We start from the raw sequence: 287,259 nt of genomic DNA, 5'->3' as shown, positions 1-287,259 counted from the left end.
TAGTATGACAACTTTGAAGAGCTGAGTGACAACTTCTTATAATGTTGAACATCTGCACACTCTGCAACCTATTAATTTTCCATTTCAGAATCAGTTGTAATGGTAAAAAACAAAGTATGACCTCAGCATCTATCAATATGAGAATGGATGAATAAAATATGATGTGTGTGTGCCATATAATTCTATATAGTAGGTAAAAAGAAATTAACTAATTTAAAGTTATACCTATAAAACACTGTCAGATGAAAAGAGGTGGGCCATCGAAAGAGGTGCTGCTTCCATTTGTGCAAATTTAAAATTCTAAACTTAAAAAAGAAAAATAGCCAAGTGCGGTGGCTCACGCCTGTAATCCCAACACTTTGGGAGGCTGAGGCGGGTGGATCACTTGAAATCAGGAGTTCAAGACCAGCCTGGCTAATAGGGTGAAACCCTGTCTCTACTAAAAATACAAAAATTAGCTGGGTGTGGTTGTGCATGCCTGTCCCAGCTACTTGGGAGGCTGAAACAGGAGAATCACTTGAACCCAGAAGGTGGAGGTTGCAGTGAGCTGAGATCCCACAACTGCACTCCAGCCTGGGTGACAGAACGAGACTCTGTCTCAAAAGAAAAAAAGAAAAAAGAGGGAAAATGGCTTCTTTTTATGCTTGGGGTAAAATCCTAACTTCCTGCCCTGGGGCACAAGGTCTTTGCCTATCTCTCTAACTCCATCTTATCCCATCCCCTAAGCTCTGGCCACACTGGCCTTTCAAACATCCTTTAGTACAGCATTTTCATGCCCATCATCGGGCCTTTCCTTGAACCTCACTGCCTCTGCCTGGCATTTAACCTTGATCTTCTCCTAAGCCTCTCCATCACCTCCAGACATTCTCGTGTTTGTCCATCTATTTCCTTGTTCATTTCCTTGTCTACCCCCAGTAGATAGTAAGCGCCAGAAAAATGGGAATGCTGCCTTTCCTTTTCAGTGGTGTATCCTCAAGGGATGGCATTTAGTAGGCCCTCAATAATCGCTTGTTGAATGAATAGATGTGACTTCCTTCAAGAAGTCTTTCCCGAATTCATAGGCTAAGAAACATTTCCCCAAATCTGCACTCCTACAGCCTCCTGGCTTGGCTCTCTCAGCAATTTTCCCACTACGATTCAGGAACTCTTTTTCTGAGAAGGAGTCTTGCTCTGTCATCCAGGCTGGAGTGCAGTGGCACGATCTCAGCTCACTGCAACCTCCGCTTCCCTGATTCAAGCAATTCTACCACCTCAGCCTCCTGATTTGGTGGGATTACAGGCATACACCACCATACCTGGCTAATTGTTGTATTTTTAGTGGAGATGGGGTTTCACCATGTTGGTCAGGCTGGTCTTGAGCTCCTGACCTCAGGTGATCCACCTTCCTCAGCCTCCCAAAGTGCTGGGATTACAGGCGTGAGCCACCGCACCTGGCCTAATTCAGGAACCCTTAATCTGGGGTTCTCAAATAGATGTCTGGGGAGCCCATAAACATTCTAAACTCATAGGCAGAATTTCATGTGCATGTGCTTATTACCTCTTCTGGGGCCAGGGTTCTCAGTTTGCATCATTTTCTTAAAGGCATCTATGACACAAACACATGAAATCATTTTTGTAACACTATCCTCTTTCCATTTGGGTTATAACTGGACCAGGTTCTCCAGACCGTAGGCTGCTCCAGAGCTGGAAGCTGCTGAGTCCACCACTGTTTCCCAAAATGCTAGTGGAGGGCTTGCCATGTGATAGGTGAATCTCAGTGAAATCTTGAATGAATGACAAATGAATGAGTGAGTGAATGAATGCATGCATGCTTTTGGAGCCTGGAAACCAGGCCCATATTCACTCTCAGATCCCTTGGGTGCCTGAGATATCAGACATTGGAACAGACAGGGAACAGAAAGCTGGCCTCAGAGCAAGGAAGTCTAAGCGCTCGGCTCCCCGAGAGACCAACGGGGCCCTGGAGGGGGCTCCCCTCTTGCTCATCCTGAGCCCAAGGCTACAGGTCGGGATCCGTTACTGCTACACCGCTCAGGGAGTGCCTACCTCCTCCTCCTCCTCCTCCCTCCACCTCGCCCGGGAAGGAAGGCTGCAGCCTCCTCAAAGATGGCTTTGGTAGCAGGGGTGTTGCCCCCGAGATCAGTGCAATCACCAAGCTCAGACAGCCCCATGGAAACCCCACAACAAGGCACCCAAACAGAGACCAAACCCATCCCAGGAAACTCAAGGGGCGAGGAGAGGTATCTACTCCACCAGTGACTTAGGAATCCAGAAATTCCGGTGGGGCCAACTGAGCAAGGGGTGCGGGACACCCAGCCTCATTCCACAGAAAGAAATCCCAGGCTCCAAGATGAGTCCCCATTTTCCATGTGGCCAGAGTCTTTGTCCAAGGCCGCAGAATCCCACCCACATTCTTTATGGGGCAGGGGCAGGGGGTGAGGGACTCTTCCACCCAGAGAGTAGTTGTTCCCCAAACGTTTTGTTCACTCTCAAAATGTATAGATTTATGTATCTATAAGTTATAGAAAAATTCCATTTTTAAATATGTATGCACATAAAAACCAAAGCTCATCTTGCATACCATCAGCAGCACACACCTCCCTGAGAAGTTTATGAAGGAAGTCTAAGCTCCTTCGTGGCTGGGCCCGCAGGTATCATGAGGAATATTTAATACCACTGACCACCATTGATTGAGGTCTACCATGTGCCAGGGTTTGTGCTACATGATCTACATTTTTAACAATTGAATCCTCACAATACGTATGAGCCCCATCTGACAGAAGAGGAAACTGAGGCAGGGCAGGCCAAGTGACTTACCAAAGTCCCCTTGGCCAACAAGTGGCAGAGCTGAGATTCAAACACAGCTCATCTGATTCCTGTGACCTTAACCTCCACTTTACAGGCATCATTTATAGAGTCCAAACTCAGACACTTGGGGCTGCCCCGATTTAGATTCAGTCCTCACAGAAACCCTGGCAGGAGATCACCATTGCTTTTCACATCTTACAGAGGAGCAGAACTCAGAAAGGCTAAGTAATCTGCCCTAGGTCACACAGAGAGGTAAGTCATGGCAGAGACCCACGCCTATCCGATTCCAACATTCTCCTATGAGGACTGTTTTCCCAGGCAGGACTGAAGTCTGGGTCAGTTTGGCCACTTCCACCCACTACCCCCATCTCTGAGTCCAGAGTACAGTAAGTTCTTCTCTAGGTTGAATTTCTCAGACACAAACAAGCATCTAAAACAGTGACTGGCAAATAGTCAGAGCTTGATGAATGATGATGAATGAATGAATTAATAAATGAATGAATGAATGAGTGAACTACAGAACATAGAGATGAATGGATGAATGAATTTCCCCTGATCACATTCTCTCCTCTCAGAAAGAAAGAGTCTGTGATTCCTACCATGAGAGGCAGATCCGGGTGCCCACCAAACACTTCCACAATATCTGGACACTACTTAAGAGGTGTGGTCTAGGATGTGGGCTCACCACGTGTGTTTCTGGAGAACAAGCCCTGTTGTTTCCGCAACAATAACCCACCCTTGGTCCACAGAGCCTGTTTTTACTCACGTTTTCACGGGCTTCTCCCCACGGCTATGGTGAAGTAGGCACTACCCTCCCATTTTACAGGTTGAAGAGCCTGCAACATAGAGAGGGGAAGTGAATTGCCCAAGGTCACACAGGAAATGGGTGGCAGAGTCAGGGGCTCACCTGTTCTTCTCACTTTCTCCTTCAGCCTACTTCTGTGTATTGGGATCTAACCTTAAGTCACCATGGTTCAGGGATGGAATCGTTAGGGGTTTGTCTCAAATCCACAGGTCAGGAAACAGCATCCTACTCCTCATTTAGACAGAAATAAAATGGAAATAAACACATGGCAAGGGATCCCAGCTAGGCAGCACAGCCAGGTCCAGAGACCTCCAGAGGGCCACAGGGTGTGTCCCAGGCAGAGTCAGGCTAGGAACCAGGAAGAATCAGGGGCATCACCCAGGGATAGCAAAACAGGCACAACCCAGTAAGAAGTAGCCCCAAGAACCTTGGCAAGCAGAATCAGCAATGGGCTCTTCCTCTGCCCTCCTGCTCACCCCTCCTGGTGGGGCACAGTATCACTAAAGAAGCCACATGCCGGATGATGGGCTGGGAGGGCAGAACCTTTCCCTAGAATGGGCATGGTGCTGCGGTGCCTGGCCCTGCTGCCAGCCCAACCCAGCCCGGCCTGCACCAGACAACCAAGCACAATGGCTCTCTCAGGCAGGCAGACAATTCAACCCTTTCAGGCCAAGGGCAGCCAGGCTGGCATTCCCTGCACCTCTGTTTCTCTCTGGCTCCTGTAAGTGAATCACTCAGAATTAATGACCCTGGGAACAATGAATGGGGAGCAGGTTTGGGTTCTTCTTGAGCAGACAGAAGACTGGATCCTAGGAATACCCATTCCATGGCCACTGATGAAGACCAGAGCAGTGGATGCTCCAGGGTCACGGAGGCATGCTGCAGGGTGCACAGAATCATTACTGACTGTGGTCATCCGAACCATAGAGTGTGAGGGCCGCAGCCTCATGGATTGTTTGAGCCACAGATTGTTCTAGTCACAGAGCCACAGAAATCCAGTGTCTCAGAACCATCAATTACTAGCATCCTAGAATCAGTAGCTCAAGGAACCACAGGCTTCCAGGACCATCAATCATCAGTTGCCAGAACTCAGCTCTTTAGGGTGGGAAAAGAGCCTTAGAGACCATCCTGTCTGAGGCCTCATTCTGCATTTAGGGGAACCAAGTCAGCTGATCAAGGTCACAAAGCTAGGACTAGTGGCCAGGCCTTGCTACTCCCTGTCCTCACTCCATTCTAAAGAAGGGCGCAGGAGTGGCAGCAGCCTCAGCTCGTGGACACTCGGCTCCTCGGAGGTTGGTCTGGTCCCCCTGTAGAGGATTATCTGACACTGTTAGGGCACTTGTGGTCAAGCCCTTCCACTGCATCAAAACCAGAGGCTTCGTGGATTCTAATGTGAGGATGATGTGTTTTGCAAGTCTGGACAGGCCTGGATTCTTTTAACCAATCCTCCACTTCCTCGCCTAATAAGGGAGAATCATGCACCCTTGTGATTTTACCTGGGGCTCTGCCTACTGGTGATTACACAGGAGAGCGAGCCAGTCCTCCTGGATTTCAGCTTGAGATACCCATTGCCTCATCAGGGTCACTTCAGTTCACTGCTAAGCCACGGAAGGAAATCCAACCTCACTTTCTAAAGGCCTATCACATGCTAGGTTCAAGAAAGTTACTAATACTAAGAAGAGAGAGACCCCATCCCCACCTTTGAGCCCCTTATAGTCCACTGAGACAGTCAGATATGTATGTGATTATATTAATATGTCAAAGCAGAATGTGATGGTAATACACACAGAAGAGACAGAAATTAAGAAAAGCTTCATGAGAGAGGGGCATCATTTAAATGGAGTCATTCAATGGCTTTTCTACATATCAGTTCCTGACTTCTGCTTCTGGCTGTGATGGAGTAACAAGGACTGGACTTACCTTCCCACCCTAAGCAACTAAAAAACTGAACAAAACCAGACAGGCGCAGTGGCTCACGCCTGTAATCCCAACACTCTGAGAGGCTGAGGTGGGCAGATCACCTGAGGTCAGGAGTTGGAGACCAGCCTGGCTAACATGGTGAAACCCCGTTTCTACTAAAAATACAAAAAAACCTGGGGGGGCATGGTGGCACACGCCTGTAATCTCAGCTACTTGGAGGCTGAGGTATGAGAATCATTTGAACCAGAGAGGTGGAGGTTGCAGTGAGCTGAGGTTGTGCCACTGCACTCCAGCCTGGGTGACAAGAGTAAAACTCTGTCTCAAAAAGAAAACAAAACAAAACAAACAAAAAAAAAACAGTCCATGAAATAACTTTTTTCAATCATTGAAAAACAGGAATGACTTAATGTGACTCCTAAGAGAAGATAAACAAATGAAAGGAGCCCTGTGTTTGCCTTGGTTTTCTTCCTGGAGTTATATTCCAGATCATGGCTTGGGGCGAGGCATACCAAGCAGAATATAGTACTCTTGCAGAACTGGGGATTTGGAGACTGGAATTCAGGGATTCAGCCAGAAGTTGCATGGCACAGTTCCAGAAAGGAAAACACTATGCAGAAAATAAACTCCAGAAATCTGCATGGGATGTTTTTGAGTTGTTTCTGAGTCCTAGGTCACACATACATGGGATCAAACCCTATGAGACTGGGCAAAGAACAGCTGGAAAGTTGCAAGCTGAACAATTTCCAGAGTTGGCACAGACCAGGAGACACTGCAGTCATTTAGAGTGGTAAGAACTCATTGAAAACCCAGTCAAGGCTGGGCATGGTAGCTCACACCTATAATCCTAGCACTTTGGGAGGCCAAGGATCAAGGATCACTTGAGCCCAGGAGCTTGAGACCAGCCTGGGCAACATAGTAAGACCCTGTCTCTATTAAAAAAAGAAGAAGAAGGGGAAGAAGGAGGAGAAGAAGGAGAAGAAGAAGGAGAAGAAGAAGGAGAAGACGAAGAAGAAGAAGAAGAAGAAGAAGAAGAAGAAGAAGAAGAGGAGGAGGAGGAAGAGGAAGAGGAAGAAGGAGAAGGAGAAGGAGGAGGAGGAGGAGGAGGAAAGGGGAGGGGGAGGGGAGCGGGAGGAGAAGGAGGAGATGGAAGAGATGGAGGAGAAGGAGAAGAAAAAACCTATTCAGTGGAGACTCCATAGAGGTCAGGCCTTAGCCACAAGCTGAGCTATCCCTAGCATGAAGGCCAGTTCAGACCAGCCATACCAAAGCTTAAAAACAGGCTTCAAAGGGCTCACACTGACTTGCAAGTAACTTAGGTGCCTGTTAGAACAAAGCCCAGCATTCTTTTAAAGGAAGACAACAGAATTGAGACTCTTAACAATGTAACATTCACAAAATCTAGCATCCGGTCAAAACTTACTATATATACCAAGAAGCAGAAAAAATGTGACCCATGGTCAGAAGAAAAATGAGTCAATAGAAGTGTACCCAGAAATAACAGAAATGATGGAACTAGTACACAAATATGTCAAAATAGTTATCACAAGTATGTTGAAGTATTTATGGGAAAAGATCATCATAATGAGAAGGAAAATTGAAAATATAAAAAAGAATTAAGTGAAATTTCTAGAGGGGAAAAAAAATAAGTCTAAAATGAAAAATTCATTAAATGGAATTCCCAGGAAATCAGACACTGCAGAAGAAAAGCTCATTGGCCCTGTAGCTATAGCAAAAGAATTTATCTAAAGTGAGGCACAGAGAGAATAAAAAAGCCTGGAGGGAAAAATAAGCAGAGCTTAGTGACCTGAAATAAGACATTAAATGGTTTAACATATATGTAATTGAAGTTCAAGAAGGAGAGGGGAAGAGAAAGTAACAGGAAATATATTTGAAGAAATCATGGCTGGAAATTTTCTAAATTTGATAAAAACAATAAACCCACAGATCCCAGAAGCTCAACAAACCCCAATCAGAATAAACATAAAACTCCACACCAAAGTATATCAAGCTCTGCCTCCTGGGTTCATGCCATTCTCCTGCCTCAGCCACCCAAGTAGCTGGGACTACAGGCGCCCACCACCAGGCCCAGCTAATTTTTTGTATTTTTAGTAGAGACAGGGTTTCACCGTGTTAGCCAGGATGGTCTCCATCTCCTGACCTCGTGATCCACCCGCCTCAGCCTCCCAAAGTGCTGGGATTACAGGCGTGAGCCACCACACCCAGCTAGAAAATCTTAAGAGTACACAGGAAAAAAAGACATGTTACATATGGAGAAATTATGACAAAAATTCACAGATTTCTCATCAAAAACTATGCAAGCCAGAAGACAATGGAACCTCTGTAAAGTGTTGAAAAAAAAACTGTTAACCTAACATTCTATATTCAGCAAAAATACCCTTTAAAAAAAAAAAAGAGAGAGACAGAGAAATAAAAACTCTTTCAGGAAAACAAAAGCTGAGAGAATTTGTCACCAGCAGACCTGCACTACAGGAAATGGTAAAGGAAATTTTTCAAGTGAAAGATAAATGATACTGGGTGGAAACATGAATCAACACAAAGGGCTAAAGAGTGCCAGAGATGGGAAACATGTCAGTAGATGTAAAAGGTTTTCCCCTCATTTTTCAACTTCTTAAAAATATACCTATTTAAAGCAAAAATAATGTCAGTGTATGGGGGTTTATAAGGTACATAAAAGCAAAATATATTACAACAATATCACACAAAATAGAATGGGGAATGGAAGTATTTCTAAGTTTCTTACAACATCTGTTGTAGTTTATTTTTGTTGTGTCAATTAAGCTTAGCTACATTTCTTAGAATTCCTTTCTCTGTATAGTTTTGAATGAGCGTGGATCACTAGAGACATTCACACAACATTTGCAAGGTAGAGCAAAGCAGTAGCAGCTTACATTTTGTTTTTGTTTTTGTTTTTGTTTTAATCTCAGAAAGCTGGGGCAGGGACACCAGGTGCTGTTGCAGCTCACATATACTGTCGCTTAACTGCTGGGTCACCTCATTGTCATGAGGCAGCAGCTGGGCCCACAGCTCTCCCAGTTCCTGCTGGGTCATCCTTCAGTATCCCTGACTCCAGACCAAGTGTGTGTTTAGCTTCATGATGAAAAGCCTCACCCTCTCTTATAGGCTATGTTATCATTGAAGTTGGCCTCATGGAAGAGGTGAGAGACCACACGCAAGTTCTAGTTTGTTGCGGCTCTTTTCCTATTCTTTCCCAATTTAAACACATCTCCCCTTCCTAGTTGCCTCCTCTGCACTGTCAGTATAGCAGCACCAGACACATAAAAAATAGCCTTTTATAGACTGTTTAGCCAACTCCATATCATTGTATAAGGACAAATTCCTATAATAAATCTCTCTCAGCAATTCTGTTTCTCTGATTGAGCCTGACTAACAAATGTGTAAAATGGCATAATATTTTGTGAACATTATAAGTTAAAGTGCATGTTATTATTATTATCATTATTATTATTATTATTTTAGAGTCAGGATCTCCCTCCTTCACCCAGGCAGGAGTGCAGTGGCATGATCATGGCTCACTGCAGCCTCAACCTCCTCTGCTCAAGTGATCCTCCTGTCTCAGCCTCCTGAGTTGCTGGGACTACAGGCATGAGCCAAGCACCTGGATCCTAAAGATGTGTATCATTAACCCTAAAGCAACCACCAAAAAAACAAAAACAAAAAACAAAAAACAGTGAAACAGTGAAAATAAAATGGAATCTTTTTTTAAAATAATTAATAAAAAGGAGCCAGGCAAATGGAAATTAAGGAACAAAGAAGATATGGGATAAACAGAAGGCAAATAGAAAGATGGAGTATTTAAACCCAATCATATCAATAATTACATTAAAAGCAAATTATCTAAATAGTTACATTTAAAGGTGGAGATTGTCACATCGGAGTTTAAAAAAAAACAAGACCTAGTTATATGCTGTCTACAAGAAACCCACTTTAAATATAAAGACACAGATGAGTTAAATGTAAAAAGATGAGAAAGTATATACTAGGAAAACACTAATTTTAAGAAAGCTGGAGTGGCTATAATAACACCAAATATAGTAGACTTAAGCACAAGGGTTATTATCAGAGATTAAGAAAGACATTTATTAATGAAAAAGGGATCAATTAATCAAGAGGATATAACCCTTCTAAATATGTATGCACCTAATAACAGAGCTTCAAAACACTTGAAGCAAAAACTGACACACCTGAAAAGAGAAACAGACAAATCCATACTTAGAGTCTGAAATGTCAACATTTCTGTCATTGATAGAACAGGTAGACAGAAAGTCACCAAGGATCCAGAAGACTTGAACACTGTCAACCAACTTGAATTAAGTGACATTTATAGAACACCCCACCCAACAACAGAGTACACATTATTTTCAAGGGCACACAAAGCATCCACCAAGATATGCCAAAAGCTGGGCTGTAAACAACTCTCAATATATTTCAAAGGATTGAAGTCACCACACTGATTCTGGAGAAGAAAAAAAAAAAAGATAAGAGAATGCACAAGTTCTTTCAACTCAAAGATAGAAAAGAGAAATTTTCTATGTGATGCAAATGAGTCATCTTTGCTGCGGAAGAGTGATAGCGATGGATTACTCTAGTGTGCCTTAAGACCTAACTTCTTTCAAACCAGGCCATGAATCAGACAGGACTTCCAGGCCAGAGGAGCATGTCAATGGAGGACTTTCAAAGAGAAAGCACTGATAATAGTGGCGTTAAAGAAACCAGCCAGTATATAGCCAGTTCCCTGAGTCCTGTGATAAATCCCACTCCTATACCTCATCTTGGGTGTCCCCTGGGCACCTCAGTGTGTCCAAAACCAAACCAACAGCATGTCCCCAGCCTCCCAGAGCCTCCGCCTTTATATAACCTCCTTCTCAAAGCAGTTGTTTATCCTGAATGATCCATCTTAGTTAATGACACCACCCAGAAACTTACAGGTATCCTCAACTCTGCCTCTCCTTCAGTCTCCCCTTGGTTAGTCAGTCACTGAGCCCTGTGAAGTCTCTCTCTCATTGATCTCTCCAACCTGTCTTCTCTTCCCTCCTCACTGCCACTGCCAAGTCCAAGCCCCTTCTCATTTCTCGTCATCTTCTCCAGCCTCCTCATCCCTCCCCGGCAGCTGGTCCTGCCTCCCCACCATGCTCAGCCCCGCTGGCCAATGGACTCTCAACTTTGTTTTTCAGGTCTTAAAAGTCACACAACAGTACATATGTCATGTCAAAAAATGTGTAATACAAGCAAGCGAAACTCAAAATACATTAATAAATAGAAGTAAAAACAAATTTTAACTTAAAAGCCCATCACCATCCAGCAATAACCAATGTTAACATTTTGGATCATCAGCCTTCTGACCCTTTCCTAAATGTTCACATATGTTTTTCTTTTTTCTTTTTTTTTCCAAGACAGAGTTTTGCTCTTGTCTCCTAGGCTGGAGTGCCGTGGAGCGATCTCGGCTCACTGCAACCTCCACCTCCCAGGTTTAAGCGATTCTCCTGCCTCAGCCTCCAGAGTAGCCACCACACCCAACTAATTTTTGTATTTTTAATAGAGACGGGGTTTCACCATGTTGGCCAGGCTGGTCTCGAACTCCTAACCTTGTGATCCGCCCACCTCAGCCTCCCAAAGTGCTGGGATTACAGGCATGAGCCACCGCATTGGCCACATTTATGTTTTTCACCAAATGGGATTATTCCAGACATACAACTAGGGTGACCCAGTTTACCTGGGACTGTCCTGGCTTTTGCACTGAAGCTCCTGTGTTCCCGGAAACCGCTCAGTCCTGGGCAAACCGGGATGGTTGGTCTCCCTACAACTTGTCTGTTTAATAGATTAGCACCTTTTGATGTTAATAATAGACAGCTATGTCTTCATTTTAATGACTATAGCAATACCAGTGAATATAAATATCTAAGTGGTCTTTTAAAGGTAAAAAACCTGCTCTCTTCCATTTCCATCCCTTCAGGCACCCCATGGTATTAAGTAGTAAGCTCCAAAGTGGGGTGGAGGGGAATCCAGGGGACGCGTAGGAAAAGCCATTGGCTTAGGGAGAAAGAGTAGCAGAGGTTCTATTTATATGTATTCCTTTTTTTCTCATCATAGCTCACTGTAGCCTTAAACTCCTGGGCTCAAGCAATCCTTCTGCCTCAACCTCCCGAGTTGCTAGGACTACAGGTGCGTGCAACTATGCCTGGCTAATTTTATTTATTTATATTTTTTGTAGAGATGGGGTCTCCCTATGTTGCCCAGGCTGGTCTTGAACTCCTGGCCTCAAGTGATCCTCCCACCTTTGCCTCCCAAAGCACTGGGATTACAGCTGTTAGCCACCATGCCCAACCTACATGTATTTTTTTTATCTCATGTTTTTCATTTTTCTATTTTTGTGTGTCTTATAGTGTACATGATACAAGTGTACAGTAGTGCACGTATATAACTTAGTTATAAATAAATCTCCATATAATGGAGGGTTTATTTCCAGCATGCTTCTAAAGGTTGGAAGCACTAGTCCAGCTGATAAAATATTTCCTCTTTAGCAGTCCTGGAATGTCAAGCATAGTCAAGGCTTTGCTTCTCCCTCCAGTTTCATCTGCCACCTCCCTCACTGATACGGTTTGGCTGTGTCCCCACCCAAATCTCATGTTGAATTGTGGCTCCCATAATTCCCATGTGTTGTGGGAGGGACCTGGTGGGAGATAATTGAATCACGGAGGTGGCTTCTCTCATAGTGTTCTCGTGATAGTGAATAAGTCTCACGAGATCTGATGATTTTATAAGGAGAAACCCCTTTGGCTTGGTTTTCATTTTGTCTTGTCTGCTACCATGTAAGACATGCCTTTTGCCTTCTGCCGTGATTGTGAGGCCTCCCCAGCCGCGTAGAACTGTGAGTCCATTAAACCTCTTTTTCTTTATAAATTACCCAGTCTCGGGTAGTCTTTATCAGCAGCATGAAAACGGAGTAACGCACCCATCCCCCAGCAAGCCGCACCAAACCATATCTGTTCCCTGAATATCCGTATTCTCCCCTCCAAGCCATTCCCCTCCAAGAGGTTCCCATCACCCCACCCCCTTCACCTCCTGGCTAACCTCCTCAGTTCCTCCATTGCAGCTCACAGGGTAACCCAGGTCAGATATCACCTCTGCCAGGAAGTCTTTCTGGAACACTCCTCCTCTCTAGCCCAACCCATCCAGGTTAGGTGCCCTTCCTCTGCGTTTCCATAGCACCCTGTGCTTACCTGCACCACAACGCTGACCACATGACTTAGTAATTACCTATTTAACCCTTTGTGACTTCCCCTGATTCCCTGGTGGCCACCCAGCCCAGTGCCTGTCACATAGCCATCTCCTAGTAAATGGTGAAAGAATAAACAAACAATAATTGCAAACATGTATATAGCACTTTCCAAATGCCAGACACTGATTACAGATCAGGAAACAGAGGCACAGAGAAGTCAAGGTACTTGTCAGGGTCACAGAACTAAATGGCAGAGCTGGGCTTCAAACCCAGGCAAACTGGCTTCAGAGTCCATGCTATCCATCGTTATGCTACGATGTCACTCAGCAGAAGAATGAATGAATAAATGAACGAACAAATAAAGAGAGGAATGAAGGAAGGAACAAATGAATGAGCAAAGGAATAATTTAAGTAAAGGAATGCCCAGGGGCCTGGTCCCGGGCTGCTTTGCAGACATCAACCAATTGCACTGTCTTTAAGTTGCCCTTGTCATTGTCCATCTGATGCCATTTTTCATATTTTAGTTGCTGCCTGTGGAGGCACCAGAAGTTTGTCCCTCCTCCCCCTTCACCCCTGTACCGGCATCAACCAGATCTCCCTCCCTTCCTAACTCCCCCATTGCAGCTCACAGGGTAATGAGCATCAGTACTGCAGAATCACTGCATGTTACAGCTGGAAGGTACACTTAGCACTATCCAGTCCAATCTTCCATTTTGTAGATGGAAAAATGGAGGCCCAGAGAGGCAAAGCAATTTCCCCAAGGTCACACAGCAAGTTAGTGGCAGAGTCAAGAGTGGGCCCAGTCTCCTGATTTTCCATCTGTCTCCCTTTACTAAGCTGTCTCTATTGCTTGAACTCTGTCAATCGAAAGCCATTCGGGGCAAAGTACAACAGATGGGTTTAGTGAGTTCTCAAATGCACTGTTGAGAAAAGTTCCTGGGAATAGGGAGGTGAGAAATGCAAGGTCAAGGCCCTGCAATTTCCTCCAGGCAGAGAAATAAATAACCAAAACCATCACTGAGGACTCAGCATGTGCTATATGCTTCCCTGCATTATCCCATTTCGTCCTCCGACAGATAGTAACTATCCTGGTTTTAGATATGAGCAAATTGAGGTTCAGAGAGGTAAACAGAGCAACCAACACATCCCCAGTTTCTTGGCACTGACCCAGTTCTAAAACAGGAAGTCCCATGTCTCAGGAACCCCTTTAGTCCCAGGCAAACCAGGACAGTGGGTCACCCCCGAGGTAAGCAGCCCACCCAGAGGACTGGATCCCAGAGATCCAAGCTCAGACCTCCTGTGGATTTCCATGCCCTTTCTCCTACACCACGCTGCACCCTCTGGGAAAATACATAAACTCTGAAGGGAAAAATAAACAGATAAGCAGGTGGGGTCAGGAGCGGGGAGTGGGAAGTGGGCCAGACGAGGGTGGGCACCAAGAGGCAGCTCTGAAGTCAGGTCAGCCCCGGGTCACAGCAGCCCAGCCACCTGGGAGGTAGAATGCTACTGGGGGTCGGGCCAGGAGAGGACAAACAAGGTTCTTATTCTTCTCTCTTTATCTGGAGGAGTCTGTTTGCGGCAATAACCCTGTTATCTCAGCCAGGTCTCTGGTCTCTTGCCAGGCTGTGACGAGGGGTTTAGGGGCTGAGGCTCTGACCAAACCAGTCTCCCTGGGACCCTGGCATGCTCTCCCTCCTCGTCTGACAACCTGATCGGGGTCGAGGAGGCATGGTGAGCACCACAGGGCAGGGGACCCCTGCCCACCCGTGGAGGCCACAGGGAGATGAGGACCCCACACTTGGACAGTGGATTTCCCTGTCGTCACGAGGGGATTTGAGAGTAGCTGACCTCCTGCTGGGAGCCAGACTCCTGACTGCTGTGGTCTCTTTCAACCTTCTCCTCCCTAAAGCACTCAGACAGGCATCCTCACCTCTACCTTACAGAAGCGGAGGGGATGTCCCTTAGAGAAGTCACATAGCATGTCGGTGACACAGGGCGGCCAGGGCACAGCAGTGACTCCAACTCTCCCTGCCTCCCAAGCCTCCGCACGAGACTGTAAAACAATGGTGGAGACATAGACTCTGTCCTGGCTGCGTGTCTCTGTGACTTGCTTACCACACCACACCTGCCCAGACACCTCCCCCGCCCGGACACCTCTCCCGCCCTCCTCCACAGGGTGATTTGTCCTCGTCCTAGGACCTCAAGCTTGGCCTCCCCTGACCTTCAGGCTGGGGTGAGTGCCCTGTCTTAGAACTCATGGTGGCCTCTGCTGGGGCAACCACAGTTCGTGGGGATTGGGGTGTAAAAAGCACCTCCTGACCCCTTCTGCACTAAGACCCCAAGAGGACAGGAACTGACTCCCTACCCCAGCACTGATATATTAGGTTGGTGCAAAAGTAATTGCATTAATTGCATTAAAAGTCATGGCAAAAACGAAAATATTAAGTAGTTTTTGCCATTACTTTTTTTTTTTTTTTTGAGACGAAGTCTCACTCTATTGCCCAGGCTGGAGTGCAATGGCACGATCTTGGCTCACTGCAACCTCTGCCTCCCGGGTTCAAGCGATTCTCCTGCCTCAGCCTCCTGAGTAGCTGGGATTACAGATGCGCACCACCACGCCTGGCTAATTTTTGTATTTTAGTAGAGATAGGGTTTCACCATATTGGCCAGGCTGGTCTCGAACTCCTGACCTCATGATCAATCCACCTCAGCCTCCCAAAGTGCTGGGATTACAGGCGTGAGCCCCTGCACCCAGCCAGCCATTACTTTTCATTGTAATTCATGCAATTAGTTTTGCATTAAAAGTAATGGCAAAAGATGCTTAATATCTGTTTGTTGCACAAATAAATAAGTAGATTCATTAATTCATTGCCAAATACTCTTGAGCTCCAATTCAGTCAGGTGGCATCCTGAAGGCAATGGCCCACCTAAAAGTCTCCCAGCTGCTGCCTCTGTTCCACCCCTCCCCCACCCTCCCACTGGCCTTCCTCCGTCACCACTTGACTCAAAGTGTGGTCCCCAGATCCACAGCACCAGCATCACCAAGAGCTTGTTGGAAATGGAACAACTCAGTTCCCCCCAGACCCCGGGGCCCTTGGCTGAGAGCCTGAAAACTGTTAGAAATCGTGACATACTGTCTTAGGTGAGCCTTGCTACAAGACCTAAAGTGTGCTGGCGTTATTCACATCGCTACAGATGAAGCTGGGGTTCAGGGAGGGGAAACAGCTTCTCAAGATTAAACAGCCAGGAAATGGTAGAGGCGGGATTCAAACTTGGGTTTGTCTCTCTTCAAAGCAGATGGAAATTGACGCTGCTATCCACGTGGTGAAAGGAGGAGAGAAACCTGCATTTACTGAACACCCACAGTGTGCCAAGTCCCGTACGACTCTGTCTCATTTCATCTTCCCCACTCCCTTATGAAGTAGGGGATCTCGCATTCTCGTTTTACAGATGAGACTCCGAGGCGCAGGAAGGGGAGGTGACTTGCCCAAGGTCCACAGCTGGGAAACAGCTGAAATGGGGCGCAAAGCTGGAAGTCTGCTCCCCACCCTGGGGAATGGACACCAGGTGACGACATATAGTGCCCTCGCTCGGCAGCAGGCACTGGCTCTCAGGGGACTGCGGGGTCACTGCTTAGCTCACACCTGTCCTTTCTCTCCCCTGAGAGAGCTTGTGGCCTTGGGCCACATCCATGCTTTCTTTTTCTTCCTAACCCTCAGCCCTCAGCTTAGTCATTATCCAGCCCTGATGGAGCACAAATGCATGCTGCTTTTGACGACTGGCTACCAAGGTGGGATGTCACCCTCCCAGCTATTCCCATCACTTGTCCTGGCAGGCGCCAAGAATCCCTGAGGTCACCTCAAGGCCCCTTCCTGCATTCCTAGCGTTCTTGTCACAGGGCTCTCCTTTCTGACCCCACATGTGAACCTCCGCTGCAGGCTAGGCTCACTGGCAAATGCATCACACCGTGGTGACCGGGGCAGGAGAGTGGGATCAGTGATCCCTGCCTGTTCTGGATGTGAGAACTTGGCAGATTCCTTTGCCTGTCTGAGCCTCAGCTTCTCCATCTCTGAGAGGGGCGGGTAATAATCGGACCTCCCAGGGTGTTTGTGAGGAGCACTCAGGGTGCATGGAAGTGGCTGGGCCTTCTGTATCTCTCACTGCCAGCAATCAAAACATGGCCCAGGACTGTCTGATGGGTCAGCCAGCGGGAGTGGGCAGCACACGAGCATCCATTTGTATGAGCAGCTCGCAGGGACAGGGGTCACTTGGAAGGAGAGGAGGGAAATGGGATTGGGCCCGGTGTGTGCTACATGAAGAGGTGGCTCTTGGGAGACCCAGGCAGGGGCTGGGCAGTGCTGCCCAGGGAGGAATATTTGCCCCAAATCTGCAGAGAACACACCTCCATGGCCCCAGGGAGGGAGAGGAGCTTCAGTAAACAGTCTCTTGGCATGAATCTCCACATTTCCACAGAGGACACCGGCCACAGTGGCCAGACCTGTTTAGTGACCTGAAGGGCAAACAGCATAGAAGAGGAGAGGGGTGGCCAAAAGAAAGGAGGAGTGGGCAGGGGTCGGCGGTGGTTGTGGCTGGGGTTTGTGAGCACTCAGGACACACTCGACTCTCAGACCTAACCAGGTAAGGTTTTGCAGAAGCCAGACATGTAGGAGAGCATGTGGCAACCAGATCCACTGAAATTGGGTGGGTGCTATTAATGCAACCCGTTTATAAGTACAGGCTGGGGATGGCTGGAGAGACAGGCACCGCATAGAGGAGGCACACACCAGGAGGAGATGGCAAGGGCTCCAGACACGCAGCCGCCAGAGCTCGCGTCCAGCCGAGGCTGTGCGCCCTGCAGCCTGTGTTCAACCACTTACCCTTGTCCAGACCTAGATACAGGGCAAAAAGGCATGCCTATGGGAGCCCCAGTAAAGTCCTTATAAAGTGAAGACTTCTTGGTGAGTCAGCCCGAGCCAGGCCGGCCCAGCTCATTCATTGCGAAGGTATTTTCTTTTCTGCAAAGCCTTTCACTGCCGCGGAGGTGAAGTCATCGGCTGGTAAACGCTCTGCCTTGCGGTAAATTTCCTCTGAACTTTCTGCTTCTGTTTAACTCGCCAAACCTCAAGGGGAGCTGGCAGTCAGAGTCGTGCAAAGGTCACTGGGCTGAGTTGGAGGCCTGGGTTTAAATCCCAGCCCAGCCTCTTTCTAGTTTCGGGATCTTGATGGATGTAAGTCACATCTTTGGGCTTTAGTTTCTCTGTGTCTAAAATGAAGTCACTACTATCAAAAGTATCCTAAAGAAATACAACGCTACGCACTGAGGTAATCAAAAATATTTCCTGAGTTCTTAGTGAGTGTCAAGTACCATGCCAGAAAATGGAAATTATGGTAAGGAAACACACATACACACACATATGCACATGTACATACATATGCACATACATACACACACACACACACATACAAGCATGTATGTGCGACGTGTATACATACATTAGCACAGACACACACATGCTTTCCTGATTCTTGCCCTCAGACGTTTCATACTCTGGTGGGAAAGACAGACGTGAATCAAATGATCCCATCAGTGAATATTAAAATACAGCTGTGATTAGTGCGGAGCTCTCTGGTGCTCTAAGAGCTTGCAATGGGGGCTTGAGCCAGTCTGAGGTGAGCAGGGGTGGGACAGAGAAGACTTCCCAGGGCACAAACAGAGTGGGAGATGGGAAAGACGACCAGCCATCGCCCAGGCAGAGAGAAGGGGCAAGCAGAGCCCCTGCAGAACCGTGGCTTATCCCAGGCCAGGAAGGTCAGCTTACCAGGGGCAGAGCAGTGAGGGGCCAGGAGGACTGCGGACATAGGAAAGATGGGAAGATGACTGAGCTGGCAGCCCTGAGGGCAGCTTCCTGCTCCGATATCCCAGAGCAGCAGCTCCCAGTGTGATCAAGTGGCTTTGCAGCAAATGTTGTGAAACATCAATGGATTAAACTTAATTTGGGGCTAGATGAGACACTATCATATACCTACACAAAGAGCAGTGGGTACCGGAAAACTGATCACTGAAAATATTCTACCCATCAGTTTTATTTTTCTGTTATTTGAAAAACAATACCATGGTTGGGTTTGAGTTAACAGTAAACTTCAGCCCAACACACAGAACAGTTTCCCATGGGAGGCCTCCCTGAGCCCAGCTAAACTCAGTACTTGCCTTTCCAGGAAACGGCATCCGTGAGGCCACCAGGGGGTAGCCTGGGAGGGGCAGCGGAATTCCTGGGCAACTGCTGAAAAGCAAATCACACACTGGCGATGGTGCCTACCCTTTTGTTCCAGAAGTAGAAGAAAATTCAGGTCCGCGATCCAGACAATATTTGTCTTACAAATATGCTAAATAATGACTTTTTTTTTTTTTTTGAGACACAGTTTCGCTCTCGTTGCCCAGACTCTTGTTGCCAATGGCGCAATCTCGGCTCACTACAACCTCCGCCTCCCAGGTTCAAGCGATTCTCCTGCCTCAGCCTCCTAGTAGCTGGGATTACAGGCATCTGCCACCACACCTGGCTACTTTTTTTGTATTTTTAGTAGAGACGTGGTTTCACTATGTTGGCCAGGCTTGTCTTGAGCTCCTGACCTCAGGTGATCCACCTGCCTCGGCCTCCCAAAGTGCTAGGATTACAGGCGTGAGCCACCACGCCCAGCCAATAATGACCTCTTATTGGGTGGTCCCTGACTAGTAACCATCTGTCATCCTGACCCAATAGTGAGCACCAAGAAAACTGAGGCTATCTATGTCACCACTGTATCCCCAGCCTGGTTGGTGTTTGGCACAGAGGGCCACTCCGAAAATACATAAGGAAAGAAAAATAGGAAAAGGGAGGGGATGGTGCTTGTCATATGGAACTCTGGGAAGTATCATGTCACCGCTTAAACGGCTACATCAACTTTTACGAATATTAGATATTGAACTACCTAAAGTTTGTATTGCTTTCTTTAAGATCATAGTAGGTTTAGGGATGAGTGATTTAGATAACTCAGGTCTCTCTCTATATAAAAAGTTGATCTACAGGCCAGGCACGGTGGTTCACGCCTGTAATCCCAGCACTTTGGGAGGCTGAGGCAGGCAGATCACAAGGTCAAGAGATCAAGACCATCCTGGCCAACATGGTGAAACCCCGTCTCTACTAAAAATACAAAAATTAGCTGGATGTGGTGGCACGCACCTGTAATCCCAGCTACTCCGGAGGCTGAGGCAGAAGAATCACTTGAACCTGGGAGGCGGAGCTTGCAGTGAGCTGAGATGGCACCACTGCACTCCAGCCTGGTGACAGAGCAAGATTCTGTCTCAACAAAAAAAAATAAATAACAAAAAGTTGATCTATAAGGGTGGAGATGAAGACATTTCCCCTTCCTCGATATATTTTTCTTGCAACAACCATCATCATCCAAGATCATTCCTTCTGGGAACAAAGGGATGGAAGAAGGAAGGAAAAGGAAAAGCAAAAAGCAATTCCTCAAGCATCTCTGGCACCCGCTCTGTGCCCAGCCCTGTGCTAAGCCCAGGTTATCCAGGGAATGGCCAGTGGGGCATTCTAGGTACCAGATAATAATTAAACACAACAGACATGGGTTCCCATACCAGGGCTCCATCCGCAACGTAAGCAGGAAAAGATTCCAAGCCATGCACATGATTCACAAATGACCCTTGGACATGGGCGGGGACAGGCAGCTGACCTCTAGAGACAGATGACCTGCCTTCCAATCCCGGCTCTGTTGCTTTCTTGTTTGGGCAAGTTCCCGCTCTGCTCAGAGCCTGGGTTTTCTTGGCTATAAAATGGGACCACCACGTGTTGGCAGGGCTGTGTGAGCAATGAGTGGGATGAGCTGTATAAAGACCTCAGCACCAAGTACAGCTCTCACGGGTGGGGAGATTAATTTCAGCTGGGGGCAACTGGGATGGTTTTTCGGGTGGGATTGACATAAGTCACTAGAATCAGGGCGGGACTGAACAGGCGAGGCACAGGGCAGGGGATGGTGGCTGCACACCCACAGTGAGGGCTCTCTGTGCACAGGTAAGTCTGGTTTGTCTTTGATGATGGTAGCGGAGGTGACTACGCCCTTTGAAAAGTGATTTATTTTTAAATGAGGGCTGACCACAGACTAAGCCACTTCATGCTGTTACCACCTGCCTCGGTTTATTCAAACTTCAGCCAAGCTTTGGATTCAATAAAAGTCACCAGGAAATAACTGCCTCGCACTTCATAGAAAACCCATTAAAAAAATTCATGCACCATTAAGGACCGGTGAGAGGAAGCCAAACTCAGGCCTTCACTGAACTGCAGCTACTGGCCCAAGATTGCTCTCTGAGGAGGGACTCAAAGGGTAGATAGATGCAGGAGATTTCAGGTCTCTATGTTAATTTGTTTGCAGCAAGAGGGAGGGAAAAGCACAGATGGACAGGTAACAGACAGAGGGCTGCGGCTCAGACCCCCGCCATCTTTGCCTGGTGCTTAGGATGAATGAAATATGCCAAAAGGAGCACAGGTATCACCATCTGGAAGCTTTGACCAGCAACCTTTCTATTCCACGATGAAAATAAATTTGACTACAGCTGTCAAGAGACTTTTTAAAGTTCATGCCCTTTGGCCCAGTCCTCTTCCCTATTTTAAGCCTTCTTCCTAAGAAGTCATTTGTAGGCCGGACTCGGTAACTCACACCTGTAATCCCAGCACTTTGAGAGGCAGAGGTGGAAGGATTGCTTGCGCCCAGGAGTTTGAGGCCCATCTTGGGCAACATGGCGAAACCCCATCTTTACAAAAATATCAACATATTAGATTGAGGCTGTAGTGAGCTGTGATCGTGCCACTGCACTCCAGCCTGAGTGACAGAGGGAGACCCTGTCTCAAACAAACAAAAGAAGTCACTAGTGGTTCTAGCAAATAGTTTAGATATCAAGAACCTTCAGAGGAGAGTTATTTATTAGTAATAATTGGAAGAAATTAAATCTCCGACAATAGAATGGACAACAATAGAATTTGTTCAAAATTCAGCATAGAGATACCTATGGGAGGCCAAGGCAGGCGGATCACTTGAGGTCAGGAGTTCGAAACCAGCCTGGCCAACATGGCAAAACCCCATCTCTACTAAAAATACAAAAGTTAGGAGGTTTTCTAATAATGATATGGTGAACTGTTGGTGATAAAAATACTCAGTAGGGGCAAAAACACAACATTATATATTTAAAATATGTCTCCAAATTTGTGTTTTCTTTTTTCTTTTTTTTGAGACAGAGTCTCGCTCTGTCACCCAGGCTAGAGTGCAATGGTGTGATCCCAGCTCACTGCAACCTCTGACTCCCAGGCTCAAGTGATCCTCCCACCTCAGCCTCCGGAGTAGGCAGAACTACAGGCATGCACCACTATGCCCAGCTGATTTTTTATTTTCTTGTAGCAACAGGGTTTCACTATGTTGCCCAGACCGGTCTCAGATTCCTGAGCTCCATTGATCCACCCACTTCAGCCTCCCAAAGTGCCTGGATTACAGGCGTGAGCCACTGAGCTTAGCCCAAATTTGTGTTTTCAACAAAATGTGTGCAAGGAGCTTATTTCATTCAGCCTTGTGTTGTAATTAGCTGATTGCCTGTGCCCTCCTGCCCCCCAGCTATAAACTGTTAAAGGACCACAAGAGTAACTTGTCACTGTATTAAAAGAAAGAATGGAGTGTTGGGAGGGGGGAAGTGGATTATTGGAGAATCTGAGTCTTTTATTTTAAAATAATAGTAATAGCATACATGAGTGAGTATTTAGTAAATGCCAAGTTCTGAACTGAGTTCTTCACACACTTGTCGCTTAACCCTTACAACTCTACTATGTAGGATGATGCGGTTAATTAGGGCAGTGTTCTCAAAATTGGTCCCTGGAACCAGCAGCATCAGCATCACCTAGGAATTTGCTAGAAATGCAACTTCTACCCAGACCTACTGAATCAGAAACCCTGGGAGTCAGGAGCCAACAATCTATGCTTGACCCAGCTCTCCAGGTTCTCCTGATGCAAACTCAAGTTTGAGAAGCCTGGACTAGGGTAAACAGGCAGCTCAGGGTTATTGAGGGCAGCCTTGAACTTGAGGATTAAAAGTTCTGTCCTGGGCCGGGCGCGGTGGCTCACGCCTGTAATCCCAGCACTTTGGGAGGCCGAGGCGGGCAGATCACAAGGTCAGGAGATCGAGATCACCCTGGTTAACACGGTGAGACCCCGTCTCTACTAAAAATACAAAAAATTAGCCGGGCGTGGAGGCACGTGCCTATAATCTCAGCTACTCGGGAGGCTGAGGCAGGAGAATCGCTTGAACCCGGCAGGCAGAGGTTGCAGTGAGCCGAGATGGTGCCACTGCACTCCAGCCTGGCGACAGAGCAAGACTCCATCTCAAAAAAAGAAAAAAAAAGTTCTGTTCTAGCCCAATCAACATAAGACCACCTGTAGCCTGACAAAATCAGATTTATCGGCCCATTGCAATGAAGGATAACACACACCAGAGGAACCAAACAAAGGACAGGATGGTACTATTATGGAATTTTGGAGCAGCATGGAATTCAGGTAAAATGTAAATGAAACAATGTTTTGATTGGCTCAAAGCAAAGCAGAACTGTGTGTTAAAAAATCAACATCAAGTCTGGACCACAAATTAGACCCAGAGCTCTATTTCCTTGAAAACTACAAAATTAAGCTAAGTTCGGAATGTTGGATCCAGAAAGCGCTATCTGAAGCTCTGAACCTGGGCTGGAAATCAGGGCTTCCCCTCTGTCAACGTGACTGAGACCCTCAGGGCAAGATCCTGGTGTTTCATTCATACATTTCATCCCTCATCAAAATTCCTACCGACAACATTTCAAACAGCAAAGTATCCGGTAGTCTGATTTTAGAGAACAAGGCTTCTTCTCATTGAGTAAAACAGCAGTTGTCACTCAAAGATGCGAGCTGCTATGATCTTGTACAGCTGCAGCGTGTCCTTGGGAGAAATACGTTTCCTGGTAACTTTGCAGCCAGCTTTATCGATGTCTGTCATTCCAGACTGACCAACAGCTGGCCAGGTTTATATTTTCTCAATCCAAGCTAATTTTTTTACTTTCTTGGCTAGAAGGTATTAAATGAGTTAGCATTCATAAATTACTTAGAAAAGTGTGACAAATAACATAAAGTATAATTCATATTACATAAACATGAACTAATATAAGTAAATATAATACATAATATAATGTTATAATTAGTACAAATATTAATTAACTAATTAAAGTAATAAGGATTATGGTTACATAAAAAGAAGAAGAGGCCGGGTGGTGGCTCATGCCTGTAATCCCAGCACTTTGGGAGGCCGAGGTGAGCAGATCGCTTGAGCTCAGGAGTTCGAGACCAGCCTGGTCAATATGGTGAAACTCTATCTCTACAAAAAAATACAAAATCAGCCAGTCTACTCTGGAGGCTGAGGTGGGAGGATCACATGATCCTGGGGAGGTTGAAGCTGCAGGAACAAGTGACCACGCCACTGTGCTCCAGCCTGGGCAACAAAGTAAGGCCCTGTCTTAAAAAAAAAAAAAAAAAAAAAAAATGAAAGATAGATCCTGGGTTCTAGTTTCAAAAATGCTGAGAAGGAGAGGGAGAAGTATTTGCTGAGTGCCTATTTTGTGCTGGGCTCCAAGTTACCTCATTTACTGTATAAGCCAAGAACTGTTACCGTTACTCATGAAGAGAGGTTTAAGGTGGTTGCCTAAACTCATCTCGCTGATTAGGAGCAGAGCCAGGATTCAAACCCAGCCACAGCTAGGTGCGTGGCCATCTGTAAACCACCCACCCTTTGGGAGCTTTTGTCTTTTACTTGTAAAATAGAGGAAATACAACAAAATATTAGGTTGGCACAAAAGTAATCATAGTTTTTGCCATTTTAAAAAAAAATGGCAAATTTTTGCACCAACTTAATAGTTTTAAAGTTCTTTCTTATGCCAGTTTTCTCTCATAATTAAAGCTCAGTGATGAATTTCCTCCCCACCAAAGACAATATATGAAAAGATAATGGGACAAGGATAGTCATTATACATTCTTTATAATATCAAAAGTGGAGCCAGGCATGGTGGCTCATGCCTGTATTTCCAGAGCTTTGGGAGCCCGAGGCAGGTGGATCACCTGAGGTCAGGAGTTCGAGACCAGCCTGGGCAACATGGTGAAAACCCGTCTCTACCAAAAACAAACAAACAAAAAAAAAATTAGCCAGGTATGGTGGTGTGTGCCTGTAGTCCCAGCTACTTGGGAGGCTGTGGCAGGAGAATCTCTTGAACCTGGGAGGCAGAGGTTGCAGTGAGCCAAGATTGTGCCACTGCACTCCAGCCTGAGCAACAGAGCAAGACTCCATCTCAAAAAAAAAAAAAAAGTGGGAACTAACCTAAATGCCAAAAAATAAGGTCTGATTAAATAAATTAGAATATACCCATACAATTGAAGACTATTCAGCCATTACAAATGATGTCATTAAAGTATATTATGAACATAAATATATGTATGACATGGTGTTCATATATTCCTAATATTTTGCAGAAAAGATAGTTTAAAATAATGTATATCATCTACAGGTTCAATCCAACCCCGATCAAAATCCCAACGACATTTTTTACGGAAATGGAAAAATCCATCCTAGAAGTCATATTGAATCTTAAGGGACTCTGAATAACCAAAACAATCTTGAACAGGCACAAAGTTGGAGATAATACATTTCTTGATTTCAAAACTTACTACAAAGATACAGTAATCAAAACAGTGTGGTACTGGCATAAAGACAGACATCTAGACCAATGAAATAGAATAGGGAGTCCAGAAATAAACCTCTGCAAAAATAGTCAGATGATTTTCTTTTAAAAAAAATTTTTTTTAAGGTCAGGGGTACATGTGCAGCTTTGCTTCACAGGTAAACATGTGTCATGGGGGTTGGTTGTGCAGATTATTTCATCACCCAGGTATCAAGCCTAGTACCCATTAGTTATTTTTCCAGATCCTCTCCTTCTTCCCATCCTCCACCCTCTGATAAGCCCCAGCGTGTGTTGTTCCCCTCTATGTGTCCATGTGTTCTCATCATTTGGCTCCCACTTATAAGTAAGAACATGGGGTATTTGGTTTTCTGTTCCTGCATTAGTTTGCTGAGGATATGGCCTCCAGCTCCATCCATGTCCCTGCAAAGGACATGAGCTCGTTCTTTTTTATGGCTGCATAGTATTCCACAGTGTATATGTATTGCCAGTCTATCACTGATGGGCATTGAGGTTGATTCCATGTCTTTGCTATTGTGAATAGTGCTGCAGTGAACATATGCGTGCATGTGTCTTTATAATAGAACAATTTATATTCCTTTGGGTATATACCCAGTGATGAGAGTGCTGAGTCAAATGGTATTTTGGTCTTTGAAGAATCGCCACACTGTCTTCCAATTAGTTGAACTAATTTATACTCCCACCAACAGTGTATAAGAGTTCCTTTTTCTCCACAACCTTGCCAGTATCTGCTATTTTTTTTGACTTTTTAATAATAGCTATTCTGACTGGTGTGAGATGGTATCTCATTGTGGTTTTGATTTACATTTCTGTAATACTCAGTGATGTTGAGCTTTTTTTCATATGATTGTTGGCCACATGTATGTCTTCTTTTGAGAAGTGTCTGTTCATGTCCTTTGCCCACTTTTTTAAGGGGATTGTGTGGCTTTTTCTTGTAAATTTGTTTAAGTTCCTTATAGGTGCCGGATTGGTTTTCAGCAAGGGTACCAAGACTATTCAATAGGGAAAGAAGACTTTTCAATAAATGATGTTGGTAAAACTGGATATCTATATGCAAAAAAAAAAAAAAAATTTGAAGTTGGACCCTTACCTTACCTTATATACAAAAAATTAACTAAAAATAGATCAAAGACCTAAACGTGAGAGCTAGAACTTTAAGATTCTTAGAAGAAAACATGGGGGGAAAGCTTCGTGACACTGGATTTGGCAGTGGTTTCTTGGATTTGACACAAAAAGCACAAAAGAAAAGACAGATAAGTTGGATTTCATTAAAATAAAAAACTCTTGTGCATCAAAGGGCACTGTGTACAGACTGAAAAGACAATACATGGAATGGGAGAAGGAAGATATTTGTAAATCATCCATGTGATAAGGGATTAATATCTAGAATATAAATAACTCCCACACCTCAACAACAAAAATTCAAATGATCTGATTAAGAAATGGGCAAAACTGGCCGGGTGCGGTGGCTCACACTTGTAATCCCAGCACTTTGGAAGGCCGAGGCAGGCACATCAGGAGGTCAGGAGTTCGAGACCAGCCTTACCAACACAGTGAAACCCCATCTCTACTAAAAATACAAAAATTAGCTGGGCCTGGTGGCAGGTGCCTGTAATCCCAGCTACTCAGGAGGCTGAGGCAGGAGAATCGCTGGAACCCAGGAGACGGAGGTTGCAGTGAGCCAAGATCGCGCCACTGCACTCCAGCCTGGGGGACAGGGCGAGACTCCGTCAGAAAAAAAAATAAAATAAAATAAAAAAGAAGGAAGGAAGGAAGAAAGAAAGAAGGAAAGAAGGAAGGAAAGAAAGAAAGAAAGAAAAGAAGAGAAGAGAAGAGAAGAGAAAAGAAAAGAAAAGAAAAGGGGCAAACCTGCACATTCTGCACGTGTCCCAGAACTTAAAGTAAAATAAAAATAAAAATAAATGGGCAAAAGGGCTGAGCGCAGTGGCTCATGCCTGAAATCCTAACACTTTGGGAGGACGAGGCAGGCAGATCACTTGAGGTCAGGAGTTCGAGACCAGCCAGGGCAACAAGGCAAAACCCCTTCTCTACAAAAAATTACCTGGGTGTGGTGGCACACACCTGTAGTCCCAGCTCCTTAGAAGGCTGAGGTGGGAGGATCACTTGAGCCCGAGAGGTTGAGGCTGCAGCCAGCCAAGATTGTGCCACTGTACTCCAGCCTGGATGACAGAGAGAGATCCTGTCTCAAAACAAAACAAAAATAAAATTAAAAGACAAATACTGCATGATTCCACTTATATGAAATGTCCAGAGCAGCCACATTCATAGAGTCAGAAAATAGAATGGTGGTTGCCAGGAGCTGGGGTGAGGGAGAATGTGGACTTAGTGCTTTGTGTTTGGTGGGGAGGGCCGTTTATTAGTTTATTTTTATTTTTGTAGTGATGAGGTCTCACTATGTTACCCAGGCTGGTCTCAAACTCCTGGGCTCAAGCAATCCTGCTTTGGCCTCCCGAAGTGGGATTACAGGCATGAGTCACTGCACCTGGCTGGGCTTAGTGTTTAATGGGTACAGGAGCTCAGGAGTTTCAGCTGGGGAAGATGAGAAAGTGCTTGAGATGGTGGTGATGGTTGCACAACAATGTGAATGTACTTAATGCCTCAGAACTGTGCACTTCAAATGGCATAAATGGTCAATTTATGTTTGTTATGTATATTTTACCTAAATTTTTTTTTCAGACAGAGTCTCACTCTGTCGTCCAGTCTAGAGTGCAGTGGTGCGATCTCAGCTCACTGCAATCTCCGCCTCCCCGGTTCAAGCGATTCTCCTGCCTCAGCCTCCCTAGTAGCTGGGATTACAGGCACGTGCCACCATGCCCAGCTAATTTTTGTATTTTTAGTAGAGACGGGGTTTCACCATGTTGGCCAGGCTGGTCTCGAGCTCCTGACCTCGTGATCCACCTACCTCAGCCTCCCAAAGTACTGGGATTACAGGCGTGAGCCACCGCGCCCAGCCACCTCAATTTTTTTTTAAGTGTGTATCAAATGGTCTCATTTTTGTTTTTTATAAATGCCTATGTTTTAAAATATATGAAAGGATATATTTATAGTGCCAATAGTAATTACCTCTAGGCAGTCGATTATGAGTGATTTGAGGAAGTTACCTTATTTTCTAAAAGTTTACAGTGAATTTGTTTAATTATATAATAAAATACAATCCTGAAAAAATACAGACAGCAAGATTTCCAGTAATGTCAGCATTAAACAGTTCTCTTCCACATAAAACAAGTATAAACTGGAAAAAATTATTTTGAAAATAACTATTTCAAGGCACTGGAAAATGACCAAAGGCAGATACCAACTTAACAAGTCTTCACTCTCAGGAAAAATGGCTGCTAAGAATAGGAACCGAATTTTTGACCTTCACATCTGGGGGTGTTCCTATTCTTCCAGTAAGGGTAATAAAAACCTACAGCTTTACTGGGCACCGGTGAACATGGTTCAAAGGTGGCATATTTCACAGGGAGATGTTGAAGGTGATAGAGCCATAGTAGGGCTGAGACAATAATATCTTCACACATCTTCAGGTGACTGCTAAATTAAGCATAAATGTGGGAAGGCCCAGGGAAAATGAAAAGCCTGGGACACTTGGAAACTTCCTCCCTCTCCTCAGCATGCCTGAAACTAGAATCTTTGCATGAACTCCTCAACCCCTGCAGAGTTCAGGTGGCAGAGAGTTGAGTCCCAAAAGGAGAGAAAAGAGAGAAGTAGGTGGAAAAGGATTGGAAGCACAATGGCCAATTTCTTTCCAAATTTGGTGAGATCCAGGAACAGATACAGGAAGCTAAACAAGCTAAACAAGAAGGTGAAACACAACGAGAATCACACATAGATACATCATGGTCAAACTGCTGAAAGACACAGTCCTGACAGCAGCAACAGAACAGCCACACATCACATACAGAAGGTAATGATACAATGAGCTGCTAAGACCAGCCTGGCCAACACAGTGAAACCCCATCTCTACTAAACATACAAAAATTAGCCAGGCATGATGGCGCGCACCTGTAACCCCAGCTACTGGGAAGCCGAGGCAAGAGAATAGCTTGAACCCGGGAGGCAGAGGTTGCAATGAGCCGAGTTTGTGCCACTGCACTCCAGCCTGGGCGACAGAGCAAAACTCTATCTCAAAAAAAAAAAAAAGAAAAAAAAAAGATAAGCAGCTGAGTTCTCACCAGAGACAATACAGGCCAGAAGACATTGGGATGACATGGGATAAAGTATTCAAAGTACTGGAAGAAAAAAAAATCTTGTCAACAAAAAAATTCTCTATATAGTAAAACTATCATTCAAAATAAGGGTAAAATAAAGACATTTACAGAAAAATTACAATGTGTTGGTGGGACCAGGTGTGGTGGCTCACGCCTGTCATCCCAGCACTTTGGGAGGCTGAGGCAAGTGGATCACTTGAGGTCAGGAGTTTGAGACCAGCCTGGCCAACATGGTGAAACCCTATCTCTACTAAAAATACAAAAAAAAAAAAAAAAGTAGCTGGACATGGTGGCGTGTGCCTATAATCCCAGCTACTTGTGAGGCTGAGGCAGGAGAATCATTTGAACCTGGGAGGTGGAGGTTGCAATGAGTCGAGACCACACCACTGCACTTTGGCCTGGGTGACAGAGCAAGGTAAAATATACATCTAAAAAAAGTATGTTGGTGACACATTACATTGCAGTAAAACTCAAAAGGTTAAAGACTAAAAGAAAATTGAACAAAAACTATAAACTAAAGAAAAATCATATCTGAGGGTCATCCAGCTCCACAGGTAGGAATGAAAGTGGTAAATATGTGATCTGTTTTTTTCTTTTGTTTTCTTAATTTCCTTAAAAGATATATGACTATTTAAAGCAAAAATTACAACAGCATACCATTGGGTTTATAGCGTAAATGGATGTCATATGTATGACAACAATAGCATAAAGGAGGGTGAGGGACTATGCTGACACAAAGTTGGTGGGAGTTAGTCATTATTAATATAAAGTAGATTTTGATAAGATAAAGATGCATATTACAATGCCTAGAACGATCACTAAAAATCCACAAAAATATCAAAGAAGAGAATTTAAATGATGTACTTAAAATATTTGTTTAACACAAAAGAAAGTAGTTTAGAAGGAACAGAGGAACAACAAGGAGATAAGACAAGTAGAAAACAAATAGCAAAATTGTGGACCAATTCTAACCATGTCAATAATTACAATAAATGTGAATATGAACTAAACCTCCCACCAAACGGCAGAGATATTTCAGATTGAATTAGAAAGCAAGACCCAACTATATTCTGTCTACAAGAAAGTAAAAGGATGGAAAAGGATATACCATGCAAATAGAGGCGCAAGAGAGCTGGGCTGGCCATATTAACAACAAACAAAATAGACTTAGAGACAAGCAGTATTACTATAGACAAAAGAAGAACAGTTCATAATAATGAAAGGGTCAATATGGCATCAAGATATAGCAATTATAAATCTATATACTTATGATAACAATGCCCCCAAATACACGACAATTTCGATATTCCTTTCTTAGTAATTAATAGAAAAAGTAGTCAGAAAATCAGAAAGGATATAAAATAACACTATCAAGAAACTTGACCGAATTGGCATTCATAAAACCTCACCTAACAAAAGCAGAATATAATTATTCTAAAGTGTATATCACAAAAAGGAATATGGGAAATCCCCCAAACATGAAAATTAAACAATATACTTTTAAATAACTCATGGTCAAAACAAGATATCACAAGGGAAATTAGAAAAATATGTTGCCCTAAAAACACAACATATCAAATTTTGCAGCATTTAGTTAAAGCAGACTATACAGGGAAATTTATACCTTTAAATGCTTATACTAGAAAAGAAGAAAGCATAAAAATAAGTATCTAAGCTTTCGAGTTAGGAAGCTAGAAAAAGGAAAGCAAATTAAATCTGAAATAAGTGAAAGAAAGGAATAAAGAGAAGTGCAGAAATTAATAAGGTAGAAAACAAACAATTTTTAAAAACATAATGAAACTAAAAGCTCATTTTTTGTAACGATTAATAAAATTGACAAACCTTTAGCTAAACTGATCCAAAAAAATAAGTGGGGGAAGACGTCATAAATTACCAATATCAGGAATAAAATGGTGACACCACTACGAATCCTACAGACATTAAAAGAATGACTTCCACTTACAACCAAAATGAAATCACAGGAGTCCGATTTACTCTCCTACTGAAAACAACTGAAGTTGCAGACAAAATGTATGAAATAAAAGTTCTCAAGACATTGGATAGTAGGCAACAAAGATCCCTGATCCCTGAAAGATAGGGAACAGGCTGGGCACAGTGGCTCACACCTGTAATCCCAGCACTTTGGGAGGCCAAAGGGGGCAGATCGCCTGAGGTCAGTAGTTCAAGACCAGCTTGGCCAACATGGTGAAACCCCATCTCTTCAAAAATACAAAAATTAGCCGGGCATGATGGTGGGTGCCTATAATCCCAGCCACTTGGGAGGCTGAGATGGGAGAATTGCTTCAATCCGGGAGGCAGAGGTTGCAGTGAGCCGAAATTACGCCATTGCACTCCAGCCTGGGCAACAGAATGAGACTCCATCTCAAAAAAAAAAAAAAAAGATAGGGAACAAATGAAGTGAGCCCTGCAATTACTGCAGCTCATTGCCTTGAATGAGTTTCCAGGCTGCAGCACAGGGAGGGGAGACCCAAGTGGAGCTCAGCAGACTCCCTGAGTTGAGAATATAGAGCTGAAAGTCTGGGAAGACTAAGTTGGCCAGAGTTGCAGGACAGAGTACTGAAGAGAGCTGCCCAGAGAAGGAATCTCAGCATTCTGCAGAGGGTCCCCATCAAATATGCATTTGAGAATCGACTGGTATATGAGTACTGGAAAACTACCTAAGACCATGGAAAGAACCATCATAATGGACTAGAGGAAATAGTAACTCGAGATCACACAGGCTGGGAATAGTGCCTGTTTCCATTGGCCAGACTGAAAAGCCTCAGAATTCATTGGACATTGTGTAAAGTATTCAGAAGGGTCTCGACTTGGTAGTAATGCTGCTCTGGTCTCATTTTACAAACCTTAAGGGCAAGACCCAAAAGGATGAAGCTGCTTCCAAGTAGCTTAACTGTGTCCCAGAAAAAAATGAACAAACTCAAGAATACTTACAGGAATACAAAGTACTTAGCATCCAACAAGGTAAAATTTTCCAGTCAAAAATTATTAGGGATGGGGCACATGTTGTCAGGACCTCCTGAGGCTGTGTCACAGAAAAAAAAAATCAAATATACATATATATATTTTGAGACAGAGTCTCACTCTTGCCCAGGCTGAAGTGTAGTGGTGCAATCTCGGCTTACTGCAACCTCCACCTCCTGGGTTCAAGCAATTCTCCTGTCTCATTCTCTTGAGTAGCTGGGATTACAGGTGCCCGCTACCACGCCCGGCTAATTTTTTGTATTTTTAGTAGACATGGGGTTTCACCATGTTGCCCAGACTGGTCTTGAACTCATGACCTCAGGTCATCTGCCCCTCAGCCTCCCAAAGTGCTGGGATTACAGGCCCAAAAATAAATTTTAAAAATTACTAGGCATGCATAATGAAAGAAAATACCACTCATGATGAACAGAAAAATCATTCCATTGAAATGCACCCAGAATTGACATAGATGTTAGAATTGCAGATAATGACATGAAAACATATAGTGTATTCCATATGTTTAAAAACTAGAGGAAAGATTGAACATGTTAAGTGGGGTTTTTTTTTTTTTTTTTTTTTTTGAAGGAGTTTTACTCTTATTGCCCAGGCTGGAGTGCAATGATGCAATCTTGGCTCACCGCAACCTCTGCCTCCCGGGTTGAAGCAATTCTCCAGCCTCAGCCTCCTGAGTAGCTGGGATTACAGGTATGTGTCACCACGCCCAGCTAATTTTTGTATTTTTAATACAGATGGGGTTTCTCCACGTTGGTCAGGCTGATCTCAAACTCCCGACCTCAGGTGATCCACCCGCCTCGGCCTCCCAAAATGCTGGGATTACAGACATGAGCCACCATGCCTGGCCTAAGTGGGGAATTTTAAGAGATGAAAACTATAACGGAATATACAATGGGACAGAAAACTTTTGGGGTGGTGAATTTGTTATTATGATGTGGTGATAGCTTCACATGTTTGTATGTCAAAACATATAAAATTGTGCCCTTTGAATATGTGTAGTTTATTGTCTGCTAATTGTGCCTCTATAAAGCTATTATAAAATAATATAAATTTTAAAAAGGACAAGAGAATATTGTAAAAAATTTTATACCAACAAATTTGAAAACATAAAGAAAATGGGCAAACATACAGAAAAATAAAAATTACCAAAACTGACTCAGGAAGACATAGAAGATCTAAATATACCTGTATCGAGTAAACAAATTGAATTGGCAATTAAAAACTTTTCCACAAAGAAAAGGCCAGGCCCAGATGGTTTCACTGGTGAATCCTATCAAATATTTAAGGAAGAAATGCTACCAGTTCTATGGAAACGGGGAAGAAGCAATTCCAAATTCATTTTCTGAAGCTAGTATTACCCTGATACCAAAGCCAGACAAAGAAATCACAAGAAAGAAAACTATACCTCAATATTCCTCATGAGCATAGATACAAAAATCTTTAACAAAGAGCAAATCAAACCCAGCAATATTTACAGAGGATAATACATCATGGCCAAGTAAGATTTATCCCAGTAATGCAAGGTTGGTGTAACATCCAGAAATCAATTCCTGTTCTACACCATATGATCAGATAAAGGAAAAAAATTATAAAGCCATCTCAATAGATGCAGGAAAAGCATTCAACAAAATTCAACACCCATTCATAACAAAAACTCTCAGCAAACTAGGAATAGAAGGGAACTTCCTTAACCTGATCCTGATAAAGAACATCTATGGACTGGGTGCAGTGGCTCATGCCTGTAATCCCAACACTTTGGGAGGCCAAGGTGGGTGGATCACTAGAGGTTAGGAGTTCGAGACCAGCCTCGCCAACATGGTGAAACCCTGTATCTATTAAATACAAAAAGAAAAAAAAAATTAGCTGGCCGTGATGGCGGGCACCTGTAATCCCAGCTACTCAGGAGGCTGAGGCAGGAGAATTGTTTGAACCTGGGAGACGGAGGTTGCAGTGAGCTGAGATCATGCCATTGCACTGCAGCCTGGGTGACAGAGCAAGACTATCTCAAAAAAAAAAAAAAAAAAACAAGCAAAACAACAACAACAAAAAACACCTATTAAAAACCTACAGCTAACATCATATTTAATGGTGAAAGACTAAATGCTTCCTACCTAAAATCAGAAACAAGATAAGGATGTCTGCTCTCACCATGGCTACTCCACACTGTGCCATTTGAATGGCTGAGATAAACAAAACAAAACACCTGACTCTACCCAGTAAAGCAGGGAAAAAAAATGGGGGACAAGGAAGTTGCTGCGGAGGAAGGACTGTGAGAACAAGGATGGATACTCTGACCTATATTCACGTCTGGTTTGACATCTGTGTGCTACAAACCACCAACCTTCTGGCCGAGATTGGCGGAGAAGATGGGCTTCCATGGAGACGGAGCCCCGCCCAACAGGGCAGAGGGGCATGTGACCCAGTCATTGCAGAGCACTGTGACAGGCTCCACAAGGGCTCCCAGCTCTGTGGGCACACTGAGGAGGGGGCCATCAACCCCTTCTGGGAGAGGGGAGGCTTCCCAGGAAACGAAGTGCCGGAGGGTGGAGCCTCCTGGGATCCCAGACAGTGGAGACCTGAAGCTGTTAGCTTCACTTCCTGCCATTCCCTCCCTCCTCTTCCCACCCACTAGAGTGCCAGGTGACTGTGATTTCTTTTTTAATTAAAGTGAACCCAATTCAATCTTGCCTAGAGAGTTTCCTGATACCTCTTGGAATAGAGTCTTGCTGGGGTGTTGCAAAAACTGGGTTGGGCATCTGTATTCTAAACTCTGAGGGCAACTGTGGGGACCACCCTCCCAGATGCGAGTTTGGTCTCAGTGGGGTTGGGGGCAGGGCTAGGTGGCAAGGACAGTGTTCCAGGTGCATAGAGGGACCTGTGCCCACCCAGTGCTGTCTTCATAGAAGAAAACAAAAGCCCCTGCACAAAGGCCCTGCCATGGTGCCCGGTGTGTTGAACTGTCCAGAGACCCTGTGTGACCAGGGCATCATTAGCAGAGACCTCAGGGAGCCACAGAAGTCTGGGAGGTAAACATCTGTGTCCAAGGGCAGGGCAAAGTCTTGGGGTGGTTATTCAGCTCTGTGAGTGCATCTAATTGTCTCAAGGGCGTAGCTTTGTCCCAGCAACATTGGCAACTCCTGGCGGGCAGAATTTGGCTTCACATAGTTTCCTTATGCGCCTAGAAAGGAGGGAACGAACGTCTATTGCAAGCCTGCTGAGTGCTTATGGGCATTATGTATGCATTCAGTCTTTGTGTATACATGGGGACATTATCCCCATTTGAATGAAGATAAGGAAACTGAGGCCCAGAGAGGTGAAGTGACTTGTCCGAGGTCACACAGAGGCAGATCTGGGATTCCAACCACATTGTTTCACCAAAGCCCCAGCTTGGAAATCCTGGGCCAGTGAGGGCACCGCTGGGACTAGCCTGCTCATCTGGCTCATTCCCCAAAACCCGGCACCCCAGAGATGGGGCAGCAGGCAGGCATCCTGAGGTCAGTGCCTCCCTGCCTGCTTGGCTGTGTGCCTCAGGTGTCCTGGGTGCTAGGAACGTCATGGTAATCTCATGCATGAGTAAGGCTCGAAAGATGTACTGAAAGTTAGATGCAGTGATTAAGAAGACGGAAGGGGTGTCCCCCAGCTTCCCACCCCTGCCCCACTGTCGTTTCCCAATTCCCTCTACTGGTTTGACAGAAGGAACCAGTCCAGTTGACAGGAGGGAGGTGCTGGCCTCAGGCATGGCTGCAGGAAGCAGGCTGGGCAAGAGCAGGGCACGATTGCAACAGCACCCTGCCGCCAGCCGCCTGCCGCCTGCCTTGCTCCATCCTGCCCGGCAGCCGTGTGAGGCTGCCTGTGTGTCTGTCATTGCTACTGGGACCCCTCAGGAATACCCACCCCCTGGGATTGGCCTTGGATCCTGCTGGTCCTCTACTAGCCCAACATTCTGCTCCTGTTTGTGGATGTTCAACTCTGAAAGTCCTCAAACAAGCCCCTATGTGGTCACAAAGTACCCCCTGGTCACTCAGGTCTGGAGGACTCCAAGCACTGTTTGCTGGGGGCCAGGCTCAGGGGCCTGGTGTTTTGAATCGCCTTTCTGAGGGCCTGCCCTGGCTCCCAGGTGACTGTGGGAGATCCTGAGCTATGCCCTTGGAGCACCCTTCACCAACTCCAGGCACAGCCAGTGTCCCCACCCTGGTGGCCTCTCCCCCTTGAACAGGCACACTGTGGCCCTGAGGATGATGTGTGATGATGACTTGTTCCTGATTTGTCTCCCATCCGTTTTTAAGCCTCTGGCACATAGAAGGTGCTCAGGAAAAGTCTGGAGACAGAAGGGAAGGAGGGAGGGAGGGAGGAGAGAAGGAGGGAGGGAGGGAGGAGAGAAGAAGCAAGGGAGAAAAGGTGGGAGGCTGGAGCAGGGGAGAGAGGAAGGAAGGAAAGTGGGAAAGAAGGGAGAAGGAGGGAAGGAGGGGTGAGTCTAGCACAGTGCTCAACCCATAGGGGTGTTGTTGAATAGAAATAAATGATTCTGGGCTCACATCTGTAATCCCAGCACTTTGGGAGGCCGGGAAGAGTGGATCACGTGAAGTCAGGAGTTCGAGACCAGCCTAGCCAACATGGTGAAACCGTGTCTCTACCAAAAAATACAAAAATTAGCTGGGCATGGTGGCATGTGCCTGTAATCCCAGCTACTGGGAAGGCTGAGATGGGAGAATCACTTGACCCAGGAGGCAGAGGTTGCAGTGAGCCCAGATCGCACCGTTGCACTCCAGCCTGAGTGACAGAACAAGACCTGTCTAAAAAAAAGGGAGAGATGGGGGAAGGAAGGAAGGGAGGGAGGGGAGGGGAGGGGGAGAAGAGAGAGAAAGAAAGCAAGAAAGAAGAAGGAAAGAGAGAGAGAGGGAGGGAGAGAGAGAGAGGGAGGGAAAGAGAGAGAGAGAAAGAAAGCAAGAAGGAAAGCAAGAAGGAAGGAAGGAAATAAAGAAAAAAAGAAAAGAGAGAGAAAGAGAAAAGAGAAAGAGAGGGAGGGAGGAAGGAAGGAAAGAAAGAAAGAAAGAAAGAAAGAAAGAAAGAAAGAAAGAAAGAAAGAAAGAAAGAAAGGATTCTGATACGTCTGCTTGCTAAATTTATTACCTTCTGAAAAGGAAACATTTTGTTGTTTTTATGATAGCGCTAGCACATGTCAATGTTAACGTTTTTCTAGATCAAAGATTGGCAAATTATTTTTCTATGCAGAGCCTAAATAATTTAGGTTTTGTGGGTCACATGCTCGCTATAGCATATTCTTCTGTTTTTGTTTGTTTGTTTGTTTGTTTTTACAATCATTTCAAAAGGTAAAAGCCATCCTTAGCTCATGGGCTGTACGAAAACTGGCCACCAGCTGCATTTGGCCCATGAGCCATAGTTTGCAACCCCTATTCTAGATAATCCTGAAAGGTATAAATCAGAAAGCAAAGATCACCTGTAAAGCCCTCATCCAGAAAGAACCCCTGACACCATGTTGGTGGGTTTCTCTCTGGACTTTCTCTGGGCGTTTTGGTGATGAATATTTTACTGAAATAGGGTCAAACTCTAGATTCTGTTTAGCAACTGTCTTCTTTAAATTCAACAATATGATGTGGACCTAGCGCCACACTCCTGAATATGTACCTAGGACGTCGTTCTTATGGATGAGTAGAGCCGCATTGCATGAGCGTAACCATTTCTTAGGCATATCTTGAGAGTAGAAGAGTTATGGCTTCTAAGTCCTTGCTCAGCTTATTCAAAGAGATCAAAACGATGAATGAATGATGGAGTTTAGTGACCTGGATACACAGCAGCCCTCCTACGGCAGACACACAGAAATGCCTCTTTTTTTTTTTTTTGAGACAGTCTCGTTCTGTCACCCAGGTTGGAATGCAGTAGCACGAGCTCGGCTCACTGTAACCTCCACCTCTCAGGTTCAAGAGATTCTCATGTCTCAGCCTCCCAATTAACTGAGACCAGAGGCGTGCGCCACCATACCCGGCTAATTTTTGTATTTTTAGTAGCGATGGGGTTTCACCATGTTGGCCAGGCTGGTCTCGAACTCCTGGCCTCAAGTGATCTGCCCACCTCAGCCTCCCAAAGTTCTGGGATTACAGGCATGAGCCACCGCACCCAGCATGAAATGCCTCCCTCTGATGACTTTATTATGCATTTATTTTCACCCACCGCTTTCCAGCAAGGGCAGGAAGTCTCAGGTGGCGCTGACGGAGCAGAGAAGAGACACACAGACCCATGTGAGCCTTCACCCCCGGGCTGGGCCGGAGAGCGATGCTGTTGGACTGAACAGGAGCCCAGTTGATTGGGGCCTGGTGGAGGCGACAAAGCTGCCAGGCCCCAGCCTCGGAGCTCTTTGATGGGCCTTTCAGGCCAGGTGACACTGACTCACCCAGTCACACAGAGGTTTCTCCAGCATGAGTGTGGCCACAATTTAGAGACTCTGGGAGTCGGGGTCCTTCACTTTCCAGGTGGGGGTTGGATGCCCCGGCAGACAAGACCTCAGAGGACGGGAGATGGGAGTCTTTTCAACACATCCTAAGGCACCAGGGTGGCGGAGGCTTCGTGCATAGTGATAATACACGATGGAATGTGTCAGCCATGTGCAGGCCAATGCGACTTCATTTAAGTCTCCCCCTGCCCAATGAGAACAGCCCCTCCTTACAGATGAGGAACTTAAAGCACAGAGCAGTCAAGTAACTTGCCCAAGGTCACATTGTGGGAAGCGGGAAACCCCAGAGCTGACCCCTCCACCCGGCTCAGACGCTAATGCTCTCGAACAGTGCGACAGGGCCTGTATTCTCCTGTGCAAACCAAAAGCACCCGTGTTGGGGATGCTGCCGTGCAGTGGGAAAGCCACGTGAGCCCCCCACCCTCTAGAAGCAGGAGAGCGTGGGGAGTCGCCCGGCCTCTGTGAGCTGCACCTCATCTGTGCAATGGGGGCATTGCGCTTCCCTCCTCATCCTCCAGGAGGGGTGCTGGGAGACACAACCCAGAGCATGGACATGCACGCACTTTGGGTCATGTGATGTGAGGGGTGACAGCTGGGCAAGCTGGCCGATGGGGGACATCTCAGAGAAGTGGCACTGAGGTCAGAAGTGAGATAAAAGCACTGTCAGCTGAGAAAGGCACCTGCCCTCCTCTCCAGCCAGGGAACTCTCCACCAGGCCCCAATCAACTGGGCTCCTGTTGAGTCCAATGGCATCGCTCTCCAGCCCAGCCTGTGAGTGAAAGCACATGTGGGTCTGTCTCTCTTCTCTGCTCCATCAGCACCACCTGAGCTCCAGGTCCTAAACCCTCCCCTCTGCCCTTGCCCTGCCCTGGTCCAGAACCTCTCCCGTCTCCCCTGGACTATTTCAACAGCTTCCCGCTGGGCTTCCTGCCACCTGTCACCACCCTCCGTCCACCCTCCCCACCCAGCCGCCAGCATCACTGACCTAAAAACTGAACCTGGTCATTTCACTCTCTGGCTCCAAATCCTTCTGTGGCCCCAGTGTCGTGGTCTGAGCTACATGGCATGGCACAGAGCCCTCTACTGCCCAGCCATGCCTCCCCGCTTACTCATCTCTCCCTGCTCTTGCTCCCAACACGTACCTCTGAGCCTTAGCACATGCCATTCCCTCTGATCGATCCGCCCCCTCTCCTTTCCCGGTGACTTCCAGTACATCCTTGAAGATTCTTCCAAGCATCGCCTTCCCAGAAGGCCTCCCCCCGACTCCTGGGTAGTCAGGTCCCTCCTCAGTGCACCACATGCTTTGCACAAATAGTCCAGGGCTTGGAACTCTCTGCGCGTACACTTCCCCTTGCCCATCAGGGTCTGGGAAGACCCTCATCCCCGTATCCCCAGGACCCACACCAGGATCTGGCCCAGCATCAGCTTCAGCCTGCAGGGGCTGAGTTAGGGACCAGATAAAAGCCAGCCCCAGAGGGGCCTGGTGCCCAGCCCCGCTCACCGACCCCTTGTGCAGGATCCCAGCCCATGTGCCAGCCTGGGTGGAGCCGGGGTGCCAGTGAGAACCCAGTAAGACAAGCAAGAAGATGCTTGTCTGAGGACCGAGCCAAGGATGACTTCACCGCCAAGTCAGCCTCCCAAACATGCAGGGTGGGGGGTGGGGGCCGCCCTCCTAGGAGGGGCGGTACCTGGACAGTTTTAACAGGCAAGGAGCGTGCTTGGGGGCCAAAAAGCGAGGCGGGTGAGTCAGGGCAGGGGAGACGCCTTGCCCTTAAAAGGAGAACAGCCTCCTTCTCACCTGTCCCTCCTGAGCACATCACACTCATAAAGAGAAAAAAGAAAAAGAAAAGCAATCAGAGGGAACGGGCCCAAATCCCACAGCTGGCACTTTTTCTCGGAGGTGATTAGTGCTCATTCGGAAAGAATGGATGACACCATCCCTGGCGTGAGCCAAAACACAAGGGCCTCAGGTGTCCCCCAGGTGGAGGACCCAGGACCGAGCCCACTCCTCCCGTCCCTATCCCCACCAGTCATGCCCCAAACACATCTGCCCCGGAGGGGGCTGCGTGAGGCTTCACACCTCCCAGGAGGATCTGGATCCAGGCGCTGCCTCTTCCCGAGCCCGCAGAGCTCCAGGCTCTGCGGGGACTTCCGGAGGTCACAGCAGAACCACGAGGTGGGTCCTAGGGACAAGATGCCACAGGCAAAGAGACAGAGGCCCGAGGAAGAGAGGGGTGCTCAGCCTACACCATTAGTGAGTGACAGCACCAGGAGACAAGGGACTCGCAATGCAGCCCCCTTGGTGTCATCCTCCTGGAGAAAGGGACGCCATCAGTTGTCACTCCCGGCAGTGACTGCCCCCCGGAGCCCCATCGCAGGACCCAAGTGAGGGTGTCGAGAGCAGAGTTGCCGGCCCTCAGGTGACAGCTGGGTTCTGACCTGGGTCGCCAGGGTTGGTACCCTCCCAAAGTCACACTGGGGACCCCCAGTCCACTGAGGCAGGGCAGAGACCTGTGAGCCATCAGGTCCAGAGGGTCCACCCTGCCTCCTGCCAGGGAGTTCCGTGGGGACAGGAGGTTCCTGCAGGACAGGGTCACTTGCCCCAGGAGGGAGCCAGGCACGGAACTGGTGTCTGTCCATGTCCACCAAGCTGAACTGAACTGAAGGAGGCTGCTCAGCGGGGCCGCGGTTAGAGGCTGAATCGTGTTCCCCGCCCTCCCCCCAAAACAAAAAAAACATTGATGTTCTAACCCCAGAACCTCAGAATGTGGGCTTATCTGGAAACAGTCTTCACAGAGGGCACCAGGTTAAAATGAGGTTATGGTAGTGGCCCCTAATCCAGTATGACCAGTGTCATTTTAAAAGGGGAATCTTGGGCACAGAGACAGACATGCTCAGAGCAAAGAGGACGTGATGAAGGCAAAGATGGGGTTATGCTTCGACAACCCTGGGAACGTCAAAGAGTGGGGACAGGGGCCTGTGCTGGGGCCTCCCTCTGAGCCCTCCGCAGGAGCCAAGCCTGCTCTTGGTCTCAGATCTCTGGCCTCCAGAATAGTGAAACAATTTCCTGTTCATTTCAGCCACCCAGTATATGGTACTGTGTTACGGCAGCCCTAGCAGACTCCCAGCTGGCTTCCTGGATGTGTGACACCTGCAATTACACAGGGCTCGGAAGGACCCACCCTTGGTTTAATGCTCTGCATTCCCTGTCCTGAATTTCTTAACTTTTGAATGAGGGATGCACGTTTTCATTTTGCATAGAGCCCCACTAAGGGTGTAGCTGGTCCTGTTTTCAGACTTCCCTGGCAAGCCCCTGTCAGGGGCCCAGATACCTCCCCAGAGCCAGGGCGCAGCTCAGCACTAGGTTTTGAATTCGGTGAGACCCAGCCCCAGCAAGGTCAGAATCCCAGGGGATGGCTCCAACTTGGCCTCCTGCCACCTCAGTTCCCCAAAGACCTGCTCAAGGATGGGAGGTCCTCATCATGGCCCTTAAATCAGGAGGAGTCCCTAGACATGGCCACACACCCCATGCCCTCCCTAAAGCCCCTCAATCTTTTCTCGACTTTGTGCTAACTCAGTTCACAGCAGCCAGCATGTCTAGACTCCTGCCTGGCGCTCGGCATCACAGCCTCGCGATTCTGCACAGGACACTCAGCCTTCTGGGAACTAGCTGTAGGGGATAAGAAGCAGCTCCTATTTATTTCTTCTTTAAAAACCAAACAGACCCTCCCAGCAGGCAGGTCACCTCATTGGGCGGGAGTTGTGTTGGCAGCTCTGGAGAGAGCCGAAGCATTGTGTCCCTGACACCCAGGGCGACAGGAGCTGGGTCCACTCCCTTCACCCAGTAGTCAGAGAGAGCCTGAGCAGGGAGGAGGAGGGGCTGGCAAGGGCAAGAAGGGCCTGATTCTCTGGGCCGCCGGCTCCTGCCAAAAGCAATATCGTGTATCATCATATTAACTCCCTACAACAAAGCCAGGGAGAGATAGAGAGATAAAATAAAGCCAGGATGATTGAGGCCCACAGATCATTCCAAATCCGACTTTAGCGCTGAGTTTCACGGTGCAGCAACCTTTTACTCATTCATGTCGGCTAGCGAGAACTCCTCTTCTCATCTTGCCCCCCACCCGGTGAGCTAGTACAGTGGCTAAGGGAGGACGCAAGGGGCCGAATGGAGGGAGGAGAGGGAGAGGATGATCCTGGTGGTGATGGTAACCCACAAAAAATACCAGCCCACCTGCCCTGAGTAGGGTGGAGTTGGCTGTACCTCTCTCAGCCAATTACAGTGTCCCCTGGCCCAGCCTATCTGTTCCCTCCCTTCGCCCAGCCAACTCCTCCTGGCACCCTTGAAGACTCCACCACGCCTTGCCTCCTCTGGGATGCCCGTCCTGATATCAACATCACCCACCCCAGCCTGTCTCTTGCTCCGTTCCTTTACAATGTGTTCATGACGCCTGTAATCCCAGCACTTTGGGAGGCCAAGGTGGGAGGATCGCTTGAGCCTGGGAGTTTAAGACCAGCCTGGGCAAAATAGTGAGACTCAAGTCTCTACTAAAAAAAAAAAAAAAATTTTATATTAGCCAGTCATGGTGGTGCTCACCTATAGTCCCGGCTACTTAGGAGGCTGAGGCAGGAAGATTGCCTGACCCTAGGAGGTCGAGGCTGCAGTGAGCCGCCATTATCACATCACTGTACTCCGGCCTGGGTGACAGACTGAGACCCGGTCTTTAAAAAAAGAAAAAAAAAAGTGTTAAACATTTTACCTGGATGATCAGCCCAGCCGTCTTGTTGGAGCCTTTGATTGAACGATTTGCCTCTCTGCCTTATATGGAATCTAGTGCTGAGGAGGAGGTATGTGCTGGACACCTCTGGGAGGGGAAGTCTCTGAGGAGGCAAGAGAGGAGACTCAAAAACCAGTGAGGATGGCCTGGCAAGAGATGGCGTGCTTACACTAGGGGGTCACTGCAGGTCTGGTGAGCGTGGTCAGATGTTAGGTATATGGATGAACAAAGAAATGGATGGATTGCCAAAATAGAGAAAGATCTTGGGGCCCAGTGGAGACACAAGCTTAAACCCATTTTGGTGGTGGTGCTGGTGAGAGAATGGCAAGGGCAGAGGGCAGGCAGGTAACTTTTGCTTCTTCCAACCCAGGATCTCAGCAACCTGGAATGGATGTGGCTCCCTTGGAAGCAAAGTCAGATAGTGGCATTTATTGGGTAACCCCTGTGGGTCTTTTGAGCCTATTCTTGGCATGGACCCCATGCCAGGAGGGGAAGGAACAGATACTCCCCAAGTTACCTCCAGCCCTCCATTCAAAGAGCTCAGTCCGACCAGGAAACAAGGCAGCCATGGGCAGCTTGCTGGCAGTGCCTGAATTAGTTCCCGTGAATCTCAAGCAATCAAACAAAACCAAGGGCACAGGCAGAGGCCTGTGGGGACCGCCAGGGGGGACTTTGCACGGGAGCATCAAAGTATTCGGGTTTGCTTCATTATCAAGGTCATGCTTGGGAATTTTGCAAACAACAAGGAGGTAGTAACTTACCACCTCCCACCATGCTTCCCAAGACAATGGCTGTTTTATTCAGGTGCTTTCCTTCTGGCTCGTTCTAGGTATGGTTTTCTGTACAGGGGAATGGAGAGGCAAGGGGCCCCCAGTGAAGGAGGCTGCCCCACCACCCTATTCTTGGGCCCCACACAATTCAATCTTAGAGGTGCACGGCATCTCTGATGGCAGAGTTGTGACCCTTGCCGCGTGGGTCTCAGGACTCCACCTGCTCTCTGGGTACATTTTTACAAGGCTGATGCAACAGTCCACACCTGCACAGATGTGTGCAATCCTCATGGGGCTCTCTGGCTCTCCGAGGAGGGGGTCAAGAGGGCTTCGAGGTTGTCCAGGGCAAATGAGCAAACAGTGCTGCCTCCGTGAGGGTTTGCATGCAACTCCCGCCCCCCACATCCCTATTCATTTATTCATTTACTTAGATGTCCATCAGCACACCTTCTGGGGATCCAGGGAAAAGTACAACAGAGTCCCTGCCCATTAGGAGTCCTTGTTTTAGAGGAGACAAACAACCAAAGAAACAATTACAGCTGGGCTTGCGAAAGGCACCACGGAGCTGCTGACTCCCACAGTAGCCCAGGGGGGTTCCCAGGGAACAGACACCCAGCCTCCCTGTCCCCCGCCCAGACACTGAGGGTGGGGACCCTGGAAGGCATGAAACCAAGGGCTCCCTAAGGACACGCAGTAATTGTCTCTTCAGACTGCCCTGGAAATAATGGGGAGAGGAATTCTGCAAAAGCCTCCCCAAGGCTGGGAAGATCGGCTTTCCAAGTGGGTTCCTTGAGAGCTGGGACCATGTCTCCTTCTCATTAGACAAATCGCTGAACAAAAATGACGGATGCAAAAATACTTTGCAAACTGGAAAGCTTTGGATGAAGTTGGGAGCTTGGAAGCAGAGATGGTCATCACTAGACTGGGAGCCTCCTGAAGGCAAGGGCTGTGCCTCCTCCGTCTGACTGGAGGCCCCTGTTTTAATTCTGCAGTCCCAGAAGCTGCTGCATCCGGGGCATGCTTAGTGAGCCCTCTTCCTCCAGTTACATGGATGCTCCAGAATTAAGGCTGAGCTGATGCACCTGAACCCCTTCTGTCTCTTACAAAGAAAATCCTAGCTGTACTCTGACATCTGAGATCATATTTTTAAACCATTTATTAAACCCCTTACTATATATATCACATAGTGTATGAGGGTAACTTTGACCTAAATTTATACTGGTTTGTTAATGACTATACAAGAAGATCTTTAACATTTTTTTAACTGACAAATAAAAATTGTGTATATTTATGGTGTAGTTTTGACATATGTGTATATTATGAAATGGCTAAATCTAGCTAACTACTATATGCATTACCCTACATATTTATTTTTTGTATATGATGAGAACATTTAAAATCTGCTCTCTTAGCAATTTTCAAGGACACAATACATTGTTGTTTACTATAGTCACCACGTCGTACTATAACAAAATCTTATCATCTTGGAGTTAGAAGGAAGCCGGGTGCTCTGGTTCTTAAACTTGTCTGCACAGGGATCACTTGGAGAGCTTTCAAAAGCACCAGGCTGCACTTCAGACCAATTAGATTGGAATCCATGAGAGTGGGATCTACATATCTGTACTCTTTAAATTCCCCGGATCACAGTGGCTCACGTCTGTAATCCCAACACTTCGGGAGGCTGAGGGTGGGAGGCTTCAGTTCAGGAGTTCAAGACCAGCCTGGGCAATATGGCAAAACCCCATCTCTACAAAAAATACAAAAATTAGCTGGGCATGGTGGTGTGTGCCTGTAATCCCAGCTACTCAGGAGACTGAGTTGGGAGAATTGTTCAAGCCCAGGAGGTTGAGGCTGCAATGAGCCAAGATTGCACCTCTGCACTCCAGCCTGGACAACAGAGCAAGACTCTGTCTCTAAATAAGTAAATAAATCCCCCGGGTGACTCTGGCATGTAATCAAGCTTCAGCAGTGTTCTAGAACGACTTCCTACCCAATACAGGAATCACAATCATTGATTGATTCAATAAGTATATATAAAGCACCTACTCAGTGCCTGAAACCAGGGCTGTCTCAGAATCTGTTTGTTGGTTTTCTAGCCTTTTCTTGGATACTTGAAGTGATGGCGAACTCACTGCCACATGAGGCAGAACTTTGCCCAAGATCTGGTTTGCAGTGGTGTGTAGAGAGGAGAGATGGGTTGAGAACGGGCAGCTGAGATGCATTGGGTCCTACTATGTGCCAGCAATGGTGTGGGAAATTTCACAGGAACTGCTTCTCTGAAACTTTACACACTTCTATCCAGTGAGATAGGAGATACAATCACAGTATTGCAGATGGGGAAACTGAGGCTCAGAGAGGCTAAGGGGCTCATCCAAGACCACTCAGTTTGTGTGTGGCAGAGCAAGGTCCACATCCCAGGGTGTCACTTTTGTGGGGAGTTGGGGCTGGTTGGGGGAGAGGGAACACAGGTCAGGCAGGGGATCCCATCCGGGGATCATGCCCAGATGTCCAGAAAGAGTGCACTGCATTAGGCTGAAGTGCGGTGATGCAGTCACAGCTCACTGCGGCCTTGACCTCCTGGACTCAAGTGATCCTCCCACCTCAGCCTCCTGAGTAGCTGAGAGCACAGGCATGCACTACCACACCTGGCTATTTTTTTAATATACTTTTATAGGGACAGGGTCTCACTATGTTACTCAGGCTGGTCTCGAACTCCTGGCCTCAAACAATCCTCCTGCCTCAGCCTCCCAAAGTGCCCTATTAGGAAGTTAATATGGAGGTTGACTTACTAACCTCCACATTCTGGACACATGCTTCCCCCTCTTGGCCCTGAGCTGGGAGAGATTCTAACAAACTTAATTTCCCCAAAGAATTGGGGACCTGAGTCACCCCTCCAGAAAGTGGCACTTACATATAAAAGGACCAAGCTGGGCAGAGTAATGCTCAGCCTGAGGACTGACTGATGGTGACAGCGAGGTCCTGTGGGCAGGGAAGACCCATCCTGGGCATTCTCAAATCCTAGCCCAGAGGTGACGCCCTGGATGGGTCACCTATGTGGCAGTAACAGCAGCTGCCACTTTTTGCACACCTACTGTGTGCCAGGCGCTTTCCCTCCATGACCCCAGCCCTCACAGCAACCCTGCAAAGCCAGATTATGATGCTATTTTTCCAGACAGAAACAAAACAGAGACAAATCTGTCTTCTGATCCTGGGTTCCTCTCCACTAAGACCAGCGTTTTTCAAGCTGCAGGTTGTGACCCATGAGCGGGATGTGGAGTCAATGTAGTGGGCCCTGAGCAATGTTTTTTAATGAAATCAAATGGGGTAGGAAAGAGAGGAGAAAATAACGCATAAAAGAGAAGACTTGTTTCATGAAACTTTTGTTTCAGTTGTATGTGTGTGTGCATGTGCGTGCATGTGTGTGTGTGTGTGCACGCGTGTGGTGTGCAGGGTCCCAATGTAGAATATATATTTATTTTATTTTTTTTTTGAGACAGAGTCTCACTCTTGTTGCTCAGGCTGGAGTGCAGTGGCACAATCTTGGCTCACTGCAACATCCACCTCCTGGGTTCAAGCGATTCTCCTGCCTCAGCCTCCCGAGTAGCTGGGATTACAGGTGCACGGCACCACACCCGGCTAATTTTTGTATTTTTAGTAGAGGCAGGGTTTTGCCATGTTGGCCAGGCTGGTCTGAAACTCCTGACCTCAGGTGATCCGCCCGCCTCAGCCTCCCAAATTGCTGGGATTACAGGCGTGAGCCACTGCACCCGGCTGGTATATTTCTTACTGAGAGATGTGAGCCAAATGTTCAGAAGCCAACACCCTGTGCTGTTGTCTATATGATGCTAATGTGAAGTGGCTCCCTTTCTTCCTGGGAAGGGATGGGGTGACAGTGTGCTTTGAGCACTCAGAAGGGAGGTCTCAGGAGGCCACAGGGTGAGATCACCCCTATTTAACAACTCCTCTGGGATGCGTAGAGTGAGAGAGGGCTCTAGCACCCAGCACTAGAGCTAAGAGCTCCTCCTACCCAGCAGGTTCAGGGTGGTCTTTATGTAACCTCCGTGTCCAGCTGGTTCTTGAGGAGATTTAGGAACCAGCCAAAGGCGTAGGCAGCCTCCAGGCAGCATGAGGGATATGGAGTAGGACTCTGGAGGCCCGGTTCACCCAACAAAAACCCTGGGACCAAAGCAAACCACACCTATGGGCCCCATTTTCCTCATCTGTGAAATGGAACAATGGCCTAGCTCAGCGCTCCCCAGTAGAAACATAATGTGAACCATAAATATTCTAGCAGCCACATAAACTTGTAAAATTAAACAGGTGTCGTTAATTTAAATACTATGTTATTTAACCCATCCATCCAAAATATTATCAATTCAACATGTAGTCAATACAAAAATCTATGAATGAGACTTTACATTGTTTTTTGTGTATGAAGTCCAGCATGTATTTCATACCCGTAGCACATCTCAACTTGAGCTAGTTACAGACCCAGGGCTCAATAGCATCTGTGGTTAGTGGCTACCAGATTGGGCAGTGCTGATTAGATAATATCTAGGGTCTCCTCTAAAATGCTGTGGCTGGATTCCAAAGGCCAGGCTCGATTGCCCACACATTTGTTTCCTGCTAAACCCTGAGGCCCTGGCTGGTCCCAGCTGTAGAAAACCATTCAGGTGACACGTTTGGGAAGTTACTTCAAGTGACAATAAAATGGATCCTTGATTCTGAATTGCTCAGACCTGGCTTACTGAGCTGTGTGCTCTAGGGAAGTCATCTTCTCAAGCCTCAGTTGTTCTATCTGTAAATTGGGAATAATAATAGCTAGCATTATAAAGCACCTGCTATGTGCCCGGCATTGTTCTACCACTTTTATGTGTATTAGTTCCTCATTCAACATCTATCATTCCTCCTAATTTGTAGGAAGGAGCATTGAGGCACAGAGAGGTTAAATAACTTGCCCAAGGTCACGCAGCAATTATGTGGTAGAGCTGGGATCCAAACCCAACTGCCTGGCTCCAGAGTCCCTGTGCTGAACCCCAGGTCCACACTGCCAGCCTGGGGTGGCCCTAATGACTGAGTTTAAGGCTGCCCTGAAAGTGCATGGCACGGCGTCAGGCAGGCAGGCAGGGAAGAAATTGTTGTTGCTGCTGCCCTCAAATGGGGCAAGAAAGGACGTGGGAAGAGCCCCCTGGGTGACTTCCAAACACCTGGGACACAGCACGGTTATAGCGGGGAGGGGACAGCCCCTGCTGAGCCTTCCTTGTCCCGCCCCCAGTCGGAAGCCAAGAGGGGAATTTGGCTGAGAAGGCATCTTCCTCATAGCTTAGATGCAGAGGGCTCTGGAGGCGGGTGATTCAGGGTCTGAAGTACCTGGGGCTCCTGGCTCTGGGGCAGTGGGGTAGGCTGACAGGGGTGGCCTCGGTGAGAAAGGTGGGTGGGCCAGGAGCCAGCAGGAGCTTCTCTCTCCTGCTGGAGGGGACAGGGAGGCTCATGACGAGTTACTGGGTGCAGCACACCAATATGGCACATGCATACATATGTAACTAACCTGCAAGTTGTGCACGTGTACCCTAAAACTTAAAGTATAATTTAAAAAAAAGAAGAAATCAAATCCAAGTGGAGACGCCGTGGTTGACGTGGGGGTGAGGGTCCTGATCCCTGCTCCCTGCAGGGGACCCCAAGGGCCTCTGCTGCTCCCTCTGTCCCCAGAAGACATGGGTCACCAGAGTCAACATGGAGTCCAGCACAGTTGCCAGCACCCGATCTCGGCTGGTTAAACCAACCAGGCAACATCCAAGGAAATGCGACATCAAGGTGGTAGCCCGACGGGCTTGTCATCAAGGAGAGAAGGGGATCCATAAACTCCACTCCCACCATCACCGCCACCCCTCAGCACCCTCAGCCTCCTCAGAAAGCCGCCCCCGACCACAACCTCACACCTGAAGTGGTGTGGGTGAGGGTGGTGAGGAAGTGGTGCCAGTCGGGGCAGCACAGTCGAAGCCATCACCACTGTGGGTGACCGGGCCAGAAACCAGGCAGGGGAAGACAGGGTGATAGCCATGAACAGAGCTGCCTTTGACTCCAGAGGACAATGCCCCCCCATTGTCCCCTGAGGCTGTCCCTTGCTGTTGAGTCACTGTCTGCTCCCTCAGAGCAGTTTGGGCCAATGCTGAGTTATTTCAAAATAATAATAGACTAGCGATGCAGTCATAGAATAGAGAATAGAGAGGCGTGCAGGGTTGCGGCTCTGTTATATGAACTGATACTTACTGAGCCCCTGCTCTGTGTAAAGGCCACACATGTACTGACTCATCTCACCCTCACGACAGTGACGTGAGGTGGGACGTGAGTTATCCCTGACCTGCATGAGGCTCAGAGAGGCAACAGCACCTGCCCTAGCCACTTAGCTAGAAGTGGTAGTATGTGAACCCAGGTCTGTGCAACTCAAAGCCTGCAGTTGACACACTGCAGCCATTAATTTTGCAGAACAGCACACTATTTGGTCACCATCATCAAATCTTCCAAGGGTGGAATGGAAGAGAATTCCATGAGAATTCAGAGGACAGAACAATATCTAACACGGGGGTGCGTCTGGGCAGCAGATTTCAACTCGACCCAGGAAAGAACTTCGTGGCACTCCGAGGGCCGGGGCAGCCTGGTGGTGTCGAATGAGCCATCTGTTACTGGAAGTGCCCAGGCAGGGGCTGAAGGTCATTTGGAACAATGTGGCGGGAATTTCCGCACTGCTGAGGGTTGGACAAACAGCCTAAGAGCTTCCGTTTGGCTCTGAGGTGCTGGGATTTCAAGTTGATTTATGTAATGGGCCCCCTGCTTGCAATCTCAGCCCCTCCAATCCACTCTCCATGCTGCAGACTGTAAGCTTTCCAAAACACCCCTCCAGCGTGCTGTCCCTGCAGAAGTCCTCGGGCGGCTCACCACCTGTTCCAGTTACCACTGCTGGCTAACAACCCCTTCCAAAACTTAGTGACTTAAAACAACCACCTGATGCTCAGTCTGTGGGTCGGGAATTCAGATGACTCTGCCCCATGATGTCCTGGGAAGACTGGATGGGTAGGAGCTGGGGTTAACTGGAAGAGTCCTCTTCCCATCTGGCTGTCGATGATGGCATAGTCGGGACCACAGCAGGGCTGTTGGTTGGACACCTACATACAGTCTCACCTGTTGCCTCTCTGCATGGATGGATTAGTTTGGGATTCCTCACTGCATGGTGGCCGGGTCCAAAGAGTGACTATCCCAAGACAGCAAGACAGAAAGGTATTTGCGTGACCTAAGCTTGGAGGTCACAGAGCATCACACAAAAAGCGCCACCGTACACACAAAGTATCCATTATACACAAAGCTCCACCCAGGCTCAAGGGAAGGGGACACAGACCCCAGTGCTGGATGGGAGGAGTGTCAAGGCCATTTTGCAAGAAGAGCAAGTGGAACAGTAGCCAGGGTTGCAGCCACATTTGGGAAATATAATCTACCTACCACATGTCACTCTTCAAAAGGGGTCCAAGCCATCGCTCGACACAGCTGATGAGGCCCTGTTCACATCTCCAGCCTCCCTGGGTTTTGCACATGCTGTTCCTTCTGACCAGAAAACTTGTCCACACATTCCACCTCCACCCGCTTCACCTGGCCCACCTCTACTCACCCTTCAGGGCTCAACAGAGATATCGCCTCCTCGCCCAGGAAGCCTGCCCTGACCCTGCCCACATCCAGCTGAGTGGGAGTCTCTCCGATCCATGACCACATTTGTCTCTTGGGATACGGTGGCTTCTCTACTTATTGGTCTCCAACAGACTGCAAGCCCCAAGGGCGTGGATAGGGTCTACCCCATCTACTGTGATATCCCTGGCACCTGGCCAAATGCCAGTCCCTTTCTGGGTCCTGCTGGCAGCCTCCTCCCACAAGAAGTCTTCCTGGATTGCACCTGAAAGCATTAGGTGTCTCTCCTGTGCTCCCACGGTGCCCCCACTCTACCCCAAGCAGGTGTTTGGGAATGCCTGGGGGAAGGGAAAAGCTCTTTTCCTCGTTCCCAAGCCAGAGCTTGTTACTGCAATGAAAGAAGCAACAAATTACCAGCCAGGCTTGCGGGCTAATGATGGAAACCAAGGCATTGTTCTGGGGGCTGCTAATTGCATGCCTCCGCAGTGAGGCCCGCTCAGCCTGCAGCATGTCACCGCTAACTTCTGCCCACAGCGCCAGGCCCAGCCTGGAAGGGGGCCAGACACAGAGTTTACTGGGGCAGGAGTAGTGTCCCTGGAGCAGTGGGTCCCAAAAGCGTGACTGCAGCTGCCTCTCCTGGAGACCTATTACAAATACAGATTCCCAGGCCCTGCCCCAGAACCACTAAGTCTATATCTGAGGGGCTGAGTCTCCAGGGATAGGCATTCTTGACAAGCCCCCAAGGGGATTGTGAAGCCCAGCCTAGGCCTAGGGTTTCTGATCCCATCCCCACCCCAAAGCCAGACAGAGACCTTCCACACCTAGCCCAGCTCACCCCGACAATGTGGCAAGATTCAGAAAATGAACCTGTTTGGGAGAGAAGGGTGGAGATGACAGAAGCCTCACCCAGGAACAGAGTCAGGTCTTCTCATGAGCTGAGAGACCCAGGTCAAGTTAGTGCACCTTTCTAAACATAGGTGGGTTTCCCAGGAAGCTGAGAGACCTCAAACTTCACAGTCTCTGCAAGGCCCTGGGAGGAGCCCTAGCAATGGGCTCACTTGCTTGGAGATTTGTGTACAATTTGTGAAAGTAGGATATCTTAGCCTAGGCGCATGGCAGCTCACGCCTGTAGTCCCAGCACTTTGGGAGGCTGAGTCAAGGAGTTTGAGACCAACACGGCAAAATCCTACCTCTACTAAAAATACAAAAATTAGCCGAGTGTGGTGACACATGCCTGTAATCCCAGCTACTCAGGAGGCTGAGGCAGGAGGATTGCTTGAGGCCAGGAGGCAGAGGTTGCAGTAAGCCGAGATTGTGCCACTGCACTGCAGCCTGTGTGACAGAGCGAGACCTTATCTCAAAAACAAAAGGAAAGAAAAAGAAAGAAAGGAAGGAAGGAAGGAAGGAAGGGAAAAAGAAAGAAAATGAAAGTAAGTTTATCTTTTTATTCTTTTTCTTAAAGAGCACCCCACCACCACCAAATTGTATAAGCCTCAAACTCCCTTAAAAAATGAGGAGAAGCCGGGCGCAGTGGCTCACACCTATAATTCCAGCACTTTGAGCGGCCGAGGCGGGAGGATCATGAGGTCGGGAGTTCAAGACCAGCCTGGCCAACATGGTGAAACCCCATCTCTACTAATAACACAAAAATTAGCAGGGCTTGGTGGCATGTGCCTGTAATCCCAGCTACTTGGGAGGCTGAGGCAGGAGAATCGTTTGAACCTGGGAGGCGGAGGTTGCAGTGAGCTGAGATCGTGCCACGGCACTCCAGCCTGGGCAGCAAGAGTGAAACTCTGTCTCGAAGAAAAAAAGAAAAAAAAATGAGAATAGGCCAGGTGCAGTGGCTCACATCTGTAATCCCAGTGCTTCAGGAGACCGAGACCGGAGGATTGCTTGAACTGGAAGGCGGAGCTTGCAGAGAATCATGATTGTACCACTGTACTCCAGCCTGGGCAACAGAGCAGAACCCTTTCTCTAAAAAAAAACTTTTTTTTTTAAGAAGAATTTTAAGGACCTCGCGTGGTTATTGTGAGAATAACCGAGCGAAATGTAAACAAAGCTGGCAGCACAGTGCCTAAAACCCCACCACGGAGAAAGCGCCCTGGGCAAGGGGCTTGATCTCCCTGCACCGCTGTTTTCTCATCTGTAAAATGCAGGTGCAACCATAGCTACCTCCTCACGTGGTTTGAGCATGAAATGAGCTAATACAGGTGACGCACCCAGCTCAGGGCTTGGCACAGGGCAAATGCCCTCCAAGTACTGACTACTGCAACTGTCACTGGCAGGGGGACATGGCTCCCATCAATGAATAATTGTGGACAAGTGCAAGAGCCAGCGCATGAGTGACAGAACGCACGGCTTCTTGAGGCAGCCAGCCTTCGAAGGTTGCGTGGCAATGGGACACATGCTTTTGAAACTGTGTTTCCTGGAAATACTGGAAAGAGATAAGACCCTCTTTCGCCAAGCCGATTTAAGAACAGCCCTGCCAAGAAGCAGGGGAATGGATCCAATGAACCAGATTTGTTGCAAATCTGGGACAGAAGTAACAAGAATGGACTTGACCTTGGGCAGTGATTTCTGAGAAGGAGCCTGATCTGAGGAAGGGGGTGGATGCCCAGATTAGAGGATGCTGGAAGGTTAGAGCAGGATGAGAGCTGGGATGGGAACAGCGCGACATCCAGTCCAACCTTCACTTCCTGTGCTGCAAGCAATTATGAATTAAAACAAAGCTGGAGGTGAGACCCTGGAAGGTGATGGGTGACCAGAGTCACCAATGCACATGACACTTCTATGGAGGACTTCCTGGAGGAGGTTACTTCAGAGCAGGGAGAGAAGTTACAGATCAGCAGAAAGAGACAGCAAGTCCAGCAGACGCAGGAAGCTCTGCAGTCATGCACTTAATTATGGACATTAGATGAGCACATACTACGTCAGAACTAGCCTAAGCGCTGCCCTCAGACACTCTCATTTTTGGAATTCTTTGGTTGTTATTTGTTTTTGTGCTAATAATTTCTCCTTTTTTGAGGCAGTATCTCACTCTGTTGCCCAGGCTAGAGTGCAGTGGTGAGATCTTGGCTCACTGCAGCCTCCACCTCCCGAGCTCAAGCAATCCTCCCACCTCAGCCTCCCAAATAACTAGGACTATGGGCACACACCACCATACCCAGCTAGTTTTTGTCTTTTTATTTTTTGTAGAGACAAGTCTCAGTATGTTTCCCAGGCTGGTTTTGAACTCCTGGACTCAGGTGATCCTCCCACCTCAGCCTCCTAAAATGCTGGGATTACAGGTGTGTGCCACTGTGCCCAGGGCCTATACTAATAGTTTTTTAAGCTTAGAAACAGTGGCAAACTTATAGAAAATTTGCATGTATAATACTAAGAATTGTTTTTGGTTTGTTTGTTTGTTTTTGAGATGGAGTCTCACACTGTTGCCCAGGCTGGAGTGCAATGGTGCAATCTCGGCTCACTGCAACCTCCACCTCCTGGGTTCAAGCGAATCTCCTGCCTCAGCCTCCCGAGTAGCTGGGATTACAGGTGCCCGCGACCACACCCAGCTAATTTTTTGTATTTTTATTAGAGACGGGGTTTCACTATGTTGGCCAGGCTGGTCTCGATCTCCTGACCTTGTGATCCGCCTGCCTCGGCCTCCCAAAGTGCTGGGATCACAGACATAAGCCACCACGACTGGCCAGAATTGTTTCTCTGCAACCATTGAACTGTAAATTGCCGACCTATTTTCTACCAACAAAAGCCTTTCCCTACACAACCGCAGTAAAACCATCAAATCAGGGAGCTAGCACTGATCCATTCCTACCTTCCACTCCACAGACCTGGCACCGGTTTTGCCAACTATCTCAACAATGCCTTGGTAACAAAAGGACCCGGTTCAGTCTCCTGCATTGCATGAAATTATCAGGTCTCCTTCGATCTGGAACAGTTACTCAGTACTTCCTTCACGGCCTTGACATTTTGAAGATTACAGATCACTTACTTCATCAAATTGGGGTTTGGCTGGTGTTTCCTCGTGGTTAGATTCAGGTCATGCGTTTGTGGCAGGACTATCCTAAGTGGCAGTTATGGGGCGCTTTGGAGCAGTTTCAATAAAGGTGATGTTAAATTTGATCACTTAAGGTGGTGTCTGCCAAGTTTCTCCGCTGCAAAGTTATTTCTTCTCTCTTTGTAATTAATAAGTATTTTGTGAGAAGATACTCTGAGACTATGTCAATATCCCATTTCTCATCAACTTTCAGTTTATTCACTTATTTATTTGTCACAATACGGACCTGTGTTTTCTTAGGGAATTCAACAGGTTATCATCCACGACTATCACTGGTTTTTTTGTTTTGCTTTTTGTTTTTTTGAGATGGAGTCTCGTTCTGTCCCCAGGCTGGAGTGCAGTGGCATGATCTTGGCTCACTGCAACTTCCACCTCCCAGGTTCAAGTGATTCTCCTGCCTCAACCTCCCGAGTAGCTAGGACTACAGGCACACACCACCACACCCAGCTAATTTTTTTTTTTCGCATTTTTAGTAGAGATGGGGTTTCACCATGTTGGCCAGGATGGTCTCGATCTCTTGACTTTGTGATCTGCCCGCCTCAGCCTCCCAAACTGTTGGGATTACAGGCGTGAGCCACCGCGCCCGGCCCATTGTTTATTTTAATGCTCAGATCGACCCAGATTTGGCCAGTGGTTGCCCTTTCAAGTAGCTCCAGGGGCACTTTGACTTATCTCCATCACTCTTTGACCATGTCCTGAATTTCTGGCACAAAAAGATATTCCAGGTTCATTCTGCCCCTTCCCTGCCCCAGCCCTAGAATCAGCCATGGCTCCAAGGAAGCCTGATTCTTTAGTGGGGAACAGTATACAGAGCCCAACATCTGAGTGCCAGGTGTGCTCACTGCTACTGGGGAGTTGCTGCTCCCAGTCCCTCTCAGTAGACAAGGCCATGGGGACCCCTAACCCTCACATCATTCAAGGGTCAACTGTACATATAGACTGTACATATGTCCACACACACTCACATATGTGTATATGTATAGTAAATATCTAATATACACATTTGCATGTGTATATGTTTGTATTTATTGCTCTCTTATATTGAAAACCCTGGCCAGGTGCGGTGGCTGACGCCTGTAATCCCAGCACTTTGGGTGGCCAAGGTGAGCGGATCACAAGGTCAGGAGCTCAAGACCAACCCGGCCAACATGGTGAAACCCCGTCTCTACTAAAAATACAAAAATTAGCCAGGCGTGGTGGCGTGCGCCTGTAGTCCCAGCTACTCAGGAGGCTGAGGTAGGAGAATCGCTTGAACCCAGGAGGCAGAGGTTGCAGAGAGCCGAGATTGCGCCATTGCACTCCAGCCTGGGTGACAGAGCGAGATTCCATCTCAAAAAAAAAAAAGAAAGAAAGAAAAAGAAAACCCTGAGTTCACACTGATATCTCAAATTCCAGTCCAACAGCACGGGGCTCCTTTGCATTTTCTCCCTCTCCATATGTGTAACTCCGGCTCTGATGTGACATTCCAGCAGCTCTGATGTGACATTCCAGCGGCTCTGATGTGACATTCCAGCGGCTCTGATGTGACATTCCAGCGGCTCCGATGTGACATTCCAGCGGCTCCGATGTGACATTCCAGCGGCTCTGATGTGACATTCCAGCGGCTCTGATGTGACATTCCAGCTTCCTTTATGCTTCATGTATTTAATTTACCAATTCCCTCAATAGCCCCTTTTCCATACACACACACACGTGCAGGGACACCCTCAACTCGGGCTTGGCCCTCCACGCCAGACCTCCTCCCCACCGGGTCACCTTCCATTCGTTGCCAGAGCTCAGGCATCCTCTGTGGGCCACTCCCCCACCTATGTGGACACCTTTCTAACCCCTCCATGGGTGACCTTCTCCCCAGCTCAGGCCCTGACCCCCCGACCAGCCACTGTCCCCCCTCAGACATGATCCTCGCCAGAGCTAGCAAATGGCAAAGCTAAGATGCAAACCGAGGTGTGTCTGCTCCACACCCTGAGCTTTTTTTTTTTTTTTTTTTTTTTTATGGAGTCTCACTCTGTTGCCCATGCTGGAGTGCAGTGGTGTAATCTCAGCTCACTGCAACCTCCACAGTTTAAGCGATTCTCCTGCCTCAGCCTCCTGAGTAGCTAGGATTATAGGCACACATCATCATGCCCAGCTAATTTTTTATATTTTTAGTAGAGATGGATTTCGCTGTGTTGGCCAGGCTGGTCTCGAACTCCTGACCTCAAATGATCCACCCGCCTCGGCCTCCCAAAGTGCTGAGATTACGGGTATGAGCCACTGAGCCCGGCTGCCCTAAGCTCTTGATCGCCATGTTCTCTAAAACTGAGAACGAGCCCATTTTGTCTGCCAAGTGATTTTTTCCCAGCAGGAACATCAAGGGAATCAAGGGAGTTCTCAGCCTCAGCCTGGACTGATTCCCCTTGAGGGTGAAGGAAGGCACCCCCGCCTCTAGATCTTCCGCAGGGCTGCAGACCAGCCCCCAGCCCTCCTGCCGGCTCCTGGCCTCAGCAGGGCCCTCGTGCCTCCCTGATGGGGAACTCAGGAATTGGGAGGGATCCACCCGCCTATGGCAGGTGATAAAAACAGCTTGTCATGTTCACAGCACTCTACAGTTTGCAAAGCCCTTGGTAGAGGTGCTGGGTCCTCACAACAGCCCTCCCAGGGCCAGATGAGTAAACACACTTTACAGTCAGTGAAACAGAGGCTCACAGTGGGGAAAAGACTTCATCCAAGTCCATATCATACAGCCCCTGGGAGTCAGAGCTGAAAACTCATCCAAGACAGACCGAGCCAGGCTCCATCCTTCGCACACCCCTTCTACCACCCCGCACCCTCTGCTTCCCTCTTTGGGGGATGGCTTAGCTCTGAAAGGCTCCTATCTCCCCTGAACCTCTCCTAAGGACGCCCAGGTGTGTGGCTCTGGACCATGTGGGACCAGGTGGTTCCTTCCCTGCCCTTCAGCGCTCACAGTCTGAAGCAGACATCCTGTGGGGGGGGCAGTTTGGTGCCCACACCCTCTCCTCCTAGAAGCCCGGCCACCCTCCCCTTTAACTGGGACCAGCAAACTAGGGGGTGAGTCTGTGTTGTGGGGGGTTAACTCATTTGTTTCACTGTCCCAGTGTCCCATTAGCACCCAGGTCAGACATCCTCTCTCAAACAGGTGGGCTCAGCCCATCCGAGTCTCACCAGAGACACCCAGCCCCAGCACAGGACAAGACCCCCAAGGTCAGCAGGAGCTGGTGCCAGGGCCCGCCCGAGGGTAAGGGCGGCTCCCCAAGCCCAGCATTTGCAGCTCTTCTCAGGCCTCATGGCAGGCGGGGCTGGCCGGGAAGGAAGGCAGGCACCCTCATTAGCCCCACACGTGTACCACGTGGACCGGGCCCCTGAGCCACACAGCACTGCCTCGTGGGAGCCCCAGGGAAGCTGGGCTCCGCAGCTGGAGCAACTCCACTGGTCCAGGGGAGAGGCACCTGCAGTGAGTCAGCCGAGCTGAGCTCAGCACAGAACTCCTTACCTGGCCCCGCCAGGGACGCCACTCCCTGCAGTGGGAACAGCCTTTGTGCCCCCCAGATTCCACAGAAGGGGAACTGAGTCTTGGCTCTGCCAGGTATGTGGTGCCTCCCAAGGCAGGAGACCAGTGCCCATGAGGAGGGACTGCTGGGTGTTTCTGAAGCCTCTGCCCACCCCAGAAAACTATAGGGTCCCCCACCCTCCCCAGTGTATTCTTGAGGTTCGCAGCCCCTCTCCCCCAGGACAGAGGACAAGTCATAGGCAGCTGAGGGGCGACTGGGGACAGGACCTTGGCTTTGAGAGCCCTCTGTGGCCATGGTAAAGGCGGGGCAATGCACAAAGCACCTTCTGCTGGAGGGTGGGCACACGTGAGCCAAGGGGCAGGGAACCACCTGGAAGTGTGAGGGGCTTGTGGAGAGGTCCCTGGGGGCGCTGGCCAGCTCAACCCCTGCTCACCATGCTCCCCTCGTTACTCCCCATGTTGGGGCCTCAGCTTCCCCACCTGCAAAAGGCATCTGTTGCTTCTGATCAGTGGTTTCTATGCTGTTCTCCAGGGAGCCTGGGAATTCTGCAAAAGCACCTCTGTGGCCCCTCTTGGGGGAGCGAGTGAGACAATGTCCCCAGGGCTGGACCTTGAGCAGCTCTGGGGGTGAGGCTTGGGAGGGGCTTCCGTTTAAGGAAATAACAGGATGTGAAAATTGAGAGGAGCCCAGGAGCCCCTCAGCGCTGCCATTCCCTCCTCCCTTCCACTAACCTCTTTCAACAACCAGACGGCGCAGACCTGCTGTCCACAGTCGGGCACTGGGGCATCTTCAGACATGACAGTCATGTGGTCCCCGCCCAGGATCATTGGGAAGGTATTGTGAACAGGTAGGGATAAGCCCAGGACCAGGAGATGGGGCTGGGGACAGAAATGAGTTGATAGCTGCCTCGGTTTCCCTAAAGTGCATGTCCTCAAAAGGTCAAAGATATAACGAACCGTGAGGCTGCCGAGAGAAAAATCCTCAAGGTTATATCTACTTCAATACCAGGGCTACAAGGAAAACAGTTTTTTGTTCTATCCTTGGGGATCTCAGGTCACCAGGATCTGATACTTACAGGATAATTACTCCTCAAAAAGCCACAATTAGAACTACCATAAGATCCAGCAATCCCACTGCTGGGTACATATCCAAAGGATATGAAATCGATGTATCAAAGAGACAGCTGCACCCCATGTTCATGAGCACTGTTCACAACAGCCGAGAGACGGCATCAATCTGTGTCCGCAGATGAAAGAATGGATAAAGAAAATGTGGGCCACATTCACAACAGGAGACTATTCAGCCTCAAAAAAAGAAGGAAATCCTGTCATTAGCCACAGCGTGGCTGAACCTGAAGGACATTATGTTAAGCAAAATAAGCCACACACAGAGAGACAAATACCACATGATCTCACTTATATGTAGAATCTACAAAAGTCGCACTCACAGAAGCAGTGAGCAGAATGGTAGTTGTCATGGGCTGGGGGTGGAGGGCTGGGGAGATGTTGGTCAAAGGACACAAAATTTCAGTTAGACAGGAGGAACCAGGTCAAAAGATCTCACTTATCACATGGTGACTCTGGTGAATAGCAATGTATTGTATTCTTGAAAATTACTAAAAGACACTCGGGAGGCTGAGGCAGGAGGATTGCTTGTACCCAGGAGTTTGAGACCAGCCTGGGCAACAAAGTGAGAGCTCATCTCTACGAAAAAATCAAAAAAGTTAGCCGTGTATGGTGGCACGTGCCTGCGGTCCCAGCTACTCAGGAGGCTGAGGCAGGAGGATCACTTGAGTCTATAGTGAGCTGTGATGGTGCCACTGCCCTCCAGCCTGGGCAACAGAGCAAGACCCTCTCCCCCGCCATCCAAACAAAAGAAAAAAAGAAAAGAGAGAACATTTCTAAGAGATTAGATTTTAAGTGTTTTCAACCCGAAAAAAAAAAGAATAAGCCTGTGAGATAATGCATAATTAGCTTGATTTAACCATTCCACAATGTATATCAAAATATCATGCTGCACACCATCAATATGTACGATTTTTAATGGTAAATTAAAAAGAGAGAAAGAGGCTGGGCTTGGTGGTGCATGCGTATACTCTGGAAGGCTGAGGCAGGAAGATTACTTGAACCCGGGAGTTCGAGACCAGCCTAGGCAACATAGTAACCCCATCTCCACAAAAAATTTAAAAATTAGCCAGGTGTGGTGGCGCATGCCTGTAGTCTCAGCTACTTGGGAGGCTGGGACGGGAGGATCTCTTGAGCCCAGGAGGTTGAGGCTGCAGTGAGCCTTGATCATGCCACTGCACTCCAGCCTACGGGCAACAGAGCAAGACCCTGTCTCAAAAAGAGAGAGAGGCCGGGCGCAGTGGCTCATGCCTGTAATCCCAGCACTTTGGGAGGCCAAGGCGGGTGGATCACTGGATGTCAGGAGTTCTAGACCAGCCTGGCCAACATGAGGAAACCCCGTCTCTACTAAAAATACAAAAATTAGCTGGGCATGGTGGTACGTGACTGTAATCCCAGCTACTAGGTGGGGCTGAGACAGGAGAATCGCTTGAACCCGGGAGGCAGAGGTTGCAGTGAGCCAAGATTGAGCCACTGCACTCCAGCCCAGGTGAGAGAGCGAGACTCTGTCTCAAAAAAAAAAAAAAAAGAGAGAGAGAGATCGTTATACTCAAACTGGATAGGGTTGTGACCAAGCGATGACCAGGGGGAGGCCAGCTGTCAAGCTGTCAACACGTGAGCAAGTAGATAAGCACGGTCCTTTCGGAGACTGATGAGTGCTACAGAGACAATGAAACAAGACCCTAGGATAGAGAGGGAAGGGGCGATATTGGACGGATGCCTGGGAAAGGCCCCTTGGGCGACATGTCACCTCACCCAGCAGACATGAACAGAGACCTGGGTGACCTGAAGGAGTCTATGACCATGCGAGGCAGAGGGACAGCCTGAGCAGAGGCCCTGGGGTGGTACAGGCTTGGCTGTTGGAGGAACAGAAAGGCCAGGGTGGGTGGCGCTGCTTCCTCACAGGCCAGTGATCTCACTGCCTTTTGGGGGCACCAGCCCAGCCCTCTGACCCCACCCTGCCACTTAGGAACAACAACACAGTGAATTCTCTACTTCCCCTGTCTCCTGAAACTCAGCCGTCTTTGACTCTGAACTTCGGATCCAGGGTCACAAGATGAGGATTCCTGCCTCATGCAGACCAGGCCATGGGAAGGACCATGGCCCACCCCAGGGCAGGCTGGGAAAATCCCCAAGAGACAGGGACCTCAGACGGCGGGGCTGCCTCCCTGTGCCCCCACCCCTGCCTGCCTGGGCTCAGGTGTCCAGACATGTGCCAGTCTCTACCTGGGGCGGGGTGCCCTGGCAAACAGAGCTTACCCAAGAGGAGATGATGCCATGGCCTCCTGGCCCAGAGACCAGCTCTGCCGAGGTGATGGGGCAGCATGTCACAGCCGCGGGGCAGGGGGCCAGGCCGCCCCAGCTCAGAGAAAGGCAGGGGCTTTGTCAGGGGCTCACGGCTATCCCACCCTCCCCAGGCCTGTCTGGAGACCTGAGGGAAGGGGGAGGGGGAAGAGAAAGAGGCTGGAAAGGGGGAGGGGGAGGGGAGGGGCAGGAGCACCTCTTTAAGCAGGTTTTATGACGGTTGGCAGCTCCACCCAGTTGGCAGGGGTTTTGGATTGAGATGTCTTGGTGGAGACAGTCGGGCGGGCGGAGGGTACCCACCCCGGAGGTGGCACAGCAGGCGGCTCAGCCAGGCAGGCTTCACACCTGCCCACTGCCTTGGGAAGAGGTGGCTGGGTGTGTCTGGCAGCCCCTTGATGAACACCAAGGTGTCAGGTACCTGCCCCTGCCTTTGGGCCACACTTCCCTCCACAGGGGCAAATCCAACAGCCCCTCTCACGCTTGTGACACCCCAGTGACTCCATGCTGCTCAACCTCACACCTTTCCCTGGCCATCCTGCCTGGAACGTCCTTCCCGAGCCTAACACCCACCTCTGCCTGTCTAAGCCCTGTCCACCTCCTGCTAGGTGTTTGGGACTCAGCCCCAGAAGCCTCCCTGGTCCCTCCCTCTCTCCTGCGTTGGCTCCGTCCTGTCCCCTCCGTCCTCCAGCACAAGCAACAGCTCCTGTCTGCTCCTCGCTGGGCTGACTGTGCTGTGTCCTCCAGGGCAGACCCCATGGAGGACATGTCTAATTCATGTCCACATCCCCGTGCCTGGCACAGGGAAGCTGCTCAGGAGACATCAGATGAACGAAGAAATGAGGGATCCAAGAAGCCACCAGTCAACCTGATGCCCACCCCTCAACCAAGTGATCAAACTTGGCATCACCCAGCGTGGGCAGCCTGGTGGGACATGTGCCAAACAAACCACACAGCATCGTCCAGGCTGGCCAACATTTTAACACGACCCCAGCCAAGCAGTAGGACCTGACTTCCAGTTTACAGAAAACCCCCAGGTAGAGGAACCGGCTCATTGCTATGGGGAAAAGCCGGGCGGAAAAGCAGGGGTAGCTCTTTTTGAATAAAAGAGAATGAAAAGACAACTAAATGCCATGTGTGAAGGAAAAAGGACGTCAGTGTTTCTCTGGAAACCACTCATTGTGCCCTGCCCTGCAGGGTCCCTTTATGACCCCAACCCTGTTTGCTCATCTATAAAATGGGGGAATAGGCTGCGCCATGAAGCCACAGAAGAGCAGGCAGAACACGTGGGAAGCTAGAGGGCTCTGGAAAGAGGGAGCTGGAGCCCAGGGTTCAAGGGGGGGTGGGAGGAGGAAGGGGGTGGGGCTTCATGGTGGGAGGAGGGAGTGTGGAGGGGAGTGTGGTTGAGCCAGGCTGGAGGACAGGGACAGGGCTCTGGGATGAGTCTGAGCCAGGCCTTGAAGGAGAGGCGAGTGTAGGTGGCAGGTGCCATGCAGGGTTTCCACTTCCACCCCTGGGGGCTGACAAGGAAAGACTCTGACATTGACCAGAGTCACGGCAGCAGCTCCCAAACCCACTCTGAAGCTGGCTACTGGGGGGTCATGGCTGGACACCCAGGAGAACCATGGGAGCCAGGGCTGCACCCCAAAGCAGTACCCCTGCACCTCCCATCTCACAGCAGCTTGCAACTCCCAAGGAGGAGCTTTGCTGGGCTGCAGGGCACTCACCTCACCTGTCACAGCGCACCTCGGTGACCTGTGTGTATATATTGAGCAGATCGCTATGGTTTGGGGTTTGGGAAAGTTTTAACATCAGGGTCCCATCTCCTCCATCACATTGGGGGCTCCTCTATCAGACTGGGGGCACTGAGGAGGGGCTCCTGCTTTCTCATTCCTCACAAGATCCAGGCTAGCTCATTCAGGGGAGAGAGACATCTGACTAATGTGGTCACATTTCTGTGTCACTGACATTTGTCAAAGCCTTTGGCTGCACGGGTGGCCTTCAACACTAAGCCCAGAACTGACCCAGGCTCCAGACAAACTCAGCTGACTCAGGACTGGGACCACCATGCCCCCACCCCAACTCCACCATAGTCCCTAGACCACCATATCCCCAACCCCCCACTCCACCACAGATCCCAGGACCACCATCCCCCCCACCCCCTACTCCACCACAGATCCCAGGACCACCATATTCCCCACCCCCCACCCCACCACAGATCCCTGGACCACCATCCCCCCCCACCCCCACTCCACCACAGATCCCAGGACCACCATCCCCCCACCCCCTACTCCACCACAGATCCCTGGACCACCATCCCCCCCCACCCCCACTCCACCACAGATCCCAGGACCACCATATCCCCCACCCCCACTCCACCACAGATCCCAGGACCACCATCCCCCCCACCCCCTACTCCACCACAGATCCCAGGACCACCATATCCCCAACCCCCACTCCACCACGGATCCCAGGACCACCATGCCCCCCACCCCCATTCCACCACAGATCCCTGGACCACCATCCCCCCCACCCCCCACTCCACCACAGATCCCTGGACCACCATCTCCACCCCCAACTCCACCACAGATCCCAGGACCACCATGCCCCTCACCTCCCAGTACACCACAGATCCCTGGACCACCACGCCCCCCACCTTCTACTCCAACACAGATTCCTGGGTAGCAGGCGCCATGCCCTAGCCTTTGGGTGGGTTGTTGGCTGAAGGAGAGCCACTTGCTCCTGTCTCTGGTAGCAGGGACTTGTCCATCCTGGGCAGCCCCACTCCAAGACAAAGTCGTACCTGTACAGCCTCACTGCTGAGCTGGGCAGGACAGGTGGCTCAGCACCTTTGGGGGATGCTAGGAGCAGGAAAGAGGCTGGGGATCTCTGGGCCAGAACAGGGCAGGGGGTCAGGCTCAGAGGCAGGGCTTCTGGGCTCTTACCTTGTTGTGGAATGAACCATTCAAAAAAGGGGCCCAAGACTTCAGGCTCTGCAATGAGATAAATCTCTGGCATCAGATAAATATCTGAATTAGATTTATCTGATATTGCTGCTCTACTACTTCCCTGCTTGTGACCTCAGGGAAAATACTTACCGTCTCTTAGTCTCAGCTTCCTCATCCGTAAAGTGGGAATGATACATCTACTTTGAAGAGCTACTGTAAGAATAGAGAAGTCAAATAAGTTGAAGCACAGAAAGTGAGCCTGGCATAGTGAGTGCTTGAAACCCCTATCATCATCATCACCACCACCACCACCACCACCATCATCATCACCAACATCACCACCACCATCACCACCACCACCACCACCATCACCACCACCACCACCACCACCATCACCACCACCATCACCACCATCACCACCACCACCACCATCACCACCATCATCACCATCACCACCACCACCACCATCACCACCACCACCACCACCATCATCATCACCACCATCACCACCACCACCACCACCATCATCATCACCACCATCACCACCACCACCATCACCACCACCATCATCATCACCACCATCATCACCATCACCGCCACCACCATCACCACCATCACCACCACCATCATCACCACCACCACCACCACCATCATCACCACCATCATCACCATCACCACCACCACCATCACCACCACCACCTCCACCATCACCATCATCATCACCACCACCACCATCATCATCACCATCATCACCATCACCACCACCACCACCATCACCATCACCACCACCACAACCATCATCACCATCACCACCACCATCATCATCACACCACCACCACCATCATCACCACCAACACCACCACCACCATCATCATCACCACCACCACCATCATCACCACCACCACCATCACCACCACCATCATCACCACCACCACCACCATCACCATCACCACCACCACCATCACCACCACCATCACCACCACCACCATCACCACTACCACCATCACTACCGCCACCACCACCACCATCATCACCACCACCATCACCACCACCACCATCACCACCACCACCACCTTCATCACCATCACCACCATCACCACCACCATCACCACCACCACCATCACCACCACCACCACCATCACCATCATCACCACCACCACCACCACCACTACCACCATCACTACCACCACCACCACCATCATCACCACCACCACCATCACCACCACCACCATCACCATCACCATCATCACCATCACCACCATCATCATCACCACCACCACCATCACCACCATCATCATCACCACCACCATCACCATCATCATCACCACCACCATCACCATCATCATCACCACCATCATCACCATCACCACCACCACCACCACCATCACCACCACCATCACCACCACCACCATCATCATCGCCACCACCACCATCATCACCACCACCATCATCTCCACCACCACCACCACCATCACCACCATAACCACCACCACCACCATCATCATCCACCACCATCAACATCACCACTACCACTATCATCATCACCACAACTAGAACCATCATCATCTCCACCACCACTATCATCATACTATCATCATTACCAACATCATCATCATCATCATCGTCATCATCAACATCATCTGAAAAGCAGGGAAGAGTCCCTGGGGAAAGAAACTGACACACTACCTGTGCTGGCCCCACTTAGAGCAGGGGTCAGGTGCTCTGGGACCCACTCACCCTGTCACGGGCAGGAGTGGTCCTTGTCCATCCCAGCACTTGGCACCCAGTAGGTGCTCAGCAAGTGTGGGTTGAGTTGGTTTAATCCAAAATACGAACAGAAGGGGCTAATGATCACTGGTGCTGGGGGCAGTTCTCTCAGGGGGCAGGGCTGGGGAAGGCCAAGAATCTGCATCATTGCCCAGCCCTCCAGGTGGTTCTCTTGGAGAAGGAAGGGGAGGCCTCCAAGGGCTCCCAGGAGCACCAGGGGAAGGGCTGGTCTCTTCCAATCCCCTTGTGTTAGAGATAGGCAGGGCCTGGAGAGGGGCGAGGTCACGCAGGGAGCCAGGGCAGCCGTCCACTGCAGCCAGGCCACCTCCTCAAGCCTTCCCTTGTTCTGCTGTCTCCCTCTTCCTGCCTCCCAGCCTCCCCCAGCCACACCCTGCACCTGCAGCCCCTCCCAGCTCCCACCACCAAAACACCTGGCACCAGGCCTTACCCAAGAAATTCCCCTGGTAGCCTACGCTGGCTGCAAGACACACCTAGGCCCTCCGGGGCTGGCCTCCCTCCAGAACCTTCCACAACAGCCCTCCTCGACCCCTCTGAGATTCAGCTTTCTCTACTTAGGAACCCCTGTCTTGAACACCACCTCCTACAGGAAGTCCTTCCTGATGCCTGGACACCATCCTCCAACCAGATGTGATTTCTCCTTCCCTTAAAATCCCTTCATCCGGGGACACCTGGCTTTGAGTCTCGTGCTGCTGGACTGGGAACAGGTTCAGTGGACGTCTGCTGGTCACGCCCTGTGCCAGGTGCTGTGGGTGGCTCACGATAACGGTCGTGTGGTGGTTAATGACAGGTCCTGCTGGCTTGTCCAGGTGTTGTGCTAAGTGCTTAGCAGCCATAATCTCACTCAGTCCTCCCATAGGTAGTAGTACTCCCTCTGTAGGGATGAGGAAACTGAGGCCCAGAGAGGCTGAGCAATGTGCCCAGGGTACACAGCATGGCAGATGGCAGAGCCAGTCTGACACCAAAGCTCCCCTGTAAAATCCCATTTCTGTTTTTCAAGCTCATGCCTGGATAAGCTGGGCTGGCAACCCAGCCTCTGAAACCACCTCCTGGTCTGGGACCCACCCACCTGCAACTTGCAGGAGGCCACGCCCACAGGATCCTCTAGTGCTTTCGCAGCCTCTCTTGCAGCTGCATGGTCATGGGACCTAGCTCAGCCAATCAGATGCATTTGTGCAGATTTGACCCCAGAGCCAGTGATGCAAAGAAGCAGGATCTAGGTAGGGGCAGGTGGCGTGGTGGTGGCTGTGGGCACAGCCATGTTCTGTGTCTAGAGTGTGGCAGCCTGTGTTGACCAGTTCTTTTAACAAGAAGGAAGGGAGGGAGGGACGCTGGGTAGCCGGGGTGGACAGTCACTGGCATCGCTGCACAGCCACAGGCATTCCCAGGGGCTTCAGGGACCTGCCCTGCCCTGCCCAACCCCAGGACATGGGGTGAGGGGACGCTCACAGGGGCTTCCAGGAGAGCTGTCCTGAGAAGAGGACTCAGGGACCAACAAACCCTGCTTCCTCTGGACCTGCTAGGGACTCTGAAGGACACCGGCCTGGGGACAGAGCCCACAGACTCCTCAAAGGCCCAGGTCCCTGCAGGCCTGAGCTTGCCGGGTCAGACTCCTGGGGCCAACCTGCCCCTAGACTTGCTGACACGTGCCCAAGACCACAGTAAGTTCCCCTCACTGTCCAGGCCGCTTTGCACTGGGTCTTCTGCCACTTGCTACCACACACCTCTCAGCTGCCCCACCCTCCGGCGGTGACACCAATGTCCTCTTGTTCCCTGGGACAGAGGCTGGACGCTGTCTCAGTGAGGGTGCAGTGGGTAAGCTTGGCAGTCAGCCACCAGCCTGGTGACCTTGGACAAGTCCTTAGAGCTCTCCAAAGCTCAGTTTCCTCACCTGGAGAGCGGGCTCCTAAGGTGGCTATGAAGCCCAGGAGGTCAAACACGAAGCTCTCAGAGCAGCCCCGCCAGCTCCCCGGCTGCTGCTGTTACCGGTAATCATCTCTATTCTTACAACAACTCTTTTTTGTTTTGTTTTTTGTTTGTTTGTTTGTTTGAGATGGAGTCTTGCTCTGTCGCCCAGGCTAGAGTGCAGTGGTACCATCTTGGCTCACTGCAACCTCCGCCTCCTGGGTTCAAGCAATTCTCCTGCCTCAGCCTCCCAAGTAGCTGGGATTATAGGCGCGCACCACTACACCTGGGTAATTTTTATATTTTTAGTAGAGACAGGGTTTTGCCATGTTGGCCAGGCTGGTCTTGAACTCCTGACCTCAAGTGATCTGCCCACCTTGACCTCCCAAAGTGCTGGGATTACAGGCGTGAGCCACCGCACCTGGCCAACCCTTCGAGGTAGGTATTAACATCTCCATTTTACAGATGAAGAAAGTGAGGTTCAGAGAGGTGAATTCACGTGCCCACGGCCACACAGTCAGCAAGAGGCAGAGCTCCACCTGGAACCCAGTCTGTCTGACTCCCAAGGCCAGTGTCCTCCCACCTAAGCTGCCTCCCTCCCTAGCATTGGCAGAGAGATGGGCAGGTGGCCTGGAGGATGGGCGCTGGGGCAGGTGCGGTGGTTCCCAGGCCTGTGTCTCTCTCCTGTAATCCTCCAGAGATCCCTGGGCCAGCCTTTTTCTCAGCCAGGGCTTAGCAACTTTTCCTAGAAAGGGCCAAGCAGGAAATGTCTTGGGCTTTGAGGGCCACCTCTGGTATCTGTCGCATATTCTTCCAGCCCTTTACAAATGTGAAAACCATTCTTCCTTGCTGGCTGTCCAAAAGCAGGCAGGATTTGCCACCCCAGTTCGGTAAGCTCTGCTGGAATTGATCTGCCATTTTCAGCCAGGTCAGCCTCTGGGACACTAAGTTCTTTGTGTCTGTCCCCACAGTCCTGGCTAGTCAAGTCTGTATATTTCCCAGGTAATGTCCAGCTGGACTGCGGACCAAGATGAGGTGGCAAAGGGGATGGTCTTGGATTTGGACTTCAATCCCTGTTTGTCACTTTGGACGGAGTGGCCTCAGTTTCCTTGTCTGGAAGATACGAGTAATAGTGCCGGCCTCACGGGGTGGTTATAGGATGAAACTCCCCGTAAGCACTTCCCACGGAGCGAGGCACACCTTGGCAGGTAATTGCGGTGTGGGAAGCACCTGGCGGCCCAGCCCTGGTCTGAACAGCACCTACGCCCGCTTCTTGACGAGGCTGTGGGCCTGGTAGTGCCTGATACCATGATCTTGTGCAAGGCCCTGACCCTCCTGGGCCTCAGTTTCCCTGTCTGAGGTTGGTTGGATCTGACCCCTGAGGGTCCGCCACCCTTCAGGAGTTAATGGAATGAAAACAGCCATGGGCATGCCAGCCGTCTTGTGCTGATGGCTCTCCCAGGCCGGACGCCACCCTGTGTGGTGCTCAGAGCAGCACGACATGGCAGGGAAGGAAGCCCAGCCTGGGCCCATCCCTGCCCGCCTCTCTGGTTCAAGGCTGCCTTGCCTTCCCTGGCAGGGAGGCAAGCGCAGTCCAGGCTCCGGGCCCCACCATCCCAACCCTGGAACGTCAGGCCCCAGGGAGGCAGAGGGCTCTCCCCTCTGAGCCACCGCTGTCCCCAGGTTCCGTTTGGATTCTGAGAAACCTGTCTGCCATTCTTACCGCAGTCCAACCCTGCGGCTGGGGTGCCAGCCAGGGTAACCGGGAGGAGGACGGGGTGGTTCCCAGCCGGGCCCTGGAAGGCTTCTCAGAAGCCTCTGTTCCCACATCAGGGAGATGCGTCTTAGAACCCACAACTCCTTGGCATCTGCTCAGAGCTGGGCACTTTGCAAACAAACACGTCACATCTATCCTGTGAGGCAAGGCTGCTGACTGCCTTTTACAAGGGGCAAAACTGAGGTTGCTGGGGAAGCAGCTTGTCCAAGGTCGCATAGCCAGAATTAGAACCCACGACTGTCTGACACCAAAGCCCTTGAACTTTCCACCTGCCACCCAGCCCATAGAGTTGGAAATGACCGTTGACATTGTCACCTCCCAAGTGACACATCTGAGGCACAGCCAGTAGACTGGCCTCTGCTTGGATACCTCCAGTGAGAGGGGACTCACTACCTCCAAACAGCTCTTGTCACTGTGGGAGCCCTGCTGTCAGCTGTGTTTTCCTTAGACGGAACGGAAGCCGCTTCTGTGAAGACCCTTCCTGGGAGTAGGTCCTTCATAACTCCAATGACGCACTTCTAGCGCCGCCTCTGTGCCAGGCTCTTGGTGAACCCAATGAGGCACGTTTGCTTTACACATGAAACCGAAGGCCTGGCCAGGTGAAGGGCTGTTGCACAGCCAGCCCTGAACCCAGTCTGGCCCCAGACTCCAACCTCAACCACTTTCCACCCAGCCCTGGCTTCGGGGCCCCATGCAGAGCTGGCAGGTGGGGTGGGGCAGAGGAGGGAGCGGCATCAGAGAGAGGAGGCAGGGAGGGGCTGGGGAGCCGCCTGGAGCAGCCACCCCCCCCCTCAACCCAGGACTCAGCACAGTCCTGTGGAGAGGAAACCATGCAGAAAGGAGGGGGCCTGAGGCTTCTGGAACCTGCCTCCCCTGCTCACAGCACTTCAGGGCCCTCGTGGTGCTCAGATTGGCCCCTTCACCAGCCCCTCGACGTCCCTGTTCCTGACACTCCAGGCCTGTCCTGGCTTCCAGGCAAGGGCACCTGCTGCTCCGACGGCCTCCATGTGGGAACCTGTGTCTGGGACTTGTCTCTCTGAAGCAGAGGGGGCTCCCTGAGGTCAGGGCCTGAGCTGGCTTAACTCAGCACATCCCGTGAGCACCTGTGCCAGGACTGCCAGATTTAGTCAATAAAAATACAGGCTGCCCAGGGAAGTTTGTATTTCAGAGAAATGGTGAGTCATGTTTTTTTAGTATACTCCATACTAAAGACTGTAATAGTTCAGGGCTCTGGCTGAGCCCCCTGTAAACTTGGCACCCCGACCTAATTCTGGTCCTGTCCCAGCCCACTGGGCTCAGGAACCTAGCAAAGCACAGATCCCACTGCCCGATACCCATTGTGGGTCCCACCACCGTCAGAGGTTTACATGTATTTGTTGTTTATGTGAAATTCAGATTTAACTTGGCACCTTGAATTTCACCCAGCAGCCCTAACCCAAGCCCCTCCTTTGGGTGAAGCAACCTCATCCTCGAGCCCCGATTCCCTCATTGGAATGGGATTAACAGTGCCTGCCTCAGAGAGGTGACACGGGACACGACCGTCGGGTATGGAATCCAGCCCTGCACAGTGGGTTCCAAGTGGGGCCCCGAGGCAGAACCCAGAGCGAGGGAAATGGGAAGGTGCTGGGCCCGCGCCCCATGGCCTGGGCCACCCCTGTGATCGATGGCTCTTGAGGTGACTGGAGCCCTTTTGGCTGCCGGGACAGGAAGGGAGGGAGGGACTGGTGGCCCCATTCACACTGTGCTGTGAAAAGCAACAGCCCTCCAGCCATCACTTCTGAAGCTGGGCGAGGAAACAGAGTGGCATTGTCCTTTTGTCTGCTGTGACACTCCGCATGTGACCCTGTCCCGTGAATGAGCAGATTCCCGCCACTTGAGGGGGTAGGGGCTGAAGCGCCAGCAGCTCCATGCCCAGCATTCAGGCCCCACCAAACAAAAGCCACCTCCTAATTGCCCTGTTTGTTCTGGCACGAGGGCTGATGGGGGTGCCTGCGGAGCTCCCTGTCAGCCCGGCCTGGAGCTGGTTCCCAGGGCCTTGCACCTTGTCCGCCCAGCCCCGAGCACGGCTCCCAGCCTGCGGCCAGTTAACCCTTGGCTGTGGCTGCCCTGCCTGCCTGCTGGGCACCTGGCCAAACCCTGGCTCCCAGAGCTGTGCCCTCCTGCTGGGAGCTGGGATGATCTAACCCAATCCGTGCCCAGACCAGATGGGGAGCAGGGCCAGGTGAAGAAGCAGGGCTCAGGCTGGCTGGACAGGGAGGCTGCATCTCACTTACGTGCTGTGCAGCCTTGGGTAGGTGAGTTTGCCTCTCTGAGCCTAAGGTTCCTCATCTGTAAAACAGGAAGAACAACAGTAAAAGGACTGGAGATCACGCGAGTAAAAGGATTGGTGATCCTGCTGGAGTGGGTGCTCAGTAAATACAACTCTGGTACAGTTCCCAGATCTCTGAAGCCAGGAACAGCCTAACAGCGGGTACAGCCAGGACTCCTTGTCGGGACCAAGCTGGCTTGTGGACAGAAGGGGTGGATGGGGTGTCAAGGTCATTGGCCAAAGGCAGCAGAGGGATCTAAGGAACAGAGTCCAAAGAACAATGAGCCTGAGACCCTGTGCCCTTCACTCCTGCCCATGCCCAGAACACCCCCACCTCCCATCCTGCGTGAGAGTTCGGGGCTCTGGATGACTTCCCCCTGTAAACTTGGCACCTGGGGCTAATTCTGGTCCTGTCCCAGCCCCCTGACTCAGAAACTCAGCAAAGCACAGATCCTGCTGCCCCATACCCGCTGTGGGTCCCACCACCGTCAGAGGTGGTGACCTTAGACACCTCCCACCACAGCTTCCTCACCCCAGCGCCCCAGAAGCTCATCTCCCTTTTCCTGAGAGGCCTGGCCAACCTCTGGCAATGTCCTGAGAGGCTGCCAGAAGCTGGCACCCCACACCCCTCAGGAGGAAGCCCGCAACCTGCTGCAGATGCTGAAGGTCACTGGGGCTTGTGGCAGTGGCCGGAGATCGGCACCGACTCAGAGCCAGGAGTAGCCAGAGGAGGTGAGCTGGCGGGATACTTGTCTTCATACTCCATCGTCACTTTGACCCCTAAAACAGAGCACCAGCTCCCCCCGCACTTCAAGCCAGGCACCTCCCACCCCACTCTTTCCTCCAGGAAGTCATCACACTGCTGGGTGCCCACCTGGAGTGCTGCCAGGCCCCACGTGCCCGGGACCCTGTCGGCCTGTGTGCGATGTGGTAAAGTGATGGACTGCAAGTTGGGGGCCTCAGGCAACTCCGCTCCTGCTCTCCATGCCCACTGTCCCCAACCCTAGAGTGAAGGGGTCAGAGTTCACCTTCAAGCTCTGAAGTCAGGGCAAAGGGGCACAGAGTGAAACGCAGTGGGTGCCGACCCCGGCACCCTTGGCCAGGGGCAGCTCCCGGGGCGGATGGCAGCCGGTAGCCCTCCCATCCCAGGCTGGGGCCCTGATGCTCTGGAGGGCAGGGTCCCTCTGACCCGGCCAGGTGGCAGCGGAAACGGTTCTGCCTCTGCACATGCCTTGCTCAGCTTCTCCAGGCCTGTTAAGGAGGCCAAAGGGGGCAGGTTGGCAACTCACGGGGACCAGGCCAAGCTCCAAGACTGAGCAACAGATAAAGATGGGGAGGAAGGGAGTAGCCCCCCCAGGGCAGGAAACACAGAGCAGAGAGACAGAAATAAACCGTGGAAAGCAAACAGATGTCACCAAAGCAACTGAACTCGTGAGTGCCTGGAAGGCGTGTACATGTGTGTGTGCATGTCAGGTTGGGCATCTGTCCTGACACCCGTAAGATAAGGAGAGGGGTGCTGTGGAGCCTAAGAGATCCTCCCCCAGACATTCTGTGATTCCTGGTTCTTGTTGTTGTTGTTGCTGTTGTTTTGAGATGGAATCTTGCTCTATCACCCAGGTTGGAGTGCAGTAGCGCGATCACGGCTCACTGCAACCTCTACCTCCCAGGGTTCAAGCGATTCTCCCGCCTCAGCCTCCCAAGTAGCTGGGATTACAGGCACCCACCACCATGCCCGGATAATTTTTGTATTTTTAGTAGAGGTGGGGTTTTGTCAAGTTGGCCAGGCTGGTCTCAAACTTCTGGCCTCAAGTGATCCACCTGCCTCGGCCTCCCAAAGTGCTGGGATTACAAGCGTAAGCCATCACATCCAGTCATCTGTGATTCCTTGACACACTGATACAGTAACACTGACGGTCACAGCTAAGGCCAGCTGTGCCCGGGCTGTGCCAGGTTCTAGGACCTTCTCCTGTATTTGTTCCTTGAATCTTCACCCACACAGACAGGTTAGGAAACTTGCTCAAGTCCCACAGCAGAGCTGGGCCCCCTCTGGAGCCCTCGGTCTTGCCTCTATGCCATGCAGCCCTTGCCCTCTGATGGGAAGTGGCACCCCAAATTCAGAGCCCATGCAATGCAACTGTTTAGTCCTAGGACATGTACCTCTCGGCCGCATCCTCAGGTACAGGGCCCTGAGGCTGCCTCCGCTGGCCATGGGGACAGGAGAGAGCAAACTGGGTCACACTCCCTAAGTCAGCCTTCACCCTCTTCCTCCTTCTGGTCCCCGCGCCCCAGCATGAACAGCAACCAGTCTCCCCAGGCCAGCAACACTCTCTGAAAAGGGGGTTTCAGAGCCAAACACATCTGGGTTCTCATCGTGGCTCCACACTTTGCTGTGTGAGCCTGCGTAGGTCATTAGCCTCTCTGCACCTGTTTACCTGTGTGGAGAAGGGAATACCACCTGCCACTTGGGATGGCCACAAGGATGGAAGGACGTGCTGCAGGTGAAACACCAGCTTCCCGCGGGCCCTGAGTAAAGGTCGGCTCTCGGCTCCCTTCCTGTTCAGAGGCTACTCTGCTCCCCCTATTGCATCTGAGCCACCAGCCAGGATGGGGTCAGAAAGAAGGCCAAGGGCACCAAGAGAAGGCGGAGGATTCATCCAGGCCTCGCCCCAGGTAAGCGTCAGCAGCCAGCTCCGGGGAGCTCAGCCTGGGATTTACCTTGTCCCTCTCTGCCATCCTCTTGGTGCTGCTGGGAACTGCTCCAGCTTGAAAAGGACTTGTTGTGGTCTGGGAGACCAGAGCTAGCTCCAGGCAAAGGAATGACCCTGCCCTGAGGTGATCTATGACAGGAGGAGGAAGGGGCAGGGCCCGGAGCAGGAGCCAGGCGGGAGCCCTGACTTGGGCACTCCAGCCTGCGTCTGAGCCAGCTCTGCCTCCAGCATGTTCCAGGGTCTCAGCACAGCCTTGCTGCAGGAACAGCAAAGGGCAGGGGTTGGTGGGGAAGGGCCCTCATGGGCCCACCTGCTCCAGCCTCTTACTGGAATCAGGTTTGGATTTATTGCCCTTCATCCCAGAGTTAGGCATAGGGTTGTGGAGATGGCTGACTGTTCCCTGGGAGATGCTGACATAGACCCATCATTTAGCCAACAAATACTCCCCGAGTGTCCTCTATGCACCGAGCACTGTTCTAGGCACTGTAGATGCAGCAGCAAATAAAGGAAAGCTACTAGCAGGACGCAGCAGAGGGAGATGAACAGGTGAGCTGACCACAGCTGCATGAGGCCAAAGGAAAGGACCGAAACAGGGCAGGCAGGGGCAGAGAGAGCCCCGGAGGGCACTGCTCTCCCAGATCGGGGCTCAGGGGCATCTCAGAGACCTGAGTGGAGGGAGGAGATGAGCCACGCAAATATCTGGGCTAACGGGACAAAGTGAGAGCCTGGGCGGTGGATATGTGCCCTCTGCGAGGGAACAGCAGGGAGCAAGTGTGTGGAGCGGGGATGAGAGGGAGTGGGGAGGAGGGAGGCCAAGGGGTGGGGAGGAGGGAGACTGGAGAGGGTCTGGGAGCCTGGGAGGTAGTTTAGCTGCCCTTCAAAATGTGAAAGTGAAGAGAGTTTCAGAGGCAACCGCCTGCAGCGTGTTTTTAAGTGACTGCTCTGGGTGCTTGGAGAATGGACTACGGAGTGGGAGGAAGTGGGAGATCCAGGAGCTGGGTCTGGGTGCAAAGGTGGTGGGAAGTGGCCAGCTCTGGGCTATATTCCGCAGCCTAGAGAGCAGAGTGAGTCTCTTTTCTGGCTCCTCCCAGTCCCCTAAAGGGACCCCAAGCTGACAGCGGAGCACAGACTAGGTGCCCAGCTGAGGTTTGCTAAGTGACCAAAGAGGATGCCCGTTGCAACCAGGCATGAGAATCTGGCCATGGGCACGTTGGAGCTGGGAGCGGACCAACCCGGCCACCCCACGTAAGCAGCATGCCAACCACAGCCTGTCCCCCACATTGATCTGTCTACACTTCACACTGCCACCTCACACCTTATGTCCCTGGAACCCCTCAGTTCTGATTCTCTCCTTTCCATGAGGACAGAGCCTGTTTGATGCACTCTGTGCCCTCGGCCTCTGGTAAGTCCCTGGCACCGAGGAGACACTTGCTACATCCTGGAAGGAACAAATGAAGTCGCATGACCCAGAGTAATCTTTGGAGTCCCACAGACCCCTCAGCTCCTGACTCCTTAGCAGGCGAGTTACCTCCTCTGGGTTACCGCCTCCCCATCGGTAAGGCAGAAATTCCACCACCTAACATACAGGGTTGATGCAGGAGTAAAATGCAGAGAACCGAGCGCAGCCCCTGGTGTCCCAACAAACACCCCTGGGGAGGGGAGGTGCAGGCAGGGGGCCTCCCTTTTCACCTCTAAGAGCAACAAACTTGGACAGCTGGGAACCAGGGCGGCTGCTGACTGAGGAATACCAGAGGCTTCAGCCGTTCTACAAGGAAGGTGTTGACACTGCCTCCCCAACTTTATTGCTGAACTCGAACTTTATGGGTTTAAAATTGCAGCTATCATTAGGCATAGCCAGTCCAGAATCAACTTAATTCCCCAACTGGGGCTGCCTGTTGAGAAAGACAGGGACCCAAGAACCAATGGGCCCAGATAATGGTGCAGGACAGAAGAGGGCTAAGTGGCTTTTTCCTCGGTGCCCTTCAATGCTCCTTTCGTGAGACCTGGGCCTGGGGAGGTGTAGCTCTCTCCCCAGACCAGCCTCCACTCCTGCTGGAGCCCAGTCCAGCCTCCACTCCTGCTGGAGCCCAGTCCAGCCTCCACTCCTGCTGGAGCCCAGTCCAGCCTCCACTCCTGCTGGAGCCCAGTCCAGCCTCCACTCCTGCTGGAGCCCAGTCCAGCCTCCACTCCTGCTGGAGCCCAGTCCAGCCTCCACTCCTGCTGGAGACCAGTCCAGCCTCCACTCCTGCTGGAGACCAGACCAGCCTCCACTCCTGCTGGAGACCAGTCCAGCCTCCACTCCTGCTGGAGACCAGTCCAGCCTCCACTCCTGCTGGAGCCCAGACCAGCCTCCACTCCTGCTGGAGACCAGACCAGCCTCCACTCCTGCTGGAGCCCAGACCAGCCTCCACTCCTGCTGGAGACCAGTCCAGCCTCCACTCCTGCTGGAGACCAGACCAGCCTCCACTCCTGTTGGAGACCAGTGCAGCCTCCACTCCTGCTGGAGACCAGACCAGCCTCCACTCCTGCTGGAGCAGGCCAAAAGCACCCCCTGGAACCTGTCCCAGACCTCATGGCTGCCGTGTCAGCAGCTTGTCTGGGGCTATGGCAGAGCCACTGGAAGCTCCCCTGTGCAGACACTAGGAAAAGCTCTACCAGTGAAAACAAGATGTGTTTGGGCTGGGGCCCACATCCTCTGAGGCCTTTGCAAGAAATAAAAAAATGCAGGGCAGACAAAAATAAGCAAACACCTTGTAATGAGCTTTGGTGACTCCCCCTTTGCAGGCCAGAGCAACAGGCCTCGGGTGGGCTTCTGAAGGCACCAGGTCCACTCTTGCTGCCCTGAGGTGCGATGACGGACGTGCTGAGCCTCCCTGAGCCACATGAAGCAGCGAGGCCGGCCTCTGCACAGGCGGCCCCATGCCACCAGCTCACCTGGCTGCTCCTCACACTCCCTCCTTGCTTCGCTGTCTGGATGAGGCTGCTCCACTTTATTTCTCACAAGGAGGTGATGTAATAGCGAACAGACTCCTGAACACCTGAATCGGTCTCTCAGAGACCAGCAGAAAGTGGGCAACCACAGACACACAGCAGGGGCAAGCCTGAGGCATTCCCAGTGTAAGGCGGAAGGGTGCCAAGACCAGGGTCTCCATCGTCATCACTGAACTCACCTGGACTTCACCTGGGGCATGGGTGCCTTCCTTCAGACTAAAACAAGTTCACTAACAGTAAGAAAAGCTACTAGTTACTACACAGCAGGCAGATTAGCTCGTGGAAACCTCAGCACCCTCCCGCCACATAGATATTCCCATTTGACAGGTGAGGAGACTGTGGACACAGCAGGCAGTGGAGCTGGGATCTGAACAACAGAGTGAGTGCCTGGCCGCGCTTCAACCAGGCTGCTCCCCTCCCTGGAGCCACGCCAGTCCCTCAGAAGCCCGGTGTCCCCAACACAAACACCAAAGTGTGCTCGTGCAAGCCAGCACATGCATGCTCTGGCCTGCCAGGGCTTCCAGCTGGGCCCTTGCCACAAACGCCTTTGTCTCTCCAGCTTAGTCCAGGCATGACACTCATGGCTGCTTGTGGCTGTGCGGTCGGAGGCTCTGGGGAGGGATGTGAAATCCTGGCTGTGGAAGTCTACAGGAGCCCAGAGGCCACCCTCAGTCCCAGACGATCTGGTTTGAGGAGTGAGCCACAGAAACTGGACATCCAGACAGGAGAGGCCGACGTCAGTTGGCTGAGTGGCCCGCAAAGAACGAAAGGAGACGGGCATGAGCGAGCCCTCCCTCCCACGAGGTGAGCCTTCTCCCGAAGTCTGGGGAGAGGCCCTCGGGAGTCCTGCTGCCCACGTGTGTAGGGGAGCAGGTCTGAGGCCTCCAGGAGCGGCAGCCACAGTGGTCAGGACACAGCTTCGGAGGCACAAACCTGACAACTCCACAGCCCCTGGCTGGGAGCCCTTGGGCAAGCGGCTCTGGCTCATGGGCGAAGAGATTAGAAATAAGGTACACTGGGTGCTTGGCAATGTCAATAGCAGCCACTCTCTTTATCCTGATCCTAAGTCTGCCCCAGGCCCTCTCTTAACATGACAACCCTGGAGAGAAGTCACCAAGGGATTCCCGATTCACAGCAGCATGAGAATGTCAAATGCTCCCCAGGCCTCTGTGGTCCAACAAAACTGTGCCCTACTCCGCGAGCCTTCCTTCAGCCGAGGGCTAGGAAAGCTCTGGGCTCCACGTGTCTTTGGGTTCCAGCTCTTAAGGCCAAAAAGTTAAGAGCAAGGCATGGGCTTTGTTTTGGGAAAAATCAGAGCCATCCAATGTGGTGCCCCAACTTGCTGGCCAAGAATAGACAGGTAGCACTTAGCGCTGACAACAGGCCTGGAGACAGCGGGTCTGACATGAGTCTTCCCGGGCTGACGCCGGAAATGGCTGTGCATTCAAGGGAAACCATTTGGCCTGCGCCACTGAGGACGAGTTGAAGCAGCAGGCAACACCTTCTTTTTCAATGTGTGTTAAGTCACTTGTTTATTTCTCAAGATGTGCACACTCAAGTATGAAGTTGGCCGGGACAACTCATGGCTCCTAGGTATGTACAGGCCCCTTGATGGCTTGGGTTACAGACAACCTCATAGCTAGTGCACCACACACACAAGATAAAACAGGAAGCCTAAAAACCCCAAGCCACACCAAGAAAAATGAGAGAGGGGAGGGCGGGATAACAATGCAGCATCCCGCGGAGGGAACTCAATGCACAAGGAGGGAGAACAGAGGGTGGAAGGCAAGCCAGCTTCGTCTTCGCCGCCGCAGCTGCTGTGTGGTGGTCAGGGGACTGAGTTCAACAGGTCCTTCAGGAAGCTCTCTGGATCGGTGATTTCTGATAAAAGACCTGCAAAGCACAACGGGCAGAGGTGTGTCAGGAGCAGGCATGCAGCCCCCATTCCCCCTGAGTCACAGCTGCCGCATCTAGCAGAGAACACACTGCGGTCCGACAAGCTCTGGCCCGGCTGCTCACTGGACAGCAGCATGACCGGGGAGGTAGTCATTGAGCAAAACCCTGTTCCGCAGGAGGAGTCCTGTTCCAGAAGCAGGCACTGCTGCTGGGGGTGAAGTGGCAGAGGCCACACCTGGCTCAGGGACACCCAGGGATGTGCAAATCCACTGACCCCCAGTGCCAAATGGAAGGCGGGTTCTGAAAGGAGAGTGCCTGCAGTCTTTACCATCTTCTCAAAGGGATCTGGGACCAAAGAAAGCTCTGCCCTTGAGGGCTGGGAGGAGCAGAGCAGGGTGGCAGGACCCCAGCTGCTTCTGAGCTCTGATCTGATGATGGGTCCTGGGCTCCCAAGCAGGTTGTCAAAGCTCAGGAGCTCCATTTCCTCAACCATCAAACGGAGACAGGGAGAAGCCCTGCGGCCCCACTGAGGGGATTCAATGAGGCCCTTCGTGTGCAAGTGCCTCACGCACAGAAGGTGCTCAAGCTGCACCGAAGCCTTGGTGGCCCCACCCCTCTGTCACTGAGCAGGGGACAGGAGACGCCGGAGCCACACGTAAAACAGCCGCGGAGCTGCTAGAACCAAAGGCCTGGCAGCATCGGAACTGAAGTCATCGCCCAAGCATCTGGGCTAATGGAAGGGAGAGCGGCTCAGACTATCCCCGTTTGGCTTTGGAAGGTGTTTTTGTTCTCACATTTAAATAGGGTGTGTCTGATGTTCTGAAATTTTCTAACAGCTTAAACAAAGTAATAAAGTGGTGCTGTCAAAACCTGACCTAGGAGTGGAAGGCACGGAGGCTCGCTGCCTGGCAAAGGCTCTGGCTCTCCCTGGCTGCAGGCCAGGGGTGCTTGCCAGCAGCTCAGGACTGATGTGGAGCCCGAGCCCAGGGGACCCTCCTTCCCCTGCCCACCTCCTCCTCCTCTCACTAGCTCCAACTTCCACAGTCACAGTGACACAGGCTCATGCAACAGGCACAGGGCCCGGCACTGAGGACTTTACCAGCCCACCTGGTCCCAGGGCTGACTTTCTGGGAAGAACGCGAGGCATGTGCTAAGGTATGATGCTGGTGAAACATCTAGGCTGAAACAGAGCCAGTGGGAGCCGTAAAGAGGTGGTGGAGTTAACAAACACAGAGGTGAGCAGTGTTAGCACAGGCCCGCCCAGACGCGGAGGCAGGCACCAGGTCGACGAAGACCATCCCAGCACAGAGCTTCCGCTGAGGACACTGCAAGGGGCAGCCAATGCGGAGGCACAGAGCTGTTTGGGAAAATCGGTCAGCTGGCTCTGAGCTGGGAAGAAAGAGGAATTCACACTGAGCAACACTCTAGCCCTTTAGTGGGTCTCATTCCCAGAGGATAACAAGATAGAGAAAATGTTAGCAGAGGCATTCTCCTAACAGTGGGATCTGGGGGGAGTTTGTTTTCCTGCTTCTTTATACTTTACAAAATTCCCACAACGAATGCCATAAAAAAATGAAACAAGTTCATAAAAAAGAGCTGGCAGGTTTGGTTACCTGTGCGTTGGCTCTGGGGAGCTGACCTTTGTAGGGCGGGTGCTCTGATGGGGGCTGTAATGCCGCGGCGCCCACAACCTCACAGGGCACTGTCTTTTAACCCTAGGTGGATTTCCCAGGCACGGGCCAAGTCACCTCCCCCTGCTGTCACTTGGTGCTTGGTTATGAAATACAAACCAATTCTAATGTGTTTGTTTGCAATTAGAATGACAAATTTGTTACACAAAGAATTTCAATTTTACTAGCAGTAGGATAAGGAATTGTCTGACCACGTCTCCCACACCCACAGTTCAGAGCGGCCCTGCTGGGTCGCCCATGCCTCCCTGGGGTCAACTGTGACCTAAGACACAGGAGGAAGACAGGGGCATTCCAATTTGCGTGTTAATTCTCTGAACTGCCATTAAAAAACAGACTCAAACAGGGATGCTATCACTTTCTAGCTATGTTCCCTTGGCCACTTATTTGATTTTCAGAGCCTCATTTACCCCATCTATAAAATGGGGATAACCAAAGCTCCTGCCTCATATAGGGCTGCCTCAAGGGCTGAGATCACGTACAGTGAACAGCCCATGTCGGGGAAAGAGGGGGTGCTCAGTACATGTTAGAGCTGCTGTTCTCGCTATCGGTGACTTGCTATGTACGCATCTTTCCCAGGGCTTTCGGTGGCAGCTGACAGGCTGGCTCATACTGCGTTTCCTCTGGTTGTGAAGATAAAGCTACGGATGACCCACGGAGGAAGACACGGGGCTTTGCTGCGGAGGATCTTTAAAAGAGAAAACCTTGACACTAACCGGCCACATCGAGGAACTCTGAGAAGGTCTCCACCGGCATGAACTCCTCCTGGAAGGTTTTCAGGGCTTTGTCGGCAGCTTCGTAGATGGGCATGTCGTTGTGGCGGATGTACTCAGCGAGAGAGCAGGACCAGCCTCCCTCTGTGTTACTGGTAGGCACCTTCTACAAGAATCAACAGGAGACAAGAGAGGTGGGTGACTTACTGCTGCCTCATCTTCCGCCTCAAGTCAGTCAGGCCGTTTCAACCCCTCAAAGGACGGCCCTCCCAACCTACACCAAAGCATACCAACAGGCACCCTAGAGCATGTGTTTTGTCTCCAGGAACAACACAATTTCACTTCATTCCTCTTAGGGCCCCCTTATTAGGCACTGTGTCACCTGAACCTACAGGCTCCAACAAGTGGCTGCATTCCCTCCCCGTACACTTCCCATTCGCATTCCCCAGAGCAAAGGGACTTGTCAATGTGCTTCCATGAGCTGTTTCATTCCGATGATGAAAGGAACCAACTCAAAAACTCAGATTCTCTCCGGAGAGGAGTGTCCTGTTATAAGCTGGCTGCGGTAAGTCAGACTCACTCAGGGCAACAGAGCTTATCCCAATAGCGCGGCAAGAGCAGCAAAGAGAGACCCGGGGGGAAGGTCTTCCTGCACAGCCGAGCCTGGAGCAGGCTCGGGAGCAGGTGACAGGAGTGATCTCAGCTACAAATGTGGGCCAGGCACAGTGGCCCATGCCTGTAATAGCAGCACTTTGGGAGGCCGAGGCAGGCGGATCACCTGAGGTCAGGAGTTTCAGACCAGCCTGACCAACATGGTTAAACCTCGTCTCTACTAAAAATACAAAATTAGCCGGGCGTGGTGGTGCATGCCTGTAATCCCAGCTACTTGGGAGGCTGAGGCAGGAGAATCACTTGAACCCGGGATGCAGAGGTTGCAGTGAGCCGAGATCACGCCATTGCACTCCAGCCTGGGCAACAAGAACAAAACTCCGTCTCAAAAAAACCAAACCAAACCAAACAAAACAAAACCAAACAAAACAAATGTACCTCACAGACACAAGGCTCCAGGCTGCCAGTGTCAATCACTCCCACAGTTGGGGTTGTTTGTTTCTAGGAAAAAAGCGCCCCCAGACCCAGCGGAGGAGCAGCCATGTGGGTGCTGAGGCAGAGTCAGGGACAGGAGTGCAGACATTTTACATTCTTGCCAAAACCCACTGGGCCTCTGACAGCCTCCTTACCTTAAACATGTTGTAAATGAGATCGACGAGGGCCCAAAAGAGAAGGGAAGAACGGTAAGCGGAATAGTCCTTCACTGCCTTATCTGTGAGCCTGGAAAAGAAAATCCAATTCCATCACATGAAGTCCCTAGGAGGATACTCACAAGGACAGAGCAAGGCATTCTGGGAGCAAGGGAAGAGTCACAGTGGTGTATGCATCTCGGAGTTCCAGCGACTAGCCTTCTGCTTGGAAAAAAGCAGCTGTGGGCAAGAACCTCTGGAGCCCTGGGACCCAGAAGTTTATTGGTTACAAAAATGCTCCATGAAATTCATCTGATTCTCTCAGTGCTCATCTTCCAGATCAGGGTAAAATGGAACCGGGGGAGACATCACCAGGGCAGACGTGGCAAACGCAAGCCTAGTGACTTAAAGAAAGGCAAAGGATTCCTATGTATCCCTTGTGTTTGGGCCCCCACAAGCTCTTGGAATTTGATGGAACCTAATAAATGAGGTAGGAAACAAGGTTTTAATTCAGTCTTTACATTCCCACTAGGAGAAATTTCTTAAAAGCCAGCAGACCTAAACCAGTCAAACACAGTAACTTGTCAAACATGTGCTGTGTTAAATGGCAGCAAGCTGCTAGGAAGTTGGTATTAAGCAATGGTAATGTCTAAGATGGAGCATGCAGCCACCCTGACATCACCTAAATCCTGGGATAATCCAAGTTGCTCACCACACCCCGTTGTTTCTAACCAGTATCATTGCTACTTAATCCAATGATTCAGTTCAGGATTAAAGACTAGCCAGTTCCTTGGAATATGGGGAGCGACAGGCGGGGGGAGACTGCCTCTAACAATGTCCACTGCCTTCTCAGCAGGCACTCTTGGTTTGAGGTTTGAGGAATGATTACACCAGGTAGAGCCAGTACGAAATACAGAAAGATCAGGCTCCCCTCGGCACAGACAGTGAAATATCAGTGTCAGGATTCAGTTTCTACCACCCAAGCTCTACGGAGGTTTTGTTTGCCAACAGCCATCACATCTGTAATAAGTAAAGCCTAGGTGAGCCCTTGTCACAGAGTATTCTACACCTCAAAACACACTGGAACACATCCCATGACTAAAGGGACATATATTAAAATGTTTAGTATTAAAATGCATGGGTATATATAAGAATCATAAAAATAAGAAACATAGATGGTATTCATTATAGAAGCTAAAACTATATGGGCCTCAAGTGAAGGGGCTGCCTAGCATGAGACAGGCTATCCACACCTGCATTCAATAAATAACTCGCAAAGAACAAATAATATTAAATGGGGACAATTCCCTCTCTACTGAAATATGCTTCCTGTGGCCTCCCTCTGCCCCAGTACCTTCCCAAGCCCCCACTTTCTCTCCTGCATACGTGTGATGATGCTGCAGCCTAAAGTCCTGGAAGGTGGACCCGTGGATGAGGACAAGAATCCATTTCTCTGCAGCTCTTTACCCTGGCAGACAAGATAACACATCAAGTTCTGACAGACGCCTGAGAATGTCCCACGCTTTGTACTTGCAAGTTCCTGGCAGAGGCACTTTTTTTCTGAATGTCAAGTGTGCAGAAGAGGCCAGCTTCTGCTGAGCTACATTTCTGTGTCCCTACCACTACCGCTTACCCCATGACTTACAGGACTTAGGACAAAGCCTGCCGCCAGTGAGGCTGCCCCAGCGTCAGGATGATACCTCTAAACGCCCTTCCAGCCGTGGTCTCTCCCCCATGGGTCTCCTCCCAGTATCGGGCAAACCCACAGTGCCTTTCCTAGTCTGCCTGATGAGTGCCGGGCTCACGGCCCCGGACCATGGCCGTATTTGGCCCTTTGCTGTGGCTGTTGTGCTTTGGTAAGCAGAAATCCTGAGTGACCCTGCCCAACTTAATTATTTAAGGCCAATTAGTAAAGGTGACGAAACTGCTACAGAGAAAACAGCAACTCATGAATGTAGTAGCTCACACTGGATTTCCTAATTAAGCTGTGACCAAATCAGCTTTTCCTGAACTGCCTGGGACAATAATGAATGCTAGTCTCCTAACTGAGAGCAAAACAGCTCCTGTGGGTTCAGATTGCACACCCGCCATGGAGAGACTGTGCCCAATAAATGGCCACTCTATTTACTGTGGATGCAGCATATGGATACTGGGCAAGCCTGACTTATCAACTTAGTATTCTCAAGATCTAACTTTTGATTCCCAGCAGCTAGTTAACTATTAATTCAGGCTCTTGGGAAATACTGGAAAGTGATATGTTAGGAATGGGGGCAGGGGTTACCTAGGAATCTAACAAGACGCCCCCTCCCACTCTCCAGTGATGATCTGGTACAGGCCAGATTCAATAGGACAGCTCCAATCTGGTCTCTCCGGGAGCGTGAAGTGCCCACAGACCAGCAACGCTTGATCAATCAGGGCTAATGGAAATAAAGACACCAGGTGTGCCAATGAGGGCACAAGCTATTTTCCACTTGGCTTGTCTTTATCATGGCCCTAAAAGTTTCCCTCTGCTCCCTGGATGGCCTACAAATGTGGACATGATCCCTCGAATCCTGGGCTAAAGCAGAATCACAAAAATCACAAACCCGATCTTCCAGAAATGAAGCAGAGGCACATTTCACTCGAGGGACAGAAGCAAACTGCCAAACCCAGAGCCTGCTCCGTAGCTCCCCAGGAAAGGCAGAGACTGTGTGGGGCCATTGGCAGCCTGAGTGGTACCCATGGGGTCTCCTCTGCGCACAGCAATCCATGGGGGTCCTCAAAGGGATGCTGTGGCGGCAGTTTCCAGCTGTTTCTCTCGAGACCGTCTGTCCCAAATCACAGTCCAAGGTCATAAATCAAAGACCACTTCCTTTCTGACATGCTCTTTCTTGGGGAGGTGTGCACACGTATAGGAGAGTGGTCTAGAGGAAGAAAGGTTCATGGAATGTGGGACGCATGGGATAGGAATGTAACCAAGAAGAGAGAATGAAGACGAGTTTTTAATTATTAGAAAATACCCCATGTGGCCACACTGAAACTTTCCTGGCTTATGCCAACACCAGCAAGATGTGGAAAACCTGATTACTGTTCTTAGCCCTGATCATCTCATTGGTTGTATCACCCTGTGCCTGGCTGCCTTCCTAACATTTTCTACAGTAGGTAAGACTGGCTCTACCTTTCTAGTAGAGGAACAGAAAACCCAGAAATGACCAGGCAACCTGCCAGCCATCAGCTTAGACTCTTGACATGACAGACTGAGAAGGGAGAAGGGCTGGTGTCAACCACCGCAGTCACAAAGCATGCCTTCACCTAGCACATGCGTACCACTAAGCAGCTTTTCAAAACTGATGATGGGAAATAGTGAGCAGCAGCTTCCGGAAGCAGGTACTGACCTGGTGGCTCCACCTGGAGCCACTGCCCGGGCCTGCGAGGTCACCAACAGCCTTCGCAAGATTTCCACACGTGTGGCTCTCCACTGCTCAGGGGGCAGGATGTGAAGGGCCAAGACTGTGAAATAGTAGGGCCCGTCCACTTCAAAGGCACTTTCCACCCACTTCTCCTTGGGCTGTTCCAGAAAGCCTTGGAGGTTCTTCTCTTCTCGGGAAGTTGCTCGGGTTCTAGAAGAAAAGCGGCATGATAAAATAAAAGCAAGGTGGAAGCAGGACCCGGCAGCAAGAGCAGGAAGAATTTGTTCAATTTGTCGTTGTCTTGTGACATTTGCTGAACGCTTGGATGACTCAACACTCCCCACCCATCCTTGACGACTACTCCCACTTCCTCTGATAATCCATGCCCTTCGTCCCCTTCCAGGCCCTTCTTTGCGGCATCTTCCCTACTTCCCTGGCCCCCGTGTCTAGCTCCTACCCCAGCTCTAATACAATTCCAAGCAACTACTGGTTCCTGAGCACCATATATCAGGGACGTTCACAATCTCCCCAACATGGAACTGTGCTAGTAACTCCAGAGGCCCAGAAAAGTGAAGTGACTTGCCCAAAGTCAGCAAGCTAGTGAGTGATGGGGCCAAAAACATGAATCAAGATTCCCTGGTGGGTCCACAGCCTGACTCCCCCTTGCTCCACATAGTCTTGTTAATGTTATGTTTACATGGTTTGCACTAAATGTGCATGTGGTTCCTTTCCTAGGCTCCCTCTTCCGGTTTGTCTTCTTCTGATCTAGGTCCTCCCGCCTTCGTTAGAACAGTCTCTTCCAGATGAGCGCTGCTTCTTTTCCTCATGCATCCTAAGTTGCAATGATGATGATGATGATGACCACATCAGACTCAGTGCCAGGCACTGCTCTAAGTGCTTTACAGGATTATTTCACTTAGTACTCACAAGAATGCTATGGGATAGTGCCACCACTATCCCAATTTTAAAGAAACAGAAAACTGCAGTACAGAGGAGGTAAGGATTCTGCCCAAGTCTCACATCATGGAAAGAACTGTGTTCTGAAGCCAGGTAGCCTGTCCATCTTAACCCTACCTCCTTCTCCATGCTGAAGCTTTGACAAAAGGTCACGGAATCAGCACTGAGAGGTGACTTAAGTCCTTCCTGATGACACGCTTCTGGGTACACTCTCTCCTTAGATCCTGAATGGTGCTCTCATGCCATGAATGCTTGATGCCCTATCCTAACTCCATGGGGCACTGGTAGGGAGAGGTGGGGACAAACACAACACTAGAACTGGGAAAAAAAAGTTACCAGGTCTATAGGTGGCACTGGCACAGATGCTGGACTCTGGGAAAGCAGGAGGAGAGGGTGCAAGGACACCCTGCCTGCTTCTGCTGCCTGCAGATGGGCCTGGATGGATACACTCAACTTGATCTTCCAGCCCTGTAGGGAATCTGAGGCTGTTGGCTGCTGCAGGATCTGCTCAGGCTCTGGTCTGGCTTACGGTGGCCATGCTGTGACATACTTGCCTCCATAAACAAATATTCCACCAAAGGCACTCAGCCCCACTGTGACCAAGCTCCCACCAATGTCAATTGGATGGCTGTCAACTGGGAAGCAGTCTGGGCCGAGAAGCAAGGCCTCTCTGTGAAGCTTCTGGGTCAGCCTCTGGCTGACCAAAGAAAACTGTGAGACAGCCAATTCCCTTTCCAATGAAGGGACCTGACAATTACAAATGTCTGGCTTGTTCAGAAACATACTGACACCTAAAGTCACCCAGGGCTCTGTCCAGGGCCCCAGGAACACTGAGAAGGAGCGAAATTTGGACAGTGGGAAGGTCTGTGCCATCAGTGCTGCCAGGTGCTGCTCCCGCCAGTCTAAGCAGTTCAGCAGATGATGTAATGCACTCTGATGTCAACCTGCCCCTGCGTGTTTTAACAATGAAGCCTGTGGTCTCGAGGTCAGCCTTTTAACTCACAAGGAAATGGGAGGGAAGGAAAAAATAACATTGTTGAAGAGAAAGAACCAGAAAAGAGAAGAGACAGATTGTCCTGTTGCCTAAACTGTGCTGCAGCTACCCGGGGTGAGCTGTACACAACCTTTCAACAGGGAACCGTAAGCCTCTTGCTAGGAGATGGGGCCTACAAGCATGAAACAGTGAATTAAATGGAAGAGCTAAAGGATAGTCAATCTCCTAATTTTTTTTTTTCTTTGAGACATGGCCTTGCTCTGTCACACAGGCTGGAGTGCAGTGGTGCGATCACGACTCACTGCAGCCTCAACCTCCTTGGCTCAAGCCATCCTCTCACCTCAGCCTCCCGAATAGCTGGGACTACAGGTGTGAGCCTGGCTCATTTAAAACAATTTTTTTTTTAATTAAGACAGAGTCTTACTATGTTGCTTAGGCTGGGCTCAAGCAATCCTCTTACCTTGGCCTCCCAAGTGCTGGGATGACAGGCATGAGCCACCGTGCCTGGCCTAAGTGCTTCTTTAAAATTACACTTCCAGGTACCAACCTAACTGTCCCATAATGTGCATATGGATAAAACTACCAATCTCTTTTTTTTCCTGGCTGCCTTCCCTGTCGGTTGACTTTCCCAGATAATCTTGAACATTCCCTTTCCCTTCACACTTGCCAGAAGCATTACCCACTGTAGAGAAAACAGGGATAACAAATCCAGTTTTCCATTTATGAACTGGGTCCTCAGCTCTGCTGCATCCCCTTGATGGGAAACCATCACCTGTAACAATCTATATGCCCTTGACTAATGATGTGGGCACAGCTCCGACCTGTGGCCTCCCCCCATTCAAGAGAACAGTCTGGAAAGTAGAAGTAGCAGCTGCATCGAAGTAGAGGCTTCAGTGGCCTGACTTTTCCCACTTCCTGCTCCCCCGTGAGCTGAAAGTCAGTCCAAGGATGCGGTCTTGAGCTGCCCATGGTGGGAGACAGGGCAGTTTGGGGGAAGGAAGTTCCCTTTATTGCTTTTTCTGCGTGGCCCTAAAAGAATGCAGATGAGCATCCCCACCTCGGCAAAAAGGCTGCCTTAGGCCAGACGCTTGCTCTGGAACTAGCATGAGAGGCTATGAAAAAGCTGAGGGGATCTCGGGCAGAGGGATGCAGGGTGGGTCTGCGAGATGCCGCCCCTGGGATACAGGGTACTGACGTGTTCAGGACGTAAAGCACAGTGTGAATGATGTACGGGATCAGGTGGATGTTGCTCTCCCGGCCGCCCCCGCCAGTGTCTGCGCTGAACGACTGTTCCATGGCGAAGCGCAGGAAGAGCAGTTTGATGTCGTGGATGTTGAGCTGATACGTGGGCTCCCGCTGGCCTGTACATTCCTGGAGGTAAGTGTTGTGTCTAGAGGGAAGCAGAACAAACAATGAAATGGAAGTGAGTTCCTGGTGAAAACCCAGTTTGGGAGACAGAGCCTCCTTCCAGTACTCCCAGGCCTGATGGCTGCAAAGGTTTGCAAATGGAGACAAGAATAAAAGGGAAAGTTGAGGCCAAGGCTGGGGCCAGCAGGACGACAAGGCCATAGGACGTTTTCATTTCTGCAGTGACTGAATGTGACACTCTCCAAGTTTTGATGAGAGCCCACCACTCTTGGGCGCCCATTTCTTAATGAACTAATGTTGTAGGACATACCGTGGCTGCATGTGAAGTACATTTTGGAGGAAGCAATGTAGAACTCATCCATTCTGACTGACAAAGTGACGTGTCCATAAGAATGAGCTCTTCAATTTCCAAATAAAAGGGTTTTTTGTTTTTGCTTTTGTTTTTCCTATGTCAATACACATTCCCATCTATCTGGGCTGTGCCTCTTATTAACTGGGTGACCTCGAGCAAGTTGCTCAAACTCTGCATCTCATCTGTACAATGTATACAAGAATACATGCCTGGCCGGGCACAGTGGCTCACACGTGTAATCCCAGCACTTTGAGAGGCCGAGGCAGGTGGATCACCTGAGGTCAGGAGTTCCAGACCAGCCTGGCCAACATGGCAAAACCCCGTCTCTACTAAAAATACAAAAATTAGCTGGGCGTGGTGGCAGGCACCTGTAATTCCAGCTACTTGGGAGGCTGAGGCAGAAGAATCCCTTTAACCTGGGAGGCAGAGGCTGCAGTGAGCCAAGATCACGCCACTGCACTCCAGCCTGGGTGACAAGAGCAAAACCCTGTCTCAAAACAAAAGAATAGAGGTTAAGCATTTCAACATGCTCTCCATTGTCACTGCCAGCTGCCTGTTTTATGACAGGCATCTTTTTGTCCCTGAGCTTTGAAATAGGACTTGGGGTGGGGCACCACTCCACAAGGCATCAGCAAGACATGAGGACCTCACAGATGCTTTAGCTATTCTTATCTGGGTTTTTAGGACCAGGAAGGCCTTCTAAGGAGCCCAACATCCCCCCTGCCACTAAGCCACTTTCGTATTTAAACCTCAGAGCCACACACTATAGAAGTGAACTCAGAAATTCTGGCCTCAAGGACCAAGTCGGTCCCACATCTTATGTCATAAGATCAGCAAAGGAATAGTGAAGACCCAGAAATTTCATCTGGTACCCTGGAAGCTAAGGGTGCTGGTTGCTCCCACCCTGTGGTGGGCCATGTCAGGTCACCCCTTGAGTAAGCCTCCATCCCCCACCCTGTCTGCTCTGGACAGCTCCCCAGTCAACAAGCAGACAGACATGGATTCCCAAGGAAGGTAACAGGAAATGGTGTCACCAGGGGATTGGGCTGATAGCGGGTCTTGTCCCATCCCCTGCAAATCCCCTCCATCCCACCATGAAAAATACTCAACACTCACCTTGCCAAGCAAGTGGCAAAAGCTGATTCGGGGACATGAGGCCCCCAGACCGGAAGGAGCCCGTTGCACTTGGTGTTGGCATTCTGCAGGGCGGCACTCTCCCACTCTTCCCGGCCTCGAGCCAACCTGGATAGGGAGGAGAGCAGGGACAAGCGACTGCTGGCATTAACATGGCAACCAGGCACCTGGGCGGGGGCGGGGGCGGGGGTGGCGGTGGGGGCATGCCAACACTAAGAAGTCAGTCGGCCCAGGCTCCTGACCCTGCGAAGAGAATTTGCCATTTGTAGCCTCAATGTGGTACACACTGGCTTTGCTGACTCAGGTAGGCAGGGCTGTTCTCACTAGCCTTGGGCCCAGGCCAAAGCATATTTTCCTATCATTCAAATAACTGCTTGGGGACCTATATGGTGTCAGGCAGAACACCCTACTCCCCAGAGACTAAGGAGCAGATTTAAAACCACGAGGATGGCAGTCCCACCCGCTCCAGGCCCACAGGCAGGCCTACTGAAGGAGCCATCCCGCAAGAGCCAGGGCCTACCTAACGGCAGCCAGATGGCAGTCATAGTGCACAATGTTGAAGTGGGACACGGTGCTGTAGCCCTGCTGTTTCCGGGGCTTATTCTCCATCTCCTCCAAGGCTACCCGCTTCGTGAAGGTATAAATGCCCAGGACCTTTGTGGGCTGCAAAGACGACAACATAAGGAGAGGGGAGGAGAAACTCCAAGTCAGGCTCAGGAGAAGCAGAATAGAGGGGAACTGCCGCCCTTCTTGGGCAATGCCTTGGGGTTCAGGTTGCTCTCACTAGGGAAGTTCAGAAGAGCAGGTAAGGCCAGCCCCTCGGTCTGTTGGTGAAGCACGTGGCTGGCCACAGCCCTAGTGAAACAAGGATTATGGGAGCAACCAGCAAGAAGGGGATGCGGTGCAGATGTAGAGGCATACACATAAGCAAGCCTCGGCCATCTTTCTTTACTTTGTGCTTCATCTGTCTGAAAATGCAGAAGTGACTTCTTGATATTCCCTTGCTTTTCAAAACCTGCTGGGCAGCTCTGAAGAGCCTGCATTACGCAGGACTAACGAGCCCTGTGGCCCAGGCACCTGCCCTTTCACAGCCTGTATTCTAAGCAGTAAGTTCCAGCTGGAAAGAAGAGGCCACCTTTGAGCCTTCAGGAGAGCCAGCAGGTCACTGGCTGCTCTGCTCCTTTCAGGTGGAATCTAGTTTGGATAAGCCTAGAAAGTTCTGATTTTCTCCCCAGTTACCCTGAATGGAGGCAGCATGGTATGTTTTTAAAAGCCCAGGTCTGGAGTCTGAGAAGCCTAGGCTGGAATTCTGGCTCTGCCATGTGACCTTTGTTTGCTTAACCACAAGTTGAGACTTTTTACAGGTTTAAATAAAATTATCCAGTTTACACAAAGCTCTGAGCATGAGGCCTCACATATAGGAAGAATCCAATGAGCAGCATTTGTCATGATGATGATAAAGATAACAAAGTCTAAAGTTCGGATGAGCTCGCCTTCCTGCCTCTAAAGAGGACAGCTGGTCCTTTTGTTAATCTCCTAAGATGCAGGCCTTGACCTTGCCTAGCTAAGAATAAAATGGCCTGGAGGAGGGGGATGCTACCTAGAACAAGGGGTCAGGCTGGGCCCTCAGGACCGACCGCAGGCCCAGCAGCTGTACCTGGAACTTGTATCCCTCCCTGCAGATGCAGCACGTGAGGCCAGGCTCCTCGATCAGCTCTTCCATCTGCTTCAGGAGTGCTGTCTTGGTCACGACCTGGCCCTTTTCATTTGTCTGTAAGGGAACCCCGGCGGCATGTCAAGGGGATTTCCACACACCCTCTCCCACCCTAGCTTGGAGGTGCTCAGGAACAGGGCTAACCTTCTACCTCCACTAAAAGGACAGGTGCATGAGAGGAAAGCCCTTGAGCTGTCTTCTAATAAGGATAAAGACCCAGGCCCTTCTGCTATTCTCTCTTCCTACAGGAACCACTGAAGCAAAGGAAATTATCCAGCTGGAGCCCTGGCAAGGTGGCACCTGCCATCAGAAAAGCCCCCTTTCTTCGTGCCAGCATCTTCGTGCCAGCAATGCCAAGTCTCAGCTTCCAAGGGCTGTTGCACTATGATTCATTCACTGTTCCCATGTGAGCTTTTCAACTGCTGACACTCAAGTCTGTGCTTTGGAGAAGAAGCTTGTAGGACTCTGCTTCCTCCAAGGTGGGACAGTTAGAAGAGCACAGAACCCTTTGTGTCAACCACTTATTAGTTATGTGCCTTGGCCTATTTACTTCACCTCTCAGTTTCAGTTACTTCATCTGGAAAATGGGTATAACAATATCAAACTCCTAGAACTACTTGAGGGCTTAAATAAGTCCTCAATAAACTTAATGGCTATTATCACTGGTTTACTGTTTTGGTAAACTTCGTAAGTCACTTACTCCGAGTCTCATCTGTATGATAGAACGATAGTAGTTCCACCTCTGAGAGGGCCGAACACACCTAGTTCCTTCCTCCTCCTCTGTCCAGCCTTCTCTTTCCCCATGGCCAACCCAGGGCTGTCCCATGGCCACCTCCTCATCAATAGTGTGGGCAGAAATATGGGGACTCTAGGTGGTAGCTTTACCGTCATGCCCAGGGTGCCCAGGGCCTTCTGCCTCATTGCCATGGCCATGCGCTTCTTCTCTGCCCGGGTCTCCCTGCGGGCTGCGTCAATCTTCTTGTTTACGTCAGGGTGTTCCCGCAGGGCTTCCAGCAGGTTCTCTGCCAGGGTCCCAATGCCCTCATCACTGGACACCTGCTCCAGCTTATGCAGGTTTGGGATGGAATCAGTTCCAATCAGAACCTGCCAGTAAGAGACCAGAGAAACACATGCCTCCAATTATGTAGACAAACCTTCTTCCCGGGAGCTTAAAGGTTTAGAAACTCAACCAGCGTGCACCATCTCATGTCACCTGCTCAGCTGCAATCAGGTCCTTTGATTCCACACTTCGACAGACACAGACAAATGGAAGAGGGTTTGGCTCTGCCACTGCCTCTGACCAATTCCTATGCTCTAAGCTCAGCATTTCCATCTATAAAATGGGGATAGTGCAAGGGCTGCTGTGATGACTAAAAACTAGATAACATATGCAAAGCATCCATCACAGAGGATGTGGAAAGGGGCCAGGAGAAGATCCCCTTATTCTGGTAAGACAAGCAGCAACACCTGATGTGTACTGAGTGGTGAACTCAGCAGCCAGAGCAGGCACTGGACGTTCTCCTAAGGACCTGCCCTGAGTTCTCCACGGGAGCCCCTGGGTCCACCAAACCTAGGAGCACAGTTTTCTCAGGCTAGGGATACTAGAGGTGCAATGACTACAAGCAGGTATGGACATGAAAAACTTTAACAACAAAAAAGATATTAACAAGAAACCTCTGTGCCTGAAAAAGCTGGAAGTCACTACGTATAGCGCCATGTGATAAACGGGGGTGGAGAACATCAGAAGGCTAAAGACAGGTGTAGTTGGAAAAAGCACTCCAGGTGAGCTCACTGAGAAATATTACCACATCCCTGAAATCCTCACCAACCTGTCACAAGTGACTTGACAGCAATGATTACATATGAGACAACAGGCTGAAAATAACACAGCCAGCAGATCACTCAGTAGCTCATAAATCTGTTCTCACAGCAAGTCCACTTCCAATCTTGTGTCTCAGCGAAATTACCTATTCCCTCATGTCTCATGCTCCTAAATGCTGAGCCCATATTTCAACTCCTACTGAGCTTTTCCACAGGTACCCCAGACTCAACGTTCTGGCTGTTTACTGTGTGTGCATGCTTGCACATGTGTGTTTTCGGTGCTGGGAAAACGAAGACCTTGCTCTCATTTAACTTACATTCCAGTTATTAATAGGACAGACCATACATTCATAGCATAGTCTAATGAACTCTCCTCCACCTTACTCGCAAACCTCTGATCTTCTCCATCTCAGTGGCACCACCATTCACCTCATCACTCAGTCCAGAAACTGGGCAGGTTCTTGATTCATTCAGCTTCTTTGCTTCTCACGTTCAGTCACTCTCCAAATCCCATTTATTCTTCCTCCCAGCTCAATCTCTGTTGAATCTATCCATGAACTAGTTTAAGCTGCCATTTCTCTCACTTCAATTACGATAAAAGCCTGTCAACTGTTCTTCCTACCTCCAATCTCACCTCCCTTCAATTCACTCTCTGTAATATGGCCAGGGCACTGCCCTCAGGAGAAAACCCACACTCCTCTTCTGGGAGAAAGAACATGCCTTGGCCCTGCTTGGGTCTCCATCGGCAGCTCTTGCCATGCCTCACCTCCCACTGCAGCTGCTTTCAATTCTTGGAAGGCTTTAAGCACTCTTTGGCCTCTGAACCTTTGCAGGTGCCATGCCCTCTACTTAACAATCCTATTTCCTGAGGCCCCTTCCACACTGCATCTATCTCGCTGTTTAGTTACTACTCTGTATTTGGCCCTATCTTCCACCAGACAGTAAGCTCCCAACAGGCACAGGCGACAGCTGTCTCCTCAGTCTAACACAGGACCAGCTACACAACAAGATGTGTTGCAAGAAAAATGAATGGCCATAGCATAAATGCCAAGTATCAAACTAGATAAAGCCTTATTCTAAAGAAAGTAATTCAATTTGGTAACTAAGAATAAACCTGGATGGCCAGACACAATGGCTCACGCCTGTAATCCCAGCACTTTGGGAGGCTGAGGGGAGCGGATCACCTGAGGTCAGGAGTTGGAGACCAGCCTGGCCAACACGGTGAAACCCCGAGTCTACTAAAAATACAAAAAATTGGCCAGGTGTGGTGGCAGGTGCCTTTAGTTCCAGCTACTCGGGAGGCTGAGACAGGAGAATCGCTTGAACCCGGGAGGCAGAGGTTGCAGTGAGCCGAGACCATGCCACTGCACTCCAGCCTGGGTGACAAGAGCAAAACTTCATCTCAAAAAAAAAAAAAGAATAAGCCTGGAAATCAGCTGACTTTGAGTTCCAAACTCATTGTGTTGCCTTTGGCCAAATCACAACCATGTTCCTTGATTTATCCATATACAAAAGAGAGATGTTACAAGGATATGGAAAACAATACATGTGAAATTCCTATGCAGGAAAAAGTATCTCCACAAATATATACAATTATGACTCCACTGAGTTGAACAGAAGTTTAGAAAAGGGATTTCAGTGAGACACAGTGAAGAATCTTTACTGTACTCAAGTTACCATGTTTTTGGAATGAGTTACCGAAACAGATTAGCAAATGAGACAGTGGAACTATTTTCAATGCAGAACACTACAAACAGAAAAAACGCAATGCTGAGGACTCTCAAAACTCAACATTAAAAAACAATCCAGTTAGAAATTGGGCAAAAGACATGAACAGACATTTCACTGAAGATACACAGGGCACATGAAAAGATGTTCAACATCATGAACCACTAGGAAAACACAGAACCACACGGAATCACTGCACATCTTCCAAACAGTTCAAACTAAAAATAGTCACCAAATGCTGGCTAAGACGCAGAGAAACTGGAGCAGCCATACATTTCCGGTGAAATGTAAAATGTAAAATGCTGTAGCTACTCTAGAGAACAGTTTGGCAGCTTCTTATAAACAAAATATGCAACTACTATACAACGCAGCAACTGCACTCTTGGGCATTTATCCCAGAAAAATGAAAACTTATATTCACACAAAAACCTGCACACAAGTGTTCATGGCAGCTTTATAAATAACAGCCAAAAACTGGCAACAATCCAGGTGTCCTTTAATGGGTGAACAGTTAAACAAACCTGGATGAAACTCCAGAAAATCATGCTGAGAAAAAAAAAAAAAAGACAATCCCAAAAGGTTACATTCTGTACAACTGCATTTATACAACATTCTTGAAATGCCAAAGTTACAGAAATGGAGAACACATCGGTGGGTGCCAGGGGCTTGTGGCAGGGGAGCAGGGGAAGATAGATATGGCTACAAAAGGCCAACAAGAGGGACCCTTGTGCTGATGAACCTGCCCTGCGTCCTGATGGCACTGATGTCTATATCCCGGTTGTGGTGTGTGCTCGGGTTCCACATGATGTTACCACTGGGGGAGAGTGGGGAAAGGACCCACATGATTTCTCTGTATTGTTTCTTAACAATTGCATGTGAATTTATAATAATCTCCAAATTAAAACTTTGATTTAAAAAAAAAACCCAGCCCTGGCCATCTATCCAGGGCCAGTTAGGATCGGGTTTGTGAGGGGTAACGCTCAGCCCTGTGGGGAGAAATCAGGAATGAGCTGCGGAGTGGAATGGGTGGGACTTCCTAAGAACAAGGGGTTCAGCTGCTTGAGGCAGAGAAGATAGAGGTGATGGTAATATAAGTGTCCTAGTGACTGTGGCCAGACACCCAAGTGTTTTACTCTCTGGTCAGCCAATCCTTCACAGTTCAACAGCTGCACGGGTGACCCATTAGACAATGAAGCCCCACTTAAGAATGAGTTGAATGAGGAAATCACAAATACAACTTACTTCTCTCAGCACACATAGATGAAGTAGATGACTTCTGAGGCTCACTTCTACTCTAGGAGTCTCATATATTAGGGTAAGTCATGTCTCAAGGTGAACTAGGGTAGTTATACTTGTACCCCTGTACCCTCACACTACCTGTCCTGGCTACCCACCTGGGTGCCAGGGTGCTGGATGGCCAGGCCCCGAAGCAGCCTTAGGATAAACGGCAAGGCTGGGCGAGACAAAAACTTTTTCCAGATGTCGGCATCCAAACTGCAAAGCAAAGGAAGGCTTATTAGCAGGCCAGGGAAGCAAAGGCTACCTAGAAACCAGTTGTTGACTCTGGCTTGTTTAAACCCCCAGGGCGTGTTTAACCGTGACCCTCTCCGAGTGTCATAAAGAATCACATAGAACCACCCAGCTCAGCTGAAAAGCCAGAAAGAAGTGAGTACTCTAAGTAGAAACCAAAAAGTTGCCATCCTTTTCCCGCAAGCCCCGAGGACTCTGCAGTGGTTGAATGGTCACCCACATAGTTTCCAGAAGCGGTTGGGAGGCCCCAAGGAGGGCAAGGGGCACACGTGAAGCTTTATGCCAAGATGCTGATGGAGAAGGAAAAGGAAAGGGCAAAGCGGAGGCAAAGCAGCCCCGCTGCAGGAGGGCTTCATACTTCTTGGCGCTAGGGATGTGCTTTTTCATGTAGTCAAGTGCATTCTGGGTGATCCCCTTCTGGAGAATCAGATCCTTCAGCTGGTGCCCATTGCTGTTGTTCTTGATGCCAGCAGCTATTTTACAGAAGCAGTCCAGGAAGACTTTATCATCACCACTGTGATCTTCATCATATCTAGGAGGAAAGAGCAGAGTTTGAGGGTGTGAAAGGCGGGACAAAACCCAGTCATGTCACCCTCTTGGTTAACAACTGTCAACAGCCTATAGAAGATCAAGGCTAAATTCCCTAACGTGACACAAAGACCTATCTGCCCCGGCTCCTGCCACTCTCCTTGTTACCTGCTATGTCTCCCACGCTCACAGCCTTCTCTTGCACTCACATTTGTGCACACATGGCTCCATCTCGTCATATTCCTCCCATCTCACCAACCACTTTGCCTTCTCTGCCTAGCCAATTGCTACTCTAATACAGTATATTTTAACTATTCACTTCCCAACTAGACTGAGCTCCTTAAAAGCCAGAACGAGGACACAAAAATCTAATAGGTATTCAGAGGATTCTTCCTCATCTCACAGACCTAGTTCAGCGTTTTAGTGGAGACTCTCATTTCACTATATGAAATCAAAGTAACATACTTATCAAAGTTGCAGTATGGTTTGAATCGCTCCACCAAGATCTGCATTTTCTCCACCTCTCCAAAGGAAAGGTACGGGATGATGCGAAGCAGGCCCTGGAGCACACTGGGGTTGGAGCGAACAAAGGTGCTGTTGATCTGGTCCAAGAGCATCACCAGTTGATCCTTGTCACCTGTCAGGAGGAGGTTGCCCTGCAACAGAAAAGAGGGTGAACATGCCATTAATGCAGTCAGGACTGTGGCTGCAGCCAACATCTGAGCCCCAAAAGTCACCACTTCCATCAGAGTCATCAGGAATACCCCTAGAAGAACTATGTCTCGGCACTTCTTGGGGAATAACAAACAGTCGGAGTTTCACTTGAGAAATTCGTTTCTAAATTTCTGTGACAGTGCTGTTAATAGTCTCAGGTGGACAAAATATACCAATACAATCTTCCCTCCCTGTAAAAGAATGCAGGCTGCTGGACATTCACTTGGTCATAGCTCTAGCCAAATCATTAGCACCAATAAGAATGGAGGAAATTACAGGCATAGCAGGTGGAGAGAAATTCTGGGAGTTGGAGACCTGGGTTCTAGGCCTGATTCCACCAGTAACCAACTATGTACCACAGCTGAGGAAATGCCAAGTCCAGGGAAATGAAGTGGGCTGTTCAATTCCTCAACTATGAAATGAAAGGTTGAACTAAAGCCTCTGTCTATCAACTGAGACATGCCAGGATTCCATTAACGAGCAGCTTTTGAGTGAAAGACTATCCTTAGCAATTGTGCTTGCTCTGAATCCAAAGATTTCACATTTCGATACAATTATGTCATCATTAGTTGAGTCCTAACATTCCAATGCTTAAGCAGGCTCCGCCATTCTCAGGTGGGCTAAGCCAGACACAAACAGGCCTGTTGTGGGCAATAAGACAGTGCAGGCTCTCAGTGCCTGCGGATGGAGGGGCCGAGCCCCACTCACCTTGTCCTCACTCAGGGGCTCAGCATTGGACTCATCTAGAATGATCTCCATGATGCTAAGCACCTGCTCAGCCACAGCTGCGCCCCCACTGTCCTTGCTTTCTTGTTCAGCTACAAGGGCCTGTAGGAGAAGGAGACTCAGTCACTCTCAGAATAAGACCACAGCCACTCACTGCTGATGACAATTGCTCTCAAGGATGCCCTCACAGCCTTACTCCCCAGAGACCATGTGTGTATGACCGTGTGTATGTATGTGCGTGTATATGCATGTTCTGAGAGGGAGACAAGCGTGTGAGCTTTTGATGACAGGGAAAACATGAAGTTCCAGATCTCTTTCTTTGCTGCCCCAAGGAGAGGGGCACTTCTTTCCCACTGGTGTGTAGTCTAGACTGTTTAAGGGACTGCCTTCCTCTTATCTCTGATCTGAACTCAGGAAAGGAGCAAGGAAGCTCTTGAGTGCCATGGCAGCAGCATGGGGGCGGGAGGTGAGCCAGCCAGAGGAGAAGGGCAGCTGAATGACCCAAGCCTCTGCACCAGTCAGCCAGAGAGATGAAGGGCTTGAAGAAGCCGTGAGTCCATTTCATCTGAGCCCAGAACTGAAACGTCTTTCACACCCACACTTCCAAGGCCCACTCTTCTTCACCTGCAGTCCATGCTCCTTACCAGGTTTAGGGTCCCCAGCATGACATTCAAGGTGTTCATTTCCAGTTTGACCAGTTGCTGCCGGTTGACTTTCACCTTCACGCAGTAACTGAACAATTTCAGTAGCACCTGACAAGAAAAGCCAGTCAAAACCCAGGAGGCCACATGAGAGTGTAGGACATGGGGGCCAGTAGGAAAGGGATGTCTAAGCAGGGTCTACACCATCAGCAGGGGCTCCTCCTGAAATGAAGAGGACAGGAGGGAGAAGCGGCTCTTCAGGGGACATGGTGAGATGGCTGGGCTCTCACATTAGGCTGGTAGCTCCAATGGCTGGATATATCTCTACCATCTGTAACACAATGGCAATGACAGCAGTTCCTAATGGAAGAGGTGATGCTCTGTTTGTTGTCTTGGGGAAATCCCAGCATCAACTCAGACCCTAAACTAATAGTAAAGAAAATGATCCCAAAGCTCGTGGCCTGTGAGAGCTCAGAACCACATAGGTCATTTAAAACAAAGGCACAATAATAACAATAATACATATTCTCATAAACCCTGGGGGAGTGGGGGTGGGGAGTAGTGAAAATAACAGTGTAGTATTTGTGGTGCCTCTCTGGAATGCTCTAATCCTCACTAAGGAGATTAGTTGGATGAATACCCAAACAAAACCCTACAATGCAAGAAATGAGTTACATTACAAAATCCATTTTAAAAACAACAACAATGATAATAGTTAACACAAGTGCAGCTATTTAGGGAAAGACAATCAGATGCTGGCTCTATAGAGAGGTATTGGAGAAGGGAAGTGGGCCAGCAGGACGGGAAAAGGCGTGCCTAAGAATGTAGTCCTGACTGCCAGGTCCTTCACTGGCTCGCACTGCTCCACGGCACCATGCTGCCCTCTAGGGTAAAATGACACAGTGGCCATAGCTTCTTTCCACAGGGGCCTCTCCCAGTGCAGAAAGGCTGGCCCCCACAACTTGCTGCCCCCAACTCACTGTTAGAAGGTGGCGTCCCTGCTTGAAATCTCTGATCCCTGCGAGTCTGTTAAGCATGCATTCCAGGCCCCCACACTGGGCCATCACACCAGCCATTTTATACACTTCTTCTTCATCTTCTTCTTCATCTAGGGGAGAAGGGAAGCCAAGCAGAAATGGAGGGTAAGGTGAAGATGGGAATAAAATAGGCCAGGATAAGGCAGCCCTATTCCTGGCTGATGGCTGACAGCCCTTTTCCGTATCTCCAATAAAGACACGGCCAATAAAAGGGGTCAATGATGGATGATATTAAACTACCCCACTCTCAGTAGGAGCTTTTTTAAAGTTTCAAGTCAATTAAAATTACTTACTCAAATGTCAAAGTATGAGCACCAATACCATCAATGGAGTGGGGGGAGAGGGAGTTAAAAATAAATCTGAACTCCCGTTTACTGTTCATTGCATTTTCCTCTAAAAGTTTGCTGGTATTCTTTTTTTTTTTTGAACACTCAGTGGTATCTGCATCATGCCACAGACACCTCTTTTTTTCCTCAATTGAAGAAACAATCTCCCCACAATTCTGATGCAGAGGTACAAGAGAGAAGCTCCTGAGAATGCCCCTAAGTCCTGGGACGTGAGCTGCTCATGAGTCCCAAGCCTTAGATCCAATGTGCAGTGCCATGATCTACCTGTAGTAGAGTCCAGGGACTCAATGAACTCCTCTGTGGCATCGCCCAGCAGCCCCCGCATACGATAAACAATCCTCATGGGCTCTCCCTGAGCAGAGAAAGTTGGAGAAAGGTACTTAAAAACAGGCCCAGACAAATGCAAAGGACTCCATACTTGGTCTTGCTTAAAGCCCCAGCAATGTGGAGAGCCTCTATTTTTCTACAAAGTCTCAACCACAACATCTAGAATCCAAATGCACAGCAATTCACTTAGGGGAAAGAATGCTAATTTTATTTTGTGTCTACTAGAAGCTAGACATTGTATGAAACATTTTAAAGACACTATCTCCTTCAATTTCATTAGAACACTATGTAATAATCTAACAAATATTTATTAAATGTTTTACTCTGTGCCAGGTCCTATGCTAATTAAGTACTTTATATGATCCTTTTACATAAGGTTACACAGCTTGTTCAAGGTTACCAAGCTATAAGCGGAGGTCTAATTCCAAGCCTGGACCTTCCTCAGGAGTAGAAACTGTCTCCAATCAATAGGGACTACCACCCAGGACAAACAAGGCCATTTAAATCAAAGAGCTTTGACTCAAGCCTCGGGAATCAAAACAGGAAAAGAGAGTACATCAATCTTTACCTACAGAGATTCAGACGTCTTTATATAACCATACAAGGAGGGGGTTCATCCACAATTCTTTAAGCTAAACCCACAATCTGACTAGAATGATAAGAATCAAGTCTTTTATAAATGACAAAATTACAGCAACTTCACTAAATTGGAGAATCAGGAAAGTTCACTGTATGTCTGGCACTGAGCACATATATTAATATTATTCTCATTTTGCAGACTAGAAATTGGAGCTCAAAGTAACCACTGATGAAATCCAGTGGGGGATTTGGTAGCACGCTAATTCAAGCAGCCTGCCTCCAAGTCTATGCTGAGCTTCAGGACAGGACACCCTGGAGGAAGACAACCTGCCAGAAAGGCCAGTTGCAGAAGTGTTTCTGGCTATAGAAGCCCAGTGAGAATTCCTCAGAGAGAACCACCACAGACACTGAACACAGAGCAGGTTCTAGTTCTAGTCAGTAGCTACAGAGGTAGGCTGCTTATCAGGGAAATGGAGGGCAAGGTAGAGAAGGGAAGCTGAAGTCCCAGAACATACGCTATCACAAACTCAGAACTTTGCCAGAAAACCTTCTAACTGGATTAAGCACATCAATGTGAGGGGCAAATGATTCTCAACTTCTATCTTGCTTCACCATTCAAGGGAGATACCCTTGTGCATTCTGTGGGTTCACTACCACCATTTACAAGAGTGCCCACAGAAGCTTGGTCTTAATTTTTTATATGCATCAGGGATTAAATCTGTATTGTTCTGTTTTGATGCTACAATGTCTGTAACAAGAGGTATTGGCTGGGACAGTTCTCTGCCTGTCCCTCAGCCAACAGTGCAACAACGACCCCACTGGCAGTAGACCAACAGTCAACAGTGAGCAGGATTCCCAGCCCAGTGGGAGACAAGAAAGGAGAGAGGCGGAAATATGTAACAAATTGAAGGTCAAAATCTACAAATAGTATACTGCCAATTTAGTTTCTCAAACTCTACAGAAGTATTTGGGACCAAGTCTAGAAAAGTTTGCTGTGCATCCCTGCTACACTAGTTTGCTGTAATTAAGTTACTTATCTGATTCATGTGCTAAAGACCTCTCCTCCCAATAGAAACAAGAGAAGGGAAGAAATGGCAGGGGGAGAGAGAAATGGAGGGGAAGAAAAAGAAACAGGAAGAGAGGAATGGAAGGAACAGAGAGTAAGAAAGGAGGGAAAGGTGAAGGGGACCATCTAATACTTCCATAAGTGGACAAACAGCATCACTCGTGATGGCCAAAAGGCCCAGAGCGCTGGACTTCCTTCATTTCCCTTTTCCCCTCCTCAAGAACAACTGCCTGTTTGAGCCTCCATTCCCCAACTAGTAAAACAGAAATGATGCTCCTTGACACAGCTACTGGAAAAATGTTCTACTAAGCGAGCAGGCCCATAAAAGCTGAGAACTAATCTCAGCTGAGAGGTGTCCATATTGAAGGGAACAAGACAGCAAGCATTCCCAATTCCCAGCACAGAGCCTCCTTCGACACCCCCTGGCTTTCAGTCCTTGGGGTTTGACAACTTGCACAGCCCAGCAAAATGCTTTTGCTTTCCTGAAGCTTCATGAAGGTCATTAAATGTCCCTCCATTAGTCAGATGCCTCCAAAGGAAAACAAGATTGGTTTTCTCCACACAACCCCAAACAGGGAGAGTAAAGCCTTAGAGAGCTGCTACAAGCCAGGTAAGTGATGATGAACAATGGCTCCTGCTGGTACAAGTCTGCATAAGTCAGAAAAGTGAAACCACACCTCCAAACGAGAAAGCAGGCACATACCTCATTCGTGGTACACCAGACTTTCTTGTAAACTTCAGCCACAGGAAGGTCCAAACTAATGATTTTATTGTTCACTAGAAGCTGAACAGAAAAGCAGGTGAAGCTGTTATTCCAAATAATTGTAAGACAAGTAAAATCCAAGAGCAAAGGGCACCTTACGGCAATGGCTGATAATTCACAATTTTTATATGTCATGGACCTATCAACTCTCCCACTCTTAAAAAATCCGCATGTATGAAAAACACACAGAATTTTGTGCACAATTTCAGGGGCTGCTAACATCCCTAACCCACACACAGGCTCCAGCTTAGACACACCCACTGGGGACCTTCTCCTGCAGGCTCAGCACCAGAAAAGGCTTTTCACTATGTAAAAATGTCAGACCCTCAAGGGTCTGCCAGAAAGTAACTGACACAGGGACATAAACCTGCACAGGGGGTAAAACGCCAATATTTAGGGGGCTCAGGTAACTCAGACTCACCGAGAAGTCTCTGCCAGAGGCAATAACAATAATAAATACCCACCACCACTACAACCAACAGCCATTAACAATATGCTTACTTCCTGCCAGGCACTGGGCAGAGCCCTTTACAGGTTATTAACCTTAGCACTAGGTGAGGTAGAAAGGTGGGAATCATTAACCCCAACTTACAGAGTGGAGAAACTGAAGGCCACCTGCCCCAAGTTAATCAGCTACTAGGAAGAAGCACCTGGATTTGGTTAGCCTAGGAGGAAGCCCCTAATCGTAAACGTGGGCAGCACTGTCCTATGGTCATTACCTCCATGCCACTGTCATCTTCCAGGAGGGCCACTAAGTCACAGTCCTGGCAAATCTTGTTCTTTATATCCCTCATCAGCGGCCCGATGCCTGGCTCATTGCTGCTATACGGGTTCCCAGGCATCCTGCCCTGTAAGAAGTCTTCTTGTTGGGGATCCTTCTCCAGGGTCACAAAGAACTCAGTGACTTCATTCTCCTCCTGGAGGACAGACAGAAGGGTGCATCAGAAGGGATGGCAGAGGTGGAGATTTATACCATGCTACCTTGTTCCATGGACACTCGAGGAAAACATACCAAACTCAGCAAGCCCCCCAAACATTTAAAGATAAAAAGGACAGGAAACTCAGAGGTACTTCCAAAAATCTAAACAAACTCAAGTAGACTAAAATATCAAGCATCTCCCCTGAAACCCCAGGGTGGATTAGGAGATAAAGCCTAACAAAACAAGCAGACAAGGAGTGACATATGAGAGATATATTAAAAAATCGGGGAAGGGGTGCGAGGAGGGACTTTCCTTCTTCCTCCTGCTGGTCTCATGTGATGCTAACCAATTTGGGGCCAGAGGACTTTGTCACTGATGACCCTGAAGTCAAGAAAAGGGCTTCTCTATGGGACATGACACTCAGGTACACACCCCCAATGAGCTCTCATTGCTAGCTCATGATACTAGTGTTCATCTTTCCTCAATAGCAGGAAGGGTTCTCTGGATGATACTGTGCTTCTACACAGTTCAGGCTAGGGAAAAAAACACATGCTGCACGTGTGCACAAAATACAGGGCAGCTAAAGAAGGAAGAGAGTAAAAATATCTTTATATTCTAGCTCAATACTGCTTCTTCCACAGTATGTTGGATTGATATGCAATGGGATTTTGGTAATGGAGGTTAGACCTAGTTTTTAAAAAAACATGATTCTTTACTTGAATCTAGGAAATAAGACCAAGGAAGGTCATTAAATGTCCCATCGTTAGCAAGAGGAAAATTATGAGGTTGCTTCACTTTTATGGCGGTGGATCTTCTTTCACTAATGACTAAGTGGCCCAGAGCTGGTACAATTCCCCATAACTTTAATGAATCACCAAGAGGCTTCATGGCAAAGTGGGCCGTGCTGACACTCGAGAGCCATGGGAAGCACCGCACTGCTTACAGGATAAATGATGCTGCAGAGCCTCTCGAAGATGAACACCGGGGTCCGGTAGTCATCCAGATTGTAGCGCTTGGCTGTCTCAATGCACACAGCCATGAAGGCCTTGGTTTCTGATTCTGTACCTGCCAGAAATCAAAGCGGCCAAGTTAGGAAAGAGCCTCTCCCATGGAGGGTGAAATGAGAATTCTAACTGAAGTACCATCACTGACAAATTATTTCTGCCTGGTAAGTCTTTAAATGCCCTACATGGCAATATCAATAGTTCAAATTGGAAATTTGATGCTGATTGATTTTATCCTCAGACCACATTCAGTTTGAAACCCATAACACCCAAGTCCACACACTTCATCATGGTTGGCTGTGTACATGTCTTGCTCTCTCTCAGGCTATAACCTCCTCAAGGAGAGGGACTGTGCCTTATTTAACTAGCATCTCCTTGCCCAAAACAGGCACTCAGAAAGTGTCAAATAATCCTGTGTTCCAGTCAAATCAAAAGGAAGTTATAGTTAGTTTTTAGCTTCATTCTAAAAGATTAGGTAGACTGTCCTCTATAAGTGAAAAAACACAACTTAAAGTAACATGAAGGTGAGAAAATATGGTCTTTAAAAAATAAGGTCTTGTGAGCACTTTGAGCTCAAAAGCTGGAGACCAGGCTAGGCAATGTGGCGAAATGCCATCTCTACAAAAAATACAAAAATTAGCTGGGCGTGGTGGCACACGCCTATAGTCCCAGCTACTCAGGAGGCTGAGGTGGGAGGATGGTTTGAGCCCAGAAGGCGGAGGTTACAGTGAGCCTCGATCACACCAGTGTACCCCAGCCTGGGTGACAGAGTGAAACTTTGGGAAAAAAAAAGAAAGTCCCACTGTTGCATTACTGGGTGGGTCTGAATTAAAACTAAAAAAAAAAGGTAAAGGTCCCTGACAAAGTCACAAACCAGCTCAGCATGGCATGATGAAAATGGCATCAGAAAGAGTTCCATTTTGGGCAATAAGGCAAACGAGGTTCCCTGACCTACTCCTCACTCTCCACCACTCAAAAACAATTTAAAGTGTTGAATAAAAATGTATCAGTGAACTGCCACACTAACACAGAACAGCCAAAAGCCATAAACTAAGAGAAATCGGGAAGCCAGGGAGATAAGCAAAACACGAGTCAGTTTTTGCATTGAGCTTTGGTTTCCATGCCCTGCCCAGATTTGAGAGGTGGATAAAGCCCCGAATCCACTGAGGCAAAGAGTCTAGCAGGAACCCCCAACCCCATGCCCCACAAATACAAATCTAGTACCCCAAAGAGCTACACCCTTGGTGCAGAGATCAGCTATCCCTTTCCCCCAACCAAATAACTGAGGAAATTGACTTTCCTTAAACTTTACCATCAAGTGGCAGGGAAAAATCTCCTCTGAAAACTTGTAATGAGCTGTCCCCTTATAGGGGTTTGCGGCTCAAACCTCTCACTACCTAGGAGGTCTGAAAATCCTGAGGCTCAGAACTGGGACAGTAGTACCCTGCACTGCCTCACAGAAGCAGTTCTTTACCTCCTCTGGAGAAACCTGTCTTTGGCCCAGTCCTAAAGAATTTCCACAGATAAAGCTAAGAAATACGAGGTCACAGTCAAAACTCATAAAACACAACAAGACTTTAAGGTATCATCAGCAAGAGCCAAAATAACAAACTGCAGAATCAGGCATGTAAATATCTCAAATTTTAGAATTATCAGGCACAAATGTTTAATATGCTTATAGATCATATAAAGGAGGGAAATGTGAATTTTTAAAAAGAGACCTCACACCTGTAATCCCAGCACTTTGGGAGGCTGAGGCAGGCGGATCATCTGGGGTCGGGAGTTCGAGACCAGCCTGACCAAAATGGAGAAATCCCGTCTCTACTAAAAATACAAAATTAGCTGGGCGTGGTGGTGCATGCCTGTAATCCCAGCTACTCAGTAAGGCTGAGGCAGGCGAATCGCTTGAACCCTGGAGGCAGAGGTTGCGGTGAGCCGAGATCGCGTCACTGCACTCCAGCCTGGGCAACAAGAGTGAAACTTGGTCTCAAAAAATGAAAAATAAAAAAGAGACCATAAAATCTAGAACCACAAGAATTCAACAGGTAGATTAAACATTTGCACATAGTGAAGAAAAACTGAATTGAACAAATTGTCAAAAATGCAGCATAAATACACAATGAGATGAACATTATGAGAGATGGAGAGATATGGATGACAGAGTGAAAATGGAGTTTCACAAGGAAAAGAAAGAGAATACAGCAGAGGGGATTAAAGAGACAATGGCTGAGAATTTTCCAGACTGATAGAAGACACCAATGAGAGAGCCTTTGACCTTGCACCACTCTATAAGCTCAACATGAAAAATCCAAAGTGACTGAGCCCAGCTCTAGAATTTAAAATTCCAAGAGCCAACACTTTGTCAAGAAATGAGTCTCCCTTTGAATGCAGGGAGATGTTTGCCACCCCTCCTCTGGATCTGTGGAACTGGGGGAAATTGGTCGAATGCACCTCGGCAGCCCCAGAAGGGACAGTGCCTTAGGCTCCAGGCCACTGGGCAGTGCTACCTGTGGTCATGTCCTCCAGCATCTCCAGCAGCATGTCCTGCGTCTCATCAATCAGCTTGGTCCTCTGCACCACCAGCTTCCGCAAGCACAGGTATCCATTCAGCACAGTACCCACCAAGCGACTTTTAAAATGTCTTTTGATGGATTCCACCTCAACAAAGGAGGAGAGAAGGCCTGTGGAGACAGGAAAATGTTGCTGTGAGAGCTCTGGATGAAAACATAAGGAAAGTCTGTGTCTCAAAAGATTATGAGCAACTCAAAAAGCAGGGAAAATCTATCTTTGTGCATGGCACAGAGCAGGTGTTCAACAAGCGGAAACAGTCAATAGCAAACAGGGTCTCAAAATCATAAACGTATCAATAGAGAAAAAAAAGCAGAGCTTAAATCTGCACTAAGGTCAGTACCAGAGAGAAGAGAGTCAACCCCAGCACCCAAGGAACTAAGGGTTGTCCCTAAACAGATTCAGGATGCCCTAAAGGAAGGTCCCGGTGGCTCTCTTTACCTGTAAGACTTTTAAGGGCATAACCCTGCTGCAGATCGGTACTCAGGGTAGCCTCCTCCAGGGCCAGCAGACGAGCTATTTCCTAAACAGGATGACAAGTGCAGTCAGTGTGATGTCACTGCCAAGGATACCAGTTACCTCCACCACTGTCCCAGGAGCTTGCAGCACCAGACACTCAGTAGTTACATCTTCTTAATCGCACCCTTGCAGAACTCCTTTCCAGGAGGCCAACAGTCACAGCGCTGGTAAGGGATTGCTTAAAAACTGTAAACAGTCCAAATGCTCCCAAGAGTTTGCTACAGCTATATAATAAATACAATGAAGTCATAAAAATATTTCCAAACACCTTCAACAAATATTTCTTCTCAGTAAAAACAAACAAACAAAACACCATAGTAGAGTTTACATCAAGGTACAATGAAGGGGGAATTAGAGAAGGGGCTCTCTTGGGCAATAGGGTAGGATACCTTGGTGATGAGGTTGCCCACATAGGGTAGGACTCCCCGAGCTGCCAAGTAGACTTTCCAGTGCGCGGAAGTGATGAGCTTCTGGTAGAGAGCCAGGTACTCAGCTGCACACTCCCCAGCTATGCTCAGCTCATCCAGGTAACTGCCACCAAGAGGGACAGGGCACTCTAGTCAAGAACTCTAGCATTTCGAACAGCTCCAAGGCTCCCCTTTCTCCTCCCAATCTTTCCTATCTTCTGCTGTCTGTCTCTCCTGCTTCCTAGAGGGTGGAGGAACAGCATCCAAGACAGCTCCAATTCCCACATGGGAATTTCCCACACCTAGGAAGCATTCAGAGCACACTGCAGGGAGTGAATGCCACAGAATCTAAGCATTCATATTTTGGCACTGATTGCTATGAGAGAATTAAATAAGATAACGCATGCCAAGCAGTTATGCACTCAATCTCGATCAATATTAGCTGCATAAGATCTCAAATATTAGCTGCTGCTGCTGCTAACACCCTCACCACAACCACCACCACCACTACCATCACTAAAAGTCAGCTTTTTAACACTTTGTTGTTTCTGGGGTCTTCTACCCAGAGGTGTGCCTCTCATTATCCTGATCCATGGATTCCCCCGGGGAAGATGAAAAGGCTCTAGAGGAAGTCTAACCACGCTCCTCATCCCACTCCCAAATAGTACCTGGTAAGCAGGTCCAGGACCTGCTGCTTACGGCTGGGAATGGTGGCTAGAGCTTCCACAATGGTACAGGCTGCCTGCCGTGCGGCCTGCGTTGCTGGAGTGAAAAGCACCTGCAGGACAGGGGAGAGAAGGGGTCGTAGGCTCAGAGGATGCCCTGCCTCACCAGGCCCCCAGCAGGGCAGTCAACTGCCACCCATCTAGGAGAGGTCTTCTGGGCACCTCTCTAGGAAAATGTTAAGAGGTAAAAATCACCAGCTAACACAAGACTCTACTGTTTTAGATGGGGAAAGGGGCTGTGAAAGAGCCCTGCTTCTGCCTGGAGACTTCTCCATCAGGAGATGTGAAGAACATACCTACAATAAGTGAAGTAGGAAAAAGGGATCTTCCTTAGCAAAGATGCTGATCATTCTTTTTTGGGGACACTTATGTGCTGAATACTTTCATTTAAATGTAAACCAAGTATTTCTTATTTTATATATCAATGGACAAATGGATTACCTAACATAGAATTACTTTAGCTAGAGAGAGGAGGGAGAGGAAGGACAGCAGAAGATATGAAAAATGGAAGGAGAAAAGGGACTATGGTCAGGGAGGAAAGCAGAAAGCACAAGGAGCGTGTTAAGATAAGCAGAGGAAGTTCTGTTTCGGCCAGTCCACCATGCTAGCCCAACAGCTACAACCAAGAACCTGTACTCACTCCCTATTTGAAAGGAAGCAAGAAGAGCAAAGAGAAAGAAGAGATGGCAGTGCAGACACATGGTGAGGGGCAGAAACATATTGCTCAGAGTCTGGGGTCAGGGGCGCAGGGGGTGAAGAGTCCAGAAGTGGCCACTCACTTGTCGCAACCAGTTGTTATGCCCCAGTTTGAGATCCAAGGGGGAGGTCCTCTTCCCCCGACGACTCAGGAACTGTTTCCACCTCCACACATACTTCTCAGTCAAATAGAGATGGCGGAGCTCTGATTTGCTGGGGGCTTTCCCATTGCCATCTATCCCTGCAAGGCCAAGGGTTGCAGGGGTAGGTAAGTAAATGAGAGTGACAGAAGGCAGGGCTGTCAGAGCACAGGCAGGACTTCCCGGCGTCTTGAAGAGAAAGATATACCTCTGATAGGAAGACACTTCTTCCAGGCATCATAGGATGCCTTGGGGTCTCTCTTGAGCCACAGTTGAGCCTGGGCATGGATCTCATTGCAGTATGGCTTCACCGTGGTGAGGGCCTCGACGGGGACATCCTGGAGGAGGCAAGTGGAGCAAGGTGAGGGCGCTCAAGGGCACACCTGAGCCATAGCCCCAACAGCATGGCACTGGTGCCCCAGTGGGTGATGTGCAAAGGCAAGAAGATCAGGAGGATCAACATGTGTATCTTTTATGCCCAAATATGTGTTCCTGTTAAACCATTTTGATCCAATTTAGCAGCAGCATCTCCACATTGAGCTTAAGGTCACTCATTTTTATTGTGCAGCAGAAGCTGTGGCTGGCTTCCTACAATCCTATAGCACATACACTAATTCCTATCCCACGGCTGATTTGCAATTTCCTAAGCATAAACCTTCCAAGGGTCACAAGCAGCCTCCAGAATGCAAATTGTCACTAACCAGAAGCAGCCTGCAGAGAGAGAGCCATAGATGACACTCCAGTCCAGCGCGTCTCAAGCTGTTTAGCCTCAGAACCCTGTTACAATCTTCGAAAATTATTACGGACTCCAGAGAGCTTTGCTTTACATGGTTGTATCTATTGCCATTTCTCATGTTAAAAACTAAAACTGGCCGGGCGCGGTGACTCACGCCTATAATCCCAGCACTTTGGGAGGCCAAGGCAGACAGATGATGCTTTAGTCCAGCAGTTCGAGACCAGCCTGGCTAATATGGTGAAACTCCATTTCGATACAAAATACAAAAAAATTAGCTGGGCACGGTAGTATATGCCTGTAGTCCCAGCTACTAAGGGGGCTGAGGCAGGAGGATTGCTTGCACCCAGGAGGCAGGGTTTGCAGTGAGCCGAGATCATACCACTGCACTCCAGCCTGGGTGACAGAATGGGACCCTGTCTCAAAAAAAAAAATAAAAAATAAAACACTGAGAAATTCTGAAGATATTTGTTAATTCATTGAAAAAGAAGAGTAAATCTATTATTTGTCAACCTAAATTTTATATTTTCCAAAACAAAAATAACCTACAGAAAGACGTGGCACTGTTTTACATTTTTGATAATTGTTTAATGACTGCTTTATAAGACATCTGGATTCTCATATCGGTTTCTATGGTTAAAGTGTCATGACAGGTTGTTTTGGTTGAAGTATATGAAAAACATTTGGCCTCATACAGATATACAGTTGGAAAAGGAAAGAATATTTTAATACCTTTTTCAACTAGTTGTGGATTTTTTTCATTGAGACTATACCAAAACTCAACAAATTATAGGGTCTGAAAGATTAGCTGTAGTATGGACTCTGAAATCACATCAATAAACTTTTCATACTTCATTACACTAACCTTCATCTTTTACCCGGCAGGATACTATAACATGCATTGGTCATTTAGAAAACACTGGTTTACACAGTTATGTCAGTTCTTCTTAAAGCTCACTTCATTCATTTTGAGGAAAAATCTGCCAAATACCTAAGCCTGAACAACCACAATTTGCCCATCAGCCATTTTTTTCAAGCACAAGCGGAGATCCATGGAAAGGCAGCTGGTTTGGCTTGCATCTCACACAAGTGCCTTTTCTCAGCACAACTGCTGTACTTGGGGTGCAGCAGAGGCGCTTTCTGTGTACTCATTTTGTCACGCTGAGCATTAAATAGATTAGTACCCAAGAGTGGAGATTTAATAAAATTAATTTGTACTGGTTCATCAAGGATATCCTTGATGAAACCGGGTGGCAGTGAAGAACTGCACAGGACCACCGCCTCGTCAACCTAAGGCACTGGCTGTCTCCCCAGCAGCAAAGGTTTTCTACCGTCAGCACAAACATCAGAAGAATTACAGGGGCAAATAGTGTCTTAGGACAATTATGAAAATAACTTTGTCCTCACAGATCTTTGACAGTCTCAAGAACAACCCGGAGTCTGTGAGCCAGATTTTAGGAACTGCTGCTCTCGCTAAGTTACACGGAGCAAATTGTGAACATCCACACCAGGCCTCAGTCCTTACAGGGCAAGTAATTCCGTGAAAAATCTCCCTTTGCCTCACACTGTGGAAACGATGATGGTCATATAGGGATGGGTGTCCTCTTCTCAACCAAGGGCTGATTTTAGTTGCTGGGAATCTGGGGGGAAATAATTCCTCCATCAAAGGGAAGGAAGCAGAGTGCCCCGTGCTGCCTTTTCTGAAGGCAGCTTCAATGTCCAGCTTCCCCACATCATAACCCTAGTGCTTGGCACTCAAAAAGCAATCTTCCTGCCATGAGGACTCTGTTGCCCATAAGGGATGGCCCATCAGACAGAACAGGAGTCAGAAGGACCCAAGGCCCAATCCAGGGCAAGTTGGTGGCAGAGCCTTAGGCATGGCCCAAAGAAAGAACTATGGCCTCCCAATTCAAAAGCTGATACAAGCAAGTCAATCTGTGGCTCAGCTACAGTTATTTTAGGATAAAAACTTGGTTTCATTTATTCACTTAATAATAATTTACTAAGCAGCTATTATAGATGTTATACCATCCTATATACTAGACATAAAAAGTATTACTAAGATGGTCCAGTCCCTGGATTCAAGGAGCTTACAGCTAGCCTAGTAGAGAACTGACCCTCTAAGGAGCAGCTAACAAAGTGAAGGAAAACATTCTAGGCAAAGAAAGCAGGAGATAGCCACAGCTAACATTTGTTAAGGATTAACTTAGGCAGACACCGTTTTGATCACTTAGTCTGCATTATGTCATTTATTTTTCACAACACTTCAAGGTGGAGACTATATTCCCATTTTATAGATGGGGAACCTAAGGAACGACTTGCCCAACATCACGATGCTAATAAATGGAAGCGCTGGAATTTGAACTCAGAAAGTCTGCTTCAGAGCCTGGGATTTCTATCACCGCACAGCACTGCATGTGCAAAGGCACAGGGGTAGGAAGGACACAATGCTTTCTGGGGGTTGCAAGTTATCTAACACGACTGGAGAGAGTTCATCCTTCACAGCTAGCCACTTTGCTCTCTGCTTTGTAGTTTCATGTTTATTTTACTTGAACCATCCTTCTCAAAAATCCCAACCCATATCTGCTGAACTAAGGCAAAGGCTGCACTGGAGCCTCTCAGGGGAGGTGGGCTCAAGGCAAAGCGGAGACCATGAGGAGGCAGGGCACACTGCCAGGGAATGAGGAGGGCGGCCGCCCTGCCCTTCCTTGTTAGACCCCTGCTTGGCCCAGTACCTTGTTCTTCTTGCTAGTGGGAGCAGGTGGTTTTATCAGCTTCTGCAAGATCCTCAGGCACATGAGGGTAATGTTCTCAACCACCACAGGAGTCTTAATGTTCACAGCCATGAGGAAAAGGCTGAGAGCTAGGGATGGTCAGGAAAGGCAGAGTCACAATCAGGAACACTACACATCTGCTCTGCAGAGGCCGCCCAAGCATCAGTTTCCCTCCTCCCCTCCCAGTCCGGCCAGGACTGCTCCTTGGAGCCTCCTTTCCTTTCTCTGAAAATCCCCTAACTCACCACAGCGTAACCGGAGCTCCCAGCAGCTGTCCTCCTTGGAGATAGAATCCGTCAGCAGCAGCATTTCATACTGCAGGCTACTTGCCTAGAAGGCAATGGGAAGAGACATGAGTCAAGAGGGTCAGCTCCGGTCCAGCGACTCTTAACTATTAATACAATTTCTGGTCCTAGGTGGCTCCAACAGAGACAAAGGACAGAGAGAGACCCTTGTGCTCCAGGCTCTTCCCTGGGAAAACCATTCTGGGGTAATGTTCTGCTCCTTCCCTCCTCAGTCACCGCAGGACCTGGGAGGGGAAGCTGAGGAACACAAGGCATGTGAGGGGAAGTCAGAGAGGACAGCTGGGCCTGCTAGGCTGGCTCACCAGATCGGGGTTGGCCCAGTGGCCCTTCAGGGCTGTGGAGACCTTGCCAATAATCAGGTCATTCATCTGCTGGGTGGCTTCTGGGTTGTCTCTGAGGAAGCAAATAGAAATGGAGTCCTGTAATTCACAATCAGGTGTGACACGCCTTTCCACCTGAAGGGGCCCAGGGAAAATGAAATCAATGTCTAAGGCTACCTGGCCCCAAATTTTCTACTTCCTTCCCGGGGCAAGACTACAGCTTTAGCTTCACAAAACCGTGGTCGGTAATAATAAAGGGCCCATCACAGCCGCCTTGCCTATGCACAGAAGCTAACTGAGGGAAGAGCAGCACCACCTTATGGGGCCCATGTCCCAGGCGACAGAGCCCCTGCTGTGTGGTGTGACACAGTCTCCAAAACCTAGATGTCCACTCTCAGTCTTGGTCACAACTCTTTCCCTGCCTTCTCCATCTGCCTGCATTTCATTTTCCACAAGGCCCTCATACTCCAGTTTACGTCTCTTTGTAACAATGTTCCCATTATTAATAAAAAACACAAACCGTATCACTCACTCTTGCTTCCCAACATACTGAATGAGCCCCAAAGTCCTTACACAGGCCCACAAGACCCTATGGGATCTGGCCCTCGCACCCTCTGACCTGAGCCTCCTCCCGAGTCTTCCCTACTGCATCCCTGTCTCCAGCTACACGGGTTCCTTGTGATGCCCTAGCATTCCTGGCAGGTGCCTGCTCTCAACTACCCACTTGCTACTTCCTAGGCATGCAGCCCACTGCTGAGACATTGCCATGACCTCATGATCAACTCCTGACCTCGTGATCTGCCTGCCTTGACCTCCCAAAGTGCTGGGATTACAGGTGTGAGCCGCCACGTTCAGCCCTATTTTTGTATTTTTTTTTTTTTTTTGAGATGGAGTTTCGCTTGTTGCCCAGGCTGGAGTGCAATGGCACGATTTCGACTCACTGCAATCTCCGCCTCCCAGGTTCAAGCGATTCTCCTGTCTCAGCCTCCCGAGTAGCCGAGATTACAGGCATGCACCACTACACCTGGCTAATTTTGTATTTTCAGTGGAGATGGGGTTTCTCCATGTTGGTCAGGCTGGTCTTGAACTCCCGACCTCAGGTGATCCACCCGCCTTGGCCTGCCAAAGTGCTGGGATTACAGGCGTGAGCCACAGCACCTGGCCCTATTTTTGTATTTTTAATGGAGACGAGGTTTTACCATGTTGGCCAGGCTGGTCTTGAACTCCTGACCTCAAGTGATCTGCCAGCCTCAGCTGCCAAAGTGCTGGGATTACGGGCAACAGCCACTGCGCCCAGCCTACTGTCAGTATTTTTCAGATGAGGAAAACACAGACTCAGAGAAATTAAGGAATCTGTCCAAGGCGTATAGTACAAGGTATCAGATACTGAAACTGAGTCTTTCTAATCCAGAGTCCAAGCTCTTAATCTCCAGGCCCCACTGCTCTGCTTCTTTCATGTGAGTCTTTCTCGAGTTCAAGTGTCTCCCTTCCCTTCCCTCACAAGGACTCAGGGAGAGTTTCCTCAAGACACTGTACTGGAACCAAAAAAGCACAAGCCAATCATGCCATTTACAAGGAAACCTGGGTTTCAATGCTCCCCAAGCTCGCTCACCTACACCCTGTGTCTCTTTCCATCTTTCCTTTGTTATAAGCTACCTAACTTGCTGGGTGGTCAGAAACACTATTCTGTGCACTCTCTAACGCTCCTGGCATGGCTGCCAGTGTCAGTAGGAACCACTAGGCCCATAACCATGGTGTAGGTACTGACCGAGTTAGGAGGCACATAAGCTGGCGGACCTCCTCCCGCATGGCCGCAGCCCCTCGGCGAAGATTATAATCAAAGAGCTCTCGGATAAGGCCCTGGGAGACAAGGATGTGCCTCAAGGCTGGGTTGGTGGCCAGGGCCCGAAGTAGTGTGATACAATGTTCTGTGACAGCCGAGGCGCAGCCATAGCACTTGGTGGAGGATGTGTGGCCACAGCCCAGGACGGATAAGGCACGGTACTGGCTGGCAGTGAATGTGGGCTGCACGGAGGTCCGGGATGATTTAGTGGCTGCTTCCCTCTGCTGTAGGTCATATTCCAACAACTCTTTGCGCGAAGCAAAGACTTTCTAAGAACAAAAAGGCAACAATAATGGGAATTAGCAATTAAAATAAGAAGAGCATGTTAATTAGAAAATCAGTTTTGCTTTAGAAAAAACTTTACATGCATTATATAATTTAATCTTCTCAATAACCCAACTGGTTAGATGCTTTATCTCCATTTTACAGAGAAGGAAACTGAAGCTTGGAGGAAGTGGCTTGACCAAGATAAGTGGCAGAGTCAGAACTCAGACTCAGATGGCAGGCTTATGCTCTTAACTCCCATGTAACAAAGACAAAGGTCAGAAGCTAATACACGTGTAGCAAAGATGGCACTCCACAATTTGGGGTTGAGGGGGAAGGTAAACTGGATGCTGTCCTTATATGAGGTACCTCTGTCTATGGCCAGCCTCCCATCTCATGGAGATTAGGTCTGTGACACTGCAACTGACACAAGGCCCACCCTGGTTGATTGCAGTTGGTATGCCCTTACCCTACAGCCTGCAAAGACGGCATATCAGAAGAAGAGGGAACAGAATCTTGGCACCAAATTTTTTAAGACCAGTAACCCCTCTACTAAGAGATGGGTTGTTAATGGCTAAAAAAAAACCCTTATCTGTGCCACCTTCCCATCACCAGTATGTTCAGTTATCTAGCATGAACTCAGCCTTCTGACCAGCGCCATAAATCACGGTGGGGGAGATGCCGTTTGGTGCAGCCACCTGCCTGCCTTTTCAGCTGGATTGGGCAGGGACAACACCAAGACCCGGACTGCTGGATGAGAGAGCAGCAGGACTGCTGTGAAAACAACACCAGTAACACTTGGACAAAACATACCCAAAAGCTGCTCCCCGCTCTCTACCTGGATGATTTTGGAGAGTTCATCAAAAGAGTTCTTGCAGTCTCCACAATACTCCTGAGCCAACTGCAGGATGTAACGATTCACACTGGCAGAAGTGGAGCTGATGCCCCCTGCTGTTCCTGAGTCATCCTGCAACCCCAAGAGGTAAGCTGTCAGGCTTCCCACCTAAGGTGATCTCACCTAGGAGGCAGTCTTCTGATCATGACCCAAGCCCTTCTCCAAATGCCCTTTGCAGCGTGGGATTACCTGTGGCTTTTCTGGAGCTGCCTCATTCACTTTGCAGAGCAGGTTCTCCAGCTGTGGCCGGTGTCCCATCAGCTGATGATACACTCGATCAGCTTTGTCCAAAAGTGTATTGATGTTGGATACAGCCTAGACAGGAAAAGACAGGGACTGAGTGAAGGCTTTTTAGCTGATGACTTTCCCTGAGTAATCCTCACTGCTAACCATTTACCAGAACATTTCCTATAGGTCAGGCACTGTGTTTCATACATTATCTCTGTTCTTCACAATAATCTTTCCTGTGAGGTGGGTATATTATTTCTAATAAAAATACAATACACATCTGTGATATATAATAATACAATGCTGAGAGAAGTAACTTATACTAGGTTACACAAGTATTAAAAGTATGGCTGGAATTAGAATTTCTGTCCTTCTGACTCCAAAGCTAAATGTTCTTCTGTTGACCCTATAGGTGCCCCTTTTTCACTGTTCTTTAATATCTAGAACCTCCCCGCGCTCCTGCCCATATTATGCAGGCTGGGAACTAGCACTGGACAAGCTAATACTGAGGGAGGGCCAGCAGCCTCAATATGAAGCAGTCTGTAGAAGAAATGCAGGGCAAAGCATCCAAATCCAAAGTTATCTGTACCTGGAGATACTCTAGTTTCATTACCAATCAACACTTTTCTAAAATCCTATGCAAACCATGTCTTTCAATACAATATACCTTATGCCATTCTTTGCTCCCACCCAAAAGCTGGGCCCTGAAACTGGTGTTGCGTCGAAGAAGGCTTGGGCTAGAAAGTAAAGTGCACTGCACTGCACCAGGTCTGCCCAAAGTCCAGATCAAGGCCACAGCCCTGAGTCTAGGCCAGATCTGGCCTCACCTTCTTCCGGTCTTCTTCGTTCTCAATGGGATCCACTGCACAGCAAGGCTTCGCATAGAGCATGAAGTCGAAGCGGGCATATTTACAGAAGCCACAGGCATTGCAGAGGAAGGGATCCTTTTCATCGTAGTTGATGGATCTGAGTAACCAAAGCGTTTGGGTCAGTGAGGTGACAAGGTTGGGTGGGGTGGGGGTCACTCTGAGGAGATGGATTGTGCCACATTTATATACTCTGGTAACTACTGCAGCGGCTACTGAAGGGACAATAACAAATGAATGACTTAAGCAGCCAGGTAACAAGAAAGAAAGACCCAGAGCTAAACTTCTGGACCTCCCTCCGCCCTTACCCTCCACCCCTGCCACAGGATAGGCACATTTGTGTGCACATGCACACACACACACACACTCACTCTCTCTTCTTCCTCCTCCCTTTCTACCCTTGAACCCACTCTACAAACCCATAATTCTCTAAATGTTCTGAGGGAATCAGACACTGTAATTGCTCACACTGACACTACTACAGAAAAATAACAAGGAATGTGCACAGCCCTGGCCTAGGGGATGACCAATGACTTACCTGCATTTGTGACACTGGTACACATTCTCTCCACAGTTGCCACAGACTCCTGGGTTGGCAGGGACCGAGGCACTACAGCGAGGGCACTGCAGGGTCTCTGTGGAGGCCTGGTAGTTTTCATAGAAGTCTGCAAACTCAATCATCAGATTGGAGGCCACAATGGGCAACGGCAGGTCAATCTTCACCTCTGTCTGTCCAGGGGTCAGCTGAACCTTCTTGGCTTTGTGCCAGCGAGCTGGCCTAGGAAAGACAGACAGCCTTGAGATTTTCTCATCTAACCCTCAGTGATAACAGTCTGATGAGACAAAGAGGAAGACTGTCCCATGTATTTTTCTAAGGCAATTAAGTGGTTACTCTAAGGAAAAGAAATCTGGCATATAATAGGAAGCCAGTTTTAAAAAAGTTTTCCACTACCTTTTCTCTATAAAAAAAGGAAAGAACATACAAGTGCTTTAAGCTGTTATACATGATACCTTTTGAAATTCCAGGAAAACAACAGAAGTATATAACAAGGGAAACCATGACTCCAAAAGCATGCCACACTGAAGCCTGTAAGAGGTGCAATGATGATGCATGCCAAGTTCCCATCCTGACAGCAACCTTGGAAAGATAAACCTAGGCTATTTTAGAGAGGCAGAGGAAGAAAATCAGGGTCTGAATCAAGTGCTAAGTCAAGTCATAAAGAGGAAGGTATGTAATAATTTTGGGGTGATTATATAACACAATGAGAGCTAATATTTACTGAGTACTTACTATGTGCTAGGCTCTGTTCTCAGCACCTGACACATACTAACTCATTTAATCCTTAAAATAAAACCCTGGAAGTGGGGTCCTACCTCCATTTTATAGTTACAGAAACTGAGGTTAAGCAGCTTCTCTAAGGTCACAGAGCTATGTAGCAGAGCTGGGATCTGAACCCAAATAGTCTACCAGTAGCTCTGCTGACTCCACACAATGAAAAATCAAACCCACCTCCTCTGGAGGGGAATGGGCCACCCTAATGTGCAGCATCTACTTTCAGGTCACCAAGGTGAAACTAGGCTTTTCAAGGCAAGAAGAGAAAACCTCCCTAGGCAGCCTTCATGGCCACATGTTGCTGTGGTACATGAGCCTTATTCTGCCTCTTGGAGTAACAGCAATACTTCCATCCTGTGTGCAGAACAGCTCTGTAAGTCTTACTATTCAAGTAGTGTCGACCTGTGTTCTCCCTTCAGTAGCAATGCCTGAGAGTTCAAAAAAGGCGATCTGTCTCTGTGAAAGTCAACACTATAACCCATGTGAGTGCCTCTCTTGGCCTAAATATGACATGCCCTGATTCAGTCACTGGGATACACGGGCTAGGAAGATCCAGTATCAGCAGATACAGAGAAAAGGCACTATAAGGAAATTGAAGAGTGTGTGTACTAAAGAAGCTTCTTGAGAAATAACTTCCTGCCCTGTGAGCAAGAGCATAGCTGTCTTAATCCAAGAAATGACAATTACTTCCCAATACAGAAGGTTTTATCTAAGTCTAGACCTTTGTGTAAGAATAGTTAAAATGGGCATGAGATGCCTGGAGGTCCCCTCACTAAGCTTCCCCTCCCTAGGCAGGCTGTTGAGGAACTTCCACAGACCCCTATGGCTCCACTGGGCTAATTTAGAAATAATCTTTGTCAACATCCTCAGAACTGTTGTTTCACTTTTGTCCTTCGCTCATGAATGGAGGGGCCAAGAGGATGTATTAGGCCTCTAGGGATGTGCTGCCTTACTCCATTCCAGGAACTGAAGGCAGCAACTGAGCTTCAAGCCTTACAACCTGCTGCCCATCCTGAGGCCTAAAAAGCCCGTACTTGTTTTTCAACTCCACGATGGCCTGCACAGTTCGGTTGTTATAATACAGGTTGATGGTCCGCACCATCTTGGTCCGTTTCAGATCCCCGATTTTCACTGTCACTTTGCTGATGGTGTGACTGCCAATGAGCTTCACAACCTGCTGGGTGGTGGTATACCGCGTGTCCACTTTAATGGAAGACAGCTTGATATACTAAATACAAGAGTTCACAAAACATGGTATTAGTTCAAGACTCGTACTGCCTTTTTAAAAATTCATCAGTGTAACCCACTCTTCATCCACAAGATGAAGTTTCTATTTAATTTTTTAAAAAATATTTTGTAGAGATGGGGTCTCACCATCTTGCCCAGGCTGGTCTAAAACTCCTGGGCTCAGGGGATCCTCCCATCTTAGCCTCCCAAAGTACTGGGATTATAGGCTTGAGCCACTGCACCCAGCCAAGCTTCTATTTAAGGTAATAAATGTGGCAGATAAAAATTCCTACTATCGGTGACCAACCATTAGGAGAGGAACATCTATGTGATAATGATCCATCTCTGGAAACAAGAATCCCACTGGACCTATTGGCCTCAGGACTGTCCATGTACAGATGTTACTTACACAGAAAGGTACTTCCGGGTTATTACACACCAGGCAGGGATCACTCTCCAGGTAATAGCCATCAAACTCCACTAAGCCAGACAAAGTGCTAAGGAAGAAATCAGTCTTAGCATGAACACATTTTCATCTTAGGAAGCAATGAGTTTCACAAAAAAATCATGACAAAGCCATGGCTCAATGTCCCCCAAAGTGAGCCCCACCCTAGTGAGAACTCAAGGACACAGGAGAAATCCCAATAGGATTACAAAGCCACAGGAAAGAAATTTCAACTAACTGACCTTAGATGTTTTCTAATCTTTGATCTATCCTTCAGAGGAATTCTAAAAAGTAGTAAAATTTGACTCAAGAGTCACAATTAAATTTACTAAAAATCACTGAACTGTACATTTAAAATAGGTTAATACATACATTATCTCAATAAAGTTTTTTAAAATTTTTTTTAAAGAACAGTCACTACTAAACCAGAGAAATAATAAACTGTCAATTTAACCAATATCCTCTTTTAAAAGTTTTTTTTAAAAAAAGGAAGACATTTTCTTTAAATTTGTTTTACCTTATTTAACTTAAACCCTTGAAACTAAAGACCTTTTTTTTTTTTTTTTTTTTTTGGAGACAGGGTCTCACTCTGTCACCCAGGCTGGAGTGCAGTGGCGTGGATCACAGTTCATTGCACCCTCGAACTTCTGGGCCCAAGCCATCCTCCTTCCACAGCCTCCCCAGCAGCTAGGACCACAGGTACACGCCACCACGCCTGGCTAACTTTTTTAAATTTTTTTTTAAGAGATGAAGTCTCACTATGTTGCCCAGGCTATACAGACCTTTCTACATTACTACTCACCAAACCCTGAACTCAGCAATGACATTTTGAGTACCTTCTATGTGCAAGACCCTGGCCTACATGGAGGGGATTGGAATCTCAACTAGGCGGATTCACTCTTCTCTCAGGCGCTTGTCAATTCCTATGTAAGAGCCTATCACCATGCAAATAACTCCTCAGAATGCTGACTGAGCTTCCCACGGGTAGAAAGCAAAACAAAGCTCACTTATAAATGTTCGAGTTGGGGTGGTTGGTAAGAATATGGTTTTGAGTCCGCAGAATCTCCACAGCCTTCTGTGAATACTCCTTCAACTGAAACAGAATTCAGTAAAGAAACAAGTTAAAGCCCAAGGGGAAGTCTTATTGGAAAAGACTTTTGTCTTCTGCATTCTAGCTGAATACTGCCCTAGACCTACCAGACTTCTCAGTCAGAATCATACAAAGCTGGGCCTAATTTCAATCATTTAAATGGATTCTATCTCCTTTAGAAGTTTCCATGAGCTTTAGTGATAGGTGGTACCCTTTTCTGACCTGATGGAGGAAGATCATTTTTATTTTTATGGAGAAGCCATAAAATGGTTAGCTAATTGCAGAAACATTTTCTGGTATGTAATCAGGGCTACTAGCAAAACAAGGAGCACTTGCTTTTCCAAGGAACTGTAATGAGTTCCATCTTCTTTCCCCACCTGACCTTGACCTACTTCCTATGTTAAGTCAGATTTGCTAGCGTATACTGTCTACATCACAGACATATTACGAGTGCTTAACAAGAAATGCAAAACTAGATATATTTAAAAGAGGTTTCCTATATGGACTCCCTGTATCTGGGTTGTTCATAATATTCTTAACTCAAGAGAAAAAAGGTTAAATATGGCAAGTTGGCCTCTCTGACCATAAAGCAACTGTTACCTTCTTCTCCGTTTGTGGAGTTTTCAGGGAGAAATATCCTAGTAGGTCCACAAACTGGGCAGCCTTACGACCATAGGCTGGGAGTTCTGGCCAGATGGACCACATCAGATCTAGCAGGAGCTCCTGTTGAGATTTGCTGGAATTTCTGTGGATATATGACAGCTCATGTTACCAAGCAGCAGAAAACCCTGAGGCACCTGTGTTTATCATTGAGGCTCTGGTACCTCAATTTCCCCACAATTATGGGTTAAGTTTGAACGGTTTTGTTTCTCTTTTGACAATCAATCCTACCAGATGCAGCACAGTCATTTGCTGCCTCTACCCATCACCCAACATACCCCAGAGCAGAAGCTGAGCTTTTTTAGCCTGAAAGGTCAAGCTTGGTCATGTTACAAACCCCGATACAGAGCCTTCTGAGTAGAAAACAGATCGCCTCCTGCCTATGACATCAGTTTAATGGCTAAAAAGCAGACAACGATAAAGAAATCTCTAAAGCACAAGAGGATTCAGGTTGGCGTAACTACTGACTCTGTGACCATATGTAACCGAAAACAAAATAGAACTGCATTACGCACCCTGGCCTCACACCCTTGCAGATCTGCCAAACCAAGCCCTGGCCCTACCTGTAGATGTGCAGTGTCAGACAGTGGGCCTGCCAGCGCACCGAGGAAGAATTGGACTCTAACAGGAAACAACGCAGGAACTGGATCAGGGTTTCCTTATCGGCAAATTTGTTCAGCTGGTTCACCAGAGCTGTGCACAGCTGGTCCTCCTGGCTGCCAGAGGTCTCACCTGCAAGATTAGGACAGGACTAAGGGCTGAAGAGTAGGAAGAAGTCCTCCAGGGTCCTAAGGCCTGGGCTACCAAATGGGGAGGGAGGGAATTCTGTCCATTTCTAAAAGTTTCTACTGAATGCTGATATTCTGCACAACAATTTTTAGTTGTTTACTGGGGGACAAATAGGTCAGCCCCAAATGAGACATATGTGTAACGTTGGTGATGCAGTGGTGAGCACAGCTGCCTTCCAGACAAGACATACAATAATGACACTAAAAACCACAGGATAAAGTGCTATGTAAGCTGGCACTGAACAAATACAGTGACACTGGAGGAGGAGGAACTTCCTTTCAAGAGGTTGCAATAGGACTGCACAGAGATCTCTGATCATTAACTGGGGGAATGTGAACCACCACCATGGCTCTCAACCCTGATCACCGATCTCAGGTCTCCAAGGACCATGGAAAGCAGTGCAGCTGATGGTGAGGGTCAGCTAAGAGAGCTAACATTTACTGAGCATTTACCAATGTACTCAGTGTCATTTCACTTAACTCTGATGGGAGCTCCATAGAGAAGGTGTTATTATTTCACAGAATAAGAAATTTGGTCTACTAAAAATGTTCAGTGCGCTTTGACTTTTCTTATTACTGTCACTTGGTATGAGAAGTCACGCTGTTTAAGGTGTCACTTCAGTATAATTGAAAATGAGACCGCAAGTAGACACTAGAGAACATTTGGGCTTTAAGTCCCCTGTAAATCAGGATTAAAAGACCTTTTACAACAGGACAAACCATGCGCTCCAAGAGAGATTTACATACATCATTGTATTCACAATGACAAGAGGGTGACCCTTACCATCTTTCTCCTTTTCTTTTTCTTCTTTCTTGCTCTTTTTAGTGGAAGACTTGGACTGTGTTGTGGCTTGTCCAGAACTGGCAGCCACAGGGGCTGAGGAGGAAGAAGCACTGGAGGATCCCGAAGAGGCTGCCAGTGCAGCGAGCACTTTGCTGCCGCACAGAGCACAGGAGAGCAGTTGCAGCAGCACTGGGGACACGCCCTCATCCACAAGGAAACTGACTTGGAGGAGGAAGTACAGGACGGCTGCAAGCAGAGGAGACAGAGGCTCACCTCTGAGACGACCTCAACCAGACTCACGAGAACCAAAACAACGTCTCCCTACAGCTGAGACTGCCCTGTTCTCACCAGCTTTCTTTGCCATGTTCTCTCTGCTGGACATTGTGAAGAAGTTATACTTTCTGTGGAAATTTCTGAAAAGCATTTTAACTACACACCGACCAGAGCCCCCTGCTCCTTTGAATAAGGGGTTCTCTAGACTCCACCTACTCCTCTTTGACTTTACTGCCACTACCTGGAGGTCAGAGACTCCTACTTTGTGCTTCTACAGCTCCCCAAACTTTGACTACCAGCCCTCACCACTCTTTCAGATTTTTACTTGTCTTCTTTGCTAGACAGAGTTCTGTCTAGTCTATCTTGTTCATAGCTATATCTCCAGCATCCAGTTCAGTGCTTGGCATATAGTAGGCCTTAATAGTTCCTGAATGAATGAATAACAGCAATCAAAAGGAGCAGCATTGCTTACAGTCGTCTTTGATGCAGAATTTCTGCCAGTTGATGGTTCGCTGGGCGGCAATCTCTGCACAGGCTTTCAGGTGCTCCATCTGAAATAGGAACCAACCACGGGAAAGGAGTAACTCCACCACATTGCCCAGACAAGCACCACACCTGCTGCCTGGAGCCATCTGCCTGACTTTGGACTACAGCTGAACATGATCTTCTGAGCAAGGCAGATGCTTGCTGGGATGTCTGGTCAACCTGGGACCATGACCCACACACTGCTGCAACCACTGCAGCTCTTACCGAACCTGCCTTTGTTCTACCCCATCCCCACGCAAGGCGCTGTTTTCAGGAACCTTCAGACTACTCAATAAGGCAACAGCAAAAGGTAGACCATGACCTAAGAAACTACAATCCAGTTTACTTTTCTTGATATGTAACGATAGCAAGAACATGAGCCAGCTAGATTAAAGACGTTCTTTCTAGGTTGTTCACATACAAAATACTCAGTTTACTCCTCTAAGTCCAAACAGTTTCTCTTTAGGCAGCAATACATTTTTCTACTCGAAACTTCATCATTTCTTTAGTATTCAAGGGTAAAAACCAGAGGTGCACAAAGAGATCAGTCCTGACTAGGATGTAAGCAAATGGCACTGGTAAGAAGCTCAGGCCACTCACCTCACAGTGGAGGAACTGCTGCCAGGTGGGATGAGAGTGCTGAGGGGGACATCTCAGATCCTGAAGCCAACTACACATGGTACAGCACCCAGACAGGGGTTATGGATTTACCCTCATCTCAGCCCTAACCATGCCATTGTCAACACAGTTAAAAGTCCTGCATTATTACCTCCAGCCCTATTACCTTCTTGGCTAAGCCTTATCACATGCCCCCTCCCTGCCCTACCAGGTCCCAGCCCTCGTACCAGGCTGATGAGTGTGTCATATTGCAAGGCGGAGCCTGAGCTGGCTGTAACCACACTTGCCCGGAGGAATATCCCCTGCTCTTCTAGCAGCTTCTTGATCCCACGCACATGAGAGTCCAGGGTGTGCAAATCCCGGAGCTGGCGGTACTTCTCTTTGGATCCACAGATGAAGAGCAGAAGTTTGCGGACTTGACGGCGCACAAATGGAGTCTGCTGGATCATGAGGTACTTGAGAAGAAAAACACCAAAAAGAGTAAATGACTCTGGGACTGTATCTATATCAACTGTGGCTCTCACACCCTGGGTTTTAATAAACGGTTATTAAAAGCTGGGGACAGGCCGGGCACGGTGGCTCATAGCTGTAATCCCAGCACTTTGGAATGCAGAGGTGGGCTGATCACTTGAGGTCAGGAATTTGAGACCAGCCTGGCCAACATGGTGAAACCCCATCTCTACTAACAATACAAAAATTAGCTGGCCGTGGTAGCACTGCCTGTAATCCCAGCTACTAGGGAGGCTGAGGCAGAAGAATTACTTGAACCCAAGGGGCGGAGGTTGCAGTGAGCAGAGATCGTGCCACTGCACTCCAACTTGGGCCAACAGAGCGAGACTCGGTCTTAAAAAAAAAAAAAAAACAAAACAAAGGCTGGGGAGAAACACAGACCAAGCTATTTCCTCTTGACCAAACCAGCCTCTCTTAAACTTAAATATCCTTTAATGAGACCAGGAGAAAGAAAGGGAGAGAAAGAAATCAAAGAGGAAAATACCAATATTCATGCATCTCTTCCTTGTGCCCTTAGGAATCTACAGGCAAGCTGGCCTCCACTTCAGCCCACCCAAAGGGAAACTATCAAGAAAAAAACCATTCCAAATCTCTTTTTCAGGTAAAAGAGCTAAAGAGAAGATTGGGTTGGTACAACTATGTAACTCAAAATCCTCATCTGAGGTTTGCTAACAGATTATTCTTCCCAGAGTTAATCTATCTCAGGGTTGCTGTGCTGGTTACTAAGGTTATTAAGCCATTGTCTCTCAGTTCCCAACCCACCCCTACTGACACTGCCCAGTGATGCTGAGGCCAGAATTATGCCAATGCACTACTTCTTTGCCAGCTGGCTCCCTCTTAGGTTCTGCCAACAGGGAGGGACACTGGCAGCAGGAGGAAGAAGGGGCTTGCTTCTTCCCATCTGCCTGCAGTCCTAGCAACAGCCCTGCACCCTGGCAGCCACAGTGAGTTCTAATCATCAACTTCTCTCACTGCTCCCAGCATCAACCACATCACATCCCCGCAGGGCACCCACTTCCTGATAACTGCTTCAGGCAGTTACTATCCCTGTGTTACCTCATGTTTCCTTTTTGTCTTTTTTGTTGTCCAACAGCATTTACCCAATTTCCCATATTGAAATCTCTCTGTTAAGATAACTAGTATACTTTGTTTTTCTGACAGAACCTAAATTATTAAACTTGCCCATTATCAGCACGTGTAGGGGAGTTCAACACACAGAATCAGAAGGTAAAGTATGGCTTGTTTGATACACATCCCCCACAGTTCTACCACACAGTATGTTCCAGAAGGGCAAGACCAAGACCTACAAAGGTGAAAGGGACTCTGCAAGGGGAAATACCAAGTAAGGATGAGGAAGAAAGGGGCCCACAGAGGTGAATGCAGATGTGTCCTCAGCCCAACAAGCATGCAGTTTGGAACTTTCACTTACCTCGGAGAGAAAGTAAAACCACGAGTGGTCAAAGACAGGAGGTGGGATTCGAGAATTGGTGTCAGCAATCTTTTTGATTTGGTATGGAAGCCTCAGTACCATTTCTGTTAGAAGCTGAGTATAGGCCTCAAACACATCAGCAGCATGACCCTGGGAGAAGAAAATCTGCATGAGAACCTGTGACTATCGATTTTCCATGACCACAATTAGGAAAAAGCCTGGCTCATTAGACATATTACATGTTGGAGGTGGTAAAGGGTGCCTTTCAGAGCTGGAATCAAGACTGACTGACAGTTTATTCTATAAACCCAGAAGGCCCAGGCTTCTGCGGCCAATTTAATTACATGCAAAGGTTACAGTGGAGGCAGACCTCACTTCCTAAAAGTCCTAATATTTCACTCTATGGTTTTTGACATTGGGTTGATTGTACTCTGCCTACATAAAGATGAGTGCTAGAAAGGCCAAAAAAATTGAAAAAAAAAAAAAAAGGGAGTAAGGATCTCTGACTTCTATGAGATGTATTCTATCCCTAGAACCAAAATTTCCCATGATAACAAGAAATTGTTAAATAAACCGAGGTGGGCAAGATCACTAAACTCAGCCAAGATTCCTGGCTTCATGTAACACAAAAAGGCAGAGGTAAATGAGAGAATGAGAGATGTGAGGACAGTGGAAACAACAGCTATCCTGCAAGCTGTGTGGTCCCATAAAAAGAATCTGTAAGAGTTTGAGGGTACAACGTGTCTCACATATTCAACTCCCAGTTATTCATCAGTTCTGTATCAAGCACTGGAATTGTAAACAGGCATAAAATATGGTTTCTGCTGAGAGTGTGGAGGGGAAGACAGGTGAAGGAGCACACAGGGTGCTCCGGGAACCCAGGACAAGGCTCTCTTGAGCAGACTTGATGGCAGGGAGTATATGTTAGGGAAGTTTTCCCAAGGATCCAAAGCTCGTGCTGGGTCTTGAAGATGGGCTAGGAATTCGCTAGACAGGAGAAGAAAGGGGAGCAGAGGGAGAGGAAAGAATTCCAGAAGGGACAGCATGAACAAAGGCAACACGCCACATCTTGGGAAATGTGCAGGCTGGCAGGGCTGCGTGTAGGGTGTTATAGGTGACAAAGCTAGAGTCAAGCAGGTGGCTGGGTCCTCCAGAACTTTTTGGCCTGTAAGTTATGGAAAACCACCAAAGAGTCATGAAAAAAGAGCAAGACAACGATCAGATCCACACTCTATGCCTATCGTATTCCTACCCTACTCAAAGCTATTCTGAGGGGGCAGTGAGGAAGAGAGTGGTGATATCAGTTAATACGGACTGGGCATTGATACATGCTAGGCATTGTGCTAAGTCCTTTACAAAGGGCACCTCATTCAATGCTCACAACAGCCCTGTAAAGCAGATACCATCTGTATGCTCATTTTCCAGCTGTAGAAGCTGAAGGTTAGGGAGGTTAGACAGACAGAACTTCTCCAAGCTTCAAGACTGGTAAGTAAGAACACAAGATGGGACTTATCCCAGATCAATCTGATCAGAAGGCCCATCTTCTTAATAAGTACGTTAAAGGGCCTCTCAGTGGTGACAGCACAGGGAATATCTGACACACATGTCATGACCCACAACTGATGACAGTAGCTTGTACCTTCTCATCTTTTTCTAAACTTAATGTGAAACGAGATAACCATGATCTCATTCAATTCCTCCAATTTACAAAGAGGCAGGAACGAGAATCCCACAGAAGGTTGGGAGAAGTGGTCATTTATTCAATCACACCGAGATTAACCCCCACCAAGGAATGCTGGCTCCTTCCTATGGCTCTTCACCCTCAGCCCCTTGAGCTCTCTGCACCGCGAGGAAAGAGAAGAGTGCTCTGAACAAAGGACGAGTGTTTCTTTGATGAGGGAAAGATCTCACCTTCACATACTGGCGGAGAAAGAATGGGCTCATGTCAGGTGGGGAGGAGGTAGTATGTGGTTTCAGCAACTGGCTGGTAGCCACAGGCTCCTCATCATTCTGTTGGCTCTTCCAATATTCCAGCAGTGATTTGAGCACGTGCAGGCAGTAGTCCACAGCCCCAGAGCTCAGTAGAGCTGCTGCTGTGGCACTGGAGATGAGGGAAGATGACTGGGAGACAGAGAAAATACAGAGATGGGAAGAATGGCTTGTAAAAACAATGTGAAATCCAGGTGGGTGTTGGGGATGGGAAACACTCTCACAACAGTCTTAGCTTTTATGGCAGTGAGTGAATCAGGCTCTTGCACTGAAACTTCCCCAAGGAAGTTTGTGAGGTTTTTCAGAACTTTTTTGAACAACCACATGGTAAGACAAACAAAGAAACACATCTGTTCTCAACTCTAACCTTGCTACACGCACATATGCCAGAAGCCAGGGAGGCAAGGATTAAATAACCTTTCCCCCTGGAGGGGACGCGTTTCCTCTTTTATCTTGAGCAACTAGAAAAGCAGCCCAATTCAAGAAGGAGAGAGAAAACTTTCCATTAAAGGCACTTCTGAACAACCCCACCCCACCCCCTGTAGAGTCTTCCATAGAACTAGCTTCCAAAGGAGTTGGGGGTGAGTGATCACATGCATAAAAAAGGAGAAAAGCTACTGTAAATAAGACCATTAGAAGAGCCTTGCAAATCCCAGCAAACCCCACAGCTCCCTAAGCTCATTAAGATTGGATGCAGTTCAGCCTCAATTTCTACCTTCTCTGCTTTGTGCTAATCTCCTTTCACCACACACACATTGCTTTCTCTCTGCTTTATTACCATACCTTATAGCAACATACACTAGGGGAATCCTCTTAGCCACTCTGTGCCTTGCAGAAGAGAGCCCTGCTCTTCAATAATGGAACTTCCAAACCCTTTAACCCCTCCATTGGAGGGATTGTTAGCAAAGACCAGAGCTTGGAAGGGATTCGGGAAAAGGTGGAGGTTCTGCTCTTGAAAAGGTGACAGCTTAGAATCTTACTCCCCTCAGGGAACAATGGCTTTATTCTTACAGAGGACTACCACCCCTGCGCTGGCCCTAGCACTACGCAGACAATCTGCTTACCTTTCCCCAAACCCATGAACCCAAAGCAAAAATACCTCACATATGGAAGACTTGGATCCAGATTTGGTGCGGGACATGAAGACACTCAGGAGTCTCATTACTACCAGATGGACTTCATTCAGGGCGCTGCGCTCATTCTTCTTGGAGACATCCTGCAGGCCAAAGCATAAGTCCAGAAACCTCTACTTACGCGATGCTTGAGGCATCCTCTGAACAAGATCCCTTCAAGTCAAGCCCATCAGCCCTAAAATGTTCCTCAGATTGAATCAGACACAAAACAACCCCCAGTATATCCATGGACTATACTTGGGGTACCTAGAGCCCAATACACTTAGGAGGCCATATTAAGATACGAACAACTAATTTAATGTTCTCACCTCACTGAGCACAAAAGGGCCATGAGGGTAAGAACTTCATCTTTGCCCTCAACTATGCTCAGGGTCCAAAACTATGCTCGGGCCAAAGCAGGCCCTGAATACGCTTTTGTTGACTCAACAGAACTGGAGGCCTCAGTGGATGGTTACCCCTTGAAACGAGGTGAAGTTCCTCTATGAAACGAATGGGAACCTGAGAAAGGATCTCAGCCAATCCTGTTTCTCACACAGTCTGCCTCTCAGATTTTACCTTTTTATCCATACCCAACTCAGCAATAAGCTGGGAGAGTAGGTTGTCTAGGGCCCCCTTGTCTTTCTCATCTTCTCCATCCAGATCTGTAGTGAGCATTAGAATGACCTAGAAGTCAAAGAGAGAAAACACAAAACCCAATTTCCTAAAGAAGAACGACTTGAAATACGGGGTGTTTCAGAAGAAATCCTAATCTTCCTGACATCCCTATCAATCATAACTGTAATCCATTATAGCGTTCTAAATTCCAGGTATCCAAAGCTTCAGTGTTCAGAGTCAGAAAAGTCAAATTCTGATATATGCCACACTTGACATTACAAAAAAATGTTTTGTAAAAAGTTTGTAAAATTAATGGACTAACCTATATTATATCCAAGCAAAGTAGCTTGAGAAAGGGTGGTTCACCAAACTAAGAATTAAAGAACAGTTTTGCCTCTGAGGAAGACAGCTAGTGAGTGGAAGAACAGCTATTGGCCCACACTCTAATATCAACATAAAGACTAGAGACTCAGAATCTCAGAAGTGGGCTTTTGCACTGGCTCTGTCAATAACTACCTGGATGAACTTGTGCATTTAAAAAATTCTCTGACCCTTAGCTTTCTCATTTATAAAATGAAGAGCTATAATTTGTAGCTCAAAAATTAGATTTCATTATTCTGTGGCCTAACACCAAACAAAGGCTTCCAGGTCCTCTGGAAGAGAGATGTGGGCATGCTTAAGGACGGTCCAATCATGACCTGACAGAGATCCAGGTGAGCTAAGAGATACCTGCATGTATGGAATGGCCCGGACACCGCCAACGTTTCGTAATTGAGGCAGGGTCTGCAGTAATCTCTCCAACAGCATTAGACGGACCATGTGCAGCCTAAAAGGGTGGGGAAAAGATAGAAAACATGAGCTGTACTCCAACAGGACACAGCTGAATACAGTTCCCTCCCCACCCCCACCCTGCTACCAAGGTCAACAAGAAGCCTAATGCTTAGGAACAATCTCCAGCATTAAAAAAAAAAAGTTAAGAACTGCCTAATCGGTATGCCAGTCAGCAACACAGAAGGAGAGATCCCACTCTGTTAAAAGAAAGTGAAACTATTCTAAAATACAACTGATGGCACTGAATTAAATCCTACTACAGGGAAGTTCAAAGTATTTCCCAAGCCTCCAGGCCCTAGTAGTTCTCAGTTTCAAAATCAAACCCCCAACTGCAAGATTTATGGCTTTTTTCTAATATGTGGCCCTATTCTGCCTCCAGACATTATTTTCTAGAATTCTGCTATATACAAATTCTATTATCACCCAGCTGCACAGTGACCCAGCCCTTTCTTTCTCACGTTTCCCAAATTCTTATAAAGTCCAGTCACTGCTCTACTCTCTCACACCTTGTCCACCATCTTCCTAATATAATGTTCTGTTTCAATGCCACACTGTCCTACTGGACCCATGAGTTTTCCCGTATAATCAACTGGCCATTACCTAGCCTTCATCTGCAGATATACAGCTGACCTTCTGTACTAAGTATGTGCCCCTGGATCTCTAGCTAATATGCTGATTCAAGAGGATGATGAAAATTAATTAAGGTCCCACTGACAATTTGGTTGCTAGTCTCACCTAATACACAATCTCATACAGATTAAGAATCTAGTTGCTGAATAAATCAATGGATTCACTTTCATAATTAGTAAATGGTCCTTGTCTCATTTTTATCTTGAGATTATTTCTAAGATAATCTATTATCTTACACACACCTATTTTTTTTAATGTGTGATTTGCATGTGTTACATATCTTAGCAGGTATCCAGAATATTGGATATTTTTCTTTTCTTAAAAACAAAATGTTTTTAAATACAAAAAAGGACCAAAAAAATTGTTTTAAAGAAAATAGCTGGACATGGTGGTGTGCCTATCATCCCAGCAATTCAGGAGACTAAGAAGGGAGGATTGGTTGAGCCCAGGAATTCAAAGATGCAGTGAGCTATGATCACACCACTGCACTCTAGCCTGGGCAACAGAGCTGAAGTGAGCTACTGTCCCCAGCCCAGAATATTTTCAAAGTAATACAAGTCTGGATGAAAGTACAGGGTCTAGGGTTGGGTGTGGTAGCTCACGTCTTTCAACACTTGGAGGCTGAGGCAGGAGTTCAAGACCAGCCAGGGAAACATAGCAAGACCTCATCTCTACAAAAAATTTAAAAATTAGCCAGACGTGGTGCCACGTGCCTGTAGTCCTGCCTCAGGAAGATCACTTGATCCCAGGAGTTCAAGGTTACAGTGAGCCATGATCATGCCACTGCACTCCAGCCTGAACAACAGAGCAAGTCCCTGTCTCTAAAAATAGAACGAATGAAAGAAAGTACGGGGTCTTACGTGAATTATAAATTATTGTCATTCTAAAAAGAACTCAAAGGAATGAGCTAACTGTTCTTCAGAATACCACGCATGTGTCTGTTAATAATTAGCCAAGCTAGGTGGGGACTACAAACGTTTAAGAATTGCTCAAAGATGAACAAGATACAAGTGAGGAAAGGTGAGATGACAGCAGCAGTTCAATAGTTTGAACATAAAACATAAGACGGATTTGTTTTGAGATGGATTAATATCTTCAGATTTGGAGAACATACAAGTGAATACACACACGAAGAAAAAAGTCAACAAAATGAGCAGAGTCTAGACTTGGACCAAGATCACAGCAGAGTATTTTCAAACATCATTCATTCATTCATTTTGTCATTTTTTTTTGAGCCTGGGACACTCTGTTGCCCAGGCTGGAGTGCAGTGGCACAATCACAGCTCAGTGCAGTCTTGACTTCCTGGGCTCAAGAGATCCTCCCACCTCAGCCTCCTGAGTAGCTGGTACCACTGGCGCATGCCATCATGCCAGGCTAATTTTTTTATTTTTTGTAGAGACAGGGTCTCCCTATGTTGCCCAGGCTGATCTCAAACTCCTAGGCTCAAAAGATCCTCCCACTTCAGCCTCCCAAAGTGCTGGGATTACAGGTTTAAGTCATCATACCCAACCTATTTTCAAACTCTTACACAGTACTCTTGAAACTTAAAAAAAAAAAAAAAAAAAGTAAACACAGCACCAAAAACTGCAGTTTCCTTTTCTTTAGTGACTTAAAGTAAAATTGTTTTATTTAAAATAATTCATGTTTCAACCAAGCAAAAACTGAAAATAAAACCAAAATTTTTTTAAGTAATTCATTAACCAATTATTTAATTAACTTATTCATGAAAAAAGGTTAATTTAAAACCACTATAGAGAATTCCATTGTCAATATGGCTAGGTTACCTAAATTTACCCTACTCTTAAAAACAAATGAAAATCCTAAGATATAACACCATTTTAGAAGCAGTGATGAGTCTCAAGAGATTTCAAAAAAAATCTACAATCCACCGGGCACGGTGGCTCATGCCTGTAATCCTAGCACTTTGGGAGGCCAAGGTGGGCAGATCATCTGAGGTCAAAAGTTCAAGACCAGCCTGACCAACATGGAGAAACCCCATCTCTACTAAAAATACAAAATTAGCCGGGCATGGTCGCGCATGCCTGTAATCCTGGCTATTTGGGAAGCTGAGGCAGGAGAATCGCTTGAACCCGGGCGGCAGAGGTTGTAGTGAGCCAAGATCATGCCAGTGCACTCCAGCCTGGGCAACAAGAGTGAAACTACGTCTCAAAAAACAAACAAACAAAAAAATCTACAATCACCCAGTATGTTCCCAACCATGGTAAAATTAAAATATAAACCAATAACAAAAAGATAACTAGAAAATTCCCAAATGTTTAGAAATTTAGTAACGTACTTTTAAATATCCCATGGGCCAAAGACTAAATTACAACAGAATTTAGAAAATAATTTGAATTGAACAGCAATGAAAATACAACATTATCAAAACACAACATTATCAAAATATGTGAGCTGCAGCCAAAGCAAGATTAAGATGGAATTTTAGAGAAAAATATATTGCTTCAAATATGGTTTTTTGTTTGTTTGTTTTTTGGAGACAGAGTCTCACTCTGTCACCCAGGCTGGAGTGCAGTGGCGTGATCTCGGCTCATAGCAACCTCCACCTCCCACATTCAAGCCATTCTCCTATCTCAGCCTCCCAAGTAGCTGGGATTACAGGTGCACGCCACCACACAAGGCTAATTTTTATATTTTCAGTAGAGACAGGGTTTTGCTATGTTGGGCAGGCTGGTTTTGAACTCCTGGCCTCAAGTGATCAGCCTGCCTCGGCCTCCCAAAGTGATGGGATTACAGGTGTGAGCCGCCGGACCTGGCTGAATATGTATTTTTAAAGTAGGTTTAAAATACATATGATTAAATGATTTAGGTTTGTATCTCATGAGCCAGAAATAGAACAGGAACAATAGAACAACAACAACAACAAAAAAAGTAAAAAATGGTAAAAAAAAAAAAAAAAAAAAAAAGTAAGTAAAAGAAAGGAAATAATAAAATGCAAGAATAGAAAGCAGACATACAACAGAAAAAAACCAGAACGAAAAGCCAATTCTTTCAAATAAAGTTGATAACCCCTAGAGCAAGACTGACAAAGAATAAGTTACTATTGTCAGAAATGAAAAAAAGCAAATCACTACAGATTGTCAAGACATTAAAAAGATGAGAGAAAAATATATGAACAGGCTCACGCCAGTAAAACTGACAACTTTAATAAAATCAACAAATTCCTTGTAAAATACGATATACCAAAATTGAAACCAAAATAAATAAAAATAATTCTCTAGCATTTAAAGAATAAACCTAATTTTAAATCTTCCCTTAAATAAAGTCCAGACTCAGATGACTTCACTGACTGGTGAACTTCTCTAAGAATTTATGGAAGAAATAATACTGATCTTATACAAACTCTTCTAGAGCAAGAGAAAAGGGGATCATGCCCCGACTTATTGTATGATGCCAGAATAATGTGAATACCAATCCCTGACAAAGACATCTCAAAGAAAAATTTTAAGCCTAAACTAAAAATTAGCAAATCAGGTCACATGATAGAAAGGAAAATACATCATGACTAAATAGGCTTAATAATAGAAAAATCAATTAATGTAATCTATAACCTTAAACAAAATAAAGAAGAAAAACCATATAAGTGATTCAATACATGAAACATAAGAAACTGGAAATCTTGAAAAACCCATTTAAGATAAAAATCTCCCAGCAAACTAGGAACAAAATTTCCTTAATCTGATAAATATCCATAAAAAACCCTTGTGCTAACATCATACTTAATGAGAAAGTATTGAACCTTTACACCCTGAGTTTGGGAATGAGATAATGTTCATCATCATCACTTCTTTCAACATTGTACAAGAGGTCTTAGCCAATGCAATAAGGCAAGAAAAGAAAATTAAAAAGTATAAAGATTGGAACAAAAAAAGTTAAACTGTTATTTGCAGGTGATAAGATTGTGGATACAGAAAATCCACTAGAATCTATCATTAGAATAAATAAATGAGCTGGGTGCAGTGGCTCACACCTGTAATCCCAACACTGGGAGGCTGAGGCAGGAAGATCACTTGAGGCCAGGAGTTCAAAACCAGCTTGGGCAATAGTGAGATGCTGTCTCAACAAAAAAAAAAACTAGGCTGGGTACGGTGGCTCACACCTGTTATCCCAGCACTTTGGGAGGCCAAGGTGGGTGGATCACCTGAGGTTGGGAGTTCGAGACCAGCCCCGTCAACATGACAAAACTCTGTCTCTACTAAAAATACAATAATTAGCTGGGTGCCAGGTGTGGTGGCACATGCCTGTAATCCCAGCTACTCAGGAGGCTGAGGCTTGAGAATTGCTTGAACCTGGGAACTGGAGATTGCAGTGAGCTGAGATTGTACCACTGCACTCCAGCCTGGGCAAGAGAGTGAGACTCTGTCTCCAAAAAAAAAAAAAAAAAAATTAAAAACAGCTGGGCATGGTGGCATGCACCTAGCTACTCAGGCAGGAGGATTCCTTGAGCCTAGGCATTTGAAGTTGCAATGAGCTATGATTGTGCCACTGCACACCAGCCTGGGCAACAGAGTGAGACTCTGTCTCAAAAATAAATAAATAAATAAATAAAAATAGCTGGGCATGGTGGCATGTGCCTAGCTACTCAGAAGGCTGAGGCAAGAGGAGTCCTTGAGCCTAGGCATTCAAGGTTGCAGTTAGCTATGATTGTGCACACCAGCCTGGGCAGGTGAGACTGTCTTAAAAGAAAACGAAACAAGAAACAACAAGAATAAGTAAACTAAGAAAGATTATCAGATACATAGTCAAAATAAAAGTAATAATGAGCTCACTAGCAATTAAAAAGTTACTGGCCAAAGATGTAAGCAGAACTCAGAGACAAAGTTTAGGAAATCTGAAATTTGAAAAGTTAAGGCCAAGATGTTCTGAAGGCAACTTGACCTCCTGGCTGCCAGGACCTCACAGGGCATTTGGAATAGAAATAAAAGCAAAGGATCTTCCTCAAGTGGGGAAGGTCTTCATTTTTTTTTTTTCTTTAGACCTCCTCTGTGGACAGTGGGGAAGGTCTTCAAAGAGAACCTCACAGAAGAACCACAGAAGGCTATACCCTCATTTTAAAAGTAAACTGTAATACATGACTTCCCTTCACACTCTCCCCTGCACCTGCACCCCCGACCCCACTCTAGCCTAGGAGCCTATAAGGAAAACTACCTAACTGAAATCTTAACACTGAGAAGAGGGGAGGAGAAAATGAATAGCTGCTGAGAATATAGTCCAGTTTATAGGTTTTTTTTCCTTTTAATGCTTTTGTGTCCTATTCAATAAATCTTTGCCAAACCCAAGTTATGAAGACATTTTGTCTTTTAAAGGCAATAAAGTGTTACTCTTTGTATTTACATCTATAATTCAACTGATTTTTGCATATAAGATCAGGTCAAGATTCATTTTATTCTATGTGCGTTTCCAGCTGACCCATTATTATTTATTGAAAAAACCCTCCTTTCCTCCATTGTACGTAAGTGTCACCTTTGTTATAAATCAGATGACCAGGTATGTGTGAAGCTGTTTCTGAACTCCAGCCCATTCCACTAATCTATTTGTCTATCTTCATACCATTATCACACTGTCTTAATTACCATAGCTTTATAATAAGCTATAATTCTATAAAGTCCTCTAACTTTATGAATTTTCTTCAATATTGCCTTGGCTAATAGACATAAATGTTAGTATCAACTTGTCAATTTTAACACATAACTCCAGCCAAAATTTATGACTAGGATTATATGGCTCTATATCAATTTGAAGACAATTATCTTCACAATGAGTCTTTCAATCCATAAACATGATGTAGTTCTTCACTTATTTAGGTCTTTAATTTCCCTTAGATTGTACAGTGTTCCGAGTAGAAGTCTTACATATCTTTCAAATTTATTCCTATTTGATGTCTTTTAATGCTACTCAAATAGATCAAGAAATTTATAAATAATTAAGCACGAGGAACACAAAAGAAAAAGAGATTTTAAGAGACATGAAGAAGAGAATATGATGTTCTCACATCTATTTAACTGAAATCCCAGAAAATAACTGAAATAACAGAAAATAAGACAAAAAGAATATCTGATATGATTAATAGATGAGATTTTTCCAAAATAAAAGACACTAGCCCACACATCCAAGAGTCCCAAAGACTACTAAGCAAAATAAATGTAAAGAAATAAATCACATATCCTGGTAAAACTGCAAAAATAATGACAAATGAAGATCTTAAGAGCAGCAGTAAAGACATTACTTTCAAAGAAGCAACAGTTAAAATAGGAGGTGATTTCTCATTGGAAATAACAAAAGTGAGGAAATAACAGAATACCATTTTCAACTGGGGAGGTCGGGGGTGCTGCCAACACAAAATTTTATACCCATCAAAAATACATCCCCAAACGTAAGTTCAATAAAGGTATTTCCAGACCAACAAAATCTGAGATAGTGTAAACCAGAAAACCTCCCTAAAGGAAAATCTAAATGATATCGTTTAGGAAAAAAATAATCCTGGATGGGAGGTCTCAGAGGCATAAAGAAATGTTAGGCACAGAAAATGGTAAACATATGAGTAAAACTTTAACAAACACTGACCTTATAAACTATAAAATCCTAAAGGCTTTAAGAAGACATTAAAAAAGTTAAAACACACAAAGGAGTAAAGTCTTCTAAGATCCTCATATTCTTCAGGAAGAAGGTACAGCTATTAGTTAAATTTCATTTTGGATAAGGTAAGTATGCATGTTAAAATGCATAGTATAACCACTGAAAGATTAAAAACAGAGTAAACAACTTCCAAACTTGCAGAGTTGGAGGGAAAAAGGAAAGAAACAGGAAGAAAAAACTAGCAAGTCAACTCAAAAGAAGGCCACAAAGAAAAGGACACACATAGAACAAATAAGAAGCACAAAGTAATAACATACATCCATTCCAAATCTGTTAGCAATCAACATTAATTATAAATGAACTCAACTATATCAAATAGAAGACAAAAGCAGGCTGGATTTTAAATGTTAAAGTAAATTTTTTAAAAAATCATAGAGACCAAATTAACTGAACGTAAGGGAATTAACCTAGAAATCACATTAAGAAAAATGTTAGAAGATTTTTTTAAAACTCTATCAAAATATCATCTATTAACAGAACCAGAGAAATTCATCCAGAGATGTTAAGCGGCTTACGTTCAAGCAGTAGGATTCTTACGTTCAAGCAGTAGGATTCGGGCAACGTGGAAGGCACTCTTTGATGCCCCCTTTAAATGTCTCTGACGCCTGACTGCATCAGGCACCATTTTTTTTACCTGATAGAAATCATATAGTTCAAAATTCTGGGCCAGGTACAGTGGCTCACACCTGTAATCCCAGCACTTGGGGAGGTGGAGGTGAGCAGATCACTTGAGCTCAGGAGTTCCAGATCAGCCTGGGCAACATGGCAAAACTCCATCTCTACAAAAAATACAAAAATTGGCCGGGCGTGGTACCGCACACCTGTAGTCCCAGCAACTCGGGAGGCTGAGGTAGGAGAATCACCTGAGCCTGGGAGGTTGAGGCTGCAGTGAGCAGTGTTCACACCACTGCACTCCAGCCAGGGTGACAGAGGGAGACACTGTCTCGAAAAAAAAAAAAAAAAAAAAATTCTGACTTACTATTTTTACACTAATGTAACAACTGCTGACCTCAACAAATTCAACAAACATTGTATCATGAGTCTTATTTTCAGGTTTTTCTTCTATTTCTCTAGTTATCTCTGGGTTAAGAATACATTCACTTCACCATCTAGTACTAAACCCCAACACAAAAATGGATTAGGATTTTATAGACCACTTTCAATTTCAAAATGCTCCACCACTGGTATTTCTAGCCATATGCATATATTTGCTATGTCTTATTTCTCCTTTACCTTACAAACATGCTGAACAAGGAGCGCTTCTAGAACACCTAATACGTATACCTAAATGTTGAGCCTCCAGCGGTGCCATTTGTAAAGAGGATGCCATATATTGAGTGTACGGATATTGATGAAACTGGAAAGATTTGAGTAAGGAAGACATGTTTTTATGACAATCACTTTACAGTTACTAAGATATTTAGAGGAGCCTTAAGAGAAAGACCACTTTCTATTCTCTCCGTAATTAATATAAATCGAAGACAAAGACAGACCTAGAGCACTTCCTAAGACTTTAAACTGTTTCAGAAGTTTACACCTTTATATTTCAAAAGAAATATGCTGTTATCACTACTCTACCTCCTGCAATTGATCAGTCCTACTATTCCTGAAATAGTCTCAGATAGGCAAGCCTCTTAACTGTGAAGGACTAGGTCTTGACCTGTTGCTAGTGTGGACATCTCCTTCAGTTTCTCCTTCTCCTTCTCCCTCAGAGCCATCTCCCTCCTGGTGCCCAGTGGTAGTGCTGATGGCTCCAGTGCTTGAGCTGACACTTCCTGGTCCAGCCGGATGCCCCTCAGCTGTAGCATCGCCATAAGCACTGCTCCGGCCAGATACTAGAGGGAAATGGTTTAAAAAGCACAAATCAACTCCCAAAGCATGAAGGAACCCAGTGCATTCTAAAGCAGCAGCAATAGTTAGACAGTAACTGATAGCATTAGACAATAACTGGTAGCATTTTTGTCTTATATGTAAAGCTAAGTAAGACCCCACAGCACTATGTTAAATCACTCTCACAGTAGCCATTCACCCTTCCCCAGTACGTAAGACCCACCTATATGAATGATCTTAATCTCAGATGCTAATACATTTATATCTCATACTTCAGAGGAAACATACACTGATAGGGGAATCTAGAAATTATCAGCTGCTCTTAATCTCCTCTGTAAAAATTGTATCCAATTGCTAACCACAGACTGATATGGAAGGTCAAACCAAAATGGCTTTGTCATGTTCCCTCATTCTAGAGCCCCACCTCATCAGCTAGTAGACTGTGGGGATGGTCTGCTATGTTAACACATCAGATCATTAACAATAAGATCGCTTAAAAAAAACCCTTCCCCAAATAAATGAGGAGGAGAAACCATAGGATAATGGGTTTCAAGGTCACATAATAACTGTTTTAGGCTAATCATGACTTATAATTATGCATATTATCGCAGTTTCAGAGAGGAAAAAAAAAGACTTACGCATGTCATTGCTTTTTTTCCACTAACAGATAATTAGTAAATATCTGTAAAATATTTCAATACTAACCCCCTGAGCTTAAGCCACTAAACATTTGAAACTCGAAAACTGAGGCCAAATGAATTCCACAAGACTTTCAGAGAGTCCACAAGACTTTCAATGAGTCTCTATAACTTTTCTTTGCAAAAACCAACCCCAAGACCCAGGCAGAGATTCCTGTTTTGTCCCCACCCTCTGCCCAAGGAGACAGGACCCCCGACATGGCACATTACCACTGTGCTCGCCAGCCACTGAGTCCACTGCACTGCCCCCGCTCTCCGAGCCCACACTACCACCATGGTCAGCAGGAGAGGTCCGAAGGGTAGAACCATCTGTCGCTGCTGTACTGCCCTCGTCGTCTGAGGCTGGAGCTGAGAGAGTAACGAGAGCTGTTACAGGTTAAAAAACAAACAAACAAACAAACAAAAAACAAAAAAACCCCTCCTTGGGATGAAAGCATCAAACCACATAGTGCACAGGACACAATGCAGTTTATATATCCTGTCGTCAAAGAAAAAAGGGAGAGATTTGCTTTGCTGGTTAATCACTAACAGGAACAAACACTATACACGGTGCATTGCAAACAGTACTTAGACAGGAGTGAAGAAAACCCAGTTCACTGGGTATTTCCTTCACTGTTTTACATTACAGTGCAAGTAGAACAGTGCAGAGATTCAGTAAGAATCTGTGACATGGACGCTGAGTTTTCTAGCTAAAATGCTTCATGGTCACCATTGTTTAGGTGTTACTGACACCTGCTGAGAGATCTGAAACTAGCCATTACCATTCAAAGCATAGAACTCTGAATTTTAATGAGACTTGTTTTGAAATCAGTCAATTTTTGCTTATGTTAGGAAATCACTTAGCATGAGCTCTTGAATCAACCCTGTTTTGGTTTTTTTAGCAAGTGGTCCAGAGGGGAGCTCATTGGGAAATTTCACACCTCCTAATCATCCTCATCAGATGCTAATAATGAAGCAAGGAAATTCCCCAGAGACAGCCACAGCATCCAGGATCAGGGCTGAGCTGAGACAGGAGGAAAATGCTGGATGAGATACATGGGGGAGGAAAGCCAAGACAGCCACAGAGCACAGCAGGAACACGACTGGCACAACACAACAGCAACCTCAGAGCCTGAAATGACAGCAACTAAAGAGACCTGAGAAAAGCAACAAGCCATGGCAGCAGGTGGGGCCAGCCGCTCTCTCCCTTTCTTATCTACCCAGGCTAAAACTTCCAAAAGAAAAGAAAAAAAACAAACACAAGGAAGCATCAGTCTAAAAAACTATAAATCAACCCTTAAATTACTCAGGGGTTGACCAGGTATCTCCATTTGGTCCAACTCTCTATTCAGGAAACATTTTTTTTTTAATCAGATTAGGGAAAAGATTGAAAATAAAGAGAAGATGAGTTCTGGAGATTTGCTATAGATTTTAATTGTCCATAAAAACCCTCTCTCTCAAGCTCACAGATCCTGATGGTTGGTCACACTGAACAAGAATTCTGAAGTATAATCTAGCTTCTTATAGCTCTCCTTTTATTTGCAAATGAAGATAAAAAAGGTAAAAGGTATGAGTTCTATTTCTTGTCTCTCTTTTAATACTGTCTAAAATGTTAGAACTCTGACAAAGAACGCTGGAAGCTGAAGTGGAAGCCCTGTAGCTGATCAGCCTGCATGCCGCTCTCTCGGCTTTTCCGTGGGGAAGTAGCTGAAGCCAGGCAGCATGCAAAGTGTGAGGAAGCGGAGCTGTGCGCGGCGGGGCCGAGCCACAGCACTACACCCTCCACACCCATCTTTCTAAAGCCAAGGCAGAAGCAGGAAGTCCAGAATGGCCTGTCAAAGCAGCTGCCCATTACACTCTCACAGCAGTGGAAACAAGGCCTGAGGGTCCTGAGGCCCTGAGCCGTGCTCCTTGCTGTGGACAGTTACCTGATGCTGTGGTGTCAGAGAGGGTTCCTGCGTCCAGAGAGGAAGAGCTGGGTGCCTGGCCGGACAGTCCCAGGCTCTGCAGGCCCAGGGCACTGCTGCTGCTGCCTGGGAAACAAGTGGAGAGTGAGCACAACATCCCCTCCAGGTCCCATCCACAGCGCTGCTTTGGCCACCTGCTGCCCTCAAGAGTCTCCAAACACCAGCATGTGACCCCCTCTGGCCTAGAGGAAGTTAGCTAGCAGCCACTGCTGTCCACCCACCAAGTTCAGTTACAGAGACGGTGGAATGCTTCCTTCAGCTCAGGCAGGACACAGGCTGGAGGAATCTAAGATTCAAGAGGAAATAACCCAAACTGGCAGAAACTATGAGATTGGCACTCAGACTGAAATTCCCACCACATCCCTCTCACTCTCCACCTGTATCTCTGAACAGCTCTCACCCAGATCAACCTCTCCCCAAATCTGGGGACAAACTAAGTCAGCTGGATATCAGTAACTGCCAAACCCTCTTTTCCTGTGCAAGGCCAATGGGCCGCTTTGTTCTTGGCATGGCCTTCTACCTTGTTGGTCCTGCTGCAGGCTCAGGGCAATGGCTAGTTCAACCATGGTCTCGTCATCTGCATCAGGCGGGATGTCCAGCATGGGGGGGAAGCCCTCTGCGCCTGCCAGCAGGGCCTCCAGGGGAGAGGGATTGCCATTGTTGACATTTTCAGCTGTCTCCAGGACCATCGACTCAGACTGCAGAGAGAAAGCTCTGTCAGTGTCCCATGGTAAGTGGTAACTTTTGGAAGTCCACTGAATAAGAGCTAGAGGAGAGTTGTGAAGCTCCTCCTCCCCTTCTCCTGCTGCCAGAGACTCACCACCATCTCAAAATCTCCATGGTCCACCTCACTCTGTTCCTGGCTTTCCTGACGGATGTGACCACCATTCGGGATCCCTGATGACTGCATTTTCTCATCTGCATCATCATCGTCATCATCATCCTTGTCTCCTGAGTCAAAGAAACCCCAGTCACCTGAAGGTGCTTGCTTTCCTCCCTTGGCACATGGTGCCATAAGTCAGGTGGCAACAAAAACCCAAGACAAGCTACCAGCTAGCACCCTGGGCTTTAGCGGGAGAACTCCAGGATGCTATGCCTGGCCTTGTTCTCTTACTTCTTGGACCTACAGCATCTGGGAAGATGGAGTTGGCTGCGACAGCTTGCCCCCCACAAAAATAAAATGTTCCAGCTGGTGAAGGAAACAACCTTGGATTCCAAAGGGATTTCCATAAAGCTGAGAGATCTAAAACCAGTAGGCCTCCCAAACTCACGCTAACTCTCAGGAGACCTTGGATAAGACAGGAAAAATCATATGATTGGGATCTTTACCTTTTGTCTGTCATGGCAGATTAGAATTTATTTCACTATTTTTTTCTAAAACAACTAGGTCAGTGAGATTTTCACACTACGTAATTACTATGAGAAGAACCAGAATTGAAGTGTAAAACCATTGACTGGAAACCAAGGACACCACTGCAGGTCCTGCCTGTGCCCACTTTTGTGTGAAGGTGAGAAGGCCTTCTAATAAGGAAGATGTCCAGGTGAGACTCCTAATTGTCAGAAGAGGATAGAGACCTCACCTTCCACTTGATGGATTGCTAAAGCTTGTAAATATGTCCGTTAGAAACATAAACTATCTCCACTCTAGGTTCTTGCTAGAGAAAAGAGCCACAAACTGCTGCCTAACCCAAAAGCTTAGGCAAGATAAATGATATGCAAGGAAGATTTTCTGAAAGTCACAAAGTTGTGTACAATCCTCTAGATGTGCACTGTCCACCAGCCACATGTGACTACTGAGCACTTAAAACATGGCTGTCTAGAAGGAGATGTGCCACCAGTGTAAAATACATTCTGGATTCCCAAAATGGTACCAAAACAGGCAAAATATTTCACTAATAAATTTTTTATATTGACAAGATGTAGATATAATATTTGATATACTGGATTAAATAATTAGTAAATCAATTTTACTTTTTACTCTTTATAATATTGCTATTAGAAAATTTAAAAGTACAGGCCAGGCAGTGGCTCACGCCTATAATCCTAGCACTTTGGGAGGCCGAGGCGGGCGGATCATTTGAGGTCAGGAGTTCGAGACCAGCTTGGCCAACACGGTGAAACCCTGTCTCTACTAAAAATACAAAAATTAGCTGGGCGCGGTGGCACACGCCTATAATCCCAGCTACTAGGGAGGCAGAGATTGCAGTGAGCTGAGATGGCACCATTGCACTCTAGCCTGGGTGACACAGTGAGACTCTGAAAAAAGAAGAGAGAGAGAGAGAAATAAAGAGAAAAGAAAAGAAGGAAGGAAGGGAAAGGAAAGGAAGGAAGCAAGAAAAAAGAAAGAAAGGAAAGAAAGAAAGAAAGAAAGAAAGAAAATTTAAAAGTACATAGTGACTTTCATTTGAAATTTACTTCTAAATCAAGCCAAGTAACCAGAATTATATAATTCTGTTATTCAGACACCTTTTAGAATTGCTTTTACTGAATCGTAAAATGTTATGCCCTTGACTGTGTCCAAGTGTATTGTGAGGGAAATTCCTGTGAAATTTGCTATCCAACTTATTGTAGGTAAGTCCACTAAGGATTCTGCCCCTTTGGCAACAAAATGGACATTTAATGAAGAGCTTCTATCCCAAGAAAAGTTATGTTTTTGTTTTGTCTTTGGTCACTGTGATTTTATTTTTGCTATGGCTCTTATGGCTATCGGCTTTCAGCCAGTAGCCAAATAGGCTATTTGCTTATGGCTATTGGCTTTCAGCCAAATATTAGACCCTCGCTTACCAACCATGCAGGACCTTTGTGATGTGAATTTTCTGTATTTTGATTTTACTATGGTACTTTTATTTTCCCATGGCCTTTAATCTTTATTTTTATCCTACTTACTATATACATTTTGATGTGCCACCTAAATTCTTTATGGGGTGAGGTAGGATTAGAAAAAAGACAGATACATAAAGTCTCCAGGACCTTGGTCAACATGAGCAGCATGCCCAATGCTACTGTACCTCCCTCTCTCCCCTCCTCCCAAATACAGGCTTGAGCCTAAACCCAGACCTCACATTACCCATTGGAGTGTTGCTTCGAGGGGAAGAAGGTAAAGTCACATGTCTCCGTTTGTTCCTGGGCCTTAGGACTCGAATTAGAGCTTGTTTACAAGAGAAGCTCACAGCAGGATCCTGAGGTTTAAAAGGAAACTGTCACGCTTTGCTCTCATATTATTCATGAAACTCTCTATAAAACACTTTCCTTTCTTGGTCACTCACTCACATGCAAGTGGAATACCTCTCTACTCTCACCTGCAACCCAGCGGACCAAGTTCAGCAGGTTAAGTTAATCCCCCCTTCCTGTTCTGGCACACATTAAGAGCCATTCGCTAACCTCCTGTCTCTCAGTTCCTGGGGATGGACTGGCAGGTCATTTGCTCCTGAGGCCATTTTGGCCCCTTACAAATGGTTTTGGCTTTTTATCAGATGATCAAGCCCCCAGTGCGCGTCTTAGCTCTGTGCTAAAATCAGTAGTTTTAACACTTAGCTTCTGTGAAAGGGTCACTGGAAATAGAAATCTTGATGTACTACTTTCATTCATGTGCTCATTTAAGTCACAATTCACCGAGTTACCTAGCACTTACTATGTAGCAAGCAGTAGGCTAGTCCCTGGTGATTCAGCACTGAATAAGAAAGACTAAGCCCATCCCCTTTCCAAATCTCTCTCTTCCATGGAGTAAGATCTTAAAGCTTTTATTGATATTTGAAACTTCATTCCCTTCAGCTTCCTTTGAATATATTTTATTTCATTAGCTTAGCAAGCTAAAAACAATTTTCCAGATATTCCCTGGCTGCTGAGAGCTCTCTGGGATTGTAATGCTACGTACAGGACACAAGAGCATCTGCATGTAGATCTTGGATGCTGTGTTAATACAATCCAGCTCACAGGTACAGTAGCCATGGATGATGTCCACCAGAGCATTGACAGTAGCTTCAATATGAGTTAGTCCTAAAGGAGAGACAAACATTATTTGAAAATCTGGAGGAAAAAACTCTAACTACTTGAGAGTCTGAGACAAAAGTGTAACTTTTCATCTCCATGTAAAAGGTCATGCAAACAAAATGACAAACACTCACATACACACTCATTCACACACAGTAGCCTGTCAGTATTATTTATGATTTGTTTCATTAACAGTTTCCTAAACTCCCAAATTGTCCTCAAAAGTCTTTCCAGATATCTTGAGTGACAGAAATAAGTAGCTGTCCACTCTCTCTGGATATCAAAAGACAAGGCAAGGACATATGAAGAGGAAGGCAGATACTAAGGTGATGACAAAACATGACCTTGACTTGCCTTTTAGGTTTACCACCCAAGTGTCCTCCAAACATGAATGAGCACCAGGATCATCCTACTTTTCTATATTGCTATTCAGACCCTTACTCTTCCATCTGAATTTTCAACAGTGTAAGAAGTTAGAGACCAAATAGCTTAGAAATAGAATAATCCTCAAGATACTTGTGCCTTTTGAGCTGGCTTTAAGCCAAGTTGTCAAAGATTTTTAAAAACAATTATAAACCACTGAGGAGACACACACACACACACAAACACACACACACACACAAACACACACACACACACACAGTGCCTCTTTATGTAAAATATTCAACCCCGATGAAAAGATATGGTAGAAGAAAATCCCACTCTGCCACACTGCTAAATTCCTGTCTCAGGAACATTGCATTTATCTCACAGACTTCTACTTCCCAATTATGAGTTCTGGAAGAAATGGATTATGAAGAATGAAAGCTAATGGCTAACGGTCATAGCTGTTCAAAGACAGAACTTACATCAGGCTTCATTACCAAGATTCAAATATCCCTTTTAACATACCTGGAAGGCAGGCAGGTGCCAAGAAGGCATTCTTGGGTTTGGATGCATGGAGTTTCCAGAAGTGGTTCACAAGCTGGGTGATGAAACTACAGCAATCTCCTTCCAACTGCTTCTGCGGTTCCTTCCCTTCATCCATTCCTTCTAAGCAGGAGAAAGAAAATTATCAACGATGGTAAATCTGAGATGGAATTTAATTTGTTTTAAGGTTAACTCAGGTCAAGGAAGCTTGCCTGGGGAGGGAGTTTCAAGTGGGGCCCCAATCAATATGCCAACTATCCCTAGACTCCAGCAGGCACATCTAGGAAAAAAACAGTCTGGGAAAGGAATATCGCAGAAAACATTGTATGTTAGAATTAAGTAGAACGGGGAGCATTATAGGATGTTTACCGCAGATTCAAAGATCTCAGTTCCAACTGTTCAACTTCTAAAACGTAGAGGAACATCTGAACATTCTAGAGATCTCTCTAGAATAATTCTGGGATTGTAGTATTAAAAGGAGGAACAGAATGATGATGCATATGGGAGCATGTAAACAACACAGAATTGTAAAGGCAGCAATCAACTCAATTTGACAATGACAAAACAGGTTTGCTACCCAGCCAACAGAAGAGGAGATGAGGAAACAGCACTGAGCACTGAGAAAGCTGCTATACATATTAATAATAGCACTGGCAAAAGAATGGCATGAAAGCGAAAGATATGCCATAGTTGCTTTAAAGCAACCAGGGCCCAACCAAGCTTAGCTTTCCCCTGAAGCTCCTAAGAGGTAATAACTTCAGAGACAGATTATATCTGATGTCTAGAACACTAAATAAACTCGAGGATAATCAAAAGTATAAGCACTGGAAAAAGAATGTGTTTAAAATTGTACAATCTCAATGTCAAAAGGCCCTACAAGGTATAAAGACCAGGAAGCAAAATCCCTGTCTCTGGGCATGCAGTCAGTCAGAGGCCAGTAAGAACAGTAAGAATGAGAGGGTAAATAGGCATATGAAGCAGATCTCAGGACCACGGCCACAGAGGCCAAGTTCACCTGTTTCCATCTGGGGTAGCTTTGACTCCGTAAAGTGGACAAGGTTGTTGGGGCGCATGATGGCAATGGAGCGAGCTGTGATCACTAGCCTCTGGAACACCTCAGGGTCCAAATCCTTGCCCTCTTTGCTAGATGTGTTGAGACACTGCACAGCTTTGCTCAGCAAGGCCTGATCCTATAAAACAACAGGAGCACAGAGGGTCAGCCATAAGCAAGAGCTGGGTACAAAAGCAAAGAGGAGAGAAAAGCTGGCAGATCACCAGGATTATTACCTCCTCTCAAGAGAACAGGCCAATGAACACCAATCACCTACAACAGATCTTCAAAGCAGCCCCATATAGTTAAGTTTCTTAATACATAAAATATTAATGTCATTAAAAAATAAAAACCCTGCAGTATCAAAGTATGATGGGAAAATTCATATCTACTCAGTTCTCCAGAACTGCTAGATTTCTTTCTCCTACAATAGAAGAGTCATTTCTTAGCAAATTCATATTACCCAAGGACAGTGTTTCCAAAATTGTCTTTCCTTGAGAGACTCAGCAGGTTAAACTCACATTTCTCAGTTCTCCGGGTTGGAGGCACAGAAGCTAACCAAAGCTCTGGGTTGATGGCTCCTCTCAGAGCCCTTCCTCCTCAGGGGTCTGAACTCTCATCTTTTCCATCTACAGAAATTGGCCCAATTTGTCTCCTTTGGCAATGCCTTTCTTTTATAAGTGATACCCTCTTTCCCCAGATGTTCCCATCAGTGGCACTCCAAGAACTATTCAACACTTGTCTCACCAACAAGTACAGTACACTTCTCATGCTGTGCCACACCTGAGGGAGCGAAAACACTAGCAGTCTATCTCCTGAGGGACTCCCTCACCTCACCCTTTTCCAGCAAGAAGGCTACCCACGCTCAATATCCCTCCTTCTCTTTCTTAAGTCTTGTTGATCCTGTTAGAGTGACAGAAAAATAAGTACAAACCAGGGGCCCAGTCACTGGCTTACCCTCGGTTTTGAGTGGCACTTGAGAATTTCTCAGGAGAAACTCTGTAAAATGTAGGTCTAATCTGAATGCTATCCTCTCTCTACCTTACTTTGCTGTGCTGTTGCTTTACAATGAAAAGCTAACTTATTTGATTCCCTGTCAGCACTGCAATTTCCTTTCCCTGAGAGAACAGTTACCTTGTGGCTGTGGTAGGCCGAGCGGCTGGTGTGCAGGCTGGCCAGAAGGCTCTTGGACTGCTGCTGGACACTGGCAGGTGCTGGCAGGGACAACAGCAAAGTGGCCAGCTCCTGAGCAGCATTCTTGTTTCTCTCCTAAGGCAAAAGACAGCAGGGTTATCACTAACCCCACCAACTCAAGGCAGAATGAACTATCTACACTCTGCCTGCCCTTCCTTCCTTCTAGGCCACCAGGGCTAGGTTATGCTCCATGGACTGCAAAGAGAAAAAAAAAAAGTTTCAGAAATTATAATCCTCCTTCTTACCAGAGGAAGACATGGAATCCAAGCTCATGATTCCCAGAACAGTGTTCTTGTACCAACACGCATCCTATTCTATGACACACGCTCACTATGGGCCCGAAAAGTAGGACATAGGCCTTAAGCTGAAGACTTCTCTGGAGCTTCTTAGCAAATCAAGATTATGCTACTATAAATGTTCTTTAGCTGCGAGGCCTCAGGGCCTCAGACAACTCCACTGACTTTCTGCCTCTTCAGAAAGCTTCCATGTGCTTTGAAAAAGTGACTTGCCTTCTCGATGATTGGGCCAACGGCAAAGCAGCTTTCCAGGGCTTCTAAAGAACTCACAACCAGCCTGGGGAGACAGAAAACCTGGCTTGAGTACAACACCGTTCTCTCCGCCTTGCGCTTTAGCCTAAGCAAACTATAGTCATGAGGACCTTGGGGACAGCTAATGAATGCCAAATACAAAATCAAAGCACAATAAGACCTGCCACAGGCACCATGCATATCGTTTCCTATGTTACAGGCCGGGAGAAACCTGGCTCCTGCTCGGAGATCAACCTGAGGCCATGTTCATAATCCGTAACTCAAAGACAGGGCTTTTCTTCCTCAAAGAGGATAAATGTGCTTCCTTCTGCTGCCTGTGGCAGGGATCACTGAGATGGGCTTAACAGTCTTGATGCAATGGGACCCAAAGCTCAGGTGCCCAGAGATCAGTGGGCAAAAGGATACACAAAGGGAAAGGTAAAAACCATCCTCTTATATTGGAAAGTTTAAAGCTATATATGCACAAAGGCATTTCCTAGGAGTCCCAAGTATGGGGGGGAGAGAACAAACTATTTTTTAGGTGCATGCCAATTGCCAACATTCAAGGGGTAAATACAAAGCATCTTTAGAAAACTTTTCCCCTTAGGAAAGGAATAGGAAACCCAACTATTACTATTAAAGGTACCAAGTAACATGCTCCCCAGGGTTTACTCCTTTCAATTTAATGTGGCATAGTAAAAAGAACAACATCCTGACAGTTGAAGCTCTGGACAGAGAAAGAAAAGTATTCAGAAGGTAACTGGAAAGAAAGGGGTTAAGGGGTAGAGGAAGGCAATAAAGAACTAGGGAAGAGGAAACTGAGGCATAAAACAAATTTGGATAGAACGAGCTCTCTAGTGGGTTATCAGATGGTAGGACTTTGCTGTTAATCCCTCTACCCCAAACCCCCTTTTCATCCACTTAGAAAGGGAGCAGAGAGGACTAGGGTAAGGAAGAGAGAGTTGAGAGAGTGTCCGACATGGCCAACACCAAGAGTGCACTTACGATCTTCCATATACTCCATTTTTACACATGGACAGCTCTGTAGCCATGCAATGACCAGAACAGAAAGAAGCAGGAAGACTCTTCAACAGAAGCAGAATCAATGCAAAGCCACACCATTGGTTACACGGCTCTCTGACACACACTCACTCGTGCAGAGAAAAGAAAGAGGGCATACTAACCGGTCCAGCTTGGTTAGGGACTCAGTTTCAGAACTTGGGGGAGAAGCAAAGAAAAAAAAAAAGGAAAAAAATGTGAAGCTCAGAGAAACCCAGAAACACATCCTAAGCAAACCATGTATGGATAGGGCATCAGGGAAAAAGAAAGAGAAAGGAAGGGAGGGAGGAGGCTGCTGGTGGGAGGCAGTGATTCCAAGCAAGGCTATTCTTGTGACTTACAATGTAAGAAACTCAAAATCTTACATCATGAATTATAATATTTCATCTACCATGGCAAACCAGCAGCTACCTAGCACAAAGAAGCCAAGCACAATGCTTAAGAATATGCCACTGTAGGGAGACTTAAGGAAACTCTAGACTCTGCTACAAGAGGCAGCAGACAGCCTCTCTTGCTGGCAATGTTATTATCACAGAAGTAGCTACGCAGAGAAAGATGATGAAAAGATGATGAGCTCAGAATGGAAGGGAGGATGTTTTCCTATCATTTCAGCAAGCCTGGATCCTAATCTAGAATACTGGCTTGAGCATCGTCTAGCCTGTGGCCTCTGGCTACTCTAAAGGGTACCTGAGCATTATTAAGAGAAGGGACAGAACTTCTGTCCAGGGAGAGACTCTGGTGTCAGATGACTCTGAGCACATTTTTCAGGCTTTGCACGCTAAAGAGACACTGAATGTGGGCGAGTTGTATGAAAACTTAAAAAAATTCCAGGCTAGCCTTGAGATGGTTATTAGAAGCTGGCTCTCTCGAGACACAGGAAGGTTCTGCAGTGAGTGGAATGTGTAAAAACTGAAGCCAACCCCTGCCAGCACTGATACCTCTCCAGGACAGTTCCACTGGTCGTAGTGGGGGCAGCTGAGTCGCTATCTCCAGTGCCGTTGCTCTGGTTCAGATTTGAAGGGCAGATGTTGCTGACAGAGGCAGAAGGGAATTCTTCTGGGGGCTCATCAGGCCAGCCAAACTGCTCCTTAGTCTTGCCATAAATTTTTACAGCATCTATCATGGTGACACCTGCTGGATCCACCGAGGCCCCAACTGCAATAAGCAAGAGAGGCCTTTAGGAAGCACATTCTCTAAAAAGCCACCCCTCCAAAGCAAAGACCAGAACAGTTGGAGCAAAGAAGTAAATCACGTCAATTTTATAGACATAGAGAAACTTTATCTTCTGAGATATTCGCAGCACTTTAATCGTGTATAGATGCTGAATACATGTGGTAAAAGTTCCATGGACCAAAAGCCGATTACGTCTCCTACTCAGAAGAGTCCCTAACCATCACTGCAAGGGTCCTCTTCTGCTTCAGAGTATTGTATCCCCTACCCCTCACTCCCAGGGCTCTCTACACACTTTCTTTGTTCAAAGTACAGATCATGATCATTCACACTAACAGCAACTATATCTAGAAGAAAGAACATCAGACAGTGGCCAATAAATGACAGAGAAATGCAGTCTTGAGTAAGGCTCAAGGATTTGTATTCTGAGAGTTTAGTTTTCAGTGGCATAGCAAGCCATTGCCAACCATCTCTCAGCCATGTGTGACCTGAGGTCTTCCTCTGTGCGTTAAGAAAGCCTTGCAATTTCATGTCAATCTGCCTCCTCTCGGCCTAAACACAGAAGTAGCCCCATTAGTGAGGTGGACACAACACTATTGAAATGAATACTCAACACAGTGCAGCCCTATCTTTACTGCTACCATGCTCCGGTGTACTCCTTTCCTGTCACCTTGCCTCTTTAATACATCAAATGAAGCTCAAAGTTTCCTGACAAAAGGACAGAAAAATCAGTAGAGTGGAGAGATCCCAGAATGTTGGACAGCCACAGGCCAGTGGCTCCCAATTTCGCAGTCACAATGAGGACAGAGTCTGCACCAGGGGTTGGTGACTCACTGAAGAGGTTCAGCTTCTTATCAGCCTGCAGGGCTTCTTCTCTGGTGAAGGGGAAGTCAAACCAGCGTGAGCGACTCAGGTTGAGCTGCATAGTTCTGCCGAAGATCTCGATATATGATGGGGCCCGTTCTATTGCTTGAGTCCCAATCTGGATCCGCATGCCTGTCATCACCATAGTGCTATTGTTGTTACTAATCTCAATGGTGAAGCCTCCGGGCTGTAGGGAGACAAGGCACACATCAAGAAACTACAGAAGTTCTTAAGTTTTAACTAGGACTCCTTCTTCTCTGACATTGTCTCAACATGTGAAGCTCATTAAAACTTATCCTTTTAACTCCCTGGTAATGACTTCCTTGTTTCTAAAAATGGGAAAATAGGAAAAGAGAGCAGATTCTCTTCAATGTCAGGCTTCCTTCTCCCCAGTATTAACCACCTCTTTGATGTCCTCTACACAGTAATCCTGCTGGTATTGGTGGAAACCCAACCCGTACAAGTCCTTTGCCAAGTGAGTAAGAATATCCATTTTTCTAAGGAACCATTTAACTAGAACCGAGGGTTGTGACTGTGAGTATATACTCTATACTTGCTTTCTAAAAGGAGATGTGTTCTCAAACCATATTGTTTGAGTCCTTCTACCCAAGGATTGATCCCAGCCCAGTGCCATTCTTACCTTGGTGTTGGCCACATACATGCCAGTGGAATTCAGCCGGTGTTTTATCTGTTGTGCATTATAGACCTGTAGGAGGTCATTACCACCAAACTCCACATCTGTCAGCTGCTGGTTGTGTTCAAAAAAGTCAATGGGGAAAGTCACCTGGCTAGACGTGCGGGTTGCTGCAGAGAACGGTACCAGATCGTCAAGAGTCTCTCCCACCTCTGCCTCAACACCACTGGTAAAGACTCCTCCCAGACAGAGCCCACACTCACACTCTAATCTAAGCAAACTCTGGATTATAACATTTGCATCGGCATGATGCCTACATGTGGTTAGCTCTCCAATGGTTGTTATCCCTAACTATGACATGTCCTAGCAATACCAAGAAATCTGGCATTGGTATTGGGTGTACAGTTAATAACAATAGGCTCTCCTGTAACTGGGTTATTTAAAATAAACAATAGGAGCTACTTCTTTAATGAATGTAAATGAATAAACCATTCTTTCAAAATAGACTGTAGAGCAAATTTAAGGTAATGTGATGATCCCTGTAATGGTCTTTGCTTAGCTGGATTTGCTCACTGCTAAACTCAAGCTTTCACTTTCCTGAAGAGTCCTGAGTCAGTCAAGTGCTAGACCACCAGCTCAGAGACCTGTGGTGGGCTCTTCACTACTCAGTGGGAAATTAACCAACTGAAGAGGTCTATACTTCAATCAGTTCTTCAGGGAAGTCATTCTCCTAAACCTAGAGAGAACAATCTCTCAAATAAGGTCCAGGACATAACTCGTTACTAGGCACCAAAGAACTGCTGGCCTGAAACAGGCAGCCAATGGGTGCTTGACATTTGGAACCATGACTCTGCTTTTGGGAAATTAACTTTACAAAATGTGCAAGTAGGACAGTCACATTTCTTCACAGATATTTTCAACAGTCTATTCTGAGTCACTGTCTAGAAGACCACCATTCCTACTCCCCCACAAGTCATCTGAGAAGGAGACTTACTGATTGTAGCTGTTTTGCGCTTTCGAACAGGCTTCATGATGCTGATGACACTGCTGGGCTGCAGGGATGGCTGCAGCCAGTAGGAGGTGTTCTCCACGTTGGCCATGTAAATGCGCAGACTGCCATCCTCACACAGCAGAATCATTGTTGTCCGCTGCTGCTCATTGCAGGCCGTGTGCCTAATAGCAACCATGTCTTGGATCTAGGAGGAGAGGACAAAGGAGGGTCTTCGTTCCCACACCCACAGATCAGCATCCTCACAGAAAAAGAGGCAGAGATGCAACTGGTTTCATGGTCAGTTGAGGGGCTGTACAGAAGGGTGGCAAAGGAAAGGCATCTAGAAGAAAAAAGACTGAAAATCTTTTATGGGCCTCCATTGAAAGAGCTGGGAAAGTGAAATGAATATACAAACATAAAAAGAGACCAGGTTCACAGCAAAGTAATGAATGGGAAAATCTGGCACTGACCTTTGCTTTAGCAGGAAGAGTCTTAATCTCCTGGATAAGAAAAGTGTCTGGTTTCACCATAACTACCAGCGGCACCCCTGTAGTTTGCTGGACACAGCACACCAAGCCAGGGTGGTTCATCACCTCAGACCACTGGCAAAGAGCAGGAGAAGTCTTACTGCCACCATTGGAACTGCAGACAACAAAACTGGCCACAGTTAGAGTGTCAGTCACCATTTAATAGTTCTTTTCTTGACCTAAAAACCATCCTCTAACTGGCTACGTGACTCCAAAGCAATATCCTTGGCCAGGGACTCAGATTATCCACAGGTTAGTTTTATTCCAAGCCATGCACACATGCTCATACACCCCAATGCGTGCTTATGGCAGGGCAGTCCTCATTTGGAGTCTCCACTGTGAGGTTCCATGTCTGAAGAACAGGTGGCCCTATGTGCCTAGAGGCTATCAACTGCAGAGGGCCATGGAGCTGCCTAAGGCTAATGACCCATTGTCCTATCAGGATCTCCAAACACATCGAGTTAGTGTGAACTGGTATCCATTTTATTTCATCCCAAACCACGTAATTCCCAAAGAAAGGCCTGAGAGAAAGTGCTACAATGGGTCATCAATGGCAGATAAGAAACAAGAGAAGACACCATAAGCCTCTTCTTCCTCCTCCCTAAATGAAACTCTCACTACCTTACACACCCCTCTATTATTTGCAAACTTATTGCAAGTCTCTTCCTCCCCCATATCCAACCATGCCCCCATTACTGATACGTTCTATTTGCTAACAGAGTAAGTCTCCCCAGGAGAAAAACTTAAAGGGCATTATGGCAGAATGAGTGTCTAAGAGAAATTTAGGTTCCCTTCTCACATTAAAATCACATTTATAACATTAACTATAGGTTTTCCTTCTGAGTAACAGTGGACCCCTAAACTACCTCTGACAGCTTGGGGTCTCCACAGTGGAGGACAAACCGTGCAGACAACCCAACCTGCCAAACCCGGATGTTCCTTGATTTTAAAGATACCTAGCAGGGGAGAAAAAAAGGTTGGCTGGAGAAAATTAAGTTTCACAAAACTCAGAACAGATAGTAGATAGTGGGAGTGGAGATCCCACATTGAATGTGGACATTGCGGAAGCTGAACATTAAATGTTCATTCCCACCTTTTGATGTTGATGGGGAAGAGTTGCAACACCTCCAGGGTTGTCCTGCTGATGGTGGCTGCGAATGATTTGCCTTGACAATAGCTGAAGAACAACATCTGCAACACGTGGGAGTAGTACACGGACACACCACCGCCCGCCACCTGGCTGTTACTGTCCTGCTGGCACAAAGACACATATTTGCAGTAATTCATGTTGCCTTGGCTACCAACTTCCGGTTTATACTGGTTATTATTTTCAATCATGATCAGGTGCTCTCATACTCTAAGCATGAGATCCCTGTGGGTAAATCTTACAAAGACCCTGAGAAAAATGGAACTTGAAGTTGAATTAATTTAGCCCTAAAGGATAAGAGAGTTTGCTATTAGGTAGAAAGTTAGATGGAAAAACAAAGAAAAAGAAAAAAAGATCCAGTTAGATGAAGTCCACAGAAAAATGTTATAAAAGAACAAAGAAAAAAGAATAGAGGAGTTGCTAAATAATTAAATCTGGAATAGAAGGAAATAGCAACATGTGCTCTAACCTTCAGGTCCTCATGATTGATTTCCAACACATTAGTGACATAGAAGGGTCCCTGCTGGGCACTGCTGGCCTCTTCCATAAGCTGAGTATAGATGTACCCAGCCGAAGACATTATAACAATGATGTTCTTTCCCTCCTCATTGAAAAGGAAGGTAACATCTCTTATCTTTGAGCTTGGCAGGAGAAAGTAGAAGGTTGGACTCAAGGCATCAACAGACAGGTCATAAATCTGCAGGATGGAAGGAAAATTAAATAAGGGAAATCTATCTCAGTCCCATCCCCCAAATATCTTAGTGAATCCAAAGAGCTGGAACTGACCAATAACAGGCATTCATTCTCCATTCAATAAAAAAATGGAGTGTTAGGCGCTGGTCTTATAAAGATGAACAGAACACCTTTCACTCTCCTTCAAGGAATGAGTAGGGGACAGACATACATAAATAAATTCTGAAACAAGTATGGTAATAGGTGTGCACTTGGTACAGTGAGGGTAGAACCAGAATCAATTCCCTATTGCCTAAAGACAGAAAGCTCCTACTCAGCAACATAGCAAAAGTGACAAAATATGGCTTGTTATCATTTTTAGAGACAGGGTCTTGCTCTATCACCCAGATTGGAGTGGAGTGGCGTGGCATGATCACAGCTCACTGCACCCTTGAACTAAGCCTCAAGTAATTCTCCACCTCAGCCTTCCAAGTAGCTGGTACTACAGGTGAAAGTCATGGCACCCAGCTGATTTTTTTAACTTCTGGGAGAAGCCAGCACATAGTGATTCTGGATTTAAAAGTAGAAAAATTCTAGGGCCATATCATCAAAGAACTGTAACTGTACCTTAACAAAGTCCGCGGTGACAATTGCTAACTCGGTCTGTGAACCAGGTAACCACACGGCTTTGATGATGAAGTTCCCCGTTGCCAACTGAGGGTGCAAAACCAAGTGATCCGAAACAGAGCCTGAGCTACTAAAGGTGAGCACATGGCAGTCCTGGACAATGTTTAAGAAACAAAATGGTGAAAAGATGATCTGAAAAGTGGGCTAATTCATTTCAGAGTAATGACGTTCCCTTTTTTCCTCTAATATCCCCTGCCTTCAGACAGTATTTAGACTGTCTAGTAACATTCAGGTTTCATGAACACAAAGATTACTTCCAATATTGGAGAAATCTGAAAGATCTGGGAGAAATTCAAAGAAAAATTCCTTTTGCATTTCAGTAGGTTTTAAATTTTAATCTCAACAACGAATAAGAAAAAGTAGTTCTGAGAACAGGGGAGAGAAGATGACTAGAATCCACAGCTCAAGGCAATCAAACCTAGATCCGGATTTTTACCTTTAGCCCACAAACCGCCAAGTAGTCTTCCTTGCAGGGATTTCCTGTGAGGCTCAACACAGTAAAAGGAACTGGGGCAGAAGCCAAGCGGGTCAGAGTTAACTTCCTTTTGCTGGAATCTGCTTGCTTCAGGAGTGCAGAGAGCTGCAGAACGGTGATCTGCAAAGGAACAATGACTAATTTATTCCTACTCCTGGTCCTCTCAGAGAAGTCAAACCAAGTAACAAAAACTCTTTCAATAGGGATAACAGGTTGCACACTTTTTTCTTTACAGATAAGTCTAGTAGAAAATCCTAGATCAGTATTAGTCTCTATTACTCCTGGCTAAAAGCCATGGAATGTATTTCCATGGAGGACAGAACAGATAAGTAATGAAAACAATTTCTCTTTATATAGTTCACAAAATAGTTTAAGAATACCTACGTACCACTGTCCTTTTCTAGTTTTCTAGGAAACTGTTTTTAAAATGATTTTAGAGTTGTTTGAAGGACTATCCATATTTTCACTTAAAATAAAAGTTAAAACAACATTAGTGGTGATGGAGAGGCCAGAATACAGAAAAGTGTGAGTTAAGATACCTAGCACTCTTCCAACTTCTACTAGCTCTATAACACAATACAAACTTACTTATGTGCTTAACAGAGCTGGGATGGCACGGCAGGACTACATAAGCAACACTGAGTGTTCCTTTGAAAACTTTTGTCTCTCAGCTTATGCCCGCCAGAGTGACCAAACAGGGCAAGACTGGGAGCCAAGCCGTCCTCGGTAACTGCTAATCATTACTTTTTCCTGAGAGCTTTGAAGAATACGTTTTGAGTGGAAATTTACTAATTAGGAACAGTCCTAGTCATACCAGCTCTAGGTCTAATCAAATCAATTCAGGGTTCAAGTATTTGAAAAGCTCAACAAGATCTGTCCCTGAAGCATTCTTAGAACGCAGTGGACTTTTTCCCACAGAGGGCTAATCCGAATGTGGTCATCAATTTGTTTTGCTTAGCATTTAAGACAATATGACCTAAAGTAAGCGCACAAGAATTGGAGGACCCACCTTGCCCTTCTCATGGCTGACAGCCAAATGTTGGCGGCGCCCATGGGGAGAGGAGAGCACACACATAGCCACCCGCCTGAGCACATGAGCACTGATCAGCTGCCGGATGGTCTGGCCCTGGTCTCCACTGTAATTCATCCGCACATTCTCAAAGGCACCTTCCTGGGAGCCTAAGGTGGGAACCTGGCAAAGAAGGAAGCAGAGAAAGTGGGCAGTAATGAGGCAAATAAAATCAAGTGGATTCACACACTATTCATGTGCCTGAGACACTGCACAATTCAGTCATTCAAAAGCAGTGATTTCGGCCTCCAAACCATGGATGGCTGTGTAAATGTGTTAAAGTTATTATCAATCCATTAAGAATAACATAGTAAATGTTTTCATAAAGCTAAACTTAAATACAAAGTACTGGTCTTTTAAAAAAATGTTAAAATGTCCAATCTCTTACAAATTGTGGTGACAGATGACATTTGTTTTCATTGATCTAACCTGGCAACATAAAAATCAGCAACTTTATGGGCCCCCAACCCAAGTATTTTTTCACTTCATCTTTAATATCTAAAAACCAATGCTCTAAAAGTGTGACTGATTTTACGACTTCTTTTAATTCCAAGAGTATCAAATAAAACCATGACTCATTTTTTTTTTTTTTTTGAGACAAGGTTTCTCTCTGTCACCCAGGTTGGAGTTCAGTGGTGAGTGCAGTGATGTGATATCAGCTCACTACAGCCTCGAATTCCCAGGTTCAGGCAATCCTCCTGCCTCAGCCTCCCAGGTAGCTGAGACCACAGGCATGCACCACCATGTCTGGCTAATTATTTTTGTATATTTTTTATAGAGACAGGGTTTCACCATGTTGCCCAGGATGGTCCCGAACTCCTCTGGTCAAGTGATTTGCCCATCTCAGCCTCCCAAAGTGTGGGGATTACAGGCATGAGCCACTGCACCTGGCAAAAACTGTGACTGATTTTAATAAAATGCCAGAATATATATGGGTATGTATGTGTATATTTCCAACTGACTATTATTCCCTTAAAAACAGCCAACTTTGGCTGGGCACAGTGGCTCACACCTATAATCCCAGCACTTTGGGAGGCTGAGGTGGACAAATCACTTGAGCACAGTTGTTCGAGACCATTCTGGGCAACATGGTGAAATCCTATCTCTACTAAAAATACAAAAATTAGCCAGGCATGATGGTGCACGCCTCCAGTCTCAGCTTCTCAGGAGGCTGAGTGAGGCATGAGAATCGCTGGAACCAGTGAGGCGGAGGACACAGTAAGCTGAGATCATGCCACTGCACTCCAGCCTAGGTGACAGAGCAAGACTCCATCTCCAAAAAAGAAAGCCAATTTATGAGATCTATTCATATATCTCATTCGCAATATTTGTTCACTTCCTTTTTGGAATCGCCACCACTTTACTTTCTATTACTTAACTCTGCTGCTAAAAAAGGCCAGGAAGGCCACATCAGAAGTCTATATTCAGTGCTGAGCAGCAGGTTTTAAAGTGAATAATGACTTATACCTTATAACCCATGTGACATGAAAAACTAAAGGAAAGTTATCTAAAGGACTATATGCAAAAGAGGACAAACATTATTTTGTAAGTTAGATGAACTTTAGAGAAGATACAATAAAGTTCTATTTTCTAAAAATAAAAATTCTCTAACTATTCTAATTGCCCCAAAATGGAGTTCCCCACCTCTTGGGGATTCATATATTTATATGAACTAAAAAGGAGATTTATTCTCTTCATTGGCCAAAATGACCCTGGATTCCCCAGCCCCACTCCTTTTTTTTTTTTTTTTTTTTTTTTTTTTTTGAGAGAGAGTCTCACTCCGTCGCCCAGGCTGGAGTGCAGTGCTACGATCTCAGCTCACTGCAACCTCCTGGGCTCAAGTGATGCTCCCACATTAGCCTCCCGAGTAGCTGGGACTACAGTTGCTGTGCCACCATGCCAAGCTAAATTTTTTGTGTGTTTTTTGGGGTAGAGATGAGGTTTCACCATGTTGCCAAGGCTGGTCTTAAACTCCCAGGCTCAAGCAATCCACCTGCTTCAGGCATCCCAAAGTGCTAGGATTATAGGTGCATCCTTGGCCAATTCTCTTCTTTTGAAGCCAAACCTCGTATGCTGATTTTTACACTGTTCATAATATGTTCTGGGCATGTCATGATGTCTTAGATTCTAAGTTTTGGATGGCCAAGCATCAACTGCTCTAAGTATACTCCTCAGAGCATCTAGCACATTTTAGGATCTCAATAAATTTGTTGGTTCCCACAGCCACCAAACGTCATGGCCCCAAGACACTCACCATCAGCTGGTCTGTCATCTCCACTGCCTTCTCCACAGTGTGTAGCTCACTGAGGGCTTGCTGAGCACGGCTGCTGCTCCCGACGGCTGAAGCTTGCTGGAAGTTGGTCTGAATGGCATCCATAAGGAAATTAAGCATGTCTAACACGAGAGGAGCGAAGGAGAAATTGGCCTGAGAAAAATAGAAAAAATACACCAGTGAAAAAAAAAAAAAAGAAAAACAATGGATAATACTCGTAAAAATCATCTTGCCAGTAACTTCCTTCAGAATCCAGCTACTTCACTTCCAGTTGGATATTCTAGCCATCTTCTCATTCTCATAATCCTGGCATTGATTCCAATCAATATGCATTTGTGTTACTAACTCCAGAGCAATCTTTCTAAACCAGGGGTCCCACATAGATATCCTAATGCGCAAAGGCATCCCTCATATGAAATGAGCTAACTTCTCTCTTACGTTTCTAGAATGGTTTGGGTTTTGTACCATCCATGGGAAAATTGAGAATATATACACTCAAATCGTTTTGTTTTCTGTGTTTCAGATAAGGAACCCTGGCCAAGAAAGGGTACTCTACAGTATGACACAACTAAAATTTATGCTTCCATCACCCCCCATAATACTCCTAATAGTGCTCAGTCATAAATCCTTCCCTCGTGATGACAATACATAGTATTTGCATTCACACTATGAAAATGGGTAAAGGAGAAAATGAGTTGCAAGGGGAGCCATGTGCATTATTTACTCTCACACCAATTCGACAGGCTCTGAACTCCGTCTGCTTACTAGGGAGCATCAGTCAGCCCCACCTGGTTCTGTAATTCCTCCCGGCAGCCCTCTACTGTGCGGCAGAGGCTGCTCTTCTTGGGCTTCTCTTCGTCAGCAACCTTTCCATCACTGATGGTAACCTTGGCTTTGTCAGCTGGCGAGGAGGTGCTGGCATGACGCACTAGACTCTCTGAAATCCTGGGTTCACTCTGAAATGCCGACTCCTTCATGGTAGAGCTCATGCCACTACTAGGAGTTCTCTTCACCAGAGCCTAGGGACAGAAAATGTCAGAGTCCCTAAGTTCTTGCCTCAAGCACAGAGGAAATACTGCCTGAGATCTCCGAGGAAAATCTGACCCAAAGAAGAAACTGGCTAAGCGTTTCAATGTTACCCAAAAGCCTAAATTCTGATCTTCATAGTATTCACCTAATATCTAACTTCTTTACCCACTCACAGTATCAGGCCTTATCATAACGTCTGAAATTGTGGGGAGGTCTTAGGAAAAACGAACTACAAGATCTCTAAGGAATCTGCTGGTTCTGATATTCTAAATGAAGTGCTTAGGCCACAACTGTGCAGATCATCAATGAGTGAGCTGGAACATATTCCTAGACTCAGGTATCCTGGAGGTGATGGGAATTTTCCAGTTTGGCTTCAGTAATCCCGTGTCACTAACAAGCCACCCTTTATAGCTCAGGGAGGGTCCTCTCACCAAACAGCTGCCATCTTCCTTGGCTCCACAGTCACAGAAGAAGGATCCATACTTGGCATAGGAAATCTCATGATCCTTGTGGCACACCTTAGCACACACTGTGCAGACACCCACGCCATCCACCATTTTACAGGTGTGACAGTGGTACCTACAAAGAACAAGAACCAGCAAATAAGCTCAGAAGTCCCAACAATCGGTGCCCAGCAAATCTTCACCTTAAAGGAAGAACTACCCTTACCAATGCTGGTTCATGAATTCTTTCTGTGTGATCGTAAAAGTGCAGAGTTTATTGCAAAGAGAATCTTCATCCTTCAAAAATAATAAGTCTTTTTAATTCGAAATATATCCCTGCATATAAACACCCACAAAAACACATGTGCCTCAACGCTCTATGGGGGGGTGAATAGTTGACTCGCAAATGACCTGTGGAAATCTACCACAACTGGAAATAGCTAGCTGGCTGAAAATCTGTTGTTACTTCAGGTGAGTGAGATCTTAGGGGTTTGTGGTTAAGAAAAAACATCTTATGCTTTCTCTATAGGGGAGCTTCCACTAACCCCCATGAAGAACTTATCCCTAAAATTCCATTTGGAATTAAAGACTGACAAAGCAGGACAAGTGACTCTGGAAAAAGCTTATGAAAAAGTCCTTTGCACAAGAGATTAGATCCCCATGCCTTGCTCTGAAGGCCTAGAAAATTGGGGCCTGGCAGCAACAAGGACTAGGAAGTTTTCAAGCTCACAGGAGGCTGGAAAAAAGAGCCAAAAGCTTGGTACCATGCCAGTTAGTCATTACCTTGAGAGGTTAACTTCGAGGTTACTTAGTACTTACTGAATCCTCAGCCTGGGAATCTTCCTCTTCCACCGCCAACTCCTCCACCCAGTCTGAGTCTACTTCAATGGCCCGCTCTTCCCCATCCACTGAGAGATGACTTGGGCCTTGACCGTTACTCTGGCTCAGGGCATTTGTGACATCAGCCAAGTAAGACATGATATGGCATGTGCACTCCAAGATCATCACATGCTGTAAGAGAAGCCCCACAGCAACTTCAGATTCTCCATATTTCATTATGTAAACCATGTTTTCTCAAGCTTTTTCAAATAAAGCTCAAGATCAGAGAAATGGTATGAAAGCAGAGAAGAAAAACAGTGTGTTTTTATTTATTAACCAGGTTTTACCACTCCGTCCCCACGTAGCTGGTCAGTAAATTGTACTGAAGTAACATGTATTCATTCATTCTTAGGCACAAAGACAGCTCTTTACAAAGTCTTGTAAGATGAAGTAGGATTGAAATTAGAAGAATAGAGTAAAAACAGATTAAAATCATTCAAGAAAAGACCAGATTAGAGTATGAAGAGACTCCCATTAGCATTTTCCCCCTAACATTAGCATTTTTTAACCATTAAGTGAAAGTCATTTTAATTATCAGGCTTTAAAGTAATGCAGGAGAGGAATACCTTCAGAAATCAAGAGAAAAAAATTCTAGCAAATCATTGCAGATAGTTCATGCTTGCCTAGAAAACCCAATTAATTGGCATCAAAGACTCAGATTTCTAAGTTCCTTTGCTCTGCACTCTGACATGTCAGTGCTGAAAGGATAAAGATCAGCAAAAAAGGAGGGAGTAATGACACACAGTGGTTCTCAGAGGCTAGTTATCTGTTCCTAGCCACCTATGCCAGTTCATGGGTTGGGCAGGAGGAGAAAATGCCTGAATGCAGGATTTCTGTCAGTTTCAAACCGCTTTTCTTACCAGAGTAACCAGAACCTTCAGGCAAATTAAACAAAGCTTAGCATCTGGACTAGAGCTGAGGAGGCTGTATTTGGCCTTTTATAACACTGACTCAGAGTGGCACAGTTCCAAAGCCTGAGCAGGGAGACAGTTTCCCATAACATTCCAATATCTTAGGATGGCAGGAACTCTATGTTTTAAGAAAGATTCTCTCTGCTTATTTACCAGTATATTTCCTTCCCATCGCTTCTTGCCAGCCAAAACATGCCTAAAGGCACACAGTTAGCAATTACATATTTCCAGTCTTTGAGATTATCAGCCTTATCCTTGGTAGGCTAGCCAGGCACAGAACTCAATAGGAACGAGAGACTTCCACCTGACCACAGAGGTGAGAATCACCTTTCCCTTCACCCCCATTGTCATTCCTCACTTTTCTTACCTTTCCATGCATTACATTGGCATTCAGTTTTTCAACTACATTCTTCTGTGACAGGTATTTCTTGCTGTCCCAAAGAAAAAAAGAGGGGAAAGAGGAGACACAAAATCATCGAAGAAACCAAAGAAATGAGGCATCTTCATTAACTTTGAATCAATCTGAGGACACTGTGAAGCAGAAGCATTCTTAGAAAACTCCATAAGTACTATATAGTTACATAGCTTGGGGTGCTCTGGGCTTAGAATTATCATTAACACTTGGCATACTTTCCCCAAGAATTATCTTGGGAACAATGAACAGGAAACTCTACTAAGAAAATGATGAAGATGAAGTCTAAAGTGAACAGAGCTATTTGCTACCCACCCAACTCCCAAACTCCAATGAAAGGGTAGAGATTCAAATTTCTTCTGTACTCACTTTGCGCTATAAAGAAAGTAACCCACTTCTCAAGATCAATGTTGTAACCTACAGATACAACTTCATCATCTTACCATCTGCTCAGCCAATCCACAGCAGCATTATGAAGCTGAAGGTGACCAGCACCTTGACCTGCACTGGCCAGAGTGGCCATCACAACCATAAGTTCAGGGAAGCCAGTCCCATCACCGTTGGCCAGCATCTCTGTTGCCATGGGAGTCAGGGTGCCCAGAAGAACAGCACACACACCTTCCCCAACTTGGCTAGGAGAAAAGAAAGAGCAAGTTGGTGAATAATCAACAGGAATCTCATTCTGTGTGTTATAAAGGAAGTTTTAAATTAAACATTAAATACATAACTACAATACCAATCCCAGCTTTGGACTTGGGCTAGTAGAGCATAAAACATTCATTCAGGTTGTAACTGACAGGCCAAGTCATTCCAAAAGTTTTTCCATGGGAAAAAAATCAAGGAGCTACACTAGAATCCTTGAGTCTAGAGAGAGGTAGATACAAAAATGCTGAAAATGCTAAGACTGGTGCCCGAAGGAAAGATAACTGCAAATATCAACGTATTTCTGGGGTTGCTAGGGAAACACGACAGAAATGTAGTTGTTCTACCTGTTTTCCCGAACAATGTATGTGGTCAGTAACTGCAGCAGCTGCCGGTTCTCCTGAATTACATCCAGCTGATCAGAATCTTTTGGGGGAGATGTAGTCATGCGGGTGAGCCAGGCCTGCAGGCGCACAGGTTCCACACAGGCCAGTTGTGCCAGGGAGCCACAGAGATGCAACAGGCTTGGGTTAGGGCTCTTCTCAGCTAGGAGCAGAACAAGAGGCCAGGGTCAGTAAAGAAGGGCAAGAGGAAGGGAAAGAAGGGGCAAATTGTTGAGCCAGGAAAAGGGGAAATGGCTTCAAAGCAAGTTTTCAACTTCCTTCCAAACTTTCTCTGAGGGATTCTCTCCACTCGTTAGCATTTTCATGCTGTAGTTAAACTCAGGCAGAAGATATGCACAGTATTAGCCGGACATCAAAGTTCCCATAAGAAGATTACTAAAAGCTGTCACTCACTCAGCTGGAAGAGTTTGGTGAAGAATTTCAAAACTCGGTTACAGAATTTAGCAGAGAGGTTTTCATTGGCTGTTGCCATCATGATCTGTACAAGTTCTCCACTGGGAGGCAAGAGGGGAGAAAAATGGAAAGAATCACATTAAAGCCCCATATAAAAAGCATCCTTTCTTCACAATCTCATCTCCTCTGGGGAAAATGGCCACTTATGAGTCAATAGCACAAGGTGTTCATGAAATTAACCCCCTGACCAACAACCCCAAGGAGTCAGCAATTAACTCCCCAAAGTGCAGACACCTAACCAGGCCTTAAATATTGCTGATAATAAGTACCTAAATCAACATATATAGCTCCTTGCTTTCAAGAGGCATTCAAAAAATATTCACTGAATAAAGGAAAACACGGCTCACCTGTCAGAGAAAAACTCCTCCATAGCTTTACGAGCCTGGCTACTTTCCAGCTGCTTTTCCAAGTACTGGAGACATTCCTCCAGGATGGATTCATCCAGTCCACTGAGGATCAAACGGAAAACTTAACCACCAGTATTAAGACCTGTTTCAATGTCCTCCTCATGGTGATTTATTAAAATCCAAAGTTTGTCTGTTTGACCTTGAGGGCAATGTCTAATTTTGTTTTGGCAAAGCTTAACATAAAGCCTGGCACAAAGTAGGTGTTCAATACATGTTTACTGAATTAATAGCAGCCCCTCAACTTTATTTTTCTATCCTCTTCATTAGGAAGATGAACAGGAAAGGCATCTAAAGCTCAGTCCTAATCCAGATCTGCCAGTGATTTAGGGAAAAAGACACTTTGGACAAATCATTTCTACACAGCTAAAAGTGTCTGAAATTATTTATCTGTTAAGAAGAGGAGACAGGGAATAAAAGGAACCCTTGATGAAAACCTGGACTACTCAACAACGAAGAGACAGGAAATTCCAACATGTGGCACCTTCATTTGTACAATTCTCCGTGGGGTGAAAGTGAAACAGAACTGTTCTTTACAGCTCATCTACAGCCATGTGGCCTAAACTACCAAGGTCCAGCTATGCTGTGGGACTGCCCATTCCACACTCATTTCAGCAGCACAGTCAACAAAATATTAGAAATCAATTTCAGTGAGCTCCTCTGTACATCTCATCAGAGCTAGCGCAGCACTTGATAGTCATTAAAAACAATTTTAAGTCTCCAAATCTAAACATCTAAGTCTTCCATTTTCTTAAAGTCTATTCCTAAGAATTAATCACAAAAAAAGACTCCAAAAAACTCTTCACACATTTCCACATTAATGCAGCATGCACACAAGTACAGAATTTTCTGTTGAAAAACACAAATAACAATAAGCTGGCCATGTGTGGTGGCTCACGCCTGTAATCCCAGCATTTTGGGAGGCCAAGATGGGAGGATCACTTGAGCTCAGGAGTTCAAGACCAGCCTACACAACATGGCAAACTCCATCTCTACCAAAAAAAAAAAAAACCAGCTGGGCATGGTGGCATGCACCTGTAGTCCCAGCTACACAGAAGGCTAAGGTAGGAGGATTGCTTGAGCCCCGGAGGCAGAGGTTGCAGTGACCCCACTGCACTCCAGCCTGGGCGACAGAGCGAGACCATGTCTCAGAATAAAAAAAAAACCACATACAAAAACAATAAGCTATTAATGACCTAAAGGCAGCAATGTTAGTACATTTCACTGATAGCAGCAGTAGGTCATAGGAAACCTGACTGTTCTCCATCAGGCTCACCTGTTAGGATCTGCATGATTGGCCAGAATGTTGTAACAACCAGTGATCAGCTTCTCATAAACACGAGCCAAGAACTCATCAGACTCAGCAGGGCCCAAGATGCGTTCCAGGGAGTTGCTACTGATCTCGGCAACACTCTCAGTGCTTGATTCCAAAAGAAGAGGTAGCAGTGTCCGAATTACCTGTGGTGGGTTCATCTCATCTGACCAACTTCAGCAAAGAAAATGAAATCGAGTTAGTGAATACACTCCTCCAAAAAGCTGCAAAGCAAGGACAGGGTAATTCAATTACTTGCCGGGGAAGAGGGGAAAGGGAATTGCGCAAGGGCCTTTATTCCAGTCTTTTTCCCATGATAGCTATTTTATACACAGGTATCATCATACAATTTCATATTCTTCTTTTTCATTATTATATCAGAAACAAAAATCATTTTCATTTGAAAAATCCATTTATTAAAACGTCAAATTAATGAGCTGCATTTTATAATATTCAACAAAGAAAATTAACTGAAACCAAAGCAAGTATTCCATCCCAGACAAGCCTTCTAGAAGAACTGCCAGGAACCTGGATCACTTTTAGGGCAATACAATATAAGACTTCACCTGTTACCTATGTATAAGAAGACAATAGTCCCTCCATTGGCCTGACCTAGTCCCTACAATGGTGGGAATTTATCCCACTATGATTCTGGAGAAACGTTATCAAATAATCTGTCACTATCACTTTAAAATTTAAACCCAAAACATCTCCAAATTGCAATATGTCTTAAAGCCAGCAAGTCTTTTCTGAAAAATACTACACAAAGGAGGAAGTACTCTATTGTCTTTCAGATCTAAGTTAAAAAATCATTCTAGGTAAGTGCTTATACTTTAAAGCAACAGGTTCTTTTTGCTAAAGAAGTATATAAGAAAGCATTACTACATAGTTATAAAACTCTCACTGTCCCTCTTTAACCACAATAGAATACAGACATAGAGTCTTTGGGGCTATGTAGTAGGTACTTACACAATAAGATCTCCAGTCAACCTGACCAGTGAGAGGAGGGTATGCTTCAGGGAAGCAGCCAGGGGCAGACTTTGGCTACAGAGAGTCCCCAGGTGTGCAGCCTGCACTGCACTAATATAACTCTCTGAAGGGATGGTGTCATTGGCAAAGGCATTGCGCTGAAAGGAAGCAAAGCAGATGTAAATGGATAGACCATCTACCCTGGAAAAAATTCTCACATGGAAAAAAAAACTGACATAAACTAAGACCCCACTGACGTTTGTAAACAATAGCCTCTACTCAGTATACACTGTTATTCATGCTGGGAAGGGAAGTGGGGTATAGAAAAGGAAGCAGTTAAATTTTAATTAGTACAAAGTTAACAGTTAAATGCAACGAATATCCAATACCACTTTCAAATGATTAGAGTATAATATAATGCACTATATTTAAAGTAAAACTATTGTTTGTCTATAATGACTGAGAAGGAACTGGATTTTGCAATGCATCTGGTCTCTATTAAAGTTCTGGGTGGTGTAAACAGAGGTCACGATCATAAAGCAGGGATAACAAGACTACAATATTTAGCTTTTGAAAAGAACTTCAGTAAGCGAATAATCTGTTAATAGAGGTAGTGTGAGCAGAGGATATACAAAGAGCAAGTTAACTGACAGAAGACTCAGTAGTATTGGCTGGGCATGGTGGCTCACGCCTGTAATCCCAGCACTTTGGGAGGCTGAGACAGGTGGATCACGAGGTCAGGCGATCGAGACCATCCTAGCTAACACAGTGAAACCCCGTCTCTACTAAAAATACAAAAAAATTAGCCGGGCGTGGTGGTGGGCGCCTGTAGTCCCAGCTACTCGGGAGGCTGAGGCAGGAGAATGGTGTGAACCCGGGAGGCGGAGCTTGCAGTGAGCCGAGATCACGACACTGCACTCTATCCTGGGTGACAGAGCGAGACTCCGTCTCAAAAAAAAAAAAAAAAAAAGAAGACTCAGTAGTATCTAAAAGCCTAGAGAAGCTAAAAGCGACCCTGTAAAACTGTTACAAAAGGAGCAGGTTCCTGACATACAACCTACAAAGGAAACAGAGTTAACATGTATTGGGAATTCGTGTGCCAGGTAATATGCTAGGCACTTAACATTCAATACATTGAATCGTCACAGCCCAACATTCAATTGGTGAAGAAACTGAGGCTCAAATAAATAAAATGGTTTGTCTTCTGATAACACAAACTTCTAAGCAAAAAGCCATATGAGAACCAACTAGGTGATTAAATGCATTGATTAATGATTCAGCCATAGCCAATATTACTGCAGTATATGACGATATCTTGGTAGCTAGTTTAAGCCTAATTCCTTTAGGCTTAAGAACAAAAGACAGAATGGCTAGCACTCAATATTTCTACCCTGGAACAGATAGGGACTCACCCAGGATCCAATATTGGGAAATTCATTGGTATTGATGTTGTTCCAGGACTCACACACAGCCTGCACTGACGATGGCAAATTCTGAACCAGTGTCGGACCTGGAGGTGACAGAAAGGACAAGGAATCATCACAAGAAAGAAGGAACGACACAGAGCATTCTAAAAGCCAAGCCCAAATGCAGAAAGAAACAGTACAGCCCAGGCTGTCAAAATAATTAGTAAGATAGCTTAGATAGATATTTCAATAGCAGTACTATGTCCAAGAACCAGTTAATTGCTTAATAGCTAACACTCTCAATTGTAAGGTTTTCATTTCCCATCATGTTCACTTTCTAATCTTGCAAGTAAAGAAGACAACTGAAAATAAGATGCAAAGTGAGGGTGAGTCATTGTAAGTCAGACTGAAATCACCATTAAACATCTGCTCCCCTTCTATAAATAGGTATCACTTTTCTCTTGATCTCTTTTCTCTTTAAGACGAATCTTAAGGGCAGGGATCATAACACACATTAAGAACAGCATTCAATGAAGCAGTACAAAGTGAGACTATCTGAATGTTAAATGAATATTTAAAGCTTGAAATTAAGGAAAATACAAACGATTGTAAATTTTAAAGGATAACTACTGTACTTAACTCCAATCAAGCCCTTTGATTTTCCACCCTAAATTTCTACCAGATCATTCCTAACCCAGCAAAGAGATTTTTCCAGGCACAAAGTACTAGCTTGCTCATCTTCCTGTCCCCTATAAATGAAAAGAACACCAGCCTGGGCAACATAGGAAGACCTCATCTCTACAAAAAAAATTAAAAATTATACGGGTATGGTATTATGTGCCTGGGATCCCAGCTACTTGGGAGGCTGCAGCAGGGGGACTGCTTGAACACAGGAGATGAAGGCCGCAGTGAGCTGCGATAGCGCCACTGTACTCCAGCCTGGGTGACAGGGCAAGACCCTGCCAAGAGAAGAGAGAAGAGAGTGGGGAGGGGAGGGGAGGAGAGCAAAGATCTGTGCTAAAGACAAAATAGCCTTATGCTTTGGAACCAACAGATCCTGGTTTGGATCCCAGCTCTATCTCTTGCAAGATGCAGGACTGTGGACAAATAACTTCTCTAGGCCTAATTTATAATGAGTAAAAAGGGGATCAAAGTAACACTTCTTGGGTTATTGTGAAGATCAAAACAGATAAACCTACCTAAATGCTTGATACACAAAAAGGCTCCAATAAATAGTAAACGCCAGTAGGCACCAAGGGAGAGAAGCCATAGTACTAGCAGTAGTAGCTGTTGTAATAATATTACTCAAAAGCACATTTGTTCTCTTACCCAGAGTATTTGCCTTGCACCTGCTAGAGCCAATAGCCAAAACAGCAGCAAACCCTTGCAGTTTCTCCTTGGAAGGTTTCTCAGTTGTTCCCTCTTCATTAAAGTTTTGCAGCAAATAGGCTCTGGGGAAAAAATAGGGGGAAAGTGAAGCCATAAGATTCTAATCCCACCAGTTAGGAAAAACTGGCCCTAGACTGGCTGAAAATCCTATATCTCAGTTTCCTATCTATTTAATGCAGTTGATAGTGCCTGCCCCTTCCTGGTCTCTAAGAATTCCAATGGGTAATCATTTCCCAAAGAATGTCCCCTCCTCTGAAATGCTCCCAAAACATGACTGCCTGACAAGTAAGCCTGAGAAACAGTGAATACTATATCTATCCTCCTTCCCCACCTCAGAAGATTGACCATGTATACAGTAAAGGCTCTGAATACTATATTTTTTAAAACAAAACAAAACAAAAAAACTGTTTATCCAACATTTTGCAAACTTACTTGACCAGGAACGTTAACAGCTCAGTGTGGAAAGTACTGGCCTATTAGGCCAGATTAGAGTCTGTAAATTCCCAGAGGGCAATGACTTGGTCTGCTTTGGCTACTGCCATAATCCTAGCACCTAGAAAAGTACTTGGCACATAGCAGCCATACATATTTGTTCAAAAAATTTGCCTCAAACAACAGCCCTCTATCTTCTGCAAGGCAGTCATACTAAGAGACAAGGTTAGTTAAGTCTGACAAAGATCTAGGTCCCTTTAAAGCAGCATAAAGCCCACAGAGCTGGGCATGGTGGCTCACACCTGTAATCCCAGCACTTCGGGAGGCTGAGGCAGGTGGATCACCTGAGGTCGGGAGTTCAAGACCAGCCTGGCCAACATGGAGAAACCCCATTTCTACTGAAAATACAAAAATACAAAAATTAGCCAGGCATGGTGGTAGCACCTGTCATCCCTGCTACTCGGGAAACTGAGGAGAATCACTTGAACCCAGGAGGTGGAGGTTACAGTGAGATGAGATCGCGCCACTGCACTCCGGCCTGGGTGACACAGTGAGATTCCATCTCAAAACAAAAAAGCACCATAGAACAGGAGTGAACACTGAGATCCTACAGGGACCAGATAAAGTCAATAAGCTTAAGAGAGCCCGGTGAAAACTGCTGCAAAGGGAACTAATTCTCAGCTCCAGTCTGTTACTGTTGTTTGGGAAGTCAGGCCCAGTTTTGCCAGTTCTTCCAATTTAAGAAAAGCCAGAAATCTAAACTTGTGAATAATCTCCCAATTTTATATACTGAAATTAACTTTAAATATTTAAACATCATACAGACCAAAGTCTACAGGGCATGCAATTTGCAGTGTTTGTTATAGAAAGAGTTGAATTTCAAATAATTTCTAACTCATTTAGAGATTTTTTTTTTCTCCAACTACGTATCATGACATGTAAAGAGCATTTAAGGGCCAGGCACAGTGGCTCATGCCTGTAATCCCAGCACTTTGGGAGGCTGAGGTGGGTAGATCACCTGAGGTTAGGAATTCAAGACCAGCCTGGCCAACATGGCGAAACCCCGTCTCTACTAAAAACACAAAAATTAGCCAGGCACGGTGGTGCATGCCTGTAATCCCAGCTACTCAGGAGGCTGAGGCAGGAGAATCACTTAAACCCGGGAGGTGGAGGTTGCAGTGAGCCAAGATCGCACCATTGCACTCCAGCCTGGGCAACAGAGCGAGATGCCATCTCAGAAAAAAATTTTTTTAATAATAATAAATAAAGAGCATTTAAGGAGCTTTAACTCAGTTAATAACAGAAATGACAGTGTTTTGAAAAATTACCTTTCTCTGTATCCTACAAGTAAAATCGTACAAAATAAAGAATTATAGACATTAAACTTCCTCCTGACTCCTCCCGCACTATTTGAAAATTTCCTCATCAAGCACCCCTTCATACTAGAGCAGAAAGCATTATACCGTGGGGAAAAAAACCCCTAAGCTGAAGAAAGGGAAAAATGTCAAATTCTGAGTCAATGGGGGATCTGCACAGAGTGAAGAGTGCATGTGCATCTCTGGGCAGGCAGTTCACCACACCTGGTGAACGATGCATAGGTGTCAATGAGTTGTAGCGTGGCTGGAAGTAGGTTCTTGGTAATCTCAGACGACTTATGAGGATCAGTCTCAGCAGCCATCTTAGAAAAATGCTCATCCAAAGAGACCTGGACCTTTGAGATGGCGGCATCAAGGGTGTAGATGGACTGCAGACTGGGAATTTCATGCAGCTGCAAGATGGTGGTACAGTCGATACTACAGAAGGATGAGATCTTTAAAAATATGCAAAATATAATTAGTTGTGGCAATGGGCTATGGTAGAAACCAAGTTCTATCATTTAGGTTCCAATATTACATACCTGTCGAGCGAAGTATTCCTCTACTATTTCAACATCATATTTCACTGAGCTACACTTAGTGGTGGATGCCAGTTCTAGAAGCGAGCTAGCATGCTCAGCCTTCATTCCCTGTTTGATAAGGTGATCCTATTTGGACAGCAAGAAAAAGTGTTTAGGAGATCACTATAGGCAAAGCTTTCATTATCTTCAAATTTAAAAGCTCCAGTAAGCACAAAGCACTTTGGCTTTGAATAGTCTTAGCAGCAAGCTCCGTGTTACCTTTATCCAGTTGACATAGGAGCTGATCCGGAGCCGAGAAGACCATCGCAGAGTGTGCAAGATGTCACATTCGCTCATCTCAGGTGAGTTCATGGATAGCTGGTTAATGTAAGTCTTTGATGGTGGTAAAATTCCTAGGATCCTCCACAGTATCAAGAAGTAATATTGAAGGGCACAGGCCTCCTGGAGAAAGGAAAAGCAGCATAGAGGTAGCACTTGGTATTGCCTCAAGATCTCCCTCACAGTACGAAATACTCCAAATACAACTTTTAAACCAGAACTGTATAGAGTCCTGATTTTAAATTGAGATTTGGCCCAAGTCCATTCTCCAGATCTTTCTAGAGAGTGCACCTAGCAGAAAATGGCAGAACACACATACAAATAATTTGTTCCGTATTCTGCACATTTCACAGACCAAAAAGGCTACTCCAAGACAACTTTGGCTCCCCAATAATTTACCAATTAACCAAAAGAGGGCAGGACATTCTGCTTAGCAGACCTGCAATCAGCTATCCGTTTTTGTGGCCTGGAATTGCTTCTAGAATATAGAGACACATTAACAGAGCCACGGAAAAATCTCAAGCGTGAGGCTTTCAATATCACACATCAACCAGTATTCACAGGAGATATAGCACTTGAGGGGGGGGACCACTAACTCTTAAATTACAGTTCTCTCAATGGTAACCAAAAAAATGCAACAGCTGATTAAATTATCTTTAAGGTGAACATAGCTACCCAAACTACCTAGAAATACTCAAGTATCAGTCAGTTTTGCAAATCAATATTCAATAAACTGATTACATTTCAGAAGGAAATTTCTGATAGAAATGATCAATGATCAAACACAACCCAAAGACTTCTCAGGGTTCCATGGTCTTACCAAGGCTGTTACATTCTTGTTTTCCTTTCTCCTAACTGTATCAAGCTGGGACCCAGCTGCAAGCAGGGCTGTCAGTGCAGCATAAAGCTCATCATACTTGACAAGCTTGGAGAAAAGGACGTCACATGCCTGACATCAAGAAAGAAAGACAATCATTTCCTTATTTTTAAAGTATTTTTTCCTACTGCCTATGCACTATCACTTATCCTCATGATTGACAAAATATCCCATCAAATCATACTCATTAATTTCTCCTTGGAGCAGATTCCCATTCTGGGACATTACTCACACTGTTTGCAAGCTATTGTGAGCACACAACTGCTGGCTTTAGAATAAGAGAGTAAGACAATTATTTTTGCCCATTAAAATACTTGCATGTGAAAAATGCTAACAAAGATTGTCTTCAAAAATCAAGTGTCAGAGGTGCCAATCCAGAAAGGACAAACCCCACAGCAAAAGTGCACCCAACAAATAAATATCCAAGTAACATTTTCCTATTAGAATAAGCTCAAATCGTAACACAGACCACATTTCCTGACTATAAAAAGTCAGTCATTCCCTTTCCCCCCAGTAGGCTGATTCTGGGGGAAACCATCTGACCCACATATAAAATGCAGTTTTAAAATTCCTAGTACCACAGAATCAAGTCGGTTCAAATCATCCTCTGAGGCTTCTGGGGACAGGACACAGTAGAATCTGGGCTGTGGGACAGCATCTGAAAAGTAATGTGCTGATTAAAAGAATGGTTCCATTCTTAACTCTATCTAACTAGTATGCAATGTAAAACTCAGAAAATACTTTATAATAAGGTTTCCCAACCTTAACAATATTGACATCTGGAGCCAGAGAAGTGTTTGCTGTGGGAGGCCATCTTGTGCACTCTAGGTGATTTAAGAGCAGCCCTGGCCTCTACCCCCTGAATGCCAGTAGCATCCCCAGTTGTGACAACCGAAAATATCTCTAGATATTGCCAAATGGCCTGGAGGGGAGAGGGCAAAATCACCCATTGAGAACCATTGCTCTAAGAGTTAAGTAGGGTGCCCTAGAATCAAATCAATCAACAAATTATATCATTAGCCTGCACACATTAAACTTACATGCTGTTTCCCTAACATCAAATAGTAAAAGATAACAGTAAACTCACACTAAGGCTTCACAAAAGTTTCCACAAAACACACTTAACATCTAATAATCCTCAGGGTAAGCGCAAACACACACTAAAAATGAACACAACAAACACTTCATCCAAAGAACAGACAATTGCTATATGAGAAAAACACTAGAGATAATCTCATGTTCACATTCGTTTCAGACCAGCATATCACCAAGACCCAAAAGGAAATTTAGCTGTACATTAGAACCACAACTCTAAGGGAAAATAAGGAAAATTAATCACACAGAGTGGCAAGAATCCATATACTGTACCCTATGGCCAGACACGAGGATTCTGATTTCTTGTGTCTCAATTTATTTTTTAGTTTTTATGTTTTTTGAGACAGGGGTCTCACTCTGTCATCCAGGCTGGAGTACAGTGGCGTGATCACAGCTCACTGCAACCTCAACCTCCCAAGCTCAAACGATCCTCCCACCTTAGCCTCTCGAGTAGCTGGCACCACAGGCACGTGCCACCATGCCCGGCTACTTATTAAAATAATTTTTGGTAGACGGGATCTACTCAGGCTGATCTCAAATTCCTGGGTTCAAGCGATCTTCCCACTTTGCCCTCCCAAAGTGCTGGGATTACAAGCATGAGCCACCATGCTCAGCCTCAATTTTTTTTTTTTTCCTTGAAATAGAGTCTTGTTCTGCTGCCCAGGCCGGAGTGCAGTGGTGCAATCTTAGCTCACTGCAACCTCTGATTCCTGGTGCAAGTGATTCTCCTGCCTCAGCCACCAGAGTAGCTGGGATTACAGGTAGGCACCACCAAGCCTGGCTAAATGTTGTTTGTATTTTTTCAGTAGAGATGGGGTTTCACCATGTTGGCCAGGCTGGTCTCGAACTCCTGACCTCAAATGATCTGCCCGCCTCTGCCTCCCAAAGTGCTGGGATTACAGGCATGAGCCACAGTGCCCAGCTTCAATTTTTTAAAAAATATAAATGTAGGCTATGTGGGAGTTCATTTCTGAAATGTTTTAATCCATAGGTGATTTGCCACCCATAGGGATTACACTAAAGCAAATGACCAAAGATCCTCCAAGAGTCTCCAAGCTTCAAATTCAACCCCACCAATGAGAATCAGTAAGTCAGTTTCTTATTAACAGTCTTCTTTCTGACCTGATGAGAAATGCTTAGACCAGTTTTCTTCTACTTCTTTGAATCCATGATAGAGAGGAGTGGTTGCCCGGCGGCTGTTGCTGTCCTGGGATCCACTTGCCCACCCAAAGGGAGGACTTAGCAGGTTATGCTGTACCTTTTAAAACACAAATACTGAAATTAAGAAAGATACACAGTCACCATTCAGCTTTTCACTTAGGCATGATAATAGCTCGGTACACTGAATCTTGGTAATCTGAATGTGGGTGTTCTACATTCAAATATTCTGTTTTATTGGGCACCATTCAGCTTTTCACTCAGGTACGATAATAGCTTGGTATACCAAAGCCTGGGAAACTCACAAACCAAAATAAAAATTTAAAGATTTTTCTGTGACTACTTTTGGAATGCAATTTTTGGTGCAACATAAAGGGTATAGTGCTCAATGAAACATTTTAAGAAATGCTGAACACAGTTAAGTCTGAACGGATCCTCCTATCCTCATTTTGGATCCTTACAACAAAGGAATTTACCAATCCATAAAATTTACTACTTGACTGTCATTCAACCACTAACAAATACTCATCGAGGGCCGATGCTCAGGGCACTGCATCAGACACAGGTAGAGCAGGGCAATTCGTGGGAGAATGCCTTTGAACACAGCCTACATTCCACTTTCAAAAAATGCATCAAATCAAGTAATCTACATGTATCACTTCTGGCTAAACATCAAGTACAAAGTCTCAGCGGTCCTCCTAATCCTACCCATCAACCTACCAAAACCTAAAACCTAAAGTGAGTAGGTCATTTGGGCTGCAGATCATGGTAACCATTGAGAAGAATAAAGTTCTCAGTAACGGTGAAGCAAAAAAGAACGTGTTGGTCTGTACCTGCTCAAATAGATACACAGGGGCTTTGGAGTACTGATGAAGCAGATAATCAAAGATGAGAAGGAGGCGAGCCAAGATAAGTGGCACGAAGCGCATCTGAGCATCCATGTTGACGCTCAACTCCTGGATGATCTGGACAAAAAGCGACAATATGGCCCGCCGGCCTGTCTCAGTGAAATTGTGGAAAATGAGGAGGAGCATCTGCAGGTGTTCTACATTCAGATCCTCTGTCTCATTGGGCACGACGCCTTGCAAGGCATTCTGCTTCATTGTAGACAAAAACCTACCAGAGAGAAAAGATGACTATATCTGGTGGGAAAAAGAGCATTCCCCAGGAGTTATAATGTCAAGCACTAGAGGAGTTAAATTTCCTAAACCCAGGCAGTAAGATAACAAATTAAGGAAGAAAAAAAGGCTACATGGTAAAGACAAGACAGAAACTAAATTTTGGCTAAAAAAAGTCAGACTTGGCCAGCCAGGCACAGTGGCTCAGTCTATAATCCTAACACTTTGGGAGGTCGAGGGGAAGACTGCTTGAGGCAAGCCTTAACACAGGCGTGTTAATGCCCACCCTGTCATCTGTGACCATGAAAAGTACTACAAGCTCCCCCACAAAAATGTTGCTATTGTTCCTTTCTGATTAACAAACTTGGACAGGTGAACCAATTCAATTACTTTTCCCCATGTTTTGATTCTATCATTTAATTCTAGTTTTGAGAGTTTATACTACAGGTTAAAAATCACTGCATGATAATAGTCAAAAATAACTCGATAGACTATAAAGCAATAAAAAAGAAAATATACTATTCAGAGAATTTGTCAGAAGAGCTTTTATGCAAAAAAGGAATGAATGTAGCCAACTGTTTCCATTGCCTTTGGCTATTTGGAAAGAGATTTGTGTTTTAATATTAGGAAAGAGATTTGTGTGTTTAACAAGGGTTTCCCTCATTGCACCCCTTGACCCTCTCAGCCTTTTTGCAAGATTCCACCAGGAAAAATATAGTGGGTCTTTGGCACTCAAGGAGGTTTATGATTTCTCAAATCCAGCATTAGAGCTATTTGATCCTACAATGGGGAACAGAAAAAGCAAAGCCTTTTAGGAAAACAAACTGCTTTGAAGACTTCTAACCATGTAAACAAAAATGGCAAATACAGGTCCATCTAAAGCGGATTTAGATGATTAATCTGAGCTTCCCCCAAGGAAAAAAATTCTTTAAAATTTCTCCAAAAAACACTGCAAGTGCCCCTAAGTGGTTTCATGTTGAAAGCAAAATAACCAAGGACAGAGCTGGCTTCCCTGCTTGTCTTTCAAAAAAGCAGGTCAGGATAAAATTGGTTCTGTTCAAGATTGTGGTTCCATCGAATAATTATAACCAAATCCCCCATGTGCTACAGGGAGATTTATTTCCAGACCAAAGTTGACATACTTGTTTTCTAACAGCACATCTCCAAGTCCATCCCTCTTCTACCCTCCCCACTCTAAACATTATCATTACAGCAAAGCCTCAAAGCCACAGATTAACTACAAAGAAGTCAAACAAATAAAAAAGGAAATAACCTTCTCTATAGGCCTTCTCTTACAGACATCTTACCTGTCCCAAACTTTAAGGCATTCTGGGACATCAGGGTCACCTTGAGCACTAGCTTTATGTTGCCAGATGAGCAGGAGGCGTGAAAGCACAGAGAGGCTTTGAGGGTGAATGTACAAGGGCCAAGGGCCCTCAGAAAAAGGAGCCACTCCTAGCTGCTGCAACAGTGTGTTCTGACAAGAAAGACATGGAACAGAACATTAGCAAACAGATATGGGATAAAGTCAAAAGGTGACTCATGTTCTCAAACGTTTGTTTGTTTAATATTGAACAGAATATTTTAAAGAAAGAAGGACCCAGAAATTCAGATTTTGGAATAGTTTGGATAAAGATCATTTAGGTCAACAAATGAGAAAAACATAAGTGAAAACTTACTGATCTAACCTCATTAACATTTATAGTTAATGAGTGTCAGATATGGGCTCCTGAAAAAGGAGAAAAGCATTGAGATACCAGAATCAGGATAATTTTGTAAATGGACAAAACATGAGAAGTTGTTGCCTTTGAAAGCAAACTTCTTGAACAACTGTAATAGCTAATAGTTTTTCTTTAATAATCAGTTACATAATACAAATAACACCCAAAAGGGGAAGATCCAACAACTTAGAGATCCGCAGTATTCGCAGAGAAATTCTGCCTATGAGATCTCAAGGCACCCAGAACTCAACAAGGCTGTTCTTCACCTCCAGGTGGAGCATGTCTTTCAAGTGAGCTTCATTTTCAGCCCAGTAGCTAAGCTGCAAATTATCTTCTCACACACACGCTCACTGAGCAGGATGCCAATGGAAAACCAGACAAATGCCTGCTTTCTCACTTGGCTTCAGAAGACACAAAGCATGGTTACTGTGGGATGTAGGATAAATTTCTAAGTCTGCCAAATTAAATTATATTTTTATACTACATCCTCAAGGACTCTTCCTTGGAAATGAATGTTTCGCAAAATGTCGCTGGCCTCAAGAGCAGTTTCCGTGGACTACACAGTTACCATAGGTTGAGCTAAGCGCAGAGCATACTTTGTTGTCACACCGGATGTGCCAGGCAGAGACAGGAAGTATTATGTGCTCCATGTCACTGATAAGGGATGGTGAAGGTCTCTAAGTGGTAAAGCCAGGTTTATCTCTAAAACCATGTTCTTTATTTATTTATTTTTTTTTTTTTTTGAGATAGAGTCTCACTCCATCACCCAGGCAGGAGTGCGGTTGCACGATCTCAGCTCACTGCAACCTCCACCTCCCAGATTCAAGCAATTCTTGTGCCTCAGCCTCCCGAGTAGCTGGGATTACAAGCATGTGCCACCATGCCTGGCTAATTTTTTTATTTTTAGTAGAAACGGGGTTTCACAATGTTGGCCAGGCTGGTCTCGAACTTCTGGCCTCAGGTGATCTACCCACCTCCCAAGTGCCACGGTGCCCGGCCTCTAAAACCACATTCTTAACCACCATGCTCAACAAAGTCATAAACAACTTCTTAATTCCTAAGTTAAATGAAACAATTCAAAAAAAAAAAAAAACCTACCTGAGCTACATGAAAAATACTAACTGTAGCACAATTCTAATAATGGAAAAATCAGGAAAAAAAATCTAAATGTTCAAATCAAGGGGCGTACCTAGCCACATATATGGATAAGTAACATATATTCCTTATAATGCTATTTTTAATGCTTTTTTTTGCTCATTTTTCATCTTTGTGTCAGTTTTTCAGTCCTCAGAGCCACAAAAATGAGTTAACATTCCATAGGAACCTGGTCTTTCCCTTCCACCCCATCCTTCCTTCTCAGCTCTAAGTAAGGTAACTGACTCTCTAAGAAGTCAAACTGCACCACAGTCCATCTAGCAGCAGAACTCTGGCTGAGTCCTCCCTTCCTCCACTCCTCTTTCATACTGGCATTTCTAAGGGTTCAGCCTCAGCCTTCAGCTATCTTGCTAGTCTCACTGTTTCTCATTACTTCAAAAATTGCCCCAATTTAATTCCTCAATTTCAGACTCACATTCCGAACTATTTTCTAGACACTGGCACCCCAAAACTTCATCATAGTTAAACTGAAACCTTAGGCCGAGCACAGTGGCTCACACCTACAGTCCCAGCTATACGGGAGACTGAGGTGGTAAGATCACTTGGGCCAGGAGTTCGAGCAGCCTGGGCGACATAGCGAGACCCCATCAGGAAGACGGACGGAAGGAAGGAAGGAAGGAAGGAAGGAAGGAAGGAAGGAAGGAAGGAAGGAAGGACGGACCAGCCAGGCATGATGGCACACACACATAGTCCCAAAAGGCTGAGGGCAAGAGTACTGCTTGAGCCCAGAATTCAAGACCAGCCTGGGAGATACAGTAACATCCCCACCTCTAAAAAAAAACAAAACAAAACCCAATCTCTCTTACCCCCAAACCAACTCCCCTTCCTGACTTTCCTGTCTCTATTAATGACAATAGCATCCTTCTAGTTTCATTTGAGTTTTAAACTCAGGCAATATCCAAGACTCCTTCCTTTCCATGCTCTTCACCCCATTCAAATAATGGCCCATGATCTCTGCAAAATGTCCTATGCCTATCTCCCTCCTTTTTCATGATCTCATACTAACTCAAGTTATCTTTATTTCCTCAGTGTCTATAATAGTACCTGGCACATAGTAGGTGCTCAATGAATATGTATTGAACAAATGAACCAAGAGACTGCAATAATAATATTAAACAATAATACAATTATTAAGAGAGCTAACATTTAGAAGGTACTAGTACTAGGTACCAAGCACTATTTTTGTTTTACTTTTCTTATGTGGTAAAGTATCATAACATAAAATTTACCATTTCAACCATTTTTACATGAACAGTTCTGTGGCATTAAGCACATACACATTATTCTGCAACCCTTACTACCATCCACGTCCAGAACTTTTTCATCTCTCCAAACTGAAACACTGTACCCACTAAACACCAAGTCCCCATTTTCCCATCTCCCTGCCCCACGCGACCACCATTCTACTTTCTGTCTCTATGAATTTGACTACCTAAGTACCTCAGAAGTGGAACCATACAGGGTTGTATTTGTGCTTCTGTGACTGACTAATTTAGTATCATGTCTTTACGGTTTATCCATGTTGTAGCATGTGTCACAATTTCCTTCCTTCTGAAGGCTGTATAACATTCATTGTATGGCTGGATGTTTTGTTTATCCATTCAAACGTCAATGGACACCAGGGTTGCTTCCATCTTCTGGCTACTGTGAATAATACTGCTATGAACATGGGTGGATAAACACCTGTTCGAGCCCCGGCTTTCATTTCTTCTGGGGTATATAAGTAGAATTGCTGGATCATATAGTAATTCTATTTTTTTTGGGGGGGCAGATGGGGATCTTGCTATGTTGCCCAGGCTAAAGTACAGTGGCTATTTGCAGGCGCAATCATAGCATACTACAGCCTCAAACTCCTGAGCTCAAGTGATCCTCTTGCCTCGCCTCCCGAGTAGCTGAGACTACAGGCACGTGCCACCATATAGTAATTCTATATGTAATTTTTGCAGAATTGACATACTGTTTTCCACAGCTACTGTATCATTCTACATTCCCACCAGCAATGCATCAAGAATTCCACTTTCTCCACATCCTCACCAACACTTACTTTCCATTTAATAACAGCCACCCTAATGCGTGTAAGCGAAGTGGTATCTCATTGTGGTTTTGAGTCACAAACATAATGGAATATCATACAGTAGTCCAAACAAGAACTATAGAAATATATAACAATATAGATGAATCTTGGCAATACAGTACTATATCATACTACATGAAAAAAGAGAGAGCTTGAAAACATTACATACAGCATGATGTCATTTGCTATAAAACTACAAGCAATTATTAAAACTTTTTTTAAATTTAAGGAATATAGATTATATATGTACATACACATACATATACATATATGACTAAGGACATGAGGAACTTGAGATTTAGGATTCAAGACATCAGCTATTTCAGTGGGGAGAGAGAACCGTAAGATTGGAAGTTCATAGTCAATGTCCTAGATTTTGTTTTGGTGGTGGGTTTGCAAGTACAAGTGTATATGAGAGCATCTATCTCCTATAATTTGATTGATTCTTTTAAAACACACATTTTAATTTGTCTTTCTTCAATTACTAAGGATGTTGAATACTTTTCCTATGTTTATTGACCATTTATACTTCTTTTCATATAAACTGCATAATCATCAGGAGTTTCTGTTTGTTTTTGTGGGTTTTCCTTTTCTTTAAGCTTACTAACTTAAGATAAAAGACATATTTTTTTTTTCTGGAAATGATCCTAAATATAAGGCACAGGGACATATTAGAATCACCTCTCAACGCTCTTTCCAGGGAGGGGATTTAATGACAAACTGTTCCTTAACAATTGGAGCTACAGGCCGGGCACGGTGGCTCACACCTATAATCCCAGCACTTTGGGAGGCTGAGGCGGGCGGATCACTTGAGGTCAGGAGTTTGAGACCAGCCTGGCCAACAAGGTGAAACCCTGTCTCTACTAAAAATACAAAAATTAGCCAGCCATGATGGCACACACCTGTAATCCCAGCTACTCTGGAGGCTGAGGCAGGAGAATCGCTTGAACCTGGGAGGTGGAGGTTGCAGTGAGCCAAGACCGTGTCACTGCACTCCAGCCTGGGTAACAGAGCAAGACTCCATCTCAAAAAAACAAACAAACAAACAATTGGAGCTGCAGCCTATGGAAGCTGGTGTCATGAGCTCTTGCCTAGATGGTCACAGCACACACAAACCTGCAGGTTAGGTGACTGAAGGTCAGAGGTTACCAGTGAGTGGTTGAAGTGATAGAGAGCTGCAGCAAACTCTTCATCTGATGAACCTTGAAGACAAGTAGAAAAGCCAATTATTTAAGCAGCTATTGAATGCACCACTCCTCCCTGCCAACAGCCAAACTCCATGAGAAAAAAAATCCATCAGGCACATATCTTGTCTACTGACCCTTGAGTCCATCTTTGTCCACCTCCTTGATGATACTGGCTAGGGTGGCCATATGGTGTTCTGAAAGAGATACACTCAGATAGTTTCGGATAAAATTGTTCCGAGAGTTCAACATGGAAGAGGTGATGAAGTTCAAAATGTTGGAAGCCAGACCTAAGAACTGAAAGGAACACACACAAAAAAGCTCTTATCAGGGTCATAAGCCCAGCATTCCTATAAACTCTGATTACAAATAGAAAATAAAATATGCTCATAGGTCTCCTGCAATAAACACAATGAATGAAAGAATCAGATTTTAAATCACTTACAGTGGGCCTAAGTTTCATTATGAGTCTCTCTTTCCCACGTAATTCTACTTACACAAAATGGCATTCCAGTTTAATATAACAGATGTTACAAAACAGTGTATGAAAACAGGATTTCCAAATAGACTGACCCATTTCTTTTGTTCTCCTAAGGTCCTCTGTCCGGCTCCAATTCATTACTGATATATTCAATCCTGAAGCCTATATGAATGATTATTACACATATATAGAATTCCTAGCTCTTCTCTCCTAAAATTAAATTGAATTATTGTATAAATGTTTTTTGTCCACATCCTTGACTGTAAGCTATATATATGAAGGCAAGAACTGTATCTGACTCACTCACATCATCAGAACGGGGACTGACACTTACTAGATAATACTAGTTGAACCAACAGTTCAACCACAGCAAGCACTGATGATATATCAGACCTATGCTAAGCACTTTATAAATAGTCTCTCTTTAAGATGTCACAACACCTTTAGATGCAGGTACAATCACTCCCATATGATAGGAGACAAAACTAAGGCTAGAAAAAATTCAGATTCTTGCCCAAAGTCACAAAGCCATTAAGTGATTCTAAAGGCCAGCAGAGAAACAGTAACAGTCACATAAGTTCTTTAATGACACATAATCAAGACATATAAGTCCTAAGCAAAAATATCTTTAAATATTACAGTTATCCAAGCCACAAAATGTTTGCATTCAAATTATCTGCTTCTCATACCCCTAGCTCCCCATGTCCACTTCCCCTAAACCTTAGAAACCTACTCTTACCAACTCAGGATCTTTGCGACTCGCCAGAATGTTGCCCTTCTCACCAGGGGCCTGCTTACTGGGGCTTTTAACCCGAGGAGAGCTTTCCAGTGGAGGAGGTGGGGGAGGAGGCGGAGGTGCTGCTTTCTCTTTACTGGGAGAAATAGTCTCCTCAAACCATTGCCCCAAAATAGGCTCACTGTCATCGTCTGAATAGAGAAAGATAAAGTAACAAAAATAAATATTTTTTAAAAGTGTTTTTGGTGCATCTGCTTCCTAAAAGTACTTAAGTCAAAAGGAATACAAGGATATCCCAACTGTGATGATGGTTACAAGATTGCATTTGTGTATCAAAACTCATCTAAATGCATACATAAAATAAGAGCAACACTCATCATCAATAACTGATTCAAATGTTTGGATAGATTCAACCCGTTAAGAATCTCTCACATTATTGCATGTAAATTATACCCCAATAAAACTGATTTCTTTTTTCTTTTTTTTTTTTTTTTTTTTTTGAGAGGGAGTCTCACTCTGTCATCCAGGCTGGAGTGCAGTGGTGCAATATTGGCTCGCCGCAACCTCCACCTCCCAGGTTCAAGCAATTCTCCTGCCTCAGTCTCCCGAGTAGCTGGGACTACAGGCTACAGGCATGTGCCTGGCTAATTTTTGATTTTTAGTAGAGATGGGGTTTCACCATATTGGCCAGGCTGGTCTCGAACTCCTGACCTTGTGATCTGCCCACCTCAGCCTCCCAAAGTGCTGGGATTACAGGTGTGAGCCACCGCGCCCAGCCAATTTTTCTTTAAGGAGCCCAACAAAGAAAGAAAAACAACTTCACATTATTTTACCGGTAACAAGCCAAATATTTTCAAGAGCAAATTTATACTTGCCTTATCAACCATAAATCACAGGACGGTAAGAATCACGGCTCCCTTCGTATTTCACATTGTTCCCACAAACCTGATTATGAAAGAATCTGAGGTACTTACCTTATTCACTCTCTCATCAAACTAAGGCAGGAGGGCATGCCAGTGTGTTCACTACAACAGGATTAGGTTTCTCTACTCAAGCTTCCCTAAACTATGACTATGATAACATCCAAACGGAACACCTCACATGTGACCTTTTGAGTTTCACTGAGAAAGCTTAGAGCAGAGGTCACAAAATGAGTCAACACAGGAAGAAATATGGAACAATTGAGATGTTTTCTGATTTTGGAGGGAAAGGAATGAAAAGTAACCCAGGCTTGGCTGAAAGTTGTTTCCATCATTCATTCATCAACAGCTCAACTTGCTCTTAAATAACATGTCATCTTTGAATGCACATAAAACCAAGGTCCAGGCTAAGCAGGTGAAAACAAAATGGAAACTTTTGTTTGGTCAGGAAACTACAGGAATCTGCTGAGAACACTCCTGTTGCACTCTATAGCTTATCTCTGGGAGAGAGAAAAGAGCGGCCTCTACCTTGGCTGCTGTCCTCCTCCGTGCTACTGAAATCGTCCTCATAGTAAGTATTGGAGTCGGTGGAGGCGCTGGCATCGCTGCTCATGGAGCCCTTCCTCTGCCGCTGCAGGACACATGCCTAGGAAAATGACAATTACAAAACCGGAGCCATCCTATTTAATCTCATGCATCGCATGAAAACTTTCTCCATAATCTCTTTTATTTTTTCCTAAATCCAAGAGTATGCCTCTTAATAGCTCCCTTAATTAAGGACTTTCATCACTTTCCCCTACAAAAACACTACCAACCAGAGACGTGGACAAGAATTGAAAAAAGGAGTGTTTCCATAGTGTCCTCTATGCTTCTGCTTCAGTATGCCAATCATCACAAATCACCAAGTAGCCACGTGTATCACAAAACTGATAATTAATAACTGATTCAAATGTTTGGATAGATTCAACCTGCTAAGAATTTCTCACTTCTTCAACACCAGTACCAAAACTTTGGGTCTATAAAGGTCATGGTGTGTAGTCAGTCTTATTCATTTCAAGAAAGTTTTATATATATACATACATATATATATATCATATAAAATATATATCATATATATAAAATGAGACATTCTTCTAAATTATCAATGGCTTAACTCCCACCCACCTTTCTGTAGGAAGTTGAAAGTAACGTCAAGAGCAGGTTCATCAGTGGGACAGAGTCAATCAGCCGTTGAATCCTCTGTATGGAGGTGCTCTGGGCCATAATGCTCAAGGCTGCAGGGGGGCCATCTGTCTCCCAACCCTGAAGGCAATGATATCAAAGGGCAATTAATGATACTACTCAGCCAGAAAAAACAACTTGAGTTGATGGATCAAGCTTGCTTGGCCAGAAGTGGATCCCGCAATCAATATGCTGATTACCATGGGGATAACCTCCTCACCTTGTGAAGGGCCTCCACTTGTAGGTCTTGAAAGAGAGACGTTAGCAGTTTGATGGCATGGTTTGCCAATATTACTGAGAGTACCCCAAATCCCTGATGCCTACACAAAGAAAAAGGAAAACACAATCCTTAAAATAATTAACAATAAATTACAACTTCTGAAGCAGTGGATCTTGCCATTTTGGGGTCTCAGACCCCTTTCAGACTCTGTGGACCTTCAGAAAAAAAAAATTGTACATACATACATCTGCATATAATTTCTGAAGTTCACAATCTCCTTGAACCCCATCCACAGATGGCCTAAGGATCTGCAGGCTTCAGGTTTAGAACTCCTGGACTAGGCTGGGCACGGTGGCTCACACCTTAAATCCCAACACTTTTGAGAGGCCGAGATGAGAGGATCACTTATGCCCAGCAATTTTAGACCAGCCTGGCAACCTAGAGAGGGAGACCCTGTCTCTACAAAAAAATTAAAAAGTTACCCAGGCATGGTGGCATGTACCTATGGTACCAGCTACTTGGGAGGCTGAGGTGCACCACTGCACTCCAGCCTGGGTGACAGAACAAGACCTTGTCTCAAAACAAACAAACAAACAAACAAATAAATAAATAAATAAATAAAACCTCCTGGAATAGAAGAAACTCCCAAATGGAAAAATTTTTGGAATTTAAACAATCAGTTCAAGGCTAATGGGTTATGCAAAGATGCTGACTTTTAAATGTAGATTGAACTTTAAAGAATCATTATTTTGAAAAGAAAAAGGTTTGAATTACCAACTTCTATAAAATATCTGGAAACAAATCTAAGAGAATAAAAAGAGAGGCCTGGAGCAGTGGCTCATGCCTATAATCCCAGCACTTGGGGAGGCCAAGGTGGGAAGATCACTTGAGCCCAGAAGTTCAAGACCAACCTGGGCAACATGGCAAGACCCCATCTCTACAAAATATGAAAAACTTAGCCAGAAGTGGTGATGCACACCTGTGGTGCCAGCTACCCAACAGGCCGGGGCAGAAGGATCACTTGAGCCCAGGAGGTGGAGGCTGCAGTGAACTGTGTTCATACTACTGCACTCCAACCTGGGCCATAGAGTGAGGTTTTGTTTAAAAAAAGAGAGAGAAAAGAAAATTACATTCAAGTAAAGTGTTTTCCTCCTGTCCAAAATCTCCACATAACAAAAGGTTAATATATATGATTTGCAAGTTCATATAAATCAAAAAGAAAAAAGAACAAACACAGGCCAGATGCGGTGGCTCACATCTATTATCCCAGCACTTTGGGAGGCCGAGGCAGGAGGACTGCTTGGGGCCAAGAGTGCGAGACCAGCCTGGTCAACACAGCAAGATCCCATCTCTGCAAAAAATTTTAAAAATTAGCTGGGCATGGTGGTGCACACCTGTAGTCCTAGCTACTCAGGAGGCTGAGGTGGGAGGATCACCAGAGCCCAGGAGTTCAAGGTTACAGTGAGCTATAATCCTACCATTGCACTCTAGCCTAGGAGACAAAGTGACTCTACCTCTGTAAAAATAATAATAAAAAAATTAAAAAGAAAATGACAAATACCAAAAAGAAAGCCAAGGCAAAGGACATAAGGCAGTTTACAAAAGAAATACAAATGACCAATAAATAGGTGAAAGGAAATACAATCACACTAGTAATCAAAGAAATACAAATACATGAAATATCATAGCATTCTCTCCTCTAAGATAAGCAAACATGAAGACTAATGATGCCCATTGTCAAAGAGAGCATGGGGAAATGGGCATATAAGCACACAGCTGGTGTCAATGCAGATTAGTGTTACTTTTCTAACGAGTAGTTTGACAAAACATTTCCAATGTTTAAATATGTGAGCCCTTTGTCCTAACAACGGTACTTTTGGGAATTCATCCCAACAGGACAATTAAGTTCCCAAAAGTTTATATTTCAGGAAGTTATCAAAACAAGACATTTGGAACAATCTAAATAAGCGCTTAGCAATAGGGGAATTAGGCAACTACGGTATATTTACATAGTGGAATACTGCTGGCCATTAAAAACTTAGACATTTTAATAGTGTCACTGAAAAGATGATGCAGTATTTCATATACACTGATCCCATTTTTGTAAACTTATATATATTTTATATGTGCACAGAAAAATGTCTGAAGGAATGTTTACCAATTTGAGTGGTAGAATTTGGGATCATTTTTACCTTTCCTATTTATGTCCATCTGTATGGCTTGTCACTTATACAACATACATGTATTCTTTTAAAATATGAAGAAACAACAGCCATTTTAAAAGCATAACTGCTACTTCTAAGGATATACTTCTTGGCATTCTTTCATTTCCCTTTACAATGCCAAGAATGAAAATGGCCACTCATAAAATCACAAACTACCGTTTGCTCTGGAACACTCTTACCTCCTTACTTTGCCCAGTATCTATCAACTTACCATGTCAATACCGGCTTCAGATTTCAGCTTAATTAGCACTTCCTTGGGGAAGCCTGCTCTGATGTCCCTAGCCAGGTCAAATGCCCCTGTTCTAATACTCTCTAGATACAATTTGACATGGCCAGGCAGATTGGCTCATGCCTGTAATCCCAGCACTTTGGGATGCTGAGGCAGGCAGATCACTTGAGGCCAGGAGTTCAATACCAGCCTAGCCAACATGGCGAAACCCCAACTCTATTAAAAATACAAAAAAAAAAAAAATCAGCTGGGCATGGTGGTGCACACCTGTAATCCTAGCTACCTGGTGGCTGAGGCACAAGAATTGCTTGAACCTGGGAGGCAGAGGTTGCAGCGAGTTGAGACTGCACCACTACACTCCAGCCTGGGCAACAGAGCGAGGCTCTGCCTCAAAAAAAAAAAAAATATATATATATATATATATATATTTGTGTATATATATATATTTGTATATATATATATTTGTGTATATATATATATTTGTATATATATATTTGTATATATATATTTGTATATATATATTTGTATATATATTTGCATATATATATATTTGTGTATATATATATATTTGTATATATATATTTGTGTATATATATATATTTGTATATATATATTTGTGTATATATATATATTTGTATATATATATATTTGTGTATATATATATATATATATATTTGTATGGATACCTAGTTCATGTCTCTTGAGAATATGTCCATTTTTATGTTCATCACAGCAATCCAGAACTAACACAGAGCCTGGGACACAGAAGATGCTCAGAGGGTAATTTGTTAATGCAGTCCAGGCTGTGACCTCTTCCTGAAACTCCAGACTCACATATCCAACTGCCCACTCAACATCTCACATAGAGGTCTGACAGTCATCTTACACTCAGCATGGCCAATATTACGTTTTTATTTCTTCCCCATCTTCCCATTCAACCCACTCCTAAACAAGTGTTCCCAGTATCAGTAAATTATACAACCCAGTGACCTCAAGCCAAAAAATTGTGATGTCATCTTTTTCACACCCAACATACAAGCCATCAGTAAATCCTGCCAGCTGTACCTTCCAAATATATTTCAATTCGGCCTCTTTTCTCAGCCTTTGCCGCACCACCCTATCCAAGTCACCTTCATATCTCATCTGGAATGATGCATTCGCTGCTAACTGTTCTCCCTCCTTCTTATCTTATGCCCTGCAGTCTATCCTCAGATCACCAATAAATCAGGTTGCATCTCTCCCTTGTTTAATCCTTCTAACAGTTACTGACTGCACTTGGCCCTAGGTGATCTGGCCACTGGCTACCTGTCTGACCTAATTTTCTACCACTCTCCCACCTTGGTTTCTCCATTTTAGCCACACTGACCTTGCTGACCCTCAGAAATGTCAATGATACTTCCATCTCAAACCTGAACAATTCTACCCCAAATACTTACATAGCTCTGTCACTTCACATATGGTCTCTACATCATGTCTTTGGAGCCCTTTCTGGATCATCCTAAATAACTAAATAACTAAAATAATAGCCCTGGGCTGGGCGCAGTGGCTCACACCTGTAATCCCAGCACTCTAGGAGGCTGAGGTGGGCAGATCATTTGAGGCCAAGAGTTCGAGACCCTGCCTGGCCAACATGGTGAAACCCCGTCTCTACTAAAAATACAAAAATTAGGTGGGTGTGGTGGCATGCACCTGTAATCCCAGCTACTTGGGAGGCTGAGGCATGAGAATTGCTTGAACCCGCGAAGTGGAGGTTACAGTGAGCCACAATCACGCCACTGCACTCCAGCATGGGCAACAGAGGGAGACTATGTCTCAAAAAAAATAAAATAATAAAAGCCCCTATGACTCTCCAGCCCCTCACTCTGACATCTTTTTCTTCACAACGTTTATATATGATTATCTATAATCTACTCGTTAGTAGATTTGTTCACTGTTTCTCCAGATATAAAATAAACTCCATAAAGGCAAGGACATCACTTTGTTTAGTGCTATATCCTCAATGCCTAGAATAGGGCCTAGTATATAATAGGGATTGAATGAAAAAATAAAATCCAGAAACACCTGGGCTTAGAAAACGAAACCTGAACAGTACGTTGGTCATATCTCTTCTTTCAGAGTTCATCAAAACAACAGCAAATATTACAGGAAGCAAACCAGGAGGCCCTGACAATATTCTCATCTTACGGGTTATACACGCAAGTACTCAACTCCAAGTCAAACAAGCCCGCTTTACAAGACAGAAACATGTTTTTCTGATGTGAACTTCATAAAATTCCTGAAATACACATTGCACAGATATTTTTCCCCTTTGACGGATGAGGAAATAGAATCAAAGAGAATGAGTGACTTATCTAAAAATCACAAAGCTATGCTGTGGAGATAACAGGTCATGATCATTATCTTAGTTGCTAAATTCAAGCCAGGTAGGAAGGCAAATTTTCCTATTGATATGAAGTCATACTAGCTCCCTGTCAATATAAAATGTTAGGGAAATAAAACAAAATATAAGTTATAATCAAGTAGACACGTACCCTTTTCCAGGCCCCAGTTTAGGGGAGCCCACTCCCTCTTTAGTACGAGAAAGGATGTCTCTGACTCGGAGGGCAGCCAGCGGGTCCTTCTCTTTCCCCTTATCAGCCAACGCAGTAGGACTGAGGTTCAGTATGAGGAAAAGGCTGTTTAACAAGCACCAAGCACCCAGCAATTGGAAATTCTGATAGTGCTGTTGTGAAAGGCACAAAATAAAAAACATAATCATAGAGATATTTACATCTCAGAGAGGACAAGATAGGAAGTATGCAGCAGAGACAGATACGCTTCTTACCTCACCACCAGCCCGGCGAGAACTGCTGATTGCTTGTCCAATCATGTCATAGATTTCGAGCTGTACAATATCAAACAGACACAAAAATCTGAACAAGCTGACAGATTTCATCATAAATGCTAAATCCTACCCAAACAATTTAACTTGAAGAGTTCAATATCCTCTTTTCAATGATACATTCCATCGTACTTTCCTTGACCTTCACATGGAGCTGACTCCCTCTTTTCATTTGGATCAAATGTCACCTTCTCAGAAGCCATCCCTCCTCCGAATCAAAAGCAGCATGCCCAGCTCCACATCAGATCACTTTTTTTTTTTTTAAGACGGAGTTTCACTCTTGTTGTCCAGGCTGGAGTGCGATGGCGTGATCCCGGCTCACTGAAACCTCCACCTCCCAGGCTCAAGCGATTCTCCTGCCTCAGCCTCCAGAGTAGCGGGGATTACAGGCATGCACCACCACACCCAGCTAATTTTTGTATTTTTAGTAGAGACAGGGTTTCACCATGCTGGCCAGGCTGGTTTTGAACTCCTAACCTCAGGTGATCCACCCACCTCCCAAAGCACTGGGATCATAGGTGTGAGTCACCACGCCCTGCCCAGATCACTATCAATCACAATGTATTGTTTCAGCGCACTTAATCACTATCGGAAATTTTCCTGTTTACTGCATTTCCCTAAAAGTACACTGACACACAGTAGGCCCTCAAACATATTTGCTGAATTAATGGCTAATCTTTCAAGTGTGTTCTACAGAGATAGGGAAACAATATACCAGATCAACCAATATACCAAATCAACAAGCTGGATGCCTACCTCTTAGACCTACTAGTGCCCAGGGAAAGTAGTGTGGAGAATACTCTAAGTTCTTTCTTCTATCATGGAAGAAAGTGGAACTGGCCATACTCCCTCATTTGAACAATTAAGGTTCCCTTATCCCCAGATCTTTGGCTTACACATTTCTGGACAATTGTAGCTGCGTCACTTTCATAGTCATCTTCTTTGGAGCTCGTGGACCCTGTCCGCACTTGCTGGGCACTACCCACATGGAGGATGGCCATGCACGTTGCCACACTCACACCTGAAAAAGAAGATGCACAGGTCTCAGCCATGGAGTGCATCCAAGAATCCACCAAAGCTGAAACACAAAAGCACACCCCACCCACAAGCAATTCCATGATTTGACTACTTAAAATAAATGCCATTAAGGGCAAGACTAAATAGGTTTACCATACAATTCAGTAACCAGACTCCTAGGTATTTATCCAAATAAGCTAAAAACTTACATGCGCGCACACACACACACACTACACACGAATGTCCTTCAATAGGAGAACACAGAAACAAACTGTGGTATATCCATACAATGGAATATTAATTCAGCAATAAAAAGAAATGGACTATTAAGCCATGAGAAGACATGGAGGAACTATATGCATACTGCTAAGAGAAAGAAGCCAATCTGAAAATCCTGCTTATTGTATGATTCCAACTACATGACATTCTAGAAAAGGTAAAACTAGAGAGACAGTGGAGATCAGTAGTGTTACCAGGGGTCGAGGGATGGGGTAAGGAATGAATAGGCAAAGGGGATTTTTAGGATAGTGAAACTATTTTGTACAATATAGTAATCATGGACACATGACACTATACATTTGTCAAAACCCATAGACCTGTACAACACAAAAATGAAACCCCAATGTAAACTATGGACTTCAGTTAATAATAATATATCAATACTGGTTCATCAATAATAAATCCACCGTACTAATTAAAAGTATTACTGATAAGAGAAACTAGCTATAAGGGAGAAGGAGGATATGCGAATTCTATGAACCTAAAATTGCTTTAAAAATAAAATCTAAGCCAGGTGTGGTGGTGCATGCCTCTAGTTCCAGTTACTCAGGAGGTTGATGTGGGAGGATCATTTGCACCCACGGGTTTGAGGCTACAGTGAGTTATAATCGCTCCACTGCACTCCCACCTGGCTGAAACACTAAGATTCTGTCTCTTTTAAAAAAAGTAATAAAAATAAATAATTAAGGCTGGGCGCGGTGGCTCACGCCTGTAATCTTAGCACTTTCGGAGGCCCAGGTGGGTGGATCACCTGAGGTCAGGAGTCTGAGACCAGCCTCGCCAACATGGTGAAATCCCATCTCTACTAAAAATGCAAAAATTAGCCAGGCGAAGTGGCAGGCGCCTATAATCCCAGCTACTCGGGAAGCTGAAGCAGGAGAATCACTTGAACCCGGGGGGCAGAGGTTACAGTGAGCTAAGATTGAGCCATTTGCATTCCAGCCTGGGCAAAAGAGCGAAATGCCATCTCAAAAAAATTATAATTAAATAATTAATTCATTCATTAAATTTAAAATCTAGAAGCAGGCACAGTCGACTCCAGAGGCTGAGGTGAGAAGATCACTTGAGCCTAACAGTTCAAATCTAGCCTGGGCAACGTAGCAAGACTGTATTTCTTAAATAAATAAATAAATAAATAAATAATGAAATCTGGCCAGGCACGGTGGCTCACGCTTGTAATCCCTGCACTTTAGGAGGCCAAGGCGGGCGGATCACGAGGTCAGGAGATCGAGACCATCCTGGCTGACATGGTGAAACCCCGTCTCTACTAAAAATACAAAAAAAAAAATTAGCCGGGCATGGTGGTGGGCACCTGTGGTCCCAGCTACAAGGGAGGCTGAGGCAGGAGAATGGCGTGAAACCAGGAGGTGGAGCTTGCAGTGAGCCAAGATTGCGCCACTGAACTCCAGCCTGGGCGACTGAGCGAGACTCCATCTCAAAATAATAATAATAATAATAATAATAATAATAGTAAAATTCTAAATTTTAAGATTATGAAAAAAAATCCTATGCCTGGAATTTCTCAAAGACATCATAGCCAAATCCCTTTCCTTAAATCAAATCCCAAGTGATCAAATTTTAACAAACCAGATTTGGGATCTTTAATCCGACTTTGAATTTTTAAAGAATCTCTAGTCCTTACTGACTTTAATCACTTACTGACTGAGTACATTGAGATCCATGTGAGGGTAATGAAATCCCCTGGAAATCAAAATAAATAAACCCCAAATTTAAAAATGCAAAATCAACGGTAGAGCATGAGGAAGCTCAATACTGGAAATTAGCTATGAGAGAACATATTTTCACATGTATCCTTAACTTTCTACTCTTAATGCTGCTGCCCTAGCTGAGGCCCTAAATGTACGCTGCCTGAGTGACTGCCAATTCCTCCTAAGTAGTTTCCCTGCCTCCAATATTTCCCCACACCAAAATACCTTGTACAGTACAGCCTGAATGTTCTTCCTGAAATATAGCTCAGATCCTCTCACAACTCAGAATCTTTAATGGTCTCTACTATCTACAGGATATGGTCCAAATGACTTAGTCTGCATTTCTAATTGAGTCTTACTTTCTGTCCAATTATACAACACCCACGAACAGCCATAAAACCTACAGACTTACTTATACACACACACACACACACACACACACACACACACACACAAACTTACGTAGTATGTTCCCCCAAACTCTTGGGTACGTTTTGTCTGCTTCTGCCTCTGCCTAGAAATAGCCAAGCCGAGATCCTACCTGACTTAAGATTCAACATCAGAGCTCCTTCATGATTACTGCCTTTTTCAACTGAAAGTGAGCTCTCCCTCCTCTAAACTTTCAAAGTACTTTCTCATCTCTCATTCAGTTTCTTCACTTATAAGTTATTTACTAATATCCTCTAAAAGACAGTAAGGTCTCTGAGAGCACAAATGCCTTTATCTTTATATTCCTATTCACACACAGATGTTCAAATTAAAACTGTTCAGAGAATGTAGGGAGATCAACCTCAGTAATTTCATGGTGTCCCCAAGGTCAGGTCTCCAAGACTATCTGCTCAAATCTTCACTTGCAAAACCAAGTAAACTTCCGAAATTGCTATAACTTCCAAGACATACCAGAGATATGATATGTCTCGGAGCTTAAAGCCAAGGATCAGTGATCTGGGCTAAAAAGTCCTTTTAACAATAACTTAAAAGAGAGTAAACACCAGCTGTCAGGCCCTGCTTCAAAGGCAGTAAGATCAACAGGAAAAAAGGGGATTTTATGGAAGCTTAAAGAATATCATTCTTCGCATTTATCAGTATAAACAGATACCACCTGTTCCACGAAGCCTTCTTCAAACCTGATCCCACAACAAGACTCAATCCCTCTCTTCTCTGTGTACCGAAAATATTCTATACTTCTATTGCCTTTAATACTGTTTTATATTATACTATTTAGCTTTATGTGTTCTCTGCTGCTCAGATGTAGGCTCCTTGAGGACAGAGACTACATGTAGTTCATCTCAATATCTCAACAGTCTTAGGCAATTTGCTTTTCATATAGTAAATATTTAGTATCTGTACATACTATAAAATCAAATATGCCTATAACGCAATGGCAGCAGTGAAACAACAGGACCATTTACAAAGATTCCTATTGAGACCTCATTTCACCTTGACGCAACGTTAGATGATCCTTGAGAGAAGGAAGCAAGGGGGATGAGTAGAGTATTCAGGAGGATTTTCATGGTTTCCTGAAAGTATATCTCTGCTTGACTGAGAAAATGAGACCAGATATAATAACTTCTCACCTGCATACAGACAACTTAGGCTGAGGACTGTCACATCTTGTAGACGAGAAGGATTGAGAGGTTCCAACACAGGTAGAGAAAGGGTATCCAATGCCATAGTTACATCAATCACCAATGAATGAAAGCTGGAACATGACAGAGATCAACAAGTGTCTCTTAGAATCATTCACTTCTATAATGTGACAGTTAAAGAAATTATCAGCATGGGCCCGGCACAGTGGCTCACGCCTATAATTCCGACACTTCAGGAGGCCAAGGCAGGAGGATTGCTTGAGCCCAGGAGTTCAAGACCAGCCTGGGCAACAAGGCAAAACCCCGACTCTACAAAAAATACAAAAATTAGCCAGCCATGGTGGTGTGTGCCTGTAGTCCCAGCTACTCAGGAGGCTGAGGTGGGAGAACTGCTTGAGCCAGGAGACGAGGTTACAGTGAACCGAGACTGCACCCCTGCACTCCAGCCTGGGTGACAGAACAAGACCCTGTCCCAAAAACAAAAAAAGTAAAGCATGTGCACTGTGAAGCACCTTACCCATTACGAACAGCAGTGGCATCTGCTACTGTTGCAGGCATTATGAAGAAGGAATTAGCTAAAACTGCATCTTGGAACCGATTGATATAGCGTAGGAAATATGGCAGGTTCAAACATACACGCAGTAGCTTCTCCGAGCCACCTAAATGAATGAAAACCACAACCTTACAAACGGGCCTTTGTCTGATGCTTGATTCTTATCCATATGACAGAAGCACACTTAAGGAATTTTTGACAGCCCAGAAATCAGCTTTCTGATAACAGTTGGGAGTCTTACCAAGCTCTTGAAGACTAGCCACGTTCTGAGCTATGAACACATTCTTGGTTTTGATAGCTGAGGCTTGATCTGTAGATGACTGCTCATCATTTTCTCCTTCCACCTGAAAAGAAACATAAGGCCTGTCAAGATACTATTATCTCTTCACCAAACCAACTGTCAAAAGTGAGCAGTAGCTGCACGGATACTCTCCAGACTCCCCAGTTAGTGAAGGGAAAATTCCTTACTCATGTTGGAGAAAATACAGGTTACATTTTCAGGAGGAGGGAAAAAATATACAGCTTTAAAATATATATAATGTTCTATAACCAAAATGGAGTGATGCCTTTATATAGAAAACTGCACATACACCTTACATTTGTTAATTTGCATTGAGAGAAGCCTAGAATGGTCGTCAAAACAGTAATAACCGTGGACAGAAGAAGGAGTTGGGGTGAATTTTACTTGTTTTATTTTGTATTCCTCAATTTCTTTTGTCCCACAGACATGTATATCATTTTATATCACAAACATAAAATACATCACTTTTTCTCCCCTAGTGTTATCATCTTAACAAAACCCACAGAGAAGAAGACATTTGACTAAAGAAACTCACCAGAGTCTGTGTACTGATAGGTTGTGATGCTACAGTTCTAGGGTTAAAAACTGAGGTCAGCTGGTTCAAAAAATTCATCTGTACCTCCTTTTGCCTCAACTCAGGGCTTACTGGTGAGGCCAGCTCTTTCTGATCTTCCACTGTAAAATACAAAGGCAAAAAAAGGGCTGAGGAAAGTGCCACTAGAAGGCAAAGGTGCCATGGAAAAGGTGCCATGGGGGTGGTCATGTGATCAGATCTGTCAAAGGAACACCCACCATCTGAAAGTGTCTTCACTGTTTGGGGCAGCTTGGCGGATTTCATCATTGCTGTAAATGTGATAATTTCAGTTCTATCTAGTCGGCTACAGCCAGTGCACAGGCCCTTGATTAGGAGAATCAAGTGTTTCTGAAAAGAAAATAAATGCAAATAGATCTTTCAGAAAATTCTACTCTTTTGGAAATTCTAACTGGCACAGGGCCAAAGTTAGGTTCATATAAACACTAAAGCAAAGACTGCAAGCTGATGTCCTTAGACCGTATGTAGCTTACAGATTTGTCTTATTGTTCTCACAATATTTTTTTAAAATTTGAAGGGAATGAAAAGATTCACATGCAAATCTGAAATTCTCACGCTCAAATAATTCACAGTATAGCAACCTTGCACCTCCATTCCTGCACGGCAGTAATAACCCAGAGCCAAATAGTGGTTAGCCCCTTTAGTTGGGGCCTGCAATCTTCTCAACTAGCACACTTTACTCATTTTCTGTTACCTACCTGGCCCCTGCAGGTATGTAAGTTTGCAATCCTTGAGAAGACTCAGTAGCCCCATGTACCAGAGGTTGGCAAACTACAGCTCCAATTCAAACACTGCCTGTTTTTGTAAATAAAGTTTACTGGAACACAGCCATGTTCATCATTTATATATTAATCTATGGCTGCTTTCACACTAAAAAGGCATAGTTAACTAGCTGCAACAGATAACATACAGCCTGCAAATGATTTCCTATCTGGCCTACTACAGAAAAAGTTCACTGACCTCTACTCTATTCCACTAGTCAGTCACAACACTGCTTCAGAATAGGGCAAGAAATGGGCCCATCACTCTCACCTGGGACACAGCACAAGCCTCATCTGGATTCTCCAGACGCAGGAGAGAAAACTCAATTAGAACTTTACAGGCTGCTGCCACTGACTGAAGTTGGTTCCGGGGAACTGAGAAAGTAATAAACATTACTCAATTTCAGACTGCTCAGCGTTGGTCAATAAATTAAGCAAAGTAAGTATTGAGCTCTATGTCCAACATTCCCAATATCGTAACAATTATTCAGAGCCAAAAACCCAAGGGGTAAACAAAGGCATTTTGACATCAATAACTACCAGATCAATTTATCTCATATTTACTAGAAATTAGGATAACTATAATAGGAAATACTTACATCACACCAGTGCCAAGCACTTCAAAGGTATTAACTCATTTAATTCTTAAACCAATTCTATGAGGCAGATATTCATATTATCCCTGTCCATTTTTAACAGCTGAGCTAACTAAATGACTTGACAAAAGTCACATAGCTAGGTTTAAATCCAGGCAGTCAGCCTCTAGAGTTCATGCTCTTAACCACTAAACCAGGAGTGTGCAATCTTTTGGCTTCCCTGGGCTACACTGGAAGAATTGTCTTAGGTCACACAAAAAATACACTAACAGTAACAATAGCTGATGAGCTTTAAAAAAAAAAGGCAAAAAAAAAAATCTCATAATGTTTTAAGAAAGTTTATGAATTTGTGTTGGGCCAAATTCAAAGCCATCACATGGTCCTCAGGCTGTGGGTTGGACAAGCTTGCACTAGACAATACTACTATTGTAGTAGTATTCCCATGGATTCTAAAATGACGTCCTGGTCAGGCATAGTGGCTCACACCTATAATCCCAGCACTTCGGGAGGCTGAGGCGGGTGGATCACTTCGGGAGGCTGAGGCGGGTGGATCACTTCAGCCCAGGAGTTCAAGACCAGCTTGGGCCAGCATGGTCAAACCCCATCTCTACCAAAAATACAAAAATTAGTCTCATAACCCGATCTCAAAATAAATAAATAAATGGATAAAATTTTTAAGTATAACTTAAAAAAATAAAATGACTTCCTTACATAAAGTTTCTCCAAGCTAAAACTGATTCTTCTGCCAGTAGCCAGAGCTTATAATAAACAGTATTGGACACTGAAGGATTACTCAGCAACTGGAAGAACTGTCTTGGGCCACACAAAAAATACACTAATTCTTCAGTGTCCTTTCAGTTTACTTGCTTAGCAAACTGTTCAAATAAACAAATATGGGGACTCCTGCCTGTAATCCCAGCACTTTGGGAGGCCAAGCTGGGAGGACTGCTTGAGCCCAGGACTTCCAGACCAGCCTGGGCAACATAGGGAGACCCTGTCACTACAAAATATTAATTGGGCTTGGTGGCTTGTGCCTGTAGTCCCAGCTAGGACTGAGGAGGCTAAGGCAGGAGAATCACTAGAGCCCAGGAGTTCAAGGATGCAGTGAGCTATGATCACGCCACTGCACTCCAGCCTGGATGACAGAGCAAGACCCTGTCTCTAAAAAAGCAAATTTAAAATAATTAGAATTCTTCAGAACTATTTGAGTCAAGATTTTAGACAAATGTAAAAATTCAGAAATGTAAAATAGGGATTAGCCATTTTGGGGGTAGAAAAATGAAGAAAATGGAGAACTGAAGTTGAAATCCCTTCATATACCAGAGAACACAAAGGAGAATCCACATCCTCACCAAAACCAAATAAGGAATAGAGCCTTGAGTGGCTGCTAACTCCAGAGGTCAGTATCCACCACCGCCTTCCCCCCAGGGAAATTAACACACCAGTAATTACATGAGAAATCAATAAAATGCTTTGGATTAAGAAGGGAAAGGAGGTGGACTTAATACTTATAAAGCAGGTGTCCAAGCCAAGTAGTTTTAAAATTCCACTTGGTTAGCCTAGGTAAGGGAACCTCTGGAGCCTCATCCTAGCTGACAGTTGTCTCTACTCTTGGGTGAGCAGCTTAGGAGTGCTAAAACCTAGACTTCATTAACAACTTTTTCAGATACACTAACGAGAGGATAAACAATCCCCCTATTCACAAGCCCTCAGAAGGGAAGGACAAGAGTGGAATACTTACTGAGACTGCAAACTGTTGTAATATAGTGTGTGGAAAGTGCAACAAAAGATGAGTAGAATGGCTCGTACTGCTTCTCATGGTGCAGGATTTCTGATTCACTGTAAAAATAATAATAATTCAGCCAGCATCTGCTTAGCGCTTACTATGTGCCAGACACCCCTTTATGGATATTACATTATTTAATCCTTACTACCTGGTAGATAGTATCATCAACCTATTCCCCTTCAAGACTGGGAAAGATGAGACAGGCGGATCACCTGAGGTCAGGAGTTCAAGACCAGCTTGGCCAGTATGGTGAAAACCCGTCACCACTAAAAGTACAAAAATCAGCTGGGCGTGGTGGCACGTGCCTATAGTCTCAGCTCCTCAGTAGGCTGAGGCAGGAGAATTGCTTGAACCTGGGAGGCAGAGGTTGCAGTGAGCCGATATTGAACCACTGCACTCCAGCCTGGGTGATAGAGCAAGACTTCATCTCAAAAAAAGATTGGGAAGGTGAAGCTTAGAGAATTAAAATTAAATATCTCATTCAAGGTCATCAGGCTAGGGAAGAAGCAGAGACTAACAAACAGAAAACATTTTCAAAGTCAAGCAGAACTAACGAAACCCAAGTAAAGACCTAACAGGATATCAATCTGTTCTATATTACTGACTGGCAAAGACCAACAGCTAATATGCCTTCATTATTGATAGCCAAAAAGGGGCAGACCAGAATACTCAATATACTGTTAGTGGGAATACAGATTAAAGTCACCAATTTTAGACCAAATAAGGCTGGCCTGTAATGCAGTAACTTAAAAGGAATCAACAACTCAAGATAAGAAGTCATATGATCAGTGCTAAAGTCCAAAATTCACTGGATAACAGAGTTATCCCCTATACCATCCCCCTGACTGTAGACTAAAGCGAGATCACAAAAGAGTCGGTGATTTTTTTTTTTAACCACATCCCTTATCCTTAGCTGGGGAAATGCCCTCTTCTGAAAAAATCTAGAGGCCAACTAGGTTTAAAGGCTGGATACATTTAAAGTCACTCTATCAAATCAGGTGCTAATCCACAACTGATGAAACATGGGCCGGGCACGGTGGCTGGCCGGGTGTGGTGGCTCATGCCTGCAATTCCAGCACTTTGGGAGGTCCACGCAGGTGGATGACGAGATCAGGAGTTCAAGACCAGCCTGGCCAAGATGGTGAAACCCTGTCTCTACTAAAATTACAAAAATTAGCAGGTGGTGGCATGCGCCTGTAATCCCAGCTACTCAGAAGGCTGAGGTAGAGAATTGCTTGAACCCAGAAGGTAGAGGCTGCAGTGAGCCGAGATCGGGCCACTGCACTCCAGCCTGGGTGACAGCGAGACTCCATCTCAGAAAAAAAAAAAAGAAAGAAACATGAAGGTAAAGCAAAGACTAAAATATATTTTATTAAATGGAAAGAACAACAGTGTGGTTGAACAGTTTACTTAGTGAGTCAATCCCCAGCAGAAGTATCAACCTATGGTGGGACGCATTGTAGCTGGTGGCTCAAGCCTGTAATCCCAGCACTTTGGGAAACAGAGGCTGGTGGATTATCTGAGGCCAGGAGTTCGAGACCAGCCTGGCCAATATGGTGAAACCCCGTCTCTAATAAAAATACAAAAATTAGCCAGGTGTGGTGGCACCCACCTGTAGTCCCAGCTACTCACGAGGCTGAGGCACGAGAATTGCTTGAACCCGGCAGGTGGAATTGCAGTGAGCTGAGATTGTGCCACTGCACTCCAGCCTGGGCAAAAGAGTAAGACTCCAACTCAAAAAAAAAAAAAAAAGTATCATCCTAAGAAGGGAAATATAAACAGAGTGAACACTCCATTCACTGCCTGCAAGACTATCTGCCTGCCAAATGAACACAGGAGCCAAAAGGACAAGTCACTATTTGGAAGGTGCCAATGTCGCTGATGAATCACCTTGAGTAACACTTGAGAGTCTGGCATTGCGAGCACTTTGCTATATGCAGATCATGGATAAATGGGTATGTATCAAAGATTAGTCCCTAACTTAGAATAACTCCTTCACCAAGAAAAAAATATTTATGGAGCATCTATGATGTGTGCAAGGATCCTCCTGCCCACTAAGGGTCCTTTTCCATTTGTCAGGGTACATAAAAAGGAGAAAATAAAAACCTTTCCACAACAAGCAGCACTCAAAAGTTGCTGGTGACTAAACACAGTTTTAAGGCTCACATGTACAGCAGAAAACTCCCTACTAAATCCCCCTGTTTCTACCTCATATACTTAGTTTTTCCTTTACTTCCAGCCTTATACTTTATTTTTTTGAGACAGAGTCTCGCTCTGTCGCCCAGGCTACAATGTAGTGGCACTATCTCAGCTCACTGCAACCTCCACCTCCCAGGTTCAAGCGATTCGCCTGCCTCAGCCTCCTGAGTAGCTGGGATTACAGGTGCGTGCCACCACGCCCGGCTAATTTTTGTATTTTTTTTTAGTAGAGATGGGGTTTCACCATGTTGGTCAGGCTGGTCTTAAACTCCTGACCTCGTGATCCACCGCCTTGGCCTCCCAAAGTGCTGGGATTACAGGCATGAGCCTCCACGCCTGGCCCCACCCTTACACTTTCTTATTTGTTTTTCTAAGGCTTTCTCACTCTGTCATTTGATGTTATTTTACTGGGTTTATTTCCAAAGTTCCTGATTTATTTCCAAAGTTCAGAGCTGCTTATCTCCACTTTTTCCAGCTGAACAGGTTTACCAAATCTAAGAGAAATACTGCCCACCCAAAGGATGGACTTAGCCTATTGCTTTCATACCCATTCTGATAATGAAATATATAAAAAATATATATATATACACATAGGAGTAAACTCATTTAATTGCCTGGTTCAGTGTCATCCTATTGTGATCTAATGAACCCAACTTCCTCCCCTAGAAATACGTAACATCCTTATTCCAATAAAGAAACAGGAAGAATGCATTTTGGGGAAAGATAGACATTGGCAGAGGAAAAATGGAACGGTCTTCAGCTCTACTTATAATGTGCACTGGGCAACTAAGGATAAACCTGGGAAAAATTGGTTTTGAAGACTTGAAGGAGGAAACAGAGAAGTAATGGACATTGTCATATCTCTTGATTTTAAAGAAACAGTGTGCATGAGTCAGCTAATAGGGATGTGCTGCCATAATTTCCAACCTCACCCTCATGCCCTGAGAAAATGTTAAGACACCAAGACACCAGAGAATAAGAAATGGAAAAATGGAACAAAGGACAAAAAGTTAAGTAGGAAGGAGAAGAATGAAGAAATGGAAGCAAATATAAGCACGGGAAGGAAAATAAAGAGATAGAGGTGAAAGTACATCTTTGCTCTGGTTGGTCAAGCATCTTCCTGAATCACCTGTCGCTCCTAATGAACTGCAACAACAGCACCGCTGAGCGTGAAACACTGTGGATAGACAGAGAAGCTGAAGCTTTTATACTCTATACCAAATAAATGTGATGCAGAGTACAAAGGGAAACAGCAGCTAAGCAGACAGGTCAGAGAAATCCAATTTGATGTGTAAGTGAAAAAAGAACTGGCAGGGTCTGGAAAAATCTAGCTCTTTTTAGGAAGAAATGGAATCTGAGGAGGGGCATCATAAAAGACTAAGGATTCACCTCCCTTCTCCCTCTTCAATATCATACTATCAATCTTTTTTGTAAATGGTAGAAATTCCACAAGCTCCTTTCCCCTCATCAGTTTCATGTACTCTCTAGCATATATATAGAATCCATTATGCTTATTCCTATCTTTCTATCTATAATCTGCTGCATGTTAACTAAAGAACTGAAAACTGTCTTTCAGATACTTCCCTCATACTCTTGAAAAATCTGTGGTTAATGTGATACTAAGACATAGAAACAGTAGTCACAAAGACTAATCTCACAATCATAATCTATCTTTTGGTGGCGGGCTTTTTTTTTTTTTTCCTGTAGGTCAATTATCAATTTGCATCCTACTGCTTACAAATTCAAAAGATCACAGCATTAGTGCATCCCTTTCTTCCTTTGAAGACTTTTAGGAAATGACTGTGCATTATCTAATGGGAATGTTGTAACAGTCTCCCCCTTCCAAAGTAGGTGTCTTTGCCCTAAATTCTAGTGAATATCTGGAAACAGAAACCTCAAACAGGTTTATCATTAAAAAGGCCAGGTCAGCTCAGAAAGAATTGGCTCAGAGAGAAGGAGCATATTTCTTTTTATCTACAAAGAGTCAATCAAATTGTCGAATGATAACCATGCTCACCAGCGTATCTTGCACAGAGTTAAGAAAGGAATTATCTGTACCTTAACAGAGAAGGCTACATTCAGCAATGATTATACTAACTAATCCCATGGACGGTATGTGCTCCATTGAGCTAGTTCTGCTCCATTTCTGGCTTGGAAAAGTAACAGTGTGTTTAAAATGTTCTTTAAACTATGTAATAAGTAACAGTGTTAAAAAAGAGTTTAAGCTGGGCCTGGTGGTGGGAGCCTGTAGTCTAGCTAGCTACTGTAACTACTCAGGAGGCTGAAATAGGAGCATCCCTTGAGCCCAGGAGTTTGAGGCTGTAGTCAGCTATAATCATCCCACTGTACTCCAACCCGCCAACAGAAGGAGACCCTGTCTCTTTTTTTTTTTTCAGATGGAGTTTTGCTCTTGTTGCCATAGCAATGGTGTGATCTCAGCTCACTGCAACTTTCGCCTCCCTGGTTCAATCAATTCTCCTGCCTCAGCCTCCAGAGTAGCTGGGATTATGGGCATTACAGGCACGCGCCACCACGCCCAGCTAATTTTTTGTATTTTTAGTAAAAAAAAAACAGGGTTTCACCATGTTAGCCAGGCTGGTCTCAAACTCCTGACCTCCGGTGATCCGCCTGCCTTGGCCTCCCAAAGTGCTGAGATTACAGGCGTGAGCCACTGCACCCAGCCAACCCTGTCTCTTAAAAAAGAAAAAATATTTTAGTAGCCTTTACTACTAAAAGACATGCTAGCTAGCTACATGCTATAGAGAAAAATCTTCCCTTTAAATAAATTCAGATATCTTTTTCTTTTAAAACATCCAATGACTTGAGAGTATGCTTTCCAACTCATCCATGTTGATCGATTCCTCCTCTATTTCAGTTTGGTTGCAAAGTCAAACTTAAGAAACAGGGGTTAGACCTAGGAACGTTTAATCTACCTTTTCTTCAAAAGGTCAATTTCAACTATAAAAGAAGGTAGAATGTGGTGTACTGAGGAGTCTCAAGCACGTCATCATTCTCAATGGTCAAGAGATAAATACAATGGCTAAGCAGGCTACCAGGTCGAAAGTAAGAGTTGGCATGATGGAGCCAGGATATCAAAAAAGGAAGCAGAGAGTAGTAGACTGCAACAGAAAAACAGATGGTCCCCGGTGACAAGGAAGAAAAACATGGCAGGTTTAACAAGAGAAAAAAACCAGGAAACTGCAGAAGATGGGAGTGGCAACACAGAACTAAAGTGGCAGCCTAGACATCTCAACCTCTGATTAGCTAGACAACAAGGCCCACCTCAGCATCTACAGTGTTGGCTTTGATCTGGTACTATAGCTTCCTATGCAAGACATACTCCCACAATTCTGAGACCTTTACTTTTTAGAAAGACAAATAAATAAAACCTTTGGGCTGGGTGCAGTGGCTCACGCCTGTAATCCCAGCACTTTGGGAGGCCAAGGCGGGCGGATCACCTGCGGTCAGAAGTTCAAGACCAGCCTGACCAGCATGGTGAAACCTCGTCTCTACTACAAATACAAAAATTAGCCGGGTCTGGTGGCGCACATCTATAATCCCAGCTACTTGGGAGGCTGAGGCACAAGAATCACTTGAACCTGGGAGGCGTAGGTTGCAGTGAGGTAAAATCGTGCCACTGCACTCCAGCCTGGGTGACAGAGCAAGACTCCGTCTCCAAAAAATAAATAAATAAATAAAACTTTTGAAAACCAGAATAATGATAGCAGGGTATAATTTCTGTGCTCCAAGCTAGGGGTTGGCAAACTATGGCCTGCAGGCCAAATCCAGGAAGTCACCTGTTTTTGTATGGCTAAGAGTGGTTGAAAAAAAAAAAAATCAAAAGAATAGTTTGTGACATGTAAATATTACATGAAATTCAAATTTCAGTGCCCATAGATACAATTTTAAACACAGCCACGCCCATTCATTTATATATGGTGTGTGGCTGCTTTCACACAATGATGGCAGAGTTAAACAGTCCAGACAGAGACCACATGTCCCAAAATTATCTACTATCTGGCCATTTACAGGACGTTTGCCAACGCCTGCTTTATAACAAACTGAACACTTGATACGTTTAGCTGTTCTCACTGTAAAGAACTTGTAAGCCAGGTATTTCTTCTGGAAATTTTTCTTTAGATCATACTCCTCTCACACAGCCTGCAGAGGACACATAAGCTTTCAAAGCTAACTGAGCTCCAAAAACCAGAAGACTTAAAAGATCTTGCCTTCCAGCTGGGCACGGTAGCTCATGCCTGTAATTCCAGCACTTTGGGAGGCCAAGGCGGGTGGATCACAAGGTCAGGATATGGAGACCATTCTGGCTAACATGGTGAAACCTCATCTCTACTTAAAATACAAAAAGTTAGCTGGGCGTGGTGGCATGCACCTGTAGTCCCAGCTACTTGGGAGGCTGGGGCAGGAGAATGGTGTGAACCTGGGAGGTGGAGCTTGCAGTGAGCTGAGATGGCGCCACTGCATTCCAGCCTGGGTGACAGAGCAAGAATCCATCTCAAAAAAAAAAAGAGATCTTGCCTTCCAATAAATGCGTTACCAAAGACCCATCAGTTTGGACTTATTTTCTAAGCCATAAAGAGAGATCTTATTAATGTCTACAAATAACAACTCTTGATTATTTGTACAAACAGAGGGTATGGCAAAGACCACTACCACATACATGGCAAAACTCAAACCTAGTGATGTATTTGGTTGGAGGGTGTTCCTTAAGTATTACAGCTTTAAAGGTGGCCCCAGAATACAGGATTTATGGAAGGGTGTCAACAAATTATTAATATTTTATAACCTATCCAGCTCATGTCCAGAAAAACATAAAAGCAAATGCTCTAAAAAGACTGGAACGTTACTGATTCTACGTAACATGAGTATGAGTCAGGAAAAATACTGCCAATCCAAATGTTTAAAACAAAAAGCAGCCACGTAATTTGAAAGTAGTATATTTGAAACCTGTTTACATCTTCAGAACATTCCTGGCCTGATGATTAGATAGCAAAATCCGTCTGTAAAGCTGACTGTGAAGTTACCAAACTCAACCATTATTTTATTATAATTTGTTAAAAACTCTGCATCCAAAGGATTACAAGTCTACAACAAGAAAAAGCACAAAAACAATTTGTCAAACCATGGGCCTCCTTTGAGTAACAAATAGCAATTTCTAACCTCTGGATAGCAGCTAGATATACCCTTGTCATCGTGAAGCTAAAATGACCCAGTTAACAATTGCAGGGAGTTGCTGAAATGAGGTATGGCTAGAAAAATGAAAGTCAGTCTGGCTTTAAAAGCAAAAGTCTACCATTAAACTAATGAAAGACTGCTCTGAGCACAGTACGTCAGGAAAAGGCAGGCACTCTGAGATCACCATCTTTGTACCTACATAACTGTCACTAGCTAAGAATCGCTGTGCAAAAAGACAAAAACACACAAAAGGAAACCAACAGATAGTACCGTTTGTAAAAGAATGTGATGATATTTTAATGCGAGGGGGATGGGAGGCAGCAAGAGAACACACACACCACACATCCTCTGGGAAAATGATCTCTCAGACACACACTGAAATGTTTTTAATCAAAGACCGATACAGTAGGAATGCACAAGGAGTGCAACGTAAAAAGAGGTCATCGATGTAGCTAGTGGCTTCAGTCACAGAAATAGCACGTGCCCCCACTGATTACAGCACCGCGGGGAGACCGTTATTAAATTATACCGTACGGCTCCGCTCCGGCCCAGGCTAGGAGGATGAGTGCGGACGAGAAATGCAAACTCATCTGTGACTTGACCCAAGGGGCAGCCCCGTGAACATTCCCTTAAGAGGGCGAATGCATCTCACTCTCAACCATGTCCGGCCACGCCCTCCCGCAGGGAGGCCGCTAAAGTTTTGCTCGAGAGGGGAAACTGAGGTAGAGGTGATTTACATGCGTTGGCGGAGGGAAACCCAGGCAAGCCCTAGTCTCCCGGGGCCCGGGACCCCGAAGCCGTGGCTGTGGCGGGGATCCTCAAGGGGGCAGGGGGCGGCCCAGAAAGCGGGTCCAGACGATCCGGCTCGAAATCCCCTCCCCCCCCACAACAGCGTCGCCCGCCAGAGCCGCCGCCCGGTACCTCTCGATGACTGAGGCCACCAGCTGCGGCAACTCCTTCATCTCGAAGGCGGAGTAGGACGCGGACAGCAGGGGCCGCACAGCCACCTCCCAGCCCGGGGTCGTGTCCGCCCCCGTTGCCGGGGTCCCGGGCGCCGGAGCCGCTGCCGCCGCCTCTTCGCCGCCGCTCGTCGCCATCTTCCGTCGTACTACTGCGGCTCCCTCCAGGGGCTTGCCACCGGCCCAGCGCCGCCTCCCAGGAGGGGGCGGAAGTGACGCAATCTGTCGCGTCAGACTGCGCGCCGCCGTCATGGGTCAAAAACGCGACGCGCGGAGCGGCCTTTGCTCTCACCGGGGTCGAGCCGCGGCAAGGGAACGGATCGGAGACGCTGCGCCTGCTCAGAAGGTAGCGCAGCGGGGAAAGGCGGGAGAGCGTTAACTTCTGAGCCTGCGCGGTGGGAGTTGCTCAAGCAGGTGGTAGCGACTTGGCTTCCGGGCAGCGGGTAAAGGTGAGTCTGGGGCATGGGTTCAGTGGGCAAGTCTAGGGCAGCAGAGTTGACTACGCCTCGGCGAATAGAATGGCCCTGGCCTGGGACAGCTAAGGACGACAAGAGGAGGCCGAAGCCTAAAACGCTTTCACCTGCTTCTTCCCCTGCCTAGATCCCCCCAATAGTAATACTAAAGAGCGCCATAGTTTACAAAGCTTTCTCCCTCTCACACCACCTTTTAATCACTGATCCATATTCCCTTCGCACTCAAATCTCTTCTGTTTGGATTGCCCTCATTAACAATCTGACCAGCTCGTACAATGCATCCCTCTTTGCAATTTGCCACGTATGCTTACGTGTTCCCCTTTTTTCTACTGGCAAGGAAAGAATGTAAGCTTTTATTCACAGGAGATGTCTGAGACTTTTGCCGGTAAAATGATCTGGCTACAAGGTCTAAGAGGGAAAAGCAGTTTGCTCGAGGAAAGGTATTCGTGCATTAAGGACAGTCCTGTGAGTGAGATATTGGTGGACGGCTTCAAGCTCTAGCCTGTGGCCTACAGCTGGCCTAAATAAGACTGGGAAGGAACTGTGAAGACGGTTTCAAATTCCTAAAGCCCTGAAATTCTCCCCCTAAGTTTAGGAAGAGCTTTTGTTCTTGCTGTGTAACACTGATACATGAATTGGTACCTAGTGATTAATCTGCACTTTTATTAAGATATGACATACTTTACCTTTTTTGAGACAGGATCTTGCTCTGTCGCCCAATAGCCCAGGCTGGAGTGCAGTGGCAGAGTTGCAGCTGGCTGCAGCCTCCACCTCCCTGGCTCAAGCGATCTTCCAGCCTCAGCCTCCCCAGTAGCTGAGACTATACAGGTGCAGGCCACCACTCTTAATTTTTTTTGTTTGTTTTTAAGAGACAGGTCTCCCTACGTAGCCCAAGCTGTTTTCGAAGTCCTAGGTTCCTCCCACCTTGGACTCCCAAAGTGCTGGGATTACAGGCTTGACCCGCTGCGCCCAGCCTGCATCTTTACATTCGAAATAAAATTCAGTCAAGTCAAAGCCGGTCTTGGAGGAAAATGTGGCTTTGATGACAGCAGTAGGGATTTTCCTTCAGTGCCTACTTACCAGAGGATAATAATAACAGCAAGTTTCTTAAACATAAAAACATCAGAAATGAAAAAGAACTTTCCATAACACTATAAATATTGCAGTATTTCAAGATACTGAACCAGAGCCCTAAGGAAAGGCTGGAGACCCAGAATTTTATAATGGCTTTGGGACATGAATTTTATTTTAACCAGAGGACAAAATTAATCTGCAAAAGCTGTCTTGGACAAATTTCAGGAAATAAAAGATCAAATGTATCTGCTGTCCTCCCTTCCCTCTCCAGGAGAATAAAAGGCAAATGCAAACTATCACAGGGAGATTTTCACCTTTACCTAAATTATTTATTATATACTTTATATTTCTGGTTAATAGATTGGGAGAGAGCACTCCAGATAAAGAACTTCCTTTATAAATGCCACATTTATTTCAGTACTGGAGGTTTGGTCTTGTGTTGCCACAAAGATTTGGAATGGCATCTATGTTATAAATTTAGATGACAAAAGAGACTAATAAAAGACTTCTAGATGAAACACAAGCTTCTAATATTCTGGTCCAGGAAATAAGATAGAAACTAAAAAACAATAAATAACTTTTATGAATTAACTGAAGGACTTAAAATACTAGTTCCATTCTAATCCCAAGTGTCTGCCAAGGAACTGAAATTTAAAAGACATGATACAGTCATGTTACGGGGAATTCAATGAAGTAAAAATGGCAGACATTGATGAATGGTATGGTTTAAAGATTTGTGTAGAGGTAGTGATGAGGAGGCCTGCTGGGAGCTGGAAAAGTTCTATACCTTGACACAGTTATGCTTACATGGATATACACACACAGTAGTCACTAAGCCATGATTTGTACTTATGATTTGCACACTTTGGTGGTTGTAAATTGTACAGCAATCTAAAAACAAATGAGGTCAGTGTGCCTCACTACAGGGCTTCAAAAGCGATAGATAGCACATCTCTTTTTTCTTTTAAGCCATCTAATACAGACTTGCTTGGAATAAATCCTAATAGATACAATGTTTCTAGAAACAAGTAAATGAATAAACCTTAGCTGTTACCCCGTAGGAGCCAACAGAGGTCAATCTGTTCTCAAGCTTTTACAAAGTCACAAGAACAAGTAATCAGTGCATATTTTGTTGAAACTCCTACTGCAATACTGAAAACTTCAAATGGAGAGCAGCTCCTTTTTGGTAATTCACAACAGACTTAGTTTTCAAATTACCAAGAATATAAGGAATTAGATTAGAAGCCTAATTCAATTTAGAATTATGAGACATTATTTGTAACCCACAAGTATTATTTTTCCCATGATACTGAACAATTCACCCGGCATGAACTTAAAAGAAGAAAATGCTTATTGCAGCCTTCTTGCTTTAAGAGCGAAAAAGAAACAATTTTGCTAGCTGTGGAGGGACTAGAATACAATGTCACTTTAAGATTTACACTCTCAAAAGTTTTGACCTATCAGATTGAGAGCCAGAGAGAGAGACAAACAGAAGGAGAAGGATAAATCAAATGTGGTAAAATGTTAACCTTTGGGGGATCTGGGTAGAGGGGATCTGGGAATTATTTGTACTATTGCAACTTTTCTGTAAGTCTGAAATTGTGTTGTCAAAAGTCAAAAGAAAAAATTTATAAATACTTTATCATCCATTTGCTTTATAATTAGGTACAGAGTATGATGACAGAGAGAGCCTACTGTATGCCAGATACTTAACAGAAGGAAAGTAGTTTATATGTAAACTCTGGGAAAAGTGGAGCCAAATGATTACACTGTGTGTACCCTTTAGCACTGTTTGGGGTGGGGACATGGGGGTTCAGGGTGCAGAGAGGGACTGTTCTGGTCTCCTTGGAAGGTATGTGCCTATAGTAAAAAGCATGAGTAAGGTATCACATCTCCTAACTCCGTAACAACCAAGCAAACTTATAATAGCATTTTAACTTATATCACCTTTTTTATAGGAGCGGATATATATTCCAGCAGCATGAGTATTTTAGCCCTCTTTGCAATTGCAGTCTTCATTCATTATCATCAATAAACTGGCCTCTGGTTGATTGATCTAGTCTAGTTCTTATTTATCACAGCACATGGGATATATGATATCATCAAAGCCATGATGTGAACAAACCATGAAGTATAATGGAGTTTGTATGAGTAATTGTGCCTTTTAATTATAGTTTTAGTTTGCTTTCTTGACTTCCATTCATTCAGATTGCACATTAGGGGACAGAGAAGAGGGTGCTTCAATATAAACCTTCGGCTATTTTACAAACACACCTTGCTAAATGTTCTTAGTCTCTATCCTGGAAAAGTCACCTTCTTGGATCAGAAATGTATAAAAGCCTTAGTGCTGGTGGAAAACAGGCTTCTTCGTTGGAGGTCAGTCTCAACTAACTTCACACTCTGATTCCTAAAAAAAAATGGGAAGGTGGGTGTGTACACATCCTTTATGTTATAAATTTCGTACTGGAAAGGTGACCTAAATATTAGACTTTCCCGAAAGAGTATTGAGTCTCATAAAAATCTCTAATGGAACAGCACTTAAGAATTTCAACCATGTGACCACTAAGAATGGTGTAGATCCATTACCTCTCACATAGGCACTCTCCACGATAGACTAAGTGATAAAACCAAGCTGCAGAAGATTGTATTACCTGGAGAGATACCAAATTGTTCAGTGGTGACCTCTGGGAAACATGGTGGGGGAGGTTTTGAAGGCAACACTCACCTTAATTTGGGGATATTGTTTAAAAAAAATTTTTTAACTTACATAGTCTTTTTAAAATAAAGGACTTAGCCACAAAATCAAAACAGCTGATTGATATGAAGCACCAGTATCTCCATTATTGAAAGGTTGCTTCAAGAATGCTGAATAGTTTGTTACATTTTACAAAAAAATGAAAGGGCACAGGATGTTGTCTACCTGTTTTAATTATGGAAGGATAATTGTCCATTTTTAAATAGCAAGATAGTTATAAAGAATGTTTTCCAAAGCAATACCAAAGAGATACTTTTCCCTTTTAGAATAGAAATTATGGTACCATGCAGCTTATTTCCCCATATTGATCAGGTGAGCATTTGTTTTAAGGAGTAAAAGAGAGTTTGTCAGACCTGGTGTCCATGGCATGCCAGAGAGGCAGATTGAACTATCTCTTGGCATTTCCATAAATATACAAAAATTAGCTGGGCATGGTGGCGCACGCCTGAGCCCCAGCTACTCGGGAGGCTGAGGCAGGAGAATCACTTGAACTGGGGAGGCAGAGGTTGTGGTGAGCCGAGATTGCGCCACTGCACTCCAGCCTGGGCAACAGAGTGAGACTCTGTCTCAAAAAAAAAAAAAAGAATTACTGGGGCCAGGCACGGTGGCTCACGCCTATAATCTCAGCACTCTGGGAGGCCACACAGGCAGACCACCTGAAGTCAGGAGTTCGAGACCAGCCTGGCCAACATGGTGAAACCCTGTCTTTACTAAAAATACAAAAATTAGTCAGGCGTGGTAGCACACTCCTGGAGTCCCAGCTACTCGGAAGGCTGAGGCAGGAGGATTTCTTGAACCTGGGAGGTGGAAACTGCAGTGAGTCGAGATCAAGGCACTGCACTCCAGCCTGGGAGACAGAATGAGACTCTGTCTCAAAAAAAAAAAAAAAAAAAAATCCCTTACTAAGTCACCAAAGTCTTAGAAATTTGGGAAACTGAGGACAAAGTTCCTAAGGGTTCTGGAGAAGAAGGTACAGCCATTTGGGGAACTATTTGTCAAGGAGCAACTTCATGTCTGGGACAATAGGTAATTCAGAAAACAGTCCCTGAGAGACACAATATCTGAAATAATAAAGGGGTGTGGTATATCACTCAGGAAGTTACGTGGTAAGCAGCCAGGATGGTTGAAGGTCCTGAGTAGCTGAAACCAATAGGGAAGACTTTATGGAGGAGTTCAGATTTGAGACAAGCCAGATTTTAAGCAGGGAAGAAAACATTCCAAGTAAAGAAAACAGAATGGTTTCATGATTTAAAAGCAATTTTTTCATTTTATTTATTTATTTTTGAGACAGGGTCTCACTGTGTTGCCCAGACTGGAGTGCAGAGGCATGATCTCGGCTTACTGCAACCTTTGCCTCCTGGGTTCAAGTGATTCTCCTGCCTCAGCCTCCCAAGTAGCTGGGATTACAGGCATGTACCACCACACCTGGCTAAATTTTTTTTTTTTTTTTTTGGTAGAGATGGGGTTTCAGGTTTCACCATGTTGGCCAGGCTGGTCTTAAACTCCTGACCTCAAATGATCTGTCTGCCTTGGCCTCCCAAAGTGCTGGGATTATAGGCTTGAGCCACCATGCCTCGCCTAAAAGCAAAATTTTAAATAATTAGGAATCAGGAAATGAGTCTTGGGATGATTCTGATGATACTTTGTGTAATAGGCTCTTTAAAAGTATGGCAATTTATGGGTCAGGTGCAGTAGCTCATGCCTGTAATCCCGGCACTTTGGGAGGCTAAGGAGGATCACTTCAGCCCAGGTGTTCAAGGCTGCAGTGAGCTATGACTGTGCCACTGCTCTCCAGCCTGGGTGACAGAGACCCTGCCTCCAAAAAAAAAAAAAAAAAAAAGCAATTTATAAAGGCAGTGAAATTACAATTATGAAATTTTCAAATTGAAAGATGCCTTACGGAGCACATAACATGTACCCACACACAAATAATGAAACTAGTTCAGATTAGGTAGCTTACATTAAAGTCTCTAACACTTAAATTAGGAATTGAGTATTTTTTCTATCAGACTTTGTTCCAGAAACTATTTCAGTCATCTTTATGAATACATGATATTCAAGATGCATTAGCTGAGCCTTTATAAAAACATCTTATGTACCCCATAAGTATATGTACCTAATATGTACCCACAAAAAATTTAAATAAAAAACTTTAAAAGATCTATTAGTTGAAAAAACAAATAACAGAATTAAATAGCATCATCTCATTTAAGAAAACACTGTATACAAGAACAAACACTAGACTACCAGTGCTCATATATGTAATTAATACTAAAACAAACTAGTTTTTGTTTTTGTTTTTGAGACAGGGTCTCACTCTGTTGCCCAGGCTGGAATGCAGTAGCATGTTCATGGCTCACTGCAGCCTCGACCTCCCAGGCTCAAGTGATCCTCCTACCTCAGCCTCCTGAGTAGTTAGGACCACAGGCACATGCCACCAGGCCCAGCTAATTTTTTTTTATTTTTTGTAGATAGAGTCTTGCTATGTTGCCCAGGCTGGTCTGGAACTCCTGGGCTCAAGAGATCCTCCACTATGGCCTCCCAAAGTGCTGGGATTATAGGCATGAGCCATCACGCCCAGCCAAATCTTTTTAAGTGAAACACCATAGGGGCCCCAAAATTAACCTAATTAATGAAGACAGGAGAAGAGTTAAGTCAAGGAATACACACAAAAAACAAGGAATGACAAGAAAGCAAATAGATCAGAGAATTGAGAGAGGAAACATACAGTCTCAGCAGCCATTAGTGGAGACTGAGCGTAGCTGCTCAGAACCGAATGCTGCTTTAAGATTAAGGAAAGTTGAGAACTAAGAAAAGATTTAAATTGGACTGTGGCATTAGCATTAACTATTTTAAGCACTTGGCCAAGCTCGGTGGCTCACACCTGTAATCCCAGCACTTTGGGAGGCCAAGGCCAGCAGATCACTTGAGGCCAGGAGTTCGAGACCAGCCTGGCCAACACAATGAAACCCCGTCTCTACTAAAAATACAAAAAATTAACTGAGCGTGGTGGCACGCGCCTATAGTCCCAGCTGCTTGTGAGGTGGAGGTTGCCGTGAGCCAAGATCGTGCCACTGCACTCCAGCCTGGGCAACAGAGTGAGATTCTGTCTCAAAAAAAAAAAAAAAAAGCACCTGCTTTGAGGTAACTTTGATTACAGCTGAAATACAGGGAATTTTACTAAAGGACAAATACCTTCCCTCCCAGTAGCTTGTTTCAGATTCTGGCACACTGGTAAATAAAAACTAGAATCTTGCAGGCTAACCTTGCACATATGTACGTAAGACAGTCAGAATTCCAGCCAGGCTTTCTCAAAACGAGGGCAGAATTTTTTTTAACTTGTACTTACTCTCTTCTCCCAGGTTATGTTAAAATATGCCTTGGGTCAGGATGATAGATGCCTGTTTTTTTCTGGAGATTCTTAGACATTCAGTCACTCAATATCAAATTGACAATTAATAAAATGGTTGTCATTTCCTCTTCCTTCTCTGCCATAATCTACCATCAGCATATGACCATAGAAAGATGACAAATTTTTAGATAACCTAACCAACCCATATATGATTAAACTGACCTTTCCTTACTAAAATAAAATACACTTACTCCATGTCTTCACTGCTTTTATCCCCTCTAATGTGAAAATAGCCTCAAAATGATCTTCTAAGACACAAAAGAGGACTTAAACAGTGTCATTTGTCACTTGCTTTATGCAAACATTCGAGTGTACCTGTTTCACCACAGGGCTAGAGATGGTCTACTCTGTACATACATTTCACAACAAAGAAAAATTCTGTCATTCCCCAACTCTATGACCAAGGAAAACTTTTAGGATTTCTTTAATTTGTAGCAGAGACACAGCAGCCTAGCCAATCGGCAGTGCTATACACACAGTGTGCCAGTTTCCCACCCCTACCCTCTTTCTCCTCTTTTTTAAAGCTTCAAAGGTTAGATCAATAAGACTTAAAATTTCCTCATTTAAGGAGAAATACAATGACCCACATGTTAATTTATATTAAAAACTAAAAATAAATAATGGGGTTCTTAAACAAGGACATCTTTAACTAGGTTATGATTAGACCAGCCTGTGGGTGAAATGAGAGATTATCTCTTCTCCCTGGAAATGTCTTCAAGGCTCAGACAATTCAGTAGTTTTTAAAAGGCCCCAACTCACACATCTCAGGTGAAAAGTATAGGCAATGGGCAACAAACAAGACGCTAGTATGCACTTGGCTTCTGATAAATTGAAACAAAGATTTGGTGGCCCAGCCTAATAAATGACAGCACGAAACTAGAGGTTTAAAGTAAGTTCTGACATCACATATAGATCCCTCAATCCTAAGTTACTTTGGAGGGAAGCCATGAGAGGCTGGATCAGTCCTCAAGCCTCAGCTAAGGATGGATCCTATTTCTTCCCAGTGCAAAACACCAAATGTACCTATAAGGTGGAGTCGGCAAGGACAGTTCCCCTCTTACTTTGAAGCAAGAGATGGAAAAAGTCAGAAAGATTTCTAGATAAAATTGAGAAACACAAAAGGCAAAGTAAAGTCAATTTAAACAGGCCTCACAAAAATCAGCCGGAATTCTTATTAAAAAAAACAAAACAAAACAGAACATTCATGGATGGGCAAAGAAAGGAAACAATTGCAGACGCCTTTGGACTTCAAGGGAAAGCCCATCAGGAATCTCTGAGAGTGTCAGCTGAGAGAGTTCTGTCTCTCTCCATGTAGGATCCTTTCTGCATCATGTGTATCCCAAAAGGAGTTCTGCGTGAAGGTCATCCATCTTCTTCCCTACAGTTCTCAGCTGAGCACTGACACACACACATACTCCACCAATCCACCAAACTGCAGCTGTAGCTGCTTATCTGACCCACACTCCCCTGGCTCTCCACTTTTAGGCACAGTCTTTGGTCTTTATCGCCAGGCCCGATTCAGGAGCTTCACCTGTGCCAGTCTCTTAGTGATCATGGTGGCAAAAACCAGGCCAAAGAGGACGCTACTGATTAACACGTAGTCATAGTCATCCTTCAGAACGTCAAACTGCTTGGATGGGTAGACTCGAGTTTGGTAAATGTCCAAACCATAGGCCACAACCTGGAAGGCAGATGGAATAAGAATTAGGAAAGAAAAAACCAATGATCCACCAAGGGTGAAATAGGGCAGCTGTGGGCTCTACTCACCAAACAAGTGGACTCCAGACCCGAGGGAGCTGTGTAGATACCTCGCATTCGAGAAACTGTCTGGTTATAGTTGATGAATCGCTCTGCGTGTATCTGTACATCTGGAGAATACGGGATTAAGTTCTCCTCTCTGCAAAACACCAGCCGGGACAGGCAGTCTGAGCACTGCTGTAAAGGGATCTCTTGGCTGCCCTTCCTGAGTCCTGGGAGGTTTCCAGGCTACATATCTAGCCTCAAATCTCCTAGGAGGTCTGCTTGCATTAGGTAGTTAAAAATTTAGCAGCTGAATGTTAGGAAGGACTACAAGAAAGGAAGCTCTCTGGAGAGTAAGACTGAGATCTAGATTCCTAGTTTGTTCTAAATCTGAAAAGAAAGAACATACAGATGACTGGCACTTCACACCACAAGAGGAAAGCCGACCATTTTAAAGCCAACACACTGAACCACTAAGCTAATTCCTGCTCTCCACTCCAGGGTGCCTCTCAGTCTCCATTTCTCTGAAACCTGATTATCATCCTGTGTCTTTTCCTAGCTTTAACCTCCTCTCTCTCATATACTTCTCCAAAACACACTCCTCTCCATTCCTCATGCCCCTAGGCAAAGAAATTCAGGATGGAGGTAAGAAAACCCAACAAGATGGTGGTTGTTAATACAACAATACCAACAGTGAATAAGATATTGGCTTGCCCACATGGTCTGGCCCGAATTACCTCAGTGATCTCATTTCCTAGCGTTGCCCTCCGCAAACTCACCAGACATGATCTCAGGGGATTTGCATTGCCTGTTCCCTCTGCCTAGAAAGTTCTTCCTCAGGTATCTACACAGCTAGCTCCTTCACCTCCTTCAGGCCTTCACTCAAAATGCACCTTCTCAAAGGGGCTTTCCCAGGCCACCTCTCAAATTACACCCACGCACATCCCCATCCCCACTTTCTAGCTCATTCCTGTTTTACTCTGCTTAGCATTTGAGTACCTAACATAGTATATATTTTACTTGTTTATCTTATGTATTTATTGTCCATGTAAGCTCCATGAGGGCAGGTGACTTTTTCAGACTTGCCCCCTGCTACATCCCCAGCCCCTAGCACAGCATGAAGGCACACGGAGACGAAGAACCAAGCTTAATCAGTGAGGTTAAGTTATGTAAGGTCAGAGCCTTCAGCACTGCCCATGAGGGTCTCACCTGCTTTGTTCTGTTGGGATCTCGGGGCGGCGGGGATCCAGCAAAGCCTTAGGAAGGGAAAGAATTGCTCCAGAAGGTAGTCCAACTACACAGGAGGAAGTGAATGTTCACACCGATCCAGTGTCCAGCAAGGGCCAGTTACAAAAATGTCATTATTGCAGACATTTAAATAAGAATTTAAAACAAAAAAATGGGTCAATGAGGCTCCCTTACATAGCCAAAAATAATAATCCAATAATACGCATGGGTCTGAATGAAGGTTCTCACTTTTGAAGACACTGGTTTCTTAACTTTCTGAGACACCAGAAAATAAAGTTCTAGAATCAAGATATGGATAATGATGAAAGAGAAAAATGTACAAGGCCACTTGGATTTCCTCATGCCTCTCCCCCCTCCCTCCCATACCTCCCCCAGCAGGAAGTCTCCTTCCCATTGAGCAAACGCAGCTGTTCATGCAGCTGCGGTACAGTGGCCAGGGAAGACTGGAGGACCAGGCATGATCAATCACAGCACCAGTTTCAGTAATGGTGATTAAAGCTGATAAACTGCCAACAGGGCTAGCTTCTTCATATTTAAGAATTCAATAGGCCAGTCGTGGCGGCTCACACCTGTAATCCCAGCACTTTGGGAGGCCGAGGCGGGTGGATCACAAGGTCAGGAGATCAAGACCATCCTGGCCAACATGGTGAAACTCCGTCTCTACCAAAAATTTAAAAATGAGCTGGGCACAGTGGCACGCACCTGTAGTCCCAGCTACTCAGCAGACTGAGGCAGGAGAATCGCTTGAACCAGGGAGGCTGAAGTTGCAGTGAGCTGAGATCGCACCACTGCACTCCAGCCTGGGTGACAGAGCAAGACTCCGTCTCAAAAAAAAAAAAAAAAAAAAAAAGCAACAGCAATGCCAAGTGCCCATCAGATCTGAGAGTCCCAAACATCTTCGGTAAAATCAACTAAACACAGGAACCTGTTAACCACTAAGTCCTAAGTCCTGGGCTTAGGTTACATAAGGATGAGATTTTAGGGCTGGCGCAGTGGCTCACACATATAATCCCAACACTTTGGGAGGCCAAGACAGGCGGATCACTTGAGGTCAGGAGTTCAAGACCAGCCTGGCCAACATGGCGAAACCCCATCTCTACTAAAAATACAAAAATTAGCCGGGCGTGGTGGTGCATGCCTGTAACTACTTGGGAAGCTGAGGAGGAGGATCACTTGAACCCAGGAGGCGGAGGTTGCAGTGAGCCAAGATCGTGCCACTGCACTCCAGCCTGGGCGATAGACCCTGCCAGTTTCTGCAAGCTGTCAGCACAGGCTAGCTATGTTAAGAATGCTATCAGGAACTGACTTTTTGAGCTAGGTGAAAATGCCAAATAGAGAGGTGGTATATCAGAAATGAGGACTGAAGGCCAGGCAGCCAGGCACAATGGCTCACACCTGTAATCCCAACACTTCAGGAGGCCAAGGCAGGAGGATCACATGAGCCCAGGAGTCTAGATCAGCCTGGGCAACATGGCAAATCCCTGTCTCTACCAAAAAAAATTTTTTTAATTAGCCAGGTGAGCTCAGGAGGTTGAGGCTGCTGTGAGTCATGATCACACCACTGTACTCCAGCCTGGGTGACAGAGTGAGACCCTGTCTCAAAAAACAAAAAAAAGATGAGGACTGAGAGAGAAGTGGTCACCTTCATAGGTGGCAAAGATGAACTAAGAAACTTTTTCCACTGATATATAGCCCTCCTCACCACCTTTCCCTTACAGGTGGTTCAACAAGGCTCTGCCAGCAATGTGTCCCTTGCTCTGTCCTTAAGTGTGGTTGCCCAAGGGAACCCAGCCATCCCAGAGGCTCCCCAGGCACTCACTCAGCAGGTGTCGGCTGGTGATGCCCCGTTCGGTGATGGTGGCCTCCATGGCACTGATGGAGGACGGGAAGATATAGGACTGCTGGAGGACCTGGGGCAGCTGGGGGCGGTCCAGGGAGCTGAAGGCGGTGGCGTTGTATTGCTCGGTGCCCTCATAGAGCTCCAGTACGGTAAACTCGTTGCGCCGAGCCTTGGTGTTCCAGTACTGGTACTGCAGGGATAGGAGGTGGCAGCTCAGGGCTTAGCAGCTGCTTCAACTGGAAAGGGAAATTGCACTGGGAGGCACCCCTCTAATTAGCTACAGATCCATGAAGGAGAACCATCAACTAGCACCTCACTTTTCTTCCTTACTATCAAGTTTACTAACTTTCAAAGTATTTTTATCTAGGCTATCCAAAGTTCACCACAAAACAAAGGAAATTCTCAAGAGTCTTAGAAGCCATAATAGTAGCTAACCTTTGAATCGTTACTAGGTGCCAGGCATTGTTCTTTGCTAGACTGAAGGTGACTGTTATTATCCCTATTTTAACAATGATGCAACACAGAGCGTGTACATAACTAGTTCAAGGTTATACAGTCAGGAAACGGAAGAGGTTAAGATTAAACCTAGGCAATCTGATTCCTGAGCCCAGCACCCTAACCAGCACGCTTTGCTGCCATCCAGGGAATTTGAGATCCTAAGAAAACCAAAGCAGCAACTGGGTTTCTGGAAAGGACTGAGGAGGCAGGGAGACCTCTGGAGCTACCTTGGGTCCCTGGTAGTGACCGCTTACCACCACCCAGTTCTCTGAATGCACGATATGGACAGGGCCCTTGGCTTTCTTCTGCACAGAGGAGTGGATGATACGCCCAGTGACGCCATCAATGAGGAAGATGCCAATAAAGGTGCGCTCATGGTGCGCGTCTGTGCTCTCCGTCACCACGGCCAGCAGGTTGGGGTTCAGGCTCTGGAGAGAGAGAGAAAACCTCCCTTAGAACCACGATGACTCATCACACACTCCATTCCTGTGCTGTGAGACCAACCTGGAGCTCTCCAGCCTGGCAGAGGAATCAGGGTTTCTGGTGAAAAGAGCTTCCTGTTTGGAATTTCTCATCACTGCACTTGTTTTATGTGCATTGGGTACTGGGTGCCATGCCAGGTACCTTGTATTTTATCTAATCCCTTAAACAGTCTTGCAGAGTAGCTATTATGGTCCACATTTTGCAGAAAAGTCCCAAAGTAGTTAAGCAGCTTTTCAAGTCACAGATAGCAAATGGTAACCCAAGACAAAATCCAGGTCTGCCCACTCATTGACCTAGGGACAAATGCTGCAGTGATATTTTTCTTCTGAGGGTCACCACTGCCCTCCCCATCGCTAACTCCAGTGGCTAAGTCTTGGCCCTCAACTTACTTGACCCACTAGTACCACGTGACGCAGGTGATCACTACCTCCTTGCGACATTTTCTCACCTGGCTTCCAGAACATCCCTGCCCAGCACTCCTTCTACTTTACTGGCCTCTCCTTCTCAGTCTCTTTTGGAGGTTCTTCCACATCTCCCCAGTTTCTTCATGGTGGAACACATCAGGAAGCTCTCAAGCCTTGAGCATTTCCATCACACTTACCCTCGTGGTGATCTCAAGCCAATCTCATGGCTTGAACACCATTTATGGATGTTGGCAATGCCCAATGTATATATTCCAAACCAGATACTCCTTTGAACTCCAGACTTCACTAAGAAATTATCTCAGTATCTTTTCTCAGATGTTTCATCTGAAACTTAACATGGCCCAAACTGAACTGTTCTAACCCCTGCCTAAAATCTGCTCCTCTCTCCTCCCCAGCCAGTCGCGACTCCATACATCAGTGGCTCAGACCTAAAGCCTCGAGTCATCCTTGACTCCTTTCTCTGTAACACACATATACCTGCTCTTGGCTCTACCTTCAAAAGTACCCAGAACCTGATCCCTCCTTCCCACCTCCATGCTACCAGCCCAGCTCCAGCCACCATCAACACCTGGATGACCCCACAGCCTAAATAGTCTGCTTTCCTCCTCACCCCTCTACAGTCTAATCTAGGTCAAATGAGCCTGTGGAATCTCAGTCACTGATGTCACTCCTCTGCTGAAAACTTCCCAGTGGCTCTTCACCATGCTCCAAAGTGAAGGCCACGGTGGTGGCCTGTGATCTGGCCCTGTTGCCCTCTGCCCTCAGCAGGGCTGACATGCCTCCTCACTCATCATCTTCTAGTTACCTGGTCTTCTTTGCTGTTTCTCACACACACCAGGAGCACTTTGACTTTTCTCTCTGGAGGGCTCTCCCCGCAGCTACCCACACAACTCACTTCCTCACTCAAGTCCACTCACTCCGTGCCACTTTCTCACTAAGCACCTCCTTAGCCACCCGACTTACACTGTACCTGCTTTCCCTCTTCCCGGCTTTATTTTTCTCTATAGAACTGGTCACTTTCTAATATACTATCTAATTTACCTATTTATTTTCTTTATTATTAGCCTCACCCAACTATGATGAAAGCCTCACGAGGTCAGGAAGTTTTGTCTATTTTGCGCATTTTATATCCCAGTGTCTAAATGAGTGCCTGCATCCAGCTAGCACTCAAAAACTGCTTGCTGCTGGCCGGGTGCGGTGGCTCACGCCTGTAATCCTAACGCTTTGGGAGGCCAAGATGGGAGGACTGCTTGAGCCCAGGAGTTTAAGACCAATCTGGACAACACAGCAAGACCCCATCTCTAAAGAAAATAAAATAACTGCCTGGGCACGGTGGCTCACGCCTGTAATCCCAGCACTTAGGGAGGCCAAGGTGGGCAGATCACGAGATCAAGAGATCAAGACCATCCTGGCCAACATGGTGAAACCCCATCTCTAAAAGTACAAAATTTAGCTGGGCATGGTGGTGCGCGCTTGTAGTCCCAGCTACTCGGGAGGCTGAGGCAGGAGAATCTCTTGAACCTGGGACGCGGAGGTTGCAGTGAGCCAAGATCGTGCCACTGCACTCCAGCCTGGTGAAAAAGCAAGACTCCATCTCAAAAAAAAAGAAAAGAAAGAAAAGAAAATAAGCCATGGTGACATGCACCTGTTGTCCCAGCTGCTTAGGAGGCTGAGATGGGAGGACTGCTTGAGCCCGGGAGGTCAAAGCTGCAGTGAGCTGTGATCACACCACTGCACTCCAGCCTGGGCAACAGGGCAAGACCCTGTCTCAAAAAAAAAAAAAAAAGAGTCAATAGCACTAATAATAATGTTAAGTATGTGGCAGGCACTATTCTAATCACTTTACATGTTATCATTAATCTTCAAAACAATCCTCTGACGTTGGTGCTATTATCCCCATTATACTGGGGAAAATTGAAGCTCAGGCAGCCTAAGAGATGAACAGCTAGGCCATGGCAGAGCCAAGTCTTAACTCGACAGTCAAACTAGAGGCTTGCACTGTGTTGCACTGGCTCATGCTTAGTGATCCAGCTTTACCGTCAAGTTCCGTGATCTCTATTCTATGACACCCCCTCCAACTCAGTCTCTGCTGTACCAGAGGGTGTAATTAATGTGCATTACTACTATCATTACATTCTCTCCCATAACAGTTTTGCAGCCCACTAGTCACCTTAATCTCCCTCTCTTTAACACTAACTAGAGTGTTGGATCACAGAGATGGAGTTTCTGATGGCTCGACTATGGTTTAACCCCAGAATGCTCTATCAGTACTACCACTAGTAATAAGAGCTGGGCTAGGCGCAGTGGCTCAAGTCTCTAATCTCAACACTTTGGGAGGCTAAGGTAAGAGAACTGCTTGAGGCCAGGAGATAGAGACCAACCTAGGCAACATAGTGAGACCCTGTCAATACAAAAATAAAAAATTAAAAAAAAATTTTTTTTTGAAGACAGGGTTTTAGTATGTTTCCTAGGTTGATCTCTATCTTCTACAAAAATAAAAAATTAAAAAAAAATTTTTTTTTGTTTGTTTGGAGACAGGGTCTCACTGTCAACCAGGCTGGAGTGCAGCGGCACAGTTGCAGCTCACTGTAGCCTCGACCTCCCCAGGCTCAGGTGATCCTCCTACCTCAGCCTCCCGAGTAGCTGAGACCACAGGCATGCACCACCATGCCCAGCTAATTGTTTTTTTTTTTTTTTTTTTTGGAGGTAAAGACAAGGTTTCAGCCATGTTGCCCAAGCTGGCCTCAAACTCTTGGACTCAAGTAATCCACCCACCTCAACCTCTCAAAATGCTGGGATTACTGGCATAAGCCACCAAGCCCAGCCGTTTTTAAAAAATTAGCATGACATGTGCCTGTGGTCCCAACTACTTGGGAGACTGAGGTGAAAGGATTGCATAAGCCCAGGAGGACGAAGCTACAGTGAGCCATGACTGCATCACTGCACTCCAGCCTGGGCAACAGAGCAAGACTCTGTCACAGGAAACAAACAAACAAAAAAGTCAAAAAAATAAGAGCTAACATCTGTTGCTTACTTACCATATGCTAGGCACTGGGCTAGACATGAACATCCCATGTGATCATCACAACAAGCCCAGGAGGAGGGTATATTATCCCCATTTCACAAACAAAAATTAAGGCTCAAAGGGATTAAATGACTTACTCAAGGTCATATATGTACCAAGTCCTACAGCCAGACTTGAAGCCCTTGTTTTCCTGATTCGAAAGCCCTTGCTGTAGACCAGACAGCTGGCTGTATGTACCTTGTAGAGCACACTGCGGTCCCCCATCACACGGCCCTGGGAATGAACATGCTCACTGCTGCGTTTCCCCTTCACCTTGACGATCCGCTGTACTTCTGGGGGAATGGTCAGCTCCCAACTCAGCTCAGTGGTGAGATCCTAGGGCAGGGGCAAAAAAGCCTGTAATCAGGAGGGTACATTTAGAACTGAAACAGCTGGAGTTAGACACATCCTACAGTTCATTATTTGAGGCCTTTGTGCAGGAAGGAACAGAGATCAGAACTAGAAAAATGAGCCAGGAGCAGTGGCTCATGCTTGTAATCCCAGCACTTTGGGAGGCCAAGGCGGGCGGATCACTTGAGGTCAGGAGTTCAAGACCAACCTGGCCAACATGGCCAAACCCCATCTCTACTAAACATACAAAAAATTAGCCAGATGTGGTGGCAGGCACCTATAATCCTAGCCACTCGGGAGGCTGAGGCAGAGGCTGCAGTGAGCTGAGATCACGCCACTGCACTCCAGCCTGAGTGACAGAGCAAGACTCAAAACAAAAAAAAAAACCAGAAAAACAGCAATAGAGATCTAGTTTATGAAGAAATTTCAGAACTCTCGGTTTGATTAAGATAGATACTAGACCGGGCGTAGTGGCTCACACCTGTAATCCCAGCACTTTGGGAGGCCGAGGCGGGTGGATCACCTGAGGTCGGGAGTTTGAGACCAGCCTGACCAACATGGAGAAACCCCATCTCTACTAAAAATGCAAAATCAGCCCAGTGTGGTGGCGCATGCTTTAAATCCCAGGTACTCAGGAGGCTGAGGCAAGAGAATCACTTGAACCCAGGAGGTGGAGGTTGCAGTGAGCCGAGACTGCACCATTGCACTCCAGCCTGGGCAACAAGAGCGAAACTCCGGCTCAAAAAAAAAAAAGATAGATAATAAAGCCAGTAGGAAAGGAGGTGAACGCTCAATAGTATCCCATTGTTTATCTGAGTAGGAAATATGCAAGGAAAATTTACCACTTATTACTAAACTCCAAGATCCCTGTATACTGGGGCCAGCAGTGAATGTCTAAGCTAACAGGGACCTCAAAACATTTCGTGTATGATTCTTTATGGTCATAGGAAACCAACCAATAAACACTCATGGTTAAATACATTACTATACATCCATCCTATGGAATTATGCGGAGCCCTTGGGGGTGGAGACAGGAGGTAGTTACTGGCAAAGGGCACAAGGGCCTTCTAGGAGCTGGTGCTATTCTGTTTCCTGAAGTGATTACCAGGTACACAAGCGTATTCCCTTGGTGAGGGTTCACTGAGCCATACCTCATGATTTTGCACTTTTGTCAATATTTTTCTGTAATAAAAAACTGAAGTTGACAAAACAATGAGGTAGAAAACCCATTAAATGAAAAAGAGCAAATTTCATAAGAATAAATATAGGTCAATTGCATGTGAATGAGAAAATAAAATAAAATGGGCCGGGCGTGGTGGCTCACACCTGTAATCCCAGCACTTTCGGAGCCCGAGGCGGGAGGATCACTTGAGGTCAGAAGTTTGAGACCAGCCTGGTCAACATGGTGAAACCCCGTCTCTACCGAAAATACAAAAATTAGCCAGGCATGGTGGCGTGCACCTGTAGTCTTGGGAAGCTGAGGCAGGAGAATCGCTTGAACCCAGGAGGCAGAGGTTGCAGTGAGCTGAGATTGTGCCCCTGCACTCCATCCAGCCTGGGTGACAGAGCGAGACTCTGTCTCTAAAAAAAAATAAATAAAGTATGAGCCACACACGTGTGTCCACACAGCTGTTGATATGGAATCATAAATACACAAAGACAGTGGAAAGAGGCACAGCAAACTGCTGACAGGCTTTCCACCTGGGGAGGGGAAGACCGCTGGAAATGGGGCTACAAGGGTCTGTTCACATTTTGCTTGTTCACCTCTCTGCATCAATGGACTCTTTTACAATGAGAATATACTCATGTATTACCTAAATTTTTAAAATAATGAAAGTTATTAATAATAAACCTTCATTGCCACAACCTTCTTTGAAAACATAAGAACTCACTAAAACATCCCCAGAGAGGAAGGTCACCAAGTGAGGGCAAAGGCAGCACACTCCCTTGTGGTCCCGGACTCGCGCACACAGCTGGCTCACTTCCCACAGACAGCTCTGCCTCCTTTGTCTTCCTTGGTCATTGTTCACTCAGATGATGTCCTCAGGACTCCAGATTCATGACACCCACACTCCAGTTCACTCCCCTGAATCTACAAAACTGTCTCTTTCAAGGTCCTCTTTTTATTAACTCAGAAGGATGATTTTATTTATTTATTTTTTTCATTCACAAGGGTAAAGGATGTGTCTTCTGGGCAGACCATTTCTAGTGCTGTTTATGCTAAGGTTAGCTGTTACAAATGTCACAAAAGGGCGCTGCATTTTCAAAACAACAGCACCTCCAACTCAGATGGCATTTACCATGTGCCAGGCAGTTTTATGTGATTTATGTGTTGAATTCTCACAACAACCTTATGAGACAGGTACTTATCACCTTATTTTACAGATAAGAAAATAGAAGACCAGAGCCCAAGGTCACAAAGTTAGTAAGTGACAAACCTAGACTTCCAATCCAGCAAATTGGTTAAACTCTATGCCTCTCAAAAGGCCTTACAGGACAGGATGGGAGAGCTGTTTGTGAGTACACACCACAGAATACTTCTCCAAACAGTCCTGCTAACAAGGCCATGCCAGCCCCTCGTGAACTTCAGAGCTGGACTTCACAGCCAGCGTGTATTACTGTTTACAAGAGTTGGTCTCAAGTATGTGAGGATTAAAGCAAACTGACCCCCTTTCTAGAAATAAAATTCAAAGCACACATTCCATCACGAGTTGGTCAACATCATCTTCATATAAAAGTACAATTTATTACTCAACCCACATTCCTACCTTCTACCCTCCCAAGAATGGAAAAAAAGTCCCATCTCTCTGCTATAGAAAAAGAATGGGGCCAGGTGCGGTGGCTCACGCCTGTAATCCCAGCACTTTGGGAGGCTGAGGCAGGTGGATCACAAGGTCAGGAGTTTGAGACCATCCTGGCCAACACAGTGAAGCCCTGTCTCTACTAAAAATACAAAAAATTAGCCCGGCGTGGTGGTGCACGCCTGTAATCCCAGCTACTTGGGTGTCTGAGGCAGGAGAATCGCTTGAACCAAGGAGACAGAGGTTGCAGTGAGCCGAGATCGCGCCACTGCACTCCAGCCCGGGCGACAACGCAAGACTCCGTCTCAAAAAAAAAAAGAAAAAGAATGTGGAATGAAAGCTCCACAAGGGCAGAGATTTGGTCTACTGTGCACCACTCCATCCACAGCACCTAGAACCGTATCTGCCATGTAGTAGCTGCCCAACAAATATGAACAAATGATTGACTTTGTATCAGACATCAGGATTATGCTCATCTAAGTTTACAGTAGAATGAGTAGCATAATTCACTTCTTAGCCAAATGGCCAGGAAACACCCGCATCTCATCCACAAAGGGTTGTGCCAGGACACGCCTTCCTACCTTTCGAAGCCGATATCCACACAGCCGTCCCTGCTCTGCATCCACCAAATAGAAGAAGATGGAAGGGGCAAGCTCATGTAGCTGTCGCAAGACATTCCGAGTGGCTGGAAAAGCTGTGACCTTGAAAAACCCAGAGATCCCAAGGAACGAGTTAGGAAATTTCCCCATCAAAGAGAGCCTTAAGAATAAAACAGCAAATCAGTTGATTTGAACTCAGTTTAGGGTTTACATTCAGTTCTGTTAAGAACCTGAGTTTTCACAAATGCAGACACAGCCATCATTTCTCTTCGGGATGGCCTTAGAGCCCAAACATGTGCTGGGTGCAGAGAGCACTCCATCTCCGGGCCGCTGTGTTTGACCACCTGGCCCCAAACCCGACTCCGCTAGCATGTTCTCCATCCCCTCTGAAGACAGTACCTTGTATTCATCATCTATCAACAGCAACACCTTGGCGTAGTCTTGATCCATGACTGGGAGAAGCAAGGACTGCAAGATGGGGCGCTTCAGCACTGGGGGAGCCACCTGACTCCACTTCCCAAAAATGGGATTGAAGACATACAGAGAACTCATTCCCGACTCCTAAAATGAGCAAACTGTCAGGCTCCACCAACAAGAAAAGACTGCAAATCCTAGGGATAGACCTGAAGAGCTGGGACTCCAGCTCAACAACTGTGGGGGTTCCCTAGTCTTTGCCCTCTTTGTGGAAAATAAGTTCTTGGCTGTAGGTGAATAGTCCCCTAGGCTAACGTCACAAAGAAAAAAGTCAAACTGTCTCTGCCAGTTCTTTTTCGTTTGAGACAGGGTCTCACTCTATCACCCAAGCTGGAAGTACAGTGGCATGATCAAGGCTCACTGCAACCTCTGCATCCCAGGTTCAAGTGATCCTCCCACCTCAACCTCCCAAGTAGCTGGGAATACAGGCACAAACCACCACACGTGGCTAATTCTGTTTTTATTTTTTGTAGGGATGGGGTTTCACCATGTTGCCCAGGCTGGTCTCGAACTCCTGGACTCAAGCAATCCGCCCTCCTTGGCCTCCCAAAGTGCTGAGATTATAGGCGTGAGCCACCGCGCCTGGCTGCTCTGCCAGTTCTAACCAAGAACTAATAAAAAAGTCAAGTAACAATTCAGCAACCTGGCCGGGCGTGGTGGCTCACACCTGTAATCCCAGCACTTTGGGAGGCCGAGGCAGGTGGATCATCTAAGGTCAGGAGTTTGAGACCAGCCTGGCCAACATGGTGAGACCCCGTCTCTACTAAACATACAAAAATTAGCCGGGCATGATGGCGTGCGCCTGTAATCCCAGCTACTCGGGAGGCTGCGGCACAAGAATTGCTTGAACCTGGGAGGTGGAGGCTGCAGTGAGCCGAGATCGCACCAGGCAGCCATTCCAGGAAAGTGTCTACCAAGCCCGCCTTCTATGCTAGAATGAATACACAAAAATCCATTCTAATTCTGGGAAGACACAAAAATATCTTTGTGTCCTGCTCTTCCTCAAAGAGAGAAGAGAAAATAGCCACTCAGCGACCAACAGCCAATGTTTAGAAAAGAGGAGAGCTGGCTCCCTATATAGCTGGTGAAGTCACACCCACTTTCTAAACAATTCCACGCCAGTGCTGGATGGTTCCTCCACCCATGCATGAAACCAGAAGAAACAGAGTTCTAACCCCTGAATGTTCCTCATTAACTCACACAATTCCAAGGGCCTAGGAGCAATTTAAGTTACAAAATAGCAAAAAAGCCACACTGAGTCTGGCTCAAGTCAGAGCTGGATGCCTCACCTTGTCCTTCACCAGCAGGGTGCACTGTGGGGGATGGGGGAAATGAGCAGTAGTTCTCTGGACCATCAGTTTAAAGGAGGAGTCTGGCTTGACATTGGGTAGATACTGTTTCCACAGGATGGTGCCAGAGCTGCTCTCAATGCCAAAAAGCTGCAAGATAAACAAATACTTGGCTCACTACTAGAAAGAGAAACCAAAGAACTGAGTCTGTCCTTGAAAACTAGAACCAGTGTTATCCCTCACTGAAGGCTTTTTGTTCCTCACCCTCAGAATTTGAAAAGGTTCAGTAACTGGAGCTTAAACCCCACTCACCTTGCCTGAGGCTGTTACCATCACCATCATCTTCTGGAGGTTGAATTCATCTCTGGCCAGGGTGTCAATGTTGATCTCATTCTTAATCTGACTCCGGGGCTTCCGAGCATCATAAAACATTTTCCAGAGGTGGGAAGTCCATGCTTGCAGCAGGATAAGCTGAGACGAGAGGCGTTTCAGGAACATCCCCAGCAAGCCATCTGGTGTAAAGGAAAAGTAACATACTCTACATCAGACTAGGGGTCCAGAAGGAGGTACATGATTTTCCTAATGAGGGATCTCTGCCTCTCCTCTGGAGCGATAAAGTCCACACTCTAGGCCACAAGCCCAAAGGGCAGTCCTGTATCTGATGCCCATAGTCTCACACTCAGGTGAGGCTCATGCAGGAGCTTCCAAAAACTGCTTAACTGGCTCTTACAACTAAACCCAGCTGGAATCTTGGAATAGGAGACTAAGAGGTCAGGGATCAGGCATGCAGGAGACAGCCATGCTGTGAATGTCTCCACCACAGCCCCACATCCAAGATGCTAAAGGAAGGTTTCTGGGTGCCATGACAAAGCCAGAAGAGGTATGAGTGTGGGGGTGGAGGGTGCAGGTCAGTGAATGTGTATCATGAGCAGGTACTTCCATCTCCCACTGCTTCATTCCTACTTTGTCAGCTGTTTAACCTGCACCCAACAGACGTACTTGCAACGAGTTCCCAGGACCATCATTCACTCTTTCCCTGATTCCGTCAATGAAGCCACTGCCCTCCAAATCTCCTCCATTGGAGACCACAGATTTGTAAACAGATGCAAGGAAGCAAGGTAAAGAGCATGGTCTCTGGAATCTAGCAGGCCCAGATTAAGATCCCAGCTTCACCACTCACTGCGGGGCAACACTGAGAAATGTACTTCACCTTTTTGCTTCTGGTTCCTCATCTGTAAAGTGGCATGTAACCCACTGGACTGTTGCAAAATTACATCATACGATGTACATAAAGGATTTAGCGTGGTGCCTGGTACATGGTAATAACTCACTAAAAAAGGAGCAGAACCTCTGCTTATCTTATTTTCCACCCACCTCTGCTCAAGGAAGAGAAGTGAGAAGCAACAGGACAACTCACAAGCATGGCAGTCAACACACACACACCCCCCTCAAGGATGTACCTCATTGGCCCAAGTTAGGAAGAAAAACAATTAACCAAAAGCTAGCCATGTGAGCAGGCAACGAGCAACAAGGCAGCAAGAAGCAGGTTTTACCTTGAATTGCTGGATCCAGGCAGCAGAAATAAACAGTAAAGTCAAATTAATCCTCAGCTTAAGAAAATGTGCATTGCCTAGCAGAGTGCCTGGTCCAGAGCAGGCCCTCAACAGCTATCCGATGGAGGGCTGGATGAATGGACAGAAGAGAGAGGGTGGGGGGCAGGACTGAATCAGAGCAGAGTGAATCAAGTTCATCCTGGCAGTTGGGAGCATGGCCAGCTTTAGAGGGCACTGGGCTGTTTCCACAATACCCAGATCAACCCAATCGTGTCTCCAGACAGATATGGCTGCTGCTTTAGGGACAATGAGTATAAGGTGCCTGGCAAATTTTTAGTACACAGGCAATGGTGGCTATTACAATACCAAGTTAAGACTTTATTCCCCTCAGGCGCAGCAGCTCACGCCTGTAATCCCCAACACTTTGGGAGGCCAGAGCTGGCAGATCATGAGGTCAGGAGTTTGAGACCAGCCTGACCAACATGCTGAAACCCTGTCGCTACTAAAAATACAAAAATTAACCGGGCATGGTGGCGCATGCCTGTAATCCCAGCTACTCAGGAGGCTGAGGCAGGAGAGCTGCTTGAACCTGGGAGGCAGAGGTTGCAGTGAGCCAAGATCGCGCCACTGCACTCCAGCCTGGGTGACAGAGCGAGACTCTTGTCTCAAAAAAAGAAAAAAAAAAAGACTTTTTTCCCTCAGCTTTCCCTAGAGGGATTTTTCCCTAGCTTTCCCTAGAAGGATTCACAGTTCATTCTTTCACAGAAAAGAATGGTTTCATAAACCATATGGCCATGAATGCACCGGAACCTCATCACAGAGCTCGTTCAGAAAAGACTAGCAATCTGCCAAGCCTAGGAAGCCAGAGATGCATGATACAGTGTCTCTTGTGGTCATTTCCAGACTGGCCCCTCCAGCAACTCTGCAGCTCCAACCTCTTAGGTTCATACCTGCCTTTTTGCCAAATTCTCCTTCCAGCTCGGCCTGTGCCCCAGTCAGGGGGAGGTCCACCATCTCTAGGCACACCACTTCTGCCAGGGACTCCTCGCGGCTCCACAGCACCACCTTCCCTGCTACAGGAAACATTTTTACAAAGCTAAGCCTGGGGCTGGGCACAGTGGCTCATGCCTGTAATCCCAGCACTTTGGGAGGCCAAGGTGGGTGAATCTCTTGAGCCCAGGAATTTGAGACCAGCCTGGACAACAGGGCAAAACCTTATCTCAACAAAAAATAAATATCAGGGCTGGGCACGGTGGCTCACGCCTGTAATCCCAGCACTTTGGGAGGCCAAGGCGGGCAGATCACAAGGTCAGGAGATCGAGACCATCCTGGCTAACATGGTGAAACCCCTCTCTACTAAAAATACAAAAAATTAGCCAGGCGTGATGGTGGGCGCCTGTAGTTCCAGCTACTCGGGAGGCTGAGGCAAGAGAATGGCGTGAACCCGGGAGGTGGAGGTTGCAGTGAGCCAAGATCGTGCCATTGCACTCCAGCCTGGGCGACACAGCGAGACTCCGTCTCGAAATAAAATAAAATAAAATAAAAATAAATAAATATCAAAAAATTAGCCAAGCATGGTGGCGAGCGCCTGTAGTCACAGCTACTTAGGAGGCTGAGATAGGAAGATCACTTGAGCCCAGGAGATTGAGGCTGCAGTGAGCTATGATCATGCCACTGTACTCCAGACTGGGCAACAGTGAGACCTTGTCTCAAAAAATAAATAAATAAATAAACAAAAGCTAAGCCTGTCTCCCAGATTTTCTAGAGAGACTCTTCTCGCTGACTCAGGGATTACTACAAGCTCTTGCATAAAAGGAGAAATGGCAGAGCAAGGGGCTGGAATCAATAGGTCAAGGGAGGAAAGTTCTGTATCCCACCGAGAAGGCCAAGTTATTCTTCAAAAGCAGGTAACGGGGCCGGGCATAGTGGCTCATGCCTGTAATCCCAGCACTTTGGGAGGCCAAGGCGGGCAGATCACCTGAGGTTAGGAGCTTGAGACCAGCCTGGGCCAACATGGTGAAACCCTGTCTCTTACTAAAAATACAAAATTAGCGCCTGTAATCCCAGCTACTCAGGAGGCTGAGGCAGGAGAATCGCTTGAACCAGGAGGCAGAAGTTGCAAAGAGCTGAGATTACACCATTCCACTCCAGCCTGGGCAACAAGAGCAAAACTCTGTCTCAAAAAAGAAAAAAAGAGCCAGGCACGGTGGCTCACACCTGTAATCCCAGCACTTTGGGAGGCCGAGGCAGGTGGATCACCTGAGGTCAGGAGTTTGAGACCAGCCTGACAAACATGTGAAACCCCATCTCTACTAAAAATACAAAATTAGCCAGGCGTGGTGGTGCATGCCTGTAATCCCAGCTACTTGGGAGGCTGAGGCAGGAGAATCACTTAAACCTGGGAGGCAGAGGTTGCAGTGAGCTGAGATCATGCCACTGTACTCCAGCAGTCTGAGCAACAAGAGCAAAACTCCGTCTCAAAAAAAAAAAAAAAAGCAGGTGACAGGCTAGGCACGGTGGCTCACACCTGTAATCCCAGCACTTTGGGAGGCCGAGGCAGGCGGATCACTTGAGGTCAGGAATTCGAGACCAGCCTGGCCAACATGGGGAAACCCTGTCTCTACTGAAAATACAAAAATTAGCTGGTCGTGGTGGCGCATGCCTGTAATCCCAGCTACTCAGGAGGCTGAGGCAGGAGAATCGCTTGAATCCGAAAGGTGGAGATTGCAGTGGGCCGAGATCATGCCACTGCACTCCAGCCTGGGCAAGAGAGCAAGACTCTATCTCAAATAAAAAAAAAAAAAAAACAGGTGACATTTGGCTATGAATGAAACACTCAGGGCACACTCCACTTGAATCTCTTCCAGAAACCTGCAGCCTCCCAAAAAACAGTCTGATTGGAACACATTGGAAGGCCTGGGGAAATAAAAAAATGGGTTGAATGAGGTCTACTTACCCAACTGCTGCAGGAAAAGTAGCAGATGATCCTCCGTCTGCACCAAAGCCCGGTAGCCCACTGAGTCATCCTTCTTCAAGAACACCTGGATATACAGCTATAAGCCACAGTCAAGACCGGTGTAGTCAGTGAGGATCCAAATGCCTCTGAGAGCACCAGACCCCAAGATCCAAATGCCTCTGAGAGCACCAGACCCCAAGAGTCAAAGCCTGGACTTAACAGAGGTACAGGCCATAGCATTATTTGATGTCTAAACAACGTAGCTATTATGTGGATGCCAGTAAGTGATACATATTCTTAGGAGCCAACATAATGATGCTGGGGTCTCCCAGACCTTTCCATGGAAGAACTTGAGTACTCCACGGGTACCACGCCATTCATCCATGCTCTAATCACACCCCACAAAGTGAGCAGGAGGCCGGGATTAGACTTTCTGCTTTAGAAACGAAGAAGCCACAGCCCAAGCAGCTGAGGAACACAACCAGATGCACACAGAGGCAATACTGGGTAGTGATGAGGAGTCCAGGCTGTGGGGTTAGACCTGAATCTGAACCGCAGTGACACCTCTTACTGGCTCCGTGACTCTGGCTATGGTACTCGATCCCACCAGGCCACAGAATCATTTTAAAACCAGGTCAGGAACAACCGCTTCACGAGAGTGTTCGGAGGGTTAAATCAATTAATGTGTAAGTTAAAAGCTTAGAACAGTCCCTGGTGCACAATGATGAGCTGACATAAATAATACCTGCCTTTACTGTGACTTCTAACAAGTCAGTGGCTCAGAGAGCACTAGAACACACATTCAGAGAGCCTAATCCAAGCCCCATGGCTAAGACCTGGCCCTGAGGAAAGGAAGCCATGTGCTGAGAAGCCCACAGGACAGTCTGCAAAGAAAGGCTCTGCCTTACCCGCTCAGGCCGAGTGCCACTCTGTTCCAGGCTAAATGTAATCGTGGTGTCCAGCAGCCGCCGACCTGTCTCCACGAGGTATAGGTTAATGGTGTAGGTCTGATTGAAGCAAGCCAGAGAGTCCTAGGAGTACAGACAGCACGTGTCAACTACAGGTATCCCCCGAAAGCAAAGCCCACCAAAGGAAGTCCAAAGATTGGGGGCAAATACCCTAGAGAAGGAGCCAGGCCAGAAGGGGAAATATATGCAAAGGAGAATAAAAGAGAAAAGCAAGCTAAATCCTAAGGCAGAAATAAGGTGCCTGAGTAAATAAATGAAATTACAACTACCATACTTGTCTTGGAAGCCAGTACAGAGTAGCAGAGACTTCTGAGAGAGAGGTAGGGCTGAGCAAGGTAAGACTGAGCAAGACAGGAGGCAGGGAAACGCTTAGATGGAAGCGGCAGCAGGAACCTATGCCTCCAGCCAGGGGCTCATGCCTCTGCTACAGGGTAACTGCACAGAGTACTACTCAACTGTGCCAGCCAGGATCCCAAAAGAAATGGGGACGCTGAGGCCCAGAGGAGAAAGTGGCTAGAAACAGACTCTAGGGATTCTACCTCCTAATCTCCCGGTAAAATGAGATTAAGAGAAACATCATTTAATTTACAGTACTTAGGAAACCCCATTTGAAGCTGGGAACTCTAGGACCTGCTCCTAACCAAAGCTCTTCCCCCAACTCTCTTTGGTGGCCTCCTGCGTCTCTAGGTCTGGCATACTGCCCAGTGCCACACCCTACCTTTGAACTAGACTTCTCCGAAAAGCTCCCCATTGACCCGTCTTCAGAATTGCTAGTTTTCTGCTATGAGAAAGAGAAGGACAGGAGAAAATTCAGCCAAAGGGTCACTTCCCAGTCACTGAAATGAAGCTTTTGTTTTTGTCTTCTTAGCACTTGAGAGAAGACAAAGCTCATTTCTCACCCCTGCCCACAAAGCCTATTCAACCCTTAATAGCCCCATATGAAAGTAAGGTCATCACATTAGGGTCTCGTTCCTGGGGAGAAATGGGGTGTGCAGAAAGCTCTATAGGTGAGGCAAGACCTCACTTCTCAACAGCCTCCTGCCCCCTGGGTTCAAACTGACCAGGTCAATGTGCCCAGACTTCTGATTTTCAGGGTTCCTAGTGGAGACCAGGAAGGAAAATCCCAAGTGCTGACTGTTGTTCTCAATACTCACCACTTCATTCCGACAGGCCATGACTGCAGCCACCGTCTTCTCCCCAGTGGTGGCAAAGCTCACTAGGGCAGTCTGGGGGAAAAGCAAGGCATCAGCTCCTAAATGGGACCAGTACTAGCCAGCTGCCTTACAGAGGGTCACCTCTCCAGGGAAGGCCCTTGGCCTTAGAGTTGAAAGTGCTCCCCACTTCGGAGAAGAATGGTCAGGCATTTAAGAGCAGAGGGAGGCCTCAGTTGCATCTACAGCTGAAAACAGAACTCTCCCTACCTCCAACGCAGGCACAGGTCAATCTTAAATCCCATGCTGCTTGTTCTTACTATCTACAGGGAAGCTCTCATTTATGTCCCCATATTTCCTTTGGACTAAGGAAGGCACTAGTTTTGCTCTAAAGATCCTTTGTAATACTCAGGAGGAAATATACCATTTCTATGGTAAGGCTACCTACCCCCTCTCAAACCACTTATGGGAAGGTGTCATCAATCTTGGGCCTAAGAGCAAACGTTTCCAGATTCAAAAGCACTGCCTTCTAGCATCCATGTCTTGGAGAGATCTCCTGAATCCTAGCAAACCATGTTGCCTGCAGTTACCTGTGGGAAGTTTTTAAGCAAACTCAGGGTTCCATAATGGTACTGCAGCAGAGCATAGTGGCTTGGGGACAAGTGCAGGAAGAACTGGGCCCGGGAAGCGTCCACTGGGTTGGGCTGGGTAGGCAGGACCCGGGGTTGGAATCCACTTCCAAATTCTAAGTCGAGAGACTGGAAGGCAAGAAGGAGGAGGATTATGGCTAACAGCTGACGACTCCCTGACCCATCCCAGGCTCACAACCTCTGCCCTACTTTGCCGGGGGAAGTAACTGGGCCATGGCAGGTGGCTCCAAATGCTCCAGTTCAAGTTCCCCAAAGGGGAAAGTGACCGATTTCCTCTTACACCAGTTCAGCCAGAGGCCTGAATGGCTTCCACTGCTCAGGAAGAGTCTAGGAGAAAGACCCTCCAGGGGAATCATGCCAAACTTTCTACTCCCCGCAGGAAATGCCTCAGGCCAGGAGAAGCAGTGGCAGCCTCTCACCTGCAGTGGGATCTGTCTCAACTCCCATTCCGTCTCCAGAGCCAAAGTTTGGAGGGAACGTGAGCTCGGGTCAGGACACACCAGGACAGCCTCATCCACCACACCACAGGCTCCAGACAGGTGCTGCAGCCACAGAGTTGAAACCCTAACCTACAGAAAAGTCATCGTTAACAGGAAGCTCGTGAAAGATTTTTACATTTCCCTCTCAGCCCAACAGCAATATTGCTGCCAGCATCCCACTGGGGGTCCTAAGCTCAAAGGTTCTTCATGGTTGGTTGTATAGGAGTTCTTCCTGTCCCCTGAAACCCCACCCTCCAACCTCCTGAGAGCCTTCAAAGTTGGAAAAAATATCAGGATTTTCTTTCTGGTCACTGGAAAAATATATCCGATAATTTTAAATACCTGACACTTCAGAATCAGCACTTCTTTACTATATTTGCCATATGTGGTGTCCTACTGTGATTTCACAGCACTGTAAGATACTTACAGGCAGAGACTAGATCTATGTAATTTTTTAGCCACCCCAGAAGATAACACATGCAAATATGAGTACTTTAAATAGAGGCCTAATGGGAAGGCAGCTGGCAAGTGACCAGAATGAGGGAGCATAAGTAGCTTTTGCATCTGCCCAGCCAAGTTCCCTGTTCCCCAGTACAAAGAAATCTATCAAGTCTCCCCCAACCCCACCTTATTCACAGGCTCCTGTCACCCTCCTGTACCTGCTGAACAATCTCTCCATCTTCCACATTAAACTTGACAATGTTCACATGGCTGAAGGGAACAACTCCGAGGGCCCACACCACCCCAGAGCCGTAAGAATACACCATCTGGTAGTGGATGCTGTCACTAAGAGAGGGAAGAAGAAACCGCAGCGTCAGCTTTAAACCCAGGACAGGATTATCCTCAGGGGCTGCCAGGCCTCAGCCAGATGTCACAAACTAGTAATTCCCAAATAGGTTTTGTTTGGCTCACAGAGTTTGGGGGCTTTTGTTGTTGTTGTTCTTAATTTGAGTTAGTTGCCAACATTTAGAAGATATTATACTTCACAATCAGATTTCTAAATTTTCCTACAGTTAGAAGACGTGGCAACCTAAATACAGAGCACCAATCAGGTGGGTAAGGCTGCCCCCTCCAGGCAGGCCAGGCGCACTGCAGCTCCCATCCAGCCAGTGTTGCTCATGGATATTTCATAACCCGCCTCATAGCATTTTCTTTGTTGTATTTTTTTTTAGACAGCGTCTCACTCTGTCACCCAGGCTGCAGTACAGTGGTGCGATCACGGCTCACTGCAGCATCTACCTCCCGAGGCTCAGGTGATCCTCCCACCTCAGCCTCCCAAGTAGCCGGGATCACAAGCACGCAACACCATGCCCGGCTAATTTTTTGTACTTTTTGTAGAGATGGGGTTGCCCAGGCTGGTCTTGAACTCCTGAGCTCAAGTGATCTACCCACTTCAGGCTCCCAAAGTGCAGGGATTACAGGCGTGAGACACCATGCCAGGCCAGAATTTGAAGTTTTGAGTCCTGCTCTAAACTTTGAAAATGGCCACAGGGTGTCTAAGTAGATCCTTTTCTCTTGTTCCTTCTCTCTTGTTCCTTCCCAATTTCGATGCTTTCTACCAGCAGGACCTCGAGAAACCATTTCACACCTCACTCAGCCTACCCTGGGTCTTCTTGAGTTGTTCTAACTCTTAATATGAACGAAAGGCTCAGTCAGAACTAGAACTAGAACTAGAACTTGAACTAGAAGTCAGAAGGCACAAAGTACCATAACCATGAGCGAGTGAGTGGCTCCCGTAGCATGGCTCGCCCTAGCACCCCAGTTTGAGAGTGTTCTCCTCAGTGCAAAGGAAACTCCAGGCATACTCCGGAGTTTCACCCATACTCACAGCCTTCAAGATATTGTGAGTGCAACACACTCCATGCAACACCAACAAGAGATAGGCCTGGGTTAAAGCAAATGCTTCGGGTCCCTCGAGGAGAAAGAGGAGCTCCTAGAGAGTAGAACGAGGCAGCTATTGCCTGTGAGCAGGCAGGCTTACCTTTCTGGGAGATGTTCCACCCACTTGAGGTGCCCACTGGAGAGGTGATGGAGGGCAAGTGTAGTCTTCTTCAGGACTGCGATGTACCTTACAGACTCCTGCAGGCCAACCAGCCCAAGTGCCTGGAAACTGAGCACAAGTACAGGTTGAGAGCAGCCCACACCTGCAGAGCCTCAGGCTGGGAGAGACAGTCCAGAACAGTACCCACTGTTGCTTAGTGGGTAAGAAAACAGGCTTTGGGGTCAAACACAGCTGGATCCTAACCCTGGCTCTGCCTCTTGTTAGTCAACTTGAGATTCTGCACTTGCAACCATTTGGCCACACTACTTGCTTCCCTGAAACCATCTGTATCTCCTAAGGGCTGTTCCCTCCTTCCCCTGGGACTTCACAGCAACTGGACCTACCCTCTGCCACATATCCATGAGACAGTGCTGTCATTCCTGTGCTACCTGCCTGCCTCCCAATGGACAGCGGAATCCTCGATGACAGCAACTGTCTCACAGTCCCATGTGTTCTCATCGCCTGGGGCTCAGCACGTGTTTACCAAATGAATTACTATCAGAAAATGTATAAGCTAATACAAATGACCCTATCATTTGAACAACTTTAGGGGCCGGGCCCGGTGGCTCATGCCTGTAATCCCAACACTTTGAGAGGCTAAGGTGGGAGGATCACGGAGTCAGGAGTTCGAGACCAGCCTGGCCAACATGGTGAAACCCCGTCTCTACTAATAATACAAAAATTAGCCAGGCGTGGTTCACATGCCTATAATCCCAGCTACTGGAGAGGCTGAGGCACGAGAACTGCTTGAACCTGGGAGGTGAAGGTTGCCATAAGCCAAGATCACACCACTGCACTCTAGCCTGGGTGACAGAGTGAAACTATGTCTCAAAAAACTCAATAAATAAAAATAAACAACTTTAGCAAAGATGTTAACAATAGGTCAGGTTGTTCTTTAAACAAAACTAAACAGTGGAAGTTTTATATTATGTTCTTATATCTGGAACATTGCAAAACTCACGAATCACAGTGAAATTAAGAACAGCATTCATGCACAAGCGCAAACATTGCACCTAGAAACTCTGCATCTAACAGGCGCTCAATACATGTTGCCTGAGCAAGCATATCCACAATGGGTACTCAATGTCAATGGCTGGCTCTTCAGTGGTCCCTGGGAAAAAGCCAAAAGCCCAGAGTTGCTGTCTATGCAGATCTGTGTTCCGGTGAAGCCTTTAACTCAGTCAAGATAAAATCCAGTTTCTCCCCTACCTGCCACTGTCCAAGGTTATCTCCCAGTTCAGGCCCCCGATGTTAGTCTCCCAGGAACGCATGATTCGGCCTCCATTGGACACAGTGATCACATCTGGAAAAGAAAAGATCGTGGTGAAGTCATTTCCCACTTGCTCTGTCACCTCCTAGGGTCCCACTGTGAGCAGTGGCCTCACCTCTGATTTCTGGATGCAAATACATGTTAAACAGGTACCTGACCTTCACTGTCAGGAGTCCCGAGTCTCCTTTCCCTACCAGACCCTGTACAGATCAAGGAGCCAAGGAATGGGACAGGGAGCTGGCCGCACAATGGAGACATGGGAGGACTCTGCTTACCCTGTCCGTGCAGCAGCATGGCATCCACAGCCCCTTCTGCCGTGCCCTTGTCAACATGGCGCCACACTGAGAGACATGAAAGTTAGACGTTACTATGAACAAAAGGTAGAAACCCAGAAGACTAAGAAATAAATGAAGAGCTCTTCATTTGCACAGCAATGTCCAATTTTATTTCGAGGGAGTGAAGGAGTATAGCTAACTGGCAGTGATCCAGTCCCATTCACGGGGTAATGAGGGTAGAAGGGGTTAAGAGGGGCCACTACTGTCCAGGCCCCACTACCACCCCATCAAACATATAAACAAACAACATAAGATTAATAAAATCCATCCAATTCACAAGAAAAATAGTGATCATAAATTCTATTTCCCTTATTTTAGTGCCTAAAAACATCCGGCCAGTGTAGGTAATTAAGTGAGGGTATCTGAGAGTTTACTGCAAAGTAGAATAATGTGTTTTTTGCAGCAGCATCTTTTTTTTGAGACAAGGTCTTGCTCTATTGCCCAGGCTGGAGTGAACTGGCGTGATCACAGCTCACTGCAGCCTCAACCTGCTGGGCTCAAGCAATCCTCCCACCTCAGTCTCCCAAGTAGCTGGGAATCTAGGCACACGCCACCATGCCTGATTTTTTTAATTTTAGACATGGGGCCTCACTGTGATCCCCAGGCTGGTCTCGAACTCCTGAGCTCAAGTGTTCCTCCCGCCTGGGCTTGCAGCAATATCTTATTTAAGGACACTCAGGATTCAAGCTGAGAGAATAAACCGCAAAGGTCAGTTATAGGAACATAAAAATATTCAAAGATGGTAAGACTGAAAAAAAAAAAGTATCAGAATCCACTAGGAGAGGCATCTTTTGGCCAACATGTCCCTTATTCAGGAATCAGCCAGGCAGAGTTGGCAATGGTAAGTCTTTCATCCCTGAGGCAGCCAGTAGACACAGTTCTCAGTTCACTCACAGATCTCCCCAGTTCGGGAATTTAATGCTGCAATCACATTCTTCTCTGTGGCTACAACCAACTTCTTGGATCCAGGGGAAAATTCCAAGGAGGCAAACTTGACCTTCCCAACATATTGCTGTCTCCTGAGAAAAAAAGAGTACAGGGGACCGTAAGGAGCTAAAATCACCATTCCACAAAATGCTCCGGAAAAAAAAATCACAGGGCTATCACCATCACATTTATTTTAGGACATATAAGAAGTGTTTGTTAGCCAGGCGCAGTGGCTCACACCTGTAATCCCAACACTTTGGGAGGCCGAGGCGGGCGGATCACCTGAGGTCAGGAGTTCGAGACCAACCTGATCAACATGGAGAAACCCCATCTGTCTCTACGAAAAATACAAATTAGCTGGGCATGGTGGCGCATGCCTGTAATCCCAGCTACTCGGGAGGCTGAGGCAGGAGAATCGCTGGAACCCGGGAGGTGGAGGTTGCAGTGAGCTGAGATCGCGCCATTGCACTTCAGCCTGGGCAACAAGAGCAAAACTCCATCTCAAAAAAAAAAAAAAAAAAGAAGTGTTTGTTAGTGAAGAGCTCTGACCAAAAGCAAGATTTCCATTCAATGTAGTCAGATGCAAAGAGAGTAAGAGAAGAAAATTAGCTCCTAATAGATAATACTAACTCTTCCTTCTAAATGGAAGCACATATTTACCTTCAGATAAGTGACACCCAAAAGGGCACCTTACCTTTCTTTTTTTTTTTCTTTTTTTGAGACGAAGTCTCACTCTTGTCCCCCAGGCTGGAGTGCAATGGTGCAATCTCAGCTCACTGCAACCTCCACCTCCCAGGTTCAAGCGATTCTCCTACCTCAGCTTCCCGAGTAGCTGGGATTACAGGCACCTGCCACCACACCCGGCTAATTTTTTTGTATTTTTAGTAGACATGGGGTTTCACCATGTTGGCCAGGCTGGTCTCGAACTCCTGACCTCAAGTGATCCACCTGCCTCGGCCTTCCAAAGTGTTGGGATTAAAAGCGTGAGTCACCACGCCCGACTGAGATCACAGCACTTCTTAACAGCATAGAGCAAGCACCTCCTTTGTACTTGGTAGCCTACCGTGTGAGGCTAATAATTTTCTCGATTAGGATCGCTTGAGCCCAGGAGGTCGAGGCTGCAGTGAGCCGAGATCACACCATTGCACTCCAACCTGAGCAAGACTCTGTCTCAAAAAAATAAACAGGCCAGGCGCAGTGGCTCACGCCTATAATCCCAGCACTTTGGGAGGCCAAGGTGGGTGGATCATTTAAGATCAGGAGTTCGAGACCAGCTGGCCAACTTGGTGAGAACCCATCTCTACTAAAAATGCAAAAATTAGCTGGGCGTGGTGGCACGTGCCTGTCATCCCAACTACTCGGGAGGCTGAGGCAAAAGAATCGCTTGAACTCAGGAGGCAGAGGTTACAGTGATCCAAGATCGTGTCACTGAACTCCATCCTGGGCAACAGAGTGTGCCTCTGTCTCAAATAAATAAGTAAATAAAATACTGTTGTTTTATCTGGATATAAAAGTAATGCCTCCTTATTACAGAAAATGGGTGGGTGGGGGGAACACTTATAACAATTTAAAAATCTCCACCAGGCACGGTGGCTCACACCTGTAATCTCAGCACTTTGGAAGGTCCAGGCATGCCGATCACTTGAGGTCCGGAGTTTGAGACCAGCCTGGCCAACATGGTAAAACTCCGTCTCTTATAAAAGTACAAAAATTAGCTGGGCGTGATGGGCACCTATAATCCCAGCTACTTGGGAGGCTAAGGCAGGAAAATGGTTTGAACCCTGGAGGCGGAGGTTGCAGTGAGCCAAGATCATGCCACTGTACTCCAGCGTGGGTGACAGAGCAAGACTCTGTCTCAAAACAATAAAAAATAAATAAATAATAAAAATTTTAAAATGTAATATATCACTCTTCTGGATTGAATTGTATCCTCAAAAACTCCTGTGTTGAAACCCTATCCCCCAATGTTACAGTATTTGACGGCAAGGCCTTTAAAAATGTAATTATGTTTTAATAAAGTCAAAAGGGTGAGGCCTTAATCCAATAGAGGAAGAGACATTAGGGATGTGTAAGCACAGTAAAGACCATGTAAGGATACAGCAAGAAGGCAGCCTTTTGCAAGCCAATGAGCGAGGCCTCAGAGGAAACAAAACCTGCCAATGCCTTGATCTTGAATTTCCAGCCTCCAGAACTGTGAGAATATCAATTTCTATTGTTTAAGCCACCTAGTCTATGGTATTTCATTATAGCAGCCTGAGAAAACTAATACAACCACCACTATAGATACACTTTTTATTATTTGAGATGGGATCTCACTGTGCTGCCTAGGCTGGATTGAACTCCTGGGCTCAAGTAATACTCCCATCTCAGCCTCCCAAGTAGCTGGGATTTCAGGTGCATGCCATTGTGCCCAGCTTTGTACATATACTTTTAACATTTTACTATACAGTCATGCACTGCAAAACAATGTTTCGGTCAATGATTGATCGCATATACAGCATATACAGCGGTGGTCACACAAGAGTATAATGGAGCTGAAAAATTCCTATAACCTAGTAACATTGTAGCTGCCATAACATTGTAGTCGAATGCATTAATCACGTTTGCGGTGAAGGTGGTGTAAACAAACCCACTGTACTGCCAGCTGTATAAAAGTACAGCATATTCAATAATGTATACTACATAATACTTGACAATGATAATAAATGACTGTGTTACTGCTTTACGTATCTACTTTTTATGGTTAGAGTACTCCTTCTACTTATTAAAAGAAAATTAACTGTAAAATAGTCTCATGCAGGTGCTTCAAGAGGTATTCCAAGCTGGCCGCAGTGGCTCATGCCTATAATCCCAGCACTTTGGGAGGCGGAGGCGAGCAGATCACCTGAGGTCAGGAGTTCAAGAACAGCCTGGCCAACATGGTGAAACCCCATTTCTACTAAAAATACAAAAATTAGCCAGGCATAGTGGTGTGCACCACAGTCCCAGCTACTTGGGAGGCTGAGACATGAGAATCACTTGAACCCGGGAGGTGGAGGTTGTAGTGAGCTGAGATCATGCCACTGCACTCCAGGCTGAGCGACAGAGTAAGACTCTGTCCCAAAAAAAAAAGAGGTATTCCAGAAACAGGTATTGTTATCACAGATGACAGATACATGGGTGTTACTGCTCCTGAAAACCTGCCAGTAAGACAATATGTGGAGGTGGAAGACAGTGATATTGATGATCCTGACCCTATTTAGGCCCAGGCTAATGTGTTTGTGTCTTAGTTTGTTTTTTGTTTGCTTGTTTTTTGATATGCTCTTACTCTGTCACCCAGACTGGAGTACAGAGGCACCATCACAGCTCACTACAGCCACGACCTCCCAGGCTTAGGTGATCCTCCCACCTCAGCCTCCCGAGTAGCTGGGACTACAGGCACCCACCACCATGCCCGGCTAATTTTTGTATGCTTTGCAGAAATGGGGTTTCACCATATTGCCCAAGCTGTTTTTTGTTTTGTTTTGTTTTGTTTCTGAGATGGAGTCTCGCTCTGTTGCCAGGCTGAGTGCAGTGGCGTGATCTCAACTCACTGCAACCTCCGTCTCCCAGGTTCAAGTAATTCTCCTGCCTCAGCCTCCCAAGTAGCTGGGACTACAGGCGTGTGCCACCACGCCCAGCTAATTTTCATATTTTTAGGAGAGACGGGGTTTCACCATGTTGGCCACGATGGTCTTGACCTCTTGACTTCGTGATCCACCTGCCTCGGCCTCCCAAAGTGCTGGGATTATAGGCGTGAGCCACCACGCCCAGCCCCAAGCTGGTTTTGAACTCCTGGACTCAAGCCATCCACCCACCTCAGCCTCCCAAAGTGCTAGGATTACAGATGTTAGCCACTGCGCCTGGCCTGTGTCTTAGTTTTTAACAAAATAGTTTAAGACTGAAAAAAAAAATTTTAGTATTGTAGGAAAAAGCTTATAGAATAAAGATATAAGAAAAATATTATTAAGTCAGGCATGGTAGCATATGCCTGTAATCCCAGTTGCTAGGGAGGCTGAGGCAGGAGGCTTGCTTGAGTCCAGGAGTTCAATATCTGCCTGGGGAACATAGCAAGATCCCATGTCAAAAATAAATTTTAAAAATATATTTTTGTACAGCTGTAAAGTCTGTGTTTTATACTAAGTATTATTACAAAAGTCAAAAATTAAAAAAATAAAATGTTTGTAAAGTAAAAAAGTTACATTAAGCTAAGGTTAACTTATTATTGAAGAAATTTTATAAATTTAGTATAGTCTAAATGCACAGTATTTATAAAGTCCACAGTAGTGTACAGTAATGTCCTAAGCCTTTACATTTACTCACCAACCACTTACTAACCCCAGAACAACTCCTAGTTCTGCAAGATACATTCATGTTAAGTGCCCTATACCAGTGTACCATTTTTTATCTTTCATATCCTATTTTTACCATACATTTTCTATGTTTAGATACACAAATATTTACCATTGTCTTACAATTGCCTACAGTTTTCAGTACAGTAACATGCCGTACAGGTTTGTAGCCTAGGAAGAATAGGCTGTACCATATAGCCTAGGTGTGTAGTAGGCTAAACCATCTAGATTTACATAAGTACACGCTACAACGTTTGCACAAGAGGGCATTTCTCAGGATGTATTCCCATCATTAAGTGATGCATACCTGTATGTCTTCATTTATTTTTCAATCTGAAAACTGTAGGCCAGGTGCAGTGGCTCACACCTGTAATCCCAGCACTTTGGGAGGCCGAGGCAGCCAGATTGCTTGAGCCCAGGTGTTCAAGACCAGCCTGGGCAACATGGCAAAACCCCGTCTCTACAAAAAATACAAAGAAACTAGAGAGGTGTGCACCAGTAGTCCCAGCTACTCAGGAGGCTGAGCTGGGAGGGTCACTTGAACCTGCAAGGTCAAAGCTGCAGTGAGCCACGATAGTACTGCACTCCAGCCTGGGCTAGAGAATGAGTCCCTGTCTCAAAAAATTTTAAAAAGTCTTGGCTGGGCGCAGTGGCTCCCGCCTGTAATTTCAACACTTTGGGAGGCCTAGGCGGGTGGATTACCTGAGATCGGGAGTTTGAGACCAGCCTGACCAACATGGAGAAACCCTGTCTCTACCAAAAATACAAAAATTAGCTGGGTGTGGTGGCGCATGCCTGTAATCCCAGCTACTCGGGAGGCTGAGGCAGGAGAATCGCTTGAACCCCAGAGGCGGAGGTTGTGGTGAGCCATGAGATCGCGCCATTACACTCCAGCCTGGGCAACAAGAGCAAAACTGTCTCAAAAAAAAAAAAAAAAAAAGTCTTAAACAGAGTCCTTTTCCCCCCTCATCAGCCTAACCTGGCCCTGGGCTCAGAGCAGAGCTGCCCAAGACACTAAGCAGTTAGGAAATGCCATTCATTCATTCATTCATTCATGAAAATAAAATTAAGAAAATTGCATATATCAAGTATTCTGCAAAATTAGATACACATATCACCCGATATATATGTGTAACATACATATATAACATTGTGAACAGTTGTGCACATCATTAAAAATGTAACTTATGTTTTATTTGTCACACTGTCTAGCATAACAGGTACTCAACATATATGCGAATCAACTTTTCCAAGACAGAAAATACTTCAGAGGAGGAGAAATCTGACCTGGGCCCTGAAGAATAAAGTGCAAATATTAATAATAACAGATAACGCTTAATGACTGCATTCAATGAGCCAGGCATTGTTCTAAGTAATTTAATGGGATTGTCTCATTCATTCTCACAAGTACTGTAAGAGATAACGGACTGTTAGTAAACCCATTCTACAGACAAAGAAACCAAGGCACAGAGTGGTTAAGTCACTTTCCCCAAGATCACACAAGTCTTAACTAGTAAAATTCAAACAAAAGCAAGCTACTCCAGGGCCTTAAGGAAGACGTGGGTGGGTGAATGAATGAATGAGTGAATGGCATATTCTAGCTGCTTAGTGTTTTGGGCAATCCTGCTGTGAGCCCAGGGCCAGACTAGGTTGATGAGAGGGGAAAAGGACTCAGTTAAGGACTTTTAAGACGAAAGCTCCTGTTCACATGCCTACAAGACACCAATTCGAGTAGGAATTAAAGTTCACTGACAGCTTGGCGACCTCTGACCCCTGGTAGACCAGAAACCTCACAGTCAAAAAAATCGAACCTGACGAGGGAGGACGGGATCAGTGATCTCTGACCGGCACCCCAAGCATTCCTGGATGGCAGGCCCGGCTTACACGCAAGGATCAGCTTAGAATGACCCCTAACACTTGGTTTAAGGCTCTGCTTCCAACGACTTTAAATCCTTAATAATTTTTTAACAAGGGGCCCCACGTTTTCATTTTGTCCTGGGTCCTGCAAATTATGCGGCCAATCCTGTTAAGTGACAACCTTTAGCAGGTGGGAGACAGGTACTGGGGAAACAGCCACTTATCTCTCAATATGTTCCACACGTACGCACCAATCAAACTTGCCCACTTGGTCTTCGTAGACCGCGGCCGCAGGAATCAGCAGCGTAGCCCAAAGCCAGAAACGAGAAGCCCACTCAGCCGCCATGATGCGAGCGCACGCACCACCCACCGCCGTCCCGGCATGCACCGCGCCGCGGGCTCCGCCTCCGCGGAACCACAGAGCTGGGATAGCGCGCGAGGCCCTCGGTCGGACGGGACGCTCGGGATTCAGGGACTGCCTCGGCACACGGGAAGTTGCCCTACAGGCGCGGGAGAAAGCGCAGGCGGCGGCTTGGCAGGGAGAGGCAGGCTGCAGTGCACATTGGGTCAGGCACACGCGAGGGGCAGCCCCCGAGGGCCGTCCCAGAGGCCCCCGCGCCGCCGGGGTCCTAACGGGGTGCACCGTCTTCCGCCGCACGTGGATTCAGCGCGATGCCCAAATCTAAGCGCGACAAGAAAGGTGGGCGAAGGGGGAGTCGGGACGCTGGGGGGAGCTCCGTAGGCTGGCTACCCAGCCTGCGGTGAGGGCTTCGGGGCGGCAGGGGCGCAGATTGGAACGCCAGGACATCCTCGAGGTGTTCCGCTGCCTCGCGAGCTGGAATGGGGGCTTCGGGGCTGTAAAACCGCCAGAGGTGGCTGACGCCCGGTCGGGTCTGGGGAGCGGAGACTCGTTTTGCCTAGTTTCAGGTGCTCTTGCAAGGCCAACTGGGTCGGGAGGCAGCTCCTGAACACCGCCCCCGGCTATGCCTGCTGCCGTTTCGGCCCACTTTTCCCAACTTCGGCCCTTTCTCATCTTCCTGCGCTCCCGCCACCCTGGCTGCCTTTCCCTTCTTTCAGCACAGGTTTGTTCCCGTGTCTGGCGTTGTGTGTCTGCGGTTGTTTCTGCCTGGCATGCTTACCTCTTCGTATGGTTTGCGCCTTCTTAGTTGTCAGTTAATAGGACCCCTCGGAGACAGGGTCTCGCTCTGTTGCCCAGGCTGGAGTGCAGTGGCGCGATCGTAACACTGCAGGCCGGATGCAGTGGCTCACGCCTGTAATCCCAGCACTTTGGGAGGCCGAGGCGGGCGAATCATCTGAGGTCGGGAGTTCCCGACCAGCCTGGCCAATATGGTGAAACCCCTTTTCTACTAAAAATACTAAAAATTAGATGGGCATGGTGGCAGGTGCCTGTAATCCCAGCTACTTGGGAGACTGAGGCGAGAGAATCGCTTGAACCCGGGAGGCGGAGGTTGCAATGAACCGAGATCGCTCCACTGTACTGCAGCCTGGGCACGACAGAGCGAGACTCCGTCTCAAAAATAAATAAATAAAATAAGTCACTGCAGCCTTGACCTCCCTGGCTTAAGCGATCCTCCCACCTCAACCTCCCGAGTAGCTGAGACTACAGGCGCACGCCACCACACCCAGCTAGGTTTTTTTGTTTATTTTTTATAGAGAAGACTCACAGTGTGTTGCCAAGCTGGTCTCGAACACCTGGGCTCCAACCACCCTCCCTAAGTGCTGGGATTACAGGCGTGAGCCACTACACCCGACTTGCGCACCTCTTAAGAGACCATTTTTGACCACCTTTGCTGTGGTGGCCTCTCTCTTAACCCGGCTCCCTGGAATATTCAGAAATATTTAGGGGTCTGGCACTTCTAGGCGTTAGAGGATACAGCAGTTACAAGGAAAGCCTATTTCTTATCGAGCCTAACGTTTTAGGAGAAACATATTCCGCAAAATGCTAAAAATCAGATTGAAAATGGGGTGAAGAAATGTTGATATTTTGTATAGTGTGGTCGGGAAAGGTCTCACTGATGAAGTGACAAATGAGCAGAAAATAAAGAAAGGAAGCGAGCAACCTGTGGAATTGAGCAGCTGTGGAATTATCTGGGAGAATGCTGTTCCAAGTAGAGGGAACCTGAAGTGAAAAGGCTCTGAAATGGGAGCAGATATGACGTGTTTGGGACAAGAGGCCAGTGAGGCTGGAGCAGAAGGAGCCAAATAGAGTTTGGGGAGGGAGTTAGGCAGAGAGGGCAGGACTTCCTCGGCCTTGGCAAGGCATTGGCTTTCCTGCCCAGGTGAAGTGGGTAGCAGAGGACCCATGTGATTTACCTTTACTTATGAAGGGTCACTCTGGTTGCCTTGGTGAGGATAGTTGGGGAAGACAGGGCAGAGGGCAGGAATGGAAGCAGTGAGACCAGCATTAATCCAAGACAGGGTGATGCTGGCTTGAGCCAAAGGTATAACAGTGGAAATGATGGGAAGTGGCCCGCTATATTTCGTTTGCCCTCCTCTGCTCCACTTACCATTGACTGATGTCATTGTCTTTGTCTGTGTGGTACCTAGTTAAGAGGGGCTGAGTGCGGGCAGGTTAAAGAAGAGAGGCCTGGGTCCCTTTGTGAAGGCGCCCGGGGCTTTGCAGTTGGAGTTCTGTTAAGTGTTTCTGGAACGATTTGATTCTGTGGAGGGGGCCTGGGTCAGGTCTGGCAAATGCCAAACTCTGTGGGTAGAGGGCAAATTGTGCCCCAGCCATTTTTACAGTAGAGGTACATGTTCCTCCCCAGAGAGGGGTTGCTGCGTCTTTGGGTCCAAATTGCAATACTGGGGTGCAGATACATATCAGGAGATTCAGTCCCCAGCCTCATGGTTGCACAGCATAGGCCAGCTAGAGTGGCCTCTGCATCATGGTCAAGAGCAGCAAGGGGCCAGGCATGGTGGCTCACACCTATGATTCCAACACTTTGGGAGACTGAGGTAGGCAGATCTCTTGAGCCCAGGAGTTCGAGACCAACCTGGGCAACATGGCAAAAGCCATCTCTGCAAAAAATACAAAACTCACCTGGGCATGGTGGTGCATTTCTGTGGTCCCAGCCAAAATTAGCAGGCCATGGTGGTGTGTGCCTGTAGTCCTGTGTGGGAGGATTGCCTGAGCCTAGGAGCTCAAGGTTGCAGTGAGCCCAGATCGTGCCATTGCACTCCAGCCTGGGTGACAGAGTGAGACCCCATGTCAAAAAAAAAAAAAAAAAAAAACAGGGGCCTGCCTCAGCCAGCAGGTGAGGTCTGCCACTGAGAGCACTTCTAGCAGCAGGAACAGCCTCCACCCCCACACTGCTTTCAAGTTTTTTGGGTCAGCCTTAGGAGCTAAGAAAGGCCTAGTTTGTCTAAATAGCAGGAGTTATATCCAGGGATCTTCAGGCCCAGGAATGCTAATGAGTAGGCATTCCATGGGCCCTGGGAATGGCTTTGTGTGCCAGAAATGATGGCCACAAAGGCCTTGCTGCCTTTTTTCAGAATGGCTGCATCCAGCTGAGCGCTCTCTGCCAAAGGGGAGAAGAAAATAAGTCTCCAATGCATTTAGATTGGTCTCTCATCATCTCTCTCCTTTTTGTTTTTATTAGTCTCCTTAACCAAAACTGCCAAGAAAGGCTTGGAATTGAAACAAAACCTGATAGAAGAGGTAAGAGGTTCTTCTTTTTCTAGAGCGTGCAATTGTTTGGTTTATAAAGGTAAGTATAGGACTGTTGGCCAGGGGAACATACTAGTGGGGAAAAAAAAAAATCTCCAAGCTGCTAATCCAGGCCTTTTTCCTCCAGCAGCAGCACCAGCAAAAACTTCATAGTGATGATTTCCAGCTTTGACTAGCTCATACTCTGTGCCCTGTCCTGCACTGTGTTTCTTATGCATTGTTCCACTCCATCCTCATAACATCCCTGTGATGTGGGTACTAGGTGATGATGTTGCAGTTTTGCATTTGAGGTCACTGAAGCTTACAGAGGTTTGTTAGCCTGCCCAGTGTCCAAAAACAGGAGGCCAGGAACTGTGGGCCACGCCTGTAATCCCAGCACTTTGGGAGGCCAAGTGGGTCAGATAGCTTGAGTCTGGGAGCTCAAGAGCAGCCTGGGCAACATGACAAAACCTCATCTCTACAAAAAGAAAAGAAAAAAAAACTAGCTGGACGTGGTGGTACGCAGCCTGGGCAACAGAGTGAGACCCTGTCTTTAAAAAAAAAAAAAGAGCTGGGAGATTTGCCAAGTGTAGGTGACTGCACCAACCCACTGTACAGCTTCTGACCTGCCAACCTGGGCTGCAGGCTGGGTGAAACAGTCTCCTCCTGCACAATGACTCCACTCCTAGAGGCCGCTTCATGGTGGCTTTGGCCAGCACCACGTGCAGAGCAGTACCGATCAGCTGCCTCCCCTTATAACAGTGAGGCTCCATGTGTTTCCATGTAGCAGGACCCTTCCTAATGTGGGTGAATGTTTCTAGGTTAACAGTTGATGATCAATTCCACCGTTGGTCATAAATAAGTGAGAGAACTGGAAAAGGCCATGGGGTGTGGATCCATGGCTCAGCCTCCCCTGTGGTTAGGGATCCTAATTTCAGTAATGGAGGTAGGAGACAACCAAATTAGAGGCCTCCAGTTCTTCCAGTTTCCATAGTTGTCAGGGGCCCAGAGCAGATTCATTCTCATCTGAGGCCAGAGTAGTGCCCGTTGTATGCTGCTGCTTGAACTCAGAGCCTCGTGAATTGTCCCACAGCTTCGGAAATGTGTGGACACCTACAAGTACCTTTTCATCTTCTCTGTGGCCAACATGAGGAACAGCAAGCTGAAGGACATCCGGAACGCCTGGAAGCACAGCCGGTGAGTGGGCAGGGGGAAGAAGGCCCTTCTGAGTGGGGACCCGGCCAGGCTGCTCTCAGTCAAAGCACAGGAGCAATTTCTGACCCTTTAGGTGCCTGGGTCATGCCGCTGACACCTTAATAAGGACAAAGTGCTACCTGCCACTGAAGAGCACTTCCTTTTCACTGTTAAAGCTGGTCTTGGGCAGGGTGCGGTGGTTCACGCCTGTAATCCTGGCACTTTGGGAGGCTGAGGCAGGGGGATCACCTGAAGTCAGGAGTTTGAGACCAGCCTGGCCAACATGGCGAAACCCCTTCTCTACTGAAAATACAAAAATTAGCCGGGCATGGTGGCAGGCACCTATAATCCCAGCTACTCAGGAGGCTGAAGCAGAAGAATCACTTGAACCCATGAGGCAGAGGCTGCAATGAGCTGAGATTGCACCATCGCACTCCAGCCTAGGTGACAGAGTGAAACTCCACCTCAAAAAGCAGATTTTGCACTGAGCTCCTAGGGGCAGGACTTGGCAGTTGCTCAGGAGATGTTTGAGAGGTGGGCCTTTCAGGAGAAGTGGCCCTTTAACCCTGGACTCTGGGCCATTTAGGAGCATCACACCAGTTTTAGAATGTCAGTAGGGATACTGCAACACAGACAGTGACCTGGGAGCAGGATGCAGGAGCCACATGGCAAGTTTCTGTCCTGGGGCAGGTGGCTCTGGTGGTGGTCTCTTGCCGCACCAGCTCTGGTTCAGGCTGTTAACATGCCTCCTGCATACATCCAGATAGAGAACTGGTACATGATGCTCGTGATGGGCTGGGAGACAAAATGTTGCCATGTCAGGAGTCTGTGGGTGGGAACATAATGAAAGGGACCCCAACGTGGGGACAGTGTGGCCAGGCAGCATGGAGAAGTGGGTGCCACTGGCTCAGCCTGGGCCTGAGCTCACTGGGGACCGGAGCTTTGCATGTTGCTGAGGGATGAGGAGGGCAGGGCTCTTCCTTCACAGAATGCTCTTTCTCTTGCTTGGTAGGATGTTCTTTGGCAAAAACAAGGTGATGATGGTGGCCTTGGGTCGGAGCCCATCTGATGAATACAAAGACAACCTGCACCAGGTAAGTCTCTGGCCCTCACGGGGTGGGGCTAAGGCAAAGCCGCCTTCTCTCCCACTACTCCCATGTGACAGCCTCCCCCAGCCATCGGCAGGCCGGAGGCTCAGGGAGAGCAGGGCCTGGCTTAAAGCTCTGGGTTCTCCCTTCACCTCCGGACCCAAGGAATAGCACGCTTCCTGCCTCCCACTCCTTCCTGCTATGACAACCAAAAACGTCTTTAAATGTTGCCAGATGTACCCGGTGAGCAAAAACGTGCCTAGTAGAGAACCACTGCTCTAATGTGACCAAGCTGTCCTCACTCCTGATTTGTAGGTCAGCAAAAGGTTGAGGGGTGAGGTGGGTCTCCTGTTCACCAACCGCACAAAGGAGGAGGTGAATGAGTAAGTACTGCTGAGGAACGGAGGGAAAGAGGCGGGTGAGAGGGGATTTCAGGGAAGGAGTGATGCAGGAACTTCGTTCCATATGTGGCATCAAGTTGGAACTGCTCCTGGAAGCCTGTCACTGAGCTAGTGGCCTGGGACCACAGCCCTCTCTGTCCTCTCCAGCATGGTGCTCTGGGCTGGCTGCTGGCCAGCAGCCAAAGTCTGTGATGGGGGAAGGCCCAGGGCTACAGGACACTTGGGGGAGCCTGACTCATGGGCTGGTGGCGTGGCCAGGAGCATCCCCTCCTACCACTTCTCTTTTCCCTTAGGTGGTTCACGAAATACACAGAAATGGACTACGCCCGAGCTGGTAACAAAGCAGCTTTCACTGTGAGCCTGGATCCAGGGCCCCTGGAGCAGTTCCCCCACTCCATGGAGCCACAGCTCAGGCAGCTGGGCCTGCCCACCGCCCTCAAGAGAGGTATGGGCAGCCCTGGAGCCAAAAGGTCACAGCCTAGAGTCCAAGAGCACGGGCCTGCAAGCTCATCCCTTTCTAGCTGAACAAGTTATTTCTACAAGCTTCCATTTTCTCATGAGAAAATGGGGCTAAGAGTGCATGCCTCACAGTGGGGGTGAAAGCAGACAGTAACTTACAGCCAAAATGCAGCCCTTGAGGCCCATCAGGGGCCTTGCGCTTGTTTAAAAAAAAAAAAGTCAAAAAATTAGACAGCCATGGTGGTGTGTGCCTGTGGTCCTAGCTACATGGGAGGCTGAGGCAAGAGGATCACTAGAGCCCAGGAGGTCGAGGCTGCGGCAAATCAAAGGGACCTCAGGGAGACAGCCACTGCCCAGTGTGTGTTGGAGCCGTGGGGAGGGCAGGTGGCTGACTGGATTCCTCCCAACATGACCAGGGCAGAGAGGGCTCTGCAGGCCTCTGGGCCAGAGGTAACTGAGAGCCACCCTCTTCTGCAGGTGTGGTGACTCTGCTGTCTGACTACGAGGTGTGCAAGGAGGGCGATGTGCTGACCCCAGAGCAGGCTCGCGTCCTGGTGAGTCTGGCGCCTTGCGGGCTGTTGCAGGCGGGGGTGCTGGCTTTCCTCTGCCTGCTGAAAATGCCCCCCTGCACTTTGAATACCTTCATTCCTCCTGATTCTTTGTTCCCTTTGTCTCTTGCAGAAGCTTTTTGGGTATGAGATGGCTGAATTCAAGGTGACCATCAAATACATGTGGGATTCACAGTCGGGAAGGTTCCAGCAGATGGGAGACGACTTGCCAGAGAGCGCATCTGAGTCCACAGAAGAGTCAGACTCAGAAGATGATGACTGAAAGGGACTCGGGACTGAAGGTCTCCTGGAAGCTTCTGGGTCTCACTGGACCATCAGGACTGCTGCCGCCCCTCTGGAGAGAGCAGCTTTTTATTTGTCTGTAGACAGGGAACATGATGGGCACTGACCTCCTGTAAAGAATAAAACTGTGGGCCGGGCGCGGTGGCTCACGCCTGGAATCCCAGCACTTTGGGAAGCCGAAGTGGGCAGATCATAAGGTCAGGAGATTAAGACCATCCTGGCTAACACGGTGAAACCCCGTCTCTACTAAAAATAGAAAAAAAACTAGCTGGGCATAGTGGCATGTGCCTGTAGTCCCAGCTACTCAGGAGGCTGAGGCAGGAGAATCGCTTGAACCCGGGAGGTGGAGGTTGCCGTGAGTTGAGATTGGACCACTGCTCTCCAGCCTGGGCAACAGAGCAAAACTCTGTCCCAGAAAAAAAAAAAAAAAAAAAAAAGAATACAACCTTGCAGGATGTCTCTCCTGGAGACAGCAAGAGGGAGAGGAGGGAGAGGGCTCTTTCTTAGAAAAGAGGCCTTTGGTGAGCCCAGAAGTTTGAAACCAGCCTGGGCAATTCAGCAAGATCCTGTCTCTACAAAAAATAAAAAAAAATTAGTCGTGGTGCCACTTTCCTGTGGTCCCTGCTGCTTGGGAGGCTGAGGTGGGAGAATTGCTTAAGCCTGAGAGTTGGAGGCTCAGTGAGCCATGATCATGCCACTGCACTCCAGCCTGGGTGGCCATTGAATTCTGCGTGGATTGCCTCAGTTTGCCTTGTCAGCCAACTTCCACTGGCTGCCTTGGCACTGCCATGACAGCACAGCTCCACACCAGAGCTGGTGTTTCTCTTCAGTCCTGGGTACCCCTTGGCAGAGGGATTTGCTGAGGAAAATTAGGTATCCTTCCTAGCCCTCCACACACTTCCAAACCAGGGCTGCGGATCTGATGGATGCCAGGAAGACAGCCTTGGGCTGAGGGTGACGTCACTGCAAGAGTTGAGAGCCAGCGTCTAAAGTGTCCACGGCATCCTGGGAGGTTTTATCCTTGGTGACTCTAATGGTAGATTTTTGTCCACCTTGTTCTATTTGTTTTTGTTTGTTTTTGATTTTTCTGTTTTAAAATTTTAAGGAGAGATGGGGTTTCACCATGTTGCACAGGCTGGTCTCAAACTCCTGAGCTCAAGCGATCTACCCACCTTGGCCTCCCAAAGTGCTGGGATTATATGTGTGAGCCACCGCATCCAGCCCACATTGTTCTATTTGTATTTCATGAAAGCAGTTCTGAATGAGAGTAAATCAGCTCCAGGGTGTACAGTGGCCCTCTTTTTTCTGCCATGCATGGAAGAGAGGGCCACCTCCAGCCCTGCTGTTGGGAGGTCAGGCTGGATCCCACGGTGTGGGGTGACCTTCACAACGGCATTGTGCCCCTGACACCCTCTCAATGCCTCTGTTCTTTGAAGACTTCCTACTCCCGCCCACTTCTCACCACGCCCTTGGGAAGGACAGCAGGAAGCAGGCTTCGGGCAGAAGAGGAATTCACCAAGTTCACCCAGGCCTAGGCCAGGTCAAGCACCAGCCTCAGCAGGAAGTGCTGAAGGAGAGCTCAGGCCCGGCCCTCTCGCCTCGTGAGGATGACTGGGAAGACTGCACGAGTGTAGAGGAGGATCTGCAAACCGGGCTGAGAGGGGAAAGCAGCCTACAACCATTTAAGGCCAAAACTGGCCAGGGGGAGAGAATGAAGGGTGGCAGGTGGTGCCCTCCGCACCTGAGCCAGGTCTAGCCAGACCTGGAGGAGGTAGTGGGATGTTCAGGTGCCAGGCTTGGTCAGCGGCCTCTGTGACAGCCGAGTCCAGGGGCCCTTTGCTGCTGCCAGTTTCTCCAGTTGCTCCATCCAGGATGACCACGTCCCTATGCATGCCCTGTAAGGGAGACAGCTAGACTTCCAACACATTTCTGCTGCACAGTGACTAATCATGCCCCTCCCAGCCATGGCCCCGCCGCTAACTGGGCTCTGGTTATTCATGTATGCCTTGCATTACTGCTTGCAAACAGCCATGACCGTTGGGCTTTAAAGCCCTGCCTCCACGCTGTCTCAGCTTTAGACAGAGCTGACTTCAGAGCCACTCATCTGCTGCTCAGCAGCTGGGTAAACTCAGGTCAGTCACCCAGCCTTTCAGCTTCAGACTTTTCAGGCCGCTTGTCTGAATTAGAAATTGTGTGAAGCACTTTGCCTGCAGACCTGGCACGTAACGTGCTCACTAAAGGGAAGCCATAACCATATAATACCCAAGCTGGAGAAGGGGGTTAGGGACAGCAGGGAGAGGGAAACCCTGCCACTACACACAGGGTTGGGCTGTCTCCAGGGTGGGCAGCCAAGGAGCCAGGAAAAGCTAATGGTTAAAAATGTAGGTTTCAGACCAGATGCAGTGGCTTGCACCTGTAATCCTAGCAATTTGGAATGCTGAGGTGGGCGGATTGCTTGAGCCCAAAGACTCAAGATCAGCCCAGGCTCAGGCCGGGCACGGTGGCTCATGCCTGTAATCCCAGCCCTTTGGGAGGCCGAGGCAGGCGGATTACGAGGTCAGGAGATGGAGACCATCCTGGCTAACACGGTGAAACCCCGTCTCTACTAAAAATACAAAAAATTAGCTGGGCATGGTGACGGGCGCCTGTAGTCCCAGCTACTCGGGAGGCTGAGGCAGGAGAATGGCTTGAACCTGGGAGGCGGAGCTTGCAGTGAGCCGAGATCACAGCACTGCACTCAGCCTGGGTGACAGAGCTAGACTCCGTCTCAAAAAAAAAAAAAGATCAGCCCAGGCAATGTAGTGAGACCCCTGTCTCTACAAAAAATACAAAAGTTAGTCACATGGTGGTGTATGCCTGTGGTTCCAGCTACATGGGAGACTGAAGCGGAGCATTGCCTGAGCCCTGGAGGTCAAGACTGCAGTGAACCATGATCAAGCCACTGCACTCCAGCCTGGGTGACAAGAGGAAGACCTTGTCCCCCCAAAAAGAAAAACATTAGTTTCAGTCAAACCCACGTTCGTTCCCTACCACGTGTAGCTGTGGGACCCTACGCAAGTGAAATTGCCTCTGAGCCAGTTGCCTTATGTAAAACTGAGATGACCATACTTAACATGGCCATCGCAATAACTAGTGTTGGTAACCTGGCCGCTTAAGTAATTTGTGTAAGAACAGGTTTACCCCACCCAAAAGAACTGGGCCATGGAGAGCCTTCATAGGAAGAAAAGGACTTATCTCCTCTTGGTCAAAGTGACCAAATGACTGCATAGCCCTCGCAGCTTCCCCAGTCTCCCCACCCCCACAGAATTTGAGAGAAGCAGCTGAGCATCTAGAGACAGCTGGGTTACCTGCAGCTTGCGAGTGGTCCATCGCAGGGCAGTCAAGGCCATGCCAGGGGCACTGGTGCTATATACACAATCTGCAGGACCTGCTCCACCAGGGCCATGGCCTTGAAGTGGTGCTCGTTCCAGAAGCTGGGTTGGGGGAGGGTATTGCACGGGGGTCAGTACTAGGGGTCATCTCAGGGCGGTTGCCCGCACCCAGGTCCCTGAAGCACTGAGGGGCTAATGGCTTCTAAGTAGACATCTTACATTTTTGAGCATCAGAATGCATGCAGGTTTCTGGGCCCCTCATCCGTGTTCTTGGGTGGCTAGAGGGGAGGCAGTGGGCGAGAATCCTTGCATTTGGCCAGGCGTGATGGCCACACCTGTAATCCAAGCCCTTTGGGAGGCCAAGAAGGGAGGATTGCTTGATGCCGGAAGTTAGAAGTCAGCCAAGATAACGTAGGGAGACCTCCTGTCTCTACAAAAAAAAAAAAAAAAAAACAAAAATTAGCCGGGCGTAGTGATGTGCGCCTCTAGTCTCAGCTGCTCTGGAGGCTGAGGCAGGAAGATCACTTGAGCCTGGGAGGTAGAGGCTGCAGGGAGTGGTGATTGAGCCCCTGCACTCCATCCTGAACAACAGAGTGAGACCCCATTTCGAAGAAAAAACCCTAGCATTTAACCTCACCAGGTGTTAAACACCCGCCACCTTAGGACCCCTCAGCACCTACAGCACCACACCTGTGTGCCCTGGGGGACACAAGGACCCATGACAAGTCCTGATCTCCAATCCTGGCTCTGCGGCCTTGGCTGAGCCACCTGCCCTCACCTGCTCAGTGAGGAAGGGAAATGCCCCATGCCAGCCCCATGCGCTAAATGCCAAGTATAAAGGTAGTAAGGGGCCTGGCCAGCTTTGCACACTGTAAAGAACAGATGGGATGAAACCCAGCAGGTCTCGATTCTCCAGGGCTGTAGCCTGGGCCCTGCAGTGTGAAAAGCTTGAGAAAACCTCCACTTAGGACGGTGGTTCCTGAACATGGCAAGGATTATTAGAAACCCTTGGGGTTTCTGATCATCCTTATCATCCAAATAAGGCTGTAAATCACAGGAGTGCACACAAGGTGAACCCAAATGTTGGACACTGCTGCCTAAGTCCTTGGCCATTTCAACAAAACTAGCACTGGCACCACTTCCATGGAGCTTGGCTTGTTTCTGCCTTCCTCCCAGGGGGAGAAAACAAAAAGAAGTAATAAATCACATTGTGCACAAATATTAACCTTGCAGGTGTGGATTTGGTAAATCTAAGATCAGGAACTTTCCAGCAGCCCACACACGACATCTAAATTTGATATATTAAGGAATAGCGATAAAGTGTGTAGCTTTTTTTTTAATAAGAGATGGCGGTCTTGCTTTAATATCCAGGCCAAACTCCTGAGCTCAAGCAATCCTCCTATCTTGGCCTCCTAAGGCTGGAACTACAGGCCTATGACACCATGCCTGGCTAGTTTTTAAAATTTTTTTGTAGAGACAGTCTCACTGACCTGCCCAGGCTGGTCTCAAACTCCTGGGCTCAAGCGATTCACCTTTGTCTCCCAAAGTGTTGGGATTATAGGTGTGAACCACCATCCCCAGCCAAGTGTATACTTTAGACATAGCGCAGCAGTAACTGCTAGAGAAAAAGAAAGCTGCAAGAATTTCTAGAAGTTGCCTCTGAGGAATGAGACTTGGAAAGTGACAGCTTTTAACCATGGGCAGATATCACTTTGATAAATTGTCCAAATTTTAAGAAATAGACTGGGTGTGGTGGCTTCCAGCTTGTATATATAAACTGTCTTCCATCCAACTCTTGGAATCAGAGTAAAGCTTTTGGAAATCCATTTTGTGAGAGAGAAAGCATCTAACTGTTCTGAATGCTATTTCGAATTCAGTTAATAAAGCTCAACATTGAGGATAGAAATTTGTTTCTGCAGTGGACATACACTTACAAATGCCATGGTAAGGACGGTGGCTCATGCCTGCAATCCCAGCACTTTGGGAGGCCGAGGCGGGTGGATCACGAGGTCAGGAGTTCAAGACCAGGCTGGCCAAGATGGTGAAACCCCATCTCTACTAAAAATATAAAAAATGAGCCAGGTGTGGTGGCAGGCGCCTGTAGTCCCAGCTACTCGGGAGGCTGAGGCAGAGAATTGCTTGAACCCGGGAGGCAGAGGTTGCAGTGAGCCAAGATTGCACCACTGCACTCCAGCCTGGGCAACAGAGCTAGACTCCATCTCAAAAAAAAAAAAAAAAAGCCATGGTAAAAACAGCCTTATTAAATTAAAAATCCATGCAGCAGAAATGTACTTGTTCATAAACAATTGTGGAGCCTGGCACTCTTACCTTCCTGTTGCTTCTGAAATGTATTCAGAATGGCCCAATTTGAGACACTGGTGATGCCAACCAACCCAGTCACTGGGAACAAGCAGGTCAGAAATGAAGCAAGTAGGGCAGCCCATGGCCCTCTCTGCAGCCTGAAGTTTCAGGAACTCCCCTCCTCATGAATTCCCATGTGCAAAATCTATGTCACCTCCTTCTCCAGTCTTTTTTTTTTTTTCTTTTTCTTTTTTGAGACGGAGTCTTGCTCTGTCGCCCAGGCTGGAGTGCAGTGGCATGATCTCAGCTCACTGCAAGCTCCACCTCCCGGATTTACGCCATTCTCCCGCGTCAGCCTCCCAGGTAGCTGGAACTACAGGCGCCCGCCACCATGCCCGGCTAATTTTTTGTATTTTTAGTAGAGACGGGGTTTCACCGTGTTAACTAGGATGGTCTTGATCTCCTGACCCCATAATCCGCCCGCCTCGGCCTCCCAAAGTGCTGGGATTACAGGCGTGAGCCACTGCGCCTGGCCCTTCTCCAGTCTTTTATACAGCACAGAGCAGTTTCCTTAGTTTGAGGATGAATAAATATATATTAGACGCTCTCCAGATCCAGCTCTGCTCCTTTAGGTCTTTTTGTTCCTTCTCATTTGTTTTTAAATTAACAAATACGAATTGTATATATATTTAAGGTGCTGTTTGGGAACTGTCTCTTGAAGAAGCTCTTTAGATATAAAATGGCTGAGGGAGGAGGTGGAGTGGGAAAAAAAGAAGAGAAAAAAGATATGAAATGGCTGAATTCAAGTGGACATCAACTATCTTTGAGATATAGTATCCAGAAGATTCTAATAGGTGGGATGTGGCATAGCAGAGAATGCATCCCTGATGGGGATACTCAAGAGTCTCAGCAGCTCCTGGGGCTCATCTCGACCACTCAGGACCGTTGCTCCCAGTGTTACAGTTTATTTTCCTAAGATAACCACCCCATGCTCTCAAATGCTCTTTGTACAGGTATCTTTGACTCCCCTCCCAGGACACAAGAGTGATGCTATGGACTCCTGAGGCTGGGACATAAAAGGCCAAAAGGCTTCTGCCTAGATTGCTTGAGATGTGCTCCCTTGGAAGCCACATGCAGAGGCCACATGTGTGCCAGTTAATGACAGCAGCTGATAAGTGAATGTCTTCAGGTGACCCTAGCCTACAGCTGCTAAATCACGTCTCAGACACCGGGGAACAGATGAGGCTTCCCCCGCTGAGTTCTACCCAAACAGTGGGTTTGCCACCACCCAGCTAATTTTTGTATATTTTGTCAAGATGGGATTTCACCATGTTGCCCAGGCTGCTCTTGAACTCCTGGATTCAAGCAATCCCCTTGCCTAGGCCTCTCAGAGTTCTGGGATTTCAGGAATGAGACACCGTGCCTGGCCTGTTTTGTTTTTTAAAAACAACAGTATTGAGACATAATTCAGACACTATACAGTTGACTTACTTAAAGTGATGATTTAATGCTGTTTCATGTATTCAGAGTTGTACAACCATCACAATCAATTTCAGAGCATCTTCATAAGCGCCCCCAAAAGAAACCCTGTACTCATTAGCAGTGAATCTCCATTTCCTCGCAAACCTCCTCCCAGTCCTAGGCAAGCACTCATCTACTTTCTCTCTCTCAAACAGATTTGCCTATTCTGGACATTTCATATAAACGAAATCATACAACGTGAAACCTTTTGTAATTGGCTTCTTTAACTTAACACGTCTTCAAGATGCACTTACATTGTAGATGTTTAAGTACTTCTGTTTGTGTATTTGTTTGTTTGTTTGTTTGTTTGGAAACAGGGTTTGCTCTGTCGCCCAGGCTGGAGTGCAGTGGCACAGTCATAGCTCACTCCAGACTTGAATACCTGGGCTCAAGCAATCCGCCCATCTCAGCTTCCCGAGCAGCTGGGACTACAGGTGTGTGCCATGGGGCCCCAGTAATTTTGTTTTTATGTTTAGTGGAGACAGGGTCTCGCTTTGTTTCCCAGACTGGTCTGGAACTCCTGTCTTCAATCAGTCCTCCTGCCTTGGCCTCTCAAAGTGCTGAGATTACAGGTGTCAGCCACTCTTTTTTTTTTTTTTAATGGCCGAATAATAGTCTGTTGTATAAATATACCATATTTTGTTTATCCATTTATTCATTCTTGGACATTTGGGTTGTTTTTACTTATTGGCTATTATGAGCAATGATAATGTGAAATCTCATGCCCAAGTTTTTTTGTGGGGAGATATGTTTTCATTTCTCTTGGCTACATACCCACAAGTGGAACTGCTGAATCCTATGGTAATTTTATGTTTAATCCTTTGAGAAACTGCCAAACTATTTTCCAAACTGGTTGTACCATTTTACATCCCCACCATCAGTGTGTGAATTTCCTCCCCTGTCTGTCTCTTGCTCCCTCTCTCACCATGTGACACGCTGGCTCCGTTTCCCCTTCTGCCATGATTCTAAGCTTCCTGAGGCCCTCACCAAGAGCAGATGCCGGCACCACACCCTCTTGTACAGACTGCAGAACTGTGAGCCAAAGAAACCTCTTTTCTTTATACATGACCCAGTCTCAGGTATTCTTTTATAGCAACGCAAACAGACTAACACACAGCACCCTGGGAGATTTTATTCTTCCTTAGGTGGTGACTCTACTGTTAGGTTTTTTTCCAAATACTTCCATCCCTAAGAATTTAGTGAGGCAGTTCTAAATTAGACAAAGCGGGAGAGAGCAAAAGAGTTGACAGAAAAGCCTTGGGCAGCCTGAGCCACGATGAGCTTAGATGAAGTAGTTGGGACATTCATGGGCAAACAAATGCCAGGCTTCATTAAAGGCATCCACGACAGCCGGCTCCAGGGGCCCTTCCTCTGCCGCTGCCAAGTTCTGCTCCAGCTGATCCAGGCTGGACATGCCCAGGATGACCGCGTCCCCGTGGGCACCCTGCAAGGGAGACGGCCAGACTTCAACCCTCTTCTGTTGCACAGCGACTCCACTCACAGCCGTCCCAGCCACCTCCCTGCTGAGATTTGGGATCTCTTATATCCCGTATGTCCAGAAAGAACTTAAGGTGCCTTGGATAGCTGTACCAATGTGATTCGAAACCTGTTTTCTTTCCCCTACTGCCACACGACCCTTCCAGACAGACCTACATTCACAGCCCAGTTCTGCCCCCCAGCAGCTGTGTAAACGCGGCTAAGTTATTAAGCCTCTCTGAGACTCAATCATCTTTTCTATTTTCAACATGGTTATGGGTGTGAAAAATTATGTAGCGCACTTAGCTCCCATTTATTGAGCACCTACTGTATATATGCCAGACACTATTGCAACATCTAAGGCTGGAGTTGGATATAAATTTGAAAGAGGAAGACATGAGGCACTGAGAGAGGGAAACTCCAGCTCCCACCAAAAGGATGAGGCTAGTGGGCTTTACAGTTGAACCTGTGTTAAAATATCTTCCCCTTTCATAGCTGGGTGAAACTCAGTTTCCTCGTCAATAACACAGGGATAGTCATTTCATAAAGCCGAAGGAATAATGAAATCCCTGCACTGAAGCCCTCATTACAAAGCCTGGCACTCAGATACCATCAAAGACCAATGGGAAGGCCGAGTGCAGGGGCTCACGCCTGTAATCCCAGCACTTTCAGAGGCTGAGGAGGGCGAATTGTCTGAGCTCAGGAGTTCAAGACCAGCATAGGCAGCTTGGCGAAACCCCATCTCTACTATAAATACAAACAATTAGTTGGTCATAGTGGCGCGTGCCTGTAATTCCAGCTACTCAGGAGGCTGGGGGAGGAGAATTGCTTGAGTCTGGGAGGCAGAAGTTGCAGTGAGCCAAGATCGTGCCACTGCACTCCAGCTGGCATAACAGAGCAAGACTCTGTGTCAAAAAAAAAAAGACCAGTGGGAAGAGTGTTTATGAGAGTTGGAAGAAAGAAATTTCAGACGAATCGAAAAAACAAATGCTTTGGGCTTCACCTGAAGGTAATGAATGCTGGTTCCCCTGGAAGGGAAGAAGCTGAGCGCCCAGGGTCGCTGGTTACCTGCAGCTGTGAGTGGTGGTACATCCACCGGAGGGCGGCCGAGGTCACGCTGGGGGCGCTGGCGCCATACGCGGCCTGCAGGGCCTTCTCCACCAGGGCAATGCCCTCGAAGTGGTGCTCCTTCCAGAAGCTGTTCAGGGGGGATGGTGGCACAGGGGTCAGTACCATCAGGGTCACACTGGAAGCCACAACCAAAGAGCCATCCAGGGCCACTGCCCCACCCCACACCCTGCAGCCCTGAGGGGCGGGTGTCCTCTCTAGTCATAGGTCTCTCACTTTGCTGGGCATCAGAACCACCCAGGATGCTGGGCCCCTCAGCAGAGACCTCAACGAATCTTTATTCCTGAGAACTCAGCAGCCTGCTCTCATTTCCCCTACGGACATGAAGGCCGCTGAGACAGGTCAGGACTCAGCCCCAGGCCTCCTGGACCTCCCTCCAGGGCTCTTTCTTTCCTTCGTAGCGGGTGATTGCTCAGGAAAGAGCTACGACTTCAAGACCCCGAGGTCCAGGGAGCCTCCTTTCCTCCTGGAGGTCCCAAGACAACAAGAAAACCCAGAGGGTTTGGAAATTCCTGAAGGAATGCAGGGGAGTAGGTGCAGCAGCGAGGAAAGGCCTTACCCCAGGAGCAGCCCAGGACTTCATTCCACATAAAGCTGACCCCACCCCAGCCATCCACACCAAGCACCCCCAGCTCACCGATTCCTGTACATCTCTGCCCAGGTATTCCCAAAGAAGCGGCCCACGGGCTGTTTCCCGTCCTTGTCCTCATACTTGTACTTGCCAGTCAGCAGGCCCCCTGCGGGAAGGCAGCAATCAGCCCCGGGGCCCAGAGTGCCCCAGAAGCTGCCACATCCCTCAGGGCTCCGGTCTAGGGGAGGGGCAGGGACCCAGGAGGGCTGAAGGATGCAGCCCAGCCTCTTGTCAAACCCTCCTTTCTTCCCAGGTTCTGGGCTGGGCATCTGTGGGTCGGGAATAGGCTGAGTCAGGGCCAGGAATGCTCCACGTACCAGCCAGAGGGTTGTAGGCGTAGAACCTCAGTCCAAAGTGCCTGAGGCAGGGGAAGAGCTCCGTTTCCACCTGCCGGGTGGTGGCGCTGTACATGCCCTGTAAGGAGAAGGGCCCCGGGGAGAGGGTGGATGTGTCAAAAGAAGGGACCTCAAATTTACCCTTATAGAACCCTTATTTCAGACCTTAACAATTCTAGGACTTTAACCGTCTGGGCATATACCTATTCTTACTGGTGCTGGTGAAAGGGGCTTATGCCCTAGGAAAATTCATTCATTCTGCCAACTTTCATGAGCACCAACTGTGGGCTGGTTGTCAGATTTAGATTCAAAAGCTAAAAGGACAAGGTCCCTTCCCTCAAACATTTTGTAGTAAGGTCAAGCATAAACAGTTATAATCAAGTCATGAGGCAATCATAATAGACTAGAAAGTTCTGTGACCAGTGCCTGGCACCAAGCAGGTGTGCAAATATTTGTGCAATGAATCATGAGGAGGTAAACAAGGACCTGAGGTCTCAGGGTCTTCTGGGCCCATCTAGAAAGGCTTCCAGAGGAAGAGACACGTATGTGAGACCTGAACCATTCTCTCACGGAAGGGGCGGTGGTGGGGGAAGGGCTTGTTCCAGGCTGAGTACAGGGGAAGGTAGGGAAGGAAGGGTCCAAGGTGCACAGATAGGCAGGAAGGAAGCAGATGCCCAGTGGCCAGCCTGAGGAGCTTGAATGGCATCCTGAGGGTACCTGGGAGCCATCTGCAGGCTTTCAGCAGGGGAGTGGCTGCTATGCAGAGGGCATGGGGGCAGTCAGAGGGGCAAAGACAGCCCAGGATGAGCAGGAGTTCTGGAGACCTTGGCCTCTGCAGCCCCGGCCCTCACCTGGTACACAGTGGGCAGGATCCAGCCGTTGCTCTTGCAGAGGGTACAGATCTCGGCCACTTCCCAGGCGGCATAGTTGGAGAGGCCAAGCTCCACGAACTTGCCCTGCTCAGGTGAGGCTCCAGTCAGAACATAGTGCAGCCCAGACCAGGAAAGGGAGGCCAGGGTGGGGCCCCTGGGAGTGGGGCTGTTCCCTGCTCCACCCTGGGACTGCCCTGGTGCCTCTGCTCTCACCATTAGGATCAGGATAAGGAGAGTAGCAGTGGACCACCTCCCAGAGCTCAGGGGTCCCCTCACCTCCTGGTGCAGCTGGTGGCAGGCACGCAGTGTCTCTTCCACCGGGGTGCTGTGGTCAGGTGCATGTAGATAGAAGAGGTCCACTCGGGGACACTGCAGCCGCTTTAGTGACGTCTCCAGCTGGGATCGGACACTGTCAGGCTTCAGGGAGTTCCCAATCCATGGATTGGCCTTGGTAGCAATTTTCACTGAGAGGAAAGAGAAATGAAAATTCAGGGCTGGATGTGGTGGCTCACGCCTATAATCCCAGCACTTTGGGAGGCGGAGGTGGGTAAATCACCTGAGGTCAAGACTTTGAGACCAAGCTGGCCAACATGGTAAAACCCCATCTGTACTAAAAATACAAAAATTAGCTGGGGGTGGTTGTACACACCTGTTATCTCTGCTACTTGGGAGGCTAGGCACAAGAATTGCATGAACCAGCCACGCGCGGTGGCTCACACCTGTAATCCCGGCACTTTGGGAGGCTGAGGCGGGCAGATCACAAGATCAGGAGTTTGAGACCATCCTGGCTAACACGGTGAAATCCCGTCTCTACTAAAAATACAAAAAATTAGCCGGGCATGGTGGTGGGCGCCTGTAGTCCCAGCTACTCAGGAGGCTGAGGCAGGAGAATGGCGTGAACCCGGGAGGCGGAGCTTGCAGTGAGCCGAGATCGCGCCATTGCACTCCAGCCTGGGCAACAAAGCGAGACTCTGTCTCAAAAAAAAAAAAAAAAAAAAAAAAGAATTGCATGAACCTGGGAGGTAGAGGTTGCAGTGAGCCCAGATCATGCCATTGCAGTCAAGCCTGGGTGACAGAGCAAGACTGTCAAAAAAAAAAAAAAAAAAAAAAAGAAGTAAGCTTAACACTCTTCTCCCTGCCCCCTGTTAAGAATCCTAGTTGGAGGCTGGGTTCAGTGGCTGAAACTTGTAATCGCAGCTACTGGAGAGGCTGAGGCACAAGAATCGCTTGAACCCAAGAGGCAGAGGTTGCAGTGAGCCGAGATCTTTCACTACACTCCAGCCTGTGTGCCAGAACAAGACTCTGTCCGCCCCCCCAAAAAAAAAAATCTTAGTTGGAGGTTAGGCACAGTGGCTCACCCCCATAAGCCGAGCACTCAGAGAGGCCCAGGAGGGTGGATCTCTTGAGCCCAGGGGTTTGAGACCAGCCTGGGCAAAATGGTGAAACCCCATCTCTACAAAAACCACAAAATTTGGCCAGGCATGGTGGCACATGCCTGTAATCTCAGCTACTTGGGAGGCTGAGCTGAGAGGATCACATGAGCCTAGGAGATCAAGGCTGTAGTGAGCAAATATTATGCCACTGTACTCCAGCCTGGATGACAGAATGAGACCCTATTTCAAAATAAAAATAAAAATAAAAAATCCTAGATCCTAGTGGGCTGGAATAACAGGTGAGTGGAGAGTCCTCTTCCCACTTTTCACACTTAGAAAGTCACTTAGGCTGGCAGGAGGGCAGTCACTAGAGCCCTTGAGACCTGGGAGGGAGCAGGTTTGATGAACTATTCATTTGGAATTTTTCCACTCCACCACCACCCCTCTGCTTCTCAATGTGAGCTTAACTTCAGATCTGAGATCTGAGGACTTTCACCAGCCAACCTTGGACTCAAAGACAGAAGACAAGGATTAAAAAAGTAAACAAAAAAAAAATCAGAAATAAGGGCCAGGCAGAGGGTGCAGATCTGTGGTGGCTCACACCTGTAATCTCAGCACTTTGGGAGGCCAGGGCAGGAGGATCACTTGAGCCCATGAGTTTGAGACCAGCCTGGGCAACAAAGTGAGACTCTGGTTTCGATGAATAATACAAAAAATTAGCCAGGTGTGGTGGCACAGGCCTGTAGTAGTCCCAGCTACTCAGGAGGCTGAGGTGGGAGGATCGCTTGAGCCCTGAGAGGCCAAAGCTGCAATGAGCCATGATTGCACTCCAGCCTGGGTAAAATAGCAAGACCCTGTATCAAAAAAAAAAAAAAAAAAAAAGGACCAGAAGTAAGATCAGAGCTCTCACTGAGTGGCAGCCAGGTGATCTAGAAAGAGTGTGGCACTGAGATGAGTGCACAGGCCTCTGTTGTTTGGGATGTACCATGTGGTGAATCAGAGGAGAAATGGACAAGACTCCACTCAGACACTCAGAGTGGAAGGAGGCAAATGGTGCTAATATTAAGAACAAAGAAACAGCTAACATTTCCCAGCCCTCACTATGTGCCTGCCAGGCATCGGCCTAAGCACTGCAAATGGCATCAGACTGAGGGCGGCTCCTCCTGCCCCTTTACACACATCTTCCCCTCGGACTACACCTGCTTCCCCCAGCACCGGCGGCATTGCCAAATCGCATTTGCCTTTCCACACCCATGCCCACTGCCCTGACGCCCTTGCCCCTTGTACTCTTCCTGGCAAACTCCTATCCTATCTTTCTTCACGGGGTCCCTCCCAAGAAGGGCTCACTCGGCTCCCCAGCCATCGCTAGAATTGGAGATTCCTGGAGTGGGTTAGTGTCCATTTCTCTCCAATAGCTTCAGACAGAGCATCCCACAGAGAGGGCAGTGAGACCCTGTACCACACCCAATTCCCCATCTCACTGAGGGAGCTGCCAAGGCTCCCGGGCATTTTCACCCTGGTGAGTTACCAGAGCAAAGTCCAGGGACCCGAGCAGGCTGGCATGAGCCTAGGAGGAAGCAGATAGTGTGCTGGGTCCAAACTCTGATTTTGGACTGTGCCAGGGAGTGCCAGGCGATAAGAACAGAATTTCTGCAGATCAGGCCCGTCAAGGGCACCTGAAGGGCACAGGTGGGGACAGGAGCTGCACAATGCTAGATTCCAATGTTTTTCGTGCTCCAGAGAGGGGCTAGCCAAGTCATTCCAGGCAAGACCAAGTCATCCAGGCGTCAGTGAGGGTGCTGGCTACCTCCCGGAAGAGAAGATGACAGAAAAGGAGTCCGGACAAAGCACCATCCAGTTGTCCAGAGCTAGATGTGCCTGAGGAGCTGGGGGTTCCCAGAGTTGCGGTGTGGACGGGGATGGGGTGGGGGACGAAGCCGTGGGTGCTGCCCGGGGCCAGGGAGAGCGGGGCAGCGCACGGCTGGTGACAGGCTCAGCTCTGCATGATGCAGAGGGAGGATCAGGGGCCACTGTTACCTCTGCAGTCGCTGCCGCCCAGCCCGAGCCCCAAGCCGCCCAGGATGGTCTCGGACTGGCCGTCGCTGTACAGGAAGGCCGTGTCTATCTCGGTGTGGCCGCGCTCCAGGAAGGCGCGCGTGACTGCGGCGCTGGTGGGCGCGTCCATGCGGCGCCCCATCTCCATGGCGCCCAGCACCGTGGCTGGCCGGGCCCGCGACAGCTGCCGGGACATGACGGCGGCAACGGGAGACTGCGACAGCCCAGGAGCGGCGCGCAGCGGTCGGAAGCACCAGGCTCGGAGCGGGCGGCCCCGTGGCTTTAGGGACTGGCTCGGGCCGCGCCCACCGGTGGTGGAGCGGAGGGCGCGGCCGAAGGTGCCCAACGCCGCCCACGCGCTGGACTCCGCTCTCAACCACGAGGACCGTCTGCACTTGCACCGAGCAAGCGGCGAAATGGCTGTGGCTTCGTACCGGTGACTCGCGTCTTGGAGATTTTAACACCCCTCAAGTCCGCAAGGGTGAGGGGGTCCAAGGGTGGCGAAGATCCCAAAGGTCGGGGACTCCTCCCTGCCCCGTCGTCCCCCATCCCTCGGCCTCGCCCGCCCCGGAGCTGTCCCAGGTCTCTGTCTCCTCCAGGAGGGAGCTTAAGGGGTGTGGTGGACCTAAGGGCTGTGCTGCCTGCCTGCCGTGTGGTCCTGGAGGACGAGGCTTACCAAAGCCTCAAAACAGCGTCCCCTGGAATGACATGGTTAAAGTGTTGAAAGAAAAGAACTGTTGGCATTGAATTCTGTACCTAAGTGAAACAAACAAACAAACTGACTGACTGTGGTGGTTTACGCCTGTAATCCCAACACTTTGGGAGATGAAGGCAGGACGATCGCCTGAGCCCAGGAGTTTGCATCCAGCCTGGGCAACATAGGGAGGCCCTGTCTCAAAAGAAAAAAAAAAAGAAGATAGAAAAATGGACCAATGCCCAGCTGCAGTGTGCTGTGATAGCTCCATTGCACTCCGCCCTGGGTGACAGAAGGCAAATCTGTCTCTAACTACAAAAAAAAAAAAAAAAAAAAAAAAAAAAAAAAAAAAAAAAAAGAACAAGACAGATGGAACAAATGAAAAACCAATAGCAAGATTAATTTAAACCCAATCATATCAATAATTACATTAAATATAAATGAAAAAAATGCTTGCAAGTAAAAGGCAGAGATTGTTCGAATGGATAAAAAAGCAAAACACAAGTATATAGTAAATATTAGAAAGCTATCGAAATATATAAACAGAGATAAGTTAAAAGTAAAAAGATGCGCCAGGCGGAGTGGTTCATGCCTGTAATCCCAGCACTTTGGGAGGCCGAGGGGGGTGGATCACCTGAGGTCAAGAGTTGGAGACCAGCCTGACTAACACGGAGAAACCCTGTCTCTACTAAAAATACAAAATTAGCCAGGTGGGGTGGCACATGCCTGTAATCCCAGCTACTCGGGAGGCTGAGGCAGGAGAATCGCTGGAACCTTGGAGGCGGAGGTTGCAGTGAGCCAAGATCGCACCATTGCACTCCAGCCGAGGCAACAAGAGCGAAATTCCATCTCAAAAAAAAAAAAAAAAAGTAAAAAGGTGGGAAAAGACATACCTTGACAAAACTAAATTTTAAAAAGTTGGAATGGCTACATCAATATCAGACAAAGTAGGTTTCAAAACAAAAAATACTGGCCCATATAGTGGTTGACACCTGTAATCTCAGCACTTTGGGAGGCTGAAAAGGGAGGATTGAGCCCAGGAGTTTGAGACCAGCCTGGGCAACACAGAGAGATGCTATCTCTACAAAAAATTTTAAAAAGATTATCAAAATGTGGTAGCATGTGCCTGTGGTCCCAGTTACTCAGGAGGTTGAGGTGGGAGGATCACCTGAGCCTGGGAGGTCAAGGCTGCAGTGAGCTGTGATCATACCACTACACTCCAACCTGGGCAGCAGATTGAGACCCTGTCTCAAATCAACAACAAAAACAACAACAAGAAAAACTACCAAAGACAAAGAGGGACCTATCATAATGACAGAGGTCAATTAACAAAGAAAATATAATCATCAATGTATATGCAAATAAAAATAGAGCATCAAATACATGAAAAACAATAATAGAACTTAAGAAGCAATAGATAAATACAAAATTATAGTTGGAGGTTTCAACACACCACTCTCAACAGTTGTAGAACAGTTGTCAGTCATAATTTACAGAAACTCAGTAAAGGTATAGAAGACTTGAACAGGCCGGGCGCCGTGGCTCACGCCTGTAATCCCAGCACTTTGGGAGGCTGAGGCGGGTGGATCACGAGGTCAGGAGTTCAAGATCAGCCTGGCCAAGATGGTGAAACCCCGTCTCTACTAAAAATGCAAAAAATTAGCCAGGCGTGGTGGCGGGCACCTGTAATCCCAGCTACTCGGGAGGCTGAAGCAAAGAATTGCTTGAACCCAGGAGGCAGAGGTTGCAGTGAGCCGAGATCGTGCCACTGCAGTCCAGACTAGGTGACAGAGCAAGACTCCGTCTCAAAAAAAAAAAAAAAGACTTGAACAATGCTATTAACCAAGTCCATATAAACAACATGAATGGAATATCCAACAACAGCAGAATATGCATTCAAGTGCACATCCACCAAGATATACTATATTTGGAGGCATAAAACAAGTCTTAATAAATGCAAAAGAGGCCGGGCATGGTGGCTCATGTCTGTAATCCCAGCACTTTGAGATGCTGAGGCAGGCAGATCACTTGAGGTCAGGCGTTCCAGATCAGCCTGGTCAACATGGTGAGAACCCGTCTCTACTAAAAATATAAAAATTAGACAGGCATGTTGGCACGCAGCTGTAATCTCAGCTACTCGAGAGGCTGAGGCAGGATAATCACTTCAACTTGGGAGACAGAGGTTGCAGTGAGCTGAGATCATGCCACTGCATTCCAGCCTGGACAACAGAGTGAGATTCCGTCTTAAAAAAAAAATAACAAAAATAAATTAACAGGCCAGGTGCGGTGGCTCACTCCTGTAATCCAAACACTTTTGGAGGTTGAGGCAGGCAGATGACCTGAGGTTAGGGGTTCTCTAGACCAGCCTGGCCAACATGGTGAAACCCCATCTCCACTAAAAATACAAAAATTAGCCGGGCGTGGTGGCTCATGCCTATAATCCCAGTTACTCAGGAGGCTGAGGCAGGAGAATCCCTTGACCCCAGCAGGTGGAGGTTGCAGTGAGCCGAGGTTGCACCACTGCACTACAGCCTGGGCAACAGAGTGAGACTCCGTCTCAAATAAAAGAAAAGAAAAAAATAAACAAATAAATTTGAAAGGATTTAAGTAATACAAAGTACATCTCTGAACACAATGGAATTAAACTAGAAAATAATAACAGAACTTAGAGCCTGAGAGGGAACTGAAAATAAGTAAATAGGTAAATAAATAAATAGAAGAAAAAGGAAAAATAGAAAATAATAATGGAATGATGTCTGGAAAATCCCCACGTATTTGGAAATTAAATAACCCATGGATCAAAGATGTAATCTCAAGGAAAATTAGATCATAATTTGAACTGAATTAAAGTAAAAACATGACATGTCAAATTTTCTGAGATGCAGCCACAGTAGTGCTAAGAGGGAAATTTATAGCACCACTTTGACATATTATAAAAGAAGAAATATCTCAAATCAATAATGTAAGCATTTACTTTTTTTTTTTTTGAGACAAAGTCTCGCTCTGTTGTACAGGCTGGAGTGCAGTGGTGCGATCTCAGCTCACTGCAATCTCGGTGTCCCAGGTTCAAGCAATTCTCATGCCTCAGCTCTCGAATAGGTGGAATTACAGGCATGTGCCACCACACCTGGCTAATATTTGTATTTTTAGTAGAGACAGCGTCTCGCCATGTTGGCCAGGCTGGTCTCAAACTCCTGGCCTCAAGGGATCCTCCCACCTCAGCCTCCCAAAGTGCTGGGATTACAGGCATGAACCACTGCACCTAGGTGGGTCTTTTCTTTTATTAAGTTGTAAGAGTCCTGTATCTATTGCAGCTACAAGTTTCTTAACAGATATGTGATTTGCAAAATACTATCCCATTCTGTGGGTTGTCTTTTCACTTTCTTGATAGTGTTCTCTGAAGCACGAACATTCTAAACTTTGATGGTGTTGACTTTACTTTTTCTTTTGCCACGTGTGATTTTGGTGTCAATATCTAAGAAACCACTGCCTAATCCAAAGTCATACTTACTCCAGTATTTTCTTCTAAGAGTTTTACAGTTTTACCTTATACATTTAGGTGGGTGATTCGTTTGAGTTAGTTTTTTTGTGTGTGGTATGGGGAAGGGGTCTCAAACTCCTGGGTTCAAGAGATTCCCCTTGCCTGGGCCTCCCAAAGTTCTGGCATTTCAGGCATGAATGAACCACCGTGACCGGCCTGTTTTGTTTTTTAAAAACAACTGCATTGGCCAGGCGCAGTGGCTCACACCTGTAATCCCAGCACTTTGGGAGGCCAAGGGCAGACAGATCATGAGGTCAGGAGATTGAGACCATCTGGCTAACATGATGAAACCCCATCTCTACTAAAAAATATATAAAAAATTAGCCAGATGTGGTGGCACGCGCCTGTAGTCCCACCTACTTGGGAGGCTGAGGCAAGATAATTGGTTGAACCCAGGAGGCGGAGGTTGCAATGAGCCGAGATCACGCCACTGCACTCCAGCCTGGGCCACAGAGTGAGACTCCATCTCAAAAAAATAAAAAACAACAAAAACAAAAACAAAAAAACTACTATATTGAGACATAATTCAGACACTATACAGTTGACCTACTTAAAGTGATGATTTAATGCTGTTTCATGTATTCAGAGTTGTACAACCATCACAATCAATTTCAGAGCATCTTCATAAGCGCCCCCAAAAGAAACCCTGTACTCATTAGCAGTGAATCTCCATTTCCTCGCAAACCTCCTCCCAGTCCTAGGCAAGCACTCATCTACTTTCTCTCTCTCAAACAGATTTGCCTATTCTGGACATTTCATACAGATCAAATCATGCAATATGAAACCTTTTGCAATTGGCGTCTTTAATTTTACAAGTCTTCAAGGTGCATTTACCTTGTAGGTGTTTCATTACTTCATTTTATTTACTTATTTATGTATTTAGAAACATGGTTTGCTCTGTCACCCAGGCTGGAGTGCAGTGATGCATAATCATAGCTCACTCCAGCCTTGAATACCTGGGCTCAAGCAATCCTCCCACCTCAGCTTCCTGAGTAGCTGGGACTACAGGTGTGTGCCACAGAACCCAGCTAATTTTCTTTTTATGTTTACTAGAGACAAGGTCTCACTTCTATGTCCAGACTGGTCTGGAACGCCTGTCTTCAATTAATCCTCCTGCCTTGGCCTCCCAAAGTACTGAGATTACAGGCGTGAGCTACTTTTTTATTATTTTTTTTAACGGCCGAATAATAGTCTGTTGTATGAATATATCACATTTTATTTATCCATTCATTCATTGATGGACATTTGGGTTGTTTTTACTTATTGGCTATTATGAGTAATGATATTGTGAAAACTCATGCCCAAGTTTTTTGTGGGGAGATATGTTTTCACTTCTCTTGGCTATATACCCACAAGTGGAACTGCTGAATCCTATGGTAATTTTATGTTTAATCCTTTGAGGAACTGCCAAACTATTTTCCAAAGTGGTTGTACCATTTTACATTCCCACCATCAGCATATGAAGATTCCAGTTTCTCTACGGCA

General features: G+C 46.5%; 5 protein-coding genes and 1 long non-coding RNA gene across 35 annotated transcripts; 2 read left to right on the top strand and 4 right to left on the bottom strand.

The window, feature by feature from the left end:
• Positions 1 to 81,423: 81,423 nt before the first annotated feature.
• UBR4 (ubiquitin protein ligase E3 component n-recognin 4) lies at positions 81,424 to 221,328 on the bottom strand. Of its 23 annotated transcripts, none has more exons than XM_009449501.5 (108): positions 217,696 to 221,328; positions 209,338 to 209,435; positions 207,272 to 207,375; positions 206,440 to 206,569; positions 206,183 to 206,322; positions 205,588 to 205,690; positions 205,311 to 205,452; positions 204,782 to 204,906; positions 201,096 to 201,220; positions 200,143 to 200,202; positions 199,850 to 200,040; positions 194,865 to 194,964; positions 194,588 to 194,725; positions 193,952 to 194,069; positions 192,507 to 192,694; positions 191,424 to 191,583; positions 191,219 to 191,304; positions 186,460 to 186,629; positions 184,868 to 185,150; positions 183,999 to 184,134; positions 182,360 to 182,439; positions 181,725 to 181,853; positions 180,845 to 181,027; positions 180,587 to 180,712; positions 180,270 to 180,499; positions 178,198 to 178,319; positions 176,875 to 176,972; positions 175,463 to 175,620; positions 174,458 to 174,667; positions 173,125 to 173,226; positions 172,718 to 172,818; positions 172,268 to 172,466; positions 171,722 to 171,910; positions 171,234 to 171,297; positions 169,896 to 170,087; positions 169,303 to 169,373; positions 169,065 to 169,212; positions 168,393 to 168,623; positions 167,587 to 167,757; positions 165,273 to 165,455; positions 164,225 to 164,383; positions 163,729 to 163,881; positions 162,899 to 163,126; positions 162,376 to 162,536; positions 161,226 to 161,412; positions 160,759 to 160,960; positions 159,771 to 159,934; positions 159,101 to 159,317; positions 158,035 to 158,251; positions 157,222 to 157,254; positions 156,020 to 156,083; positions 155,451 to 155,585; positions 154,281 to 154,455; positions 153,478 to 153,561; positions 153,248 to 153,388; positions 152,241 to 152,362; positions 151,434 to 151,545; positions 149,187 to 149,317; positions 148,887 to 149,064; positions 148,328 to 148,432; positions 146,631 to 146,768; positions 145,553 to 145,727; positions 136,506 to 136,602; positions 135,738 to 135,845; positions 135,149 to 135,265; positions 133,972 to 134,181; positions 132,061 to 132,210; positions 130,349 to 130,576; positions 129,451 to 129,529; positions 128,706 to 128,951; positions 127,697 to 127,865; positions 127,074 to 127,218; positions 126,391 to 126,476; positions 125,348 to 125,435; positions 124,746 to 124,939; positions 122,917 to 123,156; positions 122,340 to 122,478; positions 121,474 to 121,599; positions 121,228 to 121,356; positions 120,051 to 120,394; positions 118,265 to 118,355; positions 117,903 to 117,987; positions 117,619 to 117,746; positions 114,359 to 114,488; positions 114,094 to 114,251; positions 113,258 to 113,367; positions 112,572 to 112,713; positions 112,105 to 112,186; positions 111,603 to 111,776; positions 109,035 to 109,156; positions 107,891 to 108,088; positions 107,112 to 107,192; positions 104,701 to 104,788; positions 104,033 to 104,160; positions 103,056 to 103,163; positions 102,394 to 102,513; positions 101,437 to 101,627; positions 100,802 to 100,975; positions 100,308 to 100,407; positions 96,250 to 96,468; positions 95,308 to 95,421; positions 94,171 to 94,313; positions 93,633 to 93,758; positions 91,992 to 92,186; positions 88,831 to 89,055; positions 85,457 to 85,547; positions 84,222 to 84,384; positions 81,424 to 81,814 (listed from the first exon to the last, which is right to left on the bottom strand). In XM_009449501.5, the coding sequence occupies exons 1-108, from the start codon at positions 217,983 to 217,985 to the stop codon at positions 81,750 to 81,752; spliced, it is 15,801 nt and encodes a 5,266-aa protein (XP_009447776.2). In that variant the 5' UTR covers positions 217,986 to 221,328; the 3' UTR covers positions 81,424 to 81,749. The 23 variants fall into 23 exon arrangements, with proteins under 23 accessions (XP_009447776.2, XP_009447798.2, XP_054535965.2 ...); XM_009449523.5 differs by having other exon boundaries at positions 146,631 to 146,762; XM_054679990.2 differs by having other exon boundaries at positions 161,226 to 161,397.
• LOC104006548 (uncharacterized) lies at positions 218,098 to 248,362 on the top strand. The gene is made up of 2 exons (XR_001712553.4): positions 218,098 to 218,182; positions 247,917 to 248,362. It is a non-coding gene; the product is annotated as an uncharacterized LOC104006548 (long non-coding RNA).
• On the bottom strand, positions 226,581 to 259,210 carry EMC1 (ER membrane protein complex subunit 1). 3 transcript variants are annotated; one of them, XM_001162981.6, is made up of 23 exons: positions 259,068 to 259,210; positions 252,557 to 252,681; positions 251,603 to 251,668; positions 251,267 to 251,360; positions 249,998 to 250,126; positions 248,676 to 248,802; positions 247,957 to 248,106; positions 247,478 to 247,645; positions 246,891 to 246,962; positions 246,455 to 246,517; positions 245,677 to 245,799; positions 244,769 to 244,865; positions 242,763 to 242,885; positions 240,572 to 240,771; positions 240,260 to 240,409; positions 238,896 to 239,057; positions 238,479 to 238,598; positions 234,944 to 235,081; positions 231,028 to 231,201; positions 230,255 to 230,465; positions 228,397 to 228,481; positions 227,215 to 227,344; positions 226,581 to 227,128 (listed from the first exon to the last, which is right to left on the bottom strand). In XM_001162981.6, exons 1-23 carry the CDS (start codon positions 259,160 to 259,162, stop codon positions 226,949 to 226,951), a joined length of 2,982 nt encoding a protein of 993 aa, XP_001162981.2. In that variant the 5' UTR covers positions 259,163 to 259,210; the 3' UTR covers positions 226,581 to 226,948. The 3 variants fall into 3 exon arrangements, with proteins under 3 accessions (XP_001162981.2, XP_009447860.1, XP_024210546.1); XM_009449585.3 differs by having other exon boundaries at positions 246,455 to 246,514; positions 259,068 to 259,194; XM_024354778.3 differs by lacking the exon at positions 246,455 to 246,517 and having other exon boundaries at positions 259,068 to 259,194.
• Positions 259,211 to 259,377: 167 nt separating this feature from the next.
• MRTO4 (MRT4 homolog, ribosome maturation factor) lies at positions 259,378 to 267,764 on the top strand. 2 transcript variants are annotated; one of them, XM_001158877.8, is made up of 8 exons: positions 259,378 to 259,516; positions 262,437 to 262,495; positions 263,577 to 263,680; positions 264,690 to 264,771; positions 265,081 to 265,148; positions 265,460 to 265,611; positions 266,103 to 266,179; positions 266,307 to 267,764. In XM_001158877.8, exons 1-8 carry the CDS (start codon positions 259,489 to 259,491, stop codon positions 266,454 to 266,456), a joined length of 720 nt encoding a protein of 239 aa, XP_001158877.1. In that variant the 5' UTR covers positions 259,378 to 259,488; the 3' UTR covers positions 266,457 to 267,764. The 2 variants fall into 2 exon arrangements, with proteins under 2 accessions (XP_001158877.1, XP_009447836.1); XM_009449561.4 differs by having other exon boundaries at positions 259,471 to 259,898.
• Positions 267,765 to 268,070: 306 nt separating this feature from the next.
• Positions 268,071 to 270,167, bottom strand: LOC104006552 (aflatoxin B1 aldehyde reductase member 4-like). Its single transcript, XM_024353194.3, has 3 exons — positions 270,067 to 270,167; positions 269,824 to 269,949; positions 268,071 to 268,371 (listed from the first exon to the last, which is right to left on the bottom strand). The coding sequence occupies exons 1-3, from the start codon at positions 270,076 to 270,078 to the stop codon at positions 268,159 to 268,161; spliced, it is 351 nt and encodes a 116-aa protein (XP_024208962.2). The 5' UTR covers positions 270,079 to 270,167; the 3' UTR covers positions 268,071 to 268,158.
• Positions 270,147 to 281,847, bottom strand: LOC742959 (aflatoxin B1 aldehyde reductase member 4). 5 transcript variants are annotated; one of them, XM_063785492.1, is made up of 7 exons: positions 281,522 to 281,814; positions 278,388 to 278,575; positions 278,091 to 278,195; positions 277,222 to 277,318; positions 276,911 to 277,010; positions 276,214 to 276,343; positions 270,147 to 270,277 (listed from the first exon to the last, which is right to left on the bottom strand). In XM_063785492.1, exons 1-7 carry the CDS (start codon positions 281,733 to 281,735, stop codon positions 270,245 to 270,247), a joined length of 867 nt encoding a protein of 288 aa, XP_063641562.1. In that variant the 5' UTR covers positions 281,736 to 281,814; the 3' UTR covers positions 270,147 to 270,244. The 5 variants fall into 5 exon arrangements, with proteins under 5 accessions (XP_063641562.1, XP_024210549.1, XP_024210547.1 ...); XM_024354781.3 differs by lacking the exon at positions 270,147 to 270,277 and adding an exon at positions 273,631 to 275,113 and having other exon boundaries at positions 281,522 to 281,811; XM_024354779.3 differs by lacking the exon at positions 270,147 to 270,277 and adding an exon at positions 274,782 to 275,113 and having other exon boundaries at positions 276,149 to 276,343; positions 281,522 to 281,847.
• Between the last annotated feature and the right edge of the window lie 5,412 nt (positions 281,848 to 287,259).

Source organism: Pan troglodytes, chromosome 1 (genome assembly GCF_028858775.2).
Source record: "Pan troglodytes isolate AG18354 chromosome 1, NHGRI_mPanTro3-v2.0_pri, whole genome shotgun sequence".
NCBI classification, from domain to species: domain Eukaryota; kingdom Metazoa; phylum Chordata; class Mammalia; order Primates; family Hominidae; genus Pan; species Pan troglodytes.
Note: the sequence above shows the minus strand (reverse complement) of the source record. Positions and strands in the feature narration are given on the sequence as shown.

Coding starts and splice junctions, on each gene's coding strand:
- LOC104006552 (XM_024353194.3), bottom strand. Junction 268,372..269,823: donor GGACCACTCGCAAGCTGCAG/GTAACCCAGCTG, acceptor TCTCCCTTACAG/GGCATGCATAGGGACGTGGT.
- LOC742959 (XM_024354779.3), bottom strand. CDS start 281,735: ATGTCCCGGCAGCTGTCGCGGGCCCGGCCAGCCACGGTGCTGGGCGCC. Junction 276,344..276,910: donor GCAGAGATGTACAGGAATCG/GTGAGCTGGGGG, acceptor CCCCCTGAACAG/CTTCTGGAAGGAGCACCACT. Junction 275,114..276,148: donor CCAGCATTCATTACCTTCAG/GTGAAGCCCAAA, acceptor TCTCCCTTGCAG/GGTGCCCACGGGGACGCGGT.
- UBR4 (XM_009449501.5), bottom strand. CDS start 217,985: ATGACGGCGGCGCGCAGTCTGACGCGACAGATTGCGTCACTTCCGCCC. Junction 207,376..209,337: donor TACAACAGTTTGCAGTCTCA/GTAAGTATTCCA, acceptor TTACTTTCTCAG/TTCCCCGGAACCAACTTCAG. Junction 184,135..184,867: donor CTGTGTATCTATTTGAGCAG/GTACAGACCAAC, acceptor GTGTTTTAAAAG/GTACAGCATAACCTGCTAAG.
- EMC1 (XM_001162981.6), bottom strand. CDS start 259,162: ATGGCGGCTGAGTGGGCTTCTCGTTTCTGGCTTTGGGCTACGCTGCTG. Junction 250,127..251,266: donor ATAACCTTGGACAGTGGCAG/GTAGGGGAGAAA, acceptor ACTTGTGCTCAG/TTTCCAGGCACTTGGGCTGG. Junction 242,886..244,768: donor ACTTTTCCTGCAGCAGTTGG/GTAAGTAGACCT, acceptor TGTTTCCTGTAG/CAGGGAAGGTGGTGCTGTGG.
- MRTO4 (XM_001158877.8), top strand. CDS start 259,489: ATGCCCAAATCTAAGCGCGACAAGAAAG. Junction 264,772..265,080: donor ACAAAGACAACCTGCACCAG/GTAAGTCTCTGG, acceptor CCTGATTTGTAG/GTCAGCAAAAGGTTGAGGGG. Junction 265,612..266,102: donor GCCCACCGCCCTCAAGAGAG/GTATGGGCAGCC, acceptor CCTCTTCTGCAG/GTGTGGTGACTCTGCTGTCT.